At 41.7% G+C, this 288,358-nt stretch overlaps 5 protein-coding genes, 4 long non-coding RNA genes and 3 pseudogenes across 24 annotated transcripts in view; 7 read left to right on the forward strand and 5 right to left on the reverse strand.

Annotated features, from left to right (window-relative positions):
* Positions 1-2,046, reverse strand: part of EBF1 (EBF transcription factor 1) — a 412,032-nt gene extending 409,986 nt beyond the window's left edge. For 7 of the 8 annotated variants that reach the window (XM_008255335.4, XM_002710343.5, XM_002710344.5 and 4 more), the window contains exon 1: positions 1,549-2,046. In XM_008255335.4, the coding sequence (XP_008253557.1) occupies positions 1,549-1,682 (134 nt within the window). In that variant the 5' untranslated portion in view covers positions 1,683-2,046. Of the gene's footprint in view, positions 566-1,548 lie in introns of those variants that run through there. The other variant, XM_070076385.1, reaches the window with a different exon arrangement.
* On the forward strand, positions 806-15,980 carry LOC103347947 (uncharacterized). Its single transcript, XR_011389870.1, has 4 exons — positions 806-1,272; positions 2,041-2,203; positions 13,402-13,521; positions 15,583-15,980. It is a non-coding gene; the product is annotated as an uncharacterized lncRNA (long non-coding RNA).
* Positions 15,981-20,842: 4,862 nt separating this feature from the next.
* On the forward strand, positions 20,843-28,423 carry LOC100351393 (THO complex subunit 1 pseudogene; annotated as a pseudogene).
* A 361-nt stretch (positions 28,424-28,784) lies between these two features.
* LOC138843135 (THO complex subunit 1 pseudogene) lies at positions 28,785-30,484 on the forward strand (annotated as a pseudogene).
* A 20,787-nt stretch (positions 30,485-51,271) lies between these two features.
* Positions 51,272-95,969, reverse strand: RNF145 (ring finger protein 145). Of its 4 annotated transcripts, none has more exons than XM_070076387.1 (11): positions 95,831-95,969; positions 89,545-89,765; positions 83,601-83,709; positions 75,311-75,402; positions 69,484-69,719; positions 66,514-66,689; positions 62,103-62,243; positions 60,485-60,667; positions 56,619-56,766; positions 55,121-55,477; positions 51,272-52,878 (listed from the first exon to the last, which is right to left on the reverse strand). In XM_070076387.1, the coding sequence occupies exons 2-11, from the start codon at positions 89,726-89,728 to the stop codon at positions 52,513-52,515; spliced, it is 1,992 nt and encodes a 663-aa protein (XP_069932488.1). In that variant the 5' UTR covers positions 89,729-89,765; positions 95,831-95,969; the 3' UTR covers positions 51,272-52,512. The 4 variants fall into 4 exon arrangements, with proteins under 4 accessions (XP_069932488.1, XP_051700380.1, XP_051700379.1 ...); XM_051844420.2 differs by lacking the exon at positions 95,831-95,969 and adding an exon at positions 94,453-94,731; XM_051844419.2 differs by lacking the exon at positions 95,831-95,969 and adding an exon at positions 91,386-92,386.
* LOC138850205 (uncharacterized) lies at positions 95,077-145,138 on the forward strand. Its single transcript, XM_070076390.1, has 2 exons — positions 95,077-96,647; positions 140,862-145,138. Exon 1 carries the CDS (start codon positions 95,661-95,663, stop codon positions 96,507-96,509), a length of 849 nt encoding a protein of 282 aa, XP_069932491.1. The 5' UTR covers positions 95,077-95,660; the 3' UTR covers positions 96,510-96,647; positions 140,862-145,138.
* On the forward strand, positions 96,540-166,035 carry UBLCP1 (ubiquitin like domain containing CTD phosphatase 1). 5 transcript variants are annotated; one of them, XM_070076388.1, is made up of 11 exons: positions 96,540-96,673; positions 148,483-148,679; positions 149,451-149,542; positions 149,928-150,013; positions 150,093-150,208; positions 151,187-151,285; positions 154,646-154,683; positions 155,178-155,276; positions 157,609-157,725; positions 162,985-163,112; positions 164,970-166,035. In XM_070076388.1, exons 2-11 carry the CDS (start codon positions 148,526-148,528, stop codon positions 164,995-164,997), a joined length of 957 nt encoding a protein of 318 aa, XP_069932489.1. In that variant the 5' UTR covers positions 96,540-96,673; positions 148,483-148,525; the 3' UTR covers positions 164,998-166,035. The 5 variants fall into 5 exon arrangements, 4 of the variants coding, with proteins under 4 accessions (XP_069932489.1, XP_069932490.1, XP_002710392.1 ...); XR_011389882.1 differs by lacking the exon at positions 96,540-96,673 and adding an exon at positions 143,671-145,250 and having other exon boundaries at positions 162,962-163,112; XM_002710346.5 differs by lacking the exon at positions 96,540-96,673 and adding an exon at positions 143,671-145,250.
* A 10,024-nt stretch (positions 166,036-176,059) lies between these two features.
* On the reverse strand, positions 176,060-185,044 carry LOC127490705 (uncharacterized). Its single transcript, XR_007919026.2, has 4 exons — positions 184,478-185,044; positions 183,081-183,239; positions 179,134-179,273; positions 176,060-176,197 (listed from the first exon to the last, which is right to left on the reverse strand). It is a non-coding gene; the product is annotated as an uncharacterized lncRNA (long non-coding RNA).
* On the forward strand, positions 176,184-196,342 carry LOC127490704 (uncharacterized). The gene is made up of 4 exons (XR_007919024.2): positions 176,184-176,878; positions 190,034-190,147; positions 191,393-191,599; positions 192,802-196,342. It is a non-coding gene; the product is annotated as an uncharacterized lncRNA (long non-coding RNA).
* On the reverse strand, positions 189,953-191,099 carry LOC138843053 (uncharacterized). Of its 2 annotated transcripts, none has more exons than XR_011389883.1 (3): positions 191,025-191,099; positions 190,658-190,777; positions 189,953-190,184 (listed from the first exon to the last, which is right to left on the reverse strand). It is a non-coding gene; the product is annotated as an uncharacterized lncRNA (long non-coding RNA). The 2 variants fall into 2 exon arrangements; XR_007919025.2 differs by having other exon boundaries at positions 190,883-191,086.
* Positions 196,343-205,002: 8,660 nt separating the features above from the next.
* Positions 205,003-216,881, reverse strand: IL12B (interleukin 12B). The gene is made up of 7 exons (XM_002710347.5): positions 216,794-216,881; positions 212,912-213,187; positions 212,339-212,456; positions 210,305-210,507; positions 208,755-208,912; positions 206,967-207,098; positions 205,003-205,716 (listed from the first exon to the last, which is right to left on the reverse strand). The coding sequence occupies exons 1-6, from the start codon at positions 216,879-216,881 to the stop codon at positions 206,967-206,969; spliced, it is 975 nt and encodes a 324-aa protein (XP_002710393.1). The 3' UTR covers positions 205,003-205,716.
* A 52,072-nt stretch (positions 216,882-268,953) lies between these two features.
* On the forward strand, positions 268,954-269,063 carry LOC127490824 (U5 spliceosomal RNA; annotated as a pseudogene).
* Positions 269,064-288,358: the final 19,295 nt, after the last annotated feature.

Raw genomic sequence — 288,358 nt, forward strand, 5'->3', positions numbered from 1 at the left:
ACCCCCAGAGAAAGCCGGAGGGGAAGCCGGCTGTGAGGGTGCGTGGCTGAGCGATCGGAGGTGGTCGCTATGGGAAAGGGAACGGAGTGTGTATGTGTTTTTCCCCCCGCCAAGACCTGTCCCGACAAAGTTTGGCCGTCGGACAGCAATCCTGCTACTTGTGCCATCAGCGGGGTGGCTGGCGGAGCGCGCCCGCCGGGGACTGCCGGCTGGGTCTCTGCTGGGCGCCGGGCGGCAGCCGACAGCCCGACCTGCCCAACACCGGCGCGCGCAGGCACAGACACAACACACACGCCGGGGCCACACATACAGACACACACAGACACACACACACACACACACACACACACTTTCGCTTCCAGCCAGGCCACCCCTTGCACTCTCACTACCAGTCGTCCCGGGCCTGAGGCTCAGCGGGGATGCGAACTGTGTGGAGTACACTTGTCCCCAGCCACGGGAAGCCGCGGATGAGGCGGGCACCTTCCTTCTTCCCCTTCCGCACTCAGCGTGATCAGGCCTGGGGCCAGCAGGTCCCCCACTGCCCCAAGCCCAGCTGACGGCCTGGGATCATAAAAGGGGGCCCTTTCTCACTCGGGACCAGGAGCCCCGGGAAGGGCATGGGATGTGCCCAGGAAAGTTCGCCCAGGTCAAGCGCCAAGGGCAGTGGCTCCAGGTCACCCAGTCTGGCGGCTCCGGAGCTGCGGGTGGGAGAGGGGCTGGAAGGGGCCACCGCGACCGGGGGTGGGGATGTCAGAATGAAAGTTGGGAGTTGCTATCCGCCGGGTGGACTGAGAAACGCAGAAAGCTGGAGAGAGGGAGGGAGGGAGGGAGGGAGAGAGAAGCAGACGGGAGAAATCAGAGAAGACTCGAGGGAGAAATGGGGAGAGAAAAGCGGCGAGGCGGCGAGGTCCGCTCTGGAAGAGGACTCAGAGCCGGGCAGCAGGAAGGAGGGAGGAAGGGCAGGGGAAGGCAGGACGGACAAAGGGAGGAAAGAAGGAGGGAACGGAAAGAAAGGGGAGACGAACGGAGGGAAGGCAGGGGGCGAGGCAGGAAGGGGAAGAACGAGGGAAACGCAAGGAGCGAGGCAAGGAGCAAGAGGAGCAGGAAATAAAGGGAAGGAATAAAAGGGGAAAGAGAGAAAGAAAGAGAGAGAGAAAGAAAGAGAGAGAGAGAGAGAGAAAGAAAAGCAGAAAGAAGGAAGGGAAGGAGAAGAAAGTCGGCCGGAAAAGAAAGAGCGATCACATAAAAACACAGATATCCAACATCACGAGGGTGAGACGCCTCTTCTGGGGTAAAACAAAATGAAAACAGTCACAGACGAGACAGGGGAAAGTGCCGGCAAAGCGTGGGCTCCTCGCAGGCAGCTCCCCGCTCTCCAGCCGCAGGCGACGCGAGCGGCGAGGCCGGAGAGCTCCCAGCCCCGGGCGGCGAGCTGAGCGGAGCGGCTGGCGCTGCAGCGCAGCCCGGCCCCGCGGCCGCCGCCGCCGCCGCCTCCCCGCTCCCCGGCCCGGTGCTCGGCGGCCGGCCGGGTCCCCGCGCGGTACCCACCTCTGCGCCGCCGTGTTGGCGTCCAGCACCCCGGCGCCCTGCATCCACGTCCGCACCGCGTTCATGCCGCTGCCCAGCGGCTCTTCCTTCATGCTGCTTCCACTCCGTTGGATGCTTTCCTGAATCCCAAACATGAAAACAACCTTTTCTTGTGGAAAATCTCCTCCCCCTTGAAAATATTAAAAAAAAAAAAAAAAGGCAAAGAAAAACGCCAACCAGATTTTTTTTTGGAGAAGATGAACTCGCGTTAGAAGATCAAGGCGGGCTGGAAAGCAAATTTTTTAAAAATGTAAACCTTCGCTCAAAACTGAGCGATAACTAGAAAAAAAAGGAGAGAAAAAAAAAGAAAAAAGGGAAAATCCAACGAAAAGACCAAAATAAAAAAATTAGAGATGTATGCTTGGCTGTTGGGGGTTGTTTGGTTGGTTGATTTTGGTTTGAGTGTTGTTTTTTTTTTTTGCGCTTTTTTTTTTTTTTTTTTTTTTTTTGTAGTGGTCACAGGCCGGTGCAGGACAGGAGGGGCCGAGTTGCCTTTTGTAGCGGTACCTTCACTTGAAGAAGCAGGAAGAAAAAAAACCTGATGGCAATTTAAGAAACAATAGACTCAACTCGCGCTGCCGGCTTTGCTACTTCAAGTGTCATTTTCCACAACCAGGCAAGTTTTTTCCTCTCTCTCTCTCTTTTTTTTTTCCTCCTTCTCTCCCAACCAAAGATGTTTCTTTCCTTTGAGTGCGTGCAGAGGAGGACGCTGGTCGCCGTAGACAGAGACACCAGAGAGGGTGGGGGGAGGGGAGAGAGGGAGAGGAGGGGGAGGGAAAAGATAGAAAGAGAGGAGAGGGAGAAAGAGAGAGGGGTGGACCCTGCTGGATGGAGATTCTGTTTTCTCTTTGCTAAAATAGAAGTGATTTGCAGGCTTTCCCTATGGAATCCAGTTTGACTCTCCCCAGAGCTAAACACAGGCACACTAACCCCAAAGGGAGGAGGCGGGGCCCGCGCCCAGCAGCCCCTCCCCTTATTTGCATAACGTCATCCTTCCGCCTCGCCGCGACCAATCGCGGCTCGGGAGCGGGCCGGCTCGCCGAGCCAGGCCACGCTCCCTCATTAACATCCCTCCCCGGGTGGCGCGGGGGAGCCGGCTAAAGTTCCTCGCAAAGTGGCTAGCAAGGGAGCGCTGAACATCGGGGTCTGCGGCTGGGAGGAGCGGGGCCGGAGCGGGGCCAGAGGGCAGGGGAGGGATATCCTTCCCAGGGATTTGAGCTGGAAGAACGGGAGGGGGAGTCCGCATCCTGGCGGTTGCCTTCCCCCTGCATCCGCTCTGCGCCCTGAAAACGCTCGAGGCGCACACGGTGCGCCCTTCCAGGCCCAAGGCCGCGTCCTGATCCGCAGTTCTGGGTCGTCGGGGGCAAAAGTGGAGGAGTCGGGACAGCCTGTGCAGAAAAGTCAGGACGCGCGTCCCAGGTGCCCACCTCTTCGCTTTCAGGCGGGGATGGCGGGATGGATAGGGGTGGGCGAGGTCGGGGCTGAGAGCGCGTAGAGGCGGCGCCTGGACCCGGGGCCAGGGCAAGCGAGGCTCTGTGGGTCCCCGAGAAGCGGGGACCCAGGGGACCTCTGAAACGATCCTCTTTTGGTCGCGGACCTCGGGAAAGCCGGCGTTAGGCGCTGCTCCCGCTCGCTAGCATGCTCCCTTCTCTCGGACGGTCCTCAAGAGATGCGAGTGGTGGAATGAATGCTCTCCCGGAGGCTGCGTTTGGTGCGTTTTGAAATGTTCTCAAATTCAAGGCTCAACCCGTCAGCCTCGCCTCAAAGTAGTTTATTTCTCTAACTACCAAAGCCATGACAACGTATACCATTTCGGAATAGCTGGTTGTTTGGTATAGGGTTTCTCTCTTTTTGCCTCCTTCTCTCTGTTAAAAAAGAGACTTGAAGAAAATCTCCCCAACTTCTGTCTGTGCCATATGGAAAGAAAGAGAAGGGAGGAAATGAGAGGAAGGGAGGAGAAATGAGGGAAAGAAGGAGACGGGAAGGAGGGGGCAGAATCGAAAGTGGAGAGAGGGAAGGAAGGTAGGAAAGAAGACCAGAAAGGAGGAAGGGAGGGAGGGAGGGAGAGAAAGAAGGGAGAAGAGGGAAACTGCCTCCTCCATAGGTCCCCTTGGTATATACGCTTGTGGCTAGCAAAGGAAATCACTAGATGTTTCTGGGTAATGTGTCCCATCATTTTTTAGCAGGTTGTAACCCCTAATAAGCACATAGCGAACTTCTGTTTCACTTCCCTCAAAGGAACTCCCTGCCTGCAGCCAAACCTGCCAAGGACTCCAGGGGAGAAATTCTCTGCCAGAAATCCAGGTCCTCTTTCTGCTGGGCTTCCTTGGCCCTTTGATTTAGGAAGCTCCTGGGGTCACAGATGGAAAAGCACACATGCCCACGTTGAATGGAGACAGACCAGTGAGTTATGCTTTGTGCTCTTGGCATCGCAGGAAAGTAGAGCCAATTTTGGATTCCTAAATTGGATGAGGGTGTATTCCAGGTCTGTGGGTGCATGGTCACTGTCTTCAAACACTGCTGAATCTACAGGGCAAGAGCCCTGCCCATCACTCAGACTATCTAATCTGGAACTCTTACATACCAAGCACTTTGTCCCTGCTATCATCCTTAATCCATCTCCTCTAAGACATTCCTAAAGGAGGTGATCAGACCCATCGGAGTTCCCACAGCATCTTCCAGAGTTCCCAGCATACAGTTGGCATTCAGGAGGGATATGTTGGTAGAGACACTACAAGGGATGCAGGTTTTTGGGGAGTGGGAAGGGAATGTGGTCCCTTTCCATCTCTATAGAATTTAAATGCAGACTGGGCCTGCTAAAAACTTCCCAAAGCTCCAAGACCAACCTGATGCCCCAGGCCCAAAGGTCCATAGAGTCAAGCCCTTCTTCTACCAGGAACACATTTTCCAGCTCACAGGAAATCAGAGATAACTTTCCTGTCCATGGGTCCCAGATGGCCCTTGCATAAGACCCTAGCCTCTGTTTTACTTTCTGAAAACAAGACTCTGAGCTGAGTCTGGTAGGGTGGATACTACTCCAGTGATGGGCACACAATAAGGATGCAGATCACTGCCAATGGCTGGTGTGAAAGGCATAGGAAAGAGGTGACAGTCTCCCTGGAAAGCAAAATCAGCAAAGGGCATGCAACAGATAGATTGCTGGGTGTCAAGCAGAATCTAGAAGCATCTATAAAAGATGTGTTTGTGGAAGCTCCCGAAACTGACTATGCCAAATGAGAAATTGGCAGAGAAAGAAGTGTTTAGCAGCCCAATTCCTACCCCAGAACCAATCTCTCCAGGAACTAAATATGAGGGAGGCAATTTCCACATCCGCCAGGCCAGAGAAGGAAGAAAAATGCAAGAGGGCAGGAGTCTTTTGATAAGACTAATTCCCTGTGGCTGTGCAGAGACAGCAGATGCCTCACCTGGGAGGGTGGGTGTACTTTATTTTAATCAAGCAGAGTGTGTTCATAGCTTTTCTTCTGAGTGTCCTTGTGCTTTCAACTGGGCTTTCTCATCCTATAACAAATGTTTAACTAGGAAGAAGGCTAAAGAAAAGATGGAAAAGAGACAGAGTGACCAAAAACAAAACAAAACAAACAAAAAACAACTAGGAATGACACCCAGGCCAAGCAGAGCAGTAGTTTTGTGTGTGTGTGTGTGTGCATGGATATTCACTCTCTGATGAATAGTGAACCAGCAAGTGCAATTTGAAACTATGAAAGAGAATCACTTACATACTTTGGAATGCATCCCTCATGTGAGGTTAGCATCACCTCAGAGAACAAGCAGGTGTTTAAGGGGTGACTATAAAGGATGTGCTGAGGCTGGTTTTATCCTTTTACTTTCCTATCTCCTGCGAAGAGATGTACTTGTGTGCAGAGCATTGCCCCAGGCTCCATAGCCCAAGTGTGACTTGGTTTCAGTGCAGTTTGTAACCCTCAAACTGGGCTCAGCTGCCTAATCACATGACAGAAGGTGAAAAGGAAGGCATTTGTTAGAAATACAGATTTCCAGGCCTTGCCCAGACTGAACCTTTGATGTTGGTACATGGAAACCTGTATTTGAAGGTCTTTGGAAATTCCTGATTTCAGCCATATATCATCTCTGAGAGGAAGGGGGCCAGAATGGAGAAGAACCCATGCAAAGGGAATGAACTTGGATCTTAAAAGAGCAGTTGGAGAGACTTGGTGAAGCTTCTTGCCAAGCTTCTCAGAGTTGCTTTAGCAGTCAGGGCTAGCGCCCACCAGCCCTCAACTGCTCCAGATGGTAAGCAGAGCGGCCCAGCGCTTGGGGTCTCCTCTCGCTGCTGGAGTAAGCACCCGCCCTGTGAGCAGCCTTATTCGTTCCCTATCCCACGGGGAACTTTTCCTCCCTGGCTACCCCAATACTCTTGAGATGCAGGAAAATAAATTCCCTTTCTTAAAAGGCTTCAGTCAGTGCAGTAACGTCTAGAGCGCTGAGAGAAAAAGCACATCCTCTCCCCAAAAGATAAGAGACTCATGAAATACAGCCCAACTAGGGCCAGCGGGGACGTCCCGGGAAAAGAGGGAATCCTTTCTGCTCGCCCGCCCCCAGGAGGCCAGGCTTGGGACTTGTCCTTTACAAATTTCCCTAGGTCTCAGTTCCCCGGGTGAGGGCCCGCCGTCGTTGAGAGAGGGTGTCCCCTTTCCTTTGCCATTTGCTGCGAACGAGTGGGGAGGGCAAACGCCCCCTTAAGTGCTGGGCCGAGGTGAAAATAGGGCGACGCGCAAAGGCGCAAAGCCCTTTCACGCACGGCCGGAGACAGAGGACGCGCGCTGCAACTTCAAGTCCGGGGCGAAGGTGTTTAGAGACCAAGGTGCGGTCCGAGGAAGGCGAGGGATAGGAGAAGGTGGGCGCCCCGGGGCTGTGGGACAGCAAGGACCTGCGCGGGCGCAGCTCCGCTGGAGCTTCTGATCGCACCCCTGGCGCCAGCAGGAGTGGCGGAGCACCCGGACTCCACCGCCCGCAAAACCCCAACTCTGATTCGTGGCCTCCACCCGCCTCTCTCGGGGACTCTTGGGAGCAGCAGACTGGGGTTCCACCGGAAATCCGGACTCTGACCTCTGTTTCCCACCCTGGAATTTCCGCGAAGGCCCCTTGACTCACCGAGGCTGACACTTCCAGCCCCTTGGAGCACACCTCGCCCCCATGGTGCAAACAGGGAAACTGAGGCCCAGACAGGTACAAAGACACGCGCACACGACACCTTGGGGGCTCTGTGGTAGGCATGGGACCAGAAGCCTGGGTTCTGGGTACCCGCCGAAACTTTCCGGGAGCGAGCCTGCCGCCTCTCTCGGGTTTCCCCCGGGGCGGTCCCAGATAATAATAGATCCCATTTGTGGAAGGCTTTACGGGCATGAAGTCTCTGAATTTCCACCGCAGACTAAGCAGACAGATAAGAACACTCCCATTTTACAGGTGAGCAAACTTGAGGCCTTGTGAGGGAAATAGGAAAAAAGAAAAACAGAAAACTTGTCCGAGGCTAATAAGGTAGCTAAGCCAGAATTTCATCAGAGACTATCCTTAACGCTGCAGAGAAACCATTCACCCAGCGGAGGTGCAAACCTCCTGCCCCCTAAACGCTCGTGGGTCCCTTGGCTGCCTGGAGTCCCTCTCCCGAATGAGAAAGGAACGAGGACACACGTTGTCCTCTGTGGACGGGCAGCGGAGGAGAGAGAGGAAAGGGGGAAATTCCGAAAAGTGTGCCGACCGAACGCGCACTCACGATTCTGCCCACCTGCGGGAACAGGGGGCGATGGGGAAGCGCCGGCTGCAACCCCAGCTCTGCCACATAAGCCATTTGGCCTCTAGTGAGCTGCTTCTGCCAGTCCAGGGTGAGGTCTGAGGGCTCAGGACAGCTCGCCTGAATGAAACACGGTCAGCACTGGACTTTGCCGCAGTGTCCCCGATGCCCGTTAGAGGACAGAAATCTAGACACCTGCAGGCACGCTTTCATAAGAGAGAAGAAGGTTCGCGCAAAGTAGGGAGAATACATCTGGGGGTACTGCCAGAAAGGGTCGCTAAGGTCGACGGTGCCCCGGGGCGGGCGTGACCACACCGCACTCCGCGGCTCTTATCCGTGGTCTCCGGTTCAGAGGAGGGCCCCGCTCCCACGGTAGACGAGGCTCTAGGGAGGGAGAAGGGAGCTCTCCAGCGTTTTTGTAAAGAAGCGTCCTGCAGTAGCGTACGCCCGGTGGAAGAAACCTTGGTGGGGAGAAAGGGCGGTGTGGGCCTTAGGGGTCAGCTGGAGAAGGAACGGCGAATTTAGCGCACAAGCTGAAGACACTTGGAAGCAAAAAGTTAGCCCGCGTATTTCCCGAGGCGCGCAATTCACTGTATATTTACGGGTCACTGCGCTGGGCAGGTCTTTGTTGGCTATGCAGTATGAGATACTTGCGATGTGAGTGTGCAAAAAGGTTTGCACGAGCGAAGTGTGGCTGCAGGTTTGTGGGCCTGTACTAAGGTGTGTGTGTGTGACGGTGAAAGAGAGCGCGCACTTGGCCGCATATGCCCGGGCTTGAGGAGGCATTAGCGCCACGGGAGCAAACGTCTAGTGTGTACATGCGTGACTTAAAGGCGGGCTTCAGTGAGTGTGCAAGTGCAGAAGTACGTGTACATTGTGCAACAGCATCGCACATGTGCGTGTGAGGCTGAACCTGTATGTGGTTCCAGTGTAAGCGTTGTGTCAAACCCAGCAAAGAAGTCCTAAAAATCCACCTCCAGCCGGAAGAAAGCAGCAGGCAGGATGAGAGGGTCCAAGGCCAGGGGACCAGAATTTTGCTCCTTTGGCTTTGCAGGTAGCTGGGAACAGCCTACCGGGCCCGGGGCCAACGCGGAGGCCTCGGGTTAGCGCCCAGCTCGGCTCAGCTCCGCTACGGGAGGATGAAGCCAGTTCCCGCTGCTGGCGAACCAATTACACGCAAAGGTCCCTGCTGGACAGTTCCGCGCTCCTAATTGTTCCTCGCCGACAGTTTCTGATTATTGATGCCGTGGGTCGCAAAGGAGTCCGCTTTCGAGTTATTTGCTTTTGTGTTTATTTTTTATTTATTATCTTCACGGTCATTATTTGGTGGCTGCCGTAAAGACGACGCGAAACCCAGCGAGGCGGCCCTGCCCCACCTCTCGGAGGCCGCCCTAGGCGTGCTGGTGACCCGCGGGCGCCGCATCCTCCCTTGAGATGGAGCCACAGCGCCACCTCGCGATCCTCCAGCCCCCTCCCGTCGAGGCCACTGAAGGCCGGGACCTTGCCTAGCTCCCCAGTTCCCTCCACTGGGTTTCTATTCGCGTTGACCCTTTCTCATCCTCCCTCCACAACTTTCTCCGCCAGAGCCTCCAGGGCCACAGTCACTCTCTACCCTCTCCTCGCGCACTGGCGGAACCTTCTTCTCCACCTGGTGTAGCACCGCTCGCCTGGGGAATCACTGAGACCGTTCCCTGCTTTCCCTGGCGCTGTCATATCACTTTGGACAGGAAATATGTTTTCGTGGCTCTCACCCCTCCCTAATAGGAGAGCATTTCAAGGATCATTATTGCCGCTGACTCAATCACAATTTAACTTCACAGTAAGTCATGCTATAGAGCATCTTTTTGTTGTTCCTATACATTTTTGTACCCTATATTAACGACCACATATCAGAGAGAACATAATACTTGTCTTTTGGGGACTGGCTTATTTCACTAGACGTAATGGGTTCCAGTTGCATCCATTTTGTTGCAAATAGGATTTCATTCTTTTATATGACTGAGTTGTATTCCATAGTGAATATATACCATAATTTCTTTATCCAATCATCAATTGATAGACATCTAGGTTGATTCCCTATCTTAGCTATTGAGAATTGGGCTGCAATAAACACAGATAACTCTTTCATATGCTGATTTCATTTCATTTGGGTAAATTTCCAGGAGTGGGATGGCGGGGCCATATGGAAGATCTATTTCAGCTTTCTGAGGAATCTCCATGCTGTCTTCCATAATGATTGTACTAGTTTACATTCCCATCAACAGTGATTTAGGGTACTTTTACCCCCACATCCTCATCAGAATTTGTGATTTTTTGATTTTTGGATGATAGCAATTCTAACTGGCACGAGATAAAAATTCACTGTGGTTTTTATTTACATTTCCTTGATGGTTAGTGATCCTGAGCATCTTTCCATGTGTCTGTTGGCCATTTGAATTTCATCCTTTGAGAAATGCCTGTTCATGTCTTTTGCCCATTTCTTAACTGGACTCTTTGTTTTGCTGTTGTTGAGTTTCTTGAGTTCTTCATAGATCCTGAATATTAATCCTTTTATCAGTTGGGTAGTTTGCAAATTTTCTCTCCCATTCTGCTGATTGCCTCTTCACTTTGTTGAGTGCTTCCTTTGCAGTGCAAAAGTTTCTTAACTTGATGTAATCCCATTTGTCAATTTTTTTCTTTTATTGCCTGTGCTTCTGGTGTCTTTTCCAAGAAGTTTTTGCCTGTGCCAATTCTTGTAGAATTTCCCCAATGTTTTCCTCTGGTAATTTGATGGTATCAGGTCATAGATTTAGATCCTTGATCCACTGTGAGTTGATTTTTTTGTGTAAGATTTAAGGTAGGAGTCTTATTTCATACTTCTGCATGCGCAAATAGACTGTGCTAAGCATTTAACCTGCATTGATTGGTGTAATTTCCCCAGCAAAATCATAAAGTGCTAGAGCTCACTTCTCTTCTTCTTCCTCCTCCTCCTTCCAGAAATACATGTCTCACTTTATTTTTAAAGTTTGTTTCTTTTTATTTATTTGAAAGGCAGAGTGACAAAGAAGGAGTGATTGAGGGAGGGAGGGAGGGAAGGAGGGAGGGAGAGAGAGAAAGAGAGAAAGAGAGAGAGAGAGAGAGAGAGAATGAATCTTTAATTCTCTGGTTCACTCCCCAAATGCCATAACATCCAGGGTTGGGCCAGGCCAAAGTCAGGAATTCTACCCGGGTCTCCCATGTGGATGGGAGAGACTCAGTTGGGTAATCCTCTGCTACCTCCCAGGATTTGCTTCAGCAAGAAGCTGGTTCGGAAGCAGAAACAGGACTTGATTTCAGGCACTCAGCTATGGGATTCAGGCACCCCAAGCAACACCTTAACCAGCTGTACCACAACACCTTGACAACAGCTGCCCCACAGCTCACTTTTCTTAATTCTGTCTTATGAGTTTATTCAGCTCTCTATTCACAGTTCTTGCAATAGGGAAAGGCACAAAATTGGCTCATGTGTTTATGAATAAATGTACCATTGCTCATTTAAACTCTTTTCTTGTAGAGTTGGTTTAGGGGAAGAACTGCAGTTAACAGACCTTGATTGGAACATGGCCACTCTGAATCATTCCTTGAAAGTATCCCACAGCCAACTACCTCAGTGACTTTGGTCAACTCATTGCATCCACAACTGCCTTGTCCTTAAAAGCAGATTTACTGTAAGGAGTAAATGAGGTGGAGGGAATGGTGAAGGATTTGATATAGTACCTCATATTCTAGTCAATATTTAACAGCTATAACTCAATAATATAATTATGAATAATCACTTTAGAAAATAAAGCACAAAACTGACTTATACTAGTTGCACAGAATTCACTGTACCTCCCTGTGAAATTAGCTCAATAGTATATCCTAATTTCCATCTTGAACAAGAATTACGTGGTAAAATACATATGGTTTATGGTGGTTGGGGTGTTAATGCTAACCCGGTTCTAAAACCTTAAGGGACAGGGGGAGAGAGATAATTAAACAGTAAATCAGGAAACTTGGCCCCTCACCCTTTCCTCCTGCTTTGTGAAGTTTTACCAATAAAGACTATGAAAGTGCTTATTATATGGAAAGTACAAAACTATTTTTTAATTTAGGGGAGATTCTGAGCTAGTTCTAATTTCCCTCCACTTAAAAAACTTAGTTGCTATGAATATATTAATAGTTTAAAAATATGTGTCTAAGCAAATGATTGTACCCAAATAAAAGAAACAAATGAGGATTGTTTGAACATATTCTAGGCTTTCAAATATCACCTAAAAAGGCTAAGTTTTTAAAGTTCAGGGTCTTTTTCTCAAGCCTCACATTAACAATGACCCGTAGTAGCAATTTAGGTAAAAATGAACTGTTCCGCCTGATAGGGCTTTACCTTTCTTACTATCAAATTATTTTGGAAAGACTATTGACTAGTAGAGTCAATTTCCTTTCAGAAAAAATGAGGCTAATAAAATCCACAAAAGGCATAAATGTGCTCCACATTTAGTTGATCCATAATCCATGTTTAAAAACTTTACCGTAGCCCCCGGTTAGTTGAATTTGTTTGTACCTGCTTCTTACTCCATGCAATGTAGTTGTACAGAGGTACAGAAAAAAATTCAGGCAACTTTATCTGCAGCAAGTTCATGTGTTACAGAGATTATATTGCATAGCTGACAGATAGTATATAATTCTTAATTTAGAATCTGATTTATATCGATGGTGTGAGACACTGGATTTTCAACAATGTGGGAAACTTTGGTTTTATTTTCTTCTTCTTTTTTTAATTCTTAGCATGGTAGTCATTAAATGTGCTCACCTAAATTCTGGTTTTTCCTCTTCTGGGTACATAGCAGTGTTGAACTGTTCTGACCTTTGCAAATGAAGCACATGAGAAATTAGCAGAAATGACACATGTCACTCCCAGGCAAAAGCAGGAAGAGCCAGTATATGATTCAGCACCTCCCCTGCACTTTTGCTGATGACACCCAGATGGAGTTTCCTTCAGTTCTACAAATTCAAAGAACATGTGGAATGGAGACCCTCATACCCACAAAAGATGCTTAGCATGATCCTTTGTTAAATGTGAATCTCAGAGATTGTTTACTCCGGCATAATCTAGCCTCTCCTGACTGACACACTTAGGAAGGCAACTCCTCATTATTTCCTAGTTGTGTGGAGAATGTGAAAATTCTTCCTGTGGAGTGAAAAGTAAACTTCCACATTCTATTCAATAATGTAATCAGTTAACGAAATCATTCAGCTAGAAACCTGAATCCCATGCTCTCTGTCAATTCATACATTTCCTGAGGGTCAAGACATCAAAACCTTGAAAAAGGAAAACAGCTTAATTTTTGTAATGCTTAAACAGAATCTCAAAATTATTGCTGGACCTCCTGCAGATACACCATGAAGGGAATCCCACAGGCTCTGGCTTGGAGACTTTATTAGAATTGTGTGAAGAAATTGGCAAAGAAACATTTCTGTCTCCATCACATTCATTTTTCTAATTTCAGGTCGGTGAGAGGGAAAAATACTTGGCCAGTCAATTTGGGCTTCAGGAACAAGTTATTTCATGTTTCCAGACTTTAGTTTCCTCATTTAAAGTTATGGACTAAATGTTTGTGCCACCTGAAACTCAAACATTTGAAACGCTAACCTCCAATGTGATGGTATTACTTCCCAAAGGTAATTTGGATGTAATTAAATTTAGAAGAGGGCGTGAAGATGGAGTCTATCATGGAATCAGTGTCCATAAAAGAGAACAACTAGAACAATCTCACCTCTCCTCCCTCCTCCTACCCCAAAGAAGAGGAAGTGAATAGAATGATCTCTCTCTCCCTCTTCTTCCCCCTCCCCTGTACCCTCCCTTTCCCTTTCCTTCTCCCTTTCTTCCTCCCACATGAGGACATAGCAGGAAAGTAGCTATCTGTAGGAAGAGGGCCCTTACAAGAACCTGACCATGCGGGCATCCTAATCTCAGACTTTCTAGTTTCCAGAACTGTGAAAAACAAAGGCCTGTTTTTGAAAGCCATCTTATGTGTATTTTCCCATAGCAGCCTGAGGAGATTAATGTGCCTGGAAGATAAGAATAAGCGGACAAGATGAGTTTCAGGACATCATCCAGTCCCACCAGGCTAGAATTCTGAATCAGTGTTGGGTGACAGCAGGTTCAGGTAATGCTACAGTATACGACTCTTCCTGTGTTTCCATTCTCGACATTATTTTGTGAAATACTTTTTAACCTTCTTCTGTACTGATCCAGACTTAAAAGAACTGCTTCTTGAGCAAGAGAGACAGTATTTCTTTTCTTCAACCTTGAAAATTTTAAATGTGGAAGTCTGCTTAAAAAAGTGGGGCATATAGATTGGAACCATGTAAAATGCTTTGTCGTTTCCTAGCTAGCAGGAAAAGCTTGCTTCCATATTGAAGAACTGTTCTCCCCAGGTTTCATTATCTATCAACTAAAGAAGTTTCCTGTGAATTTTCAGGAAACTTTATGGAAAAAATATTGATTGCATGACAAATCCTCAAGGGTGAAATCATTTCTATCTGTTCTTTATCTTTGGTGAGGAATGATTGGTTTCCAAGAATAATAGTATTAGGTTCATTTGGATAATAAACAAAATTTAAAATTAACAAAGAAGTTTCTTTTGGGCTTATAGTCTTGACCCCTCTTAACAAATTATACAATGGACAAAGGCCCCCCATTTCACAGGGGTGAAAATAAGGCTTAAATTGGCGCATAAGCAGCATTCTGCCTGTAGCTCCAAAGATACAGCTGTCTATGAAACGTTAGCAGGGAAGAGAAAGTATTGAGATGATGCCACAGGGCACTTCTTGGTAGAAAAATGCAAAATGTTCTCTGTTGCAAACATCGTTCTGTTATGGGGTTCTGCTTTCCATCTGGGCAGCCAAGAAGATGGCCCTCTTCTTCTTCAAGTGTGATGTGGTCATCTGACTTGCTTGATCCAGAGCACTCATGGTCAAGAGAACATCTGGGACACTCATTCCCCTCAACAAGAACCATCATTGAGAGTAGAACCAGTAGCTTGGGTCTTGTTTGTGGTGTTACCATGAAAAGAGTTCCTTAACAATATGTAAGAGATTTAATGGAACTAAGTGGCTTAAGCCACTGGGATTTCAGGCTTGCTTGTTATTGTGACTGAAGTTAGCTTACTTCTACTGGTACAACCTTCTAATTCAAATTTAAGTCTTTGGTGAAAGGGAACTATCTCTGTGGGGCAGATACTCCTAAGTTTGACTTTATGCACGTATCTTTTAAAAATCAAATACTATTCTAGACAACTCATGTTTTTACTCCACTTAATTTCACTATGTTATTTAAACATACACAAAGCATAAAACTAGGGATAAACTCTTTCTGTGTATTCTAAAGTAACTGAACAAGGAGAGCCCCACAAAGCAAGGATTGATAAATAATCAATATGCTGGATTCCTCATTGTTTTGTGAGAACCAAATTGTCACTCAAATGTCAACATGGTTCTGAGATCATTAAAGCAGGCTCTTTTGGGCATATAAGTATGTTCTCTTTAATTAGCTGATTCTCCACAGCTTGCCTCTTTTTCTGACCCACCACAAGATATTCCTGAATTCATAATGTGTAGAAAAACCTAAAAGGAATCATTTCAGTGTTTTTTAAATTTTTTTAACTAAAAAATTTAAAAGACATAAAAATTATACATATCTATTGGGTACTATCTGATGTTTCAATATATGTATGCATTGTATAATGTACAATCAGTAAATATATCTATCTCTACAAACATTTAACATTCTTTTATGGCATAAACATCCAAAATCCTAACTCTGGCTTTTTTCTTTGTATACTAAAAAATGCAGTACATTAAAATTATCTGTAGTCACTCTATTTTAGAATAGAACCCCAGAACTTCCATTTCTGTTCCTTCTTTATCAGTTCATGGCATTTAGAAATCTCTATTGGCATCAATAGTCACAAATCAAATTTAAGCCCAGAGATTGTATGTCAATATTCAGTTTTAAGGTAATTGTTCATGTAAATCTATGATTAACTTTTTTCATTATTGCAATGAAAACTCTAAGTTTTTCCTCCTCATTAAAAATAAGGAAACATCTCATTCTCAAAAATACATTTCTTATACCACTGAAGTTTATATTTAGAAAACATTTTAAAAGGTACAGGTTACAGTTTGTGTATTCTAGAATAATTTTAACCTTTTTTTTTTTTTTTCAGAAAAAATAGCACAGGTACTTTGAAGATTAAAGCCTTCCTCCCACTATTTTGATGCTGGTGACCTTGAAGCAAGTTGCATAACATTTCTGAACCACAGGTGTCTCATCTGCATGGTAGTACACTCCTTATCTTAAGAGGACAGAGAGGAGTCTGGCATTGCCACTTCCAGAAAAGCAACAGAAGATGGTCCAAGTGTCTGTGCCCCTGCAACCCACATGGGAGACCCAGTTGGAGCTCCTGGATCCTGGCTTTGGCTTGGGTTGGCCCTGGCTGTTGTGCCCAGTTTGGGGGTGAACCAGCAGGTAGAAGACCTCTCTCTCTTTCTCTCTCTCACTCCCTCCCCTGCCCCCCATAACTCTAACTTTCAAATAAATAAATAATTTTTTTTTTAAAAAAAAGAGAGGACAGAGTGAATGGAATTCTGTTGTGGCACCAGTTTGTGGAGAAGTGCTAAGTGTTGTTGTAATGGACCATAGCTCTACTGCATTTCCCAGCTTCGTTTGAAGTTAGGTTGAGATAGCATTGGTGGAAGCCATATTAAGACATGGTCCAGAAGCCCTCCCACAGAACTGCCACTCTTTCTCTTCCTTTCTATGGGCTCAACCAGAGGATCTCAGCACTTGAATTTGGGTCTTTGTAATTCCCTCTGTAAAGGTCCAGATAGCATTATGGGTTTCATTAGCCATATAGTCTCACAATTGTTTTACTCAACAAAGCATGATGATATGTCAACAAATGGGTGTGGCTGTGTCCCAATAAAAGTTTCTTTTCAAAAAGTTCCTATTGGTCCCAGACCCATACCATAGTTTGTTGATCTCTCCTATAGAAGTATCTTAGAGTAACAAGAAGGAAGGTAGCTGGGTCTCTGAATAACTACATATGACTTTAGAGGAACAAAAATAAACAACTACTGCATTAATCTGTTGAAATTTTATGGTTATCTCAACATTTATTTACTGTGACATAATACCCAAGCACAAAAAAGCCTTTCTATAAATATAAGGTTTTCCCTTCTTCCCTACAATATCATTGAAGATGGGGCTGTGGACTGTTCATCTGTTTACCCTCTCATAGAACTTCACAACACGTTAGTGAAATTAGTAAAACAGGCCGGCGCCGCGGCTCACTAGGCTAATCCTCTACTTTGCGGCACCGGCACACCAGGTTCTAGTCCCGGTCGGGGCGCTGGATTCTGCCCGGTTGCCCCTCTTCCAGGCCAGCTCTCTGCTGTGGCCAGGGAGTGCAGTGGAGGATGGCCCAAGTGCTTGGGCCCTGCACCCCATGGGAGACCAGGATAAGCACCTGGCTCCTGCCATCGGATCAGCGTGGTGCACCGGCTGCAGTGCGCTGGCCGTGGCGGCCATTGGAGGGTGAACCAACGGCAAAGGAAGACCTTTCTCTCTGTCTCTCTCTCTCACTGTCCACTCTGCCTGTCAAAAAAAAAATTTAAAAAAAAGAGAAAAAAAAAGAGAAATTAGTAAAACATCAAACTAATCCTGTGTATGCAGAAACTATTGAATATATCACCTGTTACTCAAAGTTGTCATTGTCCCCTCTCTTCACTCCGCTGCCCTAGACATGTCTTGGTCATTTGTGCCCCACCCCAGATAACCAGAGACACACATTGTTGAGATAATTTTCTTGGGTAAAGTGAGTAGAGCTTGACTAGTTGGCCCGTGTTATGTGAACAGATTGTTTCTTATTATAAAGTCCCCTCTGGGTCTTTGCTCAACTACTACATAATTACACTCACAGGCCGTCTCCTAGCCACCTGCCCCACTGCCATTGTGGATTGATATTTTTAACACTAATGTATAGTAAGGGGCTTGAGACCCAGAAGCATTGAAAAGTCCTTCCAAATCGGGTGCCTGCAATATGAAGAAGCTGCAACGCGCCATCCCCGCACGACACCTCTACACTGTTTTCTACCTTCTCTAGCTGATATATTTGCTGCGGAACAACAGCCTCAGAGTGAGTAATCTGTCACCACTCTGAGTAAGTTTTACTGAGTTTCAAATTTTCCCATTACAAATGGAAAATGAGAAAAATATGTCCTAGATACCACAGAGAAAAATGCTTCATTGTCTTAATTGCCTTTCTATTTCAATCAAGGAAGGCATTTAATTATTTCTGAACTACATTCAAAACTCTCTCACAAGAATATTACTCTCCCCAGGTGAGTTAACCAAACCTGTGCAAAACATTTCTCCAGTCTGAGTTGACAGTAGCAAACATTCGCTGAGCACATTTTACACGCCGGTGACTATTCCAAATTCCTTCCACATGGGACCTCATTTGTTCCTCCGAGGAAATCTTTTCCACAGCAAGTGGAAATCATCATTATTCTCCTCGGGAAACTGAGGCAGAGAGCGCTGAGATAATTTGCCTAAAAGCTTAAGGTAGTAGGTGGTAAAGTCAGCATTCGGTCCCAGGCCAGCCCCTAAGGCCACGCTGCTTTCTTCACTGCTTCTGAGAGATGCGGCTTCCCCTGTGAGGTATGCCTTTGAGTGTGTGTGCAAAAGCCGTGTGGAGGAACCATCCAGGAGGACTTGGCTCAACTGCTGCAGGGTCATCCAGGATCTCAATCCTCTGAAAATTGAGGTGGGTCATCTAAAGGCTACAGGTAAGGAGGGGTAGAATTCATCTGGCTGCTAAAACAGGGAGAAAAGTTGTCCATGCTGCTGGGATCTGCTACCCTGAGTGCAAAGAGGCCAGGTGACACTCGGCACCCATTTTGATTTCATCACAATGTTGGAATCCATAGGGGAAGAAAATAACATTTCTGTTATCCATTCCTGATGGCCATTATTCCAATTTTATTTATTTATTTATTTATTTGACAGGTAGAGTTAAAGACAGTGAGAGGAGACAGAGAGAAAGGTCTTCCTCCCGTTGGTTCAATCCCCAAATGCCCTCATGGCCAGAGCTGCGCTGATCCAAAGCCAGGAGCCAGGTGCTTCTTCCTGGTCTCCCATGCGGGTGCAGGGACCAAGCACCTGGCCATCCTCCACTGCACTCCCGGGCCACAGCAGAGAGCTGGACTGGAAGAGGAGCAACTGGGACTAGAACCCGGCGCCCATATGGGATGCTGGCACTGCAGGCGGAGGATTAACCAAGTGAGCCACGGCACCAGCCCCATATTTTTTAAAGATTTATTTTATTTATTTGAAAGACAGAGTTACAGAGAGAGGTAGAGAGAGAGAGAGAGAGAGAGAGAGGTCTTCCATCCGCTGATTCACTCAACAGATGGCCACAACGGCCAGAGCTGCACTGATCCGAAGGAGCTTCTTCTGGGTCTCCCACTTGGGTGCAGGGGCCCAAAGGCTTGGGCCATCTTCCACTGCTTTCCCAGGCTGTAGCAGAGAGCTGGATTGGAAGAGGAGCAGCCAGGACTACAACCGGTGCTCATATGGGAAGCCGGCGCTTTAGGCCAGGGCTTTAACCCACTGTGCCACAGCGCCGGACCCCAATTTTATTTTTGTTCTAGAGAATGAGGAGCAATCATCTCAATCTTTATACCTCCCAACTGTGGGGGATAAGATCCTCCTGTGGATGTATGAAACCATATAATATCAAATTATAAGTATGCAATGATTTTTTCCATACACACACCCATGATAAAGTTTAATATGTAAAATAGGCACAGTAAGAGACTAACACCAATAACTAATACTAAAATAGAATAATTATAACAATATTCTGTTCTATTCTTGCACTTTGGGGCCATTATTAAGTAAAATAAGGATTATTGGAGCACAAGTCCTGTGATACATGGTGCGCAGTGTAGTCAGCATGGTTGTGTTGGAAAGAAGGATGATTCACGTCTGGGCAGGACAGCGTGGGACAGTGCAAGACTTCGTCATGCTACTAAGAATGGCATACCACTTAAAAATATGAATTGTTCACTTCTAGAAGCTTCCTTTTAATATGTCAGAGCACAGCTGACTACAGGTTACTGAAACAACAGAAAGTGAAACTGCAGACAAGGGGTTACTACTGTACTCTAAAACTGAATGGCATAAACCCGTGTAGTGTATTGTTTAAGTAAGAAGTAGGAAGTATTTTCTTGTGTGATGGACTGTAGTCTTCAAGATGAACCTATGAGCAAGCAGGATAGACACAGGGTTTTGAAATGTGGGTGTCACATCCATAGGAATGCTGACAAATTGGTCACAAGGATTTTGAACAGTAAAACAAGCAAACTGTGAAGTACTTGGTATCCGTGAACCAAAGGATTTTATAATTTGGGTTAAAATGGTTTTAGTCTTCACAGTAGTCTTAGGTTTAATAGCATATTTATTTGCAAATATTTTAATGAAAATATCCTATTTCATTACTTTTTAAATATAAAATATAACCTCTATTCCTAATAAGCCATAATTCTTTAATTGTGTGCCATCATTTGTTTGAATGAATCTATCTCCGGTAAATAGGTTAACACTTGAAAAGCCTGCATAAGCTGTTTCTTATATTAAGATTTGTGGAAGTCATACACCCTTGAGACATGAAAGCAGTTGTTGTTTAATAAAAACTTGGACAATTTCTTAAAGAACTAGAATTAGGTAAGAAATCTAAACAAAATTAAATTTATCTTCATTGTGCTAGTTCATAGTTGTGTGCACAGTATTTCACAAGCATTCAAGCACCCAAATTTGGTTCTGTCCTAGGAATATCTTGCCAACTTGGATTTTTTTTTCAAAGATGGAAGAGACTAAAATCAGTATCATTGAGCTGCTGGTTCTCAATCATGGCAGCTATGAGCTATGTCATTTAGATCAACGCTTCCCTGTCTATCACACACACACACACAGGCAGGTTAAAATGCTTTTAAGTCTCCTGAAAGGACAGAAGAGCCAAACTGGCAGTGAGGAGTTCCCAGGTCAATTTGGAGAAAGACCTGTAACCAGAGAAATGACTGGAGTATTAGACTCTGAAGCCCTTATGCTAAAGACAGTCTCTGCTATTGTTCACCTGGGCTGCTTCTGCACAGGGGCTACGTCGGGAGAGGCAGCAAAGGTCAGGATTCAAAGCTTCCAAGGCAGAACATTTGTGGGGAACTCCTCACCTTAAGTTGAGATTTCAAGGAGAGATGTTTTAAGGATCAGGACAAAGTAGGTCCAAACTTCTCCCAAATGCCCCAACCCTGGAGAATCTTTGGACCATACTGGCCTTTGGGAGAATTCATAGTCAGGTCCTCATAGCCTGAGCTGATTGGGAATCCCAAATTGTGAAAAATGGATTAAGTGGCACCCAACTTGTAATGACCCTGGGTGCCAGAGATGCAAAACTTGTAAAGGAAGCCATGTATGTGTGCTACTCTGGGTTGATCCAACAGCGATACAAGGGCAAAGACATGAGCAGTCCAAGATCAGCAGCAATATAAGGAAGCACAACCCAATGCAAACAAACAGAATCAACAAAAAACACAGACATCTGTGCCCTCTCCCCAGCCATCAGGAGCATCGTAGACTAAAATATCACCAGTCACCATGTTTAAGACAACAAAGGACAATCTTGATAGTATCTGAAGGAAACAGAAAAAAAACTATAAAATTGTCATGGCAGATTTCAAACAGAAACAGATAAAACTTTTACAAATAAAGACTAAAATAAATATTATTCAAGACCCAGCAAACAGATTTAAGAGTGGATCAGGCATAAAGGAAATTTAATGAACTGAAAGGCAAATGAGAACCAACTGTCCAGTCCAAAACATGGGGTAGGAAAAATTAAAATGAGAGTAAGATACAAAGAAGATGTAGTAGGAAATCCAACATTCACTTTATTAAGATCTTAGGAGGAAATGAAAGACTGAATGGAAGAAAAATGTGAAATAAAAATGATTCAGAATTTTTTAGAACTGCAGAAATACAGTCATCTACAGATCAAAAAGATCCATGTGACTTGAAGTAGAAAAAGTAAAAACAAATCTGCAATGAAAGGTATGATAGCAAAATTAGAGAAAAGCAGTTTAAGAGAAAAATCTTAAAATCATACAGAGAAAACAAAACATTACCCATAAAAGAATGACAATTAGACTGACTTCTAACAGGTGGCTGATTCCTCAACAGTAATAATGAAAGTGGAATAGAGGCACCTATTGAATACGGGAGACCTACCTCCCATATCAGTCTCTGGTCCCAGTCCTGGTTATTCCACTTCTGATCCAACTTCCTGCTAATGTGCACCCTAGGAGGCAGCAGATGATGATTCATGTACTTGGGTCCCTGCCAACCATGTGGTATATTTGATTGTATTCTATGTTCCTGGCTTTGGCCTGGAACAGCCTTGGCTGTTGCAGGTATTTGGAGAGTTAACCAGCAGATGGAAGAAATCTCCCTCCCTCTTTTAATCTCTCTCTCTCATCTTTTAAATAAAATAAAAATATATAAATTAAAATTTTATTGCAAAACTTAAAAAGAAGACAGTGGATGGTATCTTTAATGAACCAAAAGGAATAATTTCCACCACAGAAGTTTCCATCCAGTGGAAGACAAACTCTGAAAGAACTTGGTACCAACAGATTCTCACTATGAGAAATTTATTACTGTGCTTCAGACAGAAAGGAGAAATATCAAAGATTGAAGATGTAAGAAACTCTGTGGAACCAAGATATTAAGGAGTATGTGAAGTAAAATAAACATTGACTATGCAAAATAATAATGAGAATTTCTAGTGGAGAAAAAAGGGATTGATTAAGACACCAGACAACAAAAGCATATGACTTTGAAGAGGGGCTGGAGAAGTGACTAAAGGTTCTTGCTTGTGATTACTCACATTCTCATTTGTTCCTTTGAGGGTAAACATTATGAATATGTGGAGCCTCAGGTAAATAGAATTTCTGAGCTGCACTGGTTTTCTAGGGAAGCCATAGTAAAGTACCACCAACTGGAGGGCATGCGTGCATGTAACTATAGACATGTGTTCTCTCTGGGGCCGGCATTGTGGTGTAGTAGATTAAGTCTACTACATAGTCTATCCCATGTGGACTCTGGTTTGTGTCCCACCTGCTCCTTTTCCAATCCAGCTCTCTGCCATGGCCTGGGAAAGCAGTGGAAGATGGCCCAAATATTTGGGCCTCTGTCTGTGTGGGAGACCTGGAAGAAGTTCTTGGTTTTGGGCTTTGGACCGGCCCAGATCCAGCCCAATTCCAGTTCAGCTCCAGCCAATTTGTGGAATAAACCAGCAGATGGAAGGTTTTTGTCTCTCCTCTCTCTCTGTAACTCTACCTTTCAAATAAATAAATAAAAATCTTTTTAAAAAAATAACAAAATGTGTTCTCACAGTTCCAGAGGCCACAAGTCCAAAATCAAGGTGTTCATGGGGCACAGTTCTCTCAGAAGCCTCCAGGCAAGAGTCCTTCATTGCCTATTCCAGCTTTGGGTAGCCCCAGGCACACACTGGCTCATAGCAGTCTCACTTCAATCTTTGCCTCTCCACTTGGTCACTGTCCCCATGAGTGTCACTGTCTTTTCTTCTCCTTATTTTTCTCCTCATTTCTTTTTTTTTAATTTATTTTATTAGGGGGCCAGCGCTGTGGTGCAGCGAGTTAATGACCTCGCCTGAAGCACCAGCATCCCATATGGATGCCGGTTCAAGACCCGGCTACTCTACTTCCGATCCAGCTCTCTGCTATGGCCTGGGAAAGCAGTAGAAGATGGCCCAAGTCCTTGGGCACCTGCACCTGCGTGGAAGCCAGAGTGAGAGAGAGGGAGAATCTTCCATTGTGTAGTTCAATCCACAAATGGCCACAGTGGCTAAGGCTGGGTCAGGCCAAAGCCAGAAGCTTGGAACTCTATCTGGGTGTCCCATGTGATCAGCAATGGCCCAAGTACTTGGTCCATCAACTGCTACCTTCCAAGGAGCATTAGCAGGGAGCTTCATGGGAAGCAGAGCAGCTGAGATTTGAAGTGGTGGTGGCTTAACCTGCAGGGTCTCAACACCAGCCACTGTCTTTTCTTCTAAGGACACCAATCATACTGGATTACCTGCCACCGTAACAACCTCCTCTTAATTTGCACAATCTTTGTTCCAAATCAGGTTATATTCAACACATAATTTAAAGGAACACCTAAAGTTACAGGCTTACAAAGTGTGCTAATTACAAACTAACAGAGGAAATTCAATGAATAATTATCAATATTGAGGATTAAAATTAATAGTGACAACAAAATCTAATAAGAATAGAATCAGAAAGGAATATTACAGATTTAACCTATTCACAAAAAGTAAACAAATTGAAATCACAATATATAAAAAGGTCAGTATCTCACAGCAAGTAGGATTGATCTTTGATTTTTTTTTTTTTTTTTTTTGACAGGCAGAGTTAGACAGTGAGAGAGGGAGACAGAGAGAAAGGTCTTCCTTTTCCGTTGGTTCACCCCCCAAATGGCCGCTACGGCCAGCACGCTGTGGCTGGCGCGATGTGCCGATCCGAAGCCAGGAGCCAGGTACTTCCTCCTGGTCTCCCATGCGGGTGCGGGGCCCAAGCACTTGGGCCATCCTCCACTGCCTTCCCGGGCCACAGCAGAGAGCTGGACTGGAAGAGGAGCAACCGGGACAGAATCCAGCGCCCCAACCAGGACTAGAACCCAGGGTGCTGGCGCCACAGGTGGAGGAGCGGCGGTGCCAGCCGATCTTTCATTTTAAGAATGATGTAAGAGGATGAAAATTAAGTAATGAAATTTACCACATTAATAGAGTAAAAGAAAAAAGTCATAATGCCATGATGATGAATGCAGAGATGAAAAACAGTTGATGTAGCTATGTGAATACTACCTCCTTGGGTCAGTTAAGCTGCCGCCTGCAATGCCTACATCCAACATGGGTGCCAGTTCATGTTCTGGCTGCTCTATTTCTGATCCACCTCCCTGCTAATGCATCTGGGAAAGGCAGTGGAGGATGGCCCAAGTGTTTGGACCCCTGCCACCTATGTAGGAGATCCAGATGAAGCTCCTGGCTCCTGGATTCAGCTTGGTTCAGCCCTGGCCATTTTGACCATCTGGGGAGTGAACCAGTGGATGAAAGATGTCACTATGTCTCTCTGTCTTTCCTTCTCTCTCTCTAATTCTGATTTTCAAAATTAATGAACAAATTTTTTTTAGGTACTAACTCCTAGGGATTCTGTGATGACAAAATGAATCCAAATCAAGCACTGAAAACAGTGCCTGGCACACAGTAAGCACTCAATAAAATGTTAACTATTATCACTATTTATAAATCTAACAGGGAGTTCACACAACACATGAAAGATATCCAAATAACCAAACCTACAAGGGTATCTCAAAATGCTTGTGGGAAAGTAGGATTAAAACATTAAGTTTGGCTTTTATGTAAAAACCTTTTGAAATCCATGCATACTTTTTTTTATAACATATATTCTCTATGAATGTACTGAAGGCCTGTTGTATGTAAGAAACTGCTCTACCTCATTGGGATTCAAGCATATATGAAGTAAACTGAGAATAAGATATAGATTCCTATCAAGCAGGCAAAAGTTACAAGGTCTAGCAATACCAGTTGGTGCTTACACATACAAAAACCCTCATGGCTGCAACCTCTGATAAGCATAATCATTTTGAGAGCAGTCTAATATTATCTATTATGTTTTTACCTATAATCCAGAAATTCCACTCCTAGGTATATACTCTACAAAAAAAATGCCATTAAACCATGTAACATTCCACAGATAAATCCCACTTGGTGATATTGTATAATTCCATTAACATATTGAAAAATTCAGCTAACTGTTGTTAAGAATTTTTGTGTCTATGTTCATGAAAGAAATTTGTCTGAAATTTTCTAGCAAATTACTTGGCACTGAAAACACTTAGAGTGGGGCCAGCAGTGTGGCACAGTAGGTTAATCCTCTGCCTGCAGCACGAGCATCCCATATGGGTGCCGGCTCTAGTCCCAGCTGCTCCTCTTTCTTCTTCTTTTTTTTTTAAGATTTATTTATTTATTTGAAAGTCAGAGTTACACACAGAGAAAGGAGAGGCAGAGAATGAGAGAGATAGGTCTTTCATCTGATGGTTCACTCACTCCCCAATTGGCCGCAATGGCCTGAGCTGTGCCAATCTGAAGCCAGGAGCCAGGAGCTTCCTCTGGGTCTCCCATGCAGGTGCAGGAGCCCAAGGACTTGGGCCATCTTCTACTGCTTTCCCAGGCCATAGCAGAGAGCTGGATTGGAAGTCGAGCAACCAGGTCTCGAACCAGCGCCCAAATGGGATGTTGGCGTTTCAGGACAGGGCGTTAATCCTCTGTGCCACAGAGCAAGCCCCAAGCTGTTCCTCTTCTGATCCAGCTCTCTGCTATGGCCTGGGAAAGCAGTAGAAGATGGCCCAAGTCCTTGGGCCCCTGCACCCGCGCGGGAGACCTGGAAGAACCTCCTGGTTCTTGGCTTCGGATTAGCCCAGCTCTGGCCACTGCAGCCATTTGGGGAGTTAACCAGTGGATGGAAGACCTTTCTCTCTGTCCCTCCCTCTCTTTGTCACTCTACCTCTCAAATAAATAAATAAAATCTGAAAGAAAGGAAGGAAGGGACAAGGGAGGGAGGGAGGGAGGGAAATATATATATATATAGAGAGAGAGAGAGAGAGAGGAAGGAAGGAAGGAAGGAAGGAAGGAAGGAAGGAAGGAAGGAAGGAAGGAAGGAGTGACTTTCATAGAGTGATCTCAGAAGTGATACTTTTTTATTTTTGGGAAAAGTTTTAAGCATTAGTATTATTTCTTCTTCAAGTATTTGATAGTTTTACCACTAAAATCATAAAGTTTTGGAGTCTTCTCTGTGAAAATATTTTTAATTGCTAGTTCAATTCTTTATTTATTATTTGGGGGGTCATTTTGCTTATATAAGATATAGTGGCAAGTGAAGTCTCCTGCTCTACAAGCAACCTTCTTTTTTTAAAAAAACTTATTGACTTTATTTTTACGTATTTGAAAAGGAGAGGGAGAGAGAGATCTTCCACTTGCTCATTTACACCTCAAGTGCCACAGCAGCTAGAACTGGGCCAGGTCAAAGGCAGGAGACAGGCACTTCATACCCAACACCCAAGTATCTGAGCCATCACCTTCTGTTTCCCAGGGTGTGCATTAGCAGGAAACTAAATGAAAAGTGGAGGCAGGACTCAATCCCGGGCACAACAGGGGACGCAGGCATCCCAGGCAGCAGCTTAACCTCTGTACCACAATGTGGGATCTTCTCCCCCTGCCCCCCAGCTGTGATAAAATTACACATTATGAAGTCTCCATCTTAAGCATTTTTACGTGTACAGTTCAGTACGGCTAAGTACATTCACGTTGTGTGCTACAATCTGCAAAATTCTTTTTATCTTGTGAAGCTGAAGCTCTATAGCCCTCAACAACAAACCCCATTTCTTCCTGCACCCCCTTTTGGCAACCACCATTCTACTTTCTGGGTCTATCGATTTGACGACTCTGGTGCTTCCCATGAATGGAATCATATAGTATTTCTCTTTTTCAGACTGTTTTAAATCTCTCAAGTTTCATTCATGCTGTAGTGTGTTCAAATCATCCTTTTTAAAGCCTCAGTAATATTCCATTGCATATAGGCATACCCAACGATTTGATCATCTATTCACTTGTCAATGGATACCTGGGTCACTTCTACCTTATATTTGTAACAATGCTGAAAACACGAATGTTCACTTCTCTACCTGTCATAGATCTATCCATAGTTTCTACTTCTTTCCATTTTGGTAAATTGTATCCATTTCACCTAAGTCATCTAATTTGTTACTTACAGTATTCTAACATAATCCTTTTAGTTTACATGGGATTGGTGTAATGCTCAATTTTTCATTTCTGGTTTTTTGGCAATTTTTATCTTCTTTTTTATTTCCTTTGTCAGACTCCCTAAGACTTTATCAATTTCCTTAACATTTTCAAAGAAACAACATTTGGTTTTACTGATTATTTTCTATGACGGAAGAATTAGTCTGTTGATTTCTACTCGGGTATTTGTTACTGTCCACCTCTGCTTATAGTTTCCTTTGGAGAGAGCACTTAGTTACTGACTGACAAACTTTCTTCTTGAAGCCGCCACCGGTGGCCACTACTCTTCAGTTGGCCTGAAGCAGGGACGTGGTTTACCGAGTCTGCCAGAGAGGCCCTGAACAGCCAAAATACCAGCCAGTGTGGAGTACTTTCAGCCAGTTAAATTCTACACAATGATTTTTTTTTTTTTTTGGCAGTGATACTAAAAAAAAAAAAAAAAAAAAACAAAACTTCATTTGTCATGTGAAATGTTGTAGCTCTTATTTCTCTTGCTGTCGGGAGAGTAACTGAAGGTATTTGCACTGCATCTACACTTTTTGTATTGTTGGGAGATCTTTGGGTTATCTTCCTTTGGATCAATGTGACACAATATTCACTCTTATGGAAAAAAATGTTGCTGCGTGGAAATCAGATATGTTTTATTTTGCCTGGAAAAAAACTGTCTACTGTGTGTGCCATGATCTCCTGAGATTAACTAAATTCCAGAATAAGATTTTTCTGTGGATGAATTTTGGTCAGGTTTTTTTCTCTTTCTGAGAAATCAAGTCTTAACCTACAGAGTCCCTTTAACCTGGACAATGTCACTGTTTCCAATACCAATGTGCAGGAATTACCCTGGGTCACAAGCACACAGAGGATAGAGAAGAAGGTAAAATGGGAGATGATGGAGCCCACACAGCTTGGATAACTTCAGGAACCTATGCAATGCTATGAGAAGATGTCATGGAAAACTTTTCTTGGGGCCAGTGTTGTGGTTTATCGGTAAAGTGCCTCCTGCAATGCCGGCATCCCATATGGGCACCAGTACAAGTCCTGGCTGTTTCACTTCCGACCCACATCCCTGCTAATGTGCCTGGGAAAGCAGCAGAAGGTGGCACTTGGGCCCCTGCACCCATTTGGGAGACTCAAATGAGGCTCCTGGCTCTTGGCTTTGGATTGGCCCAGTTCCAGCCACTGCAGCCATTTGGGGAGTAAACCAGTAGATGGAAGATCTCTTGTTCTTTCTCTCTCCCATTCTGTTTCTGAACTCTGCCATTCAAATAAATAAATATTTTTTAAAATACTTTTCCCAAGTATTCTGAAAAAGTTATAGCAGTTTTTAAAAAGTCATAGGGGCCAGCACTGTGGTGTAGCAGATAAAGCTGCCACCTGCAATGCCAATGGCCCAAATGGGGGCCAAATGGGCAATGATTCGAGTTCTGGCTGCTTCACTTTCAATCCAGCTTCCCGGTGATGTATCTGTGAAAGTAGCAGAAGATGACCCAAGTCCTTGGGCCCCTGTACCCATGTGGGAGACTTGAATGAATCTCCTGGCTCCTGGACTGGCGCAGCCCTGGCCCTTGCAGCCGTCTGGGAAGTAAACCAGTGGATGGAAGATTTCTGTCTCTTCCTCTATATCTGTAACTCAGCTTTTCAAATAAATAAATCTTTTTAAAAATAATAAAAGATAAAAGTTATAAATTAGATGATACTCAGGCCTCAAGGGGAAAAAATGGAAGAAATGAAAATTTTTAACAAGTGAAAAGTTGGTGGATTCATAACTGCATCAAATTCAAAAGTTCAAACTATGTTTTAATGGATGATCAATCACTCCGGACTGAAGATACCACAAAATCAGTCTGTCGACTACTATCTGAAAACCCCCCGATGGAGAAAGATTTTTAAAAATGGTAGAGAATATATTAAACATTGACAAAAACTGAACTCATTGAAAACTGAAGGCTGCCCACGTTTTGTGAAAGAAAGAACAGCAGATACCAAGACCAAGCCCACAAGAGTAATACCGAAGACAGCAGCCCCAGAGGACTTCCTAGGGAGAGGACCCAAGATGAAAATTCTTATGGGAAATGAGAGTTAACAAGGCTTTTAAAAAGAAAAAAGATTTATTTATTTATTTGAGAGGCAGAGTTACAGAGACAGGGTGAGACAGAGAGAAAGGTCTTCCATCTGCTGGTTCACTCCCCAAATGGCCCCAACAGTGGGGGCTAGGTTATCCCAAGCCAGGAGCCTGGAGCTTCTTCCAGGTCTCCCATGGGCCGGGTGTGCAGGGGCCCAAGCACTTGGTCCACCCTTCCACTGCTTTCTCAGGCCATTATCAGGGAGCTGGGTCAGGAGTGGAGCAGCTGGGACTTGAACTGGCGCCCATATCACAGCCTGTCCCTAACAGGCTTTGTAATCTCTGTCCTGATAATACAGACGCCTGCAAATCCCAGACAAGGGAATACACGCAAGTTTGGAGGAATTCTGTGAAGAAGCCATTGAACAGGCAGACCCTGAAAACCCAGCTGAAAATGGGTACAAGACTGTGAACATTTCAGATTATGGTTGGAGAGTGCTGATATTATGAGCCCGGAAAAACCCTCACTTCTTCCAGCCCACCCAACCGGAAGTCTCCAAGCTTCCCAGAATGCCTTGAAACCATGGTAGTAAAGCCAGCCAAGGACATGCCGCCTCCTGCTGAAGAAATAAAAACAGGTGAAGACGAAGGTGAAAAAGATAACGATGCTCTACTGGAGGAAAATCAAAGTCCTGATGTTCGGTGAGACAAACCTGTAACAGGGGAACAAATAAAGCTATTTGCCAACAAGCTGGATGAACCAAGAAAGATTCTAGCTCCCTACTTGGAAGTAAAAACTCAGAAATCAGGCAGATTGAGTGTCATAGTGGAGATACGAGATGATGAGAGATAGGCAGCTCCCAGTTGCCTGGCAAGGTCAAGAGGGAGTGCCTATGACACCTGGCAGTCTGATTAACGCTCTGAACAACACTGGATTCAGTGACCTTGCAAGGAAGTCTAACTACCAACAATGAGACAAATAGCTTCCTTCCTTTTGCCTTTTTTTTTTTTTTTAATCTGTGGGGGCCAGCGCTGTGGCACACGGATTAAAATCCCGGTCTGCAGCACCAGCATCCCATATGGCTGCCAGTTTGAGTCCTGGCTGCTCTACTTCCCAACCAGCTCTCTGCTATGGCTTGGGAAAAGAGTGGAAGATGGCCCAAGTCCTTGGGCCCCTGCACCTGTATGGGAGACCCCAGGATGAAAAACTGTGATAAGATTTTGACACCAAGCAGCATTTGATAAGAAGTCCACTGGTTTTGATAAACAATAAACATTTTTATAACAACAACAAAAATAAACAAAAAGAGAAACTTTATTATTTTCTGAAATAAAAACATTTCTTCTAAGTGCTTCTTTAATGGATCTCATGAATTTGGATACGCTGTGTTTTCATTCTCATTCAGTTCAAAATTTATTTTAATTTCCCTTATGATTTCTTCTTTGACTCATGAGTTATTTAGAAGTATGTTATTTAATATCCAAATATTTGAGGTTTACCCAGAATTCTTAGTGCTGTGAAACCCTAATTCAATTCTGCTGTGGTCAAAGCACAAACTTTGCATGACTTCACTCTTTTAGAATGAATTGAGTTTTTTTTTTTTTTATCACTACATGAACAGAATGTTCCATGTGTACTTGAAAGATTTTATTCTCAAAAAGTTAATGGAAAATGTGAAAAAAACCTCTGCATGAATATCAATTTTTTGCACTAAACTTATTTTTTCATTCCATTTCCCCAAACATTTTTAAGTACTCTTAAGCACAGTCTGCATTCATTACATTGTTCTATAAATATTAATTAAGTCAAAGTGATTCATAGTGTCGTTTAGTTCTTCTATGTCCTTCTTGACTTTCTGTCTAGTTGTTCTATGAATTATTGAAAGTGAAATATTAAAATATTAAAAAAATATTTTGCTTTATGTATTTTGAGTTTCTGTTATTAGGTACATGTAGACTTAAACTCTGATATTTTCCTTATGGATTCATTATTTTATCATCATGACATGTTCCTTTGGTCTCTGGCAATGTATACTTTAAATAGTATTTAATTTGATACTAAAATAACCATCCTAACCCTCTTATGGTTACTGTTTGTATGGTATATATTTTTCCTTCCCTTTACCCTATTTGTGCCTTTGAATCTAAAACAGTTATTATTGGTTCTTGCTTTCTTATCCAGTCTGACAGTCTGCTTTTTGAGAAGAATGGTTAGCTCAATCCTGTTTAATGTAAATCTTGATAATGTTGAGATTCATGTCTGCCATTTTGCAATGTGATTTCTATTTTTATCATATATTTTCTCTGTTCTTTCTTGGTTGCCTTATTTTGTGTTAAATATTTTGGTGTATCTTTTTAATTTCTCTATTTTTACAATACTTAGTTTAGATATTTTCTTATGGGTTAATTAGGAATTACAAAATGCATTTTAATTTATCACATTTATAATATGCATTTTAATTTACAAGAATACTAAATTAATTCTAATAAAATACAAAAATGTTCATATATATCTCATTTCTTTCTCCCCTTTGAAATGCTTTTATCATGTATGTTTATGCATGTTACAAACTACAAAATAGAGCATTATAGGCATTGCCTTTTATAATCTCTTTTAAATAAAATAGAATAAAAATATATTTCCAGAGAAATATTTTTCTATTTTATCTTATGTTTACCATTTCTGACATTCTTCATTTATTCTTTTGGGTCATCTGACAGACATTTTTTGTGCTTTTGGGAGGAAGGTCTGTAAGCAATGAACACTTTCGGTCTTTATTTTATTCATTTTGAATAATTTTGCTTGATACAGAATTTTAAGCTTGCTGAAGCATTTTGAATATGTCATTCTACAACTTTTGGCCCCCATGATCTTTTCTGTTTAAAAGTCAGATGCTAATAGTATTTGCTAGAATTTGAATCTGTCTCCCAAAACTCAAGTTTTAGAAACCTAACCCCCAATGCAACAGTGGTGGGAGGGGAAGCCTAATAAGAGATGTCAGAGTCATGAGGGCTCGGTTATCATGAATCAATTAATGTTATTATCTTGAGAGTGGGCTAGTTCATCACAAGTGTGGGTTTCTTATAAAAGTGAGTGTAGCTCTCTGTTGCTGAACTCTCTTGTCCTGGCTTCTATCAAACAGTGTTGCGGCAAGAAGGCCCCTGCCAGATGCAGTGCTTTGATAGTGGACCGTTGGACTTCCTAACTTCCTGAATCATAAGGAATAAATTTTTTTTCCTGGGGCACGGTTGTGGCATAGCGGATTAAGAGCCAGTTTATGTCCTGGCTACTCCACTTCTAATCCAGCTCCCTGCTAATGCATCTGGGAAACAGCAGAAGATGGTCCAAGTCCTTGGGCCCCTGCACGCACACAGGAGACCCAGAAGAAGCTCCTGGCTCCTGGCTTCTACCTGGCCTACCCCTGGCAGCAATTTGGGGAGTGACCAGTAGATGGAAGATCTGTCTCTGCGTCTCTTCTTCCCTCTTTGTTTTTGAACTTTATTTTTGAACTGTTTCTGAACTTTGCTTACAAATAAATAAATAAATCTCTATAAACGTCTTTATAAATTACCCATTCTGTGGCATTGTTGCAGCAGCACAAATGGCAAAAGAATGTACTGATGTTCACCTGAGCTGTTTCTCTCTGAAAGCTTTCAAGATTTTCTCCCTATATTGCTTCCAATAGGTTAATTCTGATACGTCTGAGGAGAATCTGTGTTTATGCTGCTTGGTGTTTCTTCAACTTCTTGGATCTATAACATTTTCATCAAATTTGAAAGGTTTTGGCCATTTTTACTTTTTAAAAAAAGATAGATTTATTTATTATTTGAAAGAGTTACAAAGAGAGAGAGGGGAAAGAGAGAGAGAGAGAGAGAGAGAGAAAGAGAGATCTTCCATCTGCTAGTTCACTCCCTAAATGGCTGCAACAGCCTGGACTGGGCCAGGCAGAGGCCAGGAGCCAGGAGCTTCTTCTGGGTCTCCCACATGGGTATAGGAGCCCCATGACTGGGGCCAACTTCTGCTGCTTTCCCAAGCCATCAGCAGGGAGCTGGATTGGAAGTGGAGCAGCCAAGACACGAACCAGATTCTGCTCAGTGTTTTTCTTCATTTTTGTTTGTTGTCTGTTTTTTTTTTTTATTTTATTTTATGGATCAACAGACACATAGACAGAGCTCTCATCTACTGGTTAACTCCTTAAATGTCCACAATAGCCAGGGCTGGACTGGGCCAAAGCCAGGAGTTCAGAATACAATCCAAGTCTCCCATCTGGCGGCAGGGACCAAACCACTTGTGCCATCACCTGCTACTTCCTCTCTGCATTAGCAGAAAGCTAGAATTGGGAGTGGAGCTGGGACTTGGCATTCAGATAAGGGATGTATGCAACCTAACCACTGTCTCTGCTGCTAGAGCAAACACTTTATTTCTGTTTTAATTTTTAAAGCTGCCTTCTTTAGGAATTGCCCCTGTGTCTGCACAGGTTGGAATACAGTCACAAGTGGGACAGGAACGTGCTCCAACACTTCAAGCCACCAAGGCTTCCACTCTTTAATGGTGAGTGTGGGTGTGGACTGAGAAGTCTCTTCAAAGCTGAGAATGTATACAAGTCAACCCTGGCTTTCATTTTCTGCTGCATTTTGCATGAGGCTAAGAAATCTAAACTTCTTCAACAAAAGTTGGAAAACAGTGGAGCTATTTTCCCTAGGAGTCCCTTGGAGTCACCACTGAGAGCCATTGGTAACCAGCACCTGTCATCTAGATTCCTAGTGTCCACCTGGCTCCTCAGCCCCTCTAGCCTGGCTCTTCAACTGTCTCTCCTTCCAACAATGTAAATCCCCTTTTGAATTAACTTTCAAGAGTTGATTTCGGTTACTTGTAGCATAGTAGGCTGATATGGCGGGGATGAGATGATGGGCCCTTTAAAGCCTCTCCCAAAGCTGTAGTTCTAAGATAAGCACAAATACATTTAGGCACCTTTCATAGAAATCAATAGTTATAGATGTGCTGGATAGACAATATTTGGTTCAGTTGCTTAAAACAGACGTGCTTGCTGTACACGCTTGAAAACAATGAAATGAAGTATAATTTGCAGCCCTGAGGCTATAGTTCCAGAAACACACTCAAAGTATACTTACTTGTGATGGTCAGAAAACCATGGAAGGGAACTCTGCCACAAGACCATCATCCATTAAAGCTGATGTCAACACATAACAAAACAAAGGAGAGAATGTTGGGCGGGAGGGGCAGAAATCTGTAACAGAAAGAGGGCAGTGGAATCAAAAACACCATCCAGCATTAGGAATAACAGGGCTGAAGGAAATCTGAGACATCTTTAGAAAAATCTCAATGTCTCACCAAAAATAATCATGCTTCATATTTGGTTTTCACTCACGTGTGTGTGTATGTATATATATATATATATATATATATATAGTGCAATCTTGTATCTGCTCACCTTGGTTTGAATCGTTGCATAGTTACTGTGATGAAAACTAAATAATGAAGAAGACAATTTTAAAAACACAGAGGTTCTTAGTCTGATTTGAGGGGAAGGTAAAGGGAGAGTATAGTTGTACAGAATTTGGTATAGAATAAAGTTTCTGTTGATTCATAATCAACCTTTTTAACGAAAATTTTTTCTGAAAAGAGATCTCTCTAGACAGTTCAAAGTGTTTCCCACCAGACAGAAAGCATTCTGTGTTGTTGAACAGGGAGACTGACTTCTCAGTTTTCGAGCTTCTAATGGCAAATTAAATCTACCTTGCCCAGAAAAGATCTTTATGAATTGCCTGATTTCTTTATCTTATCATGGCTTTCATTAATGGCAGCACAGGCATTAAGAAACAAAGCATATTTGATGGGAATTTGTTGTGTTCCCCTTTTTAAATTATTTAGTAATGCTGGGTAGCTAAGAAATTGTCTCTGCTCTGATAAAACCCCTATGCTAATTGTGGCCAGCAAATTAGTAACTATAACAGATTATTCAAAGCAGGAAAAGGCTCACGCAATGCCAGGGAGTAAAGAGTACAATTAGATGGCTCGGCCTTGCGCGTCTTTGCTGGGAATCTCTGTGAAGAATGAAGAAGAAAGCTCTGCACCAAAATTGAAGGGGACCAGCTTTCTGATTGTGTCCTAGGGGATTTGGATAAAGCTCAAGCAATTTGAAGAATACCCTCCGGTCGTACTCAGCAGAATTCCTGACCTCTGCCACATCCTATCTATCATAAGCCTTTATCAGGAGGAGATGCCAAATCACAAGCCATTTGGTGGCACATAATTGCTTCGACATTGACAGCAGAGGGGTATATATTGTCTCCTCTGTTAAAAAGGGAGTGAGCATTTTATGTGCAAGAAGGCAATATAAAAGCAAATTTAAATAAACATTAAAGGGGAGTTAAACCAATACAAAATGCAAAGGGATATTAAAATAAAGCAGAAGTTTCAATATGGCATAAAGAAAACAATTAATAATGTATGCTCTCTAGTCATACCCTTTCCAGTCTGTTCAAAATATTGAAGAATTAAGAGATAAAGGAAGGAAGGAAAAAAGAAGAAAGAAAGGGACTTACATAACAGAATAGCTTATAAAAGTGTGGGACTGGGTTCAAGTGATATGTATATTATCTGATTGGTTTCCAGGATATAAAATGAGATGACACGAAACTGCACAGAGACAGGTCTTCTCAGTCTCAGTTCTTTTGCTAACATCAAAAAGAAGTCTCAGAGTTTGTCTGTCCTCAACTATTTAACACTTCTAAACCTCCCTTGAAAGGGGGTAGGAGGTGAATGGAGCAGGCCACAAGCTCTGAGCTGCTTGGGCAGACAAGGAGGTATAGTTGCAGCTGAGTTACATTGTTTTTATTACATATATTCTCTGTGGTTGCTTCTATTTATGGCAAGTGAACTGGTTTCCATTTGGGATCAGCCTATAAAATTTCCCATTGTTTACATTTTAAACAAACAGTCAACTTAAAGACAAACATTAGATAAATAAGAGTAGCGGGTGAGAAGACAGAGAAACCAGTGGTGGGTCTAATGTGGTTGGGCAGAACTCCTGCAAGGGGGCTCTCTGAAATAATGTTAGTTAAGAAAACACCAGCTTAAAGTCACAGATGCCATAGCTGGAGGAGAGAGGAGTTGGTGATCCTACACAGGAGGAAACCAGAGTCCAGAGTCTGGGCAGGAATTGCCCAGGTCCCACAGACTAAACTCGCCGCAGTCTTCTCCTTTGCTTTTACCATTATTTAACTTGCAGGCTTCACGAAGGCCATCTGTGTTGGACTTGGCTAAATGCATCCAGTTGAAAAGTCAAAGTAAGGAGAAAAGCCACACAGGACTTTATATTCTTTACTAGAACTGTAAAATTTGTCCAATTTACAAAACTACAGTGACATCTAGTGGTACTCTGCGATAATGCAACTCTTGATATCATTGAAAAGGAAATATTTTGTAGACTTCCCCCGAGTTGGGTTTATCTGTTTCCTAGTGTTTTATTTAACAGGAATAGCACGTAAGTAAAGTGGTGTCCTCCTCCATGCTCTGTACCTACAGGCACATGATGACAGTTTGTCTTATTATTGGAGTTGTTAACTTCAATTCCTTGCTCAAGGTGGTATTCACCAGCCTTGTCTCCCATAATGAAAATCACTGCTCCTCTCTTTCTAATTAATAAATGGTCTGTGTAGAACTCTTTGGAGACTATATAAACAACTTTTTCTTTTCCAAATTTTATCCACTTTTTAAAAAGATTTATTTATTTGAAAGGGAGAGGGAGCGGGAAGGGGAGGGGGAGAGAAAGAGGGAGAGCAGGAAAGGGGAAGAAGGAAGGGGAAGAGGAGAGGGAGATATTTTCTCAGACACTATTTTCCCAGATACATTAGCAGGGAGCCGGATTGGAAATGGAGCAGTCGGGACTCGAACACTTGAACTGGAGCCCATATAGTTGCTCGTACTGCAGGCGGAGGCTTAACCTTCTGTGTCACAGCGCCGGCCATTATCCATTAGTTTTAGGATTCCTTGATAATTCTTGCCTGAATCAGTTATTAATATAATGATTGCAAGATGGTAATTTTCTAATCATCATGTAGTTCTGTGTGTCTATTACTTAACATTTTACTGGAAGAGAAGCCTTCACTATGTTTGTATTTATTTATATTTGTAGTTTTTCATTAGTATGGACTCAAATTTTTACATGATCTATAGCCCATTATCTCATATATGTTTGTATTTATGTATTAAGATACACTCAAAGATTCTTACACAACCTATAATATGTAAAATTAGAATTGATGAGTCTATTTAGACATAAAGTACAAAGTCAATATTATACATAATATATTACATATGCATAAATACATATTACACATTATTTCTAAATTTATATATACTAATTTATGATAATCTATGTACAAATTATTTCTTTCCAAAAGTATAAATATGAAAATCAAAAAGTGTGGAGGATTAATCCAGATTAAGCAAACCATCAAGCTATGACAACTCAGTGTAGTTCAAAAGCCCACATCAGATTCTGCACAGGCTGTTAGGGGAGAGTTGCCAACAACTCTAAAGGACATTATTGGGACAATCCATGGAAGTTGATACTATCGATTTACTAATGACACTGCATCAGTTTCTGTTTTGAGCATTTTACTGTGGTTATGTGAGAAAATGTCTATGTAAATACACACTCAAATACTCTGGTGTAAAGGGCTTTACATCTGTAGTTTATTCTCAACTAGTTCAAAAATAATGTGTGTGTGTGTGTGTGTGTGTGTGCTGAGAAAGATAAACAAATGTGGCAAAGCCCTAACGATTAGTGATTCTGGGTGAAGGGAACCTAGGATTTCCAGCAAATTTTCTGTAAATTTTAAATTATATCAAAATAAAAGTACCAAGAAAGAGAAAATAATATTTTAAGAAATTGTAATTTTTTTGTTAAAAACAAAAAAAGAAAACATTAAAAAGGCAAAATACATTCACAGCCAGAGACTTGAGATTCTCAAAGTTTTAGCTACTTGGATTTTTTTCACTTATGCATACAGTTTGAGATAAAGCTCTTTTCATTAGGGAATTATCTTGCTACTCAAGGAAAGCCATTATAAATTATGAGTTAGAATTCCCCAGACGTCTGAAGCCTCCCTCAAAGGCACACATTTCTGCAAAAGCTTGCATGTGGAATGCCATCCTGTACAGAAGTCTGGCTATCAAGGGCAAGACCTAGCTTTGAATGCTATCAACCAAGCAGCTCTGATCACTGTTAATTTGGACCTGACAGTCAACAACAACAAAATTGCCCTGAAATATCATTTTCCCCATCTTGAAAGGAAAGAAGAGCAGAGTGCTGGTGATGAGACAGCTGAGAGAGTGACTTGCTGGGTCCAGGGGAAGTTGATTCAAAGGGGGATGAATTGGTTTCAGCCAAAAGCAGTGAACAGGTGGCTTATGTTGCCTCCCCATGGACTACTCCCCTCCCATATGCTTGATGGATTAACAGGCACATTGCTGCCTGTGCCTTCAAACCAGGAAACAAAAGCAACAGAACCCAGTGGCAGGTGTGGGGTTGCTGACATTGCACCACCCAGACATGACATTGAGCAGGACTGGGATCCCTGCTCCTCAGCCCACAGGACTGTGCCTCGGGCCCTCCCCCAGCTCAGAGAGGCTGTCCCACCCGGCATCGCCCTGCTCCTCTCCACCAGGTCTGGAGCTCTTCCTCCTCTATGCTCTCAGTTTCCTGCTTTCCCTTGCAGAGGGTGAGTGTCCCATGAGTGCGGACAAAACAAAAATAAGAAACATCTCAGGCCTTGGGATTAGATAGCACAGATTATGTTCCCAGTTGTGGGATTTACAAGCTGTACGGGCTGTAACTTAACCTCTGTGAATCTCAGTGCCCTCGCCTGCAGAATCAGGGCTTTTTGTAGTGAAAATTCTATACCTGACACTCTAAGAGATGAGTGTTGTTCATGACCTGGGACACTTACGCCAATAATGCCTCATGCCTGCACATTCTCATCTTGTTCCTGGACTGCCTCAGTCTCAGAACTGGCCTCTGGCACCCACTCTTCACCTCTTCCATTCATTTTCCACCAACAGTAGCACAAGCCACCCAAAAGGCAACTATTGAGCACGAAGTCCAATGGGATGCCTATCGCTCTGTGATCTCATGGCCTGGTCCCTGACTCTCTCTCTCCTCTCCTCTCAACAGGCCTCCTCCTCACCATCTTCCCTTCATTGCCTCCACTAAGCCCTAACTCTGTCCAGTAGACTTTTCTGCAATGGTGGACAGGTTCTTTGTCTGCAAGGGTCACTATGATTGTCATGAGCCACTGTGACTTCCCAGTGCTTGAAATGAGACTAATGGGATGGATAAACCAAGTTTTCAATCTTAAAAATTTTATTTAAATGTAAACAGCAATATGATGAGTAGCTATCTTGACAAAGCAGACACATAAAACTTCTTTAGAGCTCCAGCTACAATGGTAGCTCATGAAGTTCAAGGCAAATGAACTTAAAGGCAAGTCAAGTGGTGGGCATTGTGGTGCAGCAGGTTAATTTGGCATTTGGGACACCTGCATCCCATATCAGAGTGCCAGTACACATCCTGGCTCTCCCACATCCAATCCAGCTCCCTGCCAATGCACTGGAAAGGCATCGAATAATGGGTCAAGTACTCAGGTCTTTATCAGCCAAGTGGGAAACCTGGATGGGTTCCTGGATCCTGGCTTCAGACTGGCCCAAACTTGGCTGATGCATGCATTTGGGTTGTGAATCAGCAAAGATGGAAGAATTCTTTTTCTCTCTTTTTCTTTCTCTTCCTCTTTCTTTCTTTCTTTCTTTCTTTCTTTCTTTCTTTCTTTCTTTCTTTCTTTCTTTCTTTCCTTCCTTCCTTCCTTCCTTCCTTCCTTCCTTCCTTCCTTCCTTCCTTCCTCCCTCCCTCCCTTCCTTCCTTCCTTCCTTCTTTCTCTCTCTTTCTCTCTCTTTCTCTCTCTCTTTCTCTCTCACACACACACACTGGTTTTCAAATCATTTAAAAGAAAAAACTCTACTTACCTATAATGTAAAATTCATGTTCTCAGTCCCACTAGCCACATTCCAAGAGCTCAAAGGCCATATATAGATAACATTTAGCCTATTGGACAGAGCACACACAGAACATTTTCATCATTGCAAAATGCCCTATTGAGCTAGACAGTAGCTGGCAGGCTGCCCCCTGCAGGCAAAGCATGTGCTCTTCAGGTCCCTGTGGCCCTCGGCCAGCTGGCTGGCATTACCCACCTGATTCCTGTGGGTATTCGAATTCTAGAACTTGATATACTGCAAGCTTTGAGGGTTTTGCTTAGTTTTGAGAACACCAATAACCCTATTTCGTCAGGAAGGTACAAAAAGAGAAAGAAGTAGACAGGATCTGAAAAAGTAAATAGAAAAGTAGGGATAATAAACCTGAAAAGTGTGTGTGCGATCCATGGTTCCTTGATAGTAGCTAGTCCCAGCAAGTGGCAAACCACAGTAGGAGATTATTCTGCATATGTAGTCATTACCAGCAAAAGAGAAGCAAAAAGCAACTGTCAAAATGCCCTAATTCCTTGGTTTGTGTGCTACAGCATCACATGTAACATAACAGGGCCTAGGTAAGGCCGGGTGAACTGAGAGGAAGTGCATCCCCATTTAAGGGGCAGAAGCCCCTGAGCTCCTGCTGTATATTGCACTGCACATGGCCTTGGACCTCCTTATTTTTTCTGAGAGGCCAACAATCCATGTTTTTCAAAGTGAAATCTCCCAGTTTTAAATTTTTTTAAAAACACACTCTAAACAAAACAAACCAAGTTTGCCAGTCTGATTCAAGCCTTAGGAGCAAAAGAAGGGAAAACTGCCCTCCAGCTCTCTGACTTTATTTAGTGATATAAATACCTGAGAGTAGAGACTAGGAGGCTAGGGTGACTCCTTGAGAGAGACCAGGTGCACACTGACTCCTCCCCCCAGGCTGTGGGATGGTTGGTGGGAAGCCCTCAGAGGTGGAGTCGTTCCATGTTGGATTCTGAATGTGTCTCACTGCAGCTGAGTTCACTGAATTTCATCCACCTGTGTCTTCAAACTAGGTTGTAATCTGAATATGCTAATGCCTTGGACCACATAAAATGTTCATTTGCATTTGTGTTTGTGACTTAAGAAATATGTGTCTATGCTGTGTAATATTCAATGTTGATCATTTGAGAACCAGAAAGAGAGAGAGAGAGAGAGTTCTCCTGGCTTACTCTCCAACTGCCTGCAAGGTCCAGGGGTGGGGAGTGTGGTTGAAGGCGGGAGTCAGTAGTCACCTGCTGCCTCCCTGTGTCTGCACTGGCAGAAGTTGCAGTCAGGAGTGAGAGCCGAGATTCAAACCCAGGCACTCTGATGTGAGTCACAGGTGTCCCCACTGGCATATTAACTGCTATGCTAAACGCCCACGCCAAATTCCTTCCCTAGGTATCATTTCTTCAGCTGTGATTTGCTTGCTTTCTCCTTAACTGTGCAAGAAACCATAAAAAATTAAATCCATAAAAAAAGATAAATGGCAATGATGCAGAGGCAGGCTGTGGGCCTGCAAAATACAGATTGAAAGTTTTAAATGTTATGATACAAATTAACTCAGTTAATTGGCTTCCGTCGGTTGTCAACATCCTTCCTAATACACACAGCCTTTTAGATGTCAATCCTCCCCCCCCCACCCCCACCCCCCACCGTTCACCAGCACAAAATACAAACAGAGGATCCCATCTTGCAAGTTCACTTCCATTTGAGCTGCACGATATACCTCATAATAACAAAAATAACTCTGTCCCCTTAAAATTTCAGCTGGGCTTCATTTTTAGGGAGAGGGGAGGAGTTCCAGGGTAATTAAGGAAAACTAAGAGCTTTGGCGAAGATTTATGAAGCAACTGGAGAGATAATGGGAATTTATAATGTTTACATCTCATGTGTGCCTCTTAGAATGATTTAAAACTAACCCTGAGAAGGAAGCAGTTTTATATTTTAGAATTCTCTAAACCAAGGCTTGACACCTCTGTCTCAAACACTTCCCAGCTGTTCCTACAAAAATCTGAGTCTGTGGTCTGCCCAGTTTTGTGGCTCTAATACCCAGAGAATATTTTCCTCTTAAATGCTACAAGGATACCTTACAGCCAGCACCTTCTAACTTCCATATATCAAGGTTCATTCTACATCCCAACTTTGATTTATTGGTTGTTTTCCCTTTTTGTACAATTTGCAAAATTTTTATCTCAAATTGTTAATTTTAAACACTATGATATCCGAGAAATTCTCACTGTTTTGTCTTTTCACCCAAGCTAATATGCAACACTTTGAAGTTTAATAAAACCATCCTTTGGAATGCAACATAAGGAACATAGACATTGGGATCTTTCTTTTTTAAAAAAGATTTATTTATCTGAAAGGCAGAATGAGAGAAAGAGTGAAAAAAAAGAAAGAAAAAAGAAAAGAAACAAAAAAAGCGAGGGGGAGGGGGAGGGAAGGGAGGGAGGAAGGAAGGAAGAAGAATTTTCCATCTGCTGGCTCACTCTCCAAATGGAAACAAGAGGCTGATCTGAGGCAAAGGCAGGCTCAAGCCAGGAGCCAGGAATTCCATCCAGGTATATCACGTGGGTGGTAGGATCCCAGATACTTGGGCCATCATCTGCTGCCTTCCCGGGCGCATTAGCAGAAAGCTGGATCAGAGGCAGAGCAGCTGACTTGAATCAGCGCTGGGATATGGGATGCTGGTATCACAGGGAGTGGTATAGGGCACCTGAACGTCTGCCCCTCCAATCTTTTTTAAGATGACAAGGTGCAATAGAAAGAGAACTGGACTGGAATTCAGATCTGAGCACTCTTTCATGCCTTGCCATCAATTGTGACTTTGCAAAGGCTGTTGACTGGCCTCTTGTAAAACGGTACTAAAGATGCAGGTGTCTGAATGCAAGTTTACTTCCAAACTTCTATAGATCGTTAATACTATCTGCCTGGGGGAGGGGGGACCTGGACCTCTTTTAGCCTTCAAATATAGTTTCAGATTTTGCTGGGTCAATCTAAGTGGCTGGTAGACTAAGCAGATCTCACATCTGCACCTACATTACACATTGATCAGGTGCTTGCTGTAATATTTGCCAAAATCTGTAGCCGCAGAAGTTCTACAGAGACAAACGTCCTCCTTGTACACGTTTCTTTTCTAAGAATGTTCTTCTATAAAAGAGTAGTTCCAAGAAAAAGGGACCCCCCTCACTGAAATAAAACTTTTGCTCTAAACCAAAGATTCTCATTTTTCCCTATGATCAGAATCGTCTAAAAAATTTATAAAAAGAAAACAAACAGGTGCTCAGGCTCCACCCCAAATCTACTCAATCAGAATCTATGGAGTTGACCCCAGGCATGTATATTTTTGTGTTTCCAAACCTGCTTCCAATGCCCACCAGAGATTGAGACAGGTCATGGTCTGACTTGGTGATATAGAGCGAAACATTCACATGTAGGCCCATTTTGAAAATATGAGGCTACTTCAATAAGTTAGTAGAAAAATGGAAATGAAAACATGAGTTGGGAGGACATTTGGCCTAGTGGTTAAGACACTCATGTCCCAGGTTGGAGTCCCTGGGTTCTACTCCTACCTCCTGCTCTTGGCTCCAGCTTCTTGTGAATGCAGTCCCTGGAGGCAACAGTGATACCTCAGGTTATTAGGTTCCTGCCACCCATGTAAGAGACCTAGATTGTATTCCTGGTTCCCAGCTTTGACTCCAGCTCAGCCCCAGCCATTGCAGGCATTTGGACAGTGAACCAGTGACTGGGAGGTCCCTCTCTCTGTCTCTTGACCTCTTGAATAAATAAATAAACTTTAAAAAAAAAATCTAAGTTTAGTTTAGTGCAAAAAATTTTGAAATCCATGCAGTTTTTCCATAAAACATATTTTCTAAGTACTTTTTAAAGATCTCTTCTATATTTATATGAAACTCTTTGCCACTGTTTTACTGTTTTTTTTTTTTTTACCGTTTTACTGCCATGAAACAGAAGTGAAGATACACAGATTCTATATTTTCACAAATATCAAATTTGTATACCTTGCTCCTGGTTTTTCATATCTTACATTTTTTTCACTTTTATCAGTACAGAATTATGATAAAAGGAGATGCCAAACTTGCCTAGTGGTCACTTAAAGCATTTTCCATGTGAATAAAGTATTTGATGGCAACAATCTAATTTTCTGGAGCAGGTGGTGGTGGGGAGGGGCACTGGGGTGAACTAGCACATCTCAGCTTATGCCAATTGCTAGAAGCAAGAGGGAAAAGCCCAAGCAGTCAGTTCTTCCCATTTCATGCAGAAGGTAGTAATCAAGTTTGTACAATAGATAACCTTGCAATTCCTAACTATAGGCAACTAATATGAAATTTTTCATTTTTGCTTTTAATATTTATTTATGTAAAAGAATTACAGAGAGAGAAGGAGAGACAGAGACAGAGGTCTTCCATCTGCTTGTTCACTCCCCAGCTGGCTGCAATAGCCAGGACTTAACCAGGCTGAAGCCAGGAGCTAGGAGCTTCTTCTAGGTCTTCTATGTGGGTGGCAGGGTCTCAAACACTTGGGCCAACTTTGGCTGCTTTACCCAGGCCATTAGCAGGGAACTGGATCAGAAGTGGAGCAGCCAGGACAAACTGGCTCCCACATGGGATGTCAGCATTGCAAGTGGCAGCTTAACCTGCTATGCCACACACCGGCCCCCAGTTCAAATATGTTTAAAAACGGCATTTTAAATGCACCACTTAGGCCAAACAACAATTAAAATAAAACTCAACAGCCCACAAGAAGAGTGGGAGCATGGGCAGGAGGGAGGGTAGAGTGAGAATTATCAGTAAGTTCCTAAATCTATATATATGTAAAATACATGAAATTTGTGTGCCTCAAATAAAATTAAAAAAAAATTAAACAGCCTAGATTTCACCAAAGGCACCAACTTTGTAATTTCTGTTTGTGAAACTTTCTGAATTGAGTAGACAAAAACAACTCGCAAAAATGACTTCATCCACTTGGCAGGCAGTAACCATGCTCTCTGCCTCCAGAAAGAGCAGCACTCTCTACCATTTTAAAACTATGAGGTTTATATGAGCAGATACCTGCTAAATTCATTTGCTCACTCAGTAGATAGAGAGCTCCTGTCCCATGTCAGACAATGGGAATACAGTACTGAACCAAACCTTAACTAAGTTTAATATTTGGCACAGGCCAGCGAAACACATAGGAAGCTCATTACCCAGTCAGTAGCAAAGGTGAAAAATACAGATGTGCAAACAGAAGGATGATTTGGAGATAATTGTGTCAGATGAAGCTGAAGCCCAGAACAACAAAGGCTGGCCAAAGACGACAGAGAAGTGGTGAGAACCATAGCCCAAAGCGCTTGCCGTTAGTCCAGGCTTTTACTCTCTTTATGCTGCCTGTTTCCCTAACTCCAAGGGCACTGATAAAAGATTGTCAAAGGAAATCAGCAGGCCTGATGCCACTCAGAGGGATCGTTTCAGTTTGGCAAGTCGTCATTTGGGGAGTGTGGGGAGCAACCCGGACTAGACTAAGTTACTCGAATTAAGACTTATTCTATGCATCTGCTCTCCCACAATATGGCGCTGGGAGAGGAGAAAACAGCTTCTACCCAGCTGCCTCCAGTTCAACCAATAAACAGCAGGACCTGCTCCTGATTGGAGGAGAGCAGCGTACTCAGCGTGTGGGCAGCCGAGTTGGGATTGGCAGAGGAGGACTATAAAGGAGGAGAGAGACGGCATGCACCAGGGAACATCTAAGGGGAACACCTAAGGGAACACCTGTGCAGCCCCCGAGAGAGAGCCGGCCGGCGGTGTGCCGCTCCCCTGCGGAAGTGGGGAATGTGGCAGGGGGAACTGCCCTTCCACGGAGGTGGAAGGGACAGCAGCCAACCCAGGAAGAACCAGCAGCAAACCCGGGGAGGGCCGAGCAGACAAAAGAACAGCGCAGGGTCCTGTGTCGTTCCTCCACGAAGAGGGGGAGCGACATAATGGTGCCGTGACTCGGATATGAAGCCTAGGCAGGGCTTAGTGTCGTTCCTCCACGAAGACGGGGAGCGACAGGGGAGTAAGAGCATTTTCCATCTAGAATTGGCTCAGAATTTCTTCTACTTTCATGGACATTATTTCCAACTAGACAGAAGCCATCCACTCTTAAAATATATAAAAAACAATAGAAAAGCAATTTCTATTAACAATAGAAGCAAAAGGGCCAAGCATTCATAAGAAATGGGGGGGGGGGGGTAGTGTGTGCTGGTGTTGTGGTGTAGTAGGTTTTGAGCACTGGTTTGAGTTCTGGTTGCTTCACTTCCAATCCAGCTCCCTGCCAGTGCACCTGGCAAAACAGGAGATGACTCTAGTCCTTGGGTCCCTGCACCTGTGTGGGAGACCTGCTGAAGCTCCTGGCTCCTGGCTGTTGTATGGGCCAGCCCTAGCCATTGCAGCTATTTGAGGAGTAAACCAATGGATGGAAGATCTCTTCCTCTGTTATCTCTAACACTGTCTTTCAAATAAATAATATAAATCTTTTTTTTAATGGGTTAGAAAAAGGGTACCAACAACAGTGTTAAGGGCAAAGAAGAGGAACAGAACTCTCAGCATGTGGTTTAGAGCAGGGTTTGTTCAGTCTTCACTAGAAATATCCCACTTTGACTAAAACTTGTCCACACAGGGCAACCAAATGCAGAATGCACTGGAGGAGAGAAATACAGCATCTTTCTACACAGCCATAAGGATAACTAGTTCTATAAGCTGTTCCTAGTATTTGATTATTTTCTAAGCAAGTCCTACCTCTAAAATGAGGTGGACTAAATTTCTAAAAACTGTCCCATTCTCTATTTCCAGAGAAACAGGTGTGCCTTAACTGGTGAATTGCAAAATTGTTTAGAAGCATTTAGAGAGAGACACGAAAATGACCTCTGCATAGGTGAATAGGTGTGTCTGTCAGTCGGGAGAGTTCCGTTATCATCCAATAGGAAACTAAAGGGAAGAGGACTTTTGGTGCAGCAGTTAAGACGCCACTTGGGACCCATTCCACATGGGAGTGCCTGAGTTCGATCCTCAGCGGCATCAGTGATGGCTCAAGTAGTTGGGCACCTGCCACCCACATGGCAAACTCAATTGAGCTCCTGGTTCCCGGCACTGGCCTGGCTTACTTCCAGCTGTTGCAGGTGTCTGAGGAATGAATCAGCAGCTGGGAGATCTTCCCCTTCTCCACCTCTGTCTTACAAACATAATTAATTAAATTAAAAATAGAAAATAAAAGGGGCAAACATTTAGCCTAGCAGTTAAGACACACATGCGCCATACTGGAGTGCTTGAGCTGAATTCCTGGCTCTACATTCCTGCTAAAGCAGACTCTGGGAGGCAGTGGTGATGGTTCAATTGATTGGATCCCTGCCACTCACATAAGAGACCTGGATTGAATTCCCGGCTTCCAGTTTTAGTCTAGCCCACTCCTGGCCTAGTTCCCAGCTGTTGCAGGTATTTAGGCACTTAACCAGCAATGTGAGTTCTTTTTCTCTTTCCCCACTCCCCTGCCTTCAAAGAAAGAAAATATTTGGGATGGGCCTTTGGCTCAGTGGTTAAGTCACCACTTTGGATGCCCACATGCCATACTAGAGTGCCTGGTTCAATTCCTGCCTCCTCCACTTCCAATCCAGCCTCCTGCTAATGTGCATCCTTGGGGTCATCAGGTGGATGGCTAAAGTAGTTGGGGTTTCTACCACTCACACAGGAAACCTGGATTGAGTTGCTTCCTCCTGGCTTCAGCCTGGCCCAGACCCACAGCTGGGCATCTGGGGAGTAACCAAGAGATGGAAGACTCTTGTGTGTGTGTGTTGTCTGTTTTTCAAATACAATGGAAATAATTTTTTTTAAAATGCTACAAAAAATAAATAAAATAAAAGTAACTTGCAAAGACCAATTCTCAAGGTGAAATTGTGGGTGATTTATTCTTTACAAATGTTTTGCATTCCAAATAATAAGCAGCGTTGAAAAAAAGTAGAACAAAAGCCTTCTGAAGTATATTTGTAAAAAATTAAAAGTCTGTAATTACTAATTACAAATTACTATGATTCTAAGATTAGAGAAATTATTTTTTTAAGATTTATTATTTATTTGAAAGGCAGAGTTAGGGAGAGAGGTAGAGAAAGTGATCTTCCATCTCTACTTCCCAAATAAATTAAAACCTTAACACACACACACACACACAAAATGAAACACCCAAATACTGAGGGAGCCACACATTCCATACAATGTTGAGAATTAGACATGCAGAGACACATGAAAATTGTGCAAATAGCATGGCATAGTTCACTAAAACAGTTTTATAAAGCAAATGGCATTACAAACTGGAAAAATGTTAAGATGAAGAGTTTTTAGCACTGTTTAGTATCAAAAATCCTAAAGTGGCAAACAGTTTTTTAAAAAAAAATTTTTGATAGAAAGAAAGGAGGAGAAAATCTTCCACCTGTTGGTTCACGCCTTAAAAACCTGCAAAAGCTGAGGATGGGCCAGGCCAAAGCCTGGGGCTTGGAACTCAATCTGTCTCTATTGTGGGAGGAAGGCACTCAAACACTCAGGCCATCACTTGCTGCCTCCCAGGTTGTGCATTAGCAGGAAGCTGGCATTGGGAGTGGAGCTGGGATTCCAACCCAGCCACTCTGACATGGGATGTGGCCATCACAAGTGACATCTTATCTACTCTGCCACATGCCTGCCCCTGGTTTTTAAGAGAATAGTGATCGTGAGTGAAAACAAGTATGCACTATCTGGAAAATGATGGGAACCATTAAATGGACAGGAAAAGTGGCCCAAAAAGGACTCTCAGGGGATTTGGTTATTTTCTCCCTTAATTTGATCATGCATAATAGAAGAGGATTTGAATCTAATTTTCTGTTTTCTCTTCATTAGTACAAATAAGGTGGCCAAACTTCACATATTCTTCTTTACTCAAAAAGTCTGCCATGAGCTTAAGACTATTACAACATTGACTGGCAAATGGAACTGGAAATCCAGATAGTGTTATCCAGGGCTACCACTATCAGGTCAAGGACAGCACTAATTCCCTCTGGTATAACCATGAGAAAGGTCCAAGAGAGGCTGTTTCGGCAGTCTACATCTCTGGGCATCTAAAGCAAATTGAGAATCTGTCAACTGGCAAATAAACACTGGTGTAGAGGGTGTGTATGCGACAAAAACCCTTCTAGTTGAAGGCCACAGAAGGGATGCGCATTGTGACACAGCATATTAAGCTGCTGCCTGGGACACCTGCATCTCGTCAGGGCTTCTGGTTCGAGTCCCAGCTGCTCCACTTTCAATCCAGCTTCTTGCTAATGCAAGAAGGCAGCAAATAATGGTCTAAGTACTGGGGTTTTTGCCACCTATGTAGGAGACCTGGCTCCTGGTTTCGACTTGGTGCAGCCCTGGCTGTTGCAGGAATTTGGGGAGTGAACTAGCAGATTGAAGATTTCTGTCTCGTCACCGCCTTTCAAAATAATCTCCAGGAAAAAAAAGCCACTGAGGGTTTGTATCACCATATTGTATGGCCAACAAGACTGAAGCGGGAAAGTACACAGTCAGAACAGACTGTTAACAGCTCATCTGACTCCGTCTGTAGAGATAGGGTCTACTTACTACCAGGAAGTAAAAAGTGTAATTTGAACCTGTTCCTAAAGCAAAGTCTCTACTTTTATTAAAATACTAGAGTACTTTCCTTAATCACTTACCTGAGAGAGAATTCTTCAGTCAGAAACCTAAAAAAGATTTCTGCTTTCATGTGAACAGGGCTCAATGCCCAACATCTTAAATCAATGGTCCTGGAAGTGTGGAGGCTTCATTTGACTGTGGCATTTGGCAAGTGGGCCTACTGGGAGGTCCTTAAATCACTGTGCTACGGCCTGGGAAGGCAGTTCACAAGAGCGGGCTCATCCTGTAAGCCTGCATCAGGTCTACCTGCCCTCTCTGCTTCCAGCTTGCTGGGTTTTCCTTCCTCTGCACATGTTCTGCTACTGCCACCCTTCAGAAGGTAGAATTAATGGGTCTGCCCAGTCTGGGACTGTGAACCTCCAAACAAGAGTGAAAATAAACCTCTTTCATTAGTAGCTTGCCTTAGGCATTTCATTGCAGAAACAAAAAGCTAATAGAATCCCCTAAAGGTACTCAGTGTTAAGGACAACCAAGTTGACCTTGCCATTGACAACTTCCCCTTTAATTTTATTCCTCAAACAGGGTGCCAAAATGGTTAATACTTAAACATGCCCTTTTCCACAAACACTGGAAATCATTGTTTGACATCTCAGGTCCTTAGTACCAGGTCTCTGGCTAGGCGGCTTGTTACCTCTAGAGGGAGCCATCAGCTTCGTTTTCTGCCTAACATGGATCACTGAAAGGAAGGTGAGAAACTTCCAGCTGTACCTGGGGAGAAATTAATTTTAGTATGGACACTTTTCTAAACGCAGTATTGTACAGGTGCCAGGCTATCTAGAGAGAATAACCTGGGTAGCTCTGAAATGCACATTCTCAGGTACCCCACCTACTACCCCCGAGGGCAATTTAGGTCTGAAGTAGGGCCAGACCTGCTTTTGAGGCAGAACAAGGCTTTTTATACCCCTGGAGTAGAAGACTCCCAAGAAGTGGCCCTTCCCAACAAAAGGTTTTTGCCATCTGCAGGGCATTTATGACAGGGATCAACACAAGCTTAGAAGTCCAGCCAGATAAAACCAGAACCTCATAAGAACAGAATCTCAACAAAACCTCTTACTGTAACAGTGAGTCATAAGCACAGGGTGCAGTTATCTCCAAATGTAAATTTATTAAGACATTCAGCTATGTCTGTCAGTCTACATCCATATTTGCTACTAAAAATAAAATACAGTCACATTCCACATTAGGAATACCAAATCTGAAAAACACTTTATGAGCCAAGCCTATTGTATAAATAAATGACTAGTTTCTTTTCATATCAAAATTCCCATAAAAAATTACATTCCCCCCTCCCCAGTTCTACTGTAGCCATGATGAATGTAAAAATTTAAATATGACATTTCCTTGTCAAAGAAAAGGTGCAAAGTCTATTAACAGCTTTAAAAGTGGCATTTGCAAAGTGTGATCATACAGTTAAGTACTCATTCCCAAAGTGCAAATGTTGCCATAATTTAACACTGTTTTGATTCAGTTGCAAGAATTAAACATTACACAGAATTGAAAAGTACACCCAGGGCCTTTATCAGTGCCCTAAAGCCCTTCCCACTTTGGTCTCCTTTACTAAAGCGGACTCCAAAGTGTTCATTAGAGTTTTAGTTTACGTCACGCAGCCAACAAAGTATACAACATATTAACAAAAGTTTCATATACATCACAATATTGGAAACTCTATCATAAAGTTCCAGAGTCTCAGATGACAAGAATGCACCCGCAGGGCCCCAGTGCCCACCCGCCCCTCCCCTGAAGCACATGCCAAGGATGAGTGTGCTTCCATCTTTGAGTACAATCAATGCTTCTACATCTTTGATTTCATTTCAGTGCTGTACAAAACTCAATCATCACCTGACTGAGTTCCAACGAACAGAAGGGAGAGGGGATGGGGAGGTTACAACTCATACTCTGTAACAAGAATGATCCTGTCCCACACAAAGTGAAAGCTCCACTTCCACCTGCTTCTTTCCATGCTGTCCTTAAGCTTGTTATCTTCTTCCTTTGCCCCCTTCAAACACACACATTTGGTTTTATTTACCCCTCACAGATCAGGGGCAGTTCTGGAGTTGAGGTTGGATTTTCTTGGCAAACCTCTACAAAACATCAGCATAGAATATATAAATACATTTTGATTAGCATACATTGCAAAATTCCTCCAATTGTCAAGGGGATGAAAGCAGGTGGTTTCCGCTGAGAGTATTTCCTGGATTAGATGCTTGGAATGGCAGTTTCCTGCCCAATCATCTTATACATTCATTCCAACACCAAGCATGAACTCCACCTTAAATTCACTCCTACTCCACAGCAGCAAAGTGCCATTCCTGCTTCCACCTCTAGGTGGACTCCGTGGGATGTGCTTCATCTTTTGCACTCCCAGGAGATTCTTTGGGGTTGACGGCCCCTTCGTGGCTACATGATTTTTCGGCAACACATTCATTAGTGCCCCTAGAGCCTTCCTGTGCTGTGGTCCCTGCAGGATGCTCTTGGTCTGGGGGTGCAGCGCCTCCATGAAGCACAGCGTTCTGCTCAGCTCCAGTGTGAGGCTGTGGAACCGGCTCAGTTCCTAATCCTGGAAGCTGGGTAGAGTTTTTGAGGTGGCAGTGGCACAGGGGGCAGGTCTCCTGGACATAGAGCCATTTCTTTAGACAGCCTGCATGGAAGAAATGACTGCAAGGTGTGATTACAGCAGACTTCATGTCCTAAGAGAGAGAAAAGAAGGATTCCTCATAAATCTACATCTTTGAAGTCACTCCCCGAAAGTTCTGGCTTCAACATCCCCCTCCCCATAATAGGATATATGACACAATTCTCAGAATAAAATTTATTTTATGTTTCAGTAATAATCCTGTTAATTACCACCAAAGACTCACTTAAATAAATAATACAAGAACCATGAAGTGCTTAAAAAATAACAAAAAAAAAATGAGGAAGAAACTATCAATATAACTGGGGTGTTTTTTTGGTTTGTTTTTGCCTTAGTATGAATTGCAAAGGTCACACAACTGCAGTAGGATGATTACTGGGTCTCCATTGGTTATGATACGAGTGTAATTAGAATCTCAGAAAATCAGAGGAAGACTGGACTTTCACAGTTATGCTTCAACACAACTGAACAGATTATTTCATGATAAATTATTTGTAAGGAGACAAAATCAGCCACATAACACCAGGGTATTGGCAAGGAAGTGGCAACTTCATTAGGGCCAATAATGTGTACACCCAGTTGTCAAGATGTGGTCTGCATAACCAGGGTTTCTCATGTTGTATCAAAACCAATTAACAATGCATACTCTAGGGCCTCTTGCTACCGAACTGGGATATCTTAAGATGGGACTCACAAACACATAGTGAGAACAAGCCACCCTTGTGACTTTAAGGCCCTCAAGTTTGCTAACAACCAGAAGAAGGAGTGATATATTTGGCATTAATGTTCCTTGCAAAAGATATATATGGGGAGAGAAGCCTGAGGACATTATATTAAAACTGTTAAGTACACACATTTTGTGAATCAACCATTAATTTTGTCTAAAGTCCCATAATACAGAGATGTGGCTATCCCAGGAATTCCTTGCCAAAAACTGGTAACACCCAGGAGTCAACTTGTAAGCAGAAAGCCATCCAAGGAAAAGCAGCCAGCTGTGAAGCTAAGCAGTTTTCTCATTTTCCATGTGACAGCAGCAGGTAGTTCCAGCACCTCGAAAAGTGATGTGACAACAGGCATTACAAAAAGAGGATTCTTGCATCCCAAGAGTTGGGGTATTTAAGACATGGTATGGCTGAATCTGTTTCTGATGTGCTTTGTCCAGAGTACAATGAGGCTACCAAGCATGAAAGAGCGAGACTTCACTTAACTAGTGAACAGAGCTGAGAGAATGACTAGCTGATTGGGTAAGAAGAGGTTCCACTACTGCTTAGTCCTCTCAAATACAAAAGCAACATGGAAAACTGTTTTTGCTATTGTCCAAAAGTAAGTTCTAATTACAATTAAAAAGTAGCAGCTACATTTTCCTATTAGAAAAAATTCTAGATAGTTTTAAGCACACACGGATACATACATTCTCCATATAAACTATAAAAGTAGCCCTGGAGGAGGAACATTTCCTGTATGCTCACTGGCACTATGGTCTATCATTCCATACTCCTTAAAAGAGTTTTTCAATGGAAACTCGTTTCTGTTGTTGCCCGTAATTTCTGTCCACACTATCAACAGGGCAGTTCAGGAGTAATACCTACCACTCAACTACCCTTCTTGCGTAAGTGACTGGTGATTAAAAGCCAGACCTAGTCATCACTGTTTCAATTCCAAGATAATTTAAAAACTTCCTTCACTTTGTGCAGAAGGCAATTATTAGCCCTTAATGGTACATACATGTGCCAAAGAAAGCAGCAGTCAGTTTCTATGGTATACCAATGGGAACCTCCACCATACCCCCAGACTATTGCCTGGATCTCTCTTGGGTGCCCACATCAATGGGCACATACTCTCTCCACCTGGGTTAAACACATAAACACTTCTTTCCCACCCCAGAAATACTAGGAAGAAGAGTCAGAGTCTTGGCACACCACTTTTCAGAAGTTGCTGACTCCTGATTGACAGTATATATTTGAAGGGGTATGTATGTGTGTGTGTATGTGTATTTATTCAGGAGTAAATATAAAATACACCTGACCTGTTTTTCCTTTATTTATGGTGAGCAATAATGTTGAAAACAACAATACATTAGAACTTCAAAGATGAAACTGAAACTTAGTTTGAAAATGAAATGGAAATATATTATCAGGACTTCAATACTTTTTGAGGCCCATTTTTTTTCTTCTTTTTCTTTTTTAAGCCCAAGAGATAATACCGCCTGGAAATTTCAGTTGAATTTGGTTAACGTGCTACGATCCTAAGAGCCACCCGTATGACCCACCCAGACAGACTCTGGCCAAGCAAGTTACCTGATAGCAGATGGCACAGATATCGTTGTGCTTCTCAAGCTGCTCTTTTGTAGCAATGGGCAATGACTTAATCTTATTCACAGCATCTCTGCGAAGAAGAAAGCTCTTCCACCCCAGCTGGGCCCGAAGCCACACGTTGTAGTAGGAATGGATGAAGATGATCATTGAGCCCATCACAGTCCACTCTCCAAAGACAGTCTCTGAGACTCCATAGGCCACCACACACAGGGCCACCAGGAACTCCAGCAGGCGGTAAGTGCCATTCACATAGTAGATGACATCATCCATGTTTTCCACAGGCTCTTTTCTGAACTCCTCAACCATAAATAAGACATAAATGAAAAGTGTTCCTAGAACCTGAAAAACAAAGTATAAGAAACTTTTTTATAGGCTTTAAAAAATAACCAATCTCTGGTATTTTTAGGATGCCTTATTTAAAGGAGTATCCAGGGGAAAATTATAATAAATCTAAATCAATTAAAACAATTTAATTAATTAAAATGTGGGATAAACTCAAAAATCCAGGCATTAGATACCAAAAAGCCATACCTTTAGACATAACTTTCTAAAACTACTCAATGAGTGATCCATTTTCTCTGATGCATCCTTTCCTTTTATTTCACAGATGACAAAACCAATCAATTCCAACTTGAATTTCCTCATACTATACCCATTCCTATTCCTTAATTCTCAAAGAATTCTTCCTTCTATAAGGAATAATGAACAGATCTTTCTGTTTTCCATATTAAAATCTTTATTGTAATGTCAACCAGTCCACAGGTCTTACTGTCTAAGTATAAAACTTAGTAATCTAGGCAGGAAACCAAATGGTTATAGAATATATAAGCAAGTCAGCATTGTGATGAGGAATGAGAATCTGTAGTCCCATGCTTTTACCTGCATCTGACATGGCACTGATGTCATGGCATTCCAACATACCCCAGTAGCTCCAGAGCTCCTGAGGTTTCATGAATAGATCTTTATTGCCAGTGCTACATGTTATTTTACTGCTGAGGCAACAAAAGTTCAGCCTCTAAGTTACAATGTTTGCTATTTCTAGGGAAATATTAGCAGAATGTGATGTCTATATGACATACATATGATATATATTTACATACTTAACATGAAGGTGGGTATTCTTGAATAGGTGTTTGATTTTTAAAATGTACTCCAAATAAGCTCTAGAATACTTTAACACTTTATAGTTACTTATCAATTTAAGATTTGTACCACAATCATACCATTTTGAAAAAGAGCAACTAAAGGCTTTAATTACCTTGATAAAAAGTACAGTGACACAGATAAGACAATCTAGTATCTTAATAATTATCTTCTAATTCCTGTGCTCTATTAAATGTTACATGTTGTAGGTAAAGAAGGTGGGAAGTTATCACAAAAATAGGCTACTTATCATCATTAATCTTGAAAAAGTTTAATTCCTTTTCCCGGATGAAAAGAAAGTCAGTAGTTACAAAAAGCTAGTTAATCCTAGGCTTACCTGAAGAGAGGTGAGAATGCTGCTGGAAATAATGATAAGAAGCCAAAAATCCATGTGGAAAAACTGGCAAATCATATATGCCATGTAAGCAGGAAATACCAGTAAAAATAAACAGAGGCTTACGGCACGGAAGTGTTTCCATAAACTCCTGGAGAAAGATGAAATAATTCTTTGAGTGTCTGCCTCTCGTCATGCCACACTCACATCGGCAGCTAACAGGTCTGCTGCCAGGATTACATTTCATCAAGACTGCCTGAGCACCTTTCTCCCTGCCAGTCTAGGCTTCGCATTTCAAACTCACCATACTCAGTCAATTCTCAAGTAGCATCATTTTTTTCTTCCATAATTTGCTTCCAATTTCATTCCCAGTACTGACTCTGTCGTAAACCCTAAGCAATTCCACAGTACTTTTCTGTGTTAGGAAAGGGAGGGAGTGTCAGAATCATTTGTGGTCTTTTTTTCAAATTATCAGACACTGCCTCTCCCTACCTGATCCACTCTGTGGGTGCAGTCTCACGGGGATGGCTCTGCAATAAACAGGTGCACTAATCTTCACACTTGTTGTGGTGGGGAAGGAGGGAACATGACCAACTACCACTGCACTGTAAGCTCTACCAGCCACTCTTCCTCCCTTCTCTAGCTCCTAACTTATCCTGGCCACCACTAGCCAGATGAATCTTACTAAAGCTCTAGTAATTTTCAATGCCTTCTCAAAATTTCCAAGTCTGGCTTTGAGGTTTCTCATTCCCATTTTTGAGGTCCAAACTTATCCACATTTGTTCTCGAGTTGGTAATTAACTTTCCTCTCAGCAAAGCACAAGCATCGTACTTCCAGCCAGAAATGCATCCATACCTAACAATGGCCAGCCTGCTCACGCTGTGGCCCACCCCAAGAATGTTCCATGAAATCTCTATCCTGACCTGTATACTTTGTTTTCTTGCTTGCTTCATGGTTTAACAGTTTTGTCCATCTGCTGGTTCACTCCCCAAATGGTTAGAATAGATGGAACTGGGCCAGGTGAAAACCAGAAGTTTTTAACTTCATCTAGGTCTTCCACATCAGTGGCAGGGGCCCAAGCATTTGGGCCATCTTCTGCTGCCTTCTAAGGTACATATCAGCAGGGAGCCAGATTAGAAGCAGACCAGCCAGGACTTGAATGGACACTCCAGTATGAAAAGGCAGTGTTGCAGGTGGAGGCTTTATCTGCTGCACCACAATGCCAGCGCTATGAGCCTTACTATTCTTAACACTCCATGTGACCATTATCACATTTTTATTCACTTTCTTGTTTGATTGGCATCTGGGCTGTTCCTAGGCTTTGGTTGTTCTGAATCCTGCTAGAACATTCTTCTAGTCTCTTACTGCCCATGTGCCAGTGCCTCTAGAGTACAAGCACATGGAGGAGTAGTTAAAGCCACTGTTTACCGCAGTGACTACACGACTGTACACTCACCAGGATATCCTGCGGACCTAAGTCTCCCACCTTGGGGTCAGTAAACTTTCCTTTCTCCTTCCTTTTTGAATTACAGGTATAAGGAAGTTTGTCATTGGGTCTTGATTTACATTTATGTGATAACTATGGATGCAGGGCCTTTTCTCATTCACATGTGTTTATTCTTCTCCTAACTGCCCCTTTTGCTCACTGATATGCAGTTGTTGTTCATTCTTGATACTAACTCTTAGGAGAGCATACTATGAAAATCTTCTCCCAGTTTGTAATCATTATTTCTAATTTACCTGTAGGTTTAAAAACTGCTATTATTAAGTTAAATGTATTAATCTTTCTTTCCTAGTCAACCTCAGCCTTTCACAGCTAATTCTGTCAGTTTAAGAAATCTCTTCCTACTCAAAGGTCCCAAATAAACTAACCTAAGTAGAGTTTAAACTTTTTGACATTCAAGCTCCTACAATTCTAGTGTTGATTCTTGTTGCTTGTAGCTTGAGATATGGATCCACCTTCATCCACTTTCAAATGGAAAGAATTTTTCCAGCTTCATTACAGCTGAGTCCCACCTGACCCTGCTCATCCAACAGGCCTCTACTGCCACACTCACACATCAATGTTCCACATGCTTATGGGTCTGTTTAGGGACTCTATTCCAATGATCATATGTAATGACACAGACACCAAGCCAGAATAACTACATAGACTCCCCTACACAAAGCTTCGGAGTTGCTCCCTTCCTTCTAAATTCCCTTTGCATTGGATTTGAGAAGGAAGCCAGTAGTAAGAATAGTATAGCATACATGAAAGACTCAGCATTGTATCTGCTGGTTCGAATGGTAGTGAAATTATATATTCTGTTTCCTTTTTCAAAAATTTTATAAGGTTGTATTATCAATAATAAAAGATATTGTCAGAGTTGACCAAATATGCTATGTAGGAAAAAGTAACCTACTTTTCCTATCTATCAAAGGGCTACTTAACTGAGCTTGACCTTGAATTCAGCATCTTAAATGATTGTCAAAAGATCTTAAACCTAAAAAATAAATCTCAAATAACTATTATTAATTATGATGATAAAGATTATCTGAAACAAAGCCAAGAGCACGGAGCTTATTTAAATAGATTCTTTTAGCCACCCTACCATTTAAGAAAACTGTACAGTTTGGCAGTGTGGTTTATGGAGATACAAAGATAAACCTGATGAACCATAATTAAAATGCTAATTTGAAATGTTTTAGGAATCTTTGTCACAATTCTACCTCTCAACAAATTGCTTGCTCCAACCAATAAATCCAGATGTTATTTCTATAATCAATAATCAGGGGCAAATGTTTGGTACAGCAGTTATAGGATAGTGCTTGAGATGCCTGTATCCTATTCTAGAGTGCCTGGGTAAGTTCCAACTCCATTGCCAATTCTAGCTTCCAGCCTTCTACTAATGTGTACCCCAGAAGCAGTTTGTGATGGTTCAACTACCTAGATCTCTGTCAATCATGTGGGAGACCCAGCTGGATGGAACTCCTGGTTCCTGATTTTGGGCTGACCCAGCACTGGCTGGGGCGTAAATCAATGGATGAAAGATGTTCTGTCTCTTTGCCTTTTGAATAAAAAAAAAGCTGATAATTTATATGTTAAAAGTTATATATGTTTTATATATATATACATGTATATTATATGTTTTAAAAGCAGAATGTGGGAAGAAATGACATTAAATTTTAAGCATTTTAGAATTTCCATAAATAAACTTCAACAAGCCAAAGAACTAAGAGCTTGGCTTTTTAAAAAAGATTTATTTATTTGAAAGGCAGAGTGACAGACAAGGAAACTTCTATAATACAAGACATACATGAATCCAGCAACAAATTTCATTTGGTCCCACATGGTGGGAAAAATTCCAATTAAAACCTCAGTGAACCACAACTGTCCACAAGCCCTCTAAAGGAGGCTGTGGTTCCATAAACAGCTACCTTTATGACTACCTGACAACCTTTATGTTTCTCTCCTTCATTTGCATTTCTCCTTATACCTTCTCTCCTTTAACTACAAGCAAGCACTGTACAGAATATTTATATATTATTTATGTTTACTAGACTAAATTTTATGCTTTGTTCTTAATTTTAAAACTGGACAAATATAAAAAGTATTAGATTTCTCTGAAAAAGAAAGGGTTGGTTTATGATTACATGGCCTTTGACGTAACTTCTAAGTATAGAACTCTAAAGAGGAAAAAAGTCAAACAAGTCAACATTTACACAGGAAAAGTAAAATGTAAACTTGTTGAATCAACCTAAGCTAATACCAATTACCCATCCATTTCCCAACTCTAAAAATTCCCTAAATCTTTAGAAAACAAATTTATGAAAATAATATTACATGAGTTAAATTAAATTATATTAAGGAACATTAGGAAGTTCTTACTTATCTCTAGATGCTCCCAGTGCCAAAACAATAGGATCTGCAATCTCTAACATAGACTGCAGGATGGAAGCGACGACAATGAAAAGGATAATACTGAGCAGGAATGCCCGGTGGACAACCTGCAGTTCTATCAGCCCGGTCTGTACTGCCAGGATCAACAGTGTCACTCCTTCTGTCATGCCCCTAGAAAGCAAACATTTTCAGAAAAGATAAAACAAAAATAAAATTTCACTTAATTCCAACAGAAAATAATCCAGAGGCTTAGAATCATAAGAATCAGTAGACATAAACAAAAAGCTAAATACACATTTCTGAAATTTAATTCTCATATGAAAATAAAATATACACAAATTCCCAAGAATGTTTTATTCCAGTAGCTTGCTTTATAAAGAACTCTCACAAATGAGCAAAGAACTGGCACAGTTTTATAAACTACAGATGAGCAAACATTTCAAGGTTTTGTGGCACAAAAATACTAACAAAGAATCTAAGAAAATGAGCACACTAGTGCTGAGATATACAAAGATAAACCCCGTCTGGGGAAACATCTGCTAAGTTAATTTAACATATATTCATCCTTCAACTCAATAATCCTACTGGTAACAACAGAGTGAATAGTAGAAAAGTTAAATGACATCACTGGGAGGTAGTCAGCAAAACCCAAACTCTGAAAAACTCTATAGGAGAAACAACCTGGTATCTTCAACAAATAAATGGAAAGGAGAAAATACAGAGAAAGCAGGGTCTCAATATTATGAGTCTTCTTTGGATCTTTAGTTCAGCAAACAGGATGTGAGAATTTTATTACCAGAAATGATCATTTTGGTATAGTTACTTTTTTTTTTTCAACAAATTACAGAAGGAATGAATTACTTATGGGTAAAATTATATTGACTTGTATGCTGGATTTTCTCCCAACAACTGCACCCAGAGGATTATAAGGTGGGCAGGGTGGGAAGAGTTGAGAGGGGCATGTATGACATGATTGGCTATATCACTGGGAGACCAGCAATATATGTGGAAGAGTATGTGGGGGTTATTTTATTATTCACTCAACTTTATTGCTTTAAATTTTTTCTAATTAAAAGTTTTTTTAAGTCTCTTTTTGTAGAAAGGTACAGCAGCATTTCTTCCTAATAGTAAAATAAGAAAAAAGAAACTCACCCATATTATGGAATGATATTCTTTATCAAAAAGAATCAAAGGTTATATATGTGATGACAGAAATTCCTCACCAAAATGTATTAAATAAAGAAAATAAGGTACAAAACAGCACCTTATTCCACATACCCATAGTATGTGGTAATGAACAAAAGAGGATACTTCAAAAAGTCTATGAAAAATGGAATTAAAAAATAAGTATATTTTCACATAAAAAGCTTTTGAAATCCATGCATAATTTTTCCATAATACATATTTTCCCTTCCTACACACAATATTTTAAAAAAATCATCTTTCTTTAAATGGGAATTTGGTTATTTTTTTCCCTAACACTTTCGTCCAATTTTTACAACCACTGATCACAATTCTTATTCCCCTAAAATTTTTCAAGCAAAGAAAGACATTGATACTAGAATTTATATGTCTAGACATTCTAAGTTCAACTAAATTTACTTACCGATTCATGGCAGGGTCATTCATGAAAGCACGATAACCTTGCAAGTAAAACTTGCAGAGTGTCAGAACCCCCAAGGCAACAAAAGAAACGGTGAAGACCAAACCCAAAAGAGAGTAAGGAGTGCTGCAGCATTCAGCAATACTGGAAAAAGGGGGAGGGAGGGAATTATTCCAGTTAGAACAAAACACTGTAAGTCTTTAAATAACCACCAAGCTTGACCTCATTAACTAAAACATCCCAAACTGAATTTCAGATGAAATCACCTAGTCACTCACTAACAACTTAATTGTCTTACTTATTCAAACCTACATTTTTCTATCTCAGCATACCAGATCTGAAAAAGGTCTTAAATTTTCTTATTTCTCCATCTCCTTCAAATGTAGTAAAATTCAGAGATCTTAAATTTTGTTCAAAAGTAAACAAACATATAATTAGTACACTAAGTTAAGTATTCAAAAGAAACATGTGCAGTTGCCCATTGTTCCTTCTGCCAAATGTTGACGACTGTTCACATTCACACTGCAGGTCTATTCTTGCTGTAACTCCTTATTTAACTAAACTACTAGGTCCTGCTGAAACCCCAACTCCTCCCATGGCAACAAGGATCTTACACCCTATAGGTGTTATAGTATTTAATGTAATTTAATTCAGATTTAAAACACATTTTGAAGAGTTATTTTAAAGGCATTTCTAAGAATATAATTCAAACCTATTTGAAAATAATTTTAATATAAACTTTTACCATAAAGTTTGCTATGATACAATTTATAAGAATAACTGGCAGACTTTCCACCAGAGCTTGGATATATTTTCATAAAACATACTGGGTATTAACTTACGTGTATTTTATAACAATATGCACTATTTTGTACTCATGAGCTAGATTCAGCATTTACACAGAATGTATTATTTTGAGGCTTAGAATCATAGAAAAGAATTTCATTTGTATAGTTAAAGGAATTCATTCAACCCAGTTCCTGTCCTTCAACACACAGATCCAAGCTTCTGTACAGTCATCTTCCCTATACAATTACTTCTAGTTGGCTTTTAGGTGAAAGCATCTAATTTCACATATATCAAGGTGAATTATCATGAGAAAACCATGTCTGGTTTTCTGTCTGGAGCCAAGATCCATCATCATTGTGGCAGATAGCTAAGAGAGTAAGTAAGGCATTTTATGGTATTCCTACAAATCTAACTTGTGAAATGCTTGACAATTTTCTAACAGAAATCACAATATAATGTTTAAACAAAACATTTAAAATTTTAAAATTTGATACTCATGGCTGAAATACCAAAATTTTACTTCATTCTCATTGGAAAAGCCTAAAAACTGAACTCTCAAACTCTTTCTCTATTCTAATCTCTGCATTTAGAGAAATCTCTGACACTCAATCAGTATGACAGAGTGCTAAACAGGAGCACATTCTCTTTGTCACTTTAGAAATCAAAATGGTGCTGTTCTTCAAGAGTTCACATGGAAGAATTTAAAAAGTTTCAGCCTAGCTTTGGGGAAGTGAAAGAGTCTGGGAAATTTAAAGAAGTTTTTTCCCGTTTTTCTGGCTGTATAAAAAATATTTTGTTGTTCAGCCTGGTTTGCACGTGCATTTTGTTAGTTTGTTTATTTAATCAGAATACACTGGTCAACGCCCAATCCCCTTTCTGTAAATAAGTTGTTTTTTGGCAAGGAAATATAAATATAACCTGGCATACAACAGCATCAACAAGGACAGTAAACAACTCTTACAGGTTTCTAAATCAACAAAGGAGTCAATATGGGAACTTCTCAACTAAAAACCAAACCAGAACTTTCTTTATCTTGAGTAAGAGCAATCTGTCTTGGCTATGCATAGAAAAGGAATAGAAAGATAAATTATTTTGATAAGGTATCTACAATCCCAGTATTTTTTTTTTCTTTTTAAACAAGTGCTTTTTTTAAAAAATAATTAATTTATTTGAAAAGCAGAGTTACAGAGAGAGAGAGAGAGGGAGAGACACAGAGATTTTCCAACTGCTAGTCTACCCCCCAAAATGGCCACAATGGCCAGTGGTGGGCCAGGCCGAAGCCATGAGCCAAGAGTTTCATCTGGATTTCCAAAGAGGGTGGCAGGGGTCCAGACATTTGAGCCATCTTCTACTGCCTTTTCCTATGCCATTACCAGGGAGCTGGATCTGAAGACAAGCAGCCCAGACTTGAGGTGGAACCCATATGGGATGCTGGCATTGTATGCAGTGCCTTAATCCCCTATACCATAACTCACAACGCCAACCCCTATTATTTTCTTTCTTTGTAAACTGAAGCCCAAATTCATGCACAGCCTAGTGACTTGTTAAGCTCATGATCCTATGCTACACATAATTTGATTGTGCTTTGCAATGGGTAACAACAACCAATTCCAATCCCACACTGAGAATATTTTCATCATAAAATTGTTTTTTTTTAACTTTTTAGATAATTTAAAAATTCTGCATAAACTCTCCATAATATTTACATAAAAACAATAACAAACTTATTTAATACTGACTTGGTCACTAAAATGTCTGATATCAATTTTACTGTGTTTATAGAAGCTACTTATAATTAAAAGTGTTAACCTATATTCAGAAAGAACAAAATCTGTCTCAGTACCAGGTTTATCTTACTTCCTTTTTAAAATAGATATTGTTACATTATATTTATATTGGCCAGCACGGCGGCTCACTAGGCTAATCCTCCGCCTTGTGGCGCCGGCACACCGGGTTCTAGTCCCGGTTGGGGCACCAGATTCTGTCCTGGTTGCCCCTCTTCCAGGCCAGCTCTCTGCTGTGGCCAGGGAGTGCAGTGGAGGATGGCCCAAAGTCCTTGGGCCCTGCACCACATGGGAGACCAGGAGAAGTACCTGGCTCCTGCCATCGGATCAGCGCGGTGCGCCGGCCGTAGCACGCCAGCCACGGCGGCCACTGGAGGGTGAACCAATGGCAAAAGGAAGACCTTTCTCTCTCTCTCACTGTCTACTCTGCCTGTCAAAAAAATAATAATAAAAATAAATAAATACATTATATTTATATTGACATTTAGATTTGTGTTAATGTTTTCCATCTTAGTAACATGGTCCTTAAGGACAGTTAATTTGTCTTAAATGTCTTATTCATTCCCTTGCCACTTAGTACACAGTCCTTCAATACTGGATGGTTGAAAAAACAATAGCCTTAGTAACTAGAACTTGAAATTTTTATTCAGGTATTCATATAATTACTTTGCAAGAAGACAGACTTTCATTCTTACCTTTTATAAAGTGACAATGAGTCAGGGACACAATATGTATGCCTTGTACTACATTCTGAGGGCTTGAAATTCAGAGTGGAAGAATGACAAATGTGGGACTGGCATAACAGGTAAAGCTGCAGCCTGAGACAACAGCATCCCATGTGGGTGCTGCTTTGTGTCCTGGCTGCTCCACTTTCCATGCAGCTCCATGTCAAGAGTAGCAGAAGATGGCCCAAGTGTTTGGGTCCTGCCACCATGTGGGAGCTTGGATGAACCTCCTGGCTTCGGCCTGGCCCAGCCTTGGCGGTTGCAGCTAGCTGGGGAGTAAAACAGCAGGTGGAACATCTCTCTCTCTCTCTCTCTTCCTCTCTCTGTAACTCTAACTTTCAAATAAATAGATCTTTAGGAAAAAAAAAAAAAAGAATGACAAACATGGATCCTACCATAACCTTATAATAAAGACACTAAAGTGGAAAAAGGACTCCAATAACTATAAAGACTTAAAAACAAATTAAATTTGAAAAACCAAACCTTAAATTCTTTTGAGTGAAAACAGTGAAGTACCATGACATACCCATTTCATTAATTACTTGACTCTATCTCAACATTAAAGTAAAACTTAAAAATAAGAGGACACAGTGAGAGCAAATGGTTTTGAATTCACAGTAGATTGAGCATCAGCTATACTTCTTACAGCAATATCATCCAGGCAAGTTAACTTCTAATAGTTTCCTTAGCTGTAAAATGGTAATTATAAAAAAGCACCTATCTCTCAGGGTTGCTGTGAAGACCAAATGTGAGGGAGAGTGTTTAATAGTAATGAGTACATTAAATAATAAATGATAGCTATTTTGTAACACTTTTCACTTAATGACCCAAAAATTTAACTTGAAATTGAAAAAAAAAATTAGTTTTACAACCCACTGTGTGCCTTTCCTTAAGTCATTTGCTGCACTTTGGCTCAAAGCACAAAGGTACCATCCGAACTATATTAGCAGTTCCCCAGATTGCCACCTCAGGTGTCCACTAAGTAAAAATCTTATCCTCATTAATTATGAAGTAGTGTAATATGACCAATAAAAGTAATTTCCAAATTGACTATTCCCAGATCAAAGTTTTTTCTTCCTTATACACGTATATAAGTTATCACAGGCTCTTAATTACCTTGTCAGAAAAAGGAAGAGAAGCCGCTCCCGTGAGGCAGGCTGATCCCGAGTACTGAAATAGGAGTAAATCTGAAGAGCAAATAAGACGAGCCAAAAAACCATAAAAAGAACTGGGACGACCAGTTGATTCCACAGGGACATTCCCAATGCAAGAAGGCCATAGACCTCCACTACCTGAACAAGAAAATAAGACCAAAAAAAAAAAAACCACAAAAAACAAAAACTTGCATCATCTTTAATTAACACTTTTAAATCCTTCAAAGTTAGCTTAAATACATAAAGTGAAAATTTAAATAGGTTTTCTTCTTTTTGCAAAATTGCTCCAGCTAAATCACTTTAGTTCTATACATAGTAAACAACACGCTTTTAAAGTTTTATTAATTTGCATTATTATTAACAACTAACATACATACTCACCTAGTGACAATGGCAAACTGTCCTAATATTTTAGGGGTAAAGTCAAAATAAGGTCAGAAACTACCTTAAAGTAGTGTGAGGAGATATGAGTAAATATGTATGTCTAATCGAAAGACTTACGACTAGTGTGAATGACAGAATTATTCTTGAGAGGCAAAGAAAAAGGAAAATAGAAAAGTAAGAATTTTTCAGGGTTTACTCAGGACTATCACAGTTGAGAAATAGTTCCACAGAAGACAGAGTCACTGGAGAAGTGTACTCTGTTAGAAAACAAAGACAGCAAGCAAGTCTTTTCCCCCAGACAAATCAATGGCCCTCACTCCAGCTGTGATACCACTCAGCTTATTTGGTTTGCCAAGTACATTAATATCAGGAAAAAGGCTGTAGTGTACTATAACTCAATGAATTGGTTTCTCAGCTTTTATAAAATAATCTCTCATAAAACTGACTAAAAAAAGCCATTGTAATCCATAAACTGTACTTTGGAAATTTATATCTACTAAATAAAAGTTAAAAAAAAAAAGAATAAATTGCTAGAATCTGATTCTCCCTCAGATCCTAGAAGTAACCAAGTTTCCAGAGCTACTAAGAATGAACAGACCCTGGAAATAGCAGGGTTTATCCAGGCAGCCTACAAACAGCACTGGTCCTGCTGGAATCTTTCTCTCAGGGCGACACTGGAATGCTTCAATAAGCTATAAAGGTCTTTAATTATTAAGTCAAAATACATTAATGTGCATATTATTCCACATTTAAAATGTTTTCACCAGTCCAGTAAATAGTATTTCTACAACACAGTCACAATTAACCTGTATTTTCCACAACTAGAAAATATTTGCAAAAAGCAAATTGCCCAAATAGCTGTAAAATTATTATTAGAGGCAAACTGATCATTGAGGCTGAGACAGGACTTCTCTCCCTTTCCATTCAAGGAAGAGACCAGTAAAAAACCTGTTTCCACATCTTGCTTATCCAATTTTTTCCAAGTCACAAATTTCAGAACCTATAATTTATTTTATTTATTTATTTTTTTGTCAGGCAGAGTTAGACAGTGAGAGAGAGAGACAGAGAGAGAGTTGTAGACAGTGAGAGAGAGAGAAAGGCCTTCCTTCTGTTGGTTCACTCCCCAAATGGCCGCTACAGCTGGCGCTGCGCCGATCCGAAGCCAGGAGCCAGGTACTTCCTCCTGGTCTCCCATGCGGGTGCAGGGCCCAAGGACCTGGGCCATCCTCCACTGCCCTCCCAGGCCACAGCACAGAGCTGGACTGGAAGAGGAACAACCGGGACTACCCAGCGCCCCAACCAGGACTAGAAACCGGGGTGCCGGCGCCGCAGGCAGAGGATTAGCCAAGCCTATAATTTATTTTCAACCACACCTATGACACACCAATCTTTCGGCAAACAAGAGTAAACATGACATTGAAAAATGGAGGCTTTGTTTTTATGGTTATTAAATAAATATTTAGCAGTCAATAAATATTTACTGACTATGTACTGTTTATTACAAACAAGGATAGTTCCCCAAGACTGAATTCAAAGAAAAAATATAAATCTGAAATGTGTGGCTCTTACTCTGAATACAACTACAATCTCTACTAGTGAAGTGGCTCTTCACTGAGAGTGTGGAAATAACCTCCTCTTCTTTGGAATACTTTTCTGGGAAAGCCACCCAGGTTAAGAGTTGTATATGAGGAAAGAAGGTAGAATTAGGCTACGGTCAAGTGCTTAAGAAACTTTTTTCTGCTCCTGGGGCCACAAGAGAACATCTCATTTAGCAATATCAGTTTGGTCAATCTGAGCACTTCCTGTACCCTTAAGGGCATATACACAGTCAAGAGACAGAAGAGAGGGTATCTTTTATATGTTGAAATTCAACAGTTAAATAAAACATTCATCTCCCAAGTGTCTATTGTTTGTCTCTGGGAATAATCTGTCCTAATGTAAAGGCTGAAAAAGTAGGGGAGAGGTTATATTGTAAGAGGCATGTTCTATTGGCAAAGTCTGTTCAAGTATTATATTAAAACAAAAGCTATCATATCATAACCCAGAACTATTTAACTTTTCAGTTTAAATAAATTAGGTAAACAAAAGGATGAAAGTGTAGTCATAGTGGACTATAATCAGGAGAAAACCTAGGCGCTGACCTCTTGGGTATTTATTATTTTTGTCTTCATTACAACAGCTCTCACATACTGAACATTATCTGCCTGTAACTGAATTCATCTAAATCTCACAGCAACCCCATGAAAGTACAATGCTGTTATTATTAGCTCCATTTTACAGAAAATGAAACTGTGATCTGTTCTAAGGTTACAGAGCTGGGAGACAGCAGCATTAGGATGGGGACCCAGACACTGGGTTCCCAGACACTTCACTCTGCTGCCTTCTCAACGCAAGAACCTCAGACACTCATAACTGAGTTGACAATACCTGCTGGTTTGAAACTGTAAAAAACAAAGTTACCATAACTACGATCATGAAATAAAAATGAACTAGATCTTTAATGTACTCAATATTGACGTAGAATTTTATCTATATATGTCTGGCTTACCTGAACCAATTCTCTGTATGCAGATTTAGCAAGGTTATAAGGTACTAAAAGATTAGACCCAAGAAAATAGAGAACTTCCAATCCAGTAAAAATCATAGCAAATTTGTTGATGATAACAATTGTTTCCAGAGGAACAAGGCAGAGTCGTGCTAGCAGAGGAAGCATGTGAGCTGAAAAGAGCCAAATCTGCTTCGTTTTCATGACACAGGAGCATAAAGTACATACCACCAACTGACCTAAAATACGAAACAGAATGCATTGAATTTTGAGTATTTGGTATCCACAAAATAAAAACAAACCAAAAACACTGCTGACAAGGATAATCACACAGCTTTAAGACGTCTACAACTGCCAGATAATATATGCTTTTAAATTCTTATTTATTTTTCATTTTATTTGAAAGGCAAAGGCAAAGGCAAAGGCAAAGGCAAAAGCAAAGGCAGAGAGAGAGAGAGAGAGAGAGAGAGAGAGAAAGTAACACAGAGAGATCCTCCATCCATGGTTTCACCCTCAAATTGCCTATAACAGCCAGGCCAGGCCAGGCCAAAGCCAGGAGCCCAAAATTCAAACTGGGTCTCACTTGAGTCATCATGACTGTCTCCTGGGGCACACACCAGTGGGAAGCTGGATCAGAAGCAGAGGAGCTGGAACTCAAATAAAGCACTCTGACTCATGATGCAGGCATCCCAACCAGCAATCCAACCATTATGCTATATGCCCAACCCTGGATAATATTTTAAATCAAATTTCAATTTGATCTGGCATAATTACATTCCATATGAACACCACAGGTATATACTATAATGAGCTTTTCTTGTTCACTACAATTGCATTTATCTTTCCACATTAATATACATATATTAGCATTTATTATATATGGGTATTAATAGTTGTGTGATACATTATACTGAATTATGTAACACAATATAAGGATATTTCAAAAAGTTCATGGACAAGTAGGATTAAATGATAAAATGATTTCAATGTAAAAAAATTTTGAAGTCAATGCATGCAGTTTGAAGTCAATGCATACAGTCTGTTCTCCAGAAACAACTAACCTTGTATTTTTACCATTTTCCTACTGACATGCCAACAGTAAGTACAATTTTGATAGAGGAAGAACAGGAATATTTTTAAAGTTTTTTAAAATGCTTAATTTTTATTGGTTACCAGTGGGACCAAACAATACCAGTAGGTATGTAAAAATATCAGTTAAGTGTTTCTTTATATTCTCTGCCCATTAGCATGTATCCCACATTTGATCAAGATATTAATCTTTTGTCACCAATGACCATATTTTCCATGGTGTCACTTGCCTTAGTATTTTCAGTAACTTCATTCTCTTCTAGAAGTTTCTATCGAAAATAGTCAAACTAGTCAATGTTTTCCATCTTTGGTGCTATGGTTTACTATATAGTGCCCTACTCAAGATTAGACAAGTCCCACCTATGAGAGGGTTTTAAAAAGTTCAGGGGATAAATGAGTTGAATAAAGGTTATTTTGGCGTAAAAAAAATTTGAAATCCATGCATAGTTTTTCAAAAACTTTTTGAAATATCTTTGTTATTTTTATTTTTGAATAAGGTATAAAGATCTAAGTATGTTTTTCAAAATGTTTAGCCAGTTGTCTCAAAACCAGCTGATGTAAGATCTTTTTGTCCCTCTCTGTTTCAAATAAAAAAAAAATTGGTAAAGCTTTCAAAAAGATAAATGAGGGGCTGGCACTGTGGTACAGTGGGTTAAAGCCCCAGCCTGCAGCACTGGCATCCTATATGAGCACCGGTTCCAGTCCCAGATGCTCCACTTCAGATCCAGCTCTCTGCTAATGTGTCTGGGAAGGCAGTGGAAGATGGCCCAAGTCCTTATGCCCCTGCATTCACATGGGAGATCCCAAAGAAGTTCCTGGCTCTGATCAGCTCAGCTCCAGCCACTGCGGCCATTTGTGGAGTGAACCATCAGACTGAAGACCCCTCTCTCTCTGTCTCTACCTCTCTCTATAACTCTTTCAAAGAAATAAATCTTTCAAAAAAAAAATTTACACCTGAAAATGAGGAAGGGTGACATAGGAAAAAGCAGATTTCTTTCATAAAATTGTGGTATTTCTTAACTTTTAGAAGTGTATTTCTAGCCGGTGCCACGGCTCACTAAGCTAATCCTCCACCTAGCGGCGCTGGCACACCGGGTTCTAGTCCCGGTTGGGGCGCTGGATTCTGTCCCGGTTGCCCCTCTTCCAGGCCAGCTCTCTGCTGTGGCCAGGGAGTGCAGTGGAGGATGGCCCAAGTACTTGGGCCCTGCACCCCATGGGAGACCAGGATAAGTACCTGGCTCCTGCCATCGGATCAGCGCAGTGCGCCAGCCGTGGCGGCCATTGGAGGGTGAACCAATGGCAAAAGGAAGACCTTTCTCTCTGTCTCTCTGTCCACTCTGCCTGTCAAAAAAAAAAAAAAAAAAAAAAAAAGAAGAAGAAGAAGAAGTGAGTGTATTTCTTTGATAAAAAAACTAAAAATTAGAAAAGTTAAAAGTCTGAAAGGAAATACTTGGATGAGATGTTTGGAACTAGGAATGAAGAACTGTCATTCTGGCATCTCTTACTTTCACTCTACTAAGAGCTTTGAGGCTTAAATTTCCTTGTTCAGCATGATGTGAACTTCCTCTAAACTCTGAAAATTCCCCTAAGTCCACGCCAGCACAGGCAGTGCTCGGCTCTGGGGTTACGGGCTTCATTTATCTTCCTTCACAGAAGAATGTGACTCACAGGGCACATGGACACATTCTCCCAAAGAGAAGGCTAGTCATCCGATCACGTCGGTGGAAGAAGGAAGGAGTCCTGTTATGAGTGGAATCTCCCCTGTAGCTCTGAAAGAAGCTGTTTGTTTTTGATGTGCCTATTCCAAATGCTAATTTCAACCAAATCAAAATCACAACATATTCTTTGGATTTCAGCACTCCACTATTAGAAGTATCTCTGAGTTTGTAACACTCTAAGAAATTATGGCATATTCAACTTGCCTGTTTATTTTCTTTCTTATTAAGGTTATTACTGAAATGGAAAAAAATGAGTAGGAATTTATATTAAAAGCAAAACTGGAAGGAAACACACTACTTAACAGTTTATGGATTTATTTAATTTTTAATTAATTTAAATTTAATTGAGTAAACAGATGGCCATGACCACTGATAAGAAGAATTTAAAGAAATAACCCTCAGATTTACAGAAAAGTGCATCCATCACAAAAGAAAACTTTATAAACTTCCTAGCAAAATATTTTCAAATATCTAGCAAATAATTTCATAGCTGAATAATATTATTAAATACATTAACTCACGGGATATGGTCATAAAGCAACATGTATTTCTGTCTCCCACTGACATAAATTTAGCTGGTTCTACTGGAAAGCCCTGCAATTTCTTTAGTCTAGCATACAATACAGTCTCAATCTAATAAGAAACAAAACTTTGGAACTGACTTGAAACTGGGACTTCCTTATTCGAGTTCAGGCCTCCTGTGAGACTACAGATAGAAACCTGCAACTGGGAGAGGGTAGAGTGGTTGTGGTTGGCATTCTCCTCAACCTAGCACATCTCCTTCTCTCTCAAAATCACCCAGGACTGGAGCAGAGAGGGAAGGAAGAAAGGGACAAAAGTAGTGAAGTTCATTCGTGACTGGATTCTTATAGTGATATGGAACTGACTCCCTGGACTTCAGGTATTTAAAGCTGATCTTTTTCCTGGGCACTTTGATGGGTTCTTCTGGGATTGTTCCGATCACTGCCATACCCTTGATGCATGGTACACAACCTCCTTTGGCTCTTTTTGGTTATTTTCTCAGCTCCTGGAAATCTGGGAGCTCAATCCCTGTCAGGGTCTTATACCTATCTCTTGAACAAGACCTGAGAAATCCCACAGACTTCGAGGCCCTTATCTACTCCACTGGAAACTCACATCCTTTATCTCCACAATTATGAAGTACAGTAAAGCATTAGAGGGCATTTTCACTCCACAGTCAAAACACTCAAAAAGCAGCCAGTTCCTTGCTACCCCTGTATATAAGACTAGAAATAGGCCGGCGCCGCGGCTCACTAGGCTAATCCTCTGCCTAGCGGCGCCGGCACACCGGGTTCTAGTCCCGGTCGGGGCACTGGATTCTGTCCCGGTTGCCCCTCTTCCAGGCCAGCTCTCTGCTGTGGCCAGGGAGTGCAGTGGAGGATGGCCCAGGTGCTTGGGCCCTGCACCCCATGGGAGACCAGGAAAAGCACCTGGCTCCTGGCTCCTGCCATCGGATCGGCGGGGTGCGCCGGCCGCAGCGCGCCGGCCGCGGCGGCCATTGGAGGGTGAACCAACGGCAAAGGAAGACCTTTCTCTCTGTCTCTCTCTCTCACTGTCCACTCTGCCTGTCAAAAAATAAAAAAATAAATAAAAAAAATAAAAAAAATAAAAAAAATAAATAAAAAAAAAGACTAGAAATATAATACAGGTCACATATATAATTTTAAGTTTTCTAGGACACCACCATGCATTTTTATAACTTAACAAATCCCAAATATGACCATTAAGATACTCAATCTCTATAAAAATTAACAAGATAATTTATACTGTCTTAGGAATTAGGCATGTGTGTTACATGCACAGTACATCTCAAGTATTTAACCCACCCATGGCTTGCCTGGACAGTGCAGCTTTAGTCTATAGGCTTGCATCAGACACCAGATGGGACTCTTCAAACACCAAATCTCTAGATGTAGTCATGTGGAGGTTTTTAAAAAAAAAAAAAAAAAAGGCTTGCTCTAAAGAAATTCTCCTTCAATGTCCAACATTCAACCTTTTAAAAAGTTGTAATTTTTAAAAATTATTTGAAAAGAAGTTGCAGAGAGGCAGATATATATATAGATATAGATATATATAGAGATATATATATATCTATATCTATATCTATCTATAGATAGATATATAGATATAGATAGATATATAGATATAGATATATAGAGAGATAGCCTCCATCTGGTGGTTCACTCCCCAAATGGCCACAACAACCAGGGGTGGGCCAAGGTGAAGCCAGGAGCTTCATACAGGTCTTCCATACAGGTGGCAGGGGCCCAGGTATTTGGCCCATCTTTGGTTGCTTTCCCAGGTGCCTCAGCCAGGAACAGGGTGGGAAGTGGAGCCACTGGGACTCAAATCAGTGCCCATATGGGATGCTGGGACTGCAGTTGGTGGCTTAACCAGCTACGCCACGTCAGCCCCAATATTCAACCCTTTAATGCCCTTCTACATGGGTGAGTTCAAGAGTCACAAAAAAGGTTTTCTCTCACTTCCTTTTCTGAACCTCTGGCAAAGTAGGGGCTTGGTACCTCACTTTGAACTCTATCTGTATTATTTTTAGATCTTTACCAACACTTGTACTTTTAACATTCTGCTACCTGGGTATTACAATCCTACCTCAAATTCTTGATGTTTCTGGCAACTTACTTTTAACAATGTGGTGATAGCTTTCAATAAGTAAATTTAAGATATTATGTATTTCAGTTTAATCTTTCAAAGTAAGAGTCTGCTTAAAAATTAATACTCTTGAATACTTAAAATAGCCTTAAACACACACACACACACACAACTATGAAGTATGTACAATATGATTACAAATGCATAAACTAAGAAGCATTTATGCATGAGGAAAAAACTGAGAAAATGTAACATTAAGCAATAGTTGTACTGGGAAAGAGCTCAATGAACAACTAAGTTTTCTAATTTTAAGCAAGAGTGCACCAATTTTATAAGGCAATGATGGGGCTGTTGGCTCCAATCTGCACTATTAATTCTTTTACAACACTTACCTATCAAGGCTGTGGTAAACCGATTCATGGAAAGAGGTTCTAAGTACATTGGTCCTTCATAAGCAGATTCCAGTTCACTCCTAACATAGTCCCTGAATAAGAAAGATATACAAGAAGGTATTATATATATTCCAAGCATATACGAAGGAAAAAAACTGGGCAGAAGACCTCTCTCTCTCTGCCTCTCCTCTCTCTGTGTAACTCTTTCAAATAAATAAATAAATCTTAAAAAAAATGCCTCTTTTAACATGTGAAGAAAAATTTAGGTATAAAGAATTATATAGAAACTCCATCTGCCATGCACTAAAAACAGACATTATTGAAACAATTCTACTATGCACAGACAGCTGCTAAAGCTACGCTGTTTGAAATTTTGTTTCCTCTCAGGATTCCTTAAATTACTTTATGCCCAGCAAAAGTCAGTACTGAGACATCATCTCTCAACTTCACTGCATAACTGGTAATACCTAATGATAATCATCAAATTGCCCCTCTTTCATCCTTTTTTTTTTTTTTTTTAATTTGATAGACAGAGTTAGACAGTGACAGAGAGAGACAGAGAAAGGTTTTCCTTCTGTTGGTTCACTCCCCAAATGGCCACTACGGCCGGTGCTGTGCCGATCTGAAGCCAGAAGCCTCTTCCTGGTCTCCCATGCGGGTGCAGGGTCCAAGCACTTGGGCCATCCTCCATTGCCTTCCTGGGCCACAGCAGAGAGCTGGACTGGAAGAGAGCAACTGGGACTAGAACCCGGCACCCATATGGGATGCCAGCACTGCAAGGCGGAAAATTAACCTAGTGAGCTACGGCGCTGGCCCCATCTCTTTCATCTTTCTTCCAGTTGCACTCTCCTATTTCCCCCCCAATTTTGTCCCCAGTTATATTCTGTTACAGATAAAACTGAACAACAGGTAGAAAACTGGTTTAGAGCAGGGCAATACTTAAAAACTGTCATTTCAATTTTATAGGGAATCTCTGATGAGAATATCTAAGTAGGCTACAAATCTATTTTGAAATGACCTATAGATCAAACAAATTATTCCTTTTAATTCATCTGACATGTGACTACTAAGAAACAATTAGCTGTAAGTAGTAACCAAAAAGCCTTTTACACTCTAAGGAGACATAGGCGAGAAACACAAAAGGGAGAACTTAATTTATCATCAGTAAGTTAACTGGCAGCACTGGAAGACTGCTGTCTTGAATTCTTTTGGCACCAAAGGGAAATTTGTGGGAAAAAAATTCTTTTTTTCTTCAGCTGTTCAATGCTTTATTCACTGTATTTTAAAACAGCTTGAATATTTCAAGTATTTCTGAATAAACTCATAGAGATGTATTTACTTTTTCCAGGAAATTACTTCCTATTAGGCAATCAAGCTGAATTCCTTTGGCATAGCACAGCCAAAATCGAAAGAACTTTATATAATCCACTGGGGAAGTACTGCCCCCCCCAAAAAAAATCAAAACTATAAGAATTTTTTCTTAAAAATTGGGAACAGTTTTGGGTATGATTAGAGAAATCAATGATTAAGCTCACAGGTAATCTAGCAACCCTCCTTTATCACTTTATGACTACAGCTAACACACATTGTATTAATAATCTCCCTCTACTCAAAGAGAAAGCAACATTCGCAAGAAGAATGACTTCAATGTCATGACTTAACCCCAGGCAATTTTTGAAGGGATATTAAGCAATGTCTGGGAACATCCGCACACATCCCACCATGCACAAGGCAGTCCCCAGCATTACCAGGTCCAAAGTGTCAATCCTATAGCACTTGAATAACCCTATTTTAAGGTAGAAAGGCACAAAATGTACAAGTAACACATAAGTATCTGTAACCATCAATGCAACTATTACATTTTACAGTTTTAAGATAGAAAGCTAAAACATTAAAATTTAAAATAAGGCATAAATATAAACGCCATTACTACTTACAAAGTCCTTTAAATTAAAATTTATATTTAAAAGAGATATAATCCTGAAACCAAATCATACTTAGGCCTGGAAAGTCCAGTAATTTCTTTTAGGCTATGACATACCCCTCTTCAACAGAGACCAGGGAAAACCCAAAAAAACAGAAAGCAGATCAGTGGTTGCCAGGGGCTGGGGGAAATGAAAGTAACTGCTTAACAGGCACTGGGTTTCATTTGGTGGTGGTGATAAAGTAATACAGCTGACAGTGACACAACATAATGTACTATATGCCACTGAGTTATTTACTTAAAAATGGTTAACTTTATGTTACATGAATTTTATCCTAAATAATGGGGGGGGGTGATATGTACAGGAGCACTATTCCCAAGGAGAAGCCAAAACCAAGTATCTCAGAAGGGCCTCAGTCCCAGGGCCCTTAGTGAAGGCCTAGGTGAGACAAAAGTGAGGTACCTGCCATCTTTTCTTTCTCCAGATTGCTTCTGACATATTACTGATGTTTTGTATTACAACTCAGCAAACTCAGCATTATTCTAGAATTTCTTACTTCTGAGACATTTGTTAATTGTTCTGCATTATTTCATCGCCTCTTTTAGTTTTTCTTCATTTATAAAGCATGTCTTTAGAGTTTATCTCAAGGAAAATTAAAATTCTAATTTTTATTTATTTATTGAAAAGGCAGAATGACAAAGACAAAGGAAGAGACAGAGAGAAATCAATCTTCCATCTGCTGGTTCAATCCCCAGATGTCTGCTAGGCTACATCAGGAAAAAGCCAGGAGCCAGGAACTCCATCTAGGTCTCACACTGGTGCCAAGAATCCAAGGACGTGGGCCATCATCTCTGCCTCCTACACACACAAGCAGCAAACTCAACTGGGTGGGACTTAATTGCAGGTGTTCTAATATGAGATGTAGACATCTCAAACAGCAGTTTAACCTGCTGTACAACCCCCACCACTCTCTAATTACTTTTTTTTAACTCAAAAAGGAATTACTGTACACATAAAATGCTGAAATCATCTTCACCAGGGCCTGAAGACTACAGTAAACAAGACATGTCCATGAGCATGCAGCTCACAAACCAGGAGGGCAGACAATACTTATCCTTACAATTGTGGTAAGCATTATAAAGAAAAAATAGAGACTGTTGTGAGGACTTTGAAAGGCTTCTTAAAAATTTTTATTTCAGACATAAAGAGACACAAAAAGCAATCTTCCATCTGTTGGTTCATTTCCCAAATGATCAGCAATGGGCAGGCTGGGCTAGAGCCAAAGTTAGGAGACAAGAACTCAATTCAGGTCTCTCAGATGGGTGGCAAGAATCCAACAACTTCAGCCATCACTGTTTACTCCCAGGGTCTGCACTGGCAGAAAGCTAGGATTCCAGAGATAGAGCTAGGACTCAAAATCCACATACTGCATTATGGGATATAGGCATCTTAATTGCTGGGCTAAACACCCACTCCCATTTTACTGTTTTTAAAAAGAGTTCACTTTTCAGTTCATAGCTATACTGAAAAATTTATCTTTCTTCTCAACATTTCCAGGTTCTTAATCAGTTTTAGCTGCCTTTCTTTTATCACAAGTACATATTTTATTTATCAATCTATTTCATTGGGTTATATAAATAAGGTTTTAATGTAACTACTTCCTTATCTTTTCCATTCTTTCGTTACTCAAGCCTCCTCTTAACTTTCTAAACCTTTCTATTTTACGTGTAGTTCTCTTTCATTCTCTCTATATTCAATACTTTCTAATTTGTTGTGATTATAGGACACTAAGGGAGGACTGCATCTCAGAATAATAATCAATCTTTTGGCCACAATGAGAACACCTTGATGTTAATTAAGCAGCTTCCTCCCTCTGGCTCTCATATTTTGTCCTCTTCTAGAACCCCCAAAACAGCGCTTCCCCAACATTCTTCATTCCTGTCCAATCTAAGTATCTGTATCAATTACCTTACCCTGGAAATTAATATTTCCACTAGGATTCTTGGCCCGTGCCTCATTGCCTAATTCCTCTCTCTCAAGACAGTTCTTCTGGCTGACTCCTCAATAAGCCCCATTTCAGTAACGACAGCCAGGCCCAAAAAGCCTGCAGACTTCACTGGACCAGCTGGGCTTTGCTTGCCAGAACCAGGGGAATGGTTTTGATGGGAGTCAAACTACCTAGTACACCCATGCAGCCCCTATACACTCTCTCCTCTGAAAGGAGAATTTGGGCATCGCATCCCAAACTGCAGAGAACTGAAATAAGGATCAATGCTAACAAAGATCTCTATTTAACTTATGGACATCTTTGGGACATCTCACGCTGACAATGAGAACTCTTGGTTATTCAGTCTTGTGAGTCTTGTGAGACTCACTCACAAGATAAAAACAAGACAGCAAGCCTAAATACGAAGGATCCAAAGATGGATTTATCCAATATTCCATCACATTATTTTAGACCAATAATTAGCTTGAGGCAAAGTCACAAAGTTCTACATTTTAACATTTTATTTCAATGAGCTGTTCAAGAAGGACATTACAGTTTTTCAATTTAGAGGATTTAAAATCGTAAAATACATTAATTATGATGATCAGAAGCAAGAATTCCTGTAATTCTACTTGTAACTAAATTAAATTTTTTCCTTCTCAAACCTCTTTCTTCAGTCGCACAATTTGTAGAATGCTAACAGCCCTGAGTACTAATACAATAAACACTTCTCAAATCTACTTTCCTTCTCTTTTGATTAAAATCATTTGGGCATAACAGCTATGGAAGATATGAGAAGGGCCTCAACCACAACTTGCAATTAAAAAATTCTTGGTACACAGAGAAAGATATAAGCTATAGAATTTAAATGACAAAAAGAAAACCCCTAGAGCTTACTACTTCACCAGCTGAGGAAAGACCTGTATTGACAGCAGTCTCTTACACACTCTGACTCAGGCACTAAACAACCTAGGGACAATCTGTACATTGTGGCCATTTACGCTAGCTTTCAAGCAATGTTAACTCCAAAGCCAAAGAAACCCGAATGACGTCCCCATGCAAGAAAGTAATGAACCCTCCAATTTACCTTTCCCAGTACAGGCAAACAAAAAGGAACATATGTTCAAAAACCAGATAGATTAGATAGGTAGATATAAATAATATATACAGACAAATACACTAATGGGGAAGTGGTTTCTTTTTGGGGTGATGAAAATCTTGCAAGATTTACTGTGGTGACGGTTTGTCCAACTCTGTGAATACACTAAAACTCACTAAGCTGCATACTTAAACAGATATATGAATTATACCTAAATAAAGCTGTTATTTTTTTAAAAAGATACTTGGTTAGGAAGTTGTCATATGCAATCTGAACCATTATTTTTTTAAAAACTAAGAAGTTCAACCTCACTATCCTATAAATGTGATATGTACAAATCTCAGTATTTATTCTGTGATATGGCAAGTAATTCAAGGATAGCATGTTTTTACTATCTTTTTGTGAGACAAATTATATTATTACATAAATTATATATTTATACTTTGTAGTAGAAATTATACTAACATGAAAATTCATTCATTCATTCAATACAAAACAAAGTCCGTAAGATACACAGTCTATAGTTACAAAGAAGTAACTTGCTGAGGTAACATATTTACTACACAGGGAAACAATTCCATACTTAATCTGATTCCAAAACAGATTTTCAGGGCAACTGTTTAGCTCAGTGGCTAAGATACTACTTGGGACATAGAGGATGCCTGGGAAACATAAATCCCATATTGAAGGGTGTGGGCTGGAGTCCAGCTTCCTACTATTGTGCATCCTGAGAGGCAGATCTGACAGCTCAAGTATCTGTATTCCTGACACCCACATTTGAGACCCGGAAGGAGTTCCCATCTCCAAGCTTCAGCCCATCCAGTCCTGGCTCTCACAGCTATCTGGGAAGTGAATCAGAAGGAGAGATTCTCTCTCCCTGCCTTCCAAATAATTAAAATAAACAACAACAAAAATTTATAAAGATGTTTATTTTAAAAATAAATAAAATAAAAATAGAAATGATTTTCTTTCCACTAAGCATGCTGCCTCCCTTACAGGACTAAACTAGGAATTAAAAAACCTGGATTCAGGGGCCAGCACTGTGGCGCAGCTGGTTAACGCCCTAGCCTGAAGCACAGGCAGCCCATATGGGCACCGGTTCTAGTCCCGGCTGTTCCTCTTCCAATCCAGCTCTCTGCTGTGGCCTGGGAAAGCAGTAAAGGACGGCCCAACTCCTTGGGTCCCTGCACCTGCGTGGGAGACCCGGAGGAAGCTCCTTGCTCCTGGCTTCAGATTGGCACAGCTCTGGCTGTTGCGGTCAGCTGGGGAGTGAACCATCGGACAGAAGACCTCTCTCTCTCTGCCTCTCCTCTCTCTGTGTAACTCTTTCAAATAAATAAATAAATCTTTAAAAAACAAACAAACCTGGATTCAGGTTAAAATCTGGGATTTTTTCTTCCAGTTTATGCACTTGAGTTTTTTCATCTGCAAACCTCAAAGGACTGAATAATGATCAAAATGAAAGAGGAACAAGAAGTGTTTTATCCACTACAAAAGTTTATTTAAAATTTTTTTTGTTTAAAATACGTTTAAATTTCCTAGTAATGACAGCAACCTTTAAACATTAGGGTAAAAAACTGAAACTACCACAAAAACAATGGTGAGAAGAAAGCTTTTTTTTTATAAACCCTTTGACTACTTGAGTCCCCTTTTTCCTTGCAAAATGGAGTTTTGGCCTCTCTGGAAACTCCTGGAATGTAGCACTGTAAATATAGAGCTACATGGTTTTAGCCATCACTACATCACTAAACCACATGGAAACCAAAAAGACCATGAAGGAAAAGGCCAGATCATAGTTTTTTATCCAAAATTATAAGTGTAATAAAAGCTACAATTGTAATAGCTCTTTCCTTGAACACTGAGATTTTCCTGATTGCTCATCAAAACTGTATCAACTCAGGGGCCGGCACTGTGGCACAGCAGGTTAAAGCCATGGAACACCTCTCTCTGTCTCTACCTCTCTCTCTAATTTTGTCTTTGAAATAAATAAAATAAATCTTAAAAAAAATATTAACTCTAAAAAGCTATCATTATATAGATATACCATGGTATACTAACATTTTAAAATTGTTTTTTAAAATATTAACACCTAAGAATATGTTCACAAAATATTCTTGTGTTCTAAAATAAGACATTAAGAATGTTAAAATTCACTGAGCTAAGTTTACTATGTGTCAGAAATTGTGTTAAGAGCTTTACACATGTCAACTTACCGGATCTTACAACTGCTTAAGTGATGAAATTAAGGTTACATTTCCAGTAAGTAAAACTCAAGTTTATGTAGTAGCAAACAAGGGGTCTTGAATTCAGACCTATCCAACCACCCACTCATCGATCCAAGATCTTAGTGGCTCTTAGGTGCCCAGACACTGACACATACTGTAATGTTGACTCCACAGCCTAGACCCTAACTCTACAGATAGAAAATTTATTTAAAATGGATAAATAGGGGCAGGCATTTGCCCTAGTGGTTAACAACCCTACATTTCATATCAAAGTGTCTAGGTTCAATTTTCAGCTCCAACTCCCAATTCCAGCTTCCTGCTAATATAAACCCTAGCAAGCAGCAGTGATGTCTCAAGCAATTAGGTTTCTACCATCCAAGTGGGAACCCTGCATTGAGTTCCCAGTTCCTGGCTTTGGCCTAGCCCAGTCTCAGGCATTGCACATGGTAGGGGGTAAATCAGTTTAGGATGTTGTCTTAACTCTTTCAACTTCTGCTACTGCCACTACCAAGGGTATATCCTCTGATGTCAAAGTTGCAAAATCTGGAACTCTCAGGATAGTGCTGCACTTCTGGTAATCTTCACAGTGGTCCAGTGAAGCTGTGTTCCATTCAAAACTGGAATCATGGACCATTTTCATTTTCTGTCACTCAAGTGAGATATCTCTCTCTCTCTCTCTCTCTCTCTCTCTCTCTCTCATAACATAAAGAGGAACAGACTGTGAAGGGTTTGGGGCTGGTAGTATTGGAATGAGAAGACATCCTGTTCTTGGTGTCATATTGGTCCCTGGACTTCCACTTAAGCTTAGTGGAAAGGCATACTAGAGAGAGAGCTTAACTTGTTTTCATGACTGAGTCTAAGACCAGGGATATCTCAAGAGTGAAAACTGAGCACCACACCAGATATTAATCCTGTAGATTAATATTTACTTATAAAACTGTTTTTGAATACCTACCAAAGCCTTAGCTTCTTAATGGTGTTTATGGAAGTACTTATTAGCAAGAAAAAATTTTATATTCAGTGATATATTTTAAAGATGGGGTCACATTCTTACCTGGAGATTTGATGACCAGCATAGAGGAGCAGGGCAGTCAAAAAATAGAGATAAAGCTGAACCAGGTGCTGCCTGGGCAAGGTGAGCAGCACAACACTTAAGATATAACCTGTAACAGATATTGAGAGAGATATATAAATAAAATATGAATCTTCCTTAGAATCCCAATGAATTATACGAATAGAAAAAGCTTGAAATAAATTATTTTCCAAGTAGTTTTCAACAAGTTTGGAAGTTTTCTATTTCACTACAACAGTAAATTGAGCACAATATCACTACAGGCTTGTCTGTTGAGTATATAAAGCATTTTCACTTCTTTTGTAGATTTTTCCACATTAAAGTCAAATACATCCCACAAAGGTGTGACCTGATTCATCAACTACCTCTCCATGAAGTCTACTCATTTGTTTTACCCAAATTCTATTATCCTTTCTAGTCTCAGAGGAAGGTCAGGGTGTTTTAATGTCACTCTCTGAGGGTGTTCATTTCATTAGAAAGGTTTCTCTTGAGTGGAAGGGAAAGGGAGTTTGTTGAGGTTTTGTAAATTGTAGGTAGTAAAGGGGGAAATGAACGGTTGGTTAAGTCTGAACTGGCCCTCAAAAGATGAATGATTCTTTACCAGACTAGGGAGAAAGGAGAAATTCTCCAGGGAAAGAGAAGAGCAGATACAACAATCATACAAGCACAAAGGACACTTTCAGGAGACAGTAAATTCTCTAAGCTAGAGTAGAATTTGGTACTACCAAAAAGCATACTGGGAAATGAAGCTCAGAACTGGAGGCCTCAAAATAATGCCTTGTATATAATAATCAAGTGTGTAGACTGGACTAATGGGTCTCCAATTATTTAGATACACATTTAGATAAATTCAGCCACATTTTTAAAAAGATGTTTGCAAGTCAACATATCAAAAATCAAATCAGAGAACTGAAAGTAGAAAAAATGTTTTCGGGACTGGCGCCGTGGCACACTAGGTTAATCCTCCGCCTACGGCGCCAGTATCCTGTATGGGTGTCAGTTCTAGTTCTGGTTGCTCCTCTTCCAGTCCAGCTCTCTGCTGTGGCCTGGGATAGCAGCAGAAGATGGCCCAAGGGCTTTGGCCCCTGCACCCGCATGGGAGACCAGGAAGAAGCACCTGGCTCCTGGATTCAGATCGGCACAGCTCCAGCCATTGCAGCCATTTGGGGAGTGAACCAACGGAAGGAAGACCTTTCTCTCTCTCTCTCTCTCTCACTGTCTGTAACTCTACCTGTCAAATAAACAAAATCTTTTTAAAAAAATATTTTCAATTCATAATGAAGGGTTAATTTCCCTAATGTAAACCAAACTCCCACAAACTGTTAAGAAAAAGCTGGGGCCAGCACTCTGGCGTAGCAGGTAATGCCGCCACCTACAGAGGCAGCATCCCATATGGGCGCCGGTTCAAGTCCCAGTTGCTCCATTTCCAATCTAGCTCCCTGCTAATAAGACTGGGAAAGCAAAAAGGATGACCCAAGTCCTTGGGCCCCTGCACCCATGTGGGAGACCCGGAAGAAGCTCCTGGCTCCTGGCTCTGGATCAGCTCCGCTCCAACTCTTGCAGCCATTTGGGGAGTGAACCAGCACATGGAAGACCTCTCTCTCTTATCTTCTTTTCTCTGTAACTCGGTCTTTCAAATAAATAAAACAAATCTTTTAAAAAAAGAAAAGGCTAACAATCCCATAAAAATTGGGCAAGAGACACGAACTGACAATTCTTATAAGAAATAAATTTTTCTTAACACAGAATTAAGTTCAATCTGGCTCAAAAAAGAGAATCAAATCAAAACTACACCAAGTAAAAGAAAATTAATGTTTCACCTACTGTAAATACAGAAGTTTGATAACAGGCTGTTTTGAAAAGGATGTAGGATTGCTAGAACGCTCAAACACTGTAAAGGTGCAAAATGATGAAACCCTTTTAAGAATAATATCTATCAACATTACAAATGTATATATACTCTCTAACCTGTCCATCTCATTCCTAGTAATTTAACTTAAGATTATATTTGCATCTGCTGAAATTATGGCTATATAAAGTTATTAAGCACAATGCTGTATGAACTACAGCAGAATAAAATTTATCTAAAATATTCACAAATAGATTGCTCAATAAATTACAGAATATCCATCCAAGGATACACACTATGCCACTGGAAAACAGCTTTGGGGACAGGAAGATAGGAGTCCTTAACATCTAATCAGAGTTTTAAGATTTGACAGAATGGAAAGTGTCAACATTAAAAAACAGAGCACAGGGAAAAAAAAACAATATAATCCAAAAGTTGTACTTTTGGAATTTATATTTATTAAATAAAAGTTTTCTATAAAAAAGAACAAAGCACTAAACTTTATTTCATGAATATCTAAAAGCAGTCGTTATGGCTCTACAGAACATAAACACAAATCAGGGTTCAGAACTGTGTACATTAGGCTGACAACTGAACAAAAAGGGGAAACATTTATTTATATACACATAAAATATCTCCAGATTTACACATAAGGAAAACATAGTAGCTACTTATTGGGACTCAGAGTGAGAACTTAGTGGGCAAGGAACAAAGAAAGACAGGAGATACCTTTCACTGTATACTTTCTTATACTTTTTTCATTTTTAAACATAAGTATATTACCAGTTTCAAAAATTAAAAAATTAGTAAATGAACTTTAGCATAAAATCCTGCAAACTGGATCATTACACCAATACTACATAATATCTGACAGAGATTACTCCAACTAAAATATGTTCAAGCTGAAAATATCCACTCTTGTAATCACGGAGCTTCCTCTCCTGAGGCATGTAATGAGTATATTTAAGAAGGCTCAGCTGAGATCCCAAAGTGATAGGCCAGAAAAGATGAACTTCAACGGTACTAGAACCCACTCAATTTCTAATGTTTCTGGCTATTGGGCAGCTGTTCTTTTAGCAAATATTCCAATTTGTTCAGAAATAATATATGATAAGTATGTTTTTTAAACCACAGGGTGAATTACTTTGCTGATGAAGCTAAAAGTCTTAGCCAAGTGCCCAATTGTTCTACAACTGACTGGAATTACTTTCCATAAATTGGCTAACATAGAAAGCCTTTAATAAAGGGCTGAGAATTATAGTGTTTTGCAATATAAAGGAACCTTCTCATTTCACAGACTTTCCCAAGTTAGTACCAGCTACAAGAGATGAGCTTATTGAGCCCAGATGTTTTGCTGCTTGTGCAGTGTCTTTCCTACAATACCACTCTTCTCATAGTGGCTTGCCTGGTGCTCTCTTAGAGCCACAGGGGGTTCTCAAGGCTAAAATGTGGAACCCAGGAAGTCCTCCTCTAGATTAAAATATTTCCCACAGAGACAGGACAAAACTCCATAGTTTTCTATGAAAAATATGCTTCATTATGGGCAATTCTAACTAAAATATTATTAACAAACACTACAAAACACCCCTTGAGCCATGACTGGAATTACACAATAGCAATGATAAAAATATATTGTGACACACACAAATGCAAACTAAAAATTAACCTAAAACTTATGATCATGACTTTTATTCAAGATTAATTTAATCTGTCTCATGCCTGTATTTCCTTAATCTCTCACCATTACTTTTTTTCCAGATATAAAAATTTATTACAAAGTTACAGTAATTTTAAAAAATATGTTGATGTAGATAGTTCAGTACAGCAGAAGACAGAATCCAGCAATACATCCATGTTGTCATTAGAGTTTGGGTTCATATTAATGGCAGCATTGCAAATCACTGTGGTAGAACATAAGGGGAAAAATATCAAGTGAAATCCTTACCTCACACTGCACTTCTTTTTTTTTAAATTTGTTGCTTATTTTCTTAAGTTTTTATTTTTATTTTAAGATTTATTTGAAAATCACTTACAGGGGCCGGCACTGTGGCACAGCGGGTTAAAGCCCTGGCCTGAAGCGCAGGTATTCCTTATGGGAGCCGGTTCTAGTTCCGGCTGCTCCTCTTCTGATCCAGCTCTCTACTATGGCCTGGGATAGCAGTAGAAGATGGCCCAAGTCCTTGGGCCCCTGCACCTACATGGGAGACCCAGAGGAAGCTCTTTGCTCCTGGCTTCGGATCAGCACAGCTTGGGCCGTTGCAGCCACCAGGGGAGTGAACCAGCTGATGGAAGGTCTCTCTCTCTGTTTCTACCTCTCTCTGTAACTCTTTCAAATAAATCTTCAAAAATAAATAAATAAATAAATAAATAAATAAATAAATCAGTTACAGAGAAAGAGATCTTCCATTCACTGGTTTATTCTCTCCAGATGGCTGCAACTGGCAGTCAGTGCTGGGTCAGACTGGAGCCAGCAGCCAGGAGCTTCTTCTAGGTCTCCTACGTAGGTGGCAGGGCCCCAAACACCTGGGCCATATTCCATTGCTTTCCAAGGGAATTAGCAGGGAGTGGGATCAGAAGTGGAACAGCCAGGACACAAACCAGCACCCATACAGAACAATGGCACCACAAGTGGCAGCTTTACCCTCTACACCACAACACTGGTCCCTCACACTACACTTCAAAATCAACTCCAAATGAATTAATAAACATAACATTGAAAGATATAACATGACTCATAAAGACAAATACTGCATGTTCTCCCTTATATGCGGGAGCTAAAATTTTAAAAAGAAACAACCAAAAAAAGAAACATCTGTTTTTTTATGAGTATTGCTGCAAATATACTTTTGTAAAACTGTTTTATACCTTTGTCAAACCAATAGTTAAGAATGTTGTGCTACTATAGTTTTAATACTCACCATTACTTTCACCAGTAAGCTCAAGGCATAATACCATTCTAGGAGTATTTTTTAAAAAGAAAATATTTTAGTACCATTTCCCACATTTCATTTCATTGAAATGAACACTTTATATTCAACTGATTGTTTTCTAAAGATTTAATTATTTATTTGAAAGGTAGAGTGACAGAGAAGCAGAGGCAGAGGCAGAGAAACAAAGGTTCACTCCCCATATGGCCACAACAGCTGGAGCTGGGCTGATCCAAAGCCAGGAGCCAGGAGCTTCTTCCAGGTCTCCCATGTGAGTGCAAGGGTCCAAGGACTTGTGCCATCTTCCACTGCTTCCCCAGGCCAGAGCAGGGAGATGGATTGGAAGTGGAGCAGCTGGGACTCAAACCAGCGCCCATATAAGATGCCGGCACTACAGATGGCGGCTTTTACCCACTATGCCGCAGCACTGACTCCTCAAGTAATATTAATGTTTTAGTTTTCTCAGAAATAATAAAGAATATTGCATTTCAAAGACCTTACCTTCTGGGACAGGCATGTGGCATGGTGGTTAAACTGCCAGTTGCGATGCCTGCATCCTATCTCAAAATGCCTGGATTCAAGTCCTGACTCCACTCTCAAATGTAGCTTTTAGCTGATGCACATCCTGGGAGGCCCTGGTGATAGCTTGAGAAGTTGGGTCCCTGCCACTCACATGGGAGACCTGGATTAAGTTCCTGGCTCTCAGCTTCAATTTGGCTCAGGCCCAGCAACTGTGGGCCTTTGGGGAGTCAATCAGTGGATAGGAGCTTGCTCTCTCTTGGCCTCTCAAAGACAACAACAAATTTCTGAATTACTACAAATTCCAAAATAAGGAAAAATTAGAGGAGGCCAAATGTCTGAAAAAGAATTTCTCATTACTTACATTTTATCATATTAAAACTCAAAAATGTTTTCTTCTGTCTTCCAATTTTACCCAGTAAAATAAATCTCAGACCGCCTGCCATACTCTAGTTCTAATAATTCAATGCAATGAATGATAAGACAAATAAAACAATCAAGACTCATAAACCTTCACCAATGATTATATCACTGTGATCTATAACTGAACTTCATTAACCACAATTCAAAACATACAAAGACAAATTGGATTGTTCACTCTAAGGTTAGAAAATACAATGTAGCCACTTACCTACATAATGCATATTAAGAGCCAAATACTTATATTGGAAAAGGGGGTTGTTGCTGAGGCTACTTCTTTGGATCTGCTGGAAAAAGGAGCTGACATCCCATCGGTATAGAACATCCAACAGCATGATGCTCGGCACCCTTAGGGCCACATTCAGCACTGCCTCCAGTTTCTCTTTTGCAGCCATTGTTTTTTGTTTTTGTTATTTCCCTCTTGGAGCAGACCTAAAATTCAGAAGATACAAAATGTAAAAATAAGTCAATATAAATAGCTTTTAGATATCCCCTTATGAACCTAATGGGTTGGTCATATACAAAAACTGTTAAGAGTGTATAAAACTCCTTAGCAATATATCTTATTTTTAGGTATTGATAAAATGAGCTTTGCAATGTTTTCACAATACTTTCAGGTCTATCCAACTTTATGATTCTGATTAAACGTTCAAGTCTTAAAATTTATTTTAAAAGGGCCATCAGCTTCAAAGATAGCCACATAGCAACCAAACATCTTGTAAGAATACTGTACTATTGCCCAATTTGTTAAAAAAGAAAAATTCACTCCTATAAAATTGCTTGAGATATATGTGACTCTCGAAAAAGAACGCAAATCTTAAATATTTACTATATTAAAAACCTAAGCTATTCAATAAAAATTTGGTGAACTGCAGCATCTCATAGTCTATCCTTTTCCTTATTCACTTACAATCAAAACTAAACTACTAAATTTACAATCCAGAGAACTCATAATGTAGACAAAGGTGGAGGAGACATCACTTGCAATGTTATTATTTTAATTATTAAACTTAGTCTAAAATTCCCATAAGTTGCTTTCAAAGTGGGAAAATAATGCTCATCAAATTCTTCCGTTGATACACAGAAATGCAGACACCGCAAGAAGCCAGGCACTGAGTATGTAAGATCTCTGCTTATATGTTAATTACAACAAAAAAGAAAAAAAAAAAGCAAAGAGGAAGGAAGGGAATGAAAGGCAGTTACCAGGATCTCCTGGATAATCCACTACTTAAAAGGACAATTCAATGAAATACTGCTTCATATGGTAGAGCTGCAAACTAACCCGAGAAACAGGGCAAACTTAAGTGGGTAAACACTTAAAATAAAGATACTTCTAGATAGCTCACTCTGACAATTTCCTTTTAAGAATTTTGCTGAGAAAGCTAAACACGCTGCTAGCTTTAGCAGTAATTTCAGACATTATGGGACAAACGAAAACATTTATTTCTGAAAAATATTATAATGACAGATTGCTACCCTATGGTTAAAAATGTCAGTGTTTCCGTCTTACCCTCCAATTTTCATAGCTTCCTAGATGAGACAGTTAAAAGTCAAAGGCAGCTCAAGCAAGCACTCTGTTAACCCAAGTTTTTCAGTGATCATGTATCAACCATCACGATAATCCAAATGCTGTTTTCTTGTAATACAGAATTAGCATTTTTATAAATCCTGTAATTCTGATTATCTTAAATGAACAAGATTATTTAAATAATCTTCCTACAAAAGAAAAAATATTTTAAAAATCAAAACCAAAGAGTTCTGTCCTATGAGGGAAAGCACTAAAAAACCATTCAGGAAACTCAACTAAATGTCTCAAAGTTCTTGATATTATAGAACCCTGTATCTGTGTGTTCCACATTTCAGATTCAACCAACCTTGAATTGAAAATATTAGGGAAAAAAAGAAGTCTGTACTAAACATGTACAGAATCCTTCTTGTCACTGTTCTCTAATAATACAATATAACTATTCATACATTATTACATCCTATTGGTAGTATAAGTAATCTAGAAATTCTTTAACGTATACAGTAGGGTACAGGTAAATACTATGCCTTTTTTTATAAGATACTTGAGCCAACGCAGAGTTCAGCATTCATGTGCTGGTGCTGGGGGTGTATCTTTGAATCAATTCCCCGAGGACACTGAGATGTCAATATTTAAAAGAAAAAAATAAACAATTATACTGAGAAGAAATACACTGCAAAAGTCACAGCAACATCCTTTCAACAGTCTTCTTTTTCTGTTTGCCAAGTTTTCTAGAATATTTGTGCATTAGTTTATCATGCTGGTAAAAAGTATAATACACCTAAGACATCTAGATGATTTCAGGAAATATACAGGAAATAACTACTTAGTCTCGTGGTCAAATGGATAACTCAATGCTCTTTTGAGAATTTATTTTCAAGTATATGAACGATAGATTTTTCTTCTAAATTCCCAGCCACATCTAAAAATCACCATCTACTGAGATGACAAGATCACTAACAGGCTTTACTCTGCAATGGAAAAGTCACTATTGCTCCCAACTGTAGAATCCAAAATAAACCACTGCACTTCTGTTTTTAAGTAACAAAGGTAGGGAAACAGTCTATGTTAATATGTGCAGTCTATATTTATTTCATCTGACTTGGACACTTCCTCTGTTTTTAATGTTTCGCTATTTTTAAATGTACCCATTTTCACCATTTATTGTAGCTCTTACAGGGATATAGAAAACATTTTACAAATACCCAATCCTGCATTATAAATCAAAGGGAAAAATAAAATCTCCCTAATCCTTACAGAGGATCATCTGAATTACGAAAGAAGGCCATCACTAGAATGACACGTTCCCCCTTAATTTCTGCTCACAACTCCTGCCTGAGATATATAACAAGAATCATCAGAAAATCTTGGGCCCCAAAGCTGTCAATACAGAAGAATATCTGAGAAGATGATCCCTGGGGCTGTTGCTGTGGCACAGTGGGTAAAGCCTTCAGCTGCAGAGCCGGCATCCCATATGGGCGCTGGTTCAAGTCCGGGCTGCTCTTCTGATCCAGCTCTCTGCTATGGCCCAAGTCCTTGGCCACCTGCACCTGCATGGGAGACAGAGGAAGCGCTAGGCTCCTGGCTCCTGGCTTGAATCAGCTCAGCTCTGGCTATTGCGACCATTTGGGAAGTGAAGCAGCAGATGCAAGACCTCTCTCTCTCCTCTCTCTTTCTGCCTCTCTGTAACTCTGCCTTTCAAATAAATAAATACTTTTTTTTTTTTTTTTTAAGGGCAATCCTCAAACTCAACAGTATGGTCAACTCAAGATTCAAATGTTTTAGGAAGAACCTTGGATAGAATGAAGCTTGATGAATCTATTGCTTACTCAATGGCTTCCTTTTTTTTTTTTTTAAAAAAAAGATTTATTCCATCTACTTGAAAGACAGAGAGAGAGAACAAGAGAGTTCCTCCACCTGCTAGTTAACTCCCCAAACAGTTGCAACAGCCAGAGCTGAGCTGATTCAAGTCAGGAGCCAGGAGCCTAGAGCCTCCTCTGTCTCCCATGCAGGTACAGGGGCCGTAGCACTTCCATCCTTTGCTGCTCTCCCAGGCACCCTAGCAGGGATCTGGATCAAAAGAGCAGCCGGGACTCAAATCAGTGCCCATATAGGATGGCAGTGCCGCTGCTCCATATTTCTGTGCATGAGTGATATTTTGACAAGATATTGGCAAGCTAGCCATATAAAAAAACTTAAGAGGCAAGTCAAAGAGACCAAACACATTTTTCAAACTTTATAATTTTGAATCTTTCTAGAGTAGAGGTACATAAGACAGGTGGTGACCATTATAAATAAATCCTGTACGCTAGTGTACACTCGCACAGCACTAAACCAACATGTAAACAAAACTGTGAATTATTTATCTTGTTTACAGATACCTGAAATAATTCACATATGCCAAATCACTGTATTATACTAACATGAATGAAAAAATGGAGGTTTCTCCCCTGAAGTAAAGACATTATACCTCTATAATGTTTGGTTCAAAAAGAATTCACCTTTTTCTAAGATTTATTGTCAGACGGGCAATGGAGCACATTCTAAATTCAGAAAGTACTCAAAACTCTCTAAAAAAAAAACCAACAATATCAAATCATCCTAGGAAAAGAACAAGAGAGCTGAATGTGAAGAAAATTTAAAGATCTGACACACCTAAAGCCAAATATATAAATTTCCTGCACTGTTTTACTTTTCCATGCAACATCTTAAAATTTTTTTTCTTGAGCTGCAAAAACAAATGAGAAAGTAAAATTCCAATGTGATGTCTCTGCAAATAATGTAAACTGAATATGACTCAAAGATGCTTTACATACTAAAACAGCTTTAAAAATGGCATTTCTTTCCAAAAACCACAGGAGAAGTTCAACAAATAGGAAAACAAGACATAGAAAACTGCAATATATGACTTTCTCAGGCTTGGAATGGGTACTTCAGACAAGTATACAGATATTATGTTGCATAGTGTACCATTCATATTTGTGGGTTAGCAAACATAAGAAGCATCATTTTACACTTCCCTGAAAACACAGCATCTTCGTTTTAAATATAAAAAAAAATCATCCTAAACAGTAAGAATAACATGGGTTTTTAAAGTGTTAGCTGGTCTCTGTTGAAGAACTATGTTTAATAAGACATTAAAAGAAAAAAAGTACTCACACCTCCTAAACTCCCTTTTAAAAAAGTAAAGTAAAAATAAGAATGACACATGAGTCAATTTAAAACTGTATGGAACAATATTTATATAGTAAGTTACAGCTGAAAGTTTCTGCACCTTTTTACCCATCACCATCACAACAAAAATATCATCGTTAATCTCCTTTTTCACCATCAGTTTACATAATACCAAATTCTACCATCAACCAAAACTGATCCTAAGGAAGCCAGATTTTCTAGTTGTCCATCGGTTAGGACGGTGAAGCCCTGGAAACAGGACAACACGAAATCCCAAGTAAACTCCGCTCAGAACTGCGATACCAGGAAAGAAAACGCACCTCTTACATAAGCGCTGGCACGTTTTAAATATAGCTGGTCCTCCCCACTCCCACGCCTGGCTCGCTAACTCTGTATGTACCTGAGCTCCACATCAACTACCTGGAATTCTGCGGTTCCTCATCATCTCCACAACGGCCAAGGCAGAGTCCACAAGGGCCGGCTCTCAACAATGCTACCTCTGCCATTGGGCGCTCAGCCTGGCTCACGACTGCAGCACAGACAGCTCATCCTTTTGGGCATGATTCAAGAGTCAGAACTGCACACTCCGTATTTTAAAAAATGAGAAAGACACACAGTCCTCTCCTTTCCTTTCCGACTAGTTTCCTGTTTACTGCAGACTGCGATGCAAAGCCATCCATTAATCTTTGATGCCTTCTCACTGCAAAGGCCCCTTCCTCTCTCCCCGCACCTCCTCCCCCATGCCTGCTGATCTCAGATGCGTTTGAACTCTAGTAACCCCAACCCGCTCGCAGCAAGCAGGCAGCGCGGCGGCAGCAAGCAGCCGCCCGGGGGCTAGGGGATTACGTTCAGCAAAAACTCTGCCAGGAGAGAGGCCCCGGAGCTCCCCTCCCGCCTAGCCAAGGGTGCCGGCTCCGGCGCGCCACGCACCAAAAGGCTAGCCAAGAAAGATGAGGGCGAAGTTCACCGTTCCCGAACAGAAAAGGGACTCACTCCACAGCGGGAGGGAAGGGGGGTCTCAGGGAGGGGGTGGGGGCCCTCAAGTGAGGAGAGCAGAACTGGAAGGGGAGGCAAAGGAATGGCACGCGGGAGAGGAAACCGCGAGGACAAAAAGAAGGGATGAGCAGCGAGCCCTCTGGCTGTCAGGAGGGACTGACGGGCGGGATGCGGCGCGACGGGTCCTCGTTCGGAGAAGCGCTTGGCAGGCCGGTGCGCACCCCCAAACCGCCGCACGCCGCAGCAAAGTGGGGAGGCTTAGTCTGGAGCTGCGTAGACCCAACAAGGGGAGCCGAGAGGCAAGAGGGAGGAAAGCCTGGGAGCCAAGTGGACAAAGCCACAAAAGCGGCAAAGTTGGGTAGGAAAATTGGCGAAGAGAGGCCGGAAAGAGGATCGAAGGGGGCCTTCAAGTTGGGCGCTCAGGGGGCGAGCCGCGAGTAAGGGCATCTTAGGAATGTGCGGGGCATCCCCAGGCCCCGGAGAGAGGGCGGGATGGGAGGGCTGGGAGGTGGCGGCGGCGGCCAGGCCCGGGAACGGAAGAAGGGGGCTCTGTGCAGGGCCCCGGGAGCGGGGCGCACACTTAGGGGCTCCCGGGGGCCGCAAGAGAGGCTGGGGGGTGTAGGGAGGGGCTGATGCGGATGCAGAAGGATGCGGACTCCGCTGAGGCAGGGGAGACGGGGAGGCGGGAGGCGGATAGGAGAGAGGGGCCAGGAGGAGTAGGGGGTGGGGGAGGGGAGCGAGGACGTGGGAAGAGGATGTGGGGCTCAGGGATGGAAAGGGGCCGGCCGGGCGGCGCGGTCACCTCGGGCTGCGGCCTCCCTCCCGGCGGCGCGGCGCTGCGGGCGGACGGGCGGGCTCCGCAACTCCCCGGCTCTCTCGCCCGCCTCCCGTTCTCCTCGGACGGCGGCGGCGGCGGTGGGGGCCGGGACGGTGCGGCTCACAGCGGCGGCTCCTCCGCGCCGGGCCTTGGTTGTTGCGTCTTGGGAGGTGGAGGCAGCGGCGGCGGCAGCGGCCCGACCCGTGCGGTCACCATCGTCCGCGGAGGCAGGCGCTCGCGGGCCGAGCCCCTCAGCAGCCGGCGGCGGCGGCGGCGGCAGCGGCGGCGGCCATGGCCTCCTGGGCTCGCTCTCCTCCCGCCCCCGGCGCTCTGCGGCGGCCGGGCCCGGCTCCCGCGCTCTGCGCTTGCGCGCGGCCAGGCCAGCGCGGCGCGCCCCGCCCCCGCCCCGCGCGCGCCCGCGCTCACTCACAATCGCACCCGCCGGTGCTTCCCTCGCTGCCCGCGGTACGTGGGCGGGAGACACAAGCCTCGCGCTGCCCGCACAGCCGCTCGGCGTTTAGGGAGACGCGTGCCGGGGCGACACCTGTCCGTGTACTGTGACACTCGCCATTCTGACACACGTGCTCTCGCACGCTCCCCAGCACCCCCAGCCGCGCGCGCTCACACCCACACTCACCTGCAGGGACCACGTGGGAGACTTTGAGGGGCAGGTCCTGTCCCCCGTGCGTTCGCGGTGGCAGTGATGTGACAATTTTGTCAGCTCCCTCACCGAATGGACTACACTAGCATCTCCGTGGCGGCAGGGGCCAGCACCGAGTGGGCTCCGACCTCCGTGGAATAAGTGAGTGGACGAAGGCCTTGGCTGGAGTGCGTGTCTTTACATTTTTTGATCGCTTTGTTTGGTTCGTAGAATCTTACTGTGAAGAGACGCTTGCAGGTTTCTCTGGTTTTTTGGTCTGAGGTCCAAAAAGCGTGGAGGAAACCTATTTGCTGTGGCTATTCTCTGGCACTGATGCCCTTCCTAATTTAATGTCCATGGTAGCACCTTTTAGTGCCAGCGCTGCTCCCCACAATGCGTAGCCTGAAGCATGTGTGTGCCCAGGACAATTTGACAATGTCAGTCTTGTGGGCCTTGGCAGGACTTATTCCCAGCCCTATCGCCCTGCCTCTCCAGGACCTTTCAGGGCCACGACCTTCATTTCGGCCACTACTGCCATCCAAATCCCTACCCTGTTCCTTGCCTTCTGTTTGGTTAGCTCCCCGGGGAGCCAGTTGCCATTAGAAACTGGTCTGGCCTTTGATGTCCACAGTGCTTCTGCACACAAAAGACACACACCCAGTCATGGGTAAGGTGTTGCAATTGTGCTGACTGGTGTATTCTGAAACTGGGAAGCCTCAGCTTCCGCCTGTACAAGTGAAATTAATATGAGCTTGGTATCTGTGTTGAGAGCCTTTCTTGGAAATGGCTCTGTCCTCTGTGGTTTTTCGTTTGTTTTATTTAAATAGCAGTGAGACAGAGAGATCTTCCATCCACTGGTTCACTCCCACAATGCCCACAGCAGCCAGGGCTGGCCCAAGCTAAATCTGGAAGCCTGGAATTCAATGCGGTCTCCCACTTGAATGACTCCACAGGACTTGACTACTGCTTCCTAGGGTGAGCATTAGCAGGAAGTTGGAATTTGAAGCAGAGCCAGGACTCAATCCAAGGCTAACATGAGATGTTGGCATCTCAAGTGACAACTTAGCTGCTGTCCCAAATGCCCACCCCAGGGCTCTGCACTTTAAATGACATACCCCCTGATTCTGAACACTTTGCATCTGGCTAAAATTGTAGAAGTAAGTTCTATATTTAGAATATGTGATCCCTGCAGGCCTCAACCACAGTTAGCATAACTTGTTTTCCATTAGTTTGATAGCGCTGTAGAAATAAAGTTTTAAAAATTCCAAGGGATTGTGTTTATAATTATCTCTATGCACTTTTCATTCAGATGCATTTAGGTTGCTTTAGGATAATGATTAAGCCTGTCCCATCCCAGGAAGGCAGTTTTATGACTCTCTTTATGTGGCCTGGTAAGTAAGAAATTACAGAGGCTACAAGACTTATGACTAGGATAGGAAGCCACCTAAGATAGCAAGGCTCTATCCCTTGGTTTTCTCCCTGTTTTAACAGTTGAATTACTGATTTGGCCGAGAACACTGCGACAAAAGATTGCAAAGTCAAATATACGTAAAATCGCATTCTAATGGGATTCATTTATTTATCTTGGATAAACTGCAGAATCTTGAAAATGGTACTTACGTATTGTTACCAGATTTGTGTTTTGTTTGAATGGAAAAGAGGTCTACCTCATATCTCGCCTTTCTTTTTTGAAAAGGGTGAAAGATGGCTTCAAAGCCATAAATAGAATCCTCACTGTAAGTACTCTAGACTTGTGAAAGCAGGAAAAAAGTCACATGTCCTTTTACCTTTGAATTTGCAGCAGCTGCCTGTAAATGCTGAAGTTCAAAACAAGTAAATTACTCTGGTAATGAAAGGGTTACTACTATTATAGTGCTGCTAATCCAGTTCTGGGAAAGCTCCACCTTGCCAGAAGCAGGGAACTAAAGAAAACCAAAAGAAGAACCCAACTGGAATGGGAGAGAGGGCAACTCAGATACAAGGATATTTAAAAAACTACCTGTAGTGAATCAGCAGGTGGAAGACTCTCTCTCTCTCCCCTCAGCCTGTCAAATAAATAGATAAATACTGTTTTAAAAAGTCCATAGAGGCCGGCGTCGCGGCTCACTAGGCTAATCCTCCTCCTTGTGGCGCCGGCACCCCGGGTTCTAGTCCCGGTTGGGGTGCCGGATTCTGTCCCGGTTGCCCCTCTTCCAGGCCAGCTCTCTGCTGTGGCCAGGGAGTGCAGTGGAGGATGGCCCAAGTCCTTGGGCCCTGCACCCCATGGGAGACCAGGAAAAGCACCTGGCTCCTGCCATTGGATCAGCGTGGTGCGCCAGCCGCAGAGCGCTGGCCGCGGTGGCCATTGGAGGGTGAACCAACGGCAAAGGAAGCCCTTTCTCTCTGTCTCTCTCTCTCACTGTCCACTCTGCCTGTCAAAAAAAAAAAAAAAAAAAGTTCATGGAACATATAAAAGATTTATTGTGTTTATTGCAGTGAGAAAAAAATTGAGAATCCTTACACCTTGGTAATGTGTATTATGGAAAAACTTCATGCATTTCAAAAAATTCTTACATCAAAGTCAATATGCTTTAATTCCATTTTCCATGGACTTTTTGAAGTTCCCCTTCAAATGAGAGCAATCACAATGTAGAGGAACTTGGGTGCTTCCTAGAGGCACCCAAGCCAACCTGAATCAGGAAAAGCCAGGCACTGATCCTATCATGATTTCCGCAATAAACTTAAGGAAATGCCCAAATGCCACAGTTTAGTCATAAAAGGAACTAAGTTGAGGGTGCTAGAAGAAGCAGAGTGTTTATGACTGCGGAATGGCAGATCATTCTGGAGTCTAAAGGTTATTGTGCATCTTCAAAGTGCATCAGGCATGAAGGAGGGAGTCAGCGCAATTTGAAAGCCCGTATATGTGTTGCAGTTCTAGCTGCTCCACAGTTCCCGAAGCTCTTATAGACCCGGCCATTGCTAATAATCACATGGAAACAGCCTTTTGTTTCAAATCTGCAGATTGCTGATGGCCAGTTCACTGTGCTCTGCCTTCTAGATCCAGAGATGAGATCTCGTATAACATGTTTCACATTACGAAGCCAAAGTCCAAAGAACTTGTGTAACCAATATTGGAAATATAACAGAAAGGAATTTTTTATGCATTCATTCATTCACACACTTTTATTTGTTCCTAACTTTCAATTTTTCTCTCTCTTGTTTAAAAAAACAAACTGGATATTCAAAAATGTCCAATTCAGTCATCAACTTTCTTGACCAGAAAAGTCCAAATGATATGTAGAATCACATTCAACCTGGCTAATTCCACAGTGTGATTTTAAAAGCCTGTTCTACTAGGAAAACTGTAGTCAGTTAGACAAAATAGAGCAGTAAAGAGAAATTCACTTTTTTTTGGATTAATTCATATACCATATAATCCACCTGTATTAAAATCAGTGGTTTTTAGTATATTCATAGAGTTGTTCCACTATAACCGTGATCGTTTTAGAACATTTTGCTGTAAGTGCTTCCCATCAAAAACCTCATCCTTTCTAACTCATATCAGTTAGCAGTCACTCCCCTTTTTCCCTAGTCCTAAGCAACCACTAATATTTCTGTCTCCATAGATTTGCCTGTTCCAGATATGACATATAAATAGAACCATACAATATATAGTCTTTTGTGTCTGGCTTATTTCATTTAGCAAGTTTCCAGCTTCCATCCATGTTGTAATATGTGTTGATACTTAATTTTTCTTGTCAAATGAAATTCTATTGTGTGGACATACCACATCTTGTGATGGACATTTGGGTTATTTATACTTTTGACTCTTATGAATAATGCTGCTATGAACTTTTGTGTTTGAGTTTTTCTATGAACAATTTTTTTTTGCATTTGTCTTAGGTGTATACTTAGGAGACAATTGCCGGGTCATATGGTAATTCTGTTTAACTTTTTGAAAAACTACCAGACTGTTTTCCAAAGTGACTACTGCATTTTACATTCTTACCTTCAATGTATCAGGAGACATTTGGCCATATATTCAACTGTGCCCTACTTGTTAGTTGGGAGACCCTGTGTCAAGGTCCAAGTGTAGGTAATTTACAAGTGCTTCTGTTTGTCATCTAGTATCTACTTCACAGGTTTTTAATGAAATAAATAAATAAAATGATATTTGTTAATGTTTCAGTACAAAGTAAGTCTTGGATAAATATATTAGTTACCCTCTCCTGTTTGTTGTTAGGTTGGCAACTTTTCTTGTGATACAAAGTCAGATAGAGATGAAATTGTAAATCCCTATTAAGAGTTGCAGATAAAAATAAGTAAATGAAACTTTTTTTTTTTTTTTTTTTAAAAAGCACTCTGTGAGGCAGCAGGTGATGTCTCAAGTACTTAGATTCTAGCTACCCACATGGGAGAGCTGGTGGAGTTCCTGACTCCTAGTTTCAGCTTGACCTAGCTCCAACTTTTGCAGGAATTTGGGGAGTGAATCAGTAAATGGAAGATACCTCTTCCTTTCAAATAATTAAAAATTAATTGTATTAAAAAGCCATAAGAGTTGAATACATACTTTTTATGGGTGATGGAAAAGCAGTAGAATGTACATAGTTTTAATACCAAAATAAATTTATCTATTTCTACCTTGCATAAAAGTATCTGTGATAATAAGAATTGAAGGCACAGGAAGAAGTCAATTTTTGAGGGGCAGGGTTGGATTTTTCAGATTTTCCTGAGTGCATTTTTTATTTCCCTAATACACTATTTGTAACAGTTTTGATTATACAGAAAAATAAATTCTATAATTACCACCCATACATACACACCATCTACATCCAATGAATGTTAATATTTTGATATATACTTTACTTATATATGTGTGTCTTTTGCTAATCTGTTTGAGAATATATTGGGCATCAACACACTTCACCGCTAAATACTCTAGCCTACCTCTTGTAAATCTAAGAGCTTTCTCTAATATATCAATTCCCATGATCACTCCTAAGAAAATGAAGTGTATTTTCCTAGATCTTGTACTGTCAACCCAATACTCAATATTTTCTGTTCTTCTGAAGATATCTTTAACTGATGGCTTTTTTCCCCAATGAAGATTCAATCAGGTTTCACTCATGATCTTGGTTGATATGTCTGACAAACCAGTGTTGTTTCTAATCAGTCTGAGTACTTGAGACTGTTTTGAATCTCTTAGATCAGGAGAAAAGAAACTGCTTTTTGTTGTTGTTGTTGTTGTTGTTTTTCAGATTTAAGCTCAGCTGGTAGATCTGTGACCTGCCCAGCCATTTGCTTTGTCTTGGTTCTGATTTAGCCTGAGATAGAGAGTAATACAAAATTTTATGCTGCTTTTTGTGCATGATGATATCCAGCTAAGAAGAATGGATATTGATTGTTACAGACATTTGCTAGTTGCCTCTCCACTACTATTCTTTCTTTCTAACACTGCCATGAAACTTGAATAGTCATGGAGCTTGTTGCTGTGGATGACTCAACCAGTTTATCCTGCTTCCCTTAGTGATTAGTTCAGGGAAGATCTCACAGGTAAGATTAGACATAGGTAAGATTAGAACTACTGAAAGAGCAATTTTGTATCTTCTGGTAGTCCCTAAAAAGGAAGACTGAAACCTGGGTACTACTGGTAGCTATCTTGGATCCAAAAGGAGAGAGCTAACCTGATGATTTAGCCAATATAAGAACGAACTGGAAACAAAAAAGAAAAAAGAAAAGAAAGAAACCAGAGGAAACTCTTATTTTATGGAATTAATTATTGTCATATTCTAGAATTGAAAATAAAGGCAATTAAAATTATTAAACTGAATTATTGTAATTTTGCCCATTGACATAGCCAGTAATCTTATGAAGGGACCCAGAGGGGACTGTTGATAGTGCATGAGACCACTGGAGGAACACAGGAGAGGTGCAGCTGTCCTCCCCGAGTTCACGGAGACCCAAGGGTTTTTAAGTAAGTGCCCCTAGGGTGGGACCTCTGTTTTTGCGTTGGATCCTTCAATCTTAGAATTTTAGGCTGCCAGAGTTAGTTTAGGTTTTGAGAGAGCTCTTGACTTTGGAGTATTGAAGGTCAGTTTGCATTGCGAGAGAGCTTGGCTTTTGCTTTGCAGGAGGTGATGAGTCAATGGGCAAAAGCTGCAGTTTTAAAGGTAAACTGGGAGATGTGGCAGTACTGCAGGAGGCTGAACAGCTTTCAAAATGGGAGGGTATTAGGGTTCCGTTCTCTTCATTTCTTTTTCTTTGTTCTTTGGTCTGGGAAGACTCAGGTGTCTAATATGGTAAGACAAAAACTGCAAAATCATTGGCTAAGTTGGTCAAGGGATCTCAGAGCCAAAGCCACACTTGTAGGCACAGATGAAGCATTTGAAAGCCACTGGGGTGCTCAACATTAAGATCTAATGCCTGTGGCTTTGCCCCCTAAGCTTTTGATGTCTCAGAGACCAAAGACCCAACATAAAAATGGAATTCTTTTTCTTAAGAAAGCTTTTATTTAATAAATACAAATTTCAGAGGTACCACTTTAGGAATATAGCAGTTCTTCCCACTATACCCACCCTCCCACCCCCACTTCCGCCCCACCTCGTACTCCCTCTTCCATCCCATTATTCATTAAGATTAGTTTTTATTTATCTTTATATACAGAACACCAATCCTATATAGTAAGTAAAGATTTCAACAATTTGCACCCACACAGACACACAAAGTGTAAAGTACTGTTTGAAGACAAGTTTTACCATTAATTATCACAGTACTACTCATTAAGGACAGAGGTCCTACATGGGGAGTAAGTGCACAGTGACTCCTGTTGTTGATTTAACAATTGACACTCTTATTTATGACGTCAGGGATCACCTGAGGCTCTTGTCATGAGCTGCCAAGGCTATGGAAGTCTTTTTTTTATTATTTAATAAATGTGAATTACAAAGTGCAACTTTTGTATTGTTGTGGCTCCCCTCCCACCCCATGGAAGTCTTTTGAGTCCACAAACTCTGCCAGTATTTATAAAGGGCCATAAGCAAAAAAAAAAAAAAAAAAAGGTCGGCGCCGCGGCTCACTAGGCTAATCTTCCACCTAGCGGTGCCGGCACACTGGGTTCTAGTCCCGGTCGGGGTGCCGGATTCTGTCCTGCTTGCCCCTCTTCCAGGCCAGCTCTCTGCTATGGCCTGGGAGCACAGTGGAGGATGGCCCAAGTCCTTGGGCCCTGCACCCCATGGGAGACCAGGAGAAGTACCTGGCTCCTGCCATCGGATCAGAGTGGTGCGCCGGCCACAGCGTGCCGGCCGTGGCGGCCATTGGAGGGTGAACCAACGGCAAAAGGAAGACCTTTCTCTCTGTCTCTCTCTCTCACTGTCCACTCTGCCTGTCAAAAAAAAAGGGGGGGGGGGCTATAAGCAAAGTGGAAGTTCTCTCCTCCCTTCAGAGAAAAGTACCTCCTTCTTTAACGGCCCCTTCTTTCCACTGGGATCTCACTCACAGAGATCCTTTATGTAGGTAGGTCATTTTTTTTTTGCCACAGTGTCTTGGCTTTCCTTGCCTGAAATGCTCTCATGGGCTTTTCAGACAGACCGGAATGTCTTAAGGGTTGATTCTGAGGTCAGAGTGCTATTTAGGGCATTTTTCATTCTATGAGTCTGCAGTGTGGCCTGCTTCCCATATTGGAACATTCTCTCCTTTTTAATTCTATTTATGGTTATTAGCAGATATTTGGTCTTATTTATGTGATCCCTTTGATGCTTATTCCTATCAATATGATCAGTTACACACTTAAAATGATCACTTTAACTAGTAAGATGGCATTAGTACCACCCAGCCTAATGGGATTTGGAGTCCCATGGTTAAGTTTTTAGCTTTACCCTTAGGGCTAAGTCCATGGGAACGTGTGCTGAACTATACATCTCCTCCCTCTCTTATTCCCACTCTTATTTTTTACTGGGATCAATTTTCAATTGGATTTAAACATCTATGAATAATTCTGTGTTAAGTAAAGAGTTCAACCAATGGTATTAAGTAGAAAAAGAAAATAATAAACTGTTTCTTGACAGTCAAGACAACAGCTGATCAAGTCATTGCTTCTCATAGTGTCAATTTCACTAAAACAGGTTTCCTTTTACGTGTTCAGTTAGTTGTCACAGATCAGGGAGAACATATATTTGTCCCTTTGGGACTGGCTTATTTCACTAGGTATGATGTTTTCCAGATTCATCTAAAAAATGGAATTCTTAATCTCTAATGCATACCCCACATTCCACTACACCTCCCTTTCACATGTGTAAGTATTAGACTCAGGAACCTGCAAAACCTTACTAATGATCATTTAAAATTAGTAGGTATTTGGTGCAGCAGCTAAGACACAACTTGAGACACCCACATCCCACTTTGGGGTGTCTGGGTTTGAGTCCAGGCTCTGCTCCTCATTCCAGCTTCCTACTATTGTTCACCCTGGGAGGCAGCAGATGATGGCATAAGTGGTTGAATCCCTGCCACTCAGATTGAATTCACCAGCTCCCAAGATTATGTCTTTCTGCCTTTCAAATAAGTAAAAATTTAAAAAAAATTGATGTACAGAAGCTTCTCAAAAATTTTTAAAAATTTTAAGTGCCTCTTTTAAAAAACATTGTTATAAAAGACCAAATAAAAAATGAAAGATGTTTCTTTCTGTGTGTGTGTGTGTGTTTGTGTGTGTATGTGAGAGAGAGAGATGTGTATGTGATGTTTCTCCCAAAATATAGGAAAGAGGTCCATGTAATTGACTTAAAGGAAATTAAACCAATAAATATAAACACTTAAATCAATCATAATACAAGCATGTGTGTGTGCATGTGCATGTGTGTGTGTGTGTGTATCTGTCTGTATACACACACACACACATAAAAAAAAAAACCCTATATTTGCTAGTTAAACAAGTTTGTTTTCTCCTGGGTGAATAAGGCACTGAAGCTGTGGTCTAGCTAGGAGCAGAATTGCACAATAAAAGTGCATATCAGCAATGAAAGTCAAGAGAGAAAAGGAAAAAAATGAAACATTTGACTTTTTGCTTTTTCGTCTCTTTGCCTCTGTGATATTTTTGATTCTTGCTTGATTTGTTAATGAACTGATGTTGTGGGGCTCACTGCTGGACCCATTAAGTTTTTGCACATATCTTGCTGTGAGCTTGTGTTTCGTTTTGAGCCCTGGGAGTCTGAGCAGGAGGCCATGGTGAGGCCTGAGAACATGTGTTTGCAAAACACATGGGCCAAAGCTATTGGGCGGGGTCAGGCCCAGTGTGGCCCCACTTGTTTTCTCTGGCCCATCTTTGCCTCCAGGCCATGCTGGGAAGGGCTGGATCCTTCTGGTACTATCTTCACAGCTACCTGTCCTCTGTCCTTGACTCTGCATCTCTTGTGTGTGTCAAGGAGCTAGAGAGCCCCTGCCCTTCCTAAATACCCTGGGACCAAATGGGTGTTCAGGACCCAGGTTGACTTGGGGGCAAGAAGAGAGCCCTGGCAAGGATCCCTTCTTTGTTTAATCACCTAGGTATTAATCCCTGAATACTATAGTTTAGTTATACCTGTTCCTGAATGTAATATAAATCAAATCCAATGTCATGTATTCTTTTGTGACTGCCTTTTCCACTTACGTTATCAGATTCAATTGTGTGCTTGTGTGAAGCTACAATTCATTCATTCTCATTGCTGTATAGAATTCCATCATATGAATACAACATTATTTAGTCATTCTAATGTTTAAGAACACTGGGTTCATGCACACCAAATGTTCAATTTGAAGCTATTAGGAGTAATGCTGCTATCAAAAGTTTTATACTGCTTTGTACATTTCTGTGGAAGACAGTTGTTGACCCACAGGACTGCATGTCTTCAGCTCACTTAGATAACTCTAAGCTGTTTTCCACGGTGTTTGCACCAATTTACATCCTTAATAGCCATCTTTGAGCATTCCTGTTGCTCTAAATCCTAGCCTCTAATTGGCATTGTAAATCCTTTCAATTTTACACACTCTAGTGGGGTTTCTAACTTGAATTTATCTAATTGATTGTGAGATTGAGTACTTTTTCATCTATTTGTTGGTCTTTTAGATTTCCTCTTTTGTAAATTGCTAAAGTCCATTACCCAATTTTCTCCTGAGTTGTTTGTTTTTTTCTTTCTTTTTTACTTTGTTTTGAAATTATTTGTATAATCTGAATGGAGGCAGGAAACTGAGATCAAGAGTAGTTGGTACTTAAAATTAGACACTCTGATATGGGATGTGGATACTCCAACTGGTATCTTTACCTTAGTCCAAAAAACCACCCCAATACTTTGTGTGTTTCTGCTATTGCTAATAATAGTTGAAAATTTATTTTTATTTTAAATTAGATTTTGAAGATGTAATAGTAATTTTCAGGAGTTCCTGGTCCCAAGAGCTTTTTGTCTCTTAGAGTGTGAGGCAGGAACATAAATGATGTGGGTTGGTTGTGACAGATACAGAAGTAGTGTGAGTTGATCATGATAGAGGTGATCAAAGGTTGCCATAAAAACACACCTGTGAAGTGGTGTGAATGAGCCCATTCTGCGGTCCATGGGGTGCTGAGAAGGGACAGGCTTTCTTGGTGTTGAAAAATAACGGAAGAGTGAGCTGAAAGAGTAAAGGGTGACGCAAAGGCAGAATTGGAATACCATCGTGGCCACGAGCCAGATTTCCCTGTAGGCAGAATTTGCAAAGAAATGAGAGAATGTGGGCAAACTAGTTCCAGGTCTTAGGCCCCTTTAACCAGAAGGAGTTTGTCAAATGACAGGGAAGTATGAGCAGGAAGAGAATTCAGGAAGAAGCTTCTTTGCAAGAATCTGTTACTGTCAGTACTGCTAACCCAGCAAGAAGTCATGCTACTTCCTTCCTCTCCAGCCCAGTGGTGCTGAGATCTTCCCATGGTTTCATTCACAGAGGCTGAGATGTGTTCCCTGCATTAATTAATTAATTAATATTCAAGGAAAGCCACCAGGTTCTTGCTATAGTTGATTAGTTATAAAAAGCTAGTTAGCTTCCATCAGTTGAGATATCAGTAGTAGCAGAGTGCCAGTTATTTAGATTCTAAAAAAAAAAAAAAAAAAGAAAATGAGTATGTGTTTCACGCTGTACAGTGTGGAAGCAACCTTTGGACTTTACCCATCAGGGCCTCTTCTCAGTCACTGCATGGAGGAGTTTCATGGAGTAATTAGAGTAGCAGTGATGCTGTGGGCCCTCACTCACCAGGTCTGCTACTTTCTGCTACTTTCTGCTGTTTTTACAAAAGGTTGTGCCTTAGGAGAGAAGGAATGAAGTTTGGCCACCTTCCAGATCTAGAGAACTTGAAGGCCACCAACAACATGCCCTGCCTTGACTTGTTTCCACCCAGGTGGAGTCTGATGTAGCTACTGACGCATAAGGAGGATATGAGTAGGAAGACAGAGCAGAGTCAGCCATGAGCCCTCTTGGATAGAGAGAACTCTTGCTTTTTGAATGGATATTGAGGCATTTAATTAATATTTGACTAGACACATTCTGATTACCAAATCAAGACTGATTTATGACTTAAAGCTAGTAAGACTGCCCATAAATTTAGAGTTCTTGGTATCTGTCCAAGTTTCCATTGGAAAGTAGGAGAAAAATTACCGCTTCTGAATAAAATGTTAAAGGGATAGTGGGTGCCAAAATGAGGTTACGTTCCGATTACATCACAGATCTTTTGAGTTGCCCCCAGAGAGTCAAGTATGTGCAAGAATACTTGTGGTTGGATCTCAGGTTTGTAAAGAGAAGACAAGGAAAGATGAGGTAAACTGCAGTCTGTTCAAGAGCTGCAGACTCTCCATGCCATGCTAAGGAGTTTATACTTTAACAAGAAATGGAAATACACAGAGGAGATTTTACAGAAGAGTAATATGTCTTGAGCATTTACTATGTTCCAGGTCCTACACTAGGTGGTTTCTATTAATTATCACATTTAATTAAAAAAACCCTATGAAGTAAGCTGTTTTATTATCTCCATTCTAAGTATGTAGGAACTGAGGTGTCCAGAGCCAAGTCTCTTGCCTGTAGTCACACAGCTCATCAGGGTAGAATTAGCTTTGTTAGGATAAAGTTCCTATGATTGAGTTGTGCCTATCTAAAAGGAGACATGTGAATAGGTATGGACGGTATGGTTCCTATGTCCCTCTGTTTCCTGCTTGCCAGGGGATTGTTGCTCCATCATCCGTTAGCCTCACCAGATGCCTGACCCATTGGGGCCATCCAATTTTGGACTGTGAACTTCCAAAACTATAAGCCAAGATCGACTTTCTTTCCTAATTAGTTCCTCTCAAGTATTTTAGTTTAAGTAACAAAAACCAACCTAATGCTTTATCTTGTGGCCTTGACCACTTTATTCAGCCTGATTTCCTGTTAGATAGCACCTACCTCATAGGATTCTGTGAATATTAGATAAATTAATATACACATGAGCCTTCTTTAAAAAGTTTCTGGGAAATTGAATAAAAAGACAAGCTTATGTTGATGCAAAACAGTTTTTAAATCAGCAAATAAAAAAGACCACATATCTGGGGTATCTCCAAAACAGTTCGTGAAGAATAGTGTATTATGAAAAGACTAAGCACGGATTTCAAAAATTTTTGCACCAAAATAAGTTTATTTTTTAATTCTATTTTCTATGAACTTTTTAAAGTGCCCTTATACTGCTTTGCTTTAATGCTACTTTGTGCATGCACATATTTTCTCCCTTGGTTGATTATAAGCTGTGATATGAACCATTGTTTATTCTTTTTTGAATCCCTCTTAGGCCCTCTCCCTTTCATTAATGAGATGGTATGTAAGTGAGTCTTTAGAAAATTTGACTAAATTAACATGATGCAATTGAGAAACAAATAAATAGGATGACATGTTGGTGCATGGAAAGAATGGAATAGAGTCCCTCTGGTCACTCTTCCTCATTCGCTGATGACTTACACCTGGTATACTTGTCGCCTTTCTCCTCTCCTGGCCTGTGTCCTCATTGTTGGTGACTTCAACAATCAGATAGATAAGGCATATGTTTTTTTTTTTTCTCTTTCAAAATTTGTCATGAAATTTACATAAACAACTGAGTGTGTTTAGTACATGAGCAGTGCTATGCAACCACCACATCCACCTGGTTCCAGAATATTTGCGTCATGTCCAAAAGGGAATCCTGTACCTGTGAAGCAGATGCTCCTTGCTCTCCTGGTTTACTCTCCTCACGTAAATGATCTTTTCTTCCATCCTCCCTCCTCCCACAGCTACCCCTCAAATTGTCATCACCAGCCTCTAAAGACCTGATTTTCAAGCGTCTTTCTTCCTAATCACTCCCTCAAAGATTCTGATCCCTTTTTCTCAAATAGTAACTGTGCTCAGGTTCACCTTAGCATCACTGCTCCCATCCACTGTCTCTACCAACTCTTTACATTGTCCGCTACATTCTTACAGCTCCCTTTACACCCACAGGTTCTGTGGTCTGTCATTTAAATGCATTGCTTTTAAACATTCTTGCCATTCTCTTCCCCCTCAATCTGTGCTGTACCTGCAGACTTGCTGGATAAATTGCACAGCCAACCACAAATGGCTAATCTTAGCCCTCAGCACTGCTTCACAAACCCCCTGCGTTGTCCTGAGAAGTTTGTTTCCCACTCTGCTTTCCCCCCAGACCTTCTACAGCACTCCTCCTCTCTGTCTCCATTTGGCTGAGTGAATGAGGAAACAGAAGCTATTCATCAAATTCCTCATGTTTTCACCGCCAAATGGCCAGCCTTTGGTACTGTCGGAGAAGTTCCCCTGCTCTGACCAAAGATCAGATGAAATCAGGTCAGATCAGATCATCCCTGAGTGAACTGAATCTCAGCCTCTTGTTTCCTCAAGGAGTTCAGACCTGCAATCATTCCCTTTATGTCCTATATCCTCAACCTCTCTGTGTACAGCACAGTTCCCACTAGCATGCAAATGTGCATGGAGTAGTAGTCTTTAGAAAATTCCCCTTTCTCTCTGTCTGTCTCTCTCACTGTCCACTCTGCCTGTCAAAAAAAATTTAAAAAAAAAAAAAGAAAATTCCTCCTTTGTCTTTGTGCTGCAACCATCCCCTCACTTCACCGCCTATAGCATCTGTAGCCACTTGCTGAATTTCCTCACCCTTTATTTCCCACTCAGTCCACTTCAATCAGAAATCTACCCCAAATACTCCACTGAAACTGGTTTCCAGCAAAATCATCAGAGACTTCTTCCTTTCCAAAGCCAATGATCCCATAATTTCTAATCTTTTTTTAAAAAAATTTTTTTATTTATTTGAAAATCAGAGTTACACAGAGAGAGAGGAAGAGGCAGAGAGAGAGAGAGGTCTTCCATCCACTGGTTCACTCCCCAGTTGGCTACAATGGATGGACCTGCGCCAGTTCGAAGCCAGGAGCCAGGAGCTTCTTTCGGGTTTCCCATGTGGGTGAGGGGGACTTGGGCCATCCTCCACTGCTTTCCCAGGCCATAGCAGAGAGCTGGATCAGAAGTGGAGCAGCCAGGACTCGAACCAGTGCCCATAAGGGATGCTGGTGCCTCAGGCCAGGGCTTTACCTGCTGCGCCACAGCGCTGGCCCCAGGCTTAATCTTATTTTACTTCTCAGTAGTGTTCCAAAGGGTCTGTCATTTTCTGTGCTTTCAAGCACTCCATTCTCTTGATTTCTGTATCACATTCTTAGGCTGCTATAAAAAAATTACCACAAACTAGATGGTTTAAAACAGCAGAAATTTATTTCCTCACAGTTCTGAAGGCTAGGAATTTAAAATTTAACTGTCATCGGGGTCATGCTCCCTTTCTTGCCTATTCCCAGCTTCTGGTAGATCAATCCTTGGCCTTCATTGGCCAGTGGATGCTTCACTCCAATCTCTGCTTCTGTCATCACATCACATCACATCACATCACATCTGTCTTTTGTAGAAACACTAATCATTGGATTAGTACCAGCTATAATCTTCACCTGAATTTAATTATATAGATCCCATTTCCATATATAGTCACATTCTGAGATTCCAGGTGGGTAAGTATTTGGACAGTGAGGGCATTGTTCAGCCTGCTGCAGCTCCTGAGACTGCAGGCTTCCCTGGTTTGCCTCCTCCCCCACAGCTGCTGCTTCTCACTCTCACCTGAGGGCGGGCTGTCTTTCCATAACTCAGCTACAAATGTTGGAGGGCTTTAGCATTATTTTGTGTTTACAATGCCCTTGTGCCTTCTATAAGCACTCCATTTCTGGGGAAATAGCATCTGATCCCATAGTTTTAAAATTCCACTGCTGACTTTCAAATTTGTATTCCAGCTCTCAGCTCTATTCAAATTCCAGCTTCATAATGTAGTTAACCTTTATTGGACATTTACTATGTGGCAGACACTGTTTTAGATTCCTTTATATTTATAGTCAGCATGAGACTCAATCCAGGTATCCCATATCTGTGAGTTTCTTTTTTTCTTTTTTTAAAAGATTTATTTGTCTATTTGAAGGGCAGAGTTACAGAGATAGAGGCAGAGAGAGAGAGAGAGAGAGAGAGAGAGGTCTTCCATCCGTTGGTGCACTCCCCAGATGGCTGCAACTGCTGCAGCTGGGCCAATCTGAAGACAGGAGTCAGGAGCTTCTTCCAGGTCTCCCACGGGGGTACAGGGCCCCAAGAACTTGGGCCATCTTCTACTGCTATCCCAGGCCATAGCAGAGAGCTGGATCAGAAGTGGAGAAGCAGGGACTCGAACAGGTGCCCATATGTGCTTTACCCGCTAAGCCACAGCGCCGGCCCCCTGTGGGTTTCTTATCAGTGGATTCAACTAACCATGAATTGAAAATATTTTGATAAAAATTGCTACTGTACTGAACATGTAAAGACATTTCTTGTTATTCTCTACACAATGCATTGAATAACTGTTTACATACTATTTGCATTATATTAGTTATTATAAGTAACGTAGATATGATTTAAAGAGTATTTTTGTGATAGTTCTGGATCTACTTCCTTGTGGATTCTAAGGGTCAACTGTATTAACTCATTTAATCATCACAGAAATGAGGGGTTAGTACTAAATATATATAACAAAGAGAAAGTAAGAGCAACTCGAACTTCACAGGACCGGAATGATTCATTTTTCAATATTTTTTATTTATTTATGTATTTGAAGGGGAAAGAGAGAACATGGCAGCATGCTCCCATTCCCTGGGTCACTACCTCAAATATGTTTGATGGCCATGGTTATGTCTGGGCCAATGGCAGGAGCTAGGAACTGAATCCAAGTCTCCCATGTGGGTGGCAGGAACCCAATTTATTGATCCATCATTGAGGCCTCCCATCTGCATTAGCACGAAGCTGGAATGAGGAGCAGGAGCTGGGAATTCAACCCAGATCCTCTGTTGAGAATTTTCACTGGCATCTTAAATGCTATGCTAAATGTCTGTCCTGGGTTAGTATTGTTTTTATCCCCAATTTGTAGATGGAGAAACTCAAATACAAGGAGACTGAGTAATTCATTGTTCAAGCCTACATAGCCAACAGGAGTCAGAATTTGAAACTGAGTAGGCTGGGTCCAGAGTCTGCTTTTAATTACTACAGGGTGTTCCTTTCCTCTAGACATGTATGTGGGGCCTTTTAAAAGTGCATGAAAAGCAGAATTAAAAGACAAATTTATTCTTGGTGCAAAAAAAATTTTGAAATTCATGCCTAGATTATTGCAGTTCAATTCACAATAGCTAAGACCTGGAATCAACCTAAATGCCCATCAACAGTAGACTGAATAAAGAAATTATGGGATATGTACTCTACAGAATACTATACAGCAGTAAAAAACAATGAAATCCGGTCATTTGCAACAAAATGGAGGAATCTGGAAAACATTATGCTGAGTGAAATAAGCCAGTCCCAGAGGGACAAATATCATATGTTCTTCCTGATCGGTGACAACTAACTGAGCACCAAAAAGGAAACCTGTTAAAGTGAAATGGACACTATGAGAAACGATGACTTGATCAGCCCTTGCCCTGACTGTTGATGAACAACTTAATTCTTTATCCCTCCTGGTATTTTTTTTGTTTGTTCTACTTAATACTATTGGTTGAATTCTGTAATTAATACACAGTTATTCTTAAGTGTTGAAATTTAACTGAAATGTGATCCCTGGTAAACATAAGAGTAGGAATAGAGAGGGAAGAGATGTACAATTTGGGACATGCTCAAGCTGACTTGCCCCAAACGATAGAGTTAGAAACATACCAGGGGATTCCAATTCAATCCCATCAAGGTGGCATGTACCAATGCCATCTCACTAGTCCAAGTGATCAATTTCTGTTCACAATTGATCACACTGATAGGACTAAGAGTCAAAGGGATCACATAAACAAGACTAGTGTCTGAAAATACTAACCGATAGAATAAAAAAGGGAGAGAACGATCCAACATGGGAAGCGAGATACACAGCAGACTCATAGAATGGCGGATGTCCTAAATAGCACTCTGACCTCAGAATCAGCCCTTAAGGCATGCGGATCCGGCTGAAAAGCCCATGAGAGTATTTCAGGCATGGAGAGCCAAGACACTCGGGCAAAAAAAAAAAAACAAAAACAAACAAAAACAAAAACAAAAACAACTAAATGAAAGATCTCTGCGAGTGAGATCCCAGTGGAAAGAATAGGTCATCAAAGAAGGAGGTACCTTTCTCTGAAGGGAGGAGAGAACTTCCACTTTGACTACGACCTTGTCTAAATATGATCAGAGTTGGTGAACTCAAAAGGCTTCCATAGCCTTGGCAACTCATGACAAGAGCCTAGGGTGATTACTGATGCCATAAACAAGAGTGTCAATTTGTTAAGTCAACAAGAGGAGTCCCTGTGCACTTACTCCTCATGTAAGATCTCTGTCCTTAATGTGCTGTACATTGTAATTTAATGCTATAACTAGTACTCAAACAGTATTTTTCACTTTGTGTTTCTATGTGGGTGCAAACTGTTGAAATCTTTACTTAATGTATACTAAACTGATCTTCTGTATATAAAGAGAATTGAAAATGAATCTTGATGTGAATGGAAGGGGAGAGGGAGTGGGAAAGGGGAGGGTTGCGGGTGGGAGAGACGTTATTGGGGGGGGGAAAGCCATTGTAATCCATAAGCTGTACTTTGGAAATTTATATTCATTAAATAGAAGTTAAAAAAATAAAAAATAAATAAAATAAAATAACTGAAATTGGAAGCAAAAAAAAAAAAAAGAAATTCATGCCTAGATTTTTCATAATCATTTTTCATGAACAACTTTTTGAAGACCACTCATATTCATGATTTCAAATATTTTTGTACCAAAATAAAGTATAATTCTACTTTCCCTTGAGCTTTTAAGTACCCTTGTATATTCAACAACTTACCTGATGTCTGTACCTAGATATCCAATAGGCATCTCAGATGTGAGCCAAACAGAATGTTTGATTCCCACCCCCACCTCTATCTTAATCTGTCCTTCCCTGCTTCCATATTTTTGTATTTGGTATCACCAAATCCAGTTCTAGAAATCAAATTTGATTCTTCTCTTTCCTCACCCAGACTAGCCTGTTTTCTGTAAATCAAATCAATTCACCAGTGATCCCTACTAGCTTTACCTCAGGAATACATCTCCAATCTGTCCATTTCATGCCCTGCCCTGTTCACCCAGCCTAATTCATGTGGAGGTACTGTTGTTGGCAAAAAAGAAACAGAGTATGAAGACACAGCCAGACCAGGTTTATTCAAAAGAATAAAGGCTGGGTGGGGCTTATTCCCTGGTGAATGCATGGCAGAGAGTTGCCAGCCAACACACAGCTGAGAGAGAGCTCCCTCCCTTACAGACTAGTGGTTATGTAGTACAAAGCAGTAGGAAGGTGCTTGGGCGTCTGTGCTAAACCTGGGCTGCCAAGATAGAAATAGAACTAAGGCTAGATCTAACGGTCCTTTGAGATAGCAGTGTGAACTGGGAGGGGTTTGTGCTGAAGCGGAGGCTGAACCCCGAGGGTGAGCTGCTGAACTGGGGAGAGAGAGCTTGGGAGGAGTAGGGAAGAGTTCAGGCTGATAGCTGGACTCTTCAGATAGTGGTGTGTCCAGCAGTTGAGGCAGGGCAGGGCTGGTCAAGTCAGGGTAGGGCTGTATTAGCAAGGCAGAGAAATGGGGGCCTGCTTGCTCTTAGGTAGGTGAGGTCAACATGGATCTAAGGCTTTCTATTCTCCATCAACCATCGTCTCATGTTACTGCAATACTTTCTACCTAGCCTTTCTACTTTGACTTTTGTAGTGAACCCACAACCTTGCAGCTAGATAAAATTTTGGGAAGATACATCAGACCATGACATTCTCCCTCCCCATTTCAAAACCTTGCTTAACTCCTCCAATTTAGAATAAAATGCACACTCCTGGTCTTAGCAGACAGGGCCCTGCTTGATGTGATGCTGCTCACCTCTCTGCCCCTATTTCTACTACCCTTCTATATGTTCACCCAGCTTCAGGTGTGAGCCTCCCCTCTGCTATTCCAGGGAACTCCCCAATCTATGCCTGCATCAAGTCCTTTCCACCTTATCATACTCCTGCTGGAAATGCCAGCAAGAAGTGCTCCATCTTCCCATCTTCCCATCATCCTGGCCTAATTGCAGACATTTCCTCCTCAGCGAGGCCTTCCATGAAGTCATCATCTAATTAGGTTGTCATCTAGTCACTTTCTATCACATTGTCCTGTTTGTGTTCTAACCTCATCTTTGTTTATTTGGATAGAGGTCATTTTTATTTTGTTTTTATTTGAATCTCCAGTGCCTAGAATGGTGTCCAGTACATGGCAACTGCTGAATTATACTTGTATATTTTTTAGTGGATGAATGAATGAAAGAAATTGACATGAATGAAAGAAAGACAAGGGCTGATACTCGTGGGGGTTATTTGGAAATTAGTTATAAGACATAGTTTAAAAGAAAGAAAGCTGATCAACTTTTATAGAGGAGAAAGGACATTTTTGGCAAACAAAACAAGATAATCAAATAAGTGATCCTGTTTTAATTTTTTAAAGATTTATTTATTTGTGTATTTTTTTTTAGGGTTTTGTTTTTATTTGCAAGGTAGAACTACAGAGAGAGGGAGGGAAAGAGAAAGACATCTTCCATATTCTGGTTTACTCCCCAGATGGAAACAGTAGCCAGGGTTGGGCCAGGCCAAATCTAGCAGCCTGGAACTCCAAGTGGTCTCCCATGTGGATGTAGGGCCCAAGGACTTGGCCATCTTCTGGTGTTCTCCCAGGCATTTTAGGGAGCTGGATCAGAAGTGGAGTTGTTAGGACATAACTGGCACTCATATGGAATACTGGTGCCACAGGAAGCGGTTTAACCCACTGAGCTACAATGCCAGCCCCTGTGATGCAGTCTTGAACAAGTGCAAAATATGAGGTCACTTCAGAATGTTTGTGGAAAAATTCAATGATTTATTTTGATGCAAAAAATTTTGAAATCTATGCATATTTTTTCATAATATGCATTTTCACTAACTTTTTGAAGATCCCTCATAGAGGCTGTTAACTATATTTATTTAGGTGATGTGGAAAATTGGTCAGTATAGAAATAAAATAAGCTTATTGGGTAAATATTTAATGTCAAGAAAAGGGGTTTTAATTCTGTATACTTTCAACAGGCATTTCTTGAGTTTCTGGTGGGTACAGGTACTTTTCTAGGTACTTTTTCTACAATATGGGACAAAAGAGCTAATACCTATCTTCATGGCATTTGAGTCTAATGAAAAACCGACATCAAATAACAGTAATCCATAAACATCAATACAAATCGTCAAAATGTGCACCAGGTTTATATTTTGTAAACATTACACAATGTAGGTTTGTCCCTGGGATTGCCTGTTCCCCTTTGGCCCTTATTCATTTAATTAGCTCAGTCTTCTGCACTTAATGACTCAGAAAACAGATGAATTGGCAGAATCCAATGTACGACTAACAGGAATCTTGTCTTAGCTTGTGAGTTTCAAAATGCCAGTTTTCAGAAGGCACAGAATATAACTTCTGGCATGAAAATATTCAGTGAGTCAAAGCAAGGCTTTGTGGTCCAGAGACTAGCAGCGTTTCCTCTGGTTGGAGGAGTGGAGGAGAGTTAGAAGCAAAGTAATTAGAACTTATATGGTTCAGGATCTCTGCAAAAGCAGCCCCCAGCCCATTTCACTGCCCAGGTCATGCTACAGTTGATGACAGAAATCTGAGATAAATTTGGGAAACACGAAAGCAGAAGAGAACGTTTACCTTCTCAGGCACAGTCCAGCAGGTTGACAAACGTCAAAGCAGAAAAGGATTTTATGCAAGTCTCTGTACTTGGCCTTTGATACGTCCCAGGGTCACCATGCTTTTCCTTAGTGCGAAGGGTAAAATGACCTCAAGGCAGCTAGAGTAAAACTTCTTTTTAATTCCTGGTTGGGTAGGGACTCAAATTATAAATTAAGGTGAATTATAGAAAAGATTTTTTACAGACCTGAGTTAGTAGATTGAAACCCATTACTACCATTGACTGATAGTGTTATGAATAGAGCTGCACCAAACTATGAAGAGGTATGTGGACTCCAACTGGATGTGTTAGGTTATCAATAACAGCTGAGCCCACCTTCCAGTAAGACTTAGAAGACAACCTAGAATATAACAAAGCCATTAGAGTAAATGAATCCAATGTCAACGTGAAACAACTTGGGGGAAGGGTGTTTGACTAGAGTTAGGGAAGTGTCTATGAAATCCCTGTAATAGGGTGCCGGCACCCATGTGAGCATTACTTTGAGTCCCAGGTGCTCCACTTCCAATTCAGATCTCTGCTAACGTGCCTGGGAAAGTAGAGAAGAATAACCCAAGTTGGTGGGCCCCTGCCACCCATGGCGCCGGCCCCCCTCAAATGCACTTTTGATCTTATAACCTTAATGGAGTATTAATTTCTGAAGGCAAACTAATCATAGGTAATCTTTTATGGACATAAAAGTTGTCATCAGTAATATGAAAAAATTCATCCTGATGCTACCTGTTCTAATGCCTTAAGAGAGAAGATATGGTGCCACATTCATAGACTCTTGGGGATTTAATTTAGATATGGGGCTCAAGGAAGGCCCCTCTGGAAGATGTCTTGTGAGCGAAGATTTCAAAAAGAGGAATTTTCTAGGAAGAGAGCAAAGGAGAGGTGAATGTCAGGTGGGATTCTGGAATGAGAAAGGTGTGACAGAGGAATTGATGGAGGTCTGGTCAAACTGAGTCAGAGGGAGAAGAGCACAGATGGAGCAGGAAAGGGAGCTGGAGCCAGATCAGGCAAACCCTCGGAGGCCATGCTAGGCCATATATTAAATAAATACAAGTATATGCGGCCAGCGCTGTGGCGCAGTGGGTTAAAGCCCTGGCCTGAGGCGCCGGCATCCCATATGGGCGCCAGTTTAAGTCCCAGCTGCTCCACTTCTGATCTAGCCCCCTGCTCTGGCCTGGGAAAGCAGTGGAGGATGGCCCAAGTCCTTGGGCCCCTGCACCCACGTGGAAGACCTGGAGGAAGTTCCTGGCTCCTGGCTTTGGATTGGCACAGTGCTGGCTGTTGTAGCCATCTGGGGAGTGAACCACCGGATCAAAGACATCTCTGTCTTTACTTCTCTCTGTAACTCTGTCTTTCAAATAAATAAAATATTTTTTTTTGACAGGCAGAGTGGACAGTGAGAGAGAGAGAGACAGAGAGAAAGGTCTTCCTTTTTCCATTGGTTCACCCCCCAGTGGCCGCTGCGGCCGGTGTGCGCGGCCGGTACACTGCACTGATCCAAAGCCAGGAGCCAGGTGCTTCTCCTGCTCTCCCATGCGGGTGCAGGGCCCAAGCACTTGGGCCATCCTCCACTGCCTTCTCGGGCCACAGCAGAGAGCTGGCCTGGAAGAGGAGTAACTGGGACAGAATCCGGTGCCCCGACCAGGACTAGAACCCATGCTGCCGACGCTGCAGGCGGAGGATTAGCTAGTGAGCCGTGGTGCCGGCCAATAAAATAAATCTTTAAAAAAAAGACACATACAAGTATACAAATCTCAAAGTGGAATAAAAAAAAAAAACCTGAGAAATTGAGACAAAGTCCAGAGATTCTGAATATGGTTCTATAGCCTGAGAACTGCACGCCACATGATGCCACTGGCGTAGTCTCCAGTGTAGTGCAGCATTGCCAAATTAGGATTTTGTGAAAAATGCCTCTAAGTACTGTGTGGAGAATTGTAGGGGATGAGAGTGGAAGCAGAATAGTCAGTTAAGACTGATGCAGTGACCTAACTTAGTATTTGGGGTGGTTGAGGGCCTGTGCCGTGGCTCACTTGGTTAAATCTCTGCCTGGAGCGCCAGCATCCCATATGGGCGCCGGGTTCTAGTCCCAGCTGCTCCTCTTCCAGTCCAGCTCTCTTCTGTGGCCCAGGAAGGCAGTGGAGGATGGCCCAAGGGCTTGGGCCCTGCACCCGCATGGGAGACCAGGAGGAATCACCTGGCTCCTGGCTTCAGATCGGTGCAGCACTGGCCGTAGCGGCCATCTGGGGAATCAACCAATGGAAGGAAGACCTTTAAAAAATAAAAAAAGAAAAAGTGTTTGGGGTGGTAGAGAAAACTAACAGACTGATTTCTTTTATTTCTGTGGCAGGCAGTAGAGGCCCAGGTAGATTTCTAAATATGAGGGTAACTTGACTTAAATAATGCTTGAGAAAACTTGGTCTTCCACTAATCAATGTACTGGAGTTGGCAATGGCAACTTACATTGGCTAATGGCAGGCAACAGTGCACAATTTACTCCAGCTCCTCATTCAGTGGCATCAAGTGAGAGCTTGAAATCTGCCGCACTGGGAGTATTCACAGCATGGAAATGGGCAAGTACAACAAACAGAGGTTTCCCCAGACAGCTAGTGAGAGCTCACATCACACTGCCTGGAGCTCTTTTTGATATTTCAGAATTATTATCACTGTATAAGATACAGTGTGACATGATGAAACCTTCATAAGATTGTTAAAATTAAAGTGAAAAGAGGGACTGACACTGTGGCATAGCTGGAAAAGCCTCCGCCTGAGGTGCTGGCATCCCATATGAGTGCTGACTCAAGTCCCAGCGGCTCCACTTCTGATCCAGCTCTCTGCTATGGCCTGGGAAAGCTGAAGATGGCCCAAGTCCTCGGGCCCCTGCACCCTTGTGGGAGACCCAGAAGAAGTTCCTGGCTCCTGGCTTTGGATAAGCCCAGCTCCGGCCATTGCAGCCATCTGGGGAGTGAGCCAGCAGATGGAAGACCTCTCTCTCTCTCTGTAACTTTGCCTTTCAAATAAATCAATAAATATTTAAAGTGAAAAGGAAGGAATGGTTATGAGAGACCCTAGGAAAAAAGTACCTGTAAGTCTTGATGCTGTTTTTTTTTTTTTTTTTTTTTTTAAAGATTTATTTTGGGCCGGCGCCGCGGCTCACTAGGCTAATCCTCCGCCTAGCGGCACCAGCACACCGGGTTCTAGTCCCGGTTGGGGCGCCGGATTCTGTCCCGGTTGCCCCTCTTCCAGGCCAGCTCTCTGCTGTGGCCAGGGAGTGCAGTGGAGGATGGCCCAGGTGCTTGGGCCCTGCACCCCATGGGAGACCAGGAAAAGCACCTGGCTCCTGGCTCCTGCCATCAGATCAGCGCGGTGCGCCGGCCGCAGCGCGCTGTCCGCGGCGGCCATTGGAGGGTGAACCAACGGCAAAGGAAGACCTTTCTCTCTGTCTCTCTCTCTCTCACTGTCCACTCTGCCTGTGAAAAAAATAAAAAATAAAAAATAAATAAAAGATTTATTTTTGTTTGAAAGTCAGAATAAAGTGAGAGAGGAAAAGACAGAGAGATCCTGCATTCATTGGTTCACTCCCCAGCTGGCTAGCACTGGGTAAGGCCAAAGCCAGGAGCCAGGAACTTCTTCCAGGTCTCCCACGTGTGTGGCAGGAGCCCAAACACGCAAGCCATCCTCTGCTGCCTTTCCCAGGCCATTAGCAGGGAGCTGGACCAGAAGCAGAGCAGCCAGAACATGAACCAATTGCCATTAGGGATGCCAGCATTACAGGTGGCAGCTCCGGCTGCTGTGCCTCAACATCAGCACGGTGCTTTTTTGCTAATAGCCATGATGGGAATAGAGGAACAAATTGTATTTTCTTCCTTGGAATAAGGATCGTTGCAGAGCCTTTCTCTTTGATGATTACAGAAAAAACATTTCACAATTTGATTTGCTGTCGTACATGTTTTAAATGTTCCAGTTTCAAATGTCAAGGACTTCAAGTGCCTCTTTAAAATCCCATACTATTATAGCTCAGATTTCTGAATACTATCTCATTATTTACTGGTGGAGTTAAAATGAATGAAGTAATCACTGAAACCTAGGCTCTCAGCCACTGTCATGGCGAGGCAAAAGCTCTGTTAGAGATCTGTTGAAGGACATTGTTTAAAACTCAGAAATCTCTTTCTCTTGTGAATGTGGCAGAATCAGAGCAGCATGGTAGTGACTCACCTGGACTTAAATAGATATGTGGACGGTTCATGTGAGTTTCCATTGGAAAGGAAGTTGAAGGGAGCATGCCCTTTGTATCTTCCAGATTTTCCCGCTAAAATAGTGTTCTATAGAATTTAAAGCTTCTGTCCAAACATAATGGAAACACTTCCCCCAGCAGATCAGGGTGTTGTGACAAGAACAGGTGGTCCCCAATCTGATGATGTTTGGATTTAGAATTTTTCTACTTCATTATAGTGTGAAAGCCATACTCATTTAGTTGAAACTGTTCTTGGAATTTTGAGTTTTGTTGTTTTCCTGGGCTGTACTATGCAGTGTAATTCTGGATAATGGCAGGAAGCACAGCTCCTGATCGTCCGTGAGTTCATGAGGCTAAACAACAGATAATCCACAGCATACTGCATTGCTAAGTTATATTTCATAGGTTATGTGCATCAGTGTATATTTGACCTACAATAGTTCTCTCTTTTTTTAAGGTTTATTTTATTTATTTGAAAGGTAGAGTTACAGACAGAAAGAGGGGATATATAGAGAGATCTTCCATCTACTGGCTTACTCCCCAAATGGTGGCAACAGCTGGTACTGGGACAGGCCAAAGCCAGGAGCCAGGAACTTCACCTGGGCCTAGCATGTGGGTGCAAGGGCCCAGGAACCTGGGCCATCTTCCTCTGCTTTACCAGACACATCAGCATGGAGCTGGATCAGAAGTGGAACAATAGGGAGTCAAACTGGGGCCCTTTGGGGATGCTGGCAAAGCAGGTGGCAGGCAATTTAACCCATTACACCACAGTTCCAGCTCCAAACTACAATATTTTCAACTTATGATGGGTATATTTGGACACAGCCCCAACTTAAAACAAAGAGCATCTATATTTGTCTATATCTTGGAGATAGAAAAATAAATAAAACTGCTTGACTTTGCACGTAGTAATTCAAAATAGAATCATGAATAGATTACTTAGAGTACAGTGTGGCTAATAGAGGAACTCAGTATATAAAAGATACCATAGAGGCCCATAGAGAAGCACATGTCTAGGCCTTAGTTGAACAGAGGCAGATTCCTGGGGGAGGTGACCCCTCAGCTGAGTCTTAAAGAGTAGAGGTAAAACAAATAATGTGTATATGGAGTGGGAGGAATTCCAGGCACAGGGCAGAGCAGAAGAAAAGACCTAAAAATCAGAAACAGCAGTGATTTGACTTTAGACCCTTGCCTAAAATGCAGATGGGGATAAAGATTACTGGAGGAGGAGAACTCCAAGTTTTCAGTGGTATACCATGATAAGGACATCAAGTAGAACAGGGTTTAGGCAAAAAAGGAGTGTAATGTCTTTACAGTATTGGAAAATAATAATAAAAATGACTAAATTGCCAGCAGTTCTAAACAATGATAAAAACTCTGTCAAGATGGGTGCAGCACTGCATGCTTTTCTTGAAGGTCTGGGTCAAGAAGGTGATATGGTCAGGCACGTGAGCTGTGCCTGTCCAGGATGTCAGCTGCAGTAATATCTAAGTGAGAGAATCTTGCATCACCACTGCCCATGCCAGACAGACTTGAGAGTGCCTCCAATAAACATCCTCAGAGAACTGAACACTTTTCCTTGAAAACCTGAGCTGTTTGTAATTATATCCACCAATGGACAGAGTGAGTGCAAGAACAAGAGCTGCTTTCCAGAAGCTAAGTTGAGTTTTTATTAGCTTGTGAAAGATCATGAAAGGTACAGTAACTAGACACTGATTTGGGACTGGAGGGTTAGACTGAGGAGTCATTAGTGTAGAAGTGGTAGTTAAATCCTTGGGAATGAAGAGATAACTCGGAATGACAAAGAGACAGTGAGCCAAAGATGATGATGAAAAAGTGAATATTTCATGGGCAGATGATAGAACAAATGTCCAAGAAAAAGATAGTGAATATTAGCTCAGGGGGCTAAGAAGAATCAAAACAACACAAAGTTATAGCAAAATTTCCCAGGAACAAGGGGGTAAAGAGAAGCATAGAAAGTGTAAAAGAGTTATATATCAGTAAGTGTTGTTGAGAAAGAAGTCAACTCATGGGATATGTGTTGGGAGGTGGTTGGGCGAAGTGGGAAGGTAATGGCAGAAACCCTGGAAAAATTTGGGAATGACCAAATCTTATTGCTAAGCATATCTAAGGGCTTCTACCTAAGTCCCATATTGAGACTTGGAGATGACAAGTCCTTGGAGTTCACCCATACCCCAGTGGGTGGGAAGCAAGTAGATGGAGCCCAGTATGGCTGAGGAGCTCAGTGAGTATTTCTGTTGCCTCCAGAAGAGGTTGACTGGACCAGAAAAGACAGAGAGCTGGGGAGACAGATGACCAAAGACCACATGGGACGATGCACATCTCGAAAGATGCTACATCCTGAAATCTGATACCTACATATGTTCTGCATATGACTTGACACTGCTTTAGCCTCTGCCCATTTCTACCTCTACTTACCTGTCCTCTCAGGCATGAAACTCAGTTTCTGCTGCTGGGTGGAATATTAACAAAAAAATAAAAATTAACTTCAGATAAAAATGGGGTAATAATTCTTGCATACTTTGTGAAACTGTTGCTCAAATGTTGATTGTAGAAAAAACAATGTGGCCGCTGCCACGGCTCAATAGGCTTATCCTCCACCTGCGACGCTGGTACTCCAGGTTCTAGTTCCAGTTGGGGCGCCGGTTCTGTCCCGGTTGCTCCTCTTCCAGTCCAGCTCTCTGCTGTGGCCCGGGAAGGCAGTGGAGGGTGGCCCAAGTGCTTGGGCCCTGCACCCGCATGGGAGACCAGGAGGAAGCACCTGGCTCCTGGCTTCGGATCGGTGCAGTGCGATCTGATGTGGGGGGTGAACCAATGGAAGGAAGACCTTTCTCTCTGTCTCTCTCACTCTGCCTGTCAAAAAAATAAAAAATAATAAAAAAAAAACAATGTGAACTTTATACACCCTAAATTCATGGAGTCTTTTCTCCATGTGACATTGTATTCAAAGAAGCACAATCCAAACAGCTAAGACAGTTTTTTCAAAAGGCAGTTCTGAGCTTTAACTTACATTGCTTGAAAATCTTTTAAAAGGATCTCATTTCTAACTCCCCAGAACATGCTTCCTATCCCCCTTTCCCTATTCCACTATTCCCTCCCCTGCTTGGGAGCCCCTCATTCACAACTCTATCTCCCCTAGTTTTTTTCTCCTACAGTTTACCCTGATATTTTGCCTTCTAAATTCTCTAATCTTTTTAACATGCTTCTTTAAGAGGTTCATTTAAATTCCACTATCATCTCCCCTTCCTCTTCTCCTCCTACTGTTTTGTTTTTGTTTTTGTTTTTTTGACAGGCAGAGTTAGTGTGTGAGAGAGAGAGACGGAGAGAAAGGTCTTCCTTCCTTTGGTTCACCCCCCAAATGGCCGTTACGGCCCGTGCGCTGCGCCGATCTGAAGCCAGGTGCTTCCTCCTGGTCTCCCATGCGAGTGCAGGGCCCAAGCACTTGGACCATCCTCCACTGCCTTCCCAGACCACAGCAGAGAGCTGGGCTGGAAGAGGAGCAACCAGGACAGAATCCAGTGCCCCAACCGGGACTAGAACCCAGTGTGCTGGCGCTGCAGGCAGAGGATTAGCCAAGTGAGCCGCTGCGCCGGCCCCCTCCTACTGTTTTGTCTTCTGCTTTTTCTAGGTGGAGAGGGATTATAAATCTAATTAGGCAGTCTTTAGGAGGGGTTGATAGAGAGAGGGAAAACAAGGAACACTGCAGGCTAATTACTCAACCACATCTCTTTAGAAAATATGAGTAAGTCATAAGGGGAAAATGTAAACTACCCAGAATTTTCCCACTGTAAATATGCTGATGTGCTTTTAGATTTTTCCTGTGTTTTGTAATACACACAAAATGTAAGTTGCAAAAAGCGGTCTCATAATATGTACATTTTTCTGTGGTCCCCTTTCTGCAACTTAACTATATTGTGAGTGTCTTTCTCTCTCAAAATTATATGGATGTCCTTATTTTGAAAAGCTACACAATGTTCCAGAACTTAAGAACTTTATCTCTTACCTCAAGATACTTAGCTATTTTCTCTGTTGAGCAAGATCCTTGTATGAACTCCTTTGTTCACTTATGCAGTTATTTTCATATGATTTATTACTACATGTGCAAATTTGGATCAAAGCCCATGGATGTTACAAAGTTTCCTGGGGTTGATGAAATGAAGTTCTACTGAGTGGTGTAAACAACTTAAAATCATTGTTCCAGAGTTCTGGAGGGCAGAAGTCCAGGATCAAGTTGTCTTCAGGGTTGAGTCTTTCAAGGGCTCTGTGGTGATTGCTGTCCCATGTCTCTCCCTTAGCTCCTGGTGGTTTGCTGGCAAACGTAGTGCTTCTTGGTTTGTGCTGCATCATCTCAATCTCCTCCATTTTCACATGGCATTCTTCCTGTGTGCACATCTATGACCAAGTTTCCCTTTTGGATATGGACACCAATCATATTCGATTAGGAGCTCACCATACTCTGGTGTCATCTTCTAACTAATTATATCTACAATGACCCTATTTCCAAATAAGATCACATTCTGAGGTATTAGATACTTTCAGTTCTGCATGTGAATTTTGAGGGGACACAACAAAGCTATAACACATATCTTTAACACTCTTACTGTGTGTTACCAAATGTTCAGAGTGTACCTATAAGAGATACAGATGAGGTAGCATTGACAGACCTTGGTGTGACTGATTATAATTGGTGAAGGAATCAGAGGGAAGAAATAACAATGGGTGATTTCTAAATACTGCCTGCAGACAACTGAGTAGAACACAAAGGAAGCTTCTGGGAGGAGAAATTTTATAGGTGATGAGTTAAGTTTCAGATATGCTGAGTCTGATGCACTGTGGAACATGCAAGTGGAAAGGTCTAATCAGTGGTTAGATATGTGGGTCTGGAGTTTAAAAAAAGATGAATGTGTGAATCATCATCACTTAAGTGGAAGTGGAAAGTCATGAGACTAAATAAATAAGATCACCCAGTAATATGAGATACCAGGAGAGCCAAGGGCAGAATCCTAGGAACCCCAATAGTTATAGGATGGTTGGAAGTGGGGGGAGCCCACAAATGTGACCTAATTAGACTTGGGCTTCAGAAGTACAGCACTGGGAGCAATATTATAGAGTAATTGGAAGAAAGATTTCTAATAGTTCTTTTATTTTTTAAAAAAATATTTATTTTATTTATTTGAAAGAGTTAGAGAGGTAGAGCCAGAGAGAGAGAGAGAGAGAGAGAGAGACCTACCGTCTGCTGGTTCACTCCCCAAATGGCTGCAACGGCCACAGCTGAGCTAATCTGAAGCCAGGAACCAGGAGCTCCCTCCAGTCTCCCACGCAGGTGCAGGGGCCCAAGAACTTGGGCCATCCTTTACTGCTTTCCCAGGCCACAGCAGAGAGCTGGATCAGAAGTGGAGCAGCCGGGACTCAAACCAGTGCCCATATGGGATGCCAGCACTGCAGGCCAGGGCTTTAACCCACTGTGTCACAGCGCTGGCCCCCCAGTAGTTCTTTTTTTTTTTTTTTTTTTTTTTGACAGGCAGAGTGGACAGTGAGAGAGAGAGACAGAGAGAAAGGTCTTTCTTTGCCGTTGGTTCACCATCCAATGGCTGCCGCGGCCGGCACACCGCACTGATCCGATGGCAGGAGCCAGGTACTTCTCCTGGTCTCCCATGGGGTGCAGGGCCCAAGTATTTGGGCCATACTGCACTGCACTCCCTGGCCACAGCAGAGAGCTGGCCTGGAAGAGGGGCAACCGGGACAGAATCCGGCGCCCTGACCGGGACTAGAACCCGGTGTGCCGGCGCCGCAAGGTGGAGGATTAGCCTAGTGAGCCGCAGAGGATTAGCCTAGTGAGCCATGGCGCCGGCCTCCCCCAGTAGTTCTAAAACACTCTGTGTGTCCATCCTATTTGATTAGGCACACTCTGTGTGCCTCCCCCTATCCCTATGGTAATCACTCCTCTGAACTCCTTAGTCACTGTGCTCTTGCTTTTCTTTAACATATACATGTATCTCTAAATGATACATTGTTTACTTTTGTCTAATTTTGAATGCAATATAAATGGGTTCATACTTTATGAATTCTACAATCTGGTTTTTGTTTTTGCTCAAAATTGGATCTTTTGAAAGGATTTATTCATTTTGAAATGTGTGGATGTAGATCTTTGATTTCTTGCAGTGCCTGGTTTTCCATTATAGACATATGTATGTATGCTTTGTTTACAATATTATTCATAGATATTTGAGATTATTTCTAGTACTTTACTGTTATGAATAATGTCCCTATTAATTTGCTCATATGTTTCTCTTTGTTCATCTGTCTAAGGGTGTATTTCTGGGACATATACCACGGAGTAGAATTGCTGGACCACCTATGTCCAGACTGTTTCAGACAAGAGAAAAATAAATTCATATGAGAATGTATTTCTAGGGACCAAAATTGTGGTATAGCAGGTTAAGCTACCTGCAATGCCCCCATTCCATATGGGTGCCAGTTCATGTCTCAGCTGCTCCACTTCAGATCCTGTTCCCTACCAATGTGCCTGGGAAAACAGCAAAAGATGGCCTAAGTGCATGGGCCTCTGCCATTGACATGGGAGACTTGAATGAAACCCTGGCTTTGGCTTGGCCCAACCCTGACTTAGGTTACAAAAGCCTCCCTGAGCAGGACCAGTGTTGTGGCATGGTAGGTAAGACTTCCACTGGTGACACTGGTATCCCATGTTGGTGTAGTTGGAGACCCAGATGCTCCACTTCCAATCCAGCTCCTTTCTAATGTGCCTGGGAAAGCAGCAAAAGATGGCCCAAGACCTAAGACCCAGAGGAAACTTCTGGCTCCTGACTTTGGCCTGGCCCAGCCCTGGCCATTGCAGCCATCTGGGGAGTGAACCAGCAGATGGAAGATCTCTCTCTGCCTCTCCTTCTCTCTGTGTGTCTCTGCCTTTCAAAAAAAAAAAAAAAAAAAGCCTCCCTGAGGAAAGGGCACTCTAGCTGATACCTGAAGCATAAAAAAGAATTCATTATGGCAGTGTTTCTCAAACCTTTGCACACACTCCCAATACTTGCTGTAGGATAAAATTATATTTTCAGTAATAGATTTTTAATTATGAAAATCAAATTTGATGCAAATAACCACAAAAGACTGGACATTGGAGTTTTTACCCTCCTGGAGAAAAAAATAGGTGTATATATATATAAAATAACTTTTTTGCAAGCTTAACCTCATTCAAATAGAATTTTGAAGATTTCAATCTTCTTTAATAGAATCTAGACTTGAGAATAAATGGTCATAAATACAAAAGCTGTGGCTGTTAATAAAAATCTGAAATATTCAATTCTTTCTTTATGGTTAAAAGAGATTTTGAAGAGAAATTCAAGACTTTGGAACAAATTGAGCTGATGGCTGACAGTACAACAGAGATTTGGTATTTGGAAAATGCATCAGTCACCTAACTACAATTAAATGCAACTAAAACAGCCTTAGAAATATATAAGATAAATCAGAAAAAAATTATGGTAGCAATAAAAGATGATTTGTATGAAAGTGTGTCTTCATGAAAGCATAAATCTGCCTTCACAAGGAGGTATAAAAAAGCAAGTAACTTGAATAAATGGAAAACTTGCAGAAGATGGGAGAGGGAGCTGTTGTTCTTGGAGAAAAGAACATGAAGGGGACTTGAGAATTGAATATAATTAAGGCACAGGACAATGGAGATTGTGTAGATTGATAAAATGGAGCTTTTTACTGAAGTGAAATTCATGTAATATAAAAATCATTGTAACCATTATAAACTATGCAAATCATTGACTTCAATACATTCACAATGTTGTATAGCCATAGCCCCTTTAACTTCAGAACATTTTTGTCACTCCCAAAAGAAACCCCACATCCATTAAGTAGTCATTCCCCCATACCTGCATATTTTGTCTCTACAGATTTGTCTGTTCTGCACATTTCGTGTAATGGAATAATTTATTATTTGGCCTTCTATGTACCTACTTTCCCTTAACATAGTGTTGTCAACTCATGAATGATTTGTTTCCACTTTTTGCCTACTTTAAATAATGCTAGTGTGAACATTCATATGTAACTTTTTGTTGGAATATTTTACTTTAAGTTCTCTTGAGTGCATTACTAGGAGTACGGTTGTTGAGCTGTATATAGTAACTGTGTCTTTACCATTTTGAGGAAAATGTTTTCCACAGTGGCTGCATTGTTTTATAGTCCCATTAACAGATTATAAGGGCTCAATTTTTCCACATGTTTGCCAATTCTTATTTTACATTTTTTAAAAATAATATTGTTTTAGCCTCCATAGTGAATGTGATAGGGTGTCTCACTTTGGTTTTGATTTGCATTTCCTTAATGACTAATTATGTTGAGCATCTTTTTAAAAGATATTTACTTATTTATTTGAAAGGCAGAGTAACAGAGATGGAGAGACAAAAGCTTCCATCCATAGGTACACTCCACAAATAAGAAGTTACAGCTGTGGCTGGCCCAGGAGCCTGGAACTACTTCCTGGTCTCCCACATGGGTGGCAGGGGCAGAAGTACTTGGGTAGTTTTCCTACTGCATTCCTACACATATTAGTAGGGAACTGAATCGGAAGCAGAGTAGCCAGGACATAAACCAGCACTCTGAAACGGGATGCTGGCATCACAATTGGCGGCTTAAACTGCTGTGCCACAATGCTGGCCACTGTTGAACATCTTTTTATGTGTTTATTGATCGTTTGTGTAACTTCTTTTTACTTACTTATCTATTTGAAAGGCAGAATCACACACACACACACATACACACACACACACTCTTCCATTCACTGGTTCACTCCCCCAAATCCTGAAATGCCTGCAACAGAAGGGTTGGGTCAGGGTGAAACCAGAAGCCAGGAACTCCATCTGGGTCTCCCTGCATGGGTGACGGGGATCCAAGTACTTGGGCCATTATTCTGCTGCCTCCCTGCTGCACTGCCCAGAGGCTGGACTGCAGACCATTGTTCAGATATGGAGTGCTAGAGTTGCAAGCAGCAGTTTAAACAGCAGTGCCAAAATGCCGACCCCTAGAAGAAATTCTAGTGTAAATATTTCTTTAAAAATTTTTGAAGGTAAAGGCAGCTAAATATCCACTAAATTATTGATGATGGCAATGTAACCAGTGCAGTTAATGGATAATATAAAAGTCCCCTAGTTTTATTACAATAAAAAAATTCAGGGGCTTTATTTGTGGTGCAAAAGATTAAGTTGCTGTTTGCAATCAACCCTTGCATCTCATGTGAGTGCCTATTTGAGTCTCAGCTGCTCCACTTCCTATCCAGCTTCCTGCTGATGCACGTGAGGAAACAGCGGAAGATGATATGAGTGTTAGGGTTCCTGATACTTACAAGAGAGACCCAGATGGAGTTCCAGGCTTTTGGCTTTGGCCTGGCCCAGCCTGACTGACCATTTGGGGAGTGAATGAGCAGATGGAATATACTCTCTCTCTCTCTCTCTCTCTCTCTGGGTGTGTGTGTGTGTCTATCTCTCCTCTTTCTCTGTAACTCCAACCATTCAAATCAATAAAACTTTATTAAAAAAAAAACACAGTTTGAAAGTAAGATTCCAAAACTTTGATACCTCAGATCATTACTATACTGCATTATGCTGTATTCAACTTAAAATAATTTACTGTAGAGCAAAAAAAGAGAAGAATCTGTCCAATGCAAATGAAAAGATCCTTAATGCATATAAAGAGGTAAGCACCTTCAGGATACAAGCCAAAATTCTTGTAGAAAAATCAGGAAGAACAATTGAATCATTTCAATTTTCATGGGGAAAAAAAGCCCTCGATATTTGGTTGAGAGCTCTGTTGGCTGAGAAGAGTTTTAACAACTCAGTAAAATCCGTACACCAGAAAAGTAATGATATAGTAAGAACTTAAATTTCAACTTTTCATATAGTATGTTTACATTTCTGATGTTCCAAAAGGGGCATTTGGCAGTGGCTCGAGAGGTACAAGAATCACCTGGTACCAGAAAGGAGCAGCATGAGGTTGGGAAGGCTCAGGGGTCCAGGATTTGTGTCTGGTGAGCACAGCTTCTTCTGTCAACTTCGTCTTGACAAGGGAGTTCCTCCTTGAGAGCAAAAGGGAGATTCTCCTGGTGCTCCTTCTGCTAGCTGACACCCAGCTCCTCCTTTTGGTAACATTGAGAAGCATATGTGTTCAGAAACTGAGGCCAATAGAGTGAATCCACAGCAAATCTTTGCTGGATTCAACCCTCTCACGTGGACAGAAGGCAGCTGCCCGGATCTGTTCTGCAACCTCATCATCTGTCAGAGGTCAGAAGTCATGGATGGGTCCCAGGGGGAAGCTCCTGAAAAGAGGACCTCCTGTCTTTCTCTTTTCTCTCGAAAGTCATCAGAGACCTCCTCAAGAATTTTCTCCATAGAGCAATGTCCAGGGCTCGGCACATCCATCACTGGCACCAGGAAACACCTCTGCACAAGTGCTGGATGTTGCCTTTGGTTCACACAAATTGCAACCAGAAGTGAGGCCCCTTCAGATTTCACCCAGTCTTCCAATGGTGGAACCTATTTGCAAAGATCAGATTAATAACAAAATGTAGTTTTTGTTTCTTCTAAAGTGGTTTTGGAAATTTCTCTGTTTCATTGCTATTAAGTGACCATTCCAGGTCTCAAATGGAATCAAGAACAAATTGTAATTCTTAAGATACTGTTCTAAGGAGTGTCAATTGGTAAAGTCAACAACAGGAGTCACTGTGCACTTACTCCTCATGTAGGATCTCTGTCCTTAACGTGCTGTACACTGAGGCTTAATGCTATAACGAGTACTCAAACAGTATATTTCACTTTGTGTTTCTATGGGGGTGCAAACGATTGAAATCTTTACTTAATGTACACTAAACTGATCTTCTGTAAAAAAAAAAAAAAAAAGAAATTATCAATTCCCAACTTGACTCTCACTGGGATTAAACATGACAATAGGTCTGATCTGATTTCATCATCATTTTAAAAAAAATCATCTATTATTTTTCACTTTATGTTTCTGTGTGGGAGCAAACTGTTGAAACACTTACTTAAGGTATACTAAGCTGATCTTCTGTATATTAAGATAATCGAAAATGAATCTTGATGTGAATGAAAGGGGAGAGGGAGTGGGAAAGGGGAGGGTTGTGGGTGGGAGGGACGGTATGGGGGGGGGAAGCCATTGTAACACATGAGTCGTACTTTGGAAATTTATATTCATTAAATAAAAGATAAAAAAAAAAGATACTGTTCTATAACTATAGATTATTTAAATGTGAATTCTAGAAGTAAATTGTTTCCATTTTATTCTGTTTGTAGATAGGGTGATTACAGTATTTTGTTGTTGAAAAGTCTACTAAAATAACCCAGAAACACAGCAAGAATTTTATCTTCTTAAAATAATTTTTAACATTTTTCTCTTTGTTTTATTACTGTTTGTTAAGTGGTTATGTAAGTACTCAAATGGAACATGATAGAATTGCAATTATTATTTTTAGGATAATGTTTTACAAACATACATTATATAAATGGGAAGGCTTATTAGCAAATTGCTTCAATTTTATTCTGTTTCTACACCAAGTAATTTATTTTTGATGTTGCTCTTTAACAAGTCTCTTCTACCAATCCAGAAAAATGGTGATAATTTTGTCTTCTAAAGTATTTTCCAATACTTACCTCTAGTTTCTCTACAGTAGTTATGTGATTACACAATTGTTCAAATTGTTCAGTAGAACTAAAATTTTTAGGATAGTGTTTATAAATTTATTTTAAATTTTCTTTCCTTTGATCTCTAGATAATATGAAGATAGGATTTCAATTGTTGATGTTTGATAAGACTTCAGTCACATGAACTGTAGGTGTAGAGTTTTACATTAACAGTTACATAACATATGGAGACATCTGAAGTTCAAGGTTTATTTCTGTATACCAGGATCTGAATTTACTCTGGTTAAATACCAATATATTATATAAACAAATGTTAGTTTAAGCAAAATCTGTTAAGATAGTTGCTTCTTCTGGATGTCTTAAAAAAGGCAATCTAGGATAAAGCTATATTCTTAATTTTCTCCCATCAAACATATCCATAGGGATATGAATTTTCTTTTAGGCATCATAATCTTACACCTGTTAAAGGCAAAACATATCTTTAAAATACAGGGGGAAAGGTCATTTTTCCATTCAATTATTATTTATAGCCATTGTCTATATTCCCACAAAACTGGAGTCCTTTTACTTTTTACATGTTAAGCTTCTTATTCAGTAAAGTATTAAGCATTTTCACTGTAATGTAAGTTGAAAATATGTTATCTCAAAAACTAAAAAAGTAAGGAAGGGAGAAGAAAGGAGGATGGGAGGAAGGGAGGGAGGGAGGAAAGGAAGAAGGGAATATCACTGTGTTTTGGGAGTAAAAAGAAGGGAATATCACTGTGTTCTTAGAAGTATATCTACAAATCACATTGATTTGGTTAAAAACTATTAAAAATTAAAATAAAAAATACAGGAAAAATCTACATATAGTCTCCTTAGCTCCTCTGTGAGGTGGTGGTTCACATTGACAGGTTAAGATTGGAATTTCACTGTGAAAGGCAAGTAACAAATTCTTCACAATCAGGTTCCATCATTCACATATGCAGATGCTTCCCACTTAATTATGGGGTTATATCCTTATAATTACATCTTAAGTATAAAAATGCATTTAATACACTTAAGTATGAAATATCCTAGCTTAGAAATACAGTGCACTGCAGAGTATCAGTTGTTTACACCGTGTAATCAGGGGTGGACTGGGAGCTGAGGTTTGTACCTGAGGCCCACCATCCTGCAAGCTCTTCTCCCCCAACTCAATCCAGCCAAGAATTGGAAAATAGACTCAAAATTTAATTTGTTGATATCTGACGAGGACTATGATGACTATATGAGCCACAGATTAATCTAGACCACACAAAATGATTCCCATGTGATGATTTTAAGTGTTCAATTCATGTTTTCCCCTGTCCATTCTATGCATAGATACTATAAAAGCAAAACAACAATTACAAATATAGGCAAACTTCTGATTGAGTCAGGGTGGGTGTGGGCAGAGTGAAAGAATTACCTGTCAAAATAAATCTTGTGGTCAACTGTTAGCCCCAGGCAAGGAAAAACCCAAGAACATTGTGGAATCACATTCTTGAACATAAAAGGTTCCTAGGAGTTTTAGAAATAAAAACTGAGCATGTTTTTTTTTCTTTAATAGATTACTTTTCTAGAGCACTGAGAAGTTCACAGCACAGCTGAAAAATAGGTACAGAGATGTCCCATATACCTCCTGCCCCCACACATGCATAGCCTACTCCATTACCAACATGGCTCACCAGAGTAGTACATTTGTTACAGCTGATGAATGTACATTGACATGTCATCAACACCAAAAACCAATAGTTCACATTGGAATTCACCCTTGGTATTGTATATTCTTTTGGCTTGGATAAATGTATAATGGCATATCTACCATTATAGTATCATACAGAGTACTTTTGCTGCACCCTCGAAATCCTCTGCTCTCACTATCCAGCCCTTCGCTCCTCTAACCACTGGCCACCACTGATCATTTTACTGTCTCCATAGTTTTTTGCCTTTTCCAAAATGTCATATCATTAGAATCATAAAGCCTTTTAGGACTGGCCTCTTTCATTTAGTAATATGCTTTTAAGTTTCCTACATGTCTTCGTGGGGGAGGTCTGGCCCAGCCCTGGCTATTGTGGGCATCTGGGGAGTGAAGCAGTGGTTGGAAGGTCTCTGTCTCTCAGTCTCCCTGCCTTTCAAAGAAGATGAAAATAAATAATCAGATTTTTTAAAAATACATTTTTTTTGGTGGAGAATTTAAAACAATGTAAATACAAAGAGCTCAGATGTGGATGGAGAAGAAGACATTGGATGATTTGCTTACGGATAAAATGTGACAATCATTAAAGAGTACAGTGAGTGAATGAATTAATTAATTATAATATTGAGAGAAAATTATTATTGGACCTGTCAGGAAGAGAATTTACAGTTAACTATCAATGTAGAAGACACTAAAAGAGGTGCTATTTGGGTTTTAACCTGGAGAACCTACCCAGTATACAGGGGGCAAGCTCAGGTGGATCCTGATACCCTAGGTAGAGCTAATTGGTTCAGAGATAGACATGTGATCTAAGTATAATGGGATTTGATCTTGGGCTTTGGGGTTCTGGAACTGAGCAGCACCGAGACTGAGAGTCTGAGTCATATTAATGCAGTACTCTAGGGATTAGGTCTGTGGACTTGAACCTTGTCTTGTACACCAACATTTAGCAAATGTCCTGTGTCAAGTACTCTTTCTACTACTTCTCCCCATCCTTACTTCCAGTTTTTGGGCTCAAGCTAGCCTAATTACATTTCCATTGTTTAAAACTAGAAATAATAATTCAAAACAAACCACTTGAAGTAGTACTTACATATTATTGACAAAAATCTTACCTTATTATTATTATCAATAAAATTCTAAATACTACTTGTAAATTTTCCATGATGTTTATTTCAGCACAAGTAATACAGCTATGGAAATTTTAGGAGAGAAAGTTTAGACATCAGAGAAGTAATAATAGCTGTCAATAAAGAGGAAGAATGTGAATTTTCCATTTGAATGACCAATGTACTACATAATTCTCATATTTCTCACTTTATAAGTGGAAGATTGATGGAAAATATATCAAAATGTAACCTAGGTCCATACAGACTTGCTTGCAAACTACTAAAACATTTAATATAGATTTTCAAGTCTTATTGTTATTAAATAGCCTCATTTTTATAATCAAGGGAATTGAGGTGAGGGCACATTGAGTCCTTCCAGGTCAGGAGGATAATTTTAGGCAAATACTGATTGTAGAACCTGTCTAATGCTCATTGGAAATAAACACATTGCTAAAGAAATATCTCCTGAAGACTGGAAGTGTAAGGAATAAAGAAGGGTAGCCTATTCGTTAGCGATGGCTTACTGCTGATCACTGCTTGCTTTGCCATGTTGTAAATATTTAGGTTGTTAATTGTCTAGACATTTCATTAATATCTCTTAAAGCATGGGAGATATTTATCCACTTATGAGTCACTGTGGATATGAAAAACAAATAAATGAAATTGCTCTCATAATGTGAAATATTGCAACATAGTAATAATTTGATGTCCTTAAGATTTCAAACTGAATGTTGATTAGGTGGCAATATATTATGCTAAAATTTTCATCTCAGAAATAGTTTCATTAATCTAGCATTTCAGGTGGGGCTCTTTGTAATTATTGCTCCCATAATTAAGAAGATTCTATCTCTCATGCACATGATTATGGATATAAACAGGAAACAACAGTTTTACTCTTCCTATTATCATTGTGTATGGGAAACTGCTTACAGGGCCATCTAAGGGAAGCCCTTCTACTTCTGAACTTCAACTACAGGAAAATTTTTACTTTTTGCATTTTCCTTATACAATTATGGTGAAATTAAATGAATATAGATCTTCTATCACCCTGCAATATTTAATAACTTTGAAATTTTCATTTCATCTGCTAAATAAAGAAAAAGAATGTATTAACTTGGGTCAAAGAAAAGTAGAATCAATTTTTAAAATAAGTGCATATTATTTTTATAACTAGGGAAGTGCACTTTACTATTACAATAAGTAGAGTTAATTCAAGATTGTTTTTCCCTCCTGTTGGTACTTTTTGGATCCTATATTTAAGTGTGCTATATCATATTCACATTTTGTTTTCAAAATAAAAATTAAAAATGGCTTTTTTTCAAATTATAAAAGTATACAGAGACTCGCAAAACTGGGACAAAAGACAGTAGTCACACTTCTCCCCACTTCTTCTCTAAGTACAGCTAAAAACCCTGAACAATATATATGAAGGACCTTCAAAAAGATCATGGAAAATGCATATTATGAAAAAACTAAGCATGGATTTCGAAGTTTTTCCACACCAAAATAAATGTATCTTATAATTTCAATGCCAGAAACTTTTTTTTTTTTTTTGACAGGCAGAGTGGACAGTGAGAGAGAGACAGAGAGAAAGGTCTTCCTTTTGCCGTTGGTTCACCCTCCAATGGCCACCGCGGCCAGCGCGCTGCGGCTGGCGCACCGTGCTGATCCGGTGGCAGGAACCAGGTGCTTTTCCTGGTCTCCCATGGGGTGCAGGGCCCAAGCACTTGGGCCATCCTCCACTGCACTCCCTGGCCACAGCAGAGAGCTGGCCTGGAAGAGGGGCAACCGGGACAGAATCTGGCACCCCAACCGGGACTAGAACCCGGTGTGCCGGCACCATTAGGCGGAGGTTTAGCCTATTGAGCCGCGGCGCCAGCCAATTCCACAAACTTTTAATGAAAATATTTCTTTTTATTTATTTGAAAGGCAGACTGACAGAGTAAGAGGGACAGAGAGAGAAATTTTCCATTTGCTGTTTTACTCCCCAAAAACCCACTACAGTTGGGCTGAGCCGGGGCAAAGCCAGGAGCCAGGAACTTCATCTGGGTCTTCCAGGAGGGTGACAGGGATCCAAGTACTTGAACCATCATTTGCTGCCTTAGCAAGAAGCTGGATCAGGGTATGGGAGTGGGGGGATAACCAGAACTTCAGCCAGACACTCCCAGATGTGTTGTGGGTGTCCCAAGCGGTGGCTTAACCTGCTGTGCTACACCACCAGCCCCTTCACAACCTTTTTGAAATACTTACTGGAACACAAATAAGAAGGATAATCTGAAAAGACACACTGGCTAGTTAATTTGAAAAACATGGCAGCTAATTCCCTAGATTCACTTTTTTGCTTCATAATATAGCCCAAACTGGGTGCTAGAGTTGTGAACAATCTGGAAATGCCAATAGGCTGAAACAAAACTAATCTCTTACCCCTAAAGCCTGCTCTTTGTAGACAAGGGACCAGAAAACAAGCAAGACAGAGAATATTTAATTAATAACCACCTGTGCAGAAAATTTAACCTAGGATGCATGAGCCCACTCTTCTTAGAAAGCCTGTTTGTAAGGCTATCCATTGTCTGGCATCTGGGAACTTCCTACGGTTCCTACGCAGATGAAACTTTTATAGGCACTTATTGTGCCTAGCCTGGTTATAAATAATGTGGCTTATGCTACACATCTGCCTTCCTTCTGGGAGCCTTGAATTTTAGTATGTTAAGCATTGAGTACCTATATGCTAAACCCTCACCTCCCCACCAAAGACTACCATGGGCGTTGTGTCTGTAATGAGCTTCCCTGGTGAATACACTTCATACCTGTTGCCACAGTTCACTTTTGAAAAAATGATGTGAATCCTGTGTGATTCCCGGGAGAGGACGCAATCATGTGCCTGATTTCCTGTGGACTTCACTCTGTAGGGGCTTTTTCCTCTGCAGGTTTTGTTTTAACCTTTCACTTTCATAAAATGTTGGTGAACTGTATGTTAATGCTGAGTCTATGAGTCCTCATAGTTAATCATTCAACCTGAGTATACTTGACAACCCCTGGCACACCGCCTTAATCCAACCCAATACCACAGAAACACCGGTGATCCACTCCCTCCTGTCAGTAGTAGCTGAAGAGGAAGCCTCGATTTGCACCCTTGCTCAGTTCTGAGGTGCCCCAATCCCTGCAAGAGTTAGTGAGAAGCACTTATGGGGCACCTCTCTCCCTCCCAACCAGGACAATATCAGTGGAGGCCTAGAGGGGATCCTAATCTCCCACTGCTGCCCAACAGGAATGAGGTGTGTTTGCCCCAAACCTAGGTTGTCAAAGGAGGCCTACTGGCGAACATGGGTTTCCTCTTCAACCAGGCAGTTTGAAGGTGCCATCTCCATTTCCCTGCCAGCTGAATATCAGAGAAGGCCTACCAAAACAGTATGTTTCAATAAGATGAAATATCTTAACATAAATCCCCAGATGTGTAGGATACAATTATTTTAAAATCAAGTTTAAGAGATCACATGGCCAGCGCCACGGCTCACTAGGCTAATCCTCCACCTAGCAGCGCCGGCACACCGGGTTCTAGTCCCGGTCGGGGCGCCGGATTCTGTCCCGGTTGCCCCTCTTCCAGGCCAGCTCTCTGCTGTGGCCAGGGAGTGCAGTGGAGGATGGCCCAAGTGCTTGGGCCCTGCACCCCATGGGAGACCAGGAGAAGCACTTGGCTCCTGCCATTGGATCAACGTGGTGCGCCGGCCGCAGCGCGCCAGCCGTGGCAGCCATTGGAGGGTGAACCAACAGCAAAAAGGAAGACCTTTCTCTCTGTCTCTCTCTCTCACTATCCATTCTGCCTGTGCAAAAAAAAAAATCACTTATAAACTGTGTGTGTGTATGTGATATTTACTGAATACATCCTATGGTGCTATGATCTGCTAAAATTTTAGTGTGAATTTCAGAACTTTCCTGGATGTCTATAGTCATAAAAATTGTAATCATTCACTGAACGGTATTACTCCATGCATAGTATGTACTTTGTTATTATTTAATAGTCATTATTCCTTCATTCTGCATATACTTATTGAACTGCTACTTTAACCAGCATAATTCTAGGCTTTGAAAATATATTGGTGAATAAATTAGACATGCTCTGTTTCCTTATAAAATGTACAATATGGTGGATGAGGCTGCCACTAAATAGTATCGCCAAGAAAGCAACAATTACAGATTGTGTCAAATTCTGACAACTGTAACTAATACTTTAGTTAGCACTGTGGTATAGTGGGCTAAGCCTCTGCCTGTGGTGCCAGCATCCCATAAGGGTGCTGGTTCTACTCCCAGTTGCTCCTCTTCTGATCCAGCTCTCTGCTGTAGCCTGGACAAACGGTAGAGGATGGTCCAAGTGCTTGCACCACTGTACCGGTGTGGGAAATCTGGAAGAAGCTCCTGGCTCTTCGCTTCAGATTGGCTCAGCTCTGGCTATTGTGGCCATTTGGTGAGTGAACCAGCAGATGGAAGACTTTTCTGTCTTTCCTCTTCCTCTCTCTGTCTATAACTCTACCTCTCAAATAGATAAATAAAATCTTAACGAATAATAATACTTTAAAATACCCATGTGTGTTTGTCATGAGGCAGGGCTTCCAGACTATCCTGTTGGATGATGTGACCAGTCCTCTGGACTGTGCAGGACAATCTTCCCAGGTCACCTCCAAATGCTATAGGACAGATGGTAAGAGAATACCCATTCACAGCTTTATTCCCATATGTCAGCTCAAAGAAGCTACAAAACACATACCTTTACTCATGCTACTCCCATAAGATTTATGGGTTACTTCTCGAGGGTGGAATGTTAGATCAGACCAACATGGGGAAAATGGGAAGTTCGTGTCATTGAATGAAGGAAGAAATATAGAAGTCTGCCTTGGAAGCAGCATAGCATATGCATGTCAAATGCCCAGCACATGCCCAATAAACTTGTAGGTGAATCCCAGCCCTCCCCTGGTGATATCTTGGGGGAATCTTGCCAGCCCAGTGCCAGGAGGTATTATTAAGTCTAATAACACTGCCTTGATAAAGCCCTAAGAGGAATTTCATGAGTTCCCTGCCCAGAAAGTCCTCCGTCCAGCAAAATTCCAGAAGAGGGAGAGGGAAGGAGAAACACTGGGTCCATTAAGCTTCACTAGTCTGCTTACTGATAAAAAATCCATCTGTGAGAAGAAAGGGTAGTAGCTAGATATTAAGATACCATAGCGTGTTTATTACCAAAGGGAATAAAATACAAGAGCAAAAGAAAGGGATGGGGATAGTAGACTTAAGAGAAGCTTCCCAAGGAGCCAGGACAAAATGTATAAGTTTTGGTTTCAGGTAGAAGGCAGCTGCCTTAATTGAAACAGAAACAAGAGAAGTGAGGATGAGTGCAGATATAGATTGCTTTGTAGATTGCACGGTTTGAACAGGAATTGCCAAAATATGAGACAATATCATCTGCCTAGAGAGCAAGCATGTAAATTGGGTGGTCTGAGGGCTGAAGAGGGGAGAGGTTTTAAATAGCTATTTTGGAAAAGCAAGCTGAAGATAACACTAATAACTTGCCAGCCTTAGTTAAGAGCCTGTAGAATCTGTCCTATGGGGCAGATTCTAGCCATTTTTAGCTCCTTGATTGCAGGCAATGAAAAGGCAAGGGAGTAGGTATTAGAAGAAAGTGCTGTAGTGAACTAAATTTTAAAAGAGAAAGAAAAAGACTGCCTTCCATTTGGGAGGAGAGGGAATGCTGTATGAAGAAAATAGATGTGATCTGGGGAAGAGAAGGTTATTGTTCTAGGAGAAAAAATATCCTGAGAGAAAAAGGGAATAGACGGGTCTGGGGTAAATGGGAAAAAAGCCAGATAGTGATAGATTTTTGACATAGGATTAGCAATGTCTTTTTGTCTTTCAAACAAAACATAATTGTATATAGCAGCAGTTTGTCACCTGATTTTGTGAAATTGGTTCTATATTTCTTTTAGTCTCTTAGACCTGACCAACTATCTATGCCTCAGGCATCTCCAGCATTTTTAGCTACTGCAGAGATGCACAAGTCAATGACAAGTGTATTACAGGTCTTCAAAAAGTTCTTAGAAAATGTGTATTATAAAAAAATTATGTATGAATCTTAAGTTTATTACAATGAAGCAAACATCTTTTTTTAAAAGATTTATTTTTTTATTTACTTGAAGGAGTTATAGAGAGAGGTAGAGACAGAGAGAGAGGTCTTCCATCCGCTGGTTTACTCCCCAGATGTCTGCAACGGCTGGAGCTGTGACGATCCGAAGCTAGGAGCCAGGAGCCTCCTCTGGGTCTCCCATGCAGGTGCAGGGGCCCAAGCACTTGGGCCATCCTCTACTGCTATCCCAGGCCAGAGCAGAGATGCTGGATGCTGGATAGGAAGAGGAGCAGCCAGGACTAGAAGTGGTGTCCATATGGGATGCCGGCGCTTTAGGCCAGGGCGTTAACCCACTGCGCCACTGCAGGGGCCCTGACAAAGATAACTTTAAATCCTCTGTTATGACTCATAGAATGACAAATGCCCTAAACAGCGCTCTGGCCTCAGAATCAGCCCTTAAGGCATTCAGATCTGGCTAAAAAGCCCCTGAGAGCATTTCAGGCATGGAAAGCCAAGACACTCTGGCAAAAAATGGCCTACATGAATGATTTCTGTCAGTGAGATCCCAGTGGAAAGAAGAGGCCATCAAAGAAGGAGGTACCTTTCTCTGAAGGGAGGAGAGAACTTCCACTTTGCTAATGGCCCTGTCTAAATAATGTCGGAGTTTGTGAACTCAAGAGGCTTCCATAGCCTTGGCAGCTCAAGACAAGAGCCTCGGGTGATCACTGATGTCATAAATGAGATTGTCAATTGTTAAATCAACAACAGGAGTCACTGTGCACTTACTCCCCATGTAGGACCTCCGTCCTTAATGTGTTGTACTAAGGTAAAACTTGTCTTCAAACAGTACTTTATACTTTGTGTGTCTGGGTGCAAACTGTTGAAATCTTTCCTCAGTATAGAGTTGATCTTCTGTATATAAAGCTAATTAAAAATGAATCTTAATGAAGAATGGGATGGGAGAGGGTGTAGGAGATTGGATGATTTGCAGGTGGGAGGGTGGTTATGGGGGGGAAGAACTGCTATAATCCAAAAGTTGTATTTTTGAAATTTTTATTTATTAAATAAAAGTTTTCTATTAAAAATCCTCTTTTACATGAACTGTTTATTCAAAATACTTTGTTAACACGAATTCTCTGAGAAATGCAATTGTGTCACACTTTGGCAATTGTTAAAATTCTCTACACTCCAGTAACACCTAACTCTTTAAACCCCATGCAACATGGTTATCCTACCATTAAAAACAAGAACCTCCCTAGGAAGAGTGCTACATATGTTGAAATTAGTGAAGCTTAAAAAATGCTTTAGCTGGCGGTTGGTGATTAACAAAACAAGCTACTTTTATCACAACAGCAAAAACAAAGTGGTCAAGCAGCTGGTTGGCAAGTGAACAAAGCAAGGAAGAGATTGGACTGAAAATCTGGATTTCTTGGTGGTTTTTTGTTTTCTCTTTCATTTTGGTTTGACTACTAATATACAAATATTTTTAATTTGGGATTTTCTTATTTTTTTTAGCAAGATGCTTGAATTTTTTAAATTGGCAGGTATAATTGCATTACTAGTACAGTGAGAAATTATCCAACGAGGGAGGGAAGGAGAACTATTAAGACACAAAACTTGGCTCTTTGCTTCCTTTCCATCACTGCCAAGAAACAAACATGAATCAGTTACATCACTGTCAAGTAGAAGGAAACATACAGTAATTTAGGGACAAGGGCACAGTCGAGGACAATATCACAATCAGGGTTTCCTTTCCTTTTCAAAATTCAAGTTTTGCTTGGCTGTGTACACACTAGTCCAGTGGGCAATGGCTTTTCCTCCTCTCTTCGTAACAGTAAATAATGCCAGTAGGGAGTTCGCTGTATGGACCAGATGAGGACTGATCTGACTTTCCTTTAAAATCTGGAATTCCTTTGTTAGCTTCGGTCTTCGTCTCTGCTTGCCTTTGGAGGGATGAGGGCACGGAGGTAATTGTGGGTGGGTGGAGACAGGATACAAGGCCCTACCGTCATCTCGATCACAGCTGTCAAATGAGATGTGCATCCTTGGTTCTGAGTCACTCAGGCTTGTCCTTTTCTTTTCCTGACGCACCACTTTCCCCTTGGATTGCGTAAAATTCTAAACCCTTCTAATTACTACTGTTGGTGGTCCTTTGGGCAACCTGGTCTGCTCGTTCGGAACATGATACAGCGACAGGAGTCCTGGTCCCCGGTCCCGTGAAGATCTCAGCACACCTGGACAAGCTAAACCACCTTCCCCACCCAGTTCCGACTCCGCCCAAACAAGAAAGGAGCGGTCCGCCGCGCCCACTCAGCTGGGCGCCCACTGGTGCGCGCATGCGCAGAGCCAGCACAAACCGGCGCCCACGCAGGCATCTTGGGTGTCTGCAGAAAGGTCTGTCTCGGAAAGGCCTAGCTTCCTCGTCGCCTTGTACATGTACAGAACGCTAGAGTGGACAGGATGAAAAACACGGAAAAGAACCCTTCTGTCAACATCGCATTTCCGTCTCAAACCACCCACTTCCGCTTCCTCAGCCGGTTCCGGTCCCGCCCTCTACTTCCGGTTGCCTTCGGTTCCGCTGCGGACGGTCCCTACGTCTGCTGCCGCTGGTTCCGCTCCAGGTGAGGGGATGCAGGGCACCCCGACCCGCTGCCGGCGGTGACGCCATTGGGGCTGGGTGGTTCCGGCTTTGCGGTTCATCGGCGTGGCCTGCACCGCGGCTCTCATCGGCGTGTTGGAGGCCGTGTCTGCCGTAGTCCCACCCCCAGGCCCCTGGCTCCGGCCCGCTGGTGGCCGAGGCCGTCTTCACTTCAGGCTTTCTGGCCTGTTTCGGGGCTCCCCTGCGTTCTCGTAGGCTTTGTGCCCTTAGCGTCATTTCTCTTGCTTGTGGAGCACGGCCGTCTCTCCCCTGACCCTGCTTGTGGAAGGCATCCCGGCCCTCTTGGTCCTGGAGCCCGTGCCGGCCCTGTGATGCTGTCCCGTGCCAATCACTTCGCCCAGCTCTGTCCTCTGCACCACTTCGCAGTTGCTACAGTTGTCCTGCTCTGGCTGGGAGTGGACAGTTCCTCACAGTTAACCTCTTCTGGGCGATGAAGTTAACCCCACCCCTTCCGCTTTACTTTCCAATTTCCGCCTTTGCTACTTTTTCGTAGTGTGGTCTTGGGCACGTTAACTTCTCTTTCAGGTTTCCAAAGTGTGTAACAGTAGTTGTTCAGTTCAGGCTTTCGAGGATCGGATGAGATAATTCAGTTAAGTGGTTTAGCATGCTGTTTTCTCACCATCACCATTTGCATCGTTGCGGACAATTGACAAAGTGCTGTCACACGTCTTATTTCACACTTTGACACTGTTACTGTCCAGTAAATATTAATAGCCGGGTCTTGTGGTTGAGAAAACTGGGTACAATTCAGGAGCTGACTAGGTCAAGGCAACACTGTATGTTAGGCATAGGAACTGCAGCCGGAACAACTGCACTCAACTCTAGTTTGCATGCTTTTTTGGGGTTTGATTGCCGTCCTTACTGCAGTCGTTTTTCAGTTTATAAATTTCAATGGAGTCTGAAATGATACAAAGTAAGATTGCTTGGGAAAGAAGTTTAAATATGAAAATAAAACAGCTCATGCATTTATATCCTGCTGTGCCGTTGATGTGAATGATCCCAGAAACAGTGAGGAACCAGTTGAGGTTCAGCAACTTTTAAAAAAAATTTTTTTTAAAGATTTATTTATTTGAAAAGCAGAGTTGCAGAGAGGCAGGGGCAGAGAGAAAGAGGTCCTCCACTCCCCAGTGGCTGCAATGGCCAGAGCTGCGACGATATGAAGCCAGGAGCTTCTTCTGGGTCTTCTACACTATTGCAGAGACCCAAGGCTTTGGGCCATCTTCCACTGCTTTCCCAGGCCATAGCAGAGAGCTGGATCAGAAGTGGAGCAGCCGGGATTTGAACCGGTACCCACATGGGATGCCAGGCACTGCAGGCGGCAGCCTTACCCGCGAGGCCACAGCACTGGCTCCATCAGCAACTTTTTAAAAACAGCCTTAAGTACTTATGCATTTAAATTTTTGAGATTTTTTTTTAACGCTTGATCCTTTAGTACATTTGCCAACTGGGAATCCCCATGTATGGCACAGGTGCTTTATAATGTTTGGGTGCTGCTTTATAAAGCACAAAGACCTACTCCATCTGGCACATTTTCTTTTTTAAGGCTGAGAACATTGAAGAGCCCAGAGCAGTGGCTCTCAATTTTTAGCATGAATCAGAGACGGGGGTGGGGCTTGTTTAAAACACAAATTGCCAGGTGCCTTCACCACCGATTACATTTCTAACAGCTTGCCCAGTAAAGATGATGCTTTTGGATCGTCCAGGGTCCATACTTTGAAAACGACTAGTTGACACAAGAAATGATCAAGATTACCTGAATTCCAAATTCTTAACTCTGCCCATTTCAGTTAGTGTTGGTTGCTTTCATAAAGCTTGTAAATTATCATTTTGATTTCCACCTTTTTCAAACAGATATTGTTTTAAGTCTTATTTAAGTTTGACTCAAAAATCTATTTGGCTTTTTATTGAAGAGCATTAATATTTGTTGGAGCCAGTTCTGTCTAAAATGGAACACACTGCCCTAAAGTACCACACTTTGGTTAAAGTTTTCAGTAGAACAGGTTGCAAACATAAGAGTAGTTATGAATAATAATGGCCATGTTAGATACTTTGTTGTCAAATTATTTTTGCAAACTGAAACTCAAACTTTGCCTTCTCTTGCAGTTGGTCATGATAGTTGCATGAAGAGTACAGGCAAATGTTTCATCAAATAAATGAAAGCATTTGAGAATGCTAATACTTTAAGATTGGAAAATGCAGTTCTCTGACGTGGGGGAGAGGGGCAGAAGAGTGAGTGAAAAGTGAAAGCTGTGGGGGGAAGATGCTCAGCATTTGATTGCTGATGAGAGTAGCAGTTGCCATATAATCTTTTTGCCTAGATTTGTGCTTGTGGGTTTTGTATTTACTGATCTTTGATACCTTGATTCTTGTAGGTCCAGTTTGAGAGACAGTTGTGTAGGAGAAGAAAAGAGGTTTAGTTAGAAGAACTGAGTCCATGAGTAGATTACCTAGCTTTTCAAAACTTCTGTTTCTTTAATTGTGAAAGAGGGAGCACTCTTATCAAACCACTTTGTTAATGAGATTGTCTGTGTAAAAACTGTCCAGGTCATAAAGTATCAAATACTGGCTGATTGTTGTTTGTTTAGCATAGTACCTGGAACATAATAAGCTTTCAGCTTTCAACTTAATTTTACTAATACATATGTAATACTGTGTGCGCAACACTGTATGACTTACAAATATTAACCAAATTAATCCTCATAGGAATCCTAAGAGGTAAGTAGTAGTATCATCTCTTTTACATATGAGGAAATGCAGACACTAAGGATCAAGCTAGCTTCCCATGATTAAATAGCTAGTATGGGAAAAAGCTGAGATCTGAACCCAGGTAGCCTGGCTTTTAGTGACCCTACTACACTACTTTTCAAATGTTCAACCTGCTGGCTGGTCATCATGAAGGATCTTGCTGTTAGCATAGATGTAATTAAATAAAATAGGTGGGATATGTAGCTCATTATTGCTCCTTTCTAGTGGAATAATGGAGAATCTGATAAAACCTTGGGAAGTAGTAATACCTTGTAGGCCAAAAATTGGAAAGTGGGTAACTTTTAACTTTGTAAGGACAAAAATCATGTTTCTCCACCATCAAATTGTAAAACAGGGCTTAAACTGCATGTTTTTATAAAACTAAAGTTACAGGTTTGATTCTGTTTATCTGTTTTATCTTACTCATTTGCATATGCATTTCCTTCTAGGTATTTCTCCTGAAGGAAAGGTGCTAACTCATATGCTTCCAGAATGGCTCTTCCTATCATTGTGAAATGGGGTGGACAGGAATATTCCGTGACTACGCTTTCAGAAGATGATACTGTGCTGGACCTCAAGCAGTTTCTCAAGACCCTTACAGGGGTGCTGCCAGAACGCCAGAAGTTGCTGGGACTCAAAGTTAAAGGTAATTCTCTCACCACTTCAAATTTTTGCATTGATATTTATGGATTTTCTGTTTGCTGTTTTCAGTTGTTCTCTTGTCTTTTCCTTTGGAGATTTCTTTGGTAGGGTTAGTCTCCTAAAATTGCTTTAGTGGTAAAAGTTAGAACGTTAAAGGTTACTTCAAAATACTCTCGCTATTAAGATTATTGTTGATTCCTCTGACACTTTGTGTTTGCTTGTTAAACCTTTGGCATGGATATCCCTGATGAAACTGTCATTTATTTTCTGACATTTACTTTTTAGCACAGTGTTTTCATTATAGATTGCGTTTTGTGTTCTTCCCAAATTATCTTTCCCAGTTCAAAAGTAAAAGTGATATTTAAAAATTATAGACAGTGTTTACATCTAGCTTTTAAAAGGGACTTTTATAGTGTATGCATTTGTTGCATCTTTGAAGGGTGAGTTTTGAGTAACCGTAAATCTACACTTTTGTCTTGGGCATTCAATTCTCAAAGCTTCCTGGAGAACAGTTTTCTTCATCTTGAACGATAAAATAAACTATTAGTTTATTTTGTTGAGTAAAGGTTGTGTTCTAAGATGGAAAGGGGGGAAAAACAGTCCTTGAATTAGTTGCAGTTTATTGGTGTCTTGGATATGGACAGTTCAACAACAACAGAAAAAGAACGGTTATGGCATCTGTACCAGACCTTTTAACGTTAGGGTTTTGTATAATGGAATAGTGAAACCAGCACCTGAACTTTAGTGAGAAAACAGTCATTTGCTTGTATTGTAGGCAAACCTGCAGAAAATGATGTTAAGCTTGGAGCTCTCAAACTGAAACCAAATACTAAAATCATGATGATGGGAACTCGTGAGGAGAGCTTGGTAAATGTTTACTTTTGTTACCATTTGTCCCTTTAAAGATATGATTTATAGTACACTGTTGTATCGTAGTTTTGATTTTTATAAAGTTGTCAGTGAAAAATAAAAGCTTCACAGTGATTATGGTATTAACTCAGCTGAAAATGAGTACTGGGAAACTTTAGTATATAGTTAGCTGTAAGTATGGTAGTAGCTCACGTGGTCAAATTTAACATGGTAAATCTGTCCAGGGGACATATATAATGAGTTATTAATTGTGGAAATTTTCACACAGTGTGTGCTTGCAAGACACTTGAATTCGAATCGTACCTCACTCAGTATTGTTATGCATATATTCTGTATATTAAAGATAATGTGGTAAAACAAGAACTTTTTTCTATCTTGATAGGAAGATGTCTTGGGTCCACCCCCTGACAATGATGATGTTGTTAACGATTTTGATATTGAAGATGAAGTTGTTGAAGTAGAAAATAGGTAAGCATTTCACTTTAGAAGAGGTTGATTGTCCGTGAGAAAAAGTGAATGTTTCATCTCACTTCATTTTTTTCATCAGGGAAGAAAACCTCCTAAAAATTTCTCGCAGAGTGAAAGAGTACAAAGTGGAAATTTTGAATCCTCCTAGGGAAGGGAAAAAGCTTTTGGTACTAGATGTTGATTACACATTATTTGGTAAGTCAGTTAATCTTGCATTTCATCTTCTGTTATCTATAACAAGTTTTAAAATTTTATTTCCATTTCCCAGCAACTCATGAAATACTTGAAAAGTTTTCTTACCATTACAAATGAATCGTTGCAGATAAGCAAAAAAAAGAAGGCATCTATAAACTGGGACCCAAAGATGACTGCTCTTTATTGTTTTGATGTATGTCTTTTAGAATGAGTTTGTATCTCCTTTTTCTTTTTTAGTAATAGAGTTAATGTCTTTTTAGTCATAAAATATTTGTTGTGAATTAAACATATGTACATTTAACCATATAATATCCTAGCTTGCGGATGCACCATAATTCAATCAAATCATTTCCTGTTGGTTAACATTTAAACTTTTATGAGAAATATTTTAAACATATTGAATATTAAATAAAATTTAATATTTTAAAAATAATTTCTGATATTTTATCCTTGGTTTTCTGTTTATGTTGAGTTAATTCTTGAATTTAAAAATTCTCATGTCTGATACTGGCAATAAATTGATATTATAATTTGTCTTAATTCTAAACTTTACATTTATATTATAAGTTAATGTACAGTTCAATTTAAAATTTAATTATTAAGTGATCCTTTCATTTTGGTGAAATGTGTTAATATCTGCACGGTAAATGACAAACTACTGTGGTGTATGCATATAGTTTATCATAAAACAGCACCTACACTTCAGAGATTAGATGAGAAAAAAAATTTATAGTTTACAGTATAAGCCTGAATTTCCAGTATTACACTTTGAGAAAAATAGATGGAATGTTCTGAGTGGATTTCAAGAGTATTAAATTGTGGACTTTAAAAAACATCTTTTTATCAGCCAGTGTTACTTGATCTGAAGCAGTTTGCAGTTGAATTATTGCATTTGCAGTTGTTTATTAAATGTTTCACAATGTATTACATTTCATAATTTCATTGATATTAGGTTATTTATGATCAATTTCCTTTTAGACCATAGGTCTTGTGCTGAGACTGGGGTGGAATTAATGAGGCCATATCTTCATGAATTCCTCACATCTGCATATGAAGATTATGACATTGTTATTTGGTGTAAGCTATATCTTTTTTTTATGTCTATAGAAATAAAATGATTTATTAAATTATTCTGTTCTACAATATGTGGCTTCAGATTTCCTGTTTTTAAAATGAAACTTTATTTTGTTAGCGAATGTCTAATAGAAAGCATATATGGCTTTCTTACATCACAATACAAAATTGCCAGATAACACTAAGATAGTTAAGTACAGTCAAGAGTAAATTATGGTAGCATAATAAAAATAGCATTATTTTCTACAGGAGCCCCACCTTGATTAGAGCTTTTTCTTACTTGTCTTTACGGTGAGATTCTTGATGCTTCAGGATATCATTGTTTTCTCCTTTGTTCTTTTGGTTTCAAAAGACGTAGTTTTTTTTTGTTTTTTTGTTTTTTTGTTTTTTTTTTTTTAAAGATGTAGTTATTTATTTGAAAGTCAGAGTTACACAGAGAGAGGAGAGAGAGAGAAGTCCTCCATCCCATGGTTCACTCCCCAATTGGCCGCAATGGCCAGAGCTGCGCCAATCTGAAGCCAGGACCCAGGAGCTTCTTCCGGGTCCCCCATGCGGGTGCAGGGGTCCAAGGACTTGGGCCACCCTCTACTGCTTTTCCAGGCCACAGCAGAGAGCTGGATCAGAAGTGGAGCAGCCGGGTCTTGAACCGGCATCCATATGGGTTGCTGGTGCCCCAGGCAGGGCGTTAACCCACTATACCAGAGCACTGGCCCCAAGATACGGTTTTTAAAAGATGACAGTGGGACCGGCCCCGTGGCTCAATAGGCTAATCCTCTGCCTGCGGCGCCGGCACACCGGGTTCTAGTCCCGGTTGGGGCAATGGATTCTGTCCCAGTTGCCCCTCTTCCAGTCCAGTTCTCTGCTATGCCCCGGGAGTGCAGTGGAGGATGGCCCAAGTCCTTGGGCCCAGCACCCGTAAGGGAGACCAGGAGAAGCACCTGGCTCCTGCCTTTGGATCAGCGCGGTGCGCTGGCCGCAGCGGCCGTTGGGGGGTGAACCAACGGAAGGAAGACCTTTCTCTCTGTCTCTCTCTTACTGTCCACTTTGCCTGTCAAAAAGAAAAAAAAAAAAACAAAAACAAAACAACAATAACAAAAAATCACAGTGATGTAGTTCCCCAGAAATAAAGGTAACATGAAAAATTAGTATATGGACTAAGGCACTGTTGCTTAAATTGTGGATCATTTCAAGAAGGTACAGATTTGTGAAAAGATATTGTTTGCTCCAACAAGAAAATCTGCTGTATCACTAAGTGCACTATATAATTCAATTAATTGACTTCTTTTTTTTAATGGCAAGACTTGGAAGATGCAACAAGGCATTGATTTATAGCCACCTCCTTGCAGACATTTAGAGTTACTTCTTGGCATTGTCTTAAGGAGAGAATTATCCTGATTATGAATTAAATAAAATTCCATCAATTAAATTTAAATGTACTGAGTCTTTGTTGAAAAGCCACATAGTTCTTCAGTCTATAAATTTTCATTGTTCAGTGATAATATGAGTTCATAACTGTTAAAGATTGAAACCATTGTCAAAATATCATGTTTTGTTTTTTGTTGTTGTTGTTGTTGTTGTTGGTTTAGTAAGATAGTAGAAGTGAGCTTCCTGGTAAGCAAATATTTGTTCAGCAACTCTGACCTGAGCTGACATTTGAGAAAAAAAAAATTGTCCTCTAGATGTTTTTAAACTAGACTTAGAAATTTAGAAAGGGGTGGGCATTTGGCCTAACAGTTCAGTCACCACTTAGGTTACCTGCGTCACATACCAGAATGTCTGGGCCTGAGTCTTGACCCTGCTCTTGATTCAAGCTTCCTACTAATGTTCACTCTGGGAGGCATCAGTGATAACTCAAGTGATTGGGCCTGTCATCTATATGGGAGACCCAGATTGAGTTCCTAGCTTCTTGGCATTGGCCCAGCCCAGCCTTGGCTGTTGCAAACATTTAAGGAGTAAACCAGCATGTGGGAAATTTCTGTGTGTCTTATCTCCTCCACTTTTCAAGTAAATTAAATAAATAAAATTTAAAGTAAGAAAATTGAGAAACTTTTGCAAGCAGATATTTAAAGTGATTTATTTCTGTAATTTGGGATATTTTGTAGTAGTAAGTTGAAAAGGGCACTTCAGTTTTGCGCTAAATAGACTAATTTTAATTCTGCCTCTGTCCTACTGTCTTAACAATGGACCTGTCTTCTCATCTTACTGAGCCTTAGTTTCCTCAACTGAGAAAATCAAGGTAACTAAACCTGTGCTACAGGTTTGCTTTAACAATAGAAATACCAGTGTAGCAACTGGCACCAGGTATAACATAGTAATTCAAAACTCTATTAGCTGTCAGTCTTTTGGAGTGGGGGGTAGATTAGACACAAAATAGGTATTGAATTGAAAAAGGAAAAACCTCTATTTCCCTGTCTTGTGACTGTTTTCATTGTAGATATGACTATCTGTACAATTTTGATTAATCCAGCCAATTTTGTGTGCAAAGTGGTTATTTTGATTGCTACAAATCAGGGAATTATTTTACCTTTAAAAAATATACATGCATACTTTAATAATTTAGTCCAGTAACTTGTGACCAGGAAAGGCACAAAAAGATGAGGATTGAATTTTAGTCTTGGTGATCCCCAAACTGATTCGTATCTGATACTGAGCAAATATCTAACATAGGTACACTTTATATTTGCCTCAGATTCCTTTTTATAAGTTGTCGGACTCAATGAGCATTAATTTGTTGAGTCTTACAAAATACAAATTTTCAGTGGACCTACTTTAAAATATATATATTATATATTTGTTTCTATTTATTTGAAAGACAGGGAAACAGACCACAGAGAGATCTTTCGTCTGCTGGTTCCCTCTTCAAGTGCCTGCAAGAGCTGGGGCTGGGCCAGGCCAAAGCTATGAGCCTAGAATTCAATCCAGATCTCCTATGTGGTGACAAAGACCTAAATGTTTAGGCCAACACCTGCTGCCTCCCAAGGTGCATATTAGCAGGGAGCCAGAATCCAAAGCAGAGCTGCAGCTGGAACCCAGGCACTCTCCTGTAGGGTGTTGGCGTCTCAAGCAGTGCCTTAACCTCCATGCCAAACATCCACCCTGGAGTTTAGATCTTAAACATTTCCTGGGTTCAAAGTTCTTTTGTGCATTGACCTACCTGTATTTTATAGATAAAAGTTTAAATTTTATTGTCTTGAAGTTTTACCTTTAAGGTTGTTCTTATATTTTAAAGGAAATTATAAATATGCTAGGTACTGTTATTTGTTATGCATTTAAACTTTGTCTTAGAAAACTTACATTGAAGAAAGTTTTTTTTTAATAAAACTAAACCTTTTCATATGTATTGTATTGTCCCTCATATTGTAGCTGCAACAAATATGAAGTGGATTGAAGCTAAAATGAAAGTAAGTATCAGAAAGCAATCCATTTAAAAATGTTTTGAAGTTGTATTTGTCTTGTTAAAAGTCTGGAACTGAAGTATATATCAGCGTGTGAAGTAAAAGTGTTTTTAAAGACCATTTAATGGTAGATTGTACTGAATGCCTACTGTTTTTCTTCTTTTCAAGAAAATAATTTACCTAAGCTCCTGTTCCCTCCTCTCCTCATTTTACAATAATGCTGTCTTTTCCTTCTTTTACTCTGGTGTGTAATACTCAAAGAGATGCTTTCTATTGTAAGGTGGTGAATTAGGAGATAATCTCCTTTTAGTTTATTTTCCTATCACTATTTATTGATTTAACTAAGTGAAACTATTGCTAGTTGTTAATTAGCAAGATATGGCAGCCATTGAGTAGAAAATTTTTATTATGGGAAACTGAAGCTACTATTCTGAAAGTCTTGAATTTTCTACATTATTATATTTTAACCTGGCAGTTTTTGTTTTTGTTTTTTTATCTAGGAGCTAGGAGTGAGCACAAATGCAAATTATAAGATTACCTTCATGTTGGACAGTGCTGCTATGATAACAGTGCATACTCCCAGGAGAGGATTAATAGATGTAAGAAATTATTTTACTTCTATTTAAATAAGTACTAATTTTCTAGTTTGCATTTTATACTAATACTGATGAAATAAACTACAGAAAGATTTAGAAATGCATACAAGTTTTGGCTTAGGAAAATGTATTTAAGGGTAAAAGGTACTCATTTTAATGATCTTTAAGTAAGGATCTTAAAGCAGAGCTGTCCAGAGTGGATCTTGTAGTTATGGATAATTGTCCTGTGATGATGACAGCATTGTTTTGCTGAGCAGAGTTAGGAGAAACAAATACTGAATGTCATCAAGGAAGATAGGAAAATGCTTCAGAACATTTGTGGAAAATGGAACTAAAATGCACATTTTCCATGCACATTTTGAAACCAGCCAAAACAGTCTCAGCCTGCCTTATATGAAATCGGTAATAAATCAAAAGTATCATGATGTATATACTTTGGAGAGACATATTCTCCCTTACAGAATAGCAATGGGAACCATCAGAGAAGAAGATTGGACTGATAGACTAGGTTTTGCTCATCAAGTAACTACTTATTGTAGATATTTGTCTGTAGGCTCCTCTGATATGCGCTGTTGGAAATAAAGGGATGAGTAAAACATGGTTTATTCCTTTTGAAAACACACAGACCAGTAAGAATTGGGGAGGACTTAGGGTACACCATGAAAGGTTTGGGAACATAGTATTAAAATAATCAAAATCACAAATACAGTGGTTTAAATATGTAAGGACTTACTCAATACTGTATGCCTACATCAGGGGAAAAATATAACCCTTTACCCTCTAAAGTAATCTAATACATTTGAAAAGTCTAAATGTTAAAAAGATGTTTGGGAAATGTCAAACATAGCATTGTTTACAATGGTGAAAAATTAAAAGAATAAAAATAATCCTTAGTGTCTAACAATAGATAATTAGATATGTAAGTTGTTTTTCATATAATAGAATGCAGCTATCATTTATTGTGTTAGACTGATTTTTAAATGTTCATGACACATTAGAGCTTAAGAGGTAGAGAGCAGTGTTTGCAAGGTGTTAGAAGATAGTTTGTAAATTTTGTTTGGATCAGGATTTCCTTTATCAAAAGATCTGTAAACTCTATAAAGCTACTGCTATTTATAAAAAAGCCTGGCAGTAAATATAGCAGAGTGTCTAGTTTTCATTCTTGGTACTAAACAGATTATAGATGATTTAAAATTTTCCTTTGTGCTTTTCTGTCTTTTCAAATATTCCTATCAATATTCTTCTTCTGTTTATGAGAAAAAGTAATTCTCAACCTAATGACTAAATCATAGCCCATTTAAGAGGATGTAACTTTAATGACTCTGGGTGTCATAAAGAATGACCTCTGTTGTATTTCTTGAGGCTTTTGCTAGCTTAAAAAACCAATAATCTGGTTGATTGTGGTAGTTCCTAAATATTTGTCTTTAGGTATGTAGGAAGTTTGGTTCAGTAGTAATCAAAAAGTGAAAAAAATTCTGGTAAATAAAATATAGTAAAATTAAAAATATGTGCGTTACATTCTTTGCAGTAAATAGGACATTAGGAAGGAAAAAGCTTTCCTCATTTCAAAGTAAAATATAAAACAAGAAAAAACATTTTTAAGTGACTACCTTTGTCACCATTTACTTACAACCATGTGATCTGATGCAGTTGTTATTGTCATGTCATCTTATGTAACTCTTAGATTTCTACCTACAGGAAAATAATTTTCTTTGGAAAATTTATTTTAAAAAATTCTGAATGTGTAATACATTCATATAACTCAAACATAACAATAAAGTATGTTATGAAAAATTGTCCTCCCTCTGGCTTCTCTGACCATTCTAACATAAGCAGTTGAATGCCCTAGAAATGATGTACCTGTAATTGAATTGTAGACAAAAATAATCTTTTCTGTAAAAAATATTAAATGATCAACTAAAAGTGCCAGGTACATTTTCCCTCTCTCAGTTGTTCTAGTTTTGAAAATAGACTTCATGTGACTCTTAAACTCAGAGAGGGTGTACATTAGTCCAGGAAGTCATGTGGGTGCTTGGAAGTCATCTGAACAATTACTTTAGATCCTTTTGAAATTAAGTAACTACTGTTCTTGTGACCCAGAATCCACATGTTAAAATGGTTTTAATTCATTTAGATGTAAATAGACCTTTCCGGAAGCTTCAATATTGTAAGATAACAGCACATTTTTAAAGGGTGTTGCATTTGACAGCTGCCACAGCCAGCCATCACTGTCCTACAGGAGAAAGCACTCTAGCATTGCTCTGTAGGGTACTATAGTGTCTCTACTTTTAACTACCTGGTGTAATTGGAGTGAAATCTAAACTTCCATTCTAAGGTAAAGCCTCTTGGTGTTATATGGGGAAAGTTTTCGGAATTTTACAGCAAGAAAAATACCATTATGTTTGATGACATAGGAAGAAATTTTCTGATGAACCCACAGAATGGACTAAAGGTAAGACATAATTTTACTTATTGTATGTTCATGTAGTCTGGCTAAGTGGTAGAACTTTAAGCACTACTGGATTTTGTAAATTTTCACAAGTGCAATCATTGTGCTTCAAAATAACATTCCTGTCATCAAAAGATTGTGTATATATAATAGTGATCCTATAAGATTATAATGGAATTGGAAATTTCCTATTGCTTAGCTGTTTTATTGTATATTATCTTTGTGTACAAACACAAATACTTAAAACCATTGTGTTATAGTTGCCTACAGTATTCAGAACAGTAATATATTGTAGGGGTTTGTATCTTAGGAGCAACAGGTTATACTGTATAGCCTAGTTGTATGGTAGTACACTCTGACGTTTGTATACTGACGAACTCAGCCAACACCTCATTTTTCAGAATGTTTCCCTTTTAGGCATTACATGACTGTCCTGTATAATTATGGTTATAGACAAGAAAAGTTTTAAGTATTTAGAAAAATTTACATTGAACATTTCGTCTTTTGCATTGATATCTCCTTGGTTAGCTAACTCATCCAAGTGTTTTAATCATTTATTTTAAAGATTTTATTTATTTGAGAGGTAGAGTTACAGACAGTGAGAGGAAGAGACAAAGAGAAGTCTTCCATCTGCTGTTTCACTCCCCAAATGGCCACAACAGCTGGAGCTGGACCAGTCCTAAGCCAGGAGCCAGGAGCTTCTGGGTGCAGGGGCCCAAATGCTTGGGCCATCTTCCACTGCTTTCCTAGGCCATAGCAAAGAGTTGGATTGGAAAAGGAGCAGCCGGGACTTGAACCAGAGTCCCTATGGGATGCCGGCACCATGGGCAGAGGATTAACACACTTCACCAGAACGCTGGACCCCAAGTGTTTTATATTTTTAATTAGCTCTGAAGGAGTAGCATGGACTTACTTGTAGTAACTTTTAGCATCAAAAGTGAAATCATCAACATTTTATTAGGGATCAAATCTTGAAATTTTTGATGTCCTGTTTAGCTGGACAGTTTGCAGTAAGGTTACTCTTAATATTTTCCTTTTTAAAATGAAACTAGAGGTTTTTCAAATTCTTAAGGGGAAATGCAGACTTTAGAATTATAAAATGCTAGAGCTAGAAGGAACTACAATCATCTTGTCTGCATTCTTAATTTTAGAAACTGAGGATGAGAAAGTTCATGTTTTGTCCAAGATGATGTATGTAATTGCCTCATCACAGTTAGGGTTAGAATTTAGGTCAGTGATGATCTGAGCATGCAGTCACATGCAATCTTGTGTACGTGTGATAGTGACATTTACTCCAGGTAGCAGTATAAAACTGTTAAGAGAAATTTGTAACCTAAACATTTCTGGTTCCTGTGTTTGCTTAAAAGTTGGCGTTTTATGAAAATGGAAAAGATAACTTTATGTTTTGATAATAATGTGCATGGAATCTCCATTTGATGTGGAAATCCTAACAATGAAGATATTTTCATACTCAGGTACTTTTCTGCCAACTTAGGTTCTTTGCAGTTTTTTAAAAGACAAGAGAAGAGCTTGAAGAAAGTATGAATTTGAAGTCTTTCTCAGAGGATTAATTTAGGTTTGGTGAACAATGAAGATAGTTTAAGAAAAGAATGCTAATGTGAGCAGTGAATTGCCCTAATTATAGAAGCTGCTGTTGACTTTGAAGAAAAGCAGCTGTATGATCTGAAGAAAATGGCTTTTGTTTGTGACTTAGGCAGAAGTGCTTCTCCTGTATATATTTCACCAAGTATTTGGTACAGAAATATATTCTTGATTCTTGAAAAGAGACTTGATTGATGTAAACCTAATTTTCTGTGAAACTTACGGTTATTACCTATTCTTGCAGGGAAGTAAGGTCATGATGTTCAAGGAAAAATTTTTGAAGAGACTTATTTAGCATTTATAAAAAATAAAAACCATTAGTTTGATGTGTGTTTGGAAGAAATTTTATTTTTATTTTCCTTAGTGACATCTTTTTATGCAGGAAGAGATGATTTTCTACACTTCAGGTTTTTTTAAATTAGGATACTCATTAGACTCATTACAGGAATTCCTATAAACCCATATGCCTCCACCTATCTTCAGCCCCCTCAATCTTAGTTCAGGAAGTATTTTTTCAAGCATTCCATACATGATTTCTTACATGCCTGCTTTGAGGAACTTCTTTTAAGTTAACTATTAATGATTTATTGACACTGACATAGAAACAGTTCTGAAATTGAGGATTCTTACATTCTCTTTTTTGTTTCATAGTTTATAATTTGCTTGATAGAAAATTCCAAATATTTCATGCACATCTTACAAGACTGCTTATTTTTAAAATCACTAACCTAATAATATAAGCTTTCTAGTCTCAAGGTATAAGGCATTTTGAATATAATATATAATATTGAATTAACAGAATGTGAATATTAATCACAGATAAGGCAATTGATATTCTAAAAACTTCATATATATTATCTATGCAATGAAATCATAAGAGAATTGAGCTAGTCTAGAAAAACCTTAGGTTCCTAAAAATGTTGCTTAGATCATGAGACAGCAAAGTTATCATATATGTTACCTGCCCTGCTGAAGATCAATTTTGGAAAATAGTATAGTAAACAATGATTATAGTGGATCAAGTGAAGTCAGTTAGGTGAATGATATATTTTTTGCCCTTATTTTATTTTAACTTTTGGAAACAGCCATTAAAGCAATTTAGTTTGTTTAGTAGTGCTTAAGACCAAATGTTTAGAAAGCAAAAACTTAGCAGGAGCTTGTTTTGAAAATCTTAGCAGCCACAGACCCTGTACTTTCTCTTTCAGTTCTTAACCTCTTCCTGCTGTTTACACTTGGAATCACTTTGGCACATTGTATATTACTAGTTTAAAAGTTAATATGTTGCCTTTACATCCTTTAGGAGTTGACTGAAGGAATAGTTTAAACACCACCACATGATTCAGGATTGTGTAGGAATTCCTTTATTCCTTCTGACACATCATATCATTTTCTCTGCTCACTCCCAGCTGCAGGACTTAGATAAGGTCCAGTTCAGAATCTTCTAGATCCCTATACTCACTGCTGATGCTGTGAGATAGAACTCCCTATGCTTCCATGATGGCAGTGGGCTCTTCCACAAATGCTGGCTTCTGGGCCCTCTCAGACAGCTCTTACTGGTGCCTTTAAGACAGCATTGAAGGGGCTGGTGCCATGGCTCACTTGATTAATCCTCTGCCTGCGACGCCGGCATCCCATATGGGCACCAGGTTCTAGTCCCGGTTGCTCCTCTTCAAGTCCAGCTCTCTACTTTGGCCTGGGAAGGCTGTGGAGGATGGCCCAAGTGCTTGGGCCCCTGCACCCACATGGGAGACCAGGAGAAAGCGCCTGGCTCCTGGCTCTGGATGGGCGCAGCGCGCCAGCTGTAGCGGCCATTTGGGAGGTGAACCAATGGAAGGAAGACCTTTCTCTCTCTCTCTTTCTCTCTCTCTCACTGTCTAACTCTGCCTATCTAATAATAATAATAATAAAAGACAGCATTGAAACCCCATTAACTGCTATTGAATTGTCTGCTACCAAGCTGTCTGATAAGTAGAACATTTGGGAAATTTTTCTTCTATCCAGTTCAAGCTGGTGATGTATTTTTTACAATGATGGCAGAAAACTACATATATATATATATATATATATATATATATAAATTAAATCATTTTCCAAATCCAACTTCTTAGAGATGCATATTCTGGGAGATAGCAAGTGATGGCTGAAGTATTTGGGTCCCTGCCACCCACATGAGAGACCTAGATTGAGTTCCAGCTCTTGGCTGTAACATGGCGCAGCCCTGGCTGCTGTGAGCATTTGGGGTGTAAACCAGCAGATGGACGCTCTCTCTGTCTCTGTCTCTGCCTTTCAAGCACAATGGAAAAAAATGATTTTTTAGAAAAGGAAAAATAGTAAAAATGTAAATATAGGGGCCGGTGCTGTGGTATAATGGATAACGCCGCCGCCTGCAGTGCAGACATCCCATAAGGGTGCTGGTTTGTGTCTCGGCTGCTCCACTTCCAATCCAGCTCTTCTGCTGTGGCCAAAGCAGTGTAAGATGGCCCAAGTCCTTGGGCCCCTGCACCCTTGTGGGAAGACCCGGAGGAAGCTCCTTGCTCTAGCTTCGCATCGGCATATCTCTGGCCTTAGCGGCCAACTGAGGAGTGAACCAGTGGATGGAAGACCTCTTTTTCTCTCTGTGTCTCTCCTTTGCTCTCTGTGTAATTTCAAGTAAATAATTTTTTTTTAAAATGTAAATATAGTGGAACTACTTAGAATTGTATAACCCCATATATGTGGTTTAAACAGTTACATATCATGGACAGTTATATTTACTCTATGCCCTTTCAATTTCTCACTCCTTAGTATTTTGAAGCAAATCCCAGACATATCATTTTATCTAAAATTAATTAAAATGTTTTAGAACACTATTTTGAGTTGTATAAAAACATTTGAGCTGATATAATTTTAAAAAGGTGAAACTATTGGAACTATAACATAAAGAAAATTATATAAAATTTATATTTTAACACATTTCAGTAAAAATAGCATCCAAATCAAGATTTAATATCCCATCCTAATTGCAATTCCCCCATCCTATCTACCGTGCTGACTTACAGTTTGAATTATTAATTTTTAAATGAATGCCTTTCACCCTAAAATATATCAACCTTAAACACAGGGAAATATGACTGTTCTTTGTATTGGAAACTCTTGTATAATTAAAAATGATTTTAATGGAGATTTAATGATAAAAATGCTTATGATAAAGTATTGCAGAAATTTTTTATATAAATGTATAATGGTAGCTACATAAACATTTTATTTGAAGTAAAAATCATTAGTGTTAAAATTTGTCTCACTCTGGTTAAGTGAAGCTAGTATTTGGGTTTAAATTTTACGAATGAAATAACATGAATAAACTTAATTAGAAGCAGCCAGAATGATAGAAAGGGACAAAGTCTAAGCAGAAGCATTTGCAATCTAAGCAGAAACATTTGCACAGTCACAAAGGGGTTCTGATTGAAGAGATGTTGGGGCAAAACAGGTAGAAGAGCTTTTAATTTATACTGTAAATATTATGACTTTCTAGTTATTAAATATAGGCTTATATGAAAAATAATTTTTAGTATCAATGTCCCTGGTGATATTTTAACCTCATTAATTTTAATTTAAATTATAGAATGGTGTGGATTTGTATTAATTTTTCTTATCTCAGTGTGAAATTTTATATCTTAATAGATAAGGCCCTTTATGAAAGCACACCTAAATCGAGATAAAGACAAAGAACTTTTAAAATTAACTCAGTACCTCAAGGAAATAGCAAAATTAGATGACTTTTTGGAGTTAAATCACAAATATTGGGAAAGGTAAGTGCTAATTGTTTTTTCATTTTCTCTTTACCTTAACAAATGAAAAAATTGGGGATCCTATTATAGGTATTTAAGTCAGTTTTTATTTAACTTGGATTAATTCTAAAAATATTTTCTAACACAGAGCCTTCTTAAATTATTTTCCTCTTTGGTCTTAAACTATAACTTGCTCATAACCTACATGTTGTTACCTCGTTAGTACTTAATAGTAAAGAGGACTTCAGAGACTTGTGCATGTTTGTGGTACTACCTGAAATTATTTTCTAAGTAGACCACTGCTTTATGAATCACATCGAGGTTTGATCCCTGTTGTTATACTGTCAAAATTAAATGTATGAAAAAATTGGCTGAATAGTGTTAAGAATTACAAGTAGGGGCTGGCGCTGTGGCATACTGGGGAAAGCCCTTGTCTGCAGTGCCAGCATCCCGCCGTATGGGTGCCAGTTCTAGTCCCAGCTGCTCCTCTTCTGATCCAGCTCTCTGCTATGGCCTGGGAAAGCAGTAGAAGGTGGTCCAAGTCCTTGGGCCCCTGCACCCACGTGGGAGACTCGGAAGAAGCTCCTGGTTCTTGGCTTCAGATTGACCCAGCTGTGACCGTTATGGCCATTTGGGGAGTGGGTCAGTGGATGGAGGACCTCTCTCTCTGCTCTCTCTTTCTCTGCCTCTACCTCTTCTGTAACTCTGCCTTTCAAATAAATAAAACTTTAAAAAAAATTACAAGTAACTTCTTGTGTAGCAGAAAAATTAGAGCACTTTATTCACTGAAACAACAGTTAGTCCTGGTTTTCCTTTTCAAAGATAACCACCATTTCCATGTTGCTATATCATCTTCCAGTCTTTTCTAATAAGAAGTGTGTACACACCTAGATATAGATTGCATATAAACAAGATTTTGAGACAGGGAACAACATCTGGAAGGTGGAAGGGATTATTATGTACAACTAATTTTTTTAATTAGATCTTTAAAGAGAAACTGTGTAATACTCGAAGTACTTGGGCTTTTCAAATTCTGCTTTTGACTTTCTGGATCATTTTGACACATAGATTCTTATTAATGAGTCTTATAATCCTTTTAGGAAGATTAAGCAGGCATGTTTTTTAATCCCCATCTTCAGATTGTAGGTGATATGACTGAATTACAGAGATAATAAATGCTTAGCACAGTGCTATAAAATGAGCAAATTGCACCCACCATCAAAGTCACCCAAGTTTCCTGATTTTGAAAACTCTTTCCCCAGCCATACCACCAATTATAGTAGCTCGTAAAAATGTGAGAAATAGAGATACAAAATTTTTAATTTAATGGTAGATTCCTATTTAAACAACATGAAGAAGTTGCTTACTTCATAAATCAACATCTTTGCAACTTTATACTCTTGATCAGGTCATTTAGCATCTTTGGCCAAACATCTATATTCAAGAAACATGAGAATCTTTAAATGGAGTCTGAATTATTTTTAGAATGCTAGTTAATCTATCAACTTTCACATTTAGAAGAAAGGCAGGAGGAGTGATGGTTAATAATAAGAGTTTCCTTTGGAGTCTTGTTTTGAGCCTGAATTCTGCCACTTTCTAGCTGTATGAATTTGGAAAAATTTGCTTAACCTCTTTGTGCCTGTGAAATAGGGGTACTGTCTAATAGAAACTCCTCATAGAGTTGTTGTGAGGGTTCAGTGAATTAATACATGTATGTAGAACAGTACTTAGCACAGAAACAATCAGCACATGTTAGCAGTTATTAATACTTTATATTCATCTTGGAAAGTTTGTCATTAAAATAAACTCTGAGGAAGAAGGATTTTTTCATGAATTTAGCATAAGACAGTTTTGATATCTTTATTTTATTTCTTGCAGGTATCTCTCAAAGAAGCAAGGACAATAGTTAGAAGTTATGCTGATAGTTATTGAAGATACTTGAGATCCATGAACTTTCTGCTTTTACGCTAGAAATCATTATAATAGTGCTGGACACTGAAGCAAAGAACAGACTGCTTATACTTGGTCTTCCAGTTTTTTGTAAATTTAATTTTATATTTTTTGAAGATCATAGCAATATGCTCAAAAAAAATTCCTTTTACCCCATGTGAATATACCGTTACTGTTAAAAAAAGATTTTCTCCAGCATTGATTACTCACTGTTTTTTTTTGTTTGTTTGTTTTGTTTTTCCAGAAAGAAGAGTGGAGAAAAATGTATGCTCAATGTCATTTTGTGACACAAAAACCATTTTGTGTTTTTGTCTCATTCTCTAAGACCAAATCCATCTAATGCTTTTCCCTTTAAAACCAAAAGAAAAAAATTTTTGGATAAAGAACATAGTTTGTTATGCTTAAAATTACCAAGAATTTTTTATTCCTTTGTCATGGCCTCAACTTCTGTACCACACTGGTTGCATCTCTAAATCCTGAGCTGCGTCACTTAGGTCTGTGTGTGCATCTGTGTACTTAAAGTAAAACTGGAAAGCATTAGTTGCAGTACAGCTGTGTTCTAGTATGAGAAATAGAAAACCTAAGGCTAAGGAATAAAACTAAAGCACCGGAATATGTGTGTCTTTGATAGCTAAGTACAAGCACTTCTGCCTAAACCATTGCCATAAAAGCATTTAAAGGCAGTAAATTTTAAAATGGGACAAACCACCAGTTCTAGCAAGCATGAACAAAAAGGTTTTGTTCTGTCGAGTTATATCTTGTCTGAGTGCCAATACAGTTTCAGTGAAAATATCTAGCCATACTATTAAAAAATATATATTATTTGCAATGCTTAAGCCTGCAGATATGTAATGTGACCACTGTTTTGTGTTAACAGTATTGCTTTATACAATTCCTGTATTTGAAAGGAATTGATTCTTTTAAATAAACATGGTGTATATTGTTCTTTTGGGACTATTTCAGTGGTGTAAATAATAAATATTGTTTCTTAAAACACTGGCTCTTGGTTCTGTATTACTCCAAATATTTTGCCTCTTTGTTGAATTATGAAACAAATATTTTCATTCAAGGACCTCTTGAAAAATTAAAGGGTATAGTGTTCAGTGCACTCACAGTTGGATTTAGCAAATAATTAGATGTAAACTATTTAATTCTGATAAATACTGAATTTTCATAAGTATGTATTATTGTGATAGATTAGGTATACAGTAGAAGCATTTGAGAACCCTTAAGTAATGAAAATAACTAAGATGTATTTCTTAATTATGAGACTAAATTCAAATATTTAAGGATAGAATTTTTAAGGTATTGATTGATTAATTGATTTCTTTAAAGCCAAAAAGGGAGACAAAGATCTCCCATCCATTGGTTCATATGGCAACAACAGCCTCACTTGGGCTTAGCCAGGTGAAAACCAGAAGCAGAGAACTGCATCTGGGTTTCTCAGATAAGTGGCAGGGACTCAACTTCTTGAGCCATCACGTTTGCCTCCCATTGTGTACATTATCAAGAAGCAGAAATTGGGAGCAGAGGTGGGACTCAAATCTAGACACTTTGCTTTCTGATACAGGATGTGGGAGTCCCAAGCAGAGTTGTAACTACTAAGCCAAGCACTTGCCCCTACTGTATTTCGTTTTATTGGTTCTTTTCCCACCGTAAAAAGTGTATTCCAAAGGAGATGTGGAGGAGAATTATTTTTGAGAAAACTGAGCACTCAAAAGTAAATTATTAGCATTGGTCAAGAAAGAGCAGACATTTTCTAAATCAGTATAAGCTTAAATACAAGAATTAAGCATTCCCCAGGAAGCAAAGTAGGATTTTAAAAAATATTTTCTGCCATTAGGTGGTGCCCAAACCAAAGCCTATTATCCAAGATGTTTAATTAAGCCACTTGGGGAGAACACTGTCCTTTTTTTGAGATCTCATGTGTGATTAATTCCTTCATGGATACAGAGTTTCAATAAGCCATCTCAAAGCTTATTGAACAAAGAATTTAATCTAGATGAGTATTTAGGTGAAGCCACTAGTTTTTTTTATTGTACATGTGCTTCAAACTTTAAAACAATTATCTAATGATGTATGAGTTTATTTAGTCTAAAATTGCAGACCATCCTTAAATCTTTGATTGAAAGGACAGTTTGAGATCTTCTAGCCACTTAGGTCCTTGTTACAGGCGCCGTGGCTCATTTGGCTAATCCTCCACCTGTGACACCGGCATCTCATATGGGTGCCGGGTTGTAGTCCTGGTTGCTCTTCCAGACCAGTTCTCTGCTGTGGCCTGGGATGGCAGAGGAGGATGGCCCAAGTGCTTGGGCGCCTGCACCCACGTGGGAGACCAGGAAGAAGCTCCTGGCTTTGGATTGGCGTAGCTCCGGCCGTAGTGGCCATTTGGGGGTGAACCAACGGAAGGAAGACCTTTATCTTTGTGTCTCTCTTTCATTGTCTAACTCTATCTGTCAAAAAAAATTAATTACTGGTCTAATGTTACCTGTAACAGCTATTCAGTTTAGTGGGCCAAGAGTAAATAGATTGCTACAGTAAGCAACTGAAACACATGCTATTCATTTGTGGAAAATAAAGTGGTCTTTTGGCAGGGAAGAGGCTTAGCTGTACAGATATGGTAACTGGGAAAAACATGCAAAAAATTACTTAAGTTGGTAAATTAGAATTGGCTCTTATGAATAGTAATAAAAATGAATAAACTTACTGAGGATTTTTTCTCATCCCAAGTAATCAACAAAAGTCTCTCAAGGGATAAATTGTTATAATTTCCACCGAAGTATTTATACACCAAAAATAATATTATTATTAGCTGGAATAGGAGCCCAAGAGAAGTCTCTGAAGAGTAAGTGGTTAGCTATTTATGTAAGGATCTAAATTTTGAAATTGCTTTGGGGAAGCTTTCTTGGTGTTGGGAGTGCTGAGTATTTAGAACTTGAGAAATCTTTGGAGATTTTGTCTTATAAATGTGTTATAGGCATCCCAGGTATTTGTACATTATAGAATGAGAACAAATACCAGGCATCCTGTGGGGCTCAAAGAGGGCACAAATTATTTAATGTCAATGAGGGACCATGTAGAATGTGAAATTTTTTAAAAAAGCTTCCACATAAATAATTATTTTTCAACTCTACGGAAGAAAGCAAGCACATCTTAAATGCTAGTATAAAGCAATTTCCCAATATAAATTGCTTATTAAAATGATTTCATTCTGAAAAGCTTTCGAAGTTGAATGTATAAATTTTAAGACCATTTAAAAACAGTAGGAATACACACAAATGTCAATGAAGATTGCTAAGAATCAGTGAGATTTCCATAAGTCAAATGGCCACATTGAGCAGAAGTTATATTGTCTGTGTGTTCTGTCATACTAAAGGCCAATATGTATCAGTAATACAGAGATTATTATGTGCGGTAAACAATGTCTAAGTGAATAAAAATCACTCTTAATTCCTATTCCCAGTTGTTGAATCCCTGACCACTTTTGATTGCTAGCACTTCTTGTTGGAAAATCTGTAAAGAGAACTGCTATGGTTTTTCAAATAGGATTTTAAATGGAGAGAACAAGTGATCTGTCAGAGAAAGAAAAAAGAAAAAGCACTTGGTTGGAATCTTCCTTTGCTAGCTATTGGACCTCAGGTAAGTCATTTCAACCCTGAACTTCTGCTTTCTACTCCTTAATAAAGCAATAAAGCAAATGTACTTGGTCTGCCTTTCCTACAGGCTGCTGCAAAGGTCTAATGCAAAATCATGCTTAAGTACTTTAAAGCAGCAAGGGCTAATGTACATATCACATGTTTTTGTTTTTGTTTTTTGACAAGAGTGGACAGTGAGAGAGAGAGACAGAGAAAGGTCTTCCTTTTGCCGTTGGTTCACCCTCCAATGGCCGCCACGGCCGGCGTGCAGCGGCCGGCACATCACGCTGATCCAAAGCTAGGAGCCAGGTACTTATCCTGGTCTCCCATGGGGTGCAGGGCCCAAGCACTTGGGCCATCCTCCACTGCACTCCCTGGCCATAGCAGAGGGCTGCCCTGGAAGAGGGGCAACCGGGACAGAATCTGGCGCCCCGACTGGTGCTGTATTAGAATACATCTTGCATAGTGGAATGATATATTTTAATCATCTAACTTTGGAAACCAGCTGTTCACAGATGAAGGCTTGCTAGCTTTGCCATGCAATGTGAAAAAAAAAAAAAAAAAATCCAAAGGCTGGTGTTAGGGCACAACAGGTTAAGATACCACCTGAAACACTGGATCCCCATATGGGTACCAGTTCTAGTCCCAGCTGTTCCACTTCCGATCCAGCTCCCTGCTCATGTGCCTGGGAAAGCAGTGGAAGATGGTCCAAGTGTTTAGGTCCCTGCCACCCATATGGGAGACCCAGCTGGAGTTCTAGGCTCCTGGCTTCAGTCTTGTGTTGCCCCATTCATTGTAGGCATTTGGAGAATGAAACAGTGGTTGGAAGATCTCTCCCTCTCTCTGACTCTCCCTCTGTTCTGTAACTTTAAGTTAATTTAAAATGTCTTTTAAAAAAATCACCCAAATTTCACCTTACCCCCATTAGGATGGCTTTCATACAGAAACTAACTAACAGTAAATGCTGGCAAGGATGGAGGGAGAAGCTACCCTAATCCACTTGTTGGTGGGAATGTAAACTGGTACAGCCACTATGAAAGACAGTGCGGAGATACCTCAGAAATCTGAATATATTCCTACCATATGACCCAGCCATCTCAATCCTGGGAATTTATCCAAGGGAAATGAAGTCAGCATATGAAAGAGTTATCTGTATCCCCATGTTCACTGAAGCTCAGTTCACAATAGCTAAGACATGGAATCAACACAAATGCCTGTCAACTGAAGATTGGATAAAGAAATTATGGGATATGTACACTATGGAATACTTACACAGCAGTAAAAAACAAAAACAAAAACAAAAAATCCGGTCATTCATTACAAAATGGATGAAATGGGAAAACATCATTCTTAGTGAAATAAGCCATTCCCCAAAGGGACAAATATCCCATGTTCTCCCTAACCTGTGATAACTAGTAGAGCCCCTAAAAGCCAATCTGTGAAGTGGAATTGATACTTTGAGAAGCAATGACTTTGAACAGCCCTTGTCTTGACTGTTGAGGAACAGGTTTGTTTTTTTTTTTTTCCATACTATTTGTTGGACTCTTTGCTTAACATAGAATCAGTCTTATGTTTATAAAGTTAACTGAAAATAGATCTTAGTAAAAAAAAAATAAGAGTAGGAATAAGAGAGCAAGGAGGAAGAGGGGTGGGAGAGTGGGTGGGAGGGCAGGTACGGTGGGAAGAATAACCATGTCCCTAAAGTTATAATTATGAAATATATGAAGTTTGTATTCTTTTTTTTTTTTTAATTTTTTTGACAGGCAGAGTGGACAGTGAGAGAGAGAGACAGAGAGAAAGGTCTTCCTTTGCCGTTGGTTCACCCTCCAATGGCCGCCACGGCCAGCACACCGCACTGATCCGATGGCAGGAGCCAGGTACTTATCCTGGTCTCCCATGGGGTGCAGGGCCTAAGCACTTGGGCCATCCTCCACTGCACTCTCTGGCCACAGCAGAGAGCTGGCCTGGAAGAGGGGCAACCGGGACAGAATCCGGTGCCCCGACGGGGACTAGAACCCGGTGTGCCGGCGTCGCAAGGCGGAGGATTAGCCTAGTGAGCCGCGGCGCCGGCCGAAGTTTGTATTCTTTAAATAAAAGGTTTCTTGGGGGAAAAATCATCCAGAAGCAATGACTTTTTGTTGTCATTGTTTAATTTTTTTGTGTGAAGATGTAATAAGGTAAAGAGTAGGGGGTTTTCCCTGAAATATTTTGCAAAATGAGCTACAAAGAAATCAACATTTAATGTATTTGTTAGTGCCTTTTATGTCTGAGGTACCGCTCTTTTTTAAGGGTTTATTTAAGTATTTATCTAGAAAGGAGAGAACCAGATGGAGATCGAGAGATCTCTTCCATCTGCTGATTCACTCCCTAAATGCCTGCAATAGTTAGCACTAAGTGTGGCTGAAACCAGGAGCTTGGAACTCCATTCAGGTCTTCCACGTGGACTGCAGGAGTTCAAATACTTGTGCCATCATCCATTACCTCAGAGGTGCATTCACAAAAGGCTGGATTGTATGTAGAGGAGCTGAGACTCAAATTGGCCTTTCCATAAGGAATGAAGGATTCCCAAGCAGCAGCTTAACCTGCTGCACCACAATGGCCACCGCATGAGGTACAGTTCTCTCTTTTTTTTTTTTTTTTTTCAGAAAAAAAAGTTTTTAAAAGATCTATGTATTTATTTGAAAGTCAGAGTTACAAAGAGGGAGAGAGAGTGAGAGAGCGCGCGCGTGAGGGAGCGAGAGAGCATCTTCCATCTACTGGTTCACTCCCAAATGGCCACAACAGCGAGGGCTGGGCCAGGCTGAAGCCAGGAGTTAGGGTCTCTCACGTGGGTACAGGGGCCCAAGTACCTGGGTTAGGCCATCCTCTGCTGCTTTCCCAGGGACATTACAGGGAGCTGGGTCAGAAGTGGAGTAGCCAGGACTCGAATGGGCACCCAAATGGGATGCTGGTGCTGCAAACAGCAGCTGTATCTCCTGCACTACAGTGCTGGCCCTGGTACTCTTCTTAAGGGTAATAAACACAAGATTCTTTGCTTCACAGAATTTATATTTGAGTGAGGGAAACAACAAATGAGATACTTTGAAACAGTGAGAAATGCTATAGAAGCACAATAATATGGTACAAAGTATGGTGGTAGATAATGTGAGATAAAGGAAGAAGATGGCATGGCATTTGAGCTGAGTCCTGATAAGAGCATTTGATCAGAACTATGGAGAGCAGCTAGGACCAACTGTAAAACCTTAAGGTAGGATCCAACCAGGCAGATTCAGTGAACAGTGGGAGGTAAATGACGGCCTGGTGGGAAGTGGGGTTGGAGAGGTCGACAGAGACCATAGGAAAGTTAGGATTTTACGGATTACGCTAAGCAGTCTGGTAAATTCTAAATGAAATGGCAGGAAGTGCAGGAATGACAACCTAATTTTCTTAACCGCCTTACTGAGATAGAATTTACATACCATAAAATTCACCCACTTCAATTGTGCAATTCAATGCTTTTTAGTATATTTACAGAGGTTTACAACCATCATCATGATCTAATTCTAGAACCCGAATTATTTTTTAAAAGATCATTCTATGTGGCTGGTGCTGTGGTGTAGTGGGTAAAGCCACTGCTTGTGGCCTATATGGGCATCCTATATGGGCACTGGTTCGAGTCTCAGCTGTTCATCTTCCAATCCAGTTCCCTACCCATGCATCCGGGGAGGCAGTGGAGGATGGCCCAAATACTTGGACCTCTGCATCCACGTGGGAGACCCAGAAGAAGCTCCTGGGTCCAGGTTTTGGATTGGCCCAGCTCTGGCCATTGTGGCCATTTGGGGAGTGAACCAGCAGATGGAAGATCTCTCTCTTTCTAACTCTGCCTTTCAAATAAATAAATAAATCTTAAAAAAAAAAAAAAAGGTCATCCCATTCCAACTCTTGTGTGGAGAGTGGATTGTACAGGAGCAACAGTAGAAAGGACAACACCAGTTGGAGATTATTGATATTCACACGAAAGGCTTTCAGTGTGGCTAGATGAAAGTTTGCATTCCTTTGCTCCTAGGTTGTGTCAATTTCCAGCTACCTATTGAACTTCTGAGGTGCACCAGGCACCATGCGAGATGCCAAGTGTTTAATGGTGAATCAGAAAGTTGTGATTCCTGCCCTGTATGGACATGCAGTTGTGTAAGTACAAAACAAACTCAGCCCTGCCAACTTCAATTAGTAAGAGATTCAGTTGGAAGACTAGACAACTTTGTGTATCCTAGTTACATCGAGAGACAGCCTTTCTCACCTGCCTGTGTCCACAATGAAAATGCCCACTGGGATTCCAGCCAACCCTCCCATCCAGAGTATGGTCCTGGGATGAGACTGGGCATGCCTGACCCGTGACAGTAGTGGGGAGAGCAGAGGTCTCCACACTCGGTAAGAGAAGCCAGAGATGTTCTTCCATTTCTCCTCTTGACAGTGTTGCCCTGAGAACTGCCCCTCTTAGATCTATGTTACACATGAGCAGTTGCAAAAGACACAGTCATTTACAGAGAATTTTGTATTAGTACTCTGCCACTTTTACTTCCATTTCTTCCCTGGTATCTAAGGGGTTTGCAATATGCTCCCCAAATCTGTGGCTGAATACTGCTGCCAGATGTTTCCTCCAATTCCCAATCTCTGAGCCCCTCTCTCCAGCATTCTTAGGCTCCAACTCATGTAAACTAATTTTAGTAGGTGCAAAACCCAAAATAAAAACATTGTTCTATCAAGACATCACTTTTTAAAAGAATGTGGGCTGTAAACATGCTTTATTTTTCCTTGATTGGTTCCCTTCTGAAAAACAAAATGTCCATCACTGTTGTACAGATTTAGGGATCCAATGTTTTAAAAGATCTTATAGGAGGAAAAAGGAGCAATAACTTTTTTTCCTCTATTTCAAAATCCAAGGTTCACACTTCTATAAAAAAGATAAGAAAGAAAAAGGATGACAAATTTAACAAAGGCTTATGTGACATAGGAGCCTTCAAAAATGAAGAGGTAAACACCCAGGAAAAAACACTTTTCTGCTTGTGTCCATGAAGAACAACCTGCCACACAGAAATGTGATGGACACTAAGGGTGTGATGCGATGGTAACAGATGGGGGTGGGGAGCGGGGCAAAGCCTGTTCCTTTAGATTCTGCCTGGTGACTTCATGTAACCATCTAAAAGAGGGCCTCCCCACCTGATTTTGGGCAGGGAATGATTGCTCTGGGTTTTATAGCTTGCTTTGAGGGGGAGGAGTTCTAATTCCTATGACGTGCCTCAGGGAAGAGGAATTCTCATTTCTAGTACATGCTTTAGGAGAGAGATGGGAGAAAGAGAAAGGACATTGGGAAAAGGACAAAGGAAACTTCTTGGCTCTGAGGTCTTTTGATCTTCAGTTCAAAGTATTTAGTGTGTCAAAGTGCCACCCTTTGGGGTATCATGTTCTGAACCTCAACAATCTTTATTAGCTATATATGATCATTTCTACTTTTAAGGGTGATTTCAATTTGCTTAATAAATACAAACAATTTTTAAATTTAAAAAAATTTTGACAGGCAGAGTTAGACAGAGAGAGGGACAGAGAGAAAGGTCTTCCTTTCATTGGTTCACCCCCCAAATGGCCGCTATGGCCGGCGCACTGCACCAATCTGAAGCCAGGAGCCAGGTGCTTCCTCCTGGTCTCCCATGCGGGTGCAGGGCCCAAGCACTTGGGCCACAGCAGAGAGCTGGACTGGAAGAAGAGCAACCGGGACAGAATCTGGCGCCCCGACCAGGACTAGAATCGGGGTGCCAGCGCCGCAGGTGGAGGATTAGCCTAGTGGTCGCGGTGCTGGCCAATTTTAAAAAATTTTTTAAAAAGATGTATTTATTTATTTATTTGAGAAGTAGTTACAGAGAGAGAGAGAGAGAGAGAGAATGCTTCCAACTTTCCAACTGCTGGTTCACTCCCCCAGTAGCTCTAAGGACTGAGCTATACATGGATATGGCCTTGGCAAAAACAGACATGGTTCCTCCTTCTGAAAAACTTAAAGGCTTCTGACTGGATCATCTTGGTCACTGGGGGTACCATTCAGTGAGAGAGGAAGAGCAGATGTGAGCTGAGAAAGGGAGAAAGAAAAGAAAATTAGAGGCAAACACTGTGGCATAGCAGATAAAGCCACCATCTATAGTGCCAGCATCCTATATGGGCACTGGTTCAAGTCCCAGCTGCTCCACTTCTGATCCAGCTCCCCCCTAAAGTGCCTGGGAAAGCAGCAGAAGACAGTCCAAGTCCTTGAGGCCTTGTACTCACATGAGAGACCAGGAAGAAGCTCCTGGCTTTGGATCGGCTCAGCTCAGCTCTGGCCATTTGGGAAGTGAAACAGCAGATGGAAGATATCTCTTTCTCTCTGCCTCTGCTTCTCTGTAACTCTGCCTTACAAATAAATAAATCTTTTTTAAAAAAGGCAAAGAAAAAACAGAAGAAAATAAAGGTTGTGAATTCTACTTTATATCTGTCGACTTATTTAACTATAGGACACCCAATGGAGGTATCAAGTAAGACTTGAGTATGGAGCTCATGAGAAAGATTTGGCTGGAGAGAGGGAGCTGGGTATCACCAGCATATACAAGAAAATGACCTTCGCTCACTTCAAGGATGATGCCTAAATAGAGAGAGGTTAAGAAATGAGACATGGGATTTGCCTTCAAGAGCTTTTTTTTTTTTTAAAGATTTATTTATTTATTTATTTATTTGAAAGAGTTACACAGAGAGAGGAGAAGCAGAGAGAGAGAGAGAGAGAGGTCTTCCATCCGCTGGTTCACTCCCCAATTAGCCCCAAAAGCCAGGAGCCAGGAGCTTCTTCCCGGTTTCCCACGTGGATGCAGGGTCCCAAGGACTTGGGCCATCTTCTACTGCTTTCCCAGGCCACAGCAGAGAGCTGGATTGGAAGAGGAGCAGCCGCGACTAGAACCGGCGCCCACATGGGATGCCGGCGCTTCAGGCCAGGGTGTTAACCCACTGTGCCACGGCACTGGCCCCTCTAAAGCTTTTAGCTCCATTTTTTGCCTTGGGACCAATCCTGAATAAGAGACTAATTGGAATCTGGGACTGTCTTCTGCAAGTCTGAGCCAAGCAGCCAGAAGCAAAGGATGCTCAATAAAGGTTAGCTGAGTAATGACTCAAGAAGACAAAGGAGTAAAACCCAGAGGGCAGTTCTCTCTTGGACTGTTTGCTATAAGATAAGTTTCCTTTCTGCTTCTCTAAAGTAGTTCCACTGTCCCAGATTGCAATCCCTCATGACTGGGATACCTAAGTCTAATGTCAAATTTTTACTTTAATTAGTCATTTATTTTCAAAGTGGATCATCTTCCTGGATGACTAATGCACTTATTTGGGAGGCCTAACAAGTCTGATGGTCATTGTTTTCAAATAAGCAGATGTTTGATTGCACGAGGCTGGCCATGGATGTGGAGGAATGGGCAGTACAGAAACAGGATATGGCATCCACACGTGCAGTTGACTATTTCCCATTCCTGGAATCTATACATGAGAGATAAGGAGAAATTAATCACAGGCAACCACTTCACATCCCTTAAAACATCTTTCTGACTGGGAAACAGAAGAAGCAGTTATGTAGTGGGTAGGAATCTGCTGATGTCAGACTGTAGAGGCTTTAACTCACTCTGCCATTTACTGTGTGACTTCAAGCAAGTTGTCTACCCACTCTCTACATCAGTTCTCTCCTGCAAAGGGCTGGGGTGAAGATAAAATGAGATAATCCATGTGAAGAGCTCCAAATAGGATCTCACATATTGTAAGTTCTCTATGAACATTAACTAGTATATAAGTTCTCTGGGGATGCTGCATCTCAGTATCACAAGCTGAGAGGCTTAAACAATAGAAATGTGTTGTCTCAGCACTCTAGAGGCTGGAAGTCTAACAAGGAGGTGTAGCAGGGTTGGTTCCTTCTGTGGGCTGTGAGTCAGAATCTAATCCAGGTCTCTCTCCTAGCTCCTGGTGGTTGGCTAGGAACTTCTGTGTTCCCTGGCATCTGTTGATCACCCTGGACTCTGCCTTTATCTTCATATGGTGTTCTCTGTGTGTGCCTGTGTTCAAATTTCCCGTTTGAATGAGGATACCAGTTGTATTGGATGCTACTCCAGCACGACCTCATCTTAAGCAATTACATCCATCATGACCGTATTTCCAACACATTTTAAGGTACTGGGTATTTGAAGTTTTGTATATGAATTTTAGGGGGAAACAATCCAACCCATAACAGGTAAGTAGTATTATTTTTAAAATTATTATTCTGCTCATGTCAGATTACCAATGAATATATGGATGCTTCTTTTTTTTTTTTTAAAGATTTATTTATTTATTTGAAAGAGTTACACAGAGAGAGAGAGAGAGAGGCAGAGGCAAAGAGAGAGAAAGGTCTTCCTTTTGCTGGCTCACTCCCAACTGGTTGCAATGACTAGAGCCGCACTGATCCGAAGCCAACAGCCAGGAGCTTCTTCCTGGTCTTCCCCCACGGGTGCAGGGGCCCAAGGACTTGGGCCATCTTACACTGCTTTCCCAGGCCATAGCAGAGAGCTGGATTGGAAGTGGAGTAGCTAGGACTCGAACCAGCACCCATATGGGATGCCAGCACAGCAGGCAGCAGCTTTACCCACTACACCACAGTGCCGGCCCCATATGTATGTTTCTTGTCAACTTTTTATTTTGAATTTGTCCCAGACTTAGAAGAATATTATAAAAATAGTTCAAAGAGGTCCCATATGACTAACATCCAGACTTCCATAACATTAATGTAATTACAGTATAATTATGTAAACCAGGTAATTAACATTGACCTAATACTATTACCAAACCCATAGATCTTGTTCAAATTTTGCTAACTGTCCCACCAATGTCACTATCTGGCCCAAGATTCAATCCAGGATAGCAAAATACATTTGATCACTATTATCACTCAAATCTAAGGTAGTTCTTGGATCTTCTTTAATCATGCATTGCCTTGACACCTTTGAAGAACAGTAATAAGTTATTTGGTAAAATGTCCTCAATTTTTGTTTCTTTGATGTTTCTCCATGATTAAATTCAAGTTCTGCATTTTTGTCCAGAACCCCACATATTATATCCTCCCCAGTAACAGAAGGGAGATGAAGTTTAGCTGTCTTGTTATTGGTGAGATGGCTAAAGTGGTGTGAACCCAGGTTGTCCACTGATGAGTTACCATTTTTCCCTGTAGCATTAAGGTATTTTGTGGAGAAATGCTTTGAGGTTATGTTAATATCCTCTTTCTCATCCCACATTTACCAACTTATTTTGGCATTCGTGATGATACTTGTTTGCAAACAATGATTTTGCTCAAATATAATTTTCTGTTTCTGCCCTTCTGTCTATATCTGTTAATTTGAATTCTACTGTAAAGAAATATTCTTGGGCTGATACCTGTGGCTTACTGGGTATGGGCACCAGTTCAAGTCCTGACTGTTCCACTTCAAATCCAGCTCTCTGCTATGACCTGGGAAAGTAGTAGAAAGTGTCCTAAGTGCTTGGGCTCCTCTACCCGCATGGGAGACCTGGAGAAAGCTCCAGGATCCTGGCTTCAGATCAGTCCAGCTGCAGCAGTTGCGGCCATTTGGGGAGTGCACCAGAAAATGGAAAATCTTTCTCTTTGTCTCTCCCACTCTCTCTCTCTCTCTGTAACTCTGACTTTCAAATAAATAAATCTTTTTTAAAACAGAAAGAGGCATTCTTTATTCTTCTTATATTAATAAAATCTTCCTAATTTTTTATTTTAAGAGAAAGTATCATGTTGGCTCTCTGAGGACCCTTTGCAGTTTTGAAATATTCACTTCTGTGCTTTCACTAAAAAAAGCAAAAACACAAAACAAAAAAAACCCTTTCCTTTTATTTTTCATTTAAACCTCATGATTTCATTTAACCTTCATGATTTTCATTCCTATTAATAGAATCTTTGAGGGATGAGCATGCTAAATGCTTTGCGGGGTAAAGTGGATGCTTAAATTATTCAAGAGAACTGCTTTTATACAATTTGGATGCACCCATTCACACATAAAAATTAATGTTAATTAGATGCCATTTCCATCTATTCATTAAAACAAATCCCATAGCATTCCAGATATCCTTAGTTAGCCTGCTATTTTAAGCACTTCAAAACAAAATGGCATTTCTTAAAAAAGAAAAATCACAACTTGTGTTTTACAAAATCACTTAACTTGCACTAATGGTGGGAGTTTCTACCTCCTCTTTTCAGACTACTTTCCCCATTCTCTTCTCCTAATCAATCAGGCAGTCACTCAACAACCATTTACTGAGAACCTATTATGTGCCAGCCTCTTCTCTAAATGCTGGAACCAAACCACTGAACAAAACAGACCCAAAGTCCTATCCTCTCAAGCTTTCAGTTTTATCAGGGTAAACAGGCAAGAAACAAAAGAACAAACCTTATCAGGGTAGCTGCTTTGCAGAAATGCTGAGCAGTGAGGAGAAAGAGAACCACAGGGCAGGGAACTCTGTAATTCAGACAGCCTGAATAAGGGAGACCTCTCTGATGGAGTACACAAGGCGAGATTTGAATGGAGAACTGAAAGAAATGAGAGAAAGGCTCTGTGGCTGGGGGCTGGGAGGCATTTCAGGAAAAGACTGCAATGCAAGGTTCCGTTTTAAGAATAATGATTGGGCTACATTTGCTGTTTGGGGTGAGGGCTGTTGCTGTGTATCTGTCCCCTGAAGTGGTATAATTTTGCTACACACATACGGCATTCTTTTGCTAAGTTTTGAGCTTTTAGTGCTTTTCAACGCACTTTTCCCTCCTACTTAATTTTCTAACATGTAGTTTTGAGTATATTTCTTTACTTGGATGTATACTCTATATATTGTAGACAGAGATAGATTGGTATACATACACACACACATGTGTGTGTATGTAAAGGGTCTCTTTTCAATTTTTTAAAATTTATTTGAAGGCAGAGAGAACGAGAGAAATAGATTCTGTCTACTGGTTCACTCCTCAAATGCCCACAACAGTCAGGTCTGGGACAGACAGAAGCCAGGAGCCAGATTTTCAATCCGTTTCCCACAGCGTGACAAGGAACCAATTATTTGAGCCATCACTTATTACCTCCCAGAGTGAACCTAATGCAGGAAGCTAGAATCAGAAACAGAACCAGGACTTGAACCCAAGAGCTCTGTTATTGGATGTGGGTGTCCTAAGTGGTGTCATAATGCTGCACCAAACAGCTGTTCCTACCCCCCCCCCCTTTTTTTTTTACTGCTGATGGCTTTTAAGCTCCACTCCATCCTCTTACTCTTCTGCCCCACATCTACATTTGGGCAAGATGCTAAGAACATCAGGATGTGCCCTCCTTTGCGGAAAGGTTCACAGCACACACAGCACTGATAAGTACAACAGGCACAGGCCACATGAGCTTACTGAGCATCTGAAAGGTGGTGAAATGTGCTGTATCTGTAAAATACACTCTGGGTTTCAAAGATGGTGTGAAAGTATAAAATATACCATTTACAATTTTTAGGTTGATTATATGACAAAATGATATTTTGTACATGTTACGTTAAACTATTATGAACACTCTTTTCTCCTGTTTCTTTTAACTTTTAAAATGCTGGTGCAGGAGGTGGCACTGTGGTCTATCAGGTAAAGCTACTGCCTGCAGTATTGGCATTCCATATGGATGCTGGTTCAAGTCCCAGATGCTCTACTTCTGACCCAGCTCCCTGCTAATGCACCTGGAAAAGTAGCATAAGATGGCCCAAGTGCCTGGGCCCCTACCCCTGCATGGGAGACCCAGAAGAGGCTCCTGACTCCTGGCTTCGATCATCCCAGCTCAAGCCTTTGCGGCCATTTGAGGAGTGAACCAGTGGATAGAAGCACTGTGTGTGTGTGTGTGTGTGTGTGCATGTGTGTGTGTAACTGTGCCTTTCAAATAAACAAATAAATCTTTATGGGGGCCTGGCACCATGGTGTATGTAGTAGGCTAAGCCTCCACAGAATCCATATGGGTTCATGTCCTTGCTGCTCCTCTTCCAATCCAGCTCTCTGTTATGGTATGGGAAAGCAGTGGAAGATGGCCCAAGTGCTTGGGCCCCCTGCACCCATGTGGGAGATCTGGAAATAGCTCCTGGCTCCTGGCTGCAGATTAGCCCAGCTCTGGTGGTTGCAGCCATTTGGGGATGAACCAGCAGATGGAAGACCTTTCTCTCTCTTCCTCTCTCTGTCTGTAACTCTACCTCTTAAATAAATAAATAAAGATCTTTTTAAAAAAATCTTTAAAAAATGTTGATATAAGAAACTTATACCTGTGGCTCCACTTCTATTTCTATTGGTCAGCACTAATAAACACCAAAGTATTGAAAACAGTTAGTTCCATCTTAGTCTTTAAAAAAATTCATTTCCTTGGCTTCTCTGAATTTTTCAAGCATGAATTTAAAAATGAAAAGGCATTTCTTTGAGTTGTTGTCAGTGGAGGTGGGAGGCTATGGAGGGGCCCTCACAGCAGGAGAGGATGCCCTCCCCAAAAGGACCAGAAAGTAAAAGCATTTTCAAATCCGTTGTCATCTGCCTCCTACTAAACTTGGGCAGAAGCTGTCTTCATACCTTGAGTCACTAAGTGACAAACTGCGACCTAACTCAACATGTAAACTAACGGGAAGGCTAATTTAGGAAATGCTTCTGTGACAAATGGCTGAGTCTCAGGCAGTCCCAGCAGCAGAGCTTCTGCCAATCACAGGCTAACAGATCAGGCCGTGTCCAAATAAAGCAAACACTGAACTGTAACCAATCAAGTTCCTCCGGGCTTCACTTCCATCTTCCGTTTGCAAACGCTGCCTCCTGATGTTGCAGAGCAGAGCTTCCTGAACCTGAGAGTTATCTGACTGACACATCTTTCTTTGCTCAATTAAACTCTGCTAAATTGACATCTGTCATCATTCCACACCCTTCATGAGGGACAGACAGCCTATAAGCTTTTGGAGGAAATTATTTGCTGATGGTGACTCTAGATTTGCAAACACATGCATGTGCCTAGGCCTACAGACCCAGGCTTCTTACATCAGCTGTTTTGCTGCCTCAAGAAACTTGAGGTCTGTTGACTCCCATTTTCCTGAATTAATCTCTGGAGCATTTGTACTTGACATAACCCATGTTCTATTGTATACAAGGCCTCCGTGTTACAGATCCTTGTCCACAAACCAGGACAACCAAGCCCAGGTTGGCTGGCCAGACACAGAGCGGCCTACTTTGCAGGGTAATGTTTTGGAACAAATTGTACAGGCCTAATCATGCAAAAATGTCATTGTATTGAAGAAGTCAGAATTCAGAACATGCTTGACTGATGCAGCAACAGAATTTTATTAGCCCTGACTATGAAGAGCAGAAAACAACCCTATCTCTTGTATTTAGGCAGTCAATTCTTTCTACTGGAAGAGTGAATAGTAAGAGAAGGCAAGGGAGAGGAAAAACATCAAGTGGATTTAACTGGTCACAGTATAAAAACTGCAGAAGTCCTATCACTTTTCAGAAAACCTCACTGCGTGCTTTGGAACAATGTTTACACAAATAAATTTTAAAATTTAAGTCTAAGTAATCTCAATTCTGTAATTTTGAAACTTCACTGAGTAAGAAAAATATTGATTACTGAGCTTTAAAAGACAAATGTATACAGATAAGCAAATTTGGGAATTTACATTTGGTCTAAAATCTACAAAAAGGGGAAAATTTCTCTTTTAAGGAATGAAAAATTTACCCAAAACATACAAACCCTGTATTTTGACACACCCTTATAACTCTAAAAACTGAAGCCATTATTAGCACAACAATTTGAACACCAAGCTTATAACAGCTATTAACAGCTGTATTGAGATATAATTCACTTGATTCTTTTCAAGTGTATTATTTGATGTACTATTTTGATGTACTGTTTAATGTACTATTTGATATACATTCAGAGTTGTGCATCCAGCACCAGGATTTTTGAATATTTTCAATATTCTAGAAAGAAATCCAAACCCTTTAGTCAGCAACCCCCAAAGGCACATTCCCCTCCTGCCCTCTTATAGGCACTGGCAACCACTAGTCCAGTTGTGTCTCTGTGTACTTCTCCATATTTCACAATGCAATTATACACAGTGTGGTCCTTTGTGAGTTCCTTCTTTGACTTTGTATAATGTTTTCAAGGCTTATACATATTGTAGCAAGTATCAGTACACCCATTCCTTCTATTGCTGAACAGTATTAGATTGCATTGATATGCTACACTCTATTTATCCACTTATCAGCTGGTGACATTTGGGATGTTTCCACTTTGGGGCTGTTATGAAAAATGCTACTGTGAATGTTCATGTACCTGAGTATAATTTAAAATTTAAGTCTTACCTACTATACCACAGTAAAAAACAATGAAATCCAGTCATTTGCAACAAAATGGAGGAATCTGGAACACATCATGCTGAGTGAAATAAGCCAGTCCCAAAGGGACAAATATCATATGTTCTCCCTGATCGGTGACAACTGACTAAACACCAAAAAGGAAACCTGTTGAAGTGAAATGGACACTATGAGAAACGGTGACTTGATCAGCATAGCCCTGACTATTAATGAACAACTTAATACATTTTCCCTCTTAGTATTTTTTTGTCTGTTCTACTTAATACGACTGGTTTAATTCTGTAATTAATACACAGTTATTCTTAAGTGTTGAAATTTAACTGAAATGTGATTCCTGTTAAATATAAGAGTAGGAATAAGAGAGGGAAGAGATGTACAATTTGGGACATGCTCAAGCTGACTTACCCCAAATGGTAGAGCTAGAAACATACCAGGGGATTCCAATTCAATCCCATCAAGGTGGCATGTACCAATGCCATCTCACTAGTCCAAGTGATCAATTTCAGTTCACAATTGATCATAATGAAAGGACTAAGAGTCAAAGAGATCACATAAACAAGTCTAGTACCTGCTAATACTAACCGATAGAATAAATAAAGGGGAGAGCAATCCAACATGGGAAGCGAGATACACAGCAGACTCATAGAATGGCAGATGTCCTAAACAGCACTCTGGCCTCAGAATCAGCCCTAAAGGCATTCGGATCTGGCTGAAAAGCCCATGAGAGTATTTCAAGCATGGAAAGCCAAGACACTCTGGCAAAAAACAAAACAAAACAAAACAAAACAAAACAAAACAAACAAAACCTAAATGAAAGATCTCTGTGAGTGAGATCCCAGTGGAAAGAACAGGTCTTCAAAGAAGGAGGTACCTTTCTCTGAAGGGAGGAGAGAACCTCCACTTTGACTATGACCTTGTCTAAATAAGATAAGAGTTGGAGAACTCAAAAGGCTTCCATAGCCTTGGAAACTCATGACTGGAGCATAGGGAGATTACTGATGCCATAAACAGGAGTGTCAATTTGTAAAGTCAACAACAGGAGTCACTGTGCACTTACTCCTCATGTAGGATCTCTGTCCTTAATGTGTTGTACAGTGTGATTTAATGCTATAACGAGTACTCAAACAGTATTTTTCACTTTGTGTTTCTATGGGGGTGCAAACTGTTGAAATCTTTACTTAATGTATACTAAACTGATCTTCTGTATATATAGAAAATTGAAAATGAATCTTGATATGAATGGAAGGGGAGAGAGAGTGGGAAATGGGAGGGTTGCAGGTGGGAGGGAAGTCATCGGGGGGGTGGGGGAAGCCAATGTAGTCCATAAGCTGTACTTTGGAAATCTATATTCATTAAATAAAATTAAAAAAAATTTTAAGTCTTACCTTGAGGCTGAAGTTGTGTCCATGGAAAGTGAATGTAAAGGGGCCGGCTTTGGATTGGCACAGTTCCAGCCATTGCAGCCAATTGGGGAGTGAACCATTGGATGAAAGACCTCTCTTTGTCTGCCTCTCCTCTCTCTGTGTTAACTCTGACTTTCAAATAAATAAATCTTTAAAAAAAAAGGAAATGAATAAACTCTAAAAAAAGTGATTGTAAAGCAAAGGAAAATGCTTTCTCAGTGACTGCCATTATTAAATCATGTTTCCCCATGGAAAATATTCCCTGAGGGCCTGATTGATAAATATGGAGAGATCTCAATTTAAATTGTTTTATTCTTTAACAGAATTAGATACATCCCTATTTATTGTGTGTCGACTGTAAGGGAAGACAAATAATTTTTTCTCTACTCTTCATGATCTCTTAATGAAAGGTGGATTTAACTACAGAAAAACAAGAAATCCATTAACATGTAGACCTCACGTATACATCGGAGATACCCAGGAAAAGCAATTTTGAAGATATAATCTCTAAGATATGTATCTTAATATGTTATATACCACTGTAATGGAATTGCACAGACTGAGTAATTTGCAATGAACAGAAATTTATTTGACTGTTCTGGAAACCAGAAAGTCCAACATTGAGGAGCTGCATTCTTGCTATGGCATCACATGGCAGAAGGCATCACATGGGTGAAAGAACTAGAAAGGGTCAAACTCTCCTTTATAAAGATGCTCTCTCTCACAGTGGGTGTTTAGCCTAGTGGTTATCAGAAGCGGAACATCCAAGACTCATATATGGAATGCAGCATCACAGGCAGCGGCTTAACCTGCTGTGCCACAGCACTGGCCCCATATATTTTTTTCATGGTGCACATTTTTCATGAACTTTTTCAGACTCCTTATATACATAGATTTCAAAATCTTTTTTGCACCAAAATAATCTTTTAATTCCATTTTCCATGAACATTTGAAATATGCTACAGTTTATTCCTAAACATGATTTTTAAAAAAGCCTGGAAAGATATTAACCATAGTTACCACTGCTTGGGTATATTACATTAAAATCAGATTTTATACAGTTTAAGCATTATTTGTATTGGGGCTGCTACTGTGGCGTAGTAGGTTAAGCCTCTGCCTGTGGTGTCAGCATCCCACATGGGAACTGGTTAGAGTCCCAGCTGCTCCATTTCCAATCCAGCTCTCTGCTTACTGGATGGGAAAGCAGTGGAAGATAGCCCAGGTGCTTGGATCCCTGTACCCATGTGAGAGACTAAAAAAATCTCCTGGTTCCTGGCTTCAGTTTGGCCCAGCTCCAGCCATTGTGGTCATGAGGGTAGTGAACCAGTAGATGGAAGACCTCTCTTTCTGTCTTTCCTTCTCTCTGCCCATAACTCTACTTCTTTTAAAGATTTTATTTATTTAGGGCCAGCACTGTGGCACAGTGGGTTAACATCCTGGCCTGAAAGCGCCAGCATCCCATTTGAGCGCCGGTTCAAGACTTGGCTGCTCCTCTTCCAATACAGCTCTCTGCTATGGGAAAGCAGTAGAAGATGGTCCAAGTCCTTGGGCCCCTGTACCCCTGTGGGAGACACAGAAGAAGCTCCTGGCTCCTGGCTTTGGATTGGCATGGCTCCAGCCATTGCGGCCAACTGGGGAGTGAACCATTGGATGGAAGACCTCTCTCTCTCTCTGCCTCTCCTCTCTCTGTGTAACTCTGACTTTATTTATTTATTTTGAAAGTCAGAGTTACACACAGAGAGAAGGAAGGAAAGGTAGAGAGAGAGAGAGAGAGAGAGAGAGAGAGAAAGAGAGATGTCTTCCATTTGCTGGTTCACTCTCCAATTAGCCGCAATGGATGGAGTTGCGCTGATCCGAAGCCAGGAGTCAGGAGCCAGGAGCTCATTCTGGGTCTTCCCACGCAGGTGCAGGCACCCATGGTCTTGGGCCATCTTCTGCTTTCCCAGGCAAGAGCAGAGAGCTGGATTGGAAGTGGAACAGCTAGGACTCGAACCGGCACCCATATGGGATGCCAGCACTGCTGGCAGCAGCATTACTCACTAAGCCACAGCACTGAAAAATTTTTAAAATTAATATATTTGAGCAGCAGAGGAAGAAAGATAAACAGAGAATTCCCATCTGCTGGTTTACTTCCTAAATACCCTCAACAGCTCGGATTGGACCAGGACTGCAATTACATCTAAGTCTCCCACACAGATGGCAGGAACTCAATTACTTAAAGCCATCACCTCTGCCTCCTAGGGAATGCACTGGCCGGAAGGTGGAGTCAGGAACAGAGCTTGGATACTCAACCCAGGCACTTATGTGGCATCTTAATCACTGGGTCAAATGCCCACCCTAACCTTTTTTTTTTTTTAGATTTATTTTATTTATTTGAAAGTTGGAGTTACACAGAGAGAAGGAGAGGCAGAAAGAGAGAGAGAGAGAGAGAGAGGTCTTCCATTCGCTGGTTCACTCCCAAATTGACTGCAATGGCTGGAGCTGTGCCTATCTGAAGTCAGGAGCCAAGAGTTTTTTCCAGGTCTCCCACATGGTGCAGGGGCCCAAGGACTTGGGCCATCTTCTCCTGCTTTTCCAGGCCATAGCAGAGAGCTGGATGGAAAGTGGAGCAGTCAGGTCTTGAACTGGCGCCCATATGGGATGCCGGCACTGCAGGTAGTGGCTTTACTCACTAAATCAAATCACTGGCCCCCTCACCCTTATCTTTTAATCACATTTTCCATGCACTTTTTGAAGTATTCTAATATTGTTACCTTGGGCAAATTTCTTAACCGTAACTCCTCCAAAATGGAAATAAGAACAGGGCACACTTGCAAGCTAAGATCTAAAGCACCAAATGGACCAGCTCGGAGAAATCCAATGGTACTTTGAAAAGTCTGAAAAAGGGACTGTTGTTGTGGCATAGTGGGCTAAGCCTCTGCCTGCAGTGCTGGCATCTCATATGGGTACCTGTTAGATTCCCTGCTGCTTTACTTCCAATACAGCTGTCTGGCTATGACCTGGGAAAGCAGTAGAAGATGGCCCAAGTGCCTGGGCCCCTGCACCCGGAAGAAGCTCCTGGTTCCTGATCAGCCTAGCTTGGGCCATTGCAGCCATTTGCAGAGTGAACCAGCAGAGGGAAGACTTTTCTCTTTGTCTCTCCCTCTTTCAGTCTTTAACTCTACCTCTGAAATAAAATAAATCTTAAAAAAAAAAAGGTTTGGAAAAAATGGAAGCAAAAGGAAAGTACATTTTGATATTAAAAAATTGAAATCCATGCATAGTTTTTTCATCGTACACATTTTCCATAAACTTTCTGAAGACTCCTCATAGCTAGGAAACTGAATTGGAGCATCAATCTGGCCTACAGCCTGTTGGCCTGGAAAGCTGAGGATGATGGATTAGGAATTTGTGCAGATCTGAGTGTGCTGTGTCCTCTATGCTGCCACTGTAGAGTTGTTCTTGCGTCTCTGAGGTTAATGGGCTGGTTACATCTCCAAACAATACACACTGTACCATGCTGGACCTTGGAGAACGTTATTAGCATCCATTCCTGTCTGTAGGATGCTAGCAAGACTTCTGGGGCTCTGAAAGCTGACTCTTTTGCTGGAAATTGTTACTGAGACCTTGCTCTATGTCTTAACTACCTGGCATCCTTCTGTAACTTTTAGATAATTTGATTTATTCAAGTATCTACTGTTGACTTTTGTCCCTATGTGGTTGGATTCATGGGCTTGATGAGGAAATTCAGTGAGATCACAAATTGAGAGCTTAGTGCCATGCCTGGCTCCAAGCTAGTGCTTAATAAACGTTAGTTATGCTTGTCCTAATGCACTCCCGGGCATGTGCCAGATGCTGGGAATAATGCCTTCGTGTGTGTACACATTCTGCAAAGGTCAGAAGATGCAAAGTGGCAGTCACTGTTCACACAGCAGCAAAGACAGTGTCTGGAGATTTCTGAACACTTCTGGGCTGAAGGGATTTTCGGCACCTTTTTTTTTTTTTAAAGATTTATTTTATTTATTTGAAAGACAGAGAGAGAGAGAGAGAGAGAAATCTTTCACCCACTGGTTCACTCCCCAAATGGATGACTGTAATGGTTGGGGCAGGGCCGGCGCTGCGGCTCACTAGGCTAATCCTCCACCTTGCGGTGCCGGCACACCGGGTTCTAGTCCCGGTCGGGGCGCCGGATTCTGTCCTGGTTGCCCCTCTTCCAGGCCAGCTCTCTGCTGTGGCCAGGGAGTACAGTGGAGGATGGCCCAAGTGCTTGGGCCCTGCACCCCATGGGAGACCAGGAGAAGCACTTGGCTCCTGCCATCGGATCAGCGCGGTGCGCCGGCCACAGCGCGCTGGCCGTGGCGGCCATTGGAGGGTGAACCAACGGCAAAAGGAAGACCTTTCTCTCTGTCTCTCTCTCACTATCCACTCTGCCTGTAAAAAAAAAAAAAAAAAAAAAAAAAAAAAAAAAAAAGGTTGGGGCAGGACCAGTCGAAGCTGGGATCCTGGGACTCCATCCGGATCTCCCATGTGTGTGGCAGGAGCCCAAACACTTGGGCAATTTTCCACTGCTTTCTCAGGAAGCTGGATCAGATGTGGAGAGGCTGAGACTCGAACCAGCACTTACGTGGGATGCCAGCATCACAGGTGGCAGCTTCACTGCTCTAACACAGTGCTGGCCCTGATTTTTAGTACTTTAAAATAGGACTCATGTTTCTTTATCTTCCTTTAAAGCATGAGGACAGAGGAGTTTTTCCTGAATGCTTGGGTATTTGGCTTAGCTTATTTCCAGAAAAAAGGGAGGATGTTTCTTATGTGTAAAATGGGAATGTTCCACACCCTTCCTCGGAAGGCTCCTGTCGTGGGGGTATGTACATGAAGCGTTTTACATAGGATCTGGCACATGCAAAAAGCTTGATAAATAGGAGCTGTGACTATCACAGTTCATTTTATGGGGTGAGAGAGAAGGGCATGTCGCAGTGAGAGCATAGGTTTGGAAGGCAGGAAGGGCAGGGCCTGAATCCTCACCTCCCTTCCCAGCAGAGGGAACCTGGGCAGGTTGATTCACTTCTCTGAGCCTCAGCCTCCCCATGTGCAAATGGTACATTCGTATGCCCAAGTCTCATGACGCTGCGTCATCAGTAAAAGAGGGCGGGAACTTGGCATGCCTGGGCAGTGTGAGGTTTCTGCAGCTTCTACTGCAGCTGGGGCTGGAACTGGCAGTCAGTTTTGGGGAATTATCCATCCAGATAGCCATTTAATTCTCTGTTATTGTTTTGTTTTACTTTTCTCTCACTGTTTGTCTGCCAGTGGCCAGTTTTTAAAATTACAAATCGTCTAGAAACACTACTTGTGATTCCTCAGCAGTGCTGAGCTCTGTAGAGAATGGACTTTGAACACTCGCAACTCTGAGGTTGCTAATGACCCCAGGAAAGAGGTATTATTGTCTCCCATTTTATAAATGAGGACCTGAAGCTCATATGCTTAAGTACCTGCCTAAGGTCACTCAATTAAAAAAAAATATATATGCATATATATATTTATACATTTATTTATTTGCAGGTAGAGAAGTCTCCCAACCACTGGCTCACTCCTCAAATGCCTGTAACAGCTGGGACTGGGCTGTGCTGAAGCCAGAATTCAGTCGGGTCTCCCGTGTGAGTGGCAGGGACACAGGTACTTGAGCCATCATCCAGGGTGCACGACCAGGAAGCTGGAATCAGGAGCAGAACTGGAACTCCAACCCAGGCACTCCCATATGGGAGGCATGGGTCCCAAGTGACATCTTCACCACCACACTAAATGCCTGCCCATCACCCAGATACTTTTTTACCTTACGTATATCTGAGCCAGAACTGAGTGTTCCTAGGGACCCCAGAGCAGAGTACTATCTCCAGGTCTCTCCCTCTTGCTGTCTCTTTTGTCATCCTTCTCCAGCAGGTAACACAGAAAAGATCCCAAGATTGTTCTGGAGTCAGATTAGCCTGAACTCAATCTCAACTCCAGAGTCTTACTTAAAATGGGAGATAACAATAGCCACTACTCTGGAAGGCGTGACAATGACATGAGATTGTTATTAATTTTTTACTATGTGCGAGGCCTTTGTCCCAGGGCCCAGGTCATCCATAAATACCAGATCCTCCCAGCACTGCCCCCTCCTCCACACCCCTGCCCCACAGCACTCACAGGAACCTGAGCTCTACTCCTGCCGGACCTAGACTTCCCGAGAGCTGGACAGTCACCAGCTCCAGCTGGTCTGCTCCGGCATCGTCGCTGTCTCTGCCATGGAGATGATGTCCAGCAGGCCTGTTCAGGGGACACGAAACGCGGGCCTCAGGACTCTGAGGCGGCGCGAGTTTACGGGAACCCCCACGGGAAGGGCCCTGTTAGCAATCCAGGGAACAGCCTTACCCCTGTGACCCTCGTCCACACGGCGGGGACACACAGGCCTCAGCCTATCCGGCAAATGTGTGTGTGTGTGTGTGTGTGTGTGTGTGTGTGTGTGTGTGTGAAGCACGTTTTCCACGGAGCTATGGTTTCCAGCAAAACTCACTTGGGGACTCGTTTGTTTTCTAGTGGCACACGATGAAGAGCGGGTGGGGCCTTTAAGAGCCGACTAGGGCTCTAGCTCTCACGCGAGTTCTCGTGAGACAGAACTAGTTCCCGCGAGAGTGGGTTGCGGGCGCGCGAGTTCCGTGTCCTCAGAGCAAGTTGCAGGTGCTTGTCCTTTGGCTTTACTCTGCCGTATTATGACACCGAACAAGTCACTCGGCCTCCTGCTTCCAAACTTCCCAGCTTTCAAACATGTGATCCAAAATAGAGGCTTTTTATTTTTTAAAAAATATTTATTTATTTGAAAGAGCTATAGAGAAGCAGAGAGTGAGACAAAGAGGTCTTCCATCCGCTGGTTCTCTCCCAAAGGCCACAACAGCGGGAGCTGCGCCTGACCGAAGCCAGGAGCCAGGAGCTTCTTCCGAGTCTCCCACGTGGGTACAGAGGTCCAAGGACTTGGGCCATCCTCTACTGCTTTTCCAGGCCATAGCAGAGAGCTGGATTGGAAGAGGAGCAGCCAGGTCTTGAACCAGTGTCCATAGGGGATGCCAGCACTGCAGGTGGCGGCTTTATCTGGTATGCCACAGTGCTGGCCCCAACTTTTTTTTTTTTTTTTTTTTAAACAAATTCTCCAGTCCTAAGTATCCTAATAGTAAGGGACTAAGTCACATTGGGAATCCCATTATGCGGACAAACCGAGGCCCGCATCAACTCCGAAAATCTGCTTAAGACATTGGCAGCCCCAGCCTGGCCCCAGTTTTTGAACTTCTCTCCCAGTATCACCACTCTTACTGTGGCCACTTCGCCCTGTCCCAGCACGCATGAACAAGGCTAGTTGGAAAACAGCTGTGTAGTAATTATCTTGTGGCACTTAGTAATAGTAATACGAAGTAATACAAGGTTGTTGTAAAAAATTCACATCATTCAGGTAGGCAAAAAGAGCAAAGTAAAAAGTCCATAATCCCACTGCTGTGAGAGAACCGTGTAGTACTTTGATGGGCAGTCAGATATTTTGCCACTTAGATAGGACTATACATAAAATTAACATATATATATATATACATAAACCATATAGCATCTGCATAGAAAGACATCACATATATGTATATATGTGTGTGTGTAAGATTATTAGTCTCTTCAGGCTGCCATGTCAAAATATAATAGGTTACTTTGCAGCAATTGATATAAATAACACATTTTTTTGAACACTGAAAAAAATTGCACTAAGATGTTAGTAGATTATGTAGATCTATATAGTTATATAAGTTTTACTATTGTAATAGTAAGGTAGGGTCTTGCTATTATTTGTTGTTTCCGCATAGCAAGGTATAAGCATTTTTGCCTGTCCTCGGATATTCTTTCTCACCAGCAGTGGGAAATGCTGAGCTGTTTTGTGTTTGTAGCTGTGTCGAATCACTTAACCAATGCACAGACATGTAGGTGTTTCCCATTTTCCCCCACAGCCCTCTGTAATGAGCATTTTTGAAGTTAAATATTTGCATACAACTAAGAGGTTCCTTTCAGTCATATTTCCAGATCAAATAACTGAGACTTGAAGGGTGCAATATTCTAAGGGCTTTTTCAAGTAGAGGGGGAGACTTAGATGGGAGATGTTCTTGCTGTACTCTGAGGCCAACAGCCTGTTACCTATACCTGCTAACTCTTTCCACACCCACCATGAAGGCTGAGCCCCACCCAGCACCTCAGTTCTCCTGCCCTGACCTTGTGTTTCCCTTACACCCAAGTCCATGATCTCAAAATCTACCTTCTGTCTATAGGTCTGTCTTCTTGCTATGCTGGGAGCCCTCACTCTGCCCGTCTGTGCTGGGTTTTGGGTGTTGTGACTTGCAGACTTCCCTGAACTCAACTCCTGCCTGCCTGGATCTCGAGAGAATGGCAGCTCCCAGGAACCTGCAACTCTGCAACTCTTCTGATGCTGGTTTCTTCAGTAGACATCAGATTTTTGGTGAGTTGACATACCCTTCAGTCACCTACCCTCAATGTGCCCATTCTGTGTCCTGGAATTTCTTCTCTCCCCTCCAATATTCAAAATGCCTTACTTTTCTGGAAACCAGGGGAATGGCAATTCCCCAAGGTTGGTTCTTACATTGAAATGAGTGGTCTTCCTTCATTCTCTGAGATAATTCCTCACTGATAAGAGAAGCAGTGACAAAGGCAATGGAAAAGGCCAGGCAGTGACTTGCAGCAATTTGGCATGGTGCTTATAGGCCTGTTGGATTTCCTCTCGTTTTTGGTTCAGCATCTTACTCACAGCGATATCTGCTTCTCTGTTTTCTGACAGCTCCAGGATTTCATGACACAGATTGTGCATAACAGGGTGTTGAATTGGGAAGGGGACATTGTACAGTAATCTAAATGAGAGGAAGAGAGGGGAGGTGGATGAAAGGGAAAACCATGATGCTGGAGACATTCAGTTACCATGTCCTTGCCCATTAAGGCTGACACGTCCTGACGGTGATCCTGCTGAGCTGGTGTGTTGGATGAGAGTGAAAAGGGAGGGAGGGGAGTGAGAGAGAGAAGAAGAATAGGGAGGGAGACAAATCAGAGGAGTTGTCTCAGGTGTGACTTGCAAGAAAGGAGGAATGTGTGCAGAGGACTTATAAGAAATTTTCCATGTGAAGTGCTGAGTAAATATCTCAGGTTAGGCTTCAGAGCTCCTGGAATTGGATTTGGGGTCCTATTGACCTTGACACGATGCTGAGATGGTTCTTGGGTTTCAAGCTTAGAAAAGAAGGGATAAGATAAAGATGTGAATATTAATTGACCATTACTGTGTGCCAGCTCCAACCAGGCTAGCTTTGGGAACAGGGCAATTTAAGGTTGTAGAAACCTAAGAATGTGTGGCAGAGTGGGTGTTCTTGAATCAGATGGCCTGGGTTTGAGTCCTAGATCTGCCTTTCATTACCCACATGGCCTTGAGGAGTTTATTAGCCCCACTGGCCCAGTTTCTCTCCTAACAGCAGAAGAGTCAGAGAGCCCATCACTAGGGCAGTTGTGTGGACTAAATTAAGCAAGGCATGCCATGCTCTATCCATGGTGATGAGATGCCTCTTGTTACAACCAAGGCAGCTGCTGTGCCCCGCCACCTCATGTAATCCTCACCACAAGTCGTATGAGATGATATCCGTTTTTTTTTTTTTAATAAACAAAGACTGGACATAAGAAAGAACTGAGCCCACTTGTACCTCCAATTTATGCTCTGCCCTGAATTTATGCTCTGTCCCATCACAGCTGCCTCTTTTCCATGCAGGTATTATAAATGGATACCTCTGTTCCTTCCGGAGTCAAATGTGTTGCAAGCTGGGAGGGTTGAAACAACAACAAGGACTTATTCTCTTGCAAATCTGGAGGCCAGAGGTTCCAAATGGAGGTGTTGGCAGAGCTGGCCTCCCTCCACAGACTAGGGGAGTCTCCAGCTTCTGGAGGTTCCTAGTTGTTCTTGACTCCTCGTAGCATCTCTCCAACTTTTGTTTCTATCTTCTTATGGCTTCCTCTCTGGTTCTGTGTGTCCTTCTCTGTCCAGTTTGATTTAGGGGCCACCCTAATGCATTGGGATCTCATGTTAATCCTTACTTTACTTCCCTTTCCAAAAACTCTGTATTTCCAAATTAAGTCACCTTCTGAGGTTCTGTGAGGAGATGAATTTTAGGACACCAAGCACTACAGATGGTCTGCAGTAATGACTTTTCAACTTCACAATGGTGCAATAACAATACACACTTAGTAGAAATTGTGTTTTTTTAATTTGGATCCTGCCTGGGTCAGTGATACATTCTATATGCTATCTTGATACTGCCCAGTCTGCCTGTGATCACAGGGGTGAATGGCAGACATTCCACAGTGTGCTGTGCTGCTGAATTAGGATGTTCAGTAGGTTTAATATGAATAGTGTGCTTCGACATCATATTTTCCTTTTTTAAAAATACTTATTTATTTGAAATAAAGGGAGAGACACAGAGAGAAAGGTCTTCCATCTGCTGGTTCACTCTCCCCAATGGCTGCAAAGATCAAGGCTGGGCCAGAACAAAGCCAAGACCCTAGAACTACATCTGGAACTCTCACATGAGTGGCAGGGGTCCGCATACTTGGGTTACCCTCTGCTACTTTCCCAGACACATTAGCAGGAAGCTAGATCAGAAGTAGAGCAGCTAGGAATCAAACTGGTGCCTATATGGGATGCTGGCATTGCAGGCAGCAGTGTAACCCACTGCAACACCTAACTTATGATATTTTCAAATTAAAATGTATTTAATGGTAGCCCCACCATAAGTTAAGGAGCACCTGTGCAGTGATGAATAGCCAAAGACTTCAAGCCCTCTGACAGTGATGCTTCTCTTTCTAAGAACTTTCATTGTTGCCAGGGACCACAGCCTAGGCTGGAAGCAGCAGGAATCCCAGAAAACAAATAGAAGAGGGGCCAGGGGGGTTGGTGAGGGAATTGGGGTCTCAAAATAGCTTGGAGCCACAATTGTCTATCCTGGTGTCTTTGGCTGCATGACCACGCATAAACCCTTTTTCTTCTTAGCATCATTTATGTCTGCGAAGTGGGATTTTTTTTTTTGACAGGCAGAGTTAGAAAGAGAGAGAGACAGAGAGAGAGAGAGTTTTAGACAGTGAGAGAGAGACAGAGAGAAAGGTCTTCCTTCTGTTGGTTCACTCCCCTTATGGCCGCTACGGCCGGTGCTGTGCTGATCCAAAGCCAGGAGCCGGGTGCTTCCTTCTGGTCTCCCATGTGGGTACAGGGACCCAAGCACTTGGGCCATCCTCCACTGCCCTTCCGGGCCACAGCAGAGAGCTGAGCTGGAAGAGGAGCAACCAGGACTAGTACCCGGTATCCCAACCGGGACTAGAACCCGGGGTGCCGGTGCTGCGGGCGGAGGATTAGCCAAGTGAGCCACAGCGTCGGTCAACGAGAAGTGGGATTTAATTGTTACCTTGTGTTGGAAGCTTTATATGTATTATCTTATTTAATCTCACAGAGGATGACTATGAGACTTAGACAAGGAATGTGGGGGCAGGTGTTTGGTGCAGTGGTTAAGATGCTACTTGAAATGCCCATCTCCTTTGTCAGCATGCCTGATTCTAGTTCTGGCTACTCTGCTTCCAGTCTGACTTCCTGGTGATGCTTACACTGGCAGGCAGCAGGTGATAGATCAAGTATTTGGGTCCCTGACATCCACGTGGCAGACCTGGATCCAGTTCTAGGTGTGTGGTTTTGGCGTGGCCCAGCCTGGCTATTGTGGGCTTTGAGGGAGTGTACAGTAGATGAACGATTCATACTCTCCCTTTCAAATAAAATGAAAGTAAATCCATAAATGTTTTTTAAAGAAAGCAAAAAGTGACTTGCCCCATGTCACACAACCAGAACATTACAGAGATAAAACTTAACACCCAGCTTGCTCACTCTCTCACTTGCTCACTCTGTTCTTAGCCACATGCCTATATCACCTTATGCAGCCTTCTGGTGAGAGTTCAACGCATTTGTGAATGCAAACATATGCAGTTAATCACCTTACAATACAAGGATCTTAATTTTTCACATCACAGTTCAGATGGGCAACCTGATTTTCATGGAACAGAGCTGAAAATGCCAACACTGGGGCAAGGCATGGGACCAAGAAAATTCAGCACACCCCATGAATTGGCATTTTATCTGTACTATTGAGGGAGGATGGAGGTACAGCTGCCAGGCTCCAGGTACTGATGTGAACATTCAGCTTTGAGTTGGGGAAGAAAATAGGGCTGGGATCTCTGTTTGAAATTCTTGCCCAAAGATACTGTCCTTCCCCTAGAGAAAGGAACAAAGTCTAAATCTCAGGATACCTGTGACACTGTTAGAATCTGTTAGTGAGTGCTCTGTGTCGGGCCCTCTTCTCGGCTCGCTGTAAGCCTCATCTCATCTCATCTCATCTTCACAAGCCAGAGCCAGTGGGATTAGAAGATGCTTTTCAGGTTCAGCATGCCGTGTTCCAAGGAGATGAGCAACTATTTGAGAACTGATTAGTGCTTAAGTGCTGTGAGAGTTCCTGAGTTTCAGTGTGCTGTTTTTCTTGGGTGATGGACTTGTCATTTTAATGATAATATTCTGAGAATTATGATCTAATATAAAAGGAATGGCCAAAATGCAAGACATGAGTCCCGGGTTCAAGTGTGAGACTTGTCATTAATCAGGCTCTGGGTACTTGGACAAGGCATAGAACTCTGACCTTGAATTTGCTCATCTATTAAACTAGAGGTTCTCAAACTGTATTCTGTGGCATTCAGAAGTGCAGAGGAGGCCACAGGACTCCCAGTAGTGAATAGGGAGGGGAACTGAGTGAATGGAAGCAGAGAAGCTCTGTTTTTGTTTGCTTTTCACACAGGACTTCATAAAAAATGAATTTTTAATTATATAAGAAGTATACTAATATATTCTCCTTGCAAGGAATTCGAATACTGTAGAAACAACTGAAGTTTCCTCGGACATAATCCTCCCTAATCCCTGTGTATGTTGGGGTCTCCATTAAGATTTCCAGTAGAATGAAGGGATGTTGTCCCAAAGAAGTTGGGAGATCATTGGTCTGGTTAGCCCCTAAGCATCCCAAATGTGCAAAAAGGAGAGATTGTTTTTAAAGATTTATTTTATTTTATTTTATTTATTTGAAAGACAGAGTTATAGAGAGAGGTAGAGACAGAGAGAAGCCTTCCATATGCTGGTTAATTCCCCAGATGGCTGCATTGGCTGGAGCTGCGCTGATCCAAAGGCAGGATCCAGGAGCTTCTTGGAGTCTTCCACATGGGTGCAGGGGCCCAAGGACTTGGGCCATCTTTTACTGCTTTCCCAGGCCATAGCAGAGAGCTGGATCAGAAGAGGAGCAGCTGGGACTAGAACTGGCACCCATATGGGATGCTGGCACTTCAGGCAAGGGCTTTAACCCACTGTGCCACAGTGCTGGCCCCAAAAAGAGAGATTTTAGAGAAAGGGAAAGTCATGGCTCAAGAATGTTCTACAAAGTAGAACAGAAACCCGTACATGGTTTGCTGAAATTGGGCATTGCTCTGGATGCTGTGATAGGCTGCCCATGCTATGTACTGGCCATATGTCCAGGAGAGGGCTGGTGGATGGGAGCATGTGGCTTTCTGAGTGAGGACTAGAAGTCATAAGTATATGTCTAATACCAGCCCTCACCTCCACAGAGAGAGAAGAGGTAGAATTTAGGATTATCTCTTCTTTTCAACATTTACCTTAGTAAAAGAGCAGCCACAGCTAACATCTATTGTGATTCAGCATCCTGTGCTTTGAGCATGGTCTTGTTTAATCCCCACGGGGCTCTAGGAAGTGGTGATGCTGTTAGCACACTTGCTTTAAAAGTAAGGAAGCTGAGGCACAACGATTAAGGAATTGCGTAAGAGCACGGAGCCGCTGAGTGGGGAGCAGAGATTTGAGTTTGGGTCTTCTAGCTTCAGGTGTACATATCTGTCATTATCATCATACCTCTGTGTGTGTGTGTGTGTGTGTGTGATTGGGTTTGGAAAGAAGGAAGATCCCTGAACGCCTTGGTTTGTCCAAAGCTTGTTACCCTAACTTCCCTCTCCTCCAGGTCTGTATGGCAACTGGTGAAGTGTCCAGCTCTCTGAAATTGCTTTGCTGGGATTAGCTGCTTTTGTGGGCCTCCAGGGAAGGTGCCAGATGGGCAGGGTGAAGGGCAGGGGGAGGTGGTATGTATTCAAAGAGGAGATTGGAGAGCAGCTGCAGAGTCCTGCAGCCAGCACACACTGGCATTCACTGGATGGGGAAATCATGCAAGCCAGCAGCTTGAGCACCACTAGAACGGTCTATACTATGGCACCCATGCCTGGGTGAAGGGAAAGGCAAACCTACTCGCAGATGCATTGCCTGCAGAGGACTTGCAGCATGCGTGCCTGCTGGTGTAGCCATCAGTGCTAGTGCTGATTTTAGTTTTACATTTGATGAACTTGAGAGAGGGAATTCATTTCTTTGCTGTGATATGACCCTCTGGAGAAAGCCTTGTCCAAATACATTTTGTTGCAGTTGGTGACTTGGAAGAAGGACTGTACTGAAACAAAATAGAAAGAGATTATTTTTTAAAAAATTTTTATTTATTTATTTGATAGGTAGAGTTACAGAGAGAGAGAGAGAGAGAGAGAGAGAGAGAGGTCTTCCTTCCATTGGTTCACTTCCCAAATGGCCGCTGCAGCCAGCGCTACGCCAATCCAAAGCCAGGAGCCAGGTGCTTCTTCCTGGTCTCCCATGCGGGTGCAGGGGCCCAAGCAGTTGGGCCATCCTCCACTGCCCTCCCAGGCCACAGCAGAGAGTTGGACTGGAAGAGGAGCAACCAGGACTAGAACCTGGCACCCATATGGGATGCCGGCACCGCAGGCGGAGGATTAACCAGGTGAGCCACTGCACCGGCCCCAAAGAGATTATTAAAGTGTGATCTATAGGTAAGGGGAATTGGCAGTTTAATGCCAAACTGTTACATCCAGGAAGGTGAGAGAGAAAAAGGCTCCTCCCAAGAATGGGAAACGTTTGTAAAAAGAAATATTTATGATACACGTAGCATCATCCCAGGCAGACTACATTTTAATATAGTTACCATGTATCCCCCTCTCACCAGAATGAATAATACCTGCAGGCAGCGATTGAGTTCATTGTTATCTTGGTATCTTCCAAATGGGGATAACTTGCAGCTCAATTTTATGAAAGGGAGGCTATACTGAAAAGGCATCTAAATCTCAGCAGACAGGACCACATCTTTCTTCCTCATTGGTGCAGTTGGGACCCCTTGATCCCAACCCAGTTCGGGCCTGGTAATAACCATTCCTCCATCCCCCTGAGTCCTGCACAAAGCACAGGTCCAGATTAGTCTTCTTTCAGGTGATAAGCTGTTTAGCAAAATGGACAACAGTGAACCCTTAACAGGGGATTTGCTGTGGGTCAGGTACTTGTCCAAGTACTGATGGAACTCAGGAAGTGATTCACCAAAGTATGGCACCTTGCCACACTGAGGATTTTGAACTAAAGGAGATGGGAGGGCTTCAGAAACAGGCTTCAAGCCATGGCCTCTCCCACCTCCCCTGCCATCCTGCCTCTCACCTCTTTCTCTTGCCAGTAATTCACAGAAGCCAGAATTGCTCTTCACCAAGGCAGGTCCCCAGAACTAGAACTCCTATAGCCTAAAGGAAACCGTCAAACCTAGAAAAGTCACTCTCCGCCTTCTCTGTTGAAGACACTCATTCCAGAGGGTGCTGCCCCACAGCAGGGAGGAAGGAATGCTGCCTTAGAGAGGCCAAGAAGTATCTGAACAGAATGACCTTGCTGGACTTTCTCCTTCTGTCTTTCAACATTATGTCATACCCTTTTGGTGCAGTCATGTTTCTGTATGGCTGTCCTTTCTTCTTGTAACTGCAGCATAAAAACATAGTTTTCCCTGGGTCTTTGAGTTTTCATTTCTGAAGTCTCCCATTTCATGTAAGACTTTGATTAGACAAACATGACTTTCTGTTGCATCTGTGTGAGTGATGACCCTTATGGTGGGTGAGGAAAGTTGTCATACCTTCTGTCCCTCCAGAACTTTCTGAGATTATTTCATTCAGTCTTCACAACCACCCTGTAAGGATGACACTGTCGTTATCCCATTTTGAGGTTGATGAAACAGAGTCTTAAAGAGGTGAACTCACTTGTTCAGGCTCAAAGAGCTAGTCAGTGGAAAGAGCTGCCAGTGACACTGTGCCAATCATGTTCAATTGATGATCTCATTTAACCCTTTAGAAGTGGCCTCCAGTGCTTAGCATGGGATACATTTGGTGCCCTGGGACTAGAATCCATGTGAAGACAGGGTCTTGTTCATCCCTGTATCCAGGAAATTGAGGATGGTGCCAGGGACAGAGCTGTAAATAAAAATGCCCAGTGGAGGAACAACAGAGGTGTGTCTGCTGAGGGATCTTCTGATCCCTTTCCCCTTCAGATGAGTCCTGTTGAGATTTGGTCTGCCCTTGAAGGAGGGACCCTGGCCACAGTTTCCCCATCTGTAATGGGGGTGAGAATCCCGTCTTCACAGGGTGGTTGGGAGTCTAATGACACAGCTGCTTCGACTGCATTGGCCTTTTATTTCTTCCCTTTCTTCTCAAACATGGGAGATGAGGGGTAGACCCCTAATGGTAGGACTGGCAGACTGCAGAGGGTGCTGCCTGTTGGTGTTCTCACTTGTTCCTGCACAGCATGGAGGTCTGGGGGCAGGGGATTGCTAGGTCTCCACCAGGCCTCACTGGAACATGAATGTGCCGTGGCTTCTGCAGGCCTGCATCAGCAGTGAGGGACAGAACTGGGTTTTCTGAGGCTTAAACTTTGGCTCTCACTTGTGACCTGTTTTCTGACTTGGTGAGCAAGCCTCTTCTAAATGAGGTTTTGAATGTTCAGAATATCTTTAGGTTTTGATTTATTTATTTTCCATTTTAAAAACAAATATGAGAGTGGTTATTATTGAATGAATACAGAATTTTGGTTTGGGAAGATACAGTTGTTTTGGAGAGAGCAAGTGGTGATGGTGGCACAACAATGTGAACGTATCTAATGCCACTGAACTCACACATAAAATGGTTAAAAGATAGTCAATTTTATGTCATTTCACCAAACAAAGGAAATAATTATGAGTCTTTCTCATGTGCTATGGTATTTAATTTTGTCTCTCCAAAGTTCATCGGTTGGAAACGTGATCTCTAAATTCATGTGTTCTGGTGCTTGGAGGAAGGCATTTGGGAGATAATTAGGACTAAGTCAGGTTGTGAGAGATGGGAACTAGTTGACTTTACATGAAGAGGAAGAGACCTGAGCCAGCTTACTCTGTCTTGCCCCATGCTGCCCTCCCCCATGTGGTGATACTGCAAGAAAGCTCACACCAGACGTTGGTGCCATGCTCCTGGACTTCCTGTTCTCCAGACTGTTACCTAAATAAATCTGTCTTCTTCTTCTTCTCCTTCTCCTTCTCCTTCTCCTTCTTCCTTTTTTAAACAGGCAGAGTTAGACAGTGAGAGAGAGAGACAGAGAGAAAAGTCTTCCTTCTGTTGGTTTACTCCCCAAATGGCCACTATGGCCGGTGCTGCTCCGATCTGAAGCCAGGAGCCAGGTGCCTCCTCCTGGTCTCCCATGCGGGTGCAGGGGCCCAAGCACTTGGGCCATCCTCCACTGCCTTCCTGGGCCACAGCAGAGAGCTGGACTGGAAGAGGAGCAACCGGGACAGAATTTGGCACCCCAACCGGGACTAGAACCTGGGGTGCCGGCACCGCAGGCAGAGGATTAGCCAAGTGAGCCACAGTGCCGGCCTACCTATGTTCTTTATACCTGGGCCAGTCTTGTGCATTTTGTTATAGCAATAAGAAACAGACTAAGACATTACATAATGAGGCATCTTGGGTAGGAAGTTAGAGTTTGGGTGCTCCACAATGCCACTATAGGGGCCCGAACCTTCTTAGTAGAAGATTCTTGCATTATGGCTTTTACCCTGGGTGCCAGGTATCTCTGAAGGTTCTCATGTTCTGTCTGCTCAAGAGCGGAAAAAGAGGGCAAGAATGATACCAGCCATGGCTCTATTTTTATTATTTTTTTAAATCGGGGAAGCTGAAATTTCTTGGTAGTCCCCCAAGTGGAATTTTCTCACATTTTATTGGCTAGCACCAGGTCTCCTGGCTTTGCCAGACAGCAAGGGTAGATGGAGAAGTGACTGCTTGGCTTTCCAACCTTCAGAGCTGAAAGGAACATCAAGGAAGAAGAAACCTGGGAGTGCATGTTTATCAAAGAACTTTCAAGTTGTATAGTTGTGTCTACTCCTTGCTCAAGATCATATGGTCCCCAGCCGGCGCCGCGGCTCACTAGGCTAATCCTCCGCCTAGCGGCGCCGGCACACCGGGTTCTAGTCCCGGTCGGGGCACCGGATTCTGTCCCGGTTGCCCCTCTTCCAGGCCAGCTCTCTGCTGTGGCCAGGGAGTGCAGTGGAGGATGGCCCAGGTGCTTGGGCCCTGCACCCATGGGAGGCCAGGAAAAGCACCTGGCTCCTGGCTCCTGGCTCCTGCCATCGGATCAGTGCGGTGCGCCGGCCGCAGCGCGCCGGCCGCGGCGGCCATTGGAGGGTGAACCAATGGCAAAGGAAGACCTTTCTCTCTCTCTCTCTCTCTCTCTCTCACTGTCCACTCTGCCTGTCAAAAAAAAAAAAAAAAAAATCATATGGTCCCAGAAAGGTTTGGTCATGCCTGGGGCCAGGGCCTGTGATTTCCAGGTCTGAGATTTTTTTTCCTGGGACACTTGATGCATTTCATGGTGGGTAGATTTACAGTACAAAGACTGTTCTGGGGGAATGCCTTTAAAAAATGGAAACTCCCCTTTATATGTACTGGAATCAGTCAAATGCTAAAGACCATGGCAGAAAAACACTGGGCATAGTGGAAGCCAGAACATCAGAGCTCTGCCTGAGGCTGGCCGGAAGCTTTGGGAAAGGTCCAGGTCTCTGCGTTTATGAAATGTGATTTTTCTTGATTAGCATTGTGCATTAAGTGCTTTGGTATCTCTAGGTAAAAGATCTTGTAGGAGGACAAATAGTTATTAACTAACCATGTGCTGTCAGGTGTGGGTTTCTAATGCAAGATGATACATTTCAAACTTAGAGTAGGATGACAGAAACCTCCCTCCATTCTTCCAGGTGAGGAGCAGAGCAGAATAAGGGCAACAAAAGGACTCTTGAAATCAGGACCTTTTATAGTTACCCTGCCATGGCAGGGAAGCTCAGATGTGTTCAGTTGGATTTTCAGGATGGCAGGGAAACAGACTCCTTTCTCTGGATCCCACCACTTGTTCTTCCACAGAGGGCATCCAAGGGGAATATGCTAGCCTTGCCCATTTTGTAAGCCAAAGTTGACCCCTTTGCTTCTGTGTGGAGTCTTCCTGGATGACTTCAGGTTGTCTGTATACTTCTCTTTTGTTCTTACCCCAGGGAACCATATATAGCAAACATTTAGCATTTAATGGTATTGAAATGAACTCCTCATCCTTGTCTTGCAAGCAGGGCTAGAGTGGGCACTGTTTGGGGAGACAGTATGAGGTTTATTGAAACTCTCAACCCCCAAGGACTAGCACATGTCTGGACATGTGGCGAATCTTGAATAAATGCTAAGGTTGGACCTAGTAGATAGAATACCCAGGGCTTTTCCAGCCTAGAATTCTATTTTGCAATGCTGGGGAGACCATTAGAGTTGATTCCAGAACAGAAGGTGGAAGAAACAAGAGCACCCAACCCTTAACAAGAGCATAGTGTGGTTCAGTGGCCTTGCAAACAGTTCTCATTGGTCAGATTGCAAGGACATTCTCCAAGCTCAGCAAGACAGCAAGACATTGACTTTGTAAACAGTATAAAGTCAAAGAGTTACTCTGAGAAACTGGAAATGAAATGGCTTCAAGGAGGGGAGAATTCTTAAATGATAGGGAAGAAAATGCACCCTTTGTAGTCTTGGAAACAGAATACTTGAGTCATTTGGGAGAGGCCAAAATATGATTGCAAAAAAATTTTTTATTAGTTTGGTCTTGGAATACAAAAATAAATAAATAAATAAATAAACACACAGATAACAGATATAATCACTTTCTAGGAAGCATATTCATTACTTAAAAATAGCACCTTTGTGGAGCATTACTTTCTGGTCACGTTGGATTCAGGTTCATTCGTGTTGATGAGGAGAGATTCTAGATCATTTCCTCTGTATCTGTGTGCCTTTTTTGCGTGGTCATTTAGAAGCCACCTGCAATTCTGACAATCTTGTGTCCTTAGCAATTACTACACTTTTCCTCCCTCTTGAACTCTAAGGTCTTTTTTTCTTCTGAGCACTCATGCTGCCACCCTCCTGCGCCTCAGAGAGGTGAGGCATGGACCGCTAGGGATGCTGAAGCTGAATTGCAATTTCAGTCTTTTTTTTTTTTTTTTTTTTTTTTTTTTTTTTTTTTTTTTTTTAGCTCATTTTAAAAGTCAGGCATCCAAAGACCAAAACTGCTTGGAAGCATAGGTGACCCTGAATTGTTTGCTTGATCAATACCCCTGCAAGGATGACTTCATGGATATGGGAAATAGCATCATCTTATCCATGTTCCCTTCAGCAGATCTGAGGCTTCATTCACCATTTAAATCTCTTGTGTTCTCATCCATCACAGATATACAGTGTCCTGGCATCAGAACATCATGTTCTTACTAATTGTCATAAAACCAATGTACTTTCAGGCTTGCTTGAAAAGTCATCGGTATAAATAACACTGAAGTTCACATTTTACAAAATAGAGCCTGATCCTTATGGATCAGGTCATGAGACTGAAACATTCAAAACATCCTGGCACACACACCTTAAATAATAGTAACAAATTAATAAATACATAAATTATTTAAATATTTAAATAGCATTAAGGTTAGTGGCAATTTGAAAACTAGAAAATCTATGAATAAATTAGGTGATTGTTTCAGTGGACATTTAGCATCTAAATATAAAAATATAGCAAATATATCACTATGATCCAAAAATTTTTTTAGAAAAACAAAATAAGTGGAAAATAGTTTTTTAGTCTATTCCATCATGTCTTTAAAATTTTGTCTAATAACATCTTCCACTTCTCCTCCAAAGCTACATTCTGGCATTGGAATCTGAAAAAGAAGGCCAAAAGTACATAAGGATTAGAAATGTAGCATCAAAAGCTTATTAGAATTCTGTATGGGAAGGGCCAGCTCTTCCTCATGTGGCCTAGAATATGGTTGGTACCATGCTTGCCAGAGGCTCTCTCTCTCTCTCTCTTTTTAAAAAAGATTTATTTATTTAAAAGTCAGAATTACACAGAGAGGGAAGGAGAGGCAGAGAGAGAGAGAAAAAAAAAAGGTCTTCCATCTGTTGGTTCACTCCCCAATTGGCCACAATGGCTGGAGATATGCTGATCTGAAGCTAGGATCCAGGAGCTTCTTCTGGGTCCCCATGTGGGTACAGGGGCCCAAGGACTTGGGCCATCTTCTGCTTTCCCAGGCCGTAGCAGAGAGCTGGATCGGAAGTGGAGCAGCCAGGACTTGAACTGGCACCCATGTGGGATGCCGGCACTGCAGGCGGTGGCTTTACCTGCTACGCCACAGCACCAGCCCTCAGAGGCTCTCTTGAGAGTTCTTAAAAGAATATCTGGTTTTGTGCTCCCTTCGGCAGCACATATACTAAAAAGAATATCTGGTTTCATTATTACCCAAGGATGTCCCAGTGCTCTCAGAACAAGTTCTGACTCTGGGAAGCAGGCATGTCCTCCTTGCTCTAACTCCTGCTACCTTTCTCTCCTTTCTTTGCCTTTTCTTCTAGGAGGGCAGGCCCATGCCTGTTTTCTTTACTGCAATTGTCCCCTTGGGGCCGGCGCTGAGGCGTATTGGGTGAGGCCTCCGCCTGCAGTGTCGGCATCCCATGTGGGCGCCAGTTCGAGTCCCCGGCTGCTCCACTTCCAGTTCGGCTCAATGCTGTGGCTTGGGAAAGCAGAGGAAGATGGCCCAAGTCCCTGGGCCCCTAACACATGTGGGAGACCCGGAAGAAGCTCCTGGCTCCTGGCTTCAGATTGACCCAGCTCCAGCTCCAGTCATTGCAGCCACCTGGGGAGTGAACCACTGGATGGAAGACCTCTCTCCCTCTCTCTGCCTCTCTGTAACTCTGTCTTTCAAATAAATCAATTAAATATAAAAAAAAATAGTCCCCTGCCCAGCACAATGCCTGATATAACATAAACATCAAATATCCATTAACAAGTAAATGTTAGCTTGTGACTCTGGGTTCCATGTGCCAGGTACCCCCTTCTCCCCTTTCCTCTCCTGCACAGTGCCTCCCACCCCAAAGCCTTGTTCCCAGGCACAGCACCTGGGGATACTCTGCTCACCTAATTGCAGGACACAAATGCCCATTCGCTCCAAGATGAGCTATAGTAGCGGTCCCGGGCTTGCACACGAATCTTGGCATCCTTGTGGCACATGACTGTGGCCGAAGTCTTGTCCACACAGAGTCTATCTTTCTGCAAGGAGAAGGGAATTCTGTGAAGACCCATTGGCAATGCAGTGACAAGACAGGCTGAGCATATTTCTGCAAAGTACAACCTCCCCTAAAAAGCACATCTCAGCCTTAAGACACTCTGTTTGCAATTCCCAAGAGGCATGCAAAGAACTGGCACCACCTACTGGAAGAAGCTCTAAGCACAGATTTGCTTGTCTACTTCATAAGCCCCAAAGAAACAATCGTTTGGTCCACTTTTCATCCTTGTAGCCCTTGCCGTAGAGCCCCAGGACTAAGCTGATGGAGCGACTGACGCAGATTAGTCATGGCTGTCACCTGGACATCCAGAAATACTATACCCTGACCTTTCATCAAATAACTTGGCCTTCAAATCCTGGTACTGGTACTAAATAGCTATGTAACCTTAGGGAAATAGCTTAGGCTCTCTGGATCTGTTTTTTTCATTTGTAAATAGGAATAATAACTATCTCATTGATATGTTTAAGTCAAAGGCGATGATCATATAAAACTCTTAGCAAGTGTAACACATTAGAAAACACACAGTATTACCAACTAATGATATGTATCTTAAATAGGGAAGATATTTACCAAGACTTTAAATAATATTAAAATAAAATTTATCCCAGAATACCTCCCCCATCCCCTAAATTCTTTTCAGTGAGGGACTGAGTCACTGAGTTTTGAGTCATGTCCAGTGATTTTAAAAGTGGGGTTTGAGGCTGCTGCTGTGGCTTAGCAGGTAAAGCTGCTACTTGCAGTGCCAGCATCCCATGTGGGCACCAGTTTGAGTCCTGGCTGCTCTACTTCCGATGCAGCTCTCTGCTATGGCTGGGAAAACAGTGGAAGATGGCCCAAGTTCTTGGGCCCTTGCACCTGCGTGGGAAGTCCCAGAGGAAGCTCCTGGCTCCTGGCTTCGGATTGGTACAGGTCTGGCCATTTCGGCCAACTGGGGAGTGATCCAGCAGATGGAAGAACTCTCTCTCTCTCTCTGCCTCCCCTTTTCTTCCTGTGTAATTCTGACTTTCAAATAAATAAATAAATTTTAAAAAGAAGTGAGGTTCAATGCGGCTGGACCTCCATAAAAGTGCTCTGGACACTTGCAGGAGGAAAGGGATTCTGATGCTCAGGTGGGAAAGTTGGAAAGCCATCATGTTAACTTACAGAAGTGCAGACATCCTCTTAAAAGAATTTCACAATATCTGGAACAGTTGGGAGTTACCCATTTTGCAGGAGGTTTATCATGAATGTTCTGTCTGTCATTGTGTTTACTTAGTTAAAAACAATGATTTTAGGCTCCCGGAGCCCAGGTCTCCTGTATCAGGACCAGTTCTGAGTGCAAGGATTAATGGTCAACCATGCCAGAGCAGTGGGTGTTTGGGTACATGGGCTTTATATCTGGCAGGCTGAGTTGGACCTTAGGCAAATCACTTCGCCTCTCTGAACTTCAGTGGCTTTACTTGTGAAGATATGATGACAATACTATCTTTTCCCCTAGGATTAATTACATGGGTTAAGTGTTGGAAAACCACTAGCATAATTCCAGGAACATAGCAAGTGCTAAAACAAAGGTGCTGTTACTGTCATTCTTCATCATCTTCCTGGTGTGGACTTTCAGAGACTTGCTCACAGGACATGCTGAACCCAGACCGTACCTTACCTTTTCTTTCTTGTTCTTGTTCTGCACCTGAACACAGAATGTCAGGGAGAAGTATGAGTGTGGGGTACTCCAGGTATCAGGGTACTCCCAGCTGACCTCCACATGCCGGGAATTCTTCAATGGCTTCATCTGCAGGTTTTGGGGTGGATCAGGTTTGACTATGGAAGAGGAGAAACACCCTTTATTTTCCTGGTGGGCCTTTGGAGATAGATGGTTTGACTTCTGAGCCCACTGACACTTTGGCCCGTTGTGAGTCCCTGGATAGCTACTTAACTTCTCTGAGCACATGGCTGGCATGTGTGAGGCACCTGTGTTGCAGATGTTCATGACAGTGCCCATGAAAGCAGTTGTCATCAACGTTCACATCCTTGGTTGAAGAACCTTAGAGAAGCTCAGAGTTCCTCCTATCACTGCCTAACCCAATGGGATCTGGGAGTTGGAGCCCCTTTGCCTGGAGGTTAGAAGAAATTCCCTGAGACAACAACAAGGCTCTCATGTCTGACCTCAGTGAAGGACCACTCTCTGTGCTCAGTCCCTCTCTTTGCACCCAGTGCAGATCTGAGCTGAAGCGTTTTCTGAGGATGAGAGGAGAGCTTTTCTACTCACTGCCTTTTCTTTAGTATTTCTGTGGTTTGTGGCATTGACTTCTCTTGTAGTGGCTAATATAAATGGTCTCTGTGCTCAGTCATTTATCCAGTAGATAATTACATACACCCGTCATGTGCCAGCTGTTGGAGTGGGCAGAGAGGATCCCACACTGAGTATCACAGACCCCATCCCCAGGCAGGGTGTCTTCTAGACAAGGGGAGGACAGACATCCTGTGACTCATTTTGGGGTTCTGTTGGCCAGCTCTCCTTCTCACAAAAGCCATGGCTCTGTTCTTCATACTTGACATCTTCTTGGAGGGGCTCTTCCCCTTCCACTCTCTATGAATCAGACCTCCTTGACTAACCCACCAAGTACAAACACCCCATAAATTCTAGGGCAAGTTTTGTGGTTCTATCACAATTTATCATGATGCTTTTTCAATGGACAAAAGGCAGGAAATAATAAATGGTGAAATCTTTGCTAACTACAAAAAACACATGTCCATTTTTGAAGGGCTTATAGAAATATACCCTCCCATATATATATATATATATATATATATATATATATATGTGATAGAAGAGACCAAATTATATTAAAAGGGAAGCCGGGTTCTGAATGTAAATATTATGGATGAGCGACTCTTGGATTCATCATGGAAGCTGCATGGGTGGTAGAACAGAAGTGCTGGAAACAGTCTGCTGTTTCTGGTGGGGGCAGATTGGGATCTGAAATGCCAACAATGAGATCTGAGATCTGGGGCAAGTTGCTCAAGCTTTCTAAAACTCAATTCCCTCCTCTCTGAAATGCCAATACTAGTATCTATAACACATTTGCGGGGGGGGGTACAGAATAAAAGAGATAATGCATGTAAACCCCTTACCCTGGTGCATGGGACATGGTGACCCTATAACAAATTGCATCTTCCTTTAGGAAGCACCAATAATCAACCCCAACTCACTGATGTCTCTGATGAAGAAGCTGCTGGTGTAGTTTTCATATTTGAGCTTGTGAATAGCATCCAGCATCACCTCAAGGTGCAGGCTCTCTTCAGCAGCAGGACAGGCATTGTCTTCCTGACACTCCACTGAGTACTTATACTCCGTGTGGTTCACACTGACTCTCTCTGGTACTCCACATGTCACTCCTTGGGGGTCAGAAGAGCTGAAATCAAAGACAGAAATTATCCTGTTATACACTAACGGGAGCATTCTCAGGACTGTAGCCAGTGAGACAGATAAGGCCTGTAGAACCTAATTTTTCTGGCTGGGGCGTAAGAAACTGCCTTCCTCAGGAGAACAAGCTCAGCTTCAAGAGAGAGCAAAAATGTTTAGGAAAGCCACACTTTCATACCTCTTTCATAAATGAATCTGGATTTTTGTTTTTAGATCCAGATTCCCTGATTAAATCTCCTTATTCAAATTTTAAATTCATATTTCCTGTTTTAATAAAAATCAGCACATACTAGTTATAAAAAATTAGAATGATATAGATGTGCATAAAAAACCATGTGTTGGCCTTCTTCATGGCCTTTTATTTATTTATATATATATTTTTTGACAGGCAGAGTGGACAGTGAGAGAGAGAGAGACAGAGAGAAAGGTCTTCCTTTGCCATTGGTTCACCCTCCAATGGCCGCTGCGGCCGGCGCACCCTGCTGATCTGAAGGCAGGAGCCAGGTGCTTATCCTGGTCTCCCATGCGGGTGCAGGGCCCAAGCACTTGGGTCATCCTCCACTGCACTCCCGGGCCACAGCAGAGAGCTGGCCTGGAAGAGGGGCAACCAGGACAGAATCCGGTGCCCCGACTGGGACTAGAACCCGGTGTGCCGGCGCTGCAGGCAGAGGATTAGCCTATTGAGCCACGATGCCGGCCCTTCATGGCCTTTTAACCCTAACTTTACTTCCAGATGCAACCACTACTCATAGCTGTTGCAGTCTTACTTTTTTCAGTATTCAAGACATCATATGTCTACATGTATAATGCATATATATTTTTAATCTTTACATACACAGAAAAATTTTATTTTTTAGAAAACAGGGTCAAATTATAACCATAAGGTTTTGTACTCATCTTTTCTCCAACTGGACATATTATGGGGGGCCAGGCTGTCCATGACAGAACAGAGTTTGGGTTATTCATTTTAATGACTGTACATTAAGCCAGAGCACCGTAAGCCATGATTTATTTAATCATTCTTCTACCGATTACCAAACACATCACCATGAACACATACACCTATGTCTTTGCACTTGTTTAAGCATCTCTTAAGTATTGTCATCTTCAAGATGAGAAAGTGAGGCCACAGAGCTTAATTTACTCAGTCACAGAATGGTGAAGCAAGGTTGGTCACCGAGGGTTTGCTCCATCATCCCACAGTGCTTGGGAGTGCTTAGGAACTTAGATGATGCTGAAAATCAGTCCCACAGGGGGCTAACAGATAGATTCTAGATCAATGGAAGTTGGTCTCTTAGGGGAAGTCCAAATATGCCAGACAAATTGAGAACTTGGTGTCAGTAGAAGACAAAGGAGTTGAGGTGGCCCTGGAAAAATTTCAGGAAGCCTCCCAGAGCTTCTGGAGCCCATTCCAGGGCCTCCAAGATCTACGCCTTGGAGTTTTTCTTTCTGTTTTCAACTCATAGTGCAATTTTGTCAAGTTATTTGCAACTTTGACTTCTCCTTTTTATCCCTCCCATGGTATTATGGGTTTCAATCAAGCATTGTTAGGCATTTTGGATGAATGGGTCCAAACATGGCAGCGACTATTCTCAGCCCCTGATGATACCCTGTTCCAGTACATACATTGGTTCAGGAGATTGGCTTAAATCTCTGCACTCCAAGTCTCTCCAACTTTAGGCACAAGGCAAGCATTGAGAAATCTAGGTTTGACTAGCTTTCCCCCTCATAATTAACCAATAGGCCACTTATAGGCTACCCCTTTTTTCTATTGAAATAGTTCTACCAAAATGCTGAAAACCTGGACTGGTTTTACTTACCCTCTGTTGCTTTTGACACTGAATTTCACGTCCCTACTGATTGCCGTCAGCCACCAACAGGTGAAATGTCCAGAATAATTCTTTGCCTCGCATTTTAGAAAGGTCTTACTTTTAGGTTCTGGAATTTAAAAAGAACAAAAATTCAATATTTAGGTGTTTACTTTTAGAAAGATTTTGCTAATGATTAACTACAGGCCACCAGTGGTACAAGGGTGATGTTCCCTCCATTTATTTCTTTGGAAAATGCCTCTGCTACCCTGGCAGGTACATACTATAAACCCAACATGTTAGAGTTATTCGTGTTTTCCCAGGCTGTCACCCTAGTGCAGAGTTTTGTACTATACATGTTGATTAACCTCCATTAGCCATCCAATAATATGGAAATAATTTTTAAAATTCTCTGACTATGAAACAAAAAGAGATTTTTTATGATTGATAACTCAAAGTGTCCAGGGAAAAAAGGAAAATGGAGCTTTGCAGGGTCATGTCAGTAAGGGACTTGATGCTAATTCATCAATAGCACTAGTCATGTCTTGCCTCTTCAGTTTTTTATTTTTGTATATATAGACCTACCTTTCTGGTCCTTCAAAATATCAGTAGACCAAATTCCATCTTCCTTTTTGTGAAGCAACACTTTTGAATGGCCCAGAACCTTGTCTCCTTTGTGGCAGGTGTATTGGCCAGCATCTCCAAACTCTTTGACTAGGATGGTCAGGGTTTTGCCAGATCCTAAGACCTTATTGCTCTGTTCTGAAGTCCAGGTAATGCCATCTTCTTCGGAGGTGTCGCAGGTGAGGACCACTGTTTCTCCTGGGGCATCAGGGTACCAATCTAACTCTACAACATAAACTGGACAGCACCAGAAATAGAGAACCAGATTGTAAGCTCCATGCACTCTGGAACTGTATTTTATTCACTGGCTGGGCATCCCACTACTTAAATACCACCTTGCTCATAAGAAGGGTTTGACATATGTTTGCTGAGATTGTCCCCCAAGTGCTTTTTACCTCTCATCTTTGTCACCCATTTACATTTATAAATCCCATAGTTATAAATCTCATAATATAATGTGAGAACTTTATCTTCTACAATGTTTTATATTTGGTGTCAATAACAAAAGCCACCATTTACAAGACATTTAATGGCATGGGCTAAGCCCTGTTTTGGATCAGGGTTGTGCAACAGAAAAGCAAAGAGTTCTATAGCTGCCACTGACTTTATTAACTAGGAGGCTGCCCGTAGTAACTGACTTCTGATTAGCTGTCAGAAGGGGAAGAGCTTGATACACCAAAAAATGAAAACAGCATAGGATTCTTTACAAAGGTCTGGTTGAGATAAACTTGCTGTACAATGTCACCTCATAGGCAGAGAAATGAAGGGAATAAAGCAAGGATTTGGTGGAATAGCACAGATCGAAAGCATAGGATCTCAGGAAAGACTGACTAGGACTGAAATCTTGTCTCTGCTTACTGGCTGGGGATTTGGAGCAAGGTGCATGATCATCATGAGCCCCAGTTTCCTCATCTGTGAGATCATAATAATATCTATGCTATAGTTTTCAATATGAGAGTTAAAGGGAAAAAGCACATGAAGGACTTTGTACAATGTCTCTCACATTGTAAACTCTCTTAGTTATGACTGCTGTACATAGACCAAAGAGACAGCTGGCTGTAGTTAGAAACTCCTTTACAATTTTCCTTGAGTATTAATGATTTAGTTCCTTCTACACATAACTCAGCAATGGAGATTTTAATTGTTTCTGGTTTGTTTATTTGCTTTTAGCTATCTTATACTCTTAGGAGACAGTCTAGGGGATTTAGTGTTCATATTCATAGAGTAAGGGTACTGAAGCCAAGAGGCTGAGTACAATCACATCAAGTTTGAAACTCAGGAGCTTTGATTCAAACCTTGTATCTTTAAGGCTTTGCAATGCATATCTAATGCCAATATCTAAACTAGCACTTGAGGAATGGCTTAGTCTATCATCTCAAAGAGCAGGTCACATGAAAACTTCTTCATTTGTTTAGCCATAGCATCAGTGATTAATTGAAAAGGACAGTTGAGTGCATTTTCTCTCTAACCACTAATATAGCATCACCTGGAATCTGCCAGGAATGCAACTCTTAGTTGCTGACTCAGAAACTTTGGAATGGGTCCAGGGATCCATTTTTTTAATCTCTCCAGATGTTTTTGCTCAATCTGGAGAACCAGGATTTTAGAGTGACATAGGTCTGGATTTAGAGTCTGTTCCAGTCCTTATACTAGCCTTGTGGCTTTGGGCACAGCATTAAACTACTTGAAGCTTTATTGTCATGATATTTATTAAAAGAAAAATACTCATACTTGTTTTAGAAGGTCAAATGTGGATTATGCAAGCTAATTAATATAAGAGCTTAGCCCATGCCATTAAATGTCTTGTAAATGGTGGCTTTTGTTATTGACACCAAATATAAAACATTGTAGAAGATAAAGTTCTCACATTATATTATGAGATTTATAACTATGGGATTTATAAATGTAAATGGGTGACAAAGATGAGAGGTAAAAAGCACTTGGGGGACAATCCCAGAAATGATCAACTGTGCTGACATGTGACACCTTTTGTTGTCTCTAGTTCTTTTTTATCCACAAGGAGACTGAACAACATGGTTATTTTCCTGCCACAACTAAGACTGGAAGACATAGGAGACCTTTGTCCAAGGGCCGGGGCAGAAGTCCCAAGAGGAAAGCTGGGGAGGTGCACCTAGAACCTAATGCTTGGCTTCTTTCCATATCTCCTGTCACAAGGCACAGGCCCTCTTGTTTACCACATTGACTTTCTGGAATTTATGTAGTTTACCAACTCAGAAATAATTAAAGGGTTAAACATGCAAAGGCTAAGGTCCCTTAACTCACTCAAAATCCCATGGTTGGAAGGGATCTGGCTTAATCAACCAGCCTAGGTTTTTACTTAAGTAACTTAAGTTAAAACTTAAGTTTTAACTCCCAAAACTCACATAGGAGTGGGGAGTTGGGTGGATGGTTTGTTGTCTTCCTCAAATTCTTAAGAATGAAGGAATGATCCCAAATTTCTTTCAGGTACTCATTTCAGTATTATACTTTCCTGACTTAAAAGATTATCTCTGATCATCAGCTGAAGTATGTTCATCTTTAACTTAAGCCTATTTCGTTTTGCTCTGCTCACTAAGGATAGGACATAATTGCTTATGTACTTTCTATAAAATCTTAAAATAATTACGTACATATGCTTTGGAGTGAGACTAAATTGAGATCCCCGTTCCTTACAAGGTATGTGACACTGGGCAAGATACCTAATCTGTTAGCCTCAATTTTTAACATCTGTAAAAAGGGTTACAGCTAGTCCCTGATTCATATGATTGTTGTGAGAATAAATGACCCAATACTAAGCTCAATAAATATAAGCTGGTATTATTACTATTACTATTATTGTTATATAACTGGAGACTGCAATTGCCCACTTCATTCTATTGGCTTTTATGAGAAACATCTAGGGGTCTTTCAAGTGTAATCAACAATCTGTGAATACAAATTTACTGACTGTGAGACACCAGAAAGATAGAGGGAACCACTTATTCTATGAGGGATTTTCAGAAAGTTCATGAAAATGTTTATCATGAAAAAGCTATGCATGGATTTCAAAAAACTTTTAGTACCAAAATAAATATTTTTAAGAACCATTTTTCATGTTTTGTAAGTATCCTCATACTAGTACTTATTGTACTAATCTACTAGTAATTTTTATTGATCAATGAGATAATAAAAATTTGGAGACATAATTTTCAACAACCCAAACAGTAATGCTTGCTATCACTTATTTTCACTTTACCATCTCTTCATATCTTTTATATTCATTAACATATTTATTAACTCATGTGGGAGGTGTCCCTTTGTAATACCCAGTTAACAGTTGAGGAAACTCAGGCTCAGGGGTGATCTGGCTCACATAACCCGTAACCCATAACCCATAACCAGTAGTTGAAGGGACCAAGATTTGGACCCAGGTTAGTGTGAGTCCAAATCCTATGCTTTCTCCAAAGTCCCACGTCAGAGGAAGTCATCAGAGGAACAGCAGTGGGGGAGATACAGTGTGGTGGAGTGCAAGATGATAGAAAATTGTTCTTATACTTTTCAAGTCTGCCACTTTGGAATTTAATCATATGAATAGCTAGCTTCTGGTAATCCTGGCAAAGTCTGTATCTCTTCTCTCACCACATTCCACAGAGAGCTCTCTTTCTGGTATCCAGTGTGAAAACCACATAATACAGATGACCTCAAAGTCAAAGAAGGAAGTGTGACCTTGCATTTACCCAGAATGTTGGCTCCTTACTCTGAGGATCCTATGTATGGATGCCCATTTCAGTCTGATTTCCCAAAAGTGCCTGAAAATCTAATTTAGAATCTGGAGCTTCATAGAGAATAAGACAAGCTACTTACCATCTTTCTCCAGTTCCCATATGGCCACGAGGGGAGATGCCAGCAAGACCAGGGCAAACCAGAAGGTGACCAACTGCCAATGACACATCTATAAGGAAGGGGAGAAACAGGAGAAAGAGGAGGGAAGGAAGGGGAAGAAAAAGAGAAGAGTTCATGTCAGCAATTATGCAGCTATCTTAGGGAATCATAAATGCATCCTATCTACGTTGTTCTAAATCTTGATTTTCATCTTTCTTTTATACACTGTTAGGCAATTAGTAAGTGAATTATAGGAGCTGTATGCCAGTCTCTGTGTATGAACATCTCTAATTAAAGAGCCACAAGCTACCTGTAGCTGAAAGACACCCTAGACCAACTTTCTGATATAATCCTCTTATTTTTAAGATGAGAAGCCTAAAACTTAGAGATGAAACATGGCTTCTCAGGGTCTTTGTAAAGGGGTAGCTTAGAATAAAAGGTTTTACCTGGATTTTGTACTATAGGGCCAAATGCTTTCCTTCAATAAAGATTTGTTGTCAGTATGCTAAGTGATTCCTCTCCACTTAGGGAAATAGGCCACACCCTTGTGTCGCTGTAACATAATGCAGTATGTATCAGGACATTCAGGGCTGATGAACTTGGGATAGGGGCTAGGAAGTTAAGATGGAGGTGAACTTTCAAGTTCCAGCAAGAACTCAGCCACCAGTTCTTGTTGTGGAAGCTTAGTTTCTCTTGTTTAGACAGCAACTGCTCCAAGTTAAAAAATTACTCCCTCCCACATAATGTAACCCACATAATGTAACATAATGGTTCTCAAATTTGAGCATATGTCAGAATACTGGGAAACCTTACTGAAACAGGCTAAGTCTCAGCTCCAGAGTGTCTGATTCAGCTTGTCTTGGGTGAGGCCTAAGCATTTGCATTTAAAAATTTCCAGGTGAAGCTGATGATGCTGATACAGGGATTGCACTTTGAGAACCACTTTAAAACTCATGTTCAGTACCCAGAACTCTTGAAACTGAAAGTGTTCTTTGGAAGAAGACCATAAATATTCATATAGTTACCATGAAATAATGAAATGCATAATTTCTTGATAAATAACCACCATCTTATACTGACACTCCGTTTAGTTTCAGAGTACATGAGAATTTTTAGATTGAAAGTTATACCTCACTTATGAATTAGGTAGAGATTATAATCATTTAATTTCATTCTGAGACACCTCCTCCCATCTTGAAGAGACCAGTGTTCTAAAGGACCATGGTTTTGCAGGTCCTTGGTCTAAGTAACCTGAAGAACATGGCCCAGAGGAAGGCATTTGGCACAGTAGTTATGATATTTGGATCACCAGCATCCCATTTCAGAGTGTCTGGGTTTGAATCCCTGCTCCACTTCGATTCCAGCTTCTTGCTAATATGCACTCTGTGAGGCAGCAAGTAATGACTCAAGTAAGTGGGTCCCTGATACCCATGAGAAAGACCTGGGTTGAGTTCTGGGCTCCTGACTTTGGACTGGCCCAGCCATGGCTATTGATGGCTGTTGTGGGCCTTTGAGGAGTGAAATAGATGCTAAAAGATCTCTGTTGATCTCTCTGTCTCTCTTTCAAATAAAATAAATGAATAAATAAAATAATAATAGAAAAAGAGTAAGACTCAAACAATTCAACTAAATACCTTAAAAATGCGCATCCTTTGGTTGGGGTTACTGAGTAATAACAAACCACATTGTTATCAGAATTTCTGTTAACCCCCAGGGGGCCTTGCTATATATTTTATTCTCTTATGTTGTAAAGCTTGTAAATAGCAGGGACAGGACCAGAAGTCAGGAATTCTTGTACACAGCTCAGTGCCCTTGTCACTGCTGCATGGAGATTTAGGGACATACTTATTAATTCAGTCCAGGTTATGACTAAAGCAAAGAACTAGTTGGCAAAGAACATTGGTTAGTACATTAACAGGCTTGGAATCAAGGAGACCTGGGCTAGAATTCTGGTTCTACCTCTAATTTGTTCTATGTTGTTGGCCAAGTTACTTTCTGAGCTTCATAATAGACATAATATTCATTTGAAAGCATTTTTGGGAGTTGCAATGAGATGGTGTATTATAGAAGGCAACCACTAACATATTAACTTGTGCTTAGAGGAAGAGATAAGGGGAAAAATGGGACAACTCTCTGTTTTGTTTACATTGGATTGTCAAAAACATTGTACCAGGCTGTAGGGAAATACCCAGAGAAGTACTGCAATTAGGTGGGCCTTTAAAACCCAGAAGTCGGCACTCTGGGAATGGAAACAAGAGGATTCCTGGCATCTGCTGCTGATTCCTTTACTCTGTTATAATGCTGGGGCTTCCCCTTCAGCTATATGCTTAGCACTTCCTCTCTGGGCCTCAGGTGCATTTGAGAATTTCAGGTGAACTGTACTTCAGGACCAAGGGAGCATTGGCCACGGTTCTAAGAAACAACTCCGATTTGATTATCATCTACATTTTAAACCCTGGAACACTGGCAATGAGACAAGAGGTTGATAAAGTGACCACCTTAAAAAAAGCCTAGAGAAGGCAAAAAGGGATCAAGATGTGATCACTTCTCTACTCTGGCTGATCAGCTGTGAGAGCTGTAACCTTCACTCACATTTCCTCGGCATGGTAAGTTTGAGAGTCTTGAGGATTAAACACCCCTCCCCTGCAATTTGATAGATTTTCTACTCTTGAAACTCTTGCGTGAGGGATGATGGCACTCCTGCTTCCAGGAGTATGCTAGAGCTCTCTAACACCAGTGCCAACACAGGCAAACTGGTACACTTGGTGGCATCTATTTTTCAAGTTTTATTTTGTTACTTTTTAAATAGAAAAAGAAAATCTACTAGAAAATAAAAAAATATATAATCCATGGATGGCACATGCAAAGGACTACAGCTCCAGAGCCAGGCAGACCTCCAGAACTGGCTCTGCCATTTGCTAGTTATATGACCCTGGGCAAGTCAGTTGACCTCTTTAAGCTTCAGACTATTAGTCTGTAAAATGGGCATCCTGTTGTGGTGAGGAGGTAATGAAATAATTCATGTAAAGTCTCCAGCATGGTGCTCGGCTGAAATCAAGATTCCCAACTATTTATTTTCCTTCTTCCACAGCACTTGCTATAATGGCAAAAGCAGCCACTCACTTAATGTTTGCTTTCCCTGCCACACTAAGCTCTCTTATGGTAGGGAACCTCAGAATTTAGGATAGAAGTATCCCATGAATTATTATTAGAATTGAATATATGGAAAAAATTAAATTTCAGGGCCCCATAAAATAAACTCTATGGTGTTACTCAAATTATAGTATCTTGAGAGCCCTTGTTTGAAAAAAAAAGTAGCAATCAGCTGGTATTTAGTAATCTTGTTAAGATGATATTTCAACCCAATTATGTTATTGCACACAATTTTACCTGGGCAAGTATGAGACACTGGTATAGTAAAGATTATCTTTTTCCTATTCTCGTAGATTTTAAGAAGTTTTCAGAAACTACTTTTAAACATTATAATAAATTCCCATTTTTTAAGTCAGAGCAAATTTAGTTAATCTGAAAGAAGTGGAAAATCCAGCTATTAATTGGTCGCTTTCACAACTGACTAGCAACTCCATTACAAATAATAGAGCAAGTATGGTCTGTAACATTCAGTTATAAGCATGCATTCAATTACTTTCACAAAGTTTTCAACACTAACGCAGATACCACTGACTTTATATAATACTTTAAATGATGAACATTAATATTTTAGGAGCACACTTTCATATAGGTACCACTTCAAAATAAGTCAGGTGCTGGCATTTGGTCTAGCAGATAAGATGCTGCTTGGGGCTCTTGCATCCCACATCGGAATGCTTTAAACTCTGGTTCCACTCGCCATCCTAGCTTCCTGTTAATGAGCACTCTGGGAGGCAGCAGGTAATGGCTCAAGTACTTGGGCTCTTGCCACCCAAGTGGGAGAACAGAATTGAGTTCTAGGCTTTGGCCTGGCTTAGCCTCAGCTTTTGTGGGTAACTGGGGAGTGAACCAGCTGATAGGAGCTCTGTCTGCCTTTCAAATAAAGAAATAAAAATTAAAATGAATTAAGACAAGACAGTCCTTTCTATAAAATGTACATGTAAGCATAGACCATGGTATGCAGTTGTTATTAGCTAACAGTTTCAATTGACACTTCACACACCAGCCCCCAAAGTACCAGGTTTCCAATAGTGTCCCAGCAGGTAAATCACCAGGGCTGCTTCAGGGAATCCACTTGCTCCACACTGCCAGGTGCAGGGGACACACACTGCTGGCGCCTCCTCCTGGACAGTCTGGGGGCCCATGGGAAGCAGGGGCTGGGGCTAGGGAAGCACTTACCTCACCTTTTGGCAGAGTGCAGGATCTGATGGGCCTGAACCAGTTGGTTCTTCTGATGCTGGTGCTCTTGCTGCTGGAGCTTATATACCCTACTCCTACCAAGCTTTCTGGTGGAAACTCAAACTAGAAACTGAATCGTTCCAAGTTGCAACATTGAAAACTACTCTCAAAACCTTCTGGGGGAATTTCAAGAAGTTCCTTTTTTTCTCTCTCTCTCTGTGTATCAGTAACACTGAGGAAGACATTAAAACTCCAGGTAATGAACCAAGAGGAAATGTCTTTGGGGTGGGGAAAAGGAAGGAGATGGGGTTGCTGATCTCTGTGGTTGACATCATGGCTGAGGCGCTTCAAGGCACCTTCGAGGCAGCCTCTCTGGTTTCCACAGCCTGGGGAAGAAGGAAGACCAAGGGAAGGTCATACAGGAGGCAGGGCTCACGGCAGGATGGAGCAACTCTATACTGGAAGGCCCAACAGCAAAACCCATGCAATGCAGGAAAATGGGGATGAGATGAAGGGCAGAGGGTTTAGCGCACCTGGGACGCCTTCCCCTGACATTGTTCACTGAACATTACGAGTTCAGAAATATAGCATCACCACTAGTTGTGGCTCCATGCAGCACACATCACACACACACACACACACACACACACACAAACATACATGCACCTCACACTCTGCAGGCACAAGCCTTGGGCTCCCAGACTGCATCTTCATTTCATTTACCCACAGATCTATGGTCCTGGGAGCTCTGCATAGATACACAGGGTTAGCAGAATCAAGACATTTCTCCCACTGAAAATAAAATTGTTAAGAAGTGTGCAAAGGTGTATGCTGGTATTAGTACAGGTACACAGGGTAGAGGCAGATGCAGGCAGTCCCCAGAGCCGCCAATAGAGGGCACCGCTGTGAGGCGCTCCCTGCACAGCTCCTGGTGTCCTGGATCCCCGGCCCGCCCGCAGATTTCTCTATCTCTGCCATTGGTCGCCGGCCCTCGTGGCGGGGAAGTTCCTAGGGCGGGGGCTGGGGCCGGTCGGGTTTCAGACGGGCCCAGATTTCAGGGCTGACTTCTCGCAGCCTCAGTTGAGGGGAAACGGGAAACCCGGGCGGGAGTGTTGGAGCTTCCCAGCCGCACGCTTCCTCTCTCCCGCTGTTGCCGGCCTGGAGGGCGGAGGCCCTAGGCTGGCAGTCACACTGGTTATCCGACCTGTGCTCAGAGGTTCTGCCCAATCTCCTCTGTCCTCTAAGCCTCCCAGGCTTCAAGTGACACTGCAGTTTCGTAAGTGTATGAAGCAGGCTGCGCCATAGCTGGGTGTAAGAAAGAGACTGTGTGTGTGTGTGTGTGTAGGCAACCCTTTCACAGTTTTGTTACTGTTGGGATAGCATTACGCAAACACACATGTTGAAATATGGAACAACTTAGGGAAGGGGCTTTTTGCGTAACAGTGTATTCCTTTCCTCCAATCACCCAAGGGTGCTGAAGAGAACTTACTGTGAAATTGATATGACATAGTCTCACCAATTCACTTACAGTGGCTTCCTCACCCTGTCAAGTAAAGGAAAGCATATGAAAAAGACAATTTTTTTTCATGTGTTCACAAAAGCATCTTCAAAATTAAAGAATGTATGCGTTGCGATGTAAAATCTCAGTAGAAGTCATGTGAGAGTCCTAGTATGTCAAGGAAAATCCCCAGCCTCTCTTGTCTGCTCAGATAGCAAACCCAAGCCAGTCTTTTATGAAAACTGTGGGCCCCTGCTGTTCGTTCACCTGCTCCAGGAAAAAGAAATAGGTATGTTACCCCATCTGTAAAATGGGGCTAATATTCATAGCTCGCCTTAGGTTTGTTATAAAAGTGAAGTGAGCTATGATGCGATGCATTTAGTACAGCATCCTGGCTAAGGGCTTAATGAATGCCAGTACTTGTCTATTTTTCTGTCTTTCCATGTCCCAGAAAGGCTTTTGGTGGCTTACAAAGGGACATTGAAGATACAGTGGAAGAAGACAGAAAGAACTCATGCCCATCCCCTCTTTGCCACTTGGGACTGAGTGGTGAATCCAGGTAATCTACAGGGGAAGTATTGCTTTCTGCATGTAACAGCAAACTCAGGTTCTCAGGACCCACATGCAGAGATTGTGATTCAGTAGCTTGGGAATCTGCATTTTTAACCACGGAGGTTCAAATGTGGTCACTGGCAGGTACTATAAATATGGAAACGATGGCCCACCTTTTGAGACCTTGCCTGAAGGGCACATCTCATGCCTCACTCATCTCTGGAGCCCCCATGAGGCCCCCAGCATCTGGTAATGTTTGCTGGATGCCAGTTGACCTGATTTCTCAGAAGAGGTTTATCAGTGCACATCACTCCACAATCCAGAGTGAGTCAAAGCCCATGAGCTCCCTGTGGCCCTCCCAGCAGGAGGGGAGGATCTGCTGGCAAACAGCTGGCTCTGAGCTGCCAGACTGATGTGCTGATGATTAAGCTTTGAGATGGAGGCCATTCCCCCAGAAACCAAAAATAACTTGAAGAATTTTTTTTGACCACAACCTCTTTTTTTTTCCTAGAAGAAAATTTTGAGCTTCTAGTATTCGTTTCAAACAAAGGAGAGGCCACTCATACTTCAAAAAATTAACATACTTAAAACATTACCTAAGCCATACATGCATACATGCTATTGTGAACTTTAAATAATACAAATACACATTGAATACACAGTCAACAACTGATTCATTTGGCTCCCAGGGGTAGCTTTTATCAACATGTGGTGTATCTTCCTTGGTCTCTTGTCCTTCTCTGCATATTTGTATCTATCTGGTTATGTAAATGGGATCACACTATACGTATTGCTCTGAAAATTGCTTTTTTTTCTTGAAGAAATGTAGTTGAAAGGGAGGGAGGGAGGGAGTAAGGGGAAGAAAGAAAGAGAGACAGAAAGAGGGAGAGAGATATGGATATCTTCCATCTGCTGGTACTATACTCAAAACAGCTGGGGCTGGCCAGGTCAAAGCAAGAAGTCTCGCACTCATTCAGGGTCTCCCATTTGGGACCAATGTACTTGAGCCATCACTTGCTGCCTCCCTGGGTGTGCATTAGTAGGAAGTTGGAACTGGATGGAACTAGGACTCTAACCCAAGCACTCTGGTATTGGAGGATGTCTTCTCAAGTGCCATCTTAGCTGCTGGGCCAAATGCCCACTCCCCAGTGTCTTGCAAGAGGACACCTGAATAGATTCCATATTGTGATCAGGTGTGATGCTCTAGGCTTGGTTTTCCAACCAGCTTCTCTCAGGCTCTCATAGTTGCTCGACAGTTCCAGGCAACCACTCCACACAGGACAATACTTAGGATTAAGAAACAAAACCAAACAAAAACCCACATATTTTTAACACATCTCTCTTAGGTGCAGAGAAGTTTTCCTAGAAGCTCCTAGAGCCCTTTCCTCCAGTCTTCTATAAATCAAAGGGTTTGTCTCTTAGCTGGGGACAGTGTTGGGATTCCAGAGGAACAGACATTCCAACCAGGTGGAAATGGGTGGGCAATCAGAGTCACAACTGTTGTTAGGTGAGCCCCAGTGACTAGCACCACCCATGAAGTGAAGGAGTGTGAGTTATTGTGCTGATAATGAGGATGAGGCTTCTCCCCAAAAAGTCAGTTGTGTTTGAATGAATGCATCTGGCTTAGAGCTATTGGGCAATAGCTTCCACATGCTGTTTCATGGATACATGCTTTTTTTTTTTTTTTTTTTTAAGATTTATTTATTTATTTGAAAGAGTTACACAGAGAGAAGAGAGGCAGAGAGAGAGAGAAAGGTCTTCCATCTGCTTGTTCACTCCCCAATTGGCTGCAACGGCCGGAGCTGTGCTGATCTGAAGCCAGGAACCAGGAGCTTCTTCCAGGTCTCCTATGTGGGTGCAGGGGCTCAAGCACTTGGGCTGTCTTCTACTGCTTTCCCAGGCCATAGCAGAGAGCTAGATTGGAAGCAGAGCAGCTGGGACTCAAACCGGTGCTCATATGGGATGCTGGCACTGCAGGCAGCGGCTTTACCTGTTATGCCACAATGCCAGCCCCTGGATACATGCTTTTACAACAAAAAGACAGTAAGATTCTACTGCCAAAATTTTAACAGTGTGTATCTCAGTGATATAATTGTAGATGACTTTTATTTTCTTCTCTATGGTTTCCTAAATATTCTAAAACATCTATAAACAACTTGTATGTCTCTTCTAATCCAGATAATTATGTTACCAAAAGAAGAGCTGAATGAAGCACACAAAATAGGTGGTATATGTGGTGTTTAGAGATTTGCATTCTAGAATCACACAGACCATGGGTTGATCATAATTCGTATTGCAAGTATGATTTAGTGTGCTCATGCAGATAACATTTTTTGGACTCTAAGTCACCAAGTCACTGCTGAAGTCTGCTTTTATGGTGGTGATGGGGAGGCAGCTTTCCATGGTGTGGTATTTCCTAGAAGCAGAAAGCTGCCTGAAGTGAGCTTATTCAATTTTTCAAGTGTTCTTCAAATACATGTTTTTAGTTTCAATGCTTTGTAAAAGATTCCTAGAGTCAGCTTAATTTTTTAAAATCATTTTAAGATTTATTATTTACTTGAAAGGTAGAAATGCACATATGCACACAGAAAAAGAAAAACTGATAGAGAGCTCCTATTCACTGGTTCACTCCCCAAATGCCCATAATGGCTGGCGCTGGGCTGAAGCTGAGACCTGGGATCTTAGTCTGGGACTCCAACATGGATTACTTGAGCTGTTACCATTGCCTCCCAGGATCTGCCTTAGCAGAAAGTTGGAGTCAGGAGCCAGAGGTGGGAATTGAACTCATGCTCTCAGATGGGACTCTACTTGGGTGTCTTAAACTCTAGGCCATAGGTCCAACCCCTACTTCATTCTTAAAGGGACTAAGATGCCTTCACCATCCTTCTCCCCTTCAACACTGACTCTGTTCACATTTCCATGATGTCATCCTTCCTGCTTTGGCCCATGATAGGAAAGGACAGGGTGTTAGATTCAGTCATTGCTGAATTTCATCATCCAATGGTCATCTGTGTCCTGCTCAACTGGACTGACTACAGAGTAAGACACTTGCTCTACTTTGACATTGATTTTTGCCATCTGCATGTGGAAACATTTTTCTTTTCCTTACTACATTACCTTCTATGTTAATCCCAGTGAAAGGAATGGGTGTGTAGACAACCAGAAGGAAGTGGGTGTGTGGTAGGCTGTGGGATTCCTGAAGTGTAGAAACATGCATGCCAGAAAGTTGTTGGAACACCTGGTCTGGTTTGACTGTTAGAGAGACAGGTAGAACAAGGTGAGGTGGGGGCAACGTGAGAGGGCAGACATCTAGGGCAAAGGTCTTTCATCCTCTGTCCAAGGGTCCCCTGTTACATGAACTCCAACCCACAAACAATCATGGAATATTCACTGAGCACTCCTGTGTGAACAGAAAGAATTGTTAAGTCACTGTGCAATGAAGCACATTCCTGCGGCTGCTCACCTTGGATCATAGGGGATTTGTAGATAAAAAGTAGCTCGACCAAAAATCAGAGCCTACAGTTTGAAGAATTTGCCATTCGATTTTGGGACTCACATTTGAAACTGCATTATTTCTCTGTTCATACAGAGTTGACATGTATGTGAGTTTCCAAGTTTCTTGCTATGGAAGATAACCACGATCTCCAGTGTCCTCCCCTTGTAATTTTCTGTCTAATTTTTGACTTTGAAGATCTCTCTCTTATTTGTTCTGGTGATATTTTTAAAGTAATTTATGCCCCTAGTTAAAAAAAATTAAATAGTACAGAATACAGAGATCTTCCAGTCATTTTGCTTCAACCTGTAACAAGAAAATCGACAGAAACTTAATTTTATTTGTGCCCTATAATAGGTGAAAGATGATCCTCTTACCACTTAGGAGATAGAATCTTAGGGGTTAGATGCTACCAACAGTAAGTTACATTCTGTTTGGGGTGACTTACAATCCATGAAAGTTAAATAATGCCAAGGGAAAAACATGACAAGGTAAGGGATGTGTTTACTCATCAAACCCTAAGGCATTAGCATGTTGGCTGTTTAAGTGCCAATGATGAGGACAACATGCTTGCAGCATTTGGAAAACTAGAGAACGGGGGAGGGAAAAAGGGCAAAAGGGAAAGCAGTATCCTCAGTTCTGTCAGGAGGCAGCAGAGCCATCCACACTGGAGTTGCACAGGCCTGGATTCTAGTCCCAGCTCCGTTCTGTTAGCAGGATAATCTTGGGTAAATTACATCAGTTCTCAGAGCCTCAATTTCCTCATCTGTACGAAGGGACTACTGATAGTATCTATCTCAAAAAATAGATAGAATTGTTAAGTTATAAAATTTTGTATGGAACAATACATGGTAACTTTTCTTAAAATTAAATAATATAAAAAGGAATGTGGTTGATTTTCTTGCAAGTCTTTAGTTTTACATTGTAGCAGTTAAAGTTTTAATGACTGTTTTGTCTTGATTTTGTTATTGGTTTAATTAATATTTTCATTTAATGAGATATTTACTGAGCACCTACCTTATCCTAGATGTCATGAAAGAGGTGAAGGAACACTGTCTTCACCAACAATGTGCTTACGGTATACCAAGGGGAACAAAGAAGCTTCAGGGCATGACACTGCTGTGTGATAAGTTTTGTGGTGATGTCTAGGGCAGGGTTCTTTAGAGACACACGTGTCCTTGGGATAGTGATCTGGGAAGGGCTTCCTAGGATGTGGGAAGTCTAAGCTTTGTTCTAAAGACTGAGGAGTTTATCTAAGAAATCATAGTAGCTAACTTTGCGAGGGTGTTTCCTAGGGACCTTGGACTATGTTGTGTGTTTTGTGTTTGTTTTCTCTTCCGGCTCTCACAAGAAAATAATTCTACGCTGCCATTTTACAAATGAGGGAACTGAGACCAGAAATGTGAAATTCACTTGCCATAGAAAATGTAGCTGGTGAGTGGAGAAGCTGAGATTGAAATACATCATGGGTGTGAGTCCCCCAGCATCACCTGTCATGCAACGCCACCCTCTATGATGTTCATAAAGTGAAGATGACTCTGGTTGGCAGAAGGCTTTATTCTCAGCTAGGCCACATCCAGAAGGCCAAGGGGATAAGTGGGTTTGTAAGCAGGAGGTATAGATACTTGTTGGGGAGGAGAGTGACGTGATTCCAGAGCATTGTGAGAATGGGGATCAGGTAGGGAGAGACTAGGTCAGGAGGCCTGGAAAACAGACAAACAGCAATCTGGACATGTGCAGATGAAGACTAGCACTTATACTTCCCCCCACTGCAAGGAGGGGAGCCACATGACATTTCCCTTCTGTGATTGTGAGTGAGCCCAGGGCCACCCAGGTACTATGGGAAAGATATCAGTGTGCACTGAGCTTACATTTAAACTTTTTTAAAAAATTGTTTATTTTTATCTACTTGAAATGCAGAACAGCAGAGGGAGGGTAAATCTTGCATCTTCACTTTTCAAATGCCTACAAGAATTATGATTGGTCTCAGAATTCAATCTGGGTCTCTCATATGAGTGCCAGAGTTCTAAGCACTTGAGCCATCATCTGCTGCCTCCCAGGATACATTAGTTGGAAGCTGGATTGAGAGTGGAGTTCTGGGACTTGAACCAGCACTCTAATATGGAATGTGGGTATCCCAAGCAGCAACGTAACCTGCTGCACCCCAGCACCTACCCTGGGCCTAGTTTTAAGCCTAGAATATGAAGCAAGCCATTTCAAAGAGGAGCAAGCAGAGGATTGGGAGGACTCAGCAGACACCCTCACCGTATGCAAAGCCAGCCCCACAACAACTCTTTTCCAGGCAAGGGTGCAAGAGCCAAAATGAGGAACTTGCCTCATGTCTGGCTACAAAAAGAGATGGGAGAGCTGGGATTCTTAATCTCACTCACTGCCCTAGACCAGCCCTGTCCCAGGCTAGAGATGCAAAGGTCCCTGGTTTCCAACAGATGGGCTATTTACCAGAAAAGCCTATTGGAATGTTTTAGGTTTGACAGGGCCATGGTCAGAATATCCTTGCATTACTTTTGTTTTGTTCAGTTATTTTTTTGAGTCACAGTTATGTCAGGCACTGTGCTAAGTTCTGTGGATACTGTTGTGAACAGAACAGATTTAGGCATCCCAACCAGTTGGACTTAAGCATTACACCAAATGCATGTCTATTACTAGGAGAATTTAAAATATTTTACAGTACTCCTGCGAATTTACTCTGGTACTCTGGGATTATCTGGTTTTCAGTTTGGGCACAGAGTCAGATACTACTTTTTTTTTTTTTTTTTTTTTTTTTTTTTTTGACAGGCAGAGTGGACAGTGAGAGAGAGAGACAGACAGAGAGAAAGGTCTTCCTTTTCCGTTGGTTCACCCCACAATGGCCGCTGCAGCTGGTGCGCTGCACCAATCCTAAGCCAGGAGCCGGGTGCTTCCTCCTGGTCTCCCATGTGGGTGCAGGGCCCAAGCACTTGGGCCATCCTCCACTGCCTTCCAGGGCCACAGCAGAGAGCTGGACTGGAAGAGGAGCAACCGGGACAGAATCCGGCGCCCCGACCGGGACTAGAACCTGGGGTGCCAGTGCCGCAGGCGGAGGGTTAGCCTATTGAGCCATGGCGCCGGCCATGAGATACTACTTTTAGATTATAAAACTATGAAACACCTTTGCCCCTAATATGACCATATCTACATCATACTTAAACATATTTTGTGTGAAGATTCCAAAAGAAAAGTCATCACCCGTTCTAGAAATTGTGTTTGATTTGTTAAAGGCTCAGTAGTGATGAACTTGGAATGCTGGCACAGTGTAGCAAATTGGGAGCAAAAGAAGAGGGTTAAGAATATGTTCAGATTTCCAGCAATTGTTCTAAAGCATGTGAGGCTGGCCCAAGAGGAAATGATTATGTGATGTTCAGCTGTGGTTTTAAGGACCTTGTTGGCGAAATGAGTGAGATTCTGAAGGGTTAGTTATTGTCAGGCTTTCAATTAATCTGGGTAAGCCTTAGGTGTTGCTTTTGTAATCAAGAATATCCTGTCAGAAGACAATTAAGGAGCAGTCGAACTGAAATTCAGAAAAGGAATTTAACACCTACCTTCACCAGCACATTCCTTTGGTCGCACTCATCTTTATTGGTAAATGAGAGAAAGTGTGAGGATTAATGATCAGACCTGTCTTTGGAATGCCTCAGATCTGTGATGCAATGTAAACATCGTGTTGTCTCAAAAGACAGCAACCAGTAGAACCAGTTGACTTCAAGTCAGTGTAACTTTCTTTTTCTGGATGACATCATGTATGCAAATCTTCCAGTCAGTCTGACACCCGATGAAACCAGTTCCCATGACAACTGGGAAATTATTTTTACATCATCCTTTCAATGGCTTTTCCCAGGCAATCAGATAGAGAACTCCCAAAATCACTCAGTGGTAGGTTGTATCCCCATTGGTCAACCCTTTAGGCACGAAGAACTACACTGTGAATGAAGAAGAGAAAACTCTTAGATTGTCTCAGGCTACCTCCTTCAAGCTTTACAGGTGAGCAGAATGAGAAAATTTCTGAAAGGAAAGCCTAGGTTTGAAAATTTGAGTCATTGTAGTCATCACATGGAATGATCCAACTTCTGTTTGGGAAGTATGACCATCTGATTTCTCTCCTGGAATCACTGGCCTTTGCTGTAATGTGTCATGTGAAGATTGGTTGCAATTATTAATTCATGTAGAAAAAAGTATCAACTTATTGGTGATAGAAGTAGGGGTAGGAAATGATGATAAATACTTTTCTTTTTTCTTTTTTTAATATTTATTTATTTGAAAGTCAGAGTTGCACAGAGAGAGGAGAGAGAGGCAGAGAGAGTCTTCCATCTGATGGTTCACTCCCCAACTGGCCACAACGGCCGGAGCTGCACCTATCCGAAGCCAGGAGCCAGGAGCTTCTTCCAGGTCTCCCACGCTGATGCAGGGGCCCCGAGGATTTGGGCCATCTTCTGCTTTCCCAGGCCATAGCAGAGAGCTGGATTGGAAGTGTAGCAGCTGGGTCTCGAACTGACGCCCATATGGGATTCCGGTGCTTCAGGCCAGGGAGTTAACCTACTGCACCACAGCAATGACCCCGATAAATACTTTTCAAGCCTGGATGATCTAAAATAAAGCCAACTCTCCTCAATACATATGATAGCTAATGAAAGTGCAGGCCAACTTTTGTGGTAGGATATAGGGCATAGTTAAGTACGATGGTTTGTAAAAGCCCAGATGTTTTGATACCAACTCCACCACTTACTGGTTATGTAATTTCAGATGAGATACTCAGTCTTTCTGCACTATAGTTTCCACCTGTTAAAATGGGGGTGATTTTTCTAAAACCTACCACAAAGTGCTGTTGTGAGGATTGAATGAGACACTATACATAAAGATCCTGGACTGTAGTAGACACTCAGTATATGTTAAGCTGTTTTCATCATTTTGAAACTTCTACCCTCCAGGACTACATAAGTAGATTGCAAGTGTTGTGTCTTTGAGTCAAGAAATCCATTTTTTCTTTCTTTTCTTTGTCATTAGGACAACGTTGGACACAAACTGGTGCTAAATGAGTATTCCATTGATAAATTAATTATCAAAATAATGCCCACTGATGTTATATTCCATCTGTTGGTTCACTCCCCAAACGGCTCCAACAGCCCAAAATAAGCCAGGCTGAAGCAAGGAAGTCAAATCTCCCTTGTGGGTGTCAGGGGCCCAAATACTTGGGCCATCTTCCAGTGCTTTTCTAGATGCATTAGCATTAGCAGGGAGCTGGATTGGAAGCAAAGCGTCCAGGACTCCAATTGATGCTCATATGGGATGCTGGTATTGTAGGTGCGTAAAGTGCTGCACCACAGTGCTGGCCCCTAGAGCTAAGTCTTGAAGTAGAGTCTGCTTATTATGTCAAACCTGGAAGGGTGACAAAATCTGAGGCCTTTGGGAGCCAGTTAAAGTGATGAAGAGCACTGTGTATGTGTTTCTGGATGGCACTGGAGACATCAGAATACTGGGAAGTCATGTTTCATCTGAATGCACTCAAATTCAATTTTAAAAACAAAATTATAATCACTGTTACCACCATGTCAGCGAGTTGAATTCAACTGTATTGACTACAACCTATGAAAATGATGCATGAAGCTTGCCAGGGTATACTATAGCTCAGGATTCTATAGTATGAACCACAGTGAATATAACTTCTCTTTATATCTCTTTGCTTCTCATGAAAAATATGATGAATCAATATCTGTCTTCTTTTTCAAGTGCCTGCAAACATAGTTCTGTCAAAGACATGGAGACACCAAGAACATCCAGGAAGCCAGGGATATTCTCCAAGGAAACATTAGAACATGTGCATTTATTCATTCTTCCATTTACTCATCCATCTATCACACTTTTAATGAATGCCTAGGGTATTTTGTTGACAGGGAATCCTTTTCGTAAGTAGTTTATGAGGGGAAATATGGCAGTTGTCAGGTATCTACTAAACTTGACAGGGTAAGAGTGGTATTCAAAGTCCAAACAAGTGCTAGAGGGACTTTAGGGAAAAAGAGATCATGCCCTGGGAGGATGAAGGCAGAGTTATGTGAAGGATGAGACATTCATAGCATATTTGAAATCTGACTATGTTGTAACAGTAAGAAAAGGGAGTGAGTGAGTGACCTAGTGGTTAAGATGCCTGCCTGTGGCACCGGCACCCTGGGTTCTAGTCCCGGTCGGGGCACTGGATTCTGTCCCGGTTGCTCCTCTTCCAGTCCAGCTCTCTTCTGTGGCCCAGGAAGGCAGTGGAGGATGGCCCAAGTGCTTGGGCCCTGCACCCGCGTGCGAGACCAGGAGGAAGCACCTGGCTCCTGGCTTAGGATTGGTACAGCACGCCTGCTGCAGCGCGCTGGCCGCGGCGGCCATTGGGGGGTGAACCAACAGAAAAGGAAGACCTTTCTGTCTGTCTGTCTCTCTCTCTCACTGTCCACTCTGCCTGTCAAAAAAAAAAAAAAAAAAAAAAAAGATGCTGAGATGCCCACATTTCAAAATACAGTGCCTGGGTTTGAGTCCTGACTCCACTCTCGATTCCAGTTTACTGCTAAAGTAGGCCCTGAGAAGCAGTAGGTTAAGGTTCAAGTAATTTGATTTCTGCTACCTATATGGGAGATGTGGCAGTTCTTGGCCTTGGCCTAGCCCAATCCTGGACTTTGTGTACCTGGGGAGTGGATCAGCAAATGGGAGCTGTCTCTGTCTGTTTCTCTGCCTATCAAATAGATAAAAATAAAACAGGAGAAGAAGAAAAGGGACAGATGAGGAGTAGGTAAGGACAAAAGAAAATGTAGGAGATGGATATCTAGGGGATTCCCATTAGTTCTCCTTGAGCTGCTTGTCATCCTAAGGGGAAGTCAGGAAAGATGGAAAGGTGACAGATGACAGATACCACAAATAATTGCCAAGAATCACTGAGCACTATAAAAAAAGTTCAGTTAAGACCAAAGGGAAGTAAAATTCTTGCTTCTCATTGAACTTGGTCTGTTCAAATTTTCTCTTTGTAGTCTTGGTTTCTTTGTGTACAAAATGGGGATAATATTGACTTTAAAGTTGTTACAAGAGATAATAATGCTTACTGTGAAAAAAACCACATGCCACATTTTTGCTCTACATGCTTTACATGCATTACTTACTTTATCCTTACAACAGCCTTTTGGGGAAGGTGTATCACAATCCCTACTGATCTCTGAGAAAAATGGGGCACTGATGTCATAGAGATAGAGAAGAGCTGGGAAGGGATAATGAGATACTGTCTAGCATATGATTTGGTTGAGATCATGAATGTGACTCTTAGTCCAGTGCTTGCCCATAGCAGCAGTGAGCAAGTGCTAGCTGTCATTGTTAATGATTCTTTCCTTGATTCTCTTACCATTATTAATTGATTGGGAGAATCACCTTAGGCTTCATGGAGAAGGTGATATTTTGCAAAAGGCTTTGAAAGTGAGTGGGCTTTGGTCAGGCAGGGGTGGAAGAGAAGGACACTCTAGACTATGGGCACAGCAAGAGCTAAAGAGGTGGGAACATGTTATTTTGAAATGGAGAATGAAGAGGAGACCTCATGGCTTGTTCCTAGGCTCTCAGAGAAACAGAAATTCTGTTGATAAGGCAGTAACATTGCCCAGCTTTCAGTGGGTAGACAGTGCATCAGCATTCTAGATTTGAAATATAGGAAGTAAGGGGACCAGAGATTTGCTCAGTTTTCTGTTTAGAACCAAATGGTGGGGGCCGGCCCTTTGGTGCAGTGGGTTAGCGCCCTGGCTTGAAGCGCCGGCATCTCATATAGGCACCGGTTCGAGACTCAGCTGTTCCACTTCCAATCCAGCTCTCTGCTATGGCCTGGGAAAGCAGTAGAAGATGGCCCAAATCCTCGGGCCCCTTCACCCACGTGGAAGACCCGGAAGAAGCTCCTGGCTCCTGGCTCCTGTCTTTTTAAAGGTGCAGCTCCGACCTTTGTGGCCAAATGGGGAGTGAACCATTAGATGGAAGACCTCTCTCTCTCTCTCTCTGCCTTTCCTCTCTGTATAACTCTGACTTTCAAATAAATAAACAAATTCTAAAAAAAAAAAAAAATGAACCAAATGGTTTGCTCTTGAAGCAATGCTGTCCTCCCCAGGGGAGCTCTTCAAAGCCAAGTCCACGCATGCAGGGATCCATTCTGGTGGTGATGCCCCAAGCCAGGGGAGGAAATGATGGAGACCTGGAGTACCCGTCAAAAGTCCAGCCTTCATTCTAGACTCACCCCTCCATCAGGACAGCCTGTCATGGGTGCTAGTGAGTATTCAGCAGTTGGGGAAGAAAGAGAAACTGAATAGCAGAGGCCCCTCTCTCAGTCTTGTGGTTTTCCGCAGCAGGTGTCTTGTGTGTTTGAGAGCCCAGAGGGCATGGCTGACAGCTGACTTCAACTGTCTCCAGGAAGAAATGGAAGGAGATTGAGATGTGCTTTTTGCCTTAAATTTTTCTAGCATAAACCACTGGGAAGAAAGATTGATTTTGAAAAGAAAGATGAGCTTGAAAGTGTGATGTTAACACAGGCATTTGAAGTCACTGCTGGATAACACACAAGGTGAGTAAGTGCTCTCCAATGAGCTGGCTGGAGTCCCAGGCAGGGAAGCTGGCTGTAGGAATCAGAGGACATAGAAATGGAAACCAGACCCCCTGAGGTCTTCTGAACCAGTGCTTTCCAAAGGGCATGCCAAGGGAAGTGATTCTGGTCAGCAAAGGGGCAACTCCTCAAATGGTGATCATTGTACCTGATAATGTTTCTCCATTTCAAAGTTGGTTTTTTTTTTTCTTTTTAAAAGTTATTAGAGAGAGAGAGAGAGAGAGAGAGAGAGAGAGAGACTAACTGACCATTTGCTGGTTCATTCCCTAAATACCTGCCATGGCAGGGGCTGGGGTCTGAGTCAGGACCTGGGTACTCGATCCAGGTCTCTCATGTACATTGCAGGAACCCAGTTACTTGATCTGTCACTGCTGCTTCCAAAGGTCTGCGTTAGTAGGAAGTTAGAGTCAGATCCCCAAGTCAAACCCAAGCACACTGATGCAGGATACAGGCATTCTATTTTATTTTTATCTGTTTATTTTTTAAAGATTTATTTATTTTATTTGAAAGTCAGAGTTACACAGAGAGATGGAGAGGCAGAGAGAGAGAGGTCTTCCATCTGATGGTTCACTCCCCAGTTGGCCACAATGGTAGGAGATGCACTGATCTGAAGCCAGGAGCTAGGAGCTTTTTCCAGGTTTCCCATGTGGATGCAGGGGCCCAAGGACTTGGGCCATCTTCTACTGATTTCCCAGGGCATAGCAGAGAGCTGGATTGGAAGTGGAGCAACTGCGACTCAAACTGGTGCCCACATGGGATGCTGGCACTGTAGACGGCGACTTTACCCTTCAAAAAGTTTGTGGAGGGGGCTGGCATTGTGGCATAGTGGGTAAAGCTGCTGCCTCTGATGCGTGCATGCCAGCATCCCAAATGAGTGCTGGTTTGTGTGCTGGCTGCTCCACTTCCTATCCAGCTCCCTGCTAATGGTAGTGAAGAACAACCCGGTGTTTAGGCTCCTGCTACCCATGTGGAAGATGCTGGTGAAGTTCCTGGCTCCTGCCTTTGGCCTAGCCAGCCCTGGCTGCTGTGGCCATTTGGGGAATGAAGCAGTAGATACAGATCTTTCTTTCTGTCTCTGCATCTCTCTCTGTAACTTGACTTTCAAATAAATAAAAACAATTTTTTTAAGGTTTGTGGAAAATAGAATTAAAAAATAAAATTCATAGAAAATGAATATTATGAAAATGCCATGCATGGATTTCAAGTTTTTTACACCAAAATAAGTTCATAATTTTTTATTAACAAAAGATTTTACTTATTTATTTGAAAGGCAAGGTGACAGATAAGGAGAGAGTGGGAGAGACAGAGAAAGAGATCTTTTATCTGTTAATTCACTCCCCAAATGGCCAAATTAGTAGGGCTGGGACAGGCTCAAGCCAAGAGCCTGGAATTACATCTGTTTTCTCATGTGGCTGGCAGGGGACCAAGTGCTTGACCTATCTTATGCTACTTTCCCAGGCGTCTTAGTAGGGAGCTGGCTTGGAAGCAGAGCAGCCAGGACTCGAACTGGTGCTCTGACATAGGATGCTTATGTCACAAGTGGTGACCTTAACTTGCTAAACAACAATATTGACCCCATAAATTTATTTTTTAATCTTTTTTCTTTCATAAACCTTGTGGAGTCTTGTCTTTTAGAGAGCCTCACGTTTGGCTGCACACATTATTGGCTGCTATTTCTGTGAAAATCTTCAAAAATTACTTATGGTTGTGCGACCCCCACCTCCTTCACCCCACCCCCCGCCAGAGGAATACTGCTTTAGTAGATCTGGGATCTGGGATCTGGCTAGGCCATGGGCATTATTGAAGGTGCTCCAGGCAACAGTGTCCAATTATAATTGTTTTATATTGTATTTATCAATCTGTTTATGGCCAGAATCACTGGATTTCTGTTGAAGATGTTGAAGTAAAATCTTTCCACAATAATTGACTTAATTATAAACAGTAGACTCCTTTTAAGGAAAAATAATAATTAAGTAGTGCAGATAGTATTTTGATAGGGCAAAGCCAAAATACTCGTTGAGTGAACTTTGGGAAACTTTTTGGGTTCTTGCTTAGCTCTATCATTTCTGACATCTCCATAGGTCCAGTTTCAACAATAAAATGGGATTAATTATTCCATATCACCTTTCTGTAGTGGGATATCCTGGGAAATATGACTGAGTTCTGTTGAGTTTGATTTCCTAAGGAAATTCAAAGCAGGAAAAAAAAGGTAGATGATTCACACTGGTATGGGTAATTAGCTGAGGTCTTAGCCTGTGTTCTGTTTTTATAACAAAATGCCAGCCGGCGCCGCAGCTCAATAGGCTAATCTTCCACCTAGCGGCGCCGGCACACCGGGTTCTAGTCCCGGTCGGGGCGCCGGATTCTGTCCCAGTTGCCCCTCTTCCAGTCCAGCTCTCTGCTGTGGCCCGGGAAGGCAGTGGAGGATGGCCCAAGTACTTGGGCCCTGCACCCCATGGGAGATCAGGAGGAAGCACCTGGCTCCTGGCTTTGGATCAGCGCGGTACGCCGGTCGCAGCATGCCAGCCGTGGCGGCTGTTGGAGGGTGAACCAACGGCAAAAGGAAGACCTTTCTCTCTGTCTCTCTCTCTCACTGTCCACTCTGCCTGTTAAAAAAAAAATGCCAGAGGCTGGGTAATTTATACAGATAAAAGGTTTGTTTAGCTCAGAGTTTTCTGGAGGTCCAGGAGCAGGGTGCTGGCGTCTGTCAGCTTCTAGTAAAAGCCATGTGCTGCTCCATGCATGACAGAAAACCAGAAGTGACAGCTGGTGTGGTAGAAGATAAGGCATGCATGTAAGACAGAGGGAGGCTAATCTGCTTTATAATAAGCTATTCTTGTTAACCCAGTCCAAAGTAGAACTAGCCCTGTCTTTTGAGAAACTAATGCATCCACTTACAAGAGTGGCTTCTCTGAGCTAACCACTTCCCACCAGGTCCTGTCTCTTGAAGGTCTCTCCAGCTGTCAGTATGGTTACATATCCAAATCACAGCAATAGGCTGACAGAGAGCTGAATCTGGGGTATCTTAGGTATCAGAAGTTCTGATTTCCATTTATAGTTTTCTCTCCCTCTTCACTAGGGACTTGCCTCCATTAAAGATATCATAACATCCAGTTTTGATTCATTTACTAACACTCAAAGTCCCATGAAGAGCTCCCCGGGTCACATTTTGGATGACCTATAAGTCCATCTCCAGCTGATCTGGACGTTGCATTTCATTTATGAGGTACTGGTCTGGCATTCCACAGGCTGAATTACACTCATTTCAGCTGAGTGTCCTCTTCCATATTTCTCCATCTGGACAGTGAGGGACTCGGACCAGATCTAAGCTCAAATGCCATCGGCACCACAGAGGTGACCCAAATATATGGCTTTGCCAAGGGAATAGGGAGTGGTGATGCCTAGAGCAAAGTAGAGAGCACAGTAGCACAACAAAGTACCCATGTTCAAGTTTTTAAAGACATGATGTTGCCTACACAATTCAGCAAGGTGACAGTTAGTGATTCCTGGCTGTGGCAGTTTGGAAGTTTCCTTTCATTCCTAAGAATGATTTTATGAGAGTAAAATGAATTTCAAGGATTTTACTAGAAGTTTTGATATGACTGCTATGCTCAGTAATCTCCAGGGGCTTCCCTGATAATAAGAGCTAACATTAGTGATAAGAGCTAACATTCATATGCTAAATTCTTTAAAATCATGATCACATTTAATCCTTGTCACAGCCATGTGAGGTCAGTCGTATTATAGCTGCCTCCTAACAGATGAGAAAATTGAGCTTCAGAGAATGTAAGATATTTCTGTAAGATCTTGAGAGCAGTACTGTCCAATGGAAATATAAAATGAGCCACATATATAATTTTGAATTTTCTAGGAGCCAGATTAAAAAAATAAAAACTTGTGAAATTCATTTTAGTAATATCCAAAGCATTATCATCTCAAAAATAATCAATAGAAAAATTAATGAGTTACATTTTATTTTCTTTTTGTTCTTTGTAATGTATTTTTTCCTTCTACAAAAGTAGTCTTATTGAGATATAATTCCCACACTATACAGCTTGCTATTTAAAGTGTGCAGCTCAGTGGTTTTGATATACCCATATACATACAAATATCACCATGATTTTGGAAACCTCATTATCTCAAGGAGAAACCCCATATCACTTAGCTATTGTTCACCTACCACCCAGGTTACCTCCTCAGCCCTAAGCAAGCACTATTTTGCCTTCTGTCTCTATATTTCCCTATTCTGGACTTTAGTATAAACTGAACCATATAGTATGTGGTCTTTGTCAGGATTAACTCCTTTCACATAGCAGTTTTTCAAGCTCCATCCATGTTATGGCATGTACAGGGAGTCCTCAAACCTGTTCATGAGAATTTGCATTGTCTTTTAATTTCATTTTTCGATGAACTTTTGAAGTAACCTCAATTCAGTGTTCCATTCATTTTAATGGCCAAATGATATCCCATTATATGGATATCCTATTCTTTCTTGTTTCCCCCTCTTGACTATCTAATAGTGCTACTGTGACATGTATACAGGTTTCTGTGTGGATGTAGGTTTTCACTTCTCTTTGATAATTACCTTGATTTGAAATTGTTATATAACTTGATGTTTAATTGTTTGAAGAGCTGACAAACTGTTTTCTGAAGAAGTTGCACCATTTTGCATTCCTGCTGGCAGTGTATGAGGGGTTCTGATTTCTCCACATCCTCACCAATGTTTATTATCTCTCTTTTTGGCACTATAGAGAGTGTGAAGTGGTATCTTATTATGATTTGATTTGTATTTGCATGATGAATAATGGTATGGAGGATATTTCTGAGTGTTTCTTGGACACTTAATGTCTTCTGTGGAGAAATATCTATTCAGATCCTTTGCCTATTTAAAAATTAGATTATTTTTAGGTGCCAGCCTTGTGGTACGGGGAGTTAAGCAGCTGCCTACGATGCCGACATCCCATTTGAGCACCAGTTTAAGTCCTGGCTGCTCTACTTTTGATCCAGGTCTGTGCTAACGCAGCTGGGAAGGCACCAGGAGATGGCCCAAGTACTTGAACCATATGCTATGTGGTCTTGAAATCAGACATGACCCCCTAAAATTTACACCAAAATGTGGCGCTTTAGAGTTCCCCAGAAGTGCTACCTGGGGTGCCACATATGCTACTGGAATTTGGGGTGTCATATGATTTCACCATATGCTTGCTAATAAAACCCCAATATTAGTAAGCCCAAGAGGGTTCTTGCCTAATAATTAGAGAAGAATTCTAAATACCGGAACAGATAAACGAGGCAGCATGGTACATTTAAAGCTTTATTTAGTGCAGAAAATGCAAAGGAGAGTGAGAGCTTTATTAAGAGAGAGAGGTAAATCTGGTTTCATACCGAGCACCAGGAACCAGCCATGTGGAAGAGCATCTAGGCCAGGAAGCCTAGAGCACATGGCTCAAAGGCCATGCGCCCTGGAGGCACAGGGCTACAGCAAGTCCCCTCCTGGCAAGAAGCCAGGGCTGAGGAGAAGGGTGGGACACACCGTGTCTCAGGCTTTTAACCCACTTCCAAAGGGGAGTGGTTAATAAACCTGATTGGCTGGTGGGCACCCAGGTGTGGCCAGGTAGGGTCACACAGGGGCATGGCGAAGATATCAGGTAGGGTGTGAGGTCACACAGGGGCATGGTGAAGGCGTGGTCTTCCAGCTCACAAACTGAATCTATTTTAACCTGTATGCTTGCCTACTTCATTCTTTGTGATTAATTTATTTCATTTAACATAGTTTTCCAGCTAAATTCCAGGCTCCTGGCTTCAGCTGGTTTGTAGCCATTTGGGGAGTGAACCAGTGGATGGAAGATCTCTGTCTTTGTAACTCTGTGCCTTTCAAATAAATAAATAATTTTTTAAAACAATTGGGTTATTTTTCTTTCTATTATTGGGCTGCAAGAGTACTTTATATGTTCTTAATATAAATCTCTTAACAGATATTCAAGTATGATATGCCAATATTTTCTGCATTTCTGCCAGTTTGTCTTTTTGCTTTTCTTGATGGTATCATGGAAAGTGCAAGTTTTAAATTCTGATGATGTCCAGTTTGTCTGTTCTTTGCTTCTGTAGCTTGTGCTTTTGATTTCATGTGAAAGAGTCTTTTGCTGAGTCCAACGTCATGAAGATTCATGGTTATGCTTTTTTCTGAGTTTTATTGGTTTTGTTCTTCAAGTCTTTGATCTATTTTGAAGGAGTTTTTGTATATGTATTTAATTACTAATTAATTTCAGAAAGAGACAGGGAGAGAAAGAGAGAGAGAGCAAACTCTTATCTCTAGGTTTATTTCTCTAATGGCTGCCATAGCATGCTGAGGCTGAAACTGGGAGCCAGGCACACAATCCAGGTTTCACATTTGGGTGGAAGAGACTCAACTACTTGAGCCATCACTACTGGCTCCCATGGTCTGCATTAGCAGGAAGCTGGAGCTGGGAACTGAACCAAGGTTTGGTACTCATGTGCTTTGTTTGTGGGTTGCAGGATTCTTAACTGCTATCCTAAATACCCACTCTGTATATTTTTTTTGTTTGTTTTGAGGTAAGAGTCCAAATTTATTCTTGCAATTGACTATCCATTTACCCCAGCACCTATTCTGAAAAGACTCTCACCCAGCCACCACTGAATGGTCTTGACACCCTTGTCAAATAAGTTGACCATAGACACATGAGTTTATTTCTGCACTCTTAATTCTATCCCAATGGTCTATATGTTTGTCTTTATGTTAGTACCACTTCTCTTGGGTATTGTTTTGTAGTTAAGTTTTGAAATAGAGAATTTTGAGTCTTTGTACTTTATTCTTCTTTTTCAGGATTATTCTGGCTGTTCTAATTCCCTTCCAGTTCCATGTAGATTTCAGAATTAGCTTATCAATTTGTACACAATAGTCAGCTAGGGTTCAGTTCATCTTTGATCATTTTAGGAAGTATTGCCATTTTAATAATGTTAAGTCTAATTCATGAATATGAGGTGTTTTTTTTCATTTATTTAGTCTTTACTTTTTTCCCAGAATACTTTGTAGCTTTCAGCATGGAAGTTTCCACTTCTTTTGTTAAATTTATTCCCAAGTATTTATTGCTATTTTAAATATAAACATTTTCTGAATTTAACTTTCAGATTGTTCATTGCAATTACACAGAAATAGAGTTGATTATTATTTTTAACTGACACATAAAACTACACATTTATGTGATACCACGTATACATTGTGTAATGTTTGAATCAGGGTCAGCATCTCAGTGTGCTAACACTCTCATCTTTGTGTGGAAAACATCCTGCCATGATACCATCTTGCTGTGATGATTAATATTTTGTATCAACATGACTGAGCCACGGGGTGCCTCCCTATTTGGTCCAACATGATTCTGGGTGTTTCTATGAGGTTGTTTTTGAATGAGTTTAACATTTAAATTGATAGTCTGAATAAAGGAAACTGCCTTCCCTTAGGCAGATTGGCTTCATTCAATATTTGAAAGCCTGAATTGGGAAAAAAAAAAGGCTGACATTTCCTTGGGTAAAGCAGAATTCTCCTGTCTGACTACCTTTGAGCTGCAGCATCAGTTTTTTTCCCTGCCTTTGGACTTGACCTAAAAAAAATTGGTCATTGTGGGTTTCAAGCCTGCTGGCATTCAGATCAGAATGAGACCACTGGCTTTCCTAGTTCTCAGGCCTGTAGTGGATCTGGATTGCTACTATACTATTAGCTCCCTTGAATCCCTAGCTTGCTGACCTAGCCTCCATAATCCTGGGAGCCAATTCATTGAAATAAATCTATTTTTGGGGTTGGCACTATGGCTCAGGGAGTTAAAGCCCTAGCTTGAAGCTCTGGCATCCCATATGGGTGCAGGTTCGAGTCCTGGCTGCTCCACTTCTGATCCAGCTCCCTGCTGATGCGCCTGGGAAAGCCCCAGAGGATGGCCCAAGTCCTTCGGCCCCTACACCCACATGGGAGACTTGGAAGAGGCTTCTGGCTCCTGACTTCGGATCAGCTCAGCTCTGGCTGGTGCAGCCATTTGGGGAATGAACCAGCAGATGGAAGACCTCTCTCTCTCTCTCTCTCTCTCTCTTTTACCTCTCTCTATAACTCTGTCTTTCAAATAAATAAAAAAAATCTATTTTCATATGTATGTTTGCCTTTACACACACATGTACATATATATAGATTATTCAGAAAATTCATGAAAAAATGAAATTAAAAGGTAATGTGAATTTTCCATGAACTTTTAAAACCCTCTTAAGCATACATACACAAGGGCGCTTCAAAAAGTTTGTGGAAATGCATATACCTTTTAATTAATATATACTTTTTAGTTCTGTTTCTCTGGAAAATCCTGACAAATTATACTTGCTGACCTCATTTATTGGCTCAAATAGTCTTCTGACGGATTTGTAAGGATTTTCTCGATGCAAAATTTGTCATCCTCAGATACAGATAATTTTATTCTGCTCCTCCCCCTAAATCTGGCTTCCTTTAAATTTCTTTTTCTTGCTTAATTGCCTGACTAGAACTTCTAGTATAATGTTGAACAAAATAATGAGAGCAGATATTCTTGTCTTGTTCTTCATTTCATTATGGGAAAGCGTCCAGGCTTTCACTGCTAAGTATGATGTTAGCTATAATTTTTTCATAAAGGTCCTTTATCAGGTTGAGGAAATTCCCTTCTATTCCTAAGTTTTTAAATTTTTTTAAAGTATCATGAAAGTATATTGGGTTTTGTCAAATTATTTTTTGCATCTGTTGAAAAGATGATGTGGTCTGTGCTTTTATTTTATATCATAGCATAATTTATTAATTGATTTTTGGGTGTTAAACCAAACAGCTTTTTATATCTGGATTGAATCCCTCTTGGTTATGGTATATTGTTCTTTTTATATGTTTCTGGATTTGATTTGCTAGTATTTTGTTGACGGTATATCCGCACAATAGAATAACTACTTAGTAACATAAAGAACTATTGATAGAGGCTACAGCATGGACAAATCTCAGTATAATTATACTTAGTGAAATAAATCAGATCAAAAAGAGTATATACTCTGTGAGATCATCCCTATAAACTGTGAAAAGTAATGTATAATAACTGGAGCAAATCAGTGGTTATCTTGGCATGGTGTCAGGGGTACAAATCAAGGGTAGATAGGAGGGAGAAATTACAAAGGACCATGAGGAAAGTTTTGAGCTTGATGCATATGTTCATTGTCTTGATTAAGGTGATGGCTTCACAGGTGATACATGTCTCTACACATAGCAAATTATGCCCTTTAAATGTGTATGTTATTATTCACAAATCACACCTCAATAAAGATATAAAACAAGAGAATTAATTATGTGAACTTAAAGCCCCACAAATCCTCATCAGTATTTGCATGTATGTTTCCTTTGGGGTGTAACTTCATTCATTTTATTTGTGTGTCATTCACATGGTTGCCAGAGCCAGGAGCCAGGAAGTCCAACCTGGTCTCCCACATGGGTGGCAGGGGCCTAAAGTACTAGGGCCATTAAACTTTGCTTTCCCAGGGTGATAGGCAGGAAGCTGGATTACAGGCAGAGCATCTGGGACTCAAAAAATCTGCCTTCTCATATAGGATGCTGACATCCCAAGTATTATGCTGTGCTACAAACCCTGGCCCCTCAAATACTTTTACTTCATTTCTTGGGACAAGCATATGACTTTTCTTCTTATTCTATTAATGTGGTGAAGTACATGTACTGATTTACAAATGTTGACTTATGATCCTGGAGTAAACTCTACTTGATTATGATCTGTTGGCCTTTTTACATGAGGTGACTTTCAAAAGTTCATGAAAAAGTAGAGCTAAAAGATAAGTTCATTTTGGTGAAAAAATTTTAAATCCATGCATAGTTTTTTTCACCATACATATTTTTTGTGAACATTTTGAAGTACAATCATATGGGGGTTATATTTAATTTCTCAGCATTTGGGCTCTAGTTCTTACTAAGAAAATATCTTCTTTAATATTTCAAGCATTACAGTTACTCCTTTAAGACTGCTTGTGGTGGACTCCAGTTAAAATATGAGTATCTTTCCTGGGAGCAATAATAGATTAACATCAGTCACTGTGACCACCTCAGCAAGAAACAGTCCACTTATATCACTGAGCAATAATCAAGTAGAGAAGGCAAATTTGAAATAGTCAATTTGGAGGGGATATTTGGTGTAGCCATTAAGATACTTGTGGGACACTCACAACCCATAGTGGAGTACCTGGGTTCAACTCTTGCCTGTGCTCCTGATTCCAGATTCCTGCTAATATATACTCTGGGAAGCATTCAGTCTGCACCAACCCAGCTGTTGTGAGCATTAGGAGAATGAGATCTCCTCTGTCTCTCTGTCGTCTCTGTCTCTGTCTCTCTCTCCCTCTTACTCTCTCCATCTCTCAAATAAATATTAAAATAAACATCAATATACAGATACAATAAGATAATCAACTTGTTAGAAAGCAATTTAATATAGTATATACTCAAATGAGATATTAAGCATAGTTGAGTGAAGGAGTAATTTCTCATCATAATAAGTAGTTGGACAGTGAAGGATTGATAATAGTTACGAAGAAAGCTTCTGGAGTAGGTGGCACTTGATATGAGTTGAAATCTTGATTGGCTTGAAAACCTATATGCCTGATAATAGTGACTTTTAAAAAAAAAAACTTCTGTAATAATTTTCTTTTTTTTTTTATTTTATTTTATTTTTTTTTTTTTTATTTTTTTTGACAGGCAGAGTGGACAGTGAGAGAGAGAGACAGAGAGAAAGGTCTTCCTTTTGCCGTTGGTTCACCCTCCAATGGCCGGCCCACCGCGCTGATCCGAAGGCAGGAGCCAGGTGCTTCTCCTGGTCTCCCATGGGGTGCAGGGCCCAAGCACCTGGGCCATCCTCCACTGCACTCCCTAGCCACAGCAGAGGGCTGGCCTGGAAGAGGGGCAACCGGGACAGAATCCGGTGCCCCGACCGGGACTAGAACCCGGTGTGCCGGCGCCGCTAGGCGGAGGATTAGCCTAGTGAGCCGCGGCGCCGGCCCTGTAATAATTTTCAATTAGTCTTTTTCTACCAAGGGTAATCCACTTGTCTCCACCTTCTCTTTCTCTAAGGAGTGCTTCTTCAACTGTAATCACATGACTTGAGTAGGAGTAGTGATCATTTTAGTGATCTCTTTTCTGGGTAGTATTGATTGGCTCATGGATAGGCATTTGATCTGATCTTAGCCAATCAGAATACACAAATTTATGTCTGCACTTGATAAATTCAGTGATAGCTTCCCAATCAGATCCATTTATAGGGTTTTTGAGTTTGAGACTGGAGAAAGTGAATAAAGATTCCTCTATGGATTTGTACATTATGAGATTGAAGGCACTGGATCCAGCAAAGACCGTGTTCCTGTCTGGTCTTTTTGAAGAAAGAATGAGGTGCCCTATGAGGTGCTCTCTGGAGAAAGTGGTTACATTTCTGTTTCATGTTCCAGAGGTCTCTCAGAGCCACTTTTATACACTGTTCAAGTTTTTTGATTTTCATGTAAATAAATTCCAGTACTCCTCTCCCCCCACAATCTATCTTAAATTTTTGGCTGGTTCAAGTTGAATTCTCATCACATGCAGCCAAGTGGACTAATATTTTACTGTGACAATGTTGCAATAGATAGAATAGGGTTTTTTGTCTTTATTTACAGAGAGAAAATAAGGCTCAGAAAAACTAATATAACCAAGATATCAAAAAGTATTAGGAGCTGATTCAAAATAAATATCCAATCTTCTTTCTCTGCAAACAACACTAGTTGGTAGAAGGAGATGTGTCATGGAAAGTCTGCTAGCTTAGGAATCTTAGTATATGAACTATGAATGAAATATCTGCCAAATCTTCATGTATTCTCAATGTTCTGACACCATTTGGTATCATTTTAGCTTGGGTTTTTATTGTGGTGAAGGTGGTTGTTTTTGTCAGCAAAACCTTGGCTTTTGAGGAAAAAGAAGGAAGTCCAGTTCCACTACAGCATCTACTTCCCATTATACTTATGTTCATGGGGTTGCCCAGCTCTGAAATCAGTTGCAACTGTCTTCTTTATACCTTAGTGATGTAATGCTGAAAATAATGTGCTTTTGACAAAGACTAATTTCAAAATGACTTAAAATGATTGATCTAAATACTTTTATGAAAGCACATTCAAATCCATATTAACCTAGGGACACGAGACAATTCAGAAAGAATTCTTGTCTTCAACTTATTTTATTTTTTTTAAAAGATTGTATTTATTTATTTGAAAGGTAGAGTTACAGACACACAGAGAGAGAAACAGACAAAAAAGTGTTCCATCCACTGGTTCGCTCCTCAAATGGCCGCAACAGCCAGAGCTGGGCCAATCCAAGGCCAGGACCCAGGAGCTTCTTCCAAGTCTCCCACTTGGGTGCAGGGGCCCAACCAATTGGGCCATCTTCTACTGATTTTCCGGGCCATTAGCAGAGAGCTGGATTTTTTTGGAAGAGGAGCAGCCAGAACACGAACTGATATCCATATGGGTTGCTAGCACCTCAGGCGAAGGTTTAGTCTACTGTGCCACAGTGCCGGCCCCTTGTTGTCTTCAATTTAAAGATAAATTTTAATTAGAGAAAGATATTGTCTTTAATAATAAAGAAGAAAGAGAACTTAAGACATTAAAAAAGTGTATATTCTTCCTTATTTCAAGTAAGATTTAAGGTCGCTTAAAAGGATATAAACACGAAGATCATAAATTGAAATTAGGTGAAAAATAAAAATGATAATAAGGTAGTGATATTTAACATAATTAAATTAAGCTGATAAGCAATGAATAGGACACAATTGGCCCCATGTTGGGCTTTTAGCTTTCTTGTTGTCAATGCAAATAGAGAGTCTCAATGAATTACATGCTTTGTGATGTCCATGAGTTGAAACACACTAAATCCTTAGAAGTACAAGTATATCTGATACTCTGACCACAAATGATGTGTTCCTAGATTCTTACATAGAGAGCGCTGTGCTATATAATGTAAAAGGCCGCAAAGACTTCCTTCCGGGAACCCCAAAGATGAGGTTCATGGGCCTGGTTCTTAAAGCTGGGAGCATTATCTCTCAAATTTCAATAATCTTTATTAATTCTGTTCTATCTGCTTACATTTCAAAAAGTGTTCAGTTAGCATACTTATTTTAAAGATTTGTTTATGTAAAAGACACAGTGACAGAGAGAGAGAGAGAGAGAGAGAGAGATATCTTCCACCTGCTGGCTCACTTCCCAAATGGCTACAAATGCCAGGGCTCAGCCAAATGGTTGTCAGGAGTCTGGAACTCCAACCAGGTCTCCCACATGAATGGCAGGGACCCAAGAACTTGGGCCATCATCTGCTGCCTTCCCAGGTATGATAGCAAGGAGCTGAATAGGAAGGGGAACAGCCTAGAATTGAATCAGCATTCCTATATGAGAAGCCACTTTTGCAGGCAGTGGCTTAATCTACTGTTACACAAGGCTGGACCCAAGTTAATATATTTTTTAATACAGATTTTACCTTGACTCAGTTTTAAGCTTAATCTCTAAATATCAAGGCAGATGGACAAGTTATGTTTTTTATAAATACCCTTTAAATTAAGTTTATAAGTATTAAAATAAAAAAGTCTGTTGTAACCTAAGATTTTTTTTAGATGCCACTGGTGCAATGAATGTGTGACACACCTTGAGAAACACTAAGTTAGGAAAAGCAAAATTTGACATTTGAATATCAGTGACCTCACTGTATCTTAATATCTCTCAGGAGACATTATTGTCACTATCAGAGATGAGGAAACTGAGGTTACAGGACTTTTGCAAGGTTCCAAAATAACTCAGCAACCATGAAACAAGCCTTATGATGAAAATCTGGCTTCAAGATGAGTGTACTAAAGGTCTTTTTTCCAAACTGTGGTTCAGGCCCCTTGACAGAGTGCCACATTGCTTTCTGCCAGCCCACTGTACCTCTGTGTGGTCCAGAGTGATGGCTGCCTGTGGTTATGAAGCTGAGGCCACTGGATCAAAGCGGGCGAAGTCTGTCAGGCATATGTAGAATCCAACAGAGGAAGTTCATCGACTGCATGGACAGCTTTGCCACTTTATGCCCTGTGGATTTTGGGGGAAGTGTTTTTGTGGTTCACCAGGCTGTTATTAGGCAGAGCCACTTGTCTCGTGTTAGTCTACTCCGCTGGTGGAAAGTACAGCTGGGAGATTTGGAATGGTCACACTTGATTCTCATTAGGTAATGTCACTACAGGTTTTTTGGAAAGGCCTCAAAGCTGGTGTTTATTGCTGAGGATTGTGGGATTCCTCCCAATCTTGGGGAATATTCTGAGTCATTCCTCATAGCAGATTTCTGGTGACAACCAAGCGAACTTGAAATGGAGAAGCTACCTCCATCTCTCACATGAATATGATTTTGGGTAAATAACCTTGGACTCAGGGCCCATTGCACTTTCTACTCCTCCTAAGCCTGGACCTTGATTTTTAGTATAAGCATTTTTCTTTATGAAAAGAAGTAGTGTTTTCTGCTTTATATATCTCTTCAAGAAATTTTTTTAAGTCTCTTATAACTTAAAAAGTTTCATTGTTAAAGAATGTTACATTTTGAAGTCATTGTTGATTCACATGCAATTGTATGAAATGCTCTAGAAAAGCCCTGTGTGGCTTTTATAACCATACTCCTAATAGTAATGTACTTTAAGAGACTTTATATTTACTGAGGTGTAAATTAAATATAATAAAATTCATTCTTTTATGTATTTAGGTTTCTTATCTGCCTTTCCAGGACTTGATAGCTCATTTATTTCTAGTGCTGCATATTCCATTGTCTGGATGTACCAGAGTTTATTTATCCATTTACCTACAAAACGACATCTGGGTTGCTCCTAAGTTTTGACAGTTAGGAACAGAGTTATTATTTGTATAATTTGTGTGAAAGTTTTTGTGTAGGCACAAGTATATTAGTCAGATTTTTATTGCTATAACCAATGCTTGAGAGCAGCTACTTATGAAGGCAGTTAAGGTTTCTTTCAAATCACTGTTTAGGAGCTTCACAGTCCAACATCAGGCAGCCCCAATGCTTTGGCATCTGATGAGGGTGGTGGATGGCAGAGCTCATGTAGGAAGGACACATAGTGAGCTGGGAATCAGAGGGAGAGGACAGCGGGGCTGAACTCAGTTTATAGAATTAGCTCTTATGAGATCTACCTTCTGAGGGCATACCTCCAAGTGACTTATGAACCTTCTACTAGGCACTCTTTCTAAACACTACAGTTGGATCAAGTCTCAATCCTCTTTCAATAATGTCACCTTAGGTTCAACGTTGGCATTTGGGAGACACTGAAACTAATATCCAAACTCTAGCAACAAATCTTTAAAAACAATAAAATAAAATATTTATTTATTTGAAAGAGTTACACAGAGAGAGAAGGAGAGGCAGAGAGAGAGAGGTCCTCCATCTGCTGGTTCACTCCCCAGTTGGTCTCAATGGCTGGAGCTGTGCCAGTCCAAAGCCAGGAGCTGGTAGCTTCCTCCAGGTCTCCCACACAGGTACAGTGGCCTAAAGACTTGGGCTTTCTTCCACTGCTTTCCCAGGCATAGCAGAGAGCTGAATCGGAAATGGGGCAGTGGAACCCGAACCGGCGTCCATGTGGGATGCAGGCACTGTAGGTAGCAGCCTCACCAGCTATGCCACAGCACTTTCCACTGATCTAATTTTTTTTGAAATATTTATTTTATTTGAAAAGCAGAGTGATAGAGAGACAGGGAGAGATCTTTCATCAACTGGTTCGTCCCCAAATGGCCACAACGGCCAGGGCTGGGCCAGAGAAAAGCCAGGAATCTCATCTGGGTCTCCAAAAGGGTGCAGGGACCCATGTACTTGGGCCATCTTCTGCTGCTTTCTCAATTACATTAGCAGGGAGCTGGATTGGAAGTGGAGCAGCTGGGAATCAAATTGGCATCCATATGTGATGCTGGTGCTGCAGGTGGCAGCTTTAATCGCTATACCACAGTGCTGGTCCCTGATCCATTTTTCAGTCAAGTAGTTTGTCTCTTTATTGTTGAGACTTAAGGTTTATTTAAATATCTTGAATAATAGCTTTTTAGCAGATTTTTTTTTGCAGGCTATTTCTTCCCAGTTTGTGACTTGTCTTTCCATTTCTCTCAAACCCTATTGGGTTCATAGCTCCTGCACCATGAAGGAGAGTCTCTCAGGTCGTCTTCCTCCACCCAGTGTTTCTTATGCATTCCCGAGAAACCCAAGGAAAAGAGCTGTGGAGTGGTTGTGGCCTTCTTTTGTGACTGTTTCTCCCAGGAATTGAAAGTGTTAATGCTATCTGACTTATAATCTTTTTTTTTTTTTTTTTTTGACAGAGTTAGACAGTGAGAGGGAGACACAGAGAGAAAGGTTTTCCTTCCGTTGGTTCACCCCCTAAATGGCCGCCTCGGATGGAGCTATGCTGATCTGAAGCCAGGAGCCAGGTGCTTCCTCCTGGTCTCCCATGCGGGTGCAGGGGCCCAAGCACTTGGGCCATCCTCCACTGCCCTCTCGGGCCACAGCAAAGAGTTTGACTGGAAGAGGAGCAGGACTAGAACCCGGCACCCATATGGGATGCCAGTGCCGCAGGCGGAAGATTAACCAAGTGAGCCATGGTGCCGGCCCCCTGACTTATAATCTTGAAGAATTTGTGAGCATTTCAGCTATTTTCTTCTTGACTTTTTTTTATAACTGCCACTTCTTTCTCTCATGCTGTGCCAAAAATTATAACTGCTATCTGTATTACATCAGATCACCTGGTTGTCCAATAATCTCATCACCTGGATAGAATTCAGAATCTTTTTTAGGTCTGTTTAATTTTCTTTTAGTTTGGGTAACCTCAACCTTCACTTTCGTCTTTCTACATTTTAAGTGGAAGCTTGAAGTCACTTCATTTATTTAAATAGAATAAAAATGTCATATGAATTTAGTCAGTGCCAAAGTTATTGTATTTGGAGACATTGTATGAATCATTCACACATTGGGTAAATGAAATTTCAAATGAATCAGACATTTAGGACTTGTATTGGTGTCTCATCAAAACCTTTAACTGTTGTGATATTTCATGGACTGTTCATTGGGAGGCAATTATTACTCAGTGAATTCCATTGATAACTGAAATCTGATTATATTTTGTATTTTTAAATCCAGTATTAAGGTAAAATTTATCTGTAATTCCAAATGCAGTTTTATTCTTCTAATTATGGGCACAATCTGTTTAGGGCTAGAAGCCAGGAACTCAACTGAAGCACCTCAACCATATGAGTGAAGGCACAAAGATTTCACAGATCCACCCAAAATCACATCTGCAATCCTGATGATCCTATGACTGCATCATACTGGGTCAATGTCCTGGGAATGATATGCATGCAGAAGCGGTGATGAAAGGGCCTGACAGCTAGACTGAGAGGTTTGGGCATGAATGTTCCACATTTTTGTTGACTGATTGATGTGTTTTCTATTACAAGAATAATGTGATACAGTGTAGAACAAGTGAATCTTTCTTGAGACTTGGATACACATGGCTTGGATTTGAGTCTTGACTTCAATGATAAGAAGCATAGTGAGGTACAAAAAGCTGAATTCTAGGTCCCAGTGGGACTGAGTATAAATCTGTGGCCCTGTCAATTAAGATTTTGTGACTTTGAGTTAATTAAGAGGTATCAGCTGCAGTTTCCTCACTGGCTAAATGGCACAACAGTACCTACCTTGCAGTGCTCTGGAGAGATGAGATATTATATTTCCAAAGTGCCAGGTATCATCATGGCTCCATATATGATTATGTTGGGATGATCTCAATTATAAAAATCATCTTCTCTAAACCTCATTTTCCTTATGTGTGAGCACATTTCATTGAGTTGTTGAGCAATTTAAATGAGACCATGTAAAATTCAGACCCAAATGCTATTTTTCTTCCCATAAAAGTAGTTATTTGAGGAATATTAGCATTCATAGTATATTGAGCTGCTAATGTCTTCATTAACTTCTCTCTCTCTCTTTTTTTTTTTTTTTTTTTGACAGAGTGGATAGTGAGAGAGAGAGACAGAGAGAAAGGTCTTCCTTTTGCTGTTGGTTCACCCTCCAATGGCCGCCACGGCTGGCGCGCTGCGACCGGCGCACTGCGCTGATCTGAAGCCAGGAGCCAGGTGCTTCCTCCTGGTCTCCCATGGGGTGCAGGGCCCAAGCACTTGGGCCATCCTCCACTGCCTTCCCTGGCCACAGCAGAGAGCTGGCCTGGAAGAGGGGCAAACGGGACAAAATCCGGCGCCCCGACTGGGACTAGAACCTGGTGTGCCGGCACCGCTAGGTGGAAGATTAGCCTATTGAGCCGCCGCGCCGGCCGCTTTCATTAACTTCTCTTAACCTGATTGGTAAGATGGAGATTGTTTACTTAGGTTTAGAGGGATGGCCAACACATGACCCTTGATACTGGACAAATGGGATTGACAGCAGTTGGTCAGTCACATACAATCACAGCCCAGGGGATGGGAATATCACAGGTCCATCAGGCCATACGAGGAACACATGCACTTGAGAACAGAATAACCTAGCAGGGACAGGGGGGCAGGTTTTGGAGAATTAGGGGAAAGTTGTATCTTTTGGTCTCCAGGGAAGGATGTGGCTGGCTTGTTTGAATATTTCTATAGGCTGGCATAGGATGGACACCCACTACTCAGAGATAAGCAGGAATTGTAACTGGTCCCTTTGGAAAGAAAGATGTTTGGTGAGGAGACCTTGTTTGCTATAACAGGGTAAGGAGAGGACTTGTGGTTGTACCCTTTGAAGCTTTCTCAGTTTTTCCCAGATGTAGAAGCAGCATATGATACTGGGTTTTAATTTTAAGCTGTAAGCTGCACGTGTGCCAAGGCATTTGTAAATCTTTGAAACTTTCATCGACTCTCCGTGGTGGATGCCATGGTCTGAACATTTGTGTCCTCCTGGAATTTGTATGTGGAAATACTAACCCCCTCCTCCACTCTAGTGATGGTGTTAGGAGCTAGAGCTTTTGGGAGTGACAGGGTCATGAGGTCAGAGCCCTCATGATTGGGAAGAGTGTCCTTACCAGATTTCAGAGAGCTGCCTTGTCCCTTTCACCAGATGATGTGGGGAGCAACTCGGACTAGACTGTTACTGGAATTAAGACTTATTCTATGCATCTGCTCTCCCACAATATGGCGCTGGGAGAGGAGGAAACAGCTTCTACACAGCTGCCTCCAGTTCAACCAATAAACAGCAGGACCTGCTCCTGATTGGAGGAGAGCAGCATACTCGGTGTGTGGGTAGCAGAGTTGGGATTGGTGGAAGAGGACTATAAAGGAGGAGAGAGACAACATGCACCAGGAACATCTATCTAAAGGAACACCTGAGGAACATCTGAGCAGCCCCTGAAAGAGCCGGCCGGCGGTGTGCCGCTCCCCCGCGGAAGTGGGGAAAGTGGCAGGGGGAACCGCCCTTCCACGGAGGTGGAAGGGACGGTAGCCAACCCGGGAAGAACCAGCAGCAAACCCGGGGAGGGCCGAGCAGACAAAAGAACAGCGCAGGGTCCTGTGTCGTTCCTCCGCGAAGACGGGGAGCGACAAGATGAGGACACTGCGAAATGCTGCCTTTGAAGAGGAGGCTGTCCTCAGCCCCCGGCATCTGCTGGAGACTTGATCTCAAACTTGCTGGCCTACAGAACTGTGAGCAACACATCTCTCTTGTGCCTCAGCCACCAAGTTTAGGGCGCTTTGTTTTAGCAGCCTGAGAAGACGAAGACAGTGGTTATCCTTCTCCCCATGTTACAGCTGTGAAACTGTGGGATGGGACGGACATGCCACGTAGCAAGTAGAGGTGCCAGGGATGAGCTGAGGTTTGAGGCCCTGCTAAGTGGTCGATCCCTTCCTCAACTGTTGTGTGGGATCTGCTGACACGGTGATGGGTGGTGCTGGAGTCATGTGAGACTTGGGCTGGAGGCCAGTTGAGCTGTCACAGCGGCTCAGGAGTGCTGATAAACGCCTACCAGACATTGCAGACTCATACACTGACTCTACGCAGCTCAGGTAAATAAACACACCTGGACAGGGGGTAAGGCTCTGTGCTGAGGAAAAATGAGGCAGTGGTGGGGACTGTTATGTGTTGGCAGCACTGGCTCCCTGCCAAAGGGACAGCTGCATGTTGATGCTGGTTCATTGTGCTGGGTGAGAATGCAAGAGGGGCATTGATTCCTGTGATGTTTGGAAGCAAGCCAGGAAGTTGAACTTAAATGGGGACTTTACTCATTTTAAAAGTTGGCCATCTTTATAATTTAAAAACTGTATTTTACAGGTCATAATGTGAGGAGCAGGCAACCTGTGTCTGTAGACCTTGAGCCACAGAAACTGTTGGGGGAGGAGAAAGGGGGCAGCGGGGAACAGAGGGGCTGCCCAAGGCACTGCTGCAGCAGCTGTGAATATGTGGATGTGTGCCTGTGGACTTGGAGTTTTACCAGATGTATTTTTGACCAAAGGGCTGAATGACAGATGAAAGGACCTTTTCCACTGAATAGGACACCACTGTTCCTTATCTATACCACAGGCTTGGCTTTATCAGTTTGCAGGGACATCTGGGTTTACATTTTTGTCAGCACCTGACTTTGACATGTCACCAACTGCCTCCTAGAATCCCTTTCCAAGAGAGTGTGCTCCTGAGTCAGTCTATATGATAAAGGCAGCGTAGCCTAGTGGTTAGTATCTGGGTTTTTGTCTTGGCCTTTCTGTTTACTACCTTGGGTACCTCAGTTGTCATTTGACTGTGTTCTCCAAAAGTTCATGTGTTAGAAATCTAATCCTCAAATTCAAATGTTGAAAGTATTTGTAGGGCAGGTCATCTGGGAGGTGAGTAGGGTTAGATGAGATCATACAGGAGTAGCCCTATGATGGCTTGGAGACCTGAGCTGGCATGCTTGCTCTGTTTTACCACGTGATGCCCTCTGCCATCGTTGATGTACAGGAGCCCACCATCAGATGCAGAGTAGATGCTGGCTGGCACCATGATCTTGGACCTCTCAGCCTCCAGAACTGTGAGCCAAATAAATGTCTATTTTTTATAAATTATCCAGCCTCAGGTATATTCTAAAAGCCACAGAAAATGGACCAAGACAATATGTTTGTCCGATTTTCACTACCACTACAAAATACCAAAAGCAAGTAATTTCATACAGAGAAAAGGTTTATTTAGCTTACAGTTGGAGAGGTTCCAGTCCAAGATCAGGCGGTCCTCCTCTGTGGACCTATAGTGAGGATGGTGGACAGCTATGGTGGAGCACTTGCCGAGGAAGGCTCCCATGGCAAGCTAGGAAGAAGAGAAAAGTGGTTAGTCCTGCGTCCGGCTTTTTAACAACCCTCCAAGGAGACCTACCTTCCAAAGGCATGAGCCCCATGATTGAAGACCTCCTACTACGTCCTTTCTCTTGAAAGTTACATCACCCTGGGGCACATGATTTATTTATTTATTTATTTATTTATTCATTGAAAGAGTTACAGAGAGGCAGAGGCAGAGAGAGAGAGAAGTCTTCCATCTGCTGGTTCACTCCCCAGATGGCCACATTGGCTAGAGTTGGGCCGATCCAAAGCCAGCAGCCAGGAGCTTCTTCCAGGTCTCCCACATGGGTGCAGGGGCCCAAAAGCTTGGGCCCATCTTCTATTGCTTTCGCAAAAGGGGCCCATGATTTTTAACATATGTGGAAACATTCAGCATTCAAACTCATATCCAAACCATAGCAGATGCTTAATCCTCTTTGTTCAGTTACTTATCTATAAAATAGGTAAATAATTTGATCTATGTGGCTATGAGAATTATAAAATGTAAGAAATATTCAGGACATGGAAAAATGTTTGGTGTATGAAAAGTCGAGCTCCAAAAATATTAGATACTATTGTTCACATTTCTTCTCCATCGGTTATTTATTGGGAGCGGCTATCTGCTGCCTCTGTTGAATTAGTCCCTGAGAAAGTTCACTTGGTGTCACCCAGAGCCGTCAGGATACCAAGACTGCATTCATTCATTCAAAAATTATTTATGGAGGGTTCTCAGATACAGGATGGAGACCATTGGACCAAATGATCACCCTCAGGTATACATTTTAATGCAGAAACAGGGACTTCAAGTTGTACGGAAGTAACAAGGAGTAGAACAGTGGCTTAGTATGTTCTATGTATTCTATTCATTTGGAATAAACAGAGTTATCAGAGTTCTAGAAAAAAGACAAGTAAAAAAAAAAAGAACAGTTATATAAACCAATTCTGGAAGAATATCCTGTTTCATGGCAATGGGATCCTGTTTTCCAGGATATTTTTCAGAGACCCAATATGCACGAGGAAGAATCTACTTCAAAAATTGGCAAATTTGGCCTCGGCCTGTTGCCTGTCCTTTCTGGGATTCCCAGGTAAGACTTTGGTGCCTTATACCTTTAATTGTTGGTACCCTATTGTTTGAAGCCATGAGAGAGAACAAAGAATATGTTAATGCTTTTCCCCACTAAGCTAAACTTTAGAGTATATAATATGATCTGTGCTTTGCAACAAAGCAAAGATACATGCACAGTGTAACATTTGAACACATGGAATGAGTATTGTTGTACCTGTTATCAAGATGAGGAAACTGAGGCTTAGGGTAGGTCATGTGACCAAAGCTACACAGTTACTAAGAGGAAATTCTGACTTCACAGTTAGATCTGATGTGAAAGTTATTGATTTTAACCAATAAAACTCTATTTTCTCTCTAATTTCTATCCAAAGGAAAAATCTTTTAAGAATTCTTATAGGAAGGAGATAAGGAGCAGGGAAAGGAGGAAGAAAGTAATGTGGAGGAGGCAGGAGCAAAGGGAAGAGTAGGATTTGGTGTAGTGACAAAGAGGAAATTAGTGTAAAATGATAAAAACCCAAGGAATCCAATGTTAAGAAAGAAAACACGATGGAAAATCCAAAGAAGGATAACACTATCATGAGGCCAGATGAGAAAAGCAGTGGAGCTCCAATGTATGGTTACTGTTTACTCATGACCAAAATGCCAAGATTTCAGCCAGGACCAGACCCTCCTGGTTTCTATTTTGATATGCTTAATTACTCATTGACAGTCAGGTTCATGTTCTCCAACAGTTACATGGGCATGTGGGGAGCAACTCGGACTAGACTAAGTTACTGGAATTAAGACTTATTCTATGCATCTGCTCTCCCACAATATGGCGCTGAGAAGGGAGAAACAGCTTCTACACAGCTGCCTCCAGTTCAACCAATAAACTGTAGGACCTGCTCCTGATTGGAGGAGAGCAGCGTACTCGGCGTGTGGGTAGCAGAGTTGGGATTGGTGGAAGAGGACTATAAAGGAGGAGAGAGACAACATGCACGAAAGAACATCTAAGAGGAACACCTGTGCAGCCCCCAGAGAGCCGGCCGGAGGTATGCCGCTCCCCCGCGGAAGTGGGGAAAGTGGCTAGGGGGAACCGCCCTTCCACGGAGGTGGAAGGGACGGTAGCCAACCCGGGAAGAACCAGCAGCAAACCCAGGGAGGGCCGAGCAGACGAAAGAACAGCGCAGGGTCCTGTGTTGTTCCTCCGCAAAGACGGGGAGCGACAGGGCACATGAGACTGGTCAGGGATGCAGGAGTCCTGCCGGTGACCCTTACCTGGAGCTAGGCCGTCTTTTTGGATACCTGATCCATGAGACCAAACTCTGCCCAGCCTCTATATAGTGATTCTTCAGGCCACCGAACAATCAGTTTCCCCATTGATTGAAATTTCAGCTAGGTCATATGAAGGCTGGTGGAGTTAGGGTCTATGAATCAATAGTCAAGAGACAGAGGGATGATTTGCAGTAGTTTGAATGTGGATGTCTTGTTCTCTAAACACAGCAAGGCAAGGGAACCAGTGAGAAAGCTGTTGTCTTTTGGTGGTGACTGGTCTCTGCCAGGAGCTGGCCAGTGTGTGGAGTTCTTCCGTAAAGGTGTCTGGTGTCAAGACCAAGCACCACTCAGGGTTTAGGTAGAGTTGATGGCATAGCTCCTACTGCTGCTATTGGTTGCATAAATGGGTGATTTCTGTGTGAAGCATCTACCCAGGTGAGGCGGGACAGATCACAAAATCCCATGCTCTGCCTCAGCTCACCTCTCTGAAACACCCTTATCATATTTGCTTCTTCTCTACTTTTTTCAGAAGGGCTATGGAGTTATAAGGCGAGAGTGTGGAAACACATTGAATCTTCTGCCTTCTTTATCCCAGGCCTTTCTGATCAGAGTCTTCCTAAACTCTCAGCTGGGTAGCATTAACTTCATTTTATAAGAGATAATCAGAGATTTTGGAGGTTGAGAGAGAGAGAATGTGGTTTGTTAAACTCTCTTCTACTAATTTTTACATCTCCTTCTCTTTTATTTGTCTGGAACCTCTTGAGGGCATCTGTTGGTAATCCTTTTTTGAATCTAAGCCCTAACTGAAGGGCACTGAGATAGGTGCCAAAGGTTGGACAGCAGTCCTCTCAGGGCCACTTTGAGGGCAAAGAAGATAGCATAAGAGGCAGTTAGGTATAGCAGACCTCCCTATCTTCATGGGATACATCCTGAGACCTCCATGGATGCCCGAAATCACACATGTATTGAACTCTATATATACTCATTCTTATACATACATCCTATGATAAAGTTTAATTTGTAAATTAGTCGCAATAAGACATGAACACTAACTAATAAAATAGAACATTTAATGCAACAAACTAATAAAACTATTTAAAACTTTTGAATTGTTTTATTTCTGGTATTTTCCATTTAGTACTTTTTGTATTATAGTTGACTTCCATTAACTGAGACTACAGAAAACAAAACCACAAATAAGGCTGGGGCTATTGTCTAGGATATTAGGGAGAGGGGAATGATTAGATGGAAAATGAACTTAAGATTTAAAGATAGTCACATTCAAAGAAGACATGGCTGCACTGGAAAGTAAAAGAAAGCCAGAGCTTTTCAGGTTATAGCCTCCCAACTAGGTAATCATTTAGGTCCTTTTGAGTACTAAAGTTTAATTTTTTTTTGTCTTCTGTCAAAACCAGCCCATACTTTGTGTATTCTCTTCAAGTCTGCTTTTTGCTGGGAGGAGCAGGTAATAGTATTGAGCTAATCAGATAAGCTAACTTCTACTAATGCATGAATGAGCTAATGGGCAGTTCTTCCCATGACTTCACCCCATCACCATGTTAAACCTTACTCATTTCAATCTTGGACCTGGGGATTGGCCAATGGTGGGAATTCATGCTGTACTCAGCACCCCTGTGACTGTACCCTGGCCAGTTTCTTGGTCTTCTTAATGCCAAGTACAGGGCTGGACAGTGGCATCAATACTATGACCAGAGTCTAAGTATGGAACTAAAAGTATTGGGTTTCTCTGTCATGTTGTAGCCCCACAGGGGGAGGGGGATGATAGAGACTATGGCAATTTTAAGATCATTGAATAATATTTTGGTTAGTTATGAATTAAACTCCCAACAAACATATAAAAGCTCTCTAAATAAGTTAAAGATACATTTGTGGTAAAAAGGAAAAATACTTAGAAAAGTATATGTCTCCTATAAACTCCAAGTTCCATTCTACTAAAGCAACTAAATTAATTTCTTATAAATATCTAAGCTAAGGAAGGAGACCTATGGCTTAAATACTCTATCTTCATAGGAATCAAAAACAAACTATTTTATTTTCTTTCCTCCTCCACCTCCCACAAATTGTGCCAATAGTGTAGTCTCCTTAAATATCTCGGGCTTTCCATGACCCTCATTCTATGCCTACCTTCTCCAGTTGAGGGATTCCTGTCTCAGAAAAAGCTTTTTATTAGTGGTTTACACTTGAGTATAGGAAAAATAGTAAGAGTATAAAATTTGTGATTTGGAAGGAACTGCGTATAATTGTGGAAATGGAGGCCCTAGAAAAATGAACACCCCATGACATTGGGTTTGTACAACATTGTTGTTCATCACTATATTTGACTATCATGTCAGCTGTTTGGAAGCAGGAGTGTACAGCATTGATTCTGTTGTGCACATGAGGAAACACAGTACAAGAAGTTTACTTCCCTAATAGCCACTGCACTTGTCCCAGGGCATAGAAATCTGCAACCTTATGGAGAGATTACAGGTGTGACCAAGCAATGGCAATATGGGGCAATTCCCAGAGTGCCACAAATTGCAACAATTGGGCAAATGATTGTTTTGCATAAGCTGAAAACCAGCTCTGGCTCAGGTACAGTGCTGACATTACTTTCCAGGTTTAATTTGGCTCCTGAACATGGGTTTCTCAGGCAAGGAAATGCCGTAAGTATTGCTTAAAGCACAGCAGCAGGAACAGCTTTTCGCAGGCACTCAGCCAGACTTGGTTCTTCTTAGTCCCTTGCTTCATAGACTAAGGCTGGTACATATTCCCCACTGTAGCTAGTCATCAGGAACCCAGCCTCTGAAGAAAGATTTTGGTTCAAGTTCAGCTCTGACGCATACCAGTTGATTGACCTTTGGCAGCCGCCTGACCTCTCTTTGCTTCAGTTTTCATAAGGCGAAGATCATAATGTTACCTATTTCTTAAAGTGGTTATGGAGAAAGGATGATGTTAACAGATGTTGGTTATTATTACTGCTGGTTAGAGTCCCGTGTTGCTGTGATGTGACTCAGTTCTAACTGTAGTTAAACAGAATACATCTTCTTTTTCTCTTTTCCCATTCTGCTTAAAAGCTAATTGCTGACTTTGTGACTAATCAGACCTACCTTTAACTCAACAGGTAAGTAATGCTTTCTTAAGAATGCCAAAGACAGACTTCAGGGAAATGGCTAGAACTTTGAGACGTCAGATAAGGAAGGGCTTGGCAAACACCCAGCCCAATGCCAGAAGGACCACTGGCTGCTCAAGAATTTACAACCAGCTATAGACAATCAGGTCCTAGGTCAGAGGGACCATGGCCCAACTGGTTTCATGCTAACCTTGGGAATTTGACCAACAATCAATCAGTGGTGTCCAATATCCTCCCTAACTTCCCCAACTCCCCCTTCTTCCTTTAAAAGTTTTCTTGATTTTTTCAGATGAGGAAAAATCTTTTCTAAGTCAGAAGTTCCCAACTTTCTCCCAAGATTGCTAGTCTCTTGAGTAAACTTAATTTTCTTAAATTACCAGTTTGTGTCTGGTAAATTGGCCTTCCAGCCACAAGCAGCACAGGTCTTTATTCTCTGTCTCTTTTCCCTCATCAGTTTCTTCCAGAGTAATGTGTAGGACAATACTGCCTATGTTCATTGCTGTCAGACTGAGATGGTTCATGTAGAGAGATTAACAGAGTGTGTGACCTATCATAGCATCTCAAAGAGTGCCATTCATTGTGAGAATGGAGCTTGGAGAAGGGGTAGGTAACAGTCTCAACAAGACAGGGACAGTCAGGGGAGGTGTCTTGGGTGAGTGGTGTCTGAGTTGTGTCTGGCAGATGTGTTCTAGGACAGTGCCCTCTGCTCATATGTGCACCCTATTAGTTATGAAAACAGCGAATTCATTTATTTTTTTTCTATAGGTCTGTAGAAGAAAGGGAAAGGTTATGTCAAATCCCAAACCCATCTCCCTGTACAGAGAGTGATTTAGGAATTTATGCAGTTAGGGTAACTGGGTTGAAATAAAGTGACAGAACATGATAGGTGCAGAGCAAAGAGGTAGGAAAGTCCTTTGAGCATGTGTGATAAATCATGTCTACATACATCGTATGTTCAAAGATGGCTGATGAAACATCACCAGAGGTGTGTCATTGAACATTATGATGAACCACAAGATAACTCCCAGACAACCTGAGTTGTTCTCTGTGTTAGATAGCTAGGTAGACATTAGCCTATATGTGTAAAAGCGTCCAAAAATGGCAATTTTAAAGAAAATTCCTCAATATGATGGACTGAGGAAACAAGCCTGGAGAGCAGACCAGCGATTACATATCTAAAATATTGTTCTTGTTCAGTAACCTTGTTGGGTGGGTTCCAGTCCTCTGCCTTGCATCAAGAGGGCTATCATGTCCAATGTCACTGTGCTGATAAAGTCCTGGGAGGAATTTTTGGGAATTCTACCCCCAGAAAACCTTCTACCAGGCAATTTCCCAGAAGAGGGAAGTGGGGAGGAGAAATGAGGGGACCTATATCCATATCCATACCCATAAAAATTCAGTCTGAATACATACTAGGCTCTCAGTTCTTTCCTGAGATGCCTGCCATGTCTGTCAGGTATTTCTTCTCATTAAAATTTGCTACCTCACTTACTACTACTCTCTGTCTCATGTCTGAATTCTTTCTTGCATGAAGACAAAAATGTCTGAGCAGCCTTCTCTGGTAACATGTGCTGGCTAAAGCTGGTTCTATCAGAGACCCTGAAAAACAGCTCAGCAGAATTTTTTGGCAGAACTAAGGTTTGCAAAGAGCTCTTATGGGCTGTTACTATGTTGAGTAGCCCCTGGAAGCTTGTTGTTTGGCAAGGGGAAGGGGATTCTGTAATGTCCTTGGTTTTGATATAGGCAGGGAGGTAGTTAATGAAGAGGGCCCTAGTGTTGCCAGCAAGGGTGCTGAAGCCCCATTGAATACTGCTCAAATCCCACTGCCTTCTTTGCAGACACCACTGTGTTACACAAGCTAGAAATATCCAACATGGGGCACAGCAGGTTAAACCACAACCTGCAATGCCAGCATCCCATATCAGAACCTCAGCTGCCCTGCTTCAGATCCAGCTCTCTGCTAATGTGCCTGGAAAGGCAGCAGAAAATGAACCATGTTCTTGGGCTCCTGCCACCCACGAGGGAGACTTGGATGGAGTTTCTGGCTCCTTTCTTTATCCTGGCTCATCCCTAGATGTTGTGTCTATTTGGGGAGTGAAACTGTTACTAAAAGTTTGGTCCTTGTCCCTGGTACCAAATCAGAATGATGAGGACAAGGTTTTTGGATGAAGGCAAGAGAAAATTCAATCTGTTGACAGATGAGACGGTATCAGAGTTCTCTGTCTCCAGGATTACTGTTCTGCTGGATGAGGGTGGTTGTTGTGGGGCTTATAAAAGGGCTACAAAGAATGGGGTGCTGGTATGGTGAAATCATGAAAGAGCTGCAGGTCTCTGGTGTCAGGCACCAAGACTTGTTTGTCGTGGTGGTCTTTCAAGTCCACAGGTGGTGAGATTAGATCTAACCTTACTAGATCCTCTTGTTCTGCAAAAGAAGCTGAGATAAGGAAGGAGGAAATTTGTGCCTTAAGACATAGGCAGGTGGGAGGCTGGCGTGCGGCTCAATAGGCTAATCCTCCGCCTTGCGGCACCTGCACCCCTGGTTCTAGTCCCTGTTGGGGCACCGGATTCTGTCCTGGTTGCCCCTCTTCCAGGCCAGCTCTCTGCTATGGTCCAGGAGTGCAGTGGAGGATTGCCCAAGTACTTGGGCCCTGTACCCGCATGGGAGACCAGGAGAAGCACCTGGCTCCTGGCTTCGAATCAGCGCAGTGCGCTGGCCGCGGCGGCCATTAGAGGGGTGAACCAACGGCAAAGGAAGACCTTTCTCTCTGTCTCTCTCTCTCACTGTCCACGCTGCCTGTCAAAAAAAAAAAAAAAAAAAAAAAAAAAAAAAAAAGACGTAGACAGGTGGGAAGCCAGCAGTCCAGCCCTGAAGGAAATTGTTGGCTTGTGTTATTTTATACCCAGTGACAAAACAGTGGTGAGAAGATATCTTTCTCTCTCTGTCACTCTTTTCAAATTAAAAAAATCTTAAAAATGAAGGAAATATTCACATGGCTGCAGGTTCAGCAAACCCAATCACATCATGCACATGAATTCCACTCCCTTTGTGTAACAGGTGCCATGATATGAGTTAGGGGGTGTTGATTTTTTTACTCCAGATTCTTATCATGCACAAAGACAAACATACTCAGTGCTGACACATAAAGATGAACAGAGTTATAGCATTTATTTAAAAGGTGAGAAAATGAACACACACACACACACACGAGCATGCGTTGCCCCACACAGGAAATACACATCATGCATGGGCAGTAGGCCAGAATATTTGCCCAAAAAGAGAAGTGGCAAGGGAGGAGAGACAGATAAAGCACCTGCAGTTCCTCTAGCTGTGGTCTGTGGCAGAAGAAAGGGGGGGGATGGAGAGAAAGAAAACAAGAGTACACAAGAGCCCCCCTCCCAGTTTTTGGTCTCTGTTATTAAGTTGGGGTTGATGCCTCCAGGCGATAAGCCACCTGGGGATTATATGGCACCTCTACAAGTTCCACATGGAGTTCAGTATCCATATTTTCATAGCATCCTCCTTTGGGTCCTGGATAAAGCAGATGTATTCCAGGCAAGGGGGCATTTTGATTGACAAGTAGGAGGACAGAATTACATGGGGGTTTGTGAGTTCCAGCTCATTGGTCCTAAATTAGCTTCCTGCCTATTTGTCCCATGTGACGGTGACACTTGGAGATAAAAAAAAAAAGAGACACAGAAGTGTGTCGTACTCAAGCCCCTTCTAAACCACACCACCCTTTGAATATTCAATTAAGCTCTGCCCCAGAAACCACTCCTTATCCTATAAAAAGATGACCTGAACTTTGCTAATTGTGTCACTCTGCCATGAGGTTGCCCACATTCCCTCTTGAGTGTATACTTCCCCTTTTTATTGTTTTTTAAATAAGAGGAATTATTTTTTATTTGAAAGTCAGAGTGATAGAGAGGGAGAGGCAGGGAGAAAAAGATCTTCCATCCAAAGGTTCACTTCCCAAAATAACCCAAAACAGCCAGGTCAGGGCCAAGCTAAATCTGGGAGCCTGGAACTCCATCTGAGTTTCTCACATACCTGGCTGGGTCCCACGTACCTGGGCCATCCCCTGCTGCATTCCCAGGTACAGTATCAGAAAGTTGGAGTGGAAGCAGAGCAGCTGGGTCTCAGGCAGCAGCTTAATCCACCGCACTGCAGGCTACATGTACTTTCCCTTTGTCTTGAAATAAATACTGCTTTTCTGCTTACTTTTATCTATGACTTCTTTTTTTTTTTTTCTTTTTGACAGGCAGAGTGGACAGTGAGAGAGAGATAGACAGAGAGAAAGGTCTTCCTTTGCCGTTGGTTCACCCTCCAATGGCCGCCGCGGCCAGCGCACTGCGCTGATTCGAAGCCAGGAGCCAGGTGTTTCCTCCTGGTCTCCCATGCGGGTACAGGGCCCAAGGACTTGGGCATTCCTCCACTGCACTCCCGGACCATAGCAGAGAGCTGGCCTGGAAGAGGGGCAACCGGGACAGAATCTGGCGCCCCGACAGGGACTAGAACCAGGGGTGCCGGCGCTGCAGGTGGAGGATTAGCCTATTGAGCCGCGGCACTGGCCCTCTCCTCCTTGACTTCTTTCTGCATGAAGACAAAACCTGGACCAAGCCTAGCCAGGGGTCTCATCCATACTGTTTCAGATGTAGAAGAGTCAGCCTGGTGGAAAAGGTGGGTTGGGTGGTCTTAAGCAGAGAGGGCAGCATGGAGGTTTCAATGCACACAGTATGGTCTCCAAACAGGGAAGGGTTTGGAATGTGTGCATCTCACAATCAAGGCAGGAGTGGAATAAATTGAGGTGAAGGTAGTGTTTGGGGCTTGGAGGGCTTGCCCGCTCTGCTGTAGACCCAGGGCTCTGGAAAGCTGGGCCTGTTGCTTCTATCTCCTGGATGGGTTTCTGAAAGCAGTTGAGATCATGCTTACAGACAAGGAATTAGTTGGCTTGAACAGTGCTTGTTTTTTTGGCATCTGCACACTCCCACCTGTTAAACAAAGGCCTCAGGCTCAAACTCTGGCCAGGCTTCTTTGGGAACAGCCCATTAATCAGCAAATGACTTCCACTTTGGCAGAGAAGGGAATGCTAATGGCTTGAGGCTGGTGTTGCTGCTGGAAGAATGAAAAGACTGTTGTAAGTTCTTGCAGGCATGTAATGACAAGTTGACTACAGATTTCCAACAGTGCTTTATTACCCATTAGCAGATGAGCACAAATTTGTTTATCAGATTCCCTTAGAAGTTAAATTGTTGAGACAGCTGGAGAGGTGAATTCTGAGGTGGGAGGAGAATTCAGAGAATGAAACTAGAGATGATGAGGATACAATAGTGCATCGTGGTTGAGCTTCAGAGCTTGCTCCTCAGGAGACATAAAGAGTACTTGACAGGAGTCCCAAGTCCTAGGCACCAGGCTTACCTCCATCCCTAAGTTCACAGAAACGATACACAGTATCCTGTAAAACACAGGGAATAATGTTTTCATCATAAATATCTTAATTATTACTTCAAGTTCTTTTCCCCACAGAAATAGGAATTCAGGGGCCGGCATTGTGGCGTAGCAGGTGAAGCTGATGCCTGCCACATTGGCATACTGTATGGATTCCCATTCATGTTCTGGATGCTCCGCTTCTGATCCAGCTCCCTGTTAATGCATGGGAAAGCAGTGTAAGATGGCCATGGTACTTGGGCCCCAGCCATCTCCATGAGAGATCTGGATGAAGCTCTTGGCTCCTAACTTCAGCCTGACCCAGTGCTGGCCATTGAAGCTGTCTGGGAAGTGAACCAGTGGATGGAAAATCTCTCTGTCTCTCCATCTCTCTCTGTAACTCTGACTTTCAAAATAAATAAATATATCTTTTTAAAAAAGAAATCAGAATTCAAAGCAGAGGCGTAAGTACTGTGAGTGAGAGCAGGATTTATTTAAAAATGAGAGAATGAATATACATTCACACATGAGTGTGGACAAACCCACATGGAGAGATACCATCATGAGTGGGCCAGAGAGTTGCCTATGAGGAGATACCATGGGAGGAGGCCAGAGAAGGACCCATAAGCAAGGTCCAGAAGCCAAAAAGCAAAAGGACCTTTCCACAAGTACCGGTCCTTTTTATGAGGTAGGGGGTGGTGCCTTAATTAAATATTTGAATTGGGTGGAATTAAGTGTGCATGAGGCTCTCTGGGAACTTCATGGTGCCTCCCTGTGGAACTTAGCTTCCAAGTTTCATCATGGTGTCTCCTTCCTGGTCTCGAATGAGACACAAGTACATCACAGGGAAGTGGGCATACTGGAATGACAGGTAAGAGATGGAGTTACAATGCTGTGATATACAGAAATTGTGATTCCAGTTCACCATTGCTACCTGATCTTCCTGCCTACTTTGTCTATGTCAGTAACACTTGCTCAATTAGCATCACCAGGCTGTTTGATGAGAAAACATGTCTGCAAGGACACTTTGTAATGTGCACCTAGCATAAAATCCAACCCTAACCCAGTCTTTGAGGCCATCTAATACATAATAGAATATTACTGCCTTTTCCCTGCCTTTGTAAATTGACGTGTGCTCCTTTTCTGCCTATAACATTCTTCTGCTAGTCTCTCCCATGACTTGTTTGGGTCCATTTCATCTTATATCCAACATCCTTAGAAGAGTCTTCCCTGGCTTGTTTAAAATACATACCCTTCAATGTAGCTAGTGGTTAAGAACCCAATCTCTGAATCACTGCTCTTGGGTTCAAGTTCATCTCTGATACATCCATTATTCTCTATTATTAGCACTTGAGAATGCAATGATGATACTCTGATTTCTCTTCAGATCGTATAAATCTTTCGCCTTTTACTAAAGATTTCCGTGGAGAATGCAATGATGAGCAGTTGACTGTCTCCCAGCCAAGACCTGTTGAAAGTGAAGTTAATGAAGGGCTGTTTGGATAAAGTGTAGAAAGGTGAGGCACTAGCAGTCAGTATGTTGACAGGACTGCAGGGGAGCTACAGAAGACGAATTATAATTTCTCTTCTGAACAGTTCTGCCAAGAATAAAGCAATCCTAACCAGCTGTGAATAATTGTAATTCTTTTCTCCATTTTGTTATCAGTTGACTGATGGGCTGTTATCGGATCATTGCTGCCTATAATTAAAGAATGCTTTACCTCTGGCTTGGCAAGGCTTCCACGTGTGATCAGAGGAGACATTGCTCTAAACTCACTCATCCCGGGGCTTTAGCTGTGCATGCTGTCATTGGCTCCTACAGCAGAGGGTCAGTTACTCATCAGGGACCTGGTGGTGTCAGATGCTGACCTTGAGATCACTTCTGGAGCTTCTTTCCAGAGAGTCTAATAAGTTGTTTGCCAGGACACCACCTGTTTCAAGCCTGCTTCTTTTTCTTTTCTTTCTACCAATCCTTATCCTTCCCCCTTTCTCTCTTTCCTTCCTCTATTTTTTCTAGTTTTCTAAGGTTTTAGGATCAAAATAATGAAAACAAAAATAGAAATCATAACAATAAATATAGAAAAATATAGAAAAAATCATAAAAATAAAAATAGGAAATAATTCAAAGTTGGCCGGTGCCAGGGCTCACTTGGCTAATCCTCTGCCTGCGGCACCAGCACCCCAGGTTCTAGTCCCTGTTGGGGTGCCGGTTCTGTCTTGGTTGCTCCTCTTCCAGTCCAGCTGTCTGTTGTGGCCCGGGAAGGCAGTAGAGGACGGCCCAAGTGCTTGGGCCCTGCACCCACATGGGAGACCAGGAGGAAGCACCTGGCTCCTGGCTTTGGATCGGCACAGCGCTGGCTGTAGCGGCCATTTTGGGGGTGAACCAACGGAAGGAAGACCTTTCTCTCTGTCTCTCTCTCTCTCACTGTGTAACTCTGCCTGTCAAAAAAAAAAAAAAAAAAAAAAAAGAAAAAGAAAAAGAAAAAAAAAAAAAGAAAATAACCCAAAGCTGTGTTAAATTAAAATTTGTGGGGAATACATGAAAGATCTCTGCGAGTGAGATCCCAGTGAAAAGAACAGGTCTTCAAAGAAGGAGGTACCTTTCTCTGAAGGGAGGAGAGAACTTCCACTTTGACTAGGACCATGTCTAAATATGATCAGAGTTGGTGAACTCAAAAGGCTTCCATAGCCTTGGCGACTCATGACAAGAGCCTAGGGTGATTACTGATGCCATAAACAAGAGTGTCAATTTGTTAAGTCAACAAGAGGAGTCACTGTGCACTTATTCCTCATGTAGGATCTCTGTCCTTAATGTGCTGTACAGTGTGATTTAATGCTATAACTAGTACTCAAACAGTATTTTTCACCTTGTGTTTCTATGTGGGTGCAAACTGTTGAAATCTTTACTTAATATATGCTAAACTGATCTTCTGTATATAAAGAGAATTGAAAATGAATCTTGATGTGAATGGAAGGGGGGAGGGAGCGGGAAATGGGAGGGTTGCAGGTGGGAGGGAAGTTGGGGGGGGAAGCCATTGTAATCCATAAGCTGTACTTTGGAAATTTATATTCATTAAATAAAAGTTAAAAAAAAAAAAAAAAAACTTGTGGGGGAACCGGCGCTATGGCTCACTTGGTTAATCCTCTGCCTGTGGCGCCGGCATCCCATATGGGTGCCGGTTCTAGTCCTGGTTGCTCCTCTTCCAGTGCAGCTCTCTGCTGTGGCCCAGGAGGGTAGTGGAAGATGGCCCAAGTGCTTGGGCCCCTGCACCCGCATGGTAGACCAGGAAGAAGCACCTGGCTCCTGGCTTCAGATCGGTGCAGCGCCAGCCGTGGGCCATTAGGGGGTGAACCAACGGAAGGAAGACCTTTCTCTCTGTCTCTCTCTCTCACTATCTGTAACTCTACATGTCAAAAATAAATAAATAAATAAAAAGAGTTGTCTCTCTGATTCTTAAAATTAAAAAAAAGCTTGTGGGACCAAGTGATCTCTGAAATAAAAGGGTTTATTGAATTATTTCAGATGCCATCTAGAAAGGAAGGACCAGTGCTGGAACAAGTTTTCAGAGGTAGAAATCAGGAAAATGTCCGTAAGATCTAAGGAGGCAGTCAATTTTATAATGAAAATTTGGGGACAGGGAAGTATAAATTGCTTATGTTGAACTTACATTGGCTGTAGGTAAGAGGGTCAGGATGACATGAAGTGAGCAAAGTTTCAGTGATAGGAAAATAGTCTGCAAGTACATTTTGCTTCTTGATTAGTTCTGATTGTAAGCAAAATATGGTGGGAACTTTGAGTCAAGGGTTTCTACATATGTTTAGGAGTGTGGAGTAGAGTGTTTTGATTGTTTTTGGTTGTGGTAGTTTATTTCAGAGCTCTTCTCTCCTTCATCAGGCCTTGTAACCAAATTTAGGCCATTTCAGAATATTTCTCTTATCAGGTATAAGAAGGTATACAGAAATTCACAGCTCTTTTCTTCTCTGTTTTGATAACGGGTATTTACATCCAAGAAATAGTTTTGTTCTGATTCTCCCATGTTTTGGGGACAGGAAACTTTTAAAGGCAGGAGTAGCATTGCCTTGGGGAGTTGGGGGCAGTCTGGTGCTTGTGATTTAATGCAAACTAATGCAGAAAGGGAGCCACTGACTTGCTCCGAGGCCAGGGGTTGGTTACAGGCTGTAGGTAAAACAGGGGTGTAACTCTCCAGAGTCACAGAGAGGAACCAGCCCCTTGGTGCTAACAGAAGTCACTGCTCTTGAGTACATCAGTTGCGACACCAGGGAAACTTCCCCTCCCCACCCCAGCTACTCCCTTGCTTCTCCCACACTCACATCGGGCTTGCCAGCAGGGGCAGTTCTGGGGAGAGCTTTTGGAAAACCAGTTAGAGTGGATGAAACTACTGGTGTGGTGTCACCAAGAAGAGGCTACATCTTGGGAAATCCAAGAGGAAAATGGAGTAGTTGAGCTAAAAAAAGTCACTAGAGCTTTTCCTTTGGCTTGAGGCATTGCATACATTTAATAATAGTAATCAAATTAATATTAGCATTTCTAATACTGTGGTTGAGCAACAGTGATGTGCTGATCATGGGGTTACCTGGGTTATCTTTAGTCAGTGTACTAACTCTGCAAAGTAGAGCTGTGGAAACTGAGGAGAGAGAGTAACAGTTGTTCAAGGCCACTGAGCATGTGTGGTGGGCTGAGATTCAATTTAGTTTCACTGATTTTAAAGTCTGTTTTATATCTTCTCTTTCTTCATTCCTTTGTTCCTTCCTTCCTTCTTCTCCTTTCTGTTTTCATCTTCATTGCTTGCTTCCTGTCTTTTTTTTTTTCTTTGATTTATTTTATTTATTTGAAAGTCAGAGTTATAGAGAGGCAGAGGCAGAGAGAGAAAGAAAGAGACAGAGATAGAGAGAAGAATTCCATCTGACGGCTCACTCCCCAGATGGCTGCAATGGCCAGAACTGCAATCTGAAGCCAGGAGCCAGGATCTTCTTCTGGGTCTCCCTTACGGGTGCAGGGGCTGAAGGACTTGGGCCATCTTCTACTGCTTTCCCAGGTCATAGCAGAGAGCTGGATGGGAAGTGGAGCAGCCAGAACTCGAAATGGTGCTCATATGGGATGCTGGTGTTGCGTAGAGCAACTTTACCCATTATGCCACAGCGCTGGCCCCATGTGTTTTCTTTTTTAAAGAAATAAATTCTCGCATCATCATTGAAAGTCCTGGTGCCCCCTCCCTGTCTCATGAGGCAGCCTCCAACTGATGTGAGAAAATCAGTTGGAGGAAAAATATTTCCTTCTAGTGTTCATGTTACATGAATATAAATAATTCACTGTGCTGTATGTTTTAACATTTACATATATGAAAAGGGCTAAAAGTTTTAATTTATAAAAAAAAGAATGCTAACTGTTAAGAAAACGCTTGCTACTTCCTTGATAAAAAGAGCTATACAATTTCAAATCACATTGAGATACCATTTTTAAAATCTGTCAAATCAATCCATACCCATGCGTTGGTAACAGTGTATAGCAGAGACTATGGAGGAAAGAGGTATTCAAACTTTGATTATGGGCAAGTTAATTTGTATACTTTATGTACAGGGCAGTTTGACAATTCTTGATCAAAAATGAAAATGCACAAAATTGCAGAATTTCTTAGAATTTGTATGTATATTTGCATGCATTTAAAAGCAAAATGCTCAAGATTTTTCATGGCAGCATTGCTTGTAATGTAGTAGTAGGAGAGAGGATGAATAAATTACGGTATATCCTTCTAACATGATCCTACACAGTTATAGAAAAAAATGAACAAGTTCTGCAGTGGTCTTCAAATTCCAGATAGGTGGGAATAAAGAACAAGGTTTAGAAAAAGAAGTGCATGTTATCTTTTGTGAAGCAAAGAAGAAAATGAGCCTATGTATTAATTTTTGTTTGTATGTTCATAAGGAAATAGGAAGTTTACATACAAAAGCCTACAGTTTTGCATATATAAAGAAAGAGGGTGTGGCATGACTTTGGGGAGAAGACTTTAAAATAAATTCCTTTTTTAAAAAGACTTTTAAATGTATTATTTTTACAGGGTGGGGCATGTGGATGTGATATCGGGGAGACAGGAAGATTATGTAGGAATAGGTGAGCAGGAAGATGTTCCTAATAATTTTTGTCTCTAGCGCTTCATTATAACTCCACCCCTTCCCTGTCAAACTAGAATGTCTATTTTCCCATGATACACCTATGTCTCATCTGGGACCAGGAAGGAGGAGATGCCATGATGACCACATGGAATTAATCTCTATGTGGAGGTGCCATGAAACTCCCAGAAAGCCTCACACACACGATGAACTTTGTCCAAACTCCAACGCATTTGTGTATTCAGTTAGGGCACCATGAAAGGGGACTGTTATTTGTGAGGGAGGCCATTTTGCTTTTTGGCTTCTGGCTATTGTTGATCTTTCTTTGGTGTTCTTCCATACTTTGTCCTCTTAGGCAACTCTCTGGCCCACCCATGATGGGTATCCCTGCCTGTGGGGTTGTCCACACCCATGAGTGAGCATATATTAATTTTCTCACTTTTTTTGGAAATTTATATTCATTAAATAAAAGTTAAAAAAAAATTTATCACTTTTAAATAAAGCCTGCTGTTACTTGCGTATTGTATTTATGCTTCTACTTTGAATTTTTATCTGTGTAGGGGCAAGAAGTTGGAATGAAAATTGGGATACATATTCCTATCACAGTTGGACTATGTTACTTATTAAAATATTAAAAACTAAGGATCATGTAGTACAAGTCGTTCTATGACTCACCTTTTCCAGTCAGGTTCATATTTTCAAAGCCTGTCCATGTGGTGGTGTCTTTTGACTTTTACATTAATTATGCTGCCTGATCTGTAGAATCTTATGGCTGGCAAAGCTGTCAGAGATGACCCAGTCCCCCACTTTCCTGTTATAGCAAAGAGGAATGAAGGTGCAAGAACAAGTGACTCCCTAAGGGTGGCCCAGCAGGTCAGTGTCAGAATTAGGGTTTAACCTCAAATCTGACCCTGATCTGGAATTTGGGGCTGCCTTTCTATCACCTCCCTCACCAAGCCAATGCCCAGTCTCGCCCTTCCTGCTAAGAGATTGGTAACTGAATGTGTTGTCATTTTCTAGGAATGTTTGCTTTGAAAAAATAAAGACAAGTAGCATAAGACAACAAAACCCAGAAGTCACTGTTTTCTAAAATGGTGAATGTTGAGACCACAGGAGTCCTAGAGTTTTGGGGTGAGGGTTATGGGGTGGTTGGTAACAGTGTTAGGGGCGTTAGCTAGGGACTTGGTGAATTTCCTATTATCTCCTCTCCTTCTTCTCCCCCCAGATAAATAAATTAATCATGTTAAATGAAAAGGAGAGCCAAACCAACAGCATAAGCAGTAGGTAATGCTCATTTATATGAAAATTGGTTCTGCCTTCAAGTCAAGAAGAACCAAATTGTGCTTTACATGACTTTACTGATGACATTACTATGAATATTGTTAATAAAACACAATCTATTAGACGTTTTGTTGCCAGAGATAGTTTAGGCACTGATAAGCCCCAACCCCACTCCACATTCCCCTCAGTGAGGCTTCTGCAGGCAAAGCCATCTGTCCCATCTCTCTGCTTTAAGGCTGGATTCCATTGAACCATGCAGATAGGCAAGGGCCTCTCAGGATTGATAAGTGATGCCAGTGCTTCTGGAGCTCTTAGGGTCAAGGCCTGTCACAAGTGGCAAGAACACAAAGACCTAGAAAATAGGCATTTTTACCTCAAATTGAACAATATAGGTGGTGCTCCCAAGATTTTTATACCAAAATATTTATAATAGGAGCAGCAACAATATGACGAGGCCCTCCCCAAATTTGGAATTTTGGTCACACTATAGATTTTAACTCACAATTTTATGCAAACAGTGGATTCCACTGTATAGTATGTCTGCTTTCATATTCACTTCATAGTCTATAAACCTTAATCTACTGACCCTTTTTTCCCCCAATTTTCTGGTAAGCAGAAGATACACCAGGCTTGCTCCCTGACTTTGGATATCCTCTGCCTGCTCTCACAGCCTAGATCTTGGTTCACTCAAGTTTGAAGAGCTTGGATCAGCCGGAATCAGAAAACTTCCATTGTAAGGGCCAGAAAGTAAATATTTAGGCTCTGTGAACCAACCACTTAACTCTACAGAGGTAGCAAAAACAGCCGTAGACAATATATGCATAAAGTATCATGGCTGTGTTTCAATAAAACTTTATTTACAAAAACAACAACAACAACAACAACAAAAAACCCAGACTTGGCTGACAGCCTGAGTTTGTCCCGTAGACCGTAATATACTAACCCCTGGATTAGATAATAAATGTCCCCCAAAGGTTATAAAAAAGGAAGTCTTTTCAGCTCGGCCAAGTAAGGAAGAAGCGTGAGGGTAGAAATTCTGTTGATCATTGAAGTCTACATTGTATTTCAAAGAGCAGAGAGGAAATGACAGCATTATTGGTTGAGGACCAATATAAGCAAAGGCAAATAATTTTGGGGAAATATGTGAGGTAAGAGTGGAGGACAGGGAAGACAGTAAAAGGTCAGTTTGACTAAAGGAAGGAAGTTGAAGAGAAATGTTCTAAAACATCAGGGCCAGAAGGGACTTTGCTAATCATTTGGTTTTCATTGGACACAAAGAGAAATTGATGGTAAACAATATCTCAGATGTCGAAAGGGTTGAAGAATGTTGTGATTTGATTGCTAAGCTAAGGATTTATAGCTCTGCTGGGCAGCCCGATAATATTTCAACACACCTGAAGATTTGAATACTTTTTAATTAACCTCCTTCCTATATGCCACATGACCAGATGTCACAAGAGACATTCCTTTGGAATGGAGTTAATTTTATCATTTGTATACTACTGCTTAATAGCATCCTAGCCAAGACACATGTGGAGTAAGTTCTTGGACAAGCTCCAAGCAAACAGAAGTTTTAGCGTCTCATTCTACTGTGAACTTGCTCCATCAGTCCATATGAAATCATGAGCCTCCCTCTGTTTCCTCCTTGGTTGAACCAGGAATATTGTCCTGGTCTCTTAATCAGAACTAGTGCCTGTTCTACTCCACTTCTCTACTACCAATAGGATCTAAGTCATAAATGACTAGAGGGACCTGGAGCGTGAGGGGCCACAGCATTGTGAAACGCAGATAGTCTCTCATTTATTTATTCTCAACTAATTACTGAGAATTAACCAGGTGTCAGGTGTCAGTCTACCAGAACTCTCATTCTAGTGGTATATGAGAAGGAACATAAACAATGTACAAATAAACAAGGAAATGGAAGAATTTCAGCTGAGATAAATTCTGTAAAGGAAATAGAATAAGGTATTATGATGGTGACTAGATAGACACCTCTTCGAGAAGAGAAAGATCATTCAACTACAGAGCAAAGCAAGGGAGAGAGGCCCTGGGTGTGCTGTGTTGGTAGAACAGAGAGAAAGCCCTGGACCGCAAGGGTAGTAGTAAGGAGAAGATGCAGACTAGACACAGATAAAGAGGATAAAAGAAAAAAAAAATCAATGAATTTTAGTCTTATCAGTTGAGTGACTCAGTGTGGTGTCCATTTTACAAAATTCTCTGCTTCTTGGAGATTGATTGTTAAAGGTTAAGAAAATGCGGAAGGCTGTTTTAGGGGCTCAGGGGTGAGATCATGGTGGCCTACTTCACAGTCAAGGTGGGGACCAAGAAAAGATAACAGCAACCAGGATCCACTTTGGAAGTAGCAGAAACAGCATCTGTAGAAGGATTAGACATGGGTGACTGGTGTGGTAATGGTCAAGAGAAAGTAGGGCTTGAACAGCCTGAGAAGCTGCTGTGCCTTTTTGTTGAGACTGGTGTCACAGAAAGTGACAGATGTAGGCTGGATATCATGAGTGGTGAAAGAATTCACCAGAATAGATAGAGTGAGCAGAGCTAGATTTATTGAACACACTGTAAGCAAGCAGCGGGAAAACGGGACGATTAGGGACTGATCACTGTGGCATATGGACTCTAATCTGAGGGGTGCACTGTGGCAGCAGTCCCTCCTTAGGGTGACTGATTGTTGTCATATGCTTGCAAGGGAGCAGTGGGCAGAACAGCCTGCCAATGTGGACTATAACCCAAGAAACATACTTATTGCTGTAGTATTTCTTTGGTTAGAGTGAGTTTTCTTTGGCTCAACAGGTTTTCCCAGGTAAGTAGTTTGCATCTCTGGGTGGAGCTGGGGATCCTGTACCACCTTCAGCTTGAGGACTCCACCAAATACCCTGGGGCCACCCTCTACAACTAGAACCCTGAGAGATGAGCAGCCTGGGATGGGAAGTATAGTAAGTCCGCAGGTCCACCAATCATCCTATGTAGGAGTTACCTTTTTTGGTATCTCCAGTCTTAAAGGATTAATATTATCTTTAATACCTATTTAGCATATGCTTGAGCCTTGATTTGTGTGTTTGTTTATTTTATTTATTTGACAGATAGAGTTAGATGGTGAGAGACAGAGAGAAAGGTCTTCCTTCTGTTGGTTCACTCCCCAAATGGCTGCTACAGCTGGCGCTGCACCGATCCAAAGCCAGGAGCCAGGTGCTTCTTCCTGGTCTCCTATGCAGGTGCAGGGGCCCAAGCACTTGGGCCATTCTCCACTGCCCTCCCGGGCCACAGCAGAGAGCTGGACTGGAAGAGGAGCAGTTGGGACTAGAACCCGGCACCCATATGGGATGCCGCTGCCGCAGACGGAGGATTAACCAAGTGAGCCACGGCACTGGCCCGAGCCTTGATTTGTTTGATCGCACTCTTTTTAAATTAAAAATATTATTTATTTATTTGGAAGGCATGCACCCACACACAAAGACGCAATCTTCCCTTAGCTGATTTACTCTCCAAATGCCCACAATAGCTAGGGTTGGGTCAGGCTGAAGCCAGGTGCCCACAGTTTCAACTGGGACTCAAGTACTTGAACCATCACCACTGCTCCCTAGGGTGTGCATTAGTAGGAAGCTGGAATTGAGAGTGAAGCCAGGATTCAAACCCAGGCGCTCCCATATAGTATGCAGGTATCTCAGGTGACATCTTAACAACTAATAACTGTACCAAATGACTGTCACTGACCACAATATTTTATTTTAATTTATTATTTATTTTATCTTATAATATCTCCTTCCTGAAATATCTGGAAGTCCTTAAAGATGTGTTGATTGCATGGATACACCTTAATTTATTTTTTTAAAGTTTTTTTTTTTTTTTAATTTATTTGAAAGAGAGTTACAGAGAAAGGTAGAGACAGAGATAGAAAGAGGTCTTCCATTTGCTGGTTCACTCCCCAGATAGCCACAATGGCTGGAGCTGAGCTGATCCAAAGTCAGGAGCCAGAAGCTTCTTCCAGGTCTTCCAAGAGGGTGCAGGGGCCCAAGAATTTGGGCCATCCTCCACTGCTTTCCCAGGCCATAGCAGAGAGTTGGATTGGAAGAGGAGCAGCTGGGACTTGAACTGGTGCCCATATGGGATGCCGGTGCTTCTGGCAGGGGCTTTAACTCGCTGCGCTGGCCCCAGTTCCACCTTAATTTCTGCTTTTTTCTTCTGCCAGCCATCCTGCTTCTGTCACTGCTCCATCCCTTGCCACCACCTGACTTTGTCCCCATCCTGCTTGGCCCTAGCATGGATGTGTTTAAGGGACCTGTCAAGTTAGTCTCCCTTGAATTTGTGCCATTTATCCTCCCACACACAGTGCAGGCACAGCCATGTCCCTACATTCTCACCAATACTGGAGAGTGGTATTTGCTAACTTGATAGATTACAGGTTGTGACATATTTCAATTTGAATTGCAAGGATGTACTTTTAAATAGTAAATACTCTATATCTGTAAATCAAATTGAAACCAATCCCAGTACTCACAACCATTTGTAATTATTCAAGAATTCCAGGGTGCAGATTATAGCAATGACTGGCAATAGTTGAGTTCCTGTTGTGTACTGTAGATATGGGACCTCTTGTAGTCCTCACAGCATCCCAGTGCTGTGGTTGTTATGACCAGCCCTCATTTTCTAGAGGAGGAAACTGTGGTGAAGAGAAATTAAGGAACTTGTCCCTATTGCACAGAAGGGACTTATACTCCAGGTTCATGGGCGTGCAGGGCCTAACCAAAGCCTTTGCTCTGATGCCTGAGAGGGAAGCCACCCAGAGCTACCTCTGCTTAGGATGTCAGTATTGATCAAATCTCCCTCCAGATGTTCTTCTTTGCCTCCTACCATCCCATTTACTCCTGCTAGTTCATTAAATCCTTGCTCAGATTTATTCTTGGTTGACATCTGATTGGTAGAACCCTCTGGGATCCTCTCATAGCCAAATATCCAAGTCATGGAGGGTGGAGGTGGGGGCATAATGAGAGACACAGGGCTTTGTGGGGTGGGGAGAGGGCTCCCTGGCTGGTGGGCCATCTCTGCTCCCCACCTGTCTTTCCTGCTCATATGGTAGTGAGGCAAATTGTTTCCTGATAGTAATAATGAAGTCATCAGTACTGAGAGCCTACTGTGTGTGCATGCTCCATTTTCAGCACTACTAATTCTTATGATTACCCATGAGGTACTACCGTATCTGCTGGTTAGGGAAAATCTGGGTTACAGAGCAGCCAAAGACTGCTGCCCCTGCTAATATGTCACTGTATTTTCTTCTAGAGTTTTTTTGTTACCTTCAGTGTTTGTTTATTTTAGATACATTGGATGTCATATCGTAATGCAGTAAAGTTACACCAGTTTGGCTGTATAAGAGTGAGAGGGAAGAGGGAAGAAAAGAGGATTTAAAGTACAGGGTATTGTGTTTGTCTCTATTGAATTAGGGGAGGCCAGGGAGTGAGTGTGAGAAAGGCATGGGGGGATATCTGCTTGCTGCTCCCTCCTTAAACATCAGGTGTTGGGGGCTTCTCATTTGTGGAAACTCCCAGAACAACAAAGACTCTGATTTTGTGTTTAAAAAGATATACTTTTGCTTCAACATAGTCCCTCATTCAAACCAGTTGCTCTAGCTGATGGTCAAACTAAGAACCAGGGACCAAGTGACATAGAGAGAAACATGGCTGATTGGACTTACTAAGAGATGTCCATATCCCATGTGGCTTAGGGATTTCAGGAATATTTTGATTTGACATTTTTACCTGGTGCCAGATGGCACTCTGTTGTTTGTGTAATTTAGATGTGAGCTGAGATCACTCTGTATTCTGACATTTGAATAATAGTGACCTAAACTATTTATCCTATTTTCTCTGGGAAGTCCAGCATCTTCCCCAAGACTTCTGCCTTCTCTGGGGCTGACATTCCCGTGGTTGGTTCTAATGCCAGGGGTCTGCCCACTGAGGAGCTCTGGCTTCACTTCCTCCTGTGAAGGGACTGCACACTGTACACTCCATCCCCCATGTACTGAGCATGGGGCATGGAACTTGGCCTCGACTCTCTCCGCCAGTCCCTTCTCCAGAGGAACGTGGGCTTAGCAGACTTCAGTCAAGGGGTGGGGATGGATTTTTAAAAACTCTAACAATGCCAGCAGCTCACAATTAGATATTAGGTTGCTCTTTCTCCTGAAAAGCCCCACCTGGCCGTAGAAAACTTCTTTCTCACTGACCATTTTTTCTCTGAGGATGTTTGCCTTCTACCTTGCTCACTGCTTTTTTCTCACTTGCCTTAAAACTTTTAAATTCTCATTTTAGTTCAGAAAGTTTCACTAACAACCCTTCTATAGTCCTGGGCCTCATTTCGATGTCTAATGACATACTGTAGAGTGTTGCTCAAAAGGCTGTCTACTTGGAGTTTCTATCTTTATTTGTAGAGAAGAAAAGTGGAGACTTTGAAATTCCCATCTCCCCCACCCTCACCAGTCTTTGTACGTGGAATAGAGCCTGCTAAGGATTAATTTTTTTCATTGATATAAGTTACATTTTTGTTCTTGCAACACAGAGGCATCTGTACTTGGTGTTGATTTTCAATATATTTCACTGTTCTATATAGAAGGTACTTACAAAATTTCTACAAAAGGATTAATGATTATTTTGCTGTGAAAAAACTTTAAATCCACAGAGTTTTTCTCTTTTTTGATATTTATTTATGATTTACTTGAGTTACACAGAGAGAGAAGGAGAGGCAGAGAGAGAAAGAGAAAGAGAAAGAGAGAGAGAGAGAGAGGTCTTCCATCCACTGGTTCACTCCCCAAATGGCAGCAATGGTCGGAGTTGCACTGATCTGAAGCAGGAGCCAGGAGCTTCTACCAGGTCTCCCACATGAGTGCAGGGACCCAAGGACTTGGACCATCTTCTACTGCTTTCCCAGGCCATAGCAGAAAGCTGGATTGGAAGTGTAGCAGCCTGGTCTCAAACCAGCACCCATATGAGATGCCAGCACTGCAGGCGGCAGCTTTACCTGCTATGCCACAGTGCCGGCCCTGACATAGTTTTTCATAATTTATGTTTTCTGTGATTTTTTGAAGGCCCCTATGTATATGGGTTTCAAATTTTTTAACCAGAATAAGCTTATCTTTTTTTTTTTTGCAGTATAAACCGTATTTATTTTATTCTTTGTCATTATGTTTAACTTATTTTTTACTTTTATTTATTTTCATGAATCTCATAATTACAACATTAGGAACATAGTAATTCTTCCCACCTTACTCACCCTCCCACCCACTCTCCCACCCCTCTTTCCCTTCCCTCTCCTGTTCCTTGTCCTGTTTTTCACTAAGATCTATTTTCACTTAACTTTATATACAGAGGATTAACTCTATTCTAGATAAAGAGTTCAGTGCTTAGGCTGAGAAAGAAAAAGAAAAAGAAGGAAAAAAAAGAAACAAAACAAAACAAAAACTTGTTCCTCAACAGTCCAGATAAGGGCTGTTCAGAGTTTCTAAAAGGAAAGAAGAGGGAGGAAGGAAGGGAAAAAGGAATGGAGGGGGGAACAAAATCGCCTTCGAGATGCATTAACTAAGCTTATCTTTTAATTCCGTGTCCCATGAACTTTTGGAAGTGTATGAAATACATGGACCCTGATATGTGCACAGCATGGCATCCTACTTGTTCCATTTATTGTTACTGCTTAACAGACCATCCTAAACTTAGGGGCAAAGCAATAACAACTTACAGTGCTCATAGATTCTGTAGGGCAGGGATTTGAGAAGAACATGGTGGGGACAGCTTGTTTCTGTTCTGTGAAGTTTAAGGCCTCAGCTGGGGAGATGCAAATCCTGAGGTGGATCCCTGGCTGAGGGCTGGAACTCTCAGAAAGCTCATAACTAATGCAAGCCATCAACTAGGATCTCAGTAGGGGCTGTCTCCTGGAACAACTACTTATGGCCTTTCCCTGACAGTTGGTCATCCTCATCATGTGATGGCTAGGTTCCAAGGTGGGCATCTCAAGGGAGCAAGGTGGAAGTGCATGAAAGTATTTAGAGATGCCTTGGAAATCAAATATCACTTCTGCAGGATTCTGGATTGAGTAAGATACTCAGACCCATCCAATTTCCAGGGGAGGTGACGTAAACCCTATCATTTGATGGGTGGACTGTCAAGGTCTCATTGTAAATGAGCATGTGAGATGGGAGGTTGTCTTGCAACCATTTGGAATATCTACCAAACTACTCTTTCCATTCACTGTATTTTGCCTTGAAAATAATCACCAATTCAGTCAATATAGCCATAGATTTGTTGATTTAATTAATTCCTTATTACAGGTCTTTTCTAATCACTTCTCCATGGCAGAAATGAAGAGGGTGTGAGCATTTCCTCCCGTGCCCTGCGTCAAAGCAAGGGGGAAGGAAACTCACAGATAATTATTTGATGAGTTGGGCCTTAATGAGCTTTTCAATTTTATTTTATTTATTTGAGAGGTAGAGATATAGACAGAGAGAGAGGAGAGACAGAGATAAAGGTCTTCTGTCCACTGGTTCACTCCCAAAATGACCACATTGGCCAGAACTGGGCTATCCAAAGCCAGGAGCCAGGAGCTTCTTCCACATCTCCCACATGAGTGTAGGGTCCCGTGCACTTGGACCATCTTCCACTGCTTTCCCAGGCCAGAGCTGCCACTGAAACACAGATTATCTTAGCTCTCACCAGATGCACCTACACAACAAAACATCTCTGTCCTCCATCCTTCCAGCCTTCTGTAGTGCCCTAACAAGAGAGGACATATGCAGAGGTGATAGCGGTGGTGAGAACAGACTGTATTCCTTTTCTTCTACCCCTATCAGCCCCAACACACTTTAAGCTGATTAGAAACTCATGTCTAGGTTTGTGTATGTGTTTGAGGTAGGGGTGGTGAGAAGAAGAGAACCATTCATTGAAAACAAGTTTAAAATTTTGAAATGCGTAGGACTGAATCCTAGAGGGAAAAAAAGACTGTGTAACCCCTAATAATTGGAATCAGCCAAGATGATGTTAAACATCATTAAATAGGATTTGAGGACACAGAGTGGGAGGTGATTTTGTGGTTGAAACCCTGGCAAGCTGAGGCTCCTTGATAAACTGAGGCCAAATGTTACTGGGTGCCTGCCTTTGGGAGACTTGATTCTTAGCAACCAAAAGACCCTCCCAGGAAGGCTGTGGTATCCCTAGTGGCTAGATATACCCACTTTACATGCAGTGTTGTCCAGACCTGGACTGGTGACATGAGAGGGAGGTATTGGCTGAAGATCTCACAGCCTCTGTGATTGGTGTACAAGTGAGGGAGAAATGTGATGGCTCCCACGTGCTGCTTGCAGATGGTGAAGAGTCATGTTCAGAATGGGAGGATATGAGTCTTGAGCATTTTGGACCCATCCTTGACTGCCAAACACTTCTTCCCCCTGACTCCCTCTGTGAGATTGCTCCAGTCACCTACTTCTTGTCCCAACCTGGGAGTCCTGGAGTCCTCAGGCCTCACTCTAATTTCCCTCACTTTTGTCATAGCTGTGGTTGTACAGCAAAATGAGGTGGGAGAGAGAAGTCAGGTTGAGGACTGGGAAAGAAGAGGAAATTAAAAAGATAGACCAAGATGGGCATTTTGTGCAGTGGTTAAGTTGCTGTGTGGGATGCCCACATCCCATGTTGGTGTACCTGGGTTTGAGTCCCAGCTCTGCTCCTAATCCCAGATTCCCACTAATTCCCACCCTGGGAGGCAGCACATGATGGCCTAAATTCTTTGGTTTCTTCCATCTATGTGGGAAGTCTGGATTGAGTTCCAGGTTCCTGGCTTTGGCCTGGTCCAGCCCTGGCTGTTCTGGACATTTAGGGAGGAAAACAATGAATGGAAGATCTCTGTCTGTCTCTTGTCTCTCTGCCTTTAAAATTAAAAATTAAAATAAGTAAATAAAACTTACAAAAAAAGAAAATGGACTATTTGAAAACAAAACTTTTTTAAATTCGACCATATGCTCCACCTTGGAAACAAGAAGAGGAAGACGGACTGAGAGGGGAAGCTGGTTCTCAGCAACCATTTTAAAGCTGACAACAGAGGAAGAGAGACCAGAACCACAAACAAATTCAGCATTTTGCACTTGGGCATCATTTGATTTTTTAAAAAAGTCCCTAGTCTTGGAGGGACTGTCCCTGGGTCAGGGGCTCTGCTCCTGAGCCACAAGAAGATACAGGTGAAATGTGGACAGAGTATTTGCTCCCTTCCTCAAATCACTCCCCATCAGCATCCCAGGGTGCTGGAAACCCCCAGGGTTAGCCTTTCTTTCCTCTTGGCTACAGTGATAAAGTTCATTTAATGAATTCTACAATGGTGTATCAGTTTACAGATAAGCTAACTGAGGTTTGGTGCAGTTGAACAGTTGTGCAGGTTCACACAGCTGGTAGACCACACAGCCCAGGGTTCAGTCCCAGGTCTGCCTGATTTCACACTCTTCCCATCATCTCAGTGGTGTCAGGAGGTATTTTTTTGCTTCAAGACAAAGTATCCTCTCTATCAGCTTCCATCTTATGGTTTACTGAGCAGAGTGGCAGGGAAGCTTAGGCTCTAGGTATTGGAGTCATGAGGACTTGGGATTGAGTTTTAACTATGGGCAAGAAATTTAGGCTCCCTCAGTCCATTCAAAAGGAGGCAAGGCTGCTAGGAGGAAGTCTGACAAAACTGAGGTACATGTTTTATGAGATTATTGTTAATTGTTAAAAGCTAATTCTCCACAAGTAAGCACTGACAGAACAGAAGGTGGACAGATGACAACAATCAGAACAGAAGCTAACACTTGAGTATTGGGGTATACCAGACACTATGTTAATGCTTTATAGGTACTTTCTTAGTTAATCGTCATGACAAGTCAACAAGGTCTATACAATTAGCAAACCCTGATATACTAATAGCATATTCAGTTGCAAGTAGAGGAGCCAGAGCTGGAACCCTACGAGTGACCCTGGAGCCAGTGTTCACCAGTAGGAGATAGGTACACATGGGCCTTCTCAGAAAATTTGAAGTATGTGGTGATATTTAAGGAGGGTGAATAGGGGTCTTGGAACTGGGAAAGCACATGGTGAGAACAGGCCAAGGCAAGGTAACCATGCCCTGGGGATTTGGACATTTGAAACAGCTGTCACTTAGGGGACGACAGTGTCTGGGAGTTGAGTGTGGATTCTAAAGGTGAATCACAGACAAGGCTGGGAGTTCCTTAGAGAGATCTAGTCTGATGGTTTATTGAACTGCACTGAACATCAGAGTCTTCTGAGGGTAGATGGATGAAGTTAATGGAGTAGAGACCTCTAGTCTGCTTCAGCCAGAGTAACTTCACTTTGCTTTTTACCTTTTATTTGTTGTTGATGGTATACAAATTATATATAGTAAAGCACATGAGTCTCAATTATAAAATTTGATGATAAGAAAGCATACATTTTCTTCAATGTATGCATTCATGTAACCAATACCTAGATGAAAGTAAAGGGCATCTTCTAACCCCACAGCAAACTCTTTCCTGTGCTTCTCAGTCAGTCGTAGGTAACCACCATTCTGATATGATGTGATTTCAGACTTTATAGAAATGGACTTACAGAGTATGAATTCATTCTGTCCAAGGTCTTATTTTAAATGTTTATTTACTTGAAAGGCAGAGAGAGAGAGAGAGAGAGAGAGAGAGAGAGATGGATGGAGAGAAAGAGAGTCTTCCATCCACTGGTTTATACTCCAATGGCCAGAGCTGGCCTGATCTAAAGCCAAGAGCCAGGAGGTTCTTCCAGGTCTCCCATGTGGGTACAGGGACCTAAACATCTTCCACTGCTTTCCCAGATGCATTAATAGGGAGCTGGATTGGAAGTGGAGCAGCCAGAACTCCAACTGGAGACCATATGGGATACCAGCACTACAGGCTGTGGAAGCCATCATGGAAGAGAAGCTCAGAATCTAACATGATTGTTATCCTTATAAAATAGAGGAGAGACACAGAAACAGGGGCACATACAGAGTGAAACATTCTGTGAAGACATGGAGCCACAAATACAATGCCATATGAGTCTGGAGGCAGAGATGAGGGGATGCATCTATAAGCCAAAGATTACTGAGGATTACTGACAACATCAGAAGGTTAAAAAAGGCATGGAACAGTCTTTGCCCTAGAGCCTCTAGAAAGAAAATGACCCTATTTACCCCTTGATTGTGGACTACTAGCCTTCAGAAGTGTGGAAGAATAAAATTCTGCTGGGGTTGGTGCTGTGGCACAGCAGGTTAACGCCCTGACCTGAGGCACTGCATCTCATATGGGTGCTGGTTCAAGACCTGGCTGCTCCACTTCTAATCCAGCTCTCTGCTATGGGCTGGGAAAGCAGTGGAAGATGGCCCAAGTCTGTCCTTGGGCCCCTGCACCCATGTGGGAGACCTGGAAGAAGCTCTTGGCTCCTGGCTTTGGATCAGCGAAGCTCCAGCTGTTGCGGCTAATTGTGGAGTGAACCATCAGATGAAAGACCTCTCTCTTATCTCTCTCTCTCTCTCTCTCTCTCTCTCTCTCTCTCTCTGCCTCTCCTCTCTGTGTAACTCTGACTTTCAAATAAATAAATAAATAAAATCTTTAGAAAAAATAAAGTTCTGCTGTTTTAAGCCACCTGGTTTGTTACGCTTTGTTGTAGAAGTCCTAGGGAACAAATGGAACCTGTAACAGAAGTGCTGTTGTTTAAATATTTATTTGTGCCTTGGAAAACAGTTGAAATTTAGCTATCATTCTAACAGTATTAAGAGATGAGCAGCTGTGAGGGCTACCCCTTCATGGGTGGCATTGGATATCTGAATGTATGTCATTGTAAAAATTAAAAGACAAATAAGAAAGGAAGGGAGGGTGGGAACAAAGGAGGGTAGGTTGGGAAGTACCATTATGCTCTTAAAAGTGTGTATATGAAATTTGTTCCCCTTATACAAATAAAAAAATTTTAAAAGAGTAAATTCAGCCCACTGCTGCTCTCCCTTGTCTTTCTGTCTTCTTCCATGTGATGACATCAGGAAGCCTCTCTCAGGATGCTGAGCATTTGATCTCTAACCTCCCAGAATCCAGGGCTGAGAACCAAATAAATTTCTGTTCATTATAAATTACTCAATCTTGAATATTCTGGTAGAACAGCACAAAACAGATGATGATAATAGATACTATTGCAGGGGCCAGCACTGTGATGTAGAGGGTTAAGCTTCTGCCCACAGTGCCAGCATCCCATATGGGCGCCAGTTCAAGACTCGACTGCTCCACTTCTGATCCAGCTCCCTGCTAATGCACCTAGGAATGCAGTGGAAGATGGCCCAAGTGCTTGGGCCCCTTCACCC

Source organism: Oryctolagus cuniculus, chromosome 6 (genome assembly GCF_964237555.1).
Source record: "Oryctolagus cuniculus chromosome 6, mOryCun1.1, whole genome shotgun sequence".
Lineage (NCBI taxonomy): Eukaryota > Metazoa > Chordata > Mammalia > Lagomorpha > Leporidae > Oryctolagus > Oryctolagus cuniculus.

Bases quoted from the DNA above. Each gene is read 5' to 3' on its own strand.
- RNF145 (XM_070076387.1), bottom strand. From the start codon at position 89,728: ATGGCTGCAAAAGAGAAACTGGAGGCAGTGCTGAATGTGGCCCTAAGG. The intron at 83,710-89,544 runs GTAAGTGGCTAC...TATCTGTTACAG, and splicing joins TCTTAATATGCATTATGTAG to GTTATATCTTAAGTGTTGTG. The intron at 52,879-55,120 runs GTAACTTGCTTG...TCTCTCTCTTAG, and splicing joins TCTGTGCCATCTGCTATCAG to GACATGAAGTCTGCTGTAAT.
- LOC138850205 (XM_070076390.1), top strand. From the start codon at position 95,661: ATGCGGATGCAGAAGGATGCGGACTCCGCTGAGGCAGGGGAGACGGGG.
- UBLCP1 (XM_070076388.1), top strand. From the start codon at position 148,526: ATGGCTCTTCCTATCATTGTGAAATGGGGTGGACAGGAATATTCCGTG. The intron at 151,286-154,645 runs GTAAGCTATATC...CTCATATTGTAG, and splicing joins TTATGACATTGTTATTTGGT to CTGCAACAAATATGAAGTGG. The intron at 157,726-162,984 runs GTAAGACATAAT...ATATCTTAATAG, and splicing joins ACCCACAGAATGGACTAAAG to ATAAGGCCCTTTATGAAAGC.
- IL12B (XM_002710347.5), bottom strand. From the start codon at position 216,881: ATGTGTCATTGGCAGTTGGTCACCTTCTGGTTTGCCCTGGTCTTGCTG. The intron at 212,457-212,911 runs GTAGGTCTATAT...TTTAAATTCCAG, and splicing joins TATTTTGAAGGACCAGAAAG to AACCTAAAAGTAAGACCTTT. The intron at 208,913-210,304 runs GTGAGTTGGGGT...CCTCTTCCATAG, and splicing joins CTTCTTCATCAGAGACATCA to TCAAACCTGATCCACCCCAA.